Here is a 287,098-nt window from a genome sequence, read left to right as displayed (position 1 = left end):
GTGACGGGACAAGAGGAACGACAAGGGGATGAGAGGGGAGGAGATAGAAGGAGACGAGTGGAGAAAAGAGGGGAGGACAAAAAGGGAGGAGATGAAGAGGACAGAAAAGGAGAGAGGAAGAGAAAAGGGGATACGAGGACATAAAAGAGGAAGGGATGAGAGGAGAGATGAGGAGAAGGGAGGAAGTGAGAGGACAAAGGAGAGGAAAGAAGAAGGGTTGAGGGGGAGGAAAGATGCAGAGAAGATGAGAAAAAATGGGATTGGAAAACAGGGTGACATAACGGGCTTGTCAGGGAAGGAGAAAAGATGAAGACAACAGAGGAAAGAGAAAATGAGATGAAAGAAAAAGAGGTAGGAGGGAGAGAAAGAAGAAAGGAGAGGAAAAAAGAGAAGTGGAAAAGAGGATGGGAGGGAAAAACGAAGTGGACAAAGGAGGAAATGACAGGACGCGAGGAGAAGAGAGGAGAGCAGAGCACAGGACAGAGGAGGGGAGAAAAGGAAAGGAAAAGAGAAGACAGAAGTTAAGATGTGAGAAAATGAGGAGAAGTAGGGACAAAAGAAAAGAAGGGAGGAAAGGAGATAGATGGTGAATAGAGGAAAGAATGAGACAAGTGGAGACAAACAGAAAGTAATAAAAAAGAGAGAAGACAATGACGGAAATGAGAGGAATGGAGTGAGTGGAAGGAAAAGGAGGAAAGAAGATGAAGGAACAGAACAAGGAGTGGAAACCTCCTGAAGAAGATGCGATAGGAAAAGGGGAAAATCGAGGAGAAGGGACATAATGATAAGATAAAAGGAGAGAATGAGAGGAGACCAATGGGATATGAGAGGGGAGGAGATGAGAGGAAACTTAAGTAGAGGAGAGGAAGTGTGAAAGAAATGAAGAAAGAAAAGGGGGTGAGAGGAGAGGAGAAAAGAGAGGAGGAGAGAAGATAGAGGATGAAGATGGGAGATAAGGGGAGAGAAGAGGAAAGGAAAGGAGAGGGAGAACAGAGGGGGGAAGAGGAGATAAAAGGGGAGGAAACAAGATAAGAAAAAGAAAAAGATAACATGCAAATAAAGCCTATTGAATTGAATTGACACAAGAGGAGATTAGAGAAGGAGAAAGGAGGTAAAAGAGGAGGACAGAAAAGGAAAGAAGAAAGGATGAGGAGAAAAAAAGAAGAGAGGTCAAAAGAACTTAAGAGACAAACAGAGAGAAAGAGGATGAGAGAAGATAAAAACAAAGAGAACAGAGACAGAGGAGAGGGTAGAAGGGGAGCGAGGAAGACGAGGGTTGGAGTTTTGACAGAAGCCTTTAAAGTGGACCTGAGCACACTGCTCTCTGCCTCTCACTCTCTGTTCAAACAAACACCATCACTGCCGCTGCCTCCACTTCCTGCTGCGCTGATGCATTATGAGGTGTTCCAGACCTCTCCAATATCCTGCCTTAAAGAGGCAATGGGTGCTGCGCCGCACACGCCGTTCCTATTACTACACACACACACACACACACACACACACACACACACACACACACTCGTACACACACACATGAGTAAGTTTATTAGGGTTGTGTAAAGGAGATAAGGCATTCCAGGCTGAAGAGAAGCGGTGAGGAGGCGAGGGGGAGGAGAGTTCAGGAGACTGGGCTTTATGCTAATAAAGATGTTTGGGAGCAGCAGGCGCTCGCGTCTCGTGATGGATTATGCAGGAATGTTCAGCTATTCGGGTTAAAAAAAGCAAATAGAAGCGGCTCCGTGATGAATAATCAGCATGCAGACATCAAATTTTCCCTCCAAACCACCTCTGCGATGTTTCAGCTGTCCTGAATGTTCTGCCCAGACTTCATGACTTCATCTGAAGTTCAAGGCCTGTGGACTGTGATGACAGGTTTGGTTTATAGGTCAGTAAATCACACACAAAGAACAACACAGAGATGATTAAAGGGGTTTGAAAATAATTAGCATGCAGAAATGTATAGAAAAAATACTTTTTAATGCAAAGTGAATGTTTAGTTTCTGTGGCAGCCATGTTCATGAAGCAACTAAAAACTAGACAGTAGAAAGCTTAAAGCTGCTGATTGATTATTGAGTGATTTTGATATGGATCAGTAAATATATGTAATGTGAAAGATGTCACTCATATTATCCAACCCGCCCCACCCTGCAGCTTTTAGCAGTGTGACACATTTTACACTGTGAGCTTTCCAACTCATTGCACAGCTCAGCCAGGCATATGTATTTAGGTAAGGCGACTCAGAGACATCCGATGCTGCAGCTGTAGCCTACTCCTCCTTAAAGGAATATCATTAATTAAGAGGAAATTACCTACAACTAACTACCAGCTGTGCATTACAGATGAGAGCAAAAAACATTGTAAAAGAAACCATATCACTGTGTCAGTATGTTTTCCACGCACTGAGAAGCAGATGGGAAGAAAGAAGGATAGAGATTGAGATGAAATAACAAGTGATGAAAGGACGGACGTTGGACAGCATCATGAAAGACACTGTGTGCGTGTCGTGGTCCCAAAGCGTGGTGAATTTAACCCAGCAGGGAAACCGAACTCTGGCTTCAGTTTGACTGTGAAGCAACAGAGCCAGATGTTGCAAACGAGACATCAACTTAGAGACAAAAACAAACTACTGTGCGCATCTGAGGGTTTACAGAGCTGAAATGAAGAGATGGAAGGATGTTTTCACCTGGAGGACTCTGTGAGCACATGTTTAAAACCAGTGTAGGACTGTGGCTTATTTATATGTCTGTTTCTCAGTGTGTGTTTGTGCATGTGTGTGACACTACGCTTGTTATCGCATTGATCTATCTGTGTGTTCTGTCTCTCCCCAGCACGACCGACTGTCACCATGGGTGGCGCTGCATGATTGGACGGAGACCAGGAAGTTCTCAGGAAGAAGACCATTAGCATAACAATGCTCACGAGAACATTTTTGAAATGTGAGTGGTGGCGTGAGATCCGCAAAACCTCACTGGAACCAGTTTCCTCCCATCCGCGTGAGTGTTCCCAGTTAGTCTCAGTGATTTGTTATTCATCCTGGGTTCCTGCTGCCTTCAGTGATGACAAGAGAAGCCACAGTGAGGATAAATAATCCCAGACGACAAACCGCACATACACACATAATGACACACTGCGCACGCACGCACACACACGCACACACAGACAATGAAGCCTTACATTTACTGCACACACACAGCTCAGCATGAAGGCAGCAGTTTATTTGTGTGGAAATCTATGCACTTGTAATTAAATTAGGTCAGTCAATATGAACAAGCATTAAGTTTGAGTCCAGCATGAAGTGACTGAGCTGTAACTGCCAATCAAATTGGTAACATGTAAGCTGTTGTAGCATGATCACGGTCCTGAACACCAGTTTATTTGCAAGATTTGATATATATTGATGGTTGGGGTGTTGTCTACCACTGTGTCATTTCTGATCCAACCACTCGAGGATGTCAAAGGCACATAATGTCTTTGAGACTGCAGTAACCACTATTTTATATCAAAGCTGTTCTAATCAAATGGCAAATGGCTGCATTTATATTCCACTTTTCCCCAGAGCACTTTACAATTTACCACAAAGTAGAGCTATGTGACAAGTATAGCTCGTTGCTGTGTATATGAAAGTAGGAGCTGTGAAGAGTTCGCTGTAAATAAACAGGAGATGAGCTGCGGGGCGACGATCCATCACATCACCCCCAGCGCCGCTGACTGCAGGCTACAGAGGGCTCTTCCTTGATCCCGGCCCAGCTGTGTAGGCGAGATGTTTTATAAACTAATAATCCTCTTATCTGGGTCATCTAATGTGCTGCTCTGCTCTCATCACGCTCCACCACACCTGAGATACACACACACCACCTGTGTGTAAATGTGCACGCTCCAGCACCCCTGTTATCTGATGGTGCTGTGCTTTCTCTGATAGTCCTGCCAGCAGCAGGCATGTCACTGACACACAGGTGGTGAGGAATCCTGGTATGTGACCGGCAGAGTGTGTCTGCTTGCCTTACCTTAGCCCACATGGACAAATTTGCAGAAAACTAAAATTAATATTGTTGTTTTTCTGTTTTAATGTTGTTAAGAAAATGGAAAGATCAAGTAAGATAGATCCCTTGACTACATGCAAAAGTCCAATGGTGGAAAGTAAGTATATTTATCTAACAGCTGCACTCATTACATCAATTCAACATGCACAAAATAACATTAACTTAAGAAAATATGATGCAATATTATAGATTAAAGGCCCTGCACACCCACACATGGTCACTGATGTGGCTGATTGCTTTGCACCACTGTCTGTCTGCTGGCTCCTCTGTTACTCTATGTTTGTGGTCACCTGGATCCAGACAGTCAGTCCTGCGCACACCTTCAAACCTCCACTAGCTTGTTTGTATTAGTTTTTTTCCCTTGTTTGGCCTCTATTTTTAGTTGTTTTTCTGAAGCTAATGTCACATTTCGTGACTCTGAATTATTCTTGAGTCACCGATCCTGTTAAGTTACCCTCTTCAAACACTTACAGTGACCCATGTTTACATTTTCTCGACACGTGACCTCCTGTGGTCTTGCACATAATGACTGTGCTGACTTAATGGCAGGACTAACATGACTTTTTATATCTGAGGGGGTCATGGCTCATGGATGGGTGATGAGAGCATGTTTGACACTGGAAACCACTATTTGGTTTAAAAGGTTTAAGGTATTAGGACTTGTTGAAGACTTGCACATACACACATTCACGTGGTCAACATCCATCAAAACCCATCTCAGAGTTTATTCTCATGTTGTATGAATTACAACTGCAATTGCTGCACCACTAGCAGTAACTCTCAGCACTAAAATGAAACCTGTTTGATCCTATAGGTGTGCACCTGATGTGAAATGAGAACACACCAGAATCCACTGTGGTCAGGAAGGAGTGCAGAATGACCTCATGTACAATGTGGTGTATTCTTTTCAGTAGCGTCATTACAACAGGACAAACTTCAGCGCACAAAGATGAATTGAGCATGGAAACAGTGTGCCTGGCAAAATAGTTAATGAATCTGATTTTTGTAAATCAGTTTATTTGATGTGTTTATTGATCTACAGAGCAAGGTATAAATAAGCCAGAGTTTGGTTCATTTTAATGTTATCCTCAGTGCTAACATGTGTTAGCTTGCTAATATTCTTAGAAATTCAAGTTTAAAAATCTTAAACAGCAACTGCAGCTTCCTATTGGTCATGGATTTCAGGGATATTTTGGATGAGTGAGAGACGTCCTCCAGACAGGGAAAGTATGGGGATTTTAGAAATGTTCTGGGAACAACAGGAATTGTAGAGATGAGTCACTCTTGATGGAAAAGTGAATGAATTTCCAGGGAACATTGGAGAAACTGCGTCAAACTGTCAGCGTCTCACCTGAACGTGCTGCTCTTAAACTAATCTGTGAGGAAATGAGTAGTGAAAGGTGAGGTGAAAAGACCCTGCAGCTCTGTGCATTATCCCACTTATCAGATGCTCTATGATTTGTAGTGGAGCAGCACATGAAGAACGGAGCCCTCATGTTGGATATCACTTTACTGTAAACTACATGATAAATGCACAGGAGAGCAGAGGGGAGGGGGGGAGGGCACCGCTTTATTCAGAACAGGTGGCTCTTCGTGCTTAGGCTGAAATGACAAGCAGCTGTGGTGGTGTGCTTGCGCCAACACACATGCGCACACTCACTTTCTCCTGAAATCTCAAATTTGACATGATTGTCTGTCTGCCTTTTATGATGCTCAGTCTCTTTTTGTCCATCCAGAAGGTCCTCAAACCCTGCGGGACAGACAGTCGAATCTGTAATGCAGCCGTTTCATGAGACAGCAAGCGGCCTCACTTCACTGTCACTCAGGAAGTTAAAGGTTATTACAAACAAGCAGTAACTGCATCAGTGTGTGAATGAAATATAGTTAATCCAAAGAAGCCTTATCATTAGGATTTGATCTGAGTACTTCCTTGCTTCTACAAGTCAGAGATAACACAGACAGATTTAACTGAACATAAACATTTTGAAGTCAGTGAGCCTAAAAGTTGGTGTTTTAAATCAAAATCAAACATTAGAATCTGTTTTCAAGTCTGTCTGTATGAGGGATACAGTGATGAGTCTCAGCTCACTGCTTAGTTGTCCGACTGCAACTTTACTGTTTTGGTTCATTCTCATCATTCTCATGGTGTTCAGCTGCCGCAGGCCATGCCACTGAGCACTACCTGCTCAGCATCGAACAGCCGACACAGTCAGTTAGTGACTTGCTGGTGAGCATTCAGCAGCTAAAGAGCCAGATATTTCCATTAAGAGTTGGTAGAGACCAAAAACAGAGCTAAAATCTCACGAATATTGGACTTGCGTTTGCCAGATGGACAGAAACATGAGTCCAAATGAGTGACGATGTTGCTCCGTAACTGCTGGATGTGAAAATGAACAACTGCACCTTAATTCACCATGTCAACTTAAAGGACAATTATGTGTTCACAGCTTGTTTCCACTCCAAAAAGTTATTGCAGGTTTAAAAATACGCTGTTTAGCTAAAAACCTACCATATCTAAATTATCACATCATCACATTCACTATTTAGATTTACAAGAAACTAACGCATATGTTTAACACACAAACACAAGGTTTTTTTTATAAGAAAATGGTCTTGGTTAAAACTTCACAAATCAATATTTCTATGTGAGCAATGTGTCAGCTACATGCAGTTTTATGTAAAAAGAGGCAAGCCACAGAGAATTTTCCTCTGAATGTAGTTTCCCTCAGCTTTATATTGCATCTTAGTGCCTTTTAATGTATTGTTTTGGTTTATAGCCCACACCTTTACTGTTTGGAATAGTTTTGATAAAACCACTGTATACTACCTATCCATCACCAAACGGCAAGGTAGCTACTAGCAAGTGAGCATAGTGGAACATTTAGTGGCAAAAAAGCCCCCTAATTTTCTCAGGAGTTGGTGAATATCATACTTGTTAGGTTGGAAAAAACACTGACAGCGAACATAATTCAGGCAGAAGTCACGTTTCATGCAAAACTTATTTGGCAGACAAGTTCGGAGGGCAGAAACATATTTTGAGGAAGAGGAGGCTGCTGAGTTAAGGATGCTCTGCTGCAAACATATAGCTACTGCAAAAGCAGCATTCACAGAGCACGGACAGAATCTCTCAATGAGCTGGTTTTGGTTTGCCAAAATTTAAAAAAAAGCTCAACTCAGGCCAGAGTACTCAGAGTTTTGTGCTTTTGGGGAGCCTTTTTCCCTCCTCTGCAACAAACTGTGCTCATCAAACCCTATGTAGCACATTGGCTAACCCAAGGGACAAGCTAATGCCTAGTCCACACGTACACAGGTTTTTGACAAAAGACTTTTTCCATGCACATGTGGACTAGGTGTTTTTGTTGGGAGGTTTGTATGTATCTTTTTGATGCACTGTTTTGTGTGCTTTAGTATGGAAAGCTATGCTTGTACAAGCCGTTAAGTGACTGACATCCAGTACTGAGAGCCAAGCAGCCACGGCCCCATGCTGCAGTCACCTATGATTTCTGGAGATCTGAGAGCTCATCTCTTGCAGCTGGAGCATGACACTAGGGGCTAAGGGCACAGATCCATGCCAAGTCGCTTTCTCTTTTCTCAACTCTCTGAACCTGTATGAGTATGCATGTGTTTATACATTTCAGATCGAATGAGTGGCATGCCTGTCTCGCACGAAGGACCTCTGAGTGCCAGTTTCACGCTAAAGCCCATTCCAACGTCAATTCACTTTGTCAGTCAATTTGCTTAATGGACCTCCTCACCTTTCATGTTGAGCTGTTTATCTGGCTCTTGCCCAGCCAGCTCTGTTCTTCCGTGGCCCAGAGAAACAGAGTCAGCAGAAAACTCCACATGTAAACTGCTTAGAAAAGCTCTGGGAACACTGATAAGCTTCCATCTTTCCATCTTTATATCACAGTTGTGTTCATAGTTATGTTATCCACCAGGTACTGAAAATCAGCAGCTGCTCATGTCAATAAACCATTTCTCACATCAGTTTATACCCATACTGTGCTATTCCTCCATAGTCCCAGCAAGTAAATATGTACACAGACAAGCAGAGGCAAATAAACCATCAGCTCCGTGAATGCATGTCCAAAGACTTGATATCCGGCTGGTGTCCTAAACATCCACACAGGTCTCTGGTCCAGTCTGAAGCCGGGCCAAGAGTAACTCTCTGTGGCTGCTCTGAAGCCAGGCCGTGACTAACATGAACCACCGCCACCATCACTGAGCTGCCAGCCAGGAAATAAATACAGCTGGAGAAGACTGCGGACCAACACGCCTTCCAGTCATGTTTGGTCCCAGGTGAGCCTCCGCAGAACGGGGAGCGAGTAGATGGACACACAAGCTTATGACAGCACATCAAACACATTATGTCACTCAGAGACTGCGTGTTAACACGACTGTGAAAATAATTGTGTTGTGAGAGGACACATGAAAGCAAAATAAGCACATGATTTGTCTGTTTAACAGCAGACACATGTAATCAGTCAAATCACATTTTCTGACTGGACGTGAGCATTCGTCTCTCCAGTGGGAGATTCAGTGGAATTAAGTCTGCTTCCAAGACACTTTGTCGCATTCTGATTTTATTGCTACACCAACACCAACATTTCAATTTATTTTCAAATCAATCTGATCTGTTTTTTTTCAGTGCAGATGTTAAAAACCCAGCAGACAGAAACACACGTACTGTTTGTCACAAAATGTAATGATCTGCTATAATGCCTGACACAGTTCAGTTAAGCTCAGGTTTGTTATTTCCAAATGGCAGCAGCTATATTGGCATTTCTTTGATTTTTAATTCCTGTACCAAATGCCCTCGAACATCATGGGAACTTAGCAGGACAGGGGCGGGTTATACTCTAGTCGCACAAAGAGTCAGATTTAGTTGAAAATTAGTCAAAATCACTTTTTCGCAGCAGCACCTATTTTGGGGAATTGTGGTGATTTTTAGTGTCGATGTGGTCGGCCTCTAACACTTGCATCACGCTGTCAGTATGTATCTGTTAACGTTTACACCCAAATACAACTGACATAATGACACTAAATTATTATTGCTCATTTTTCCCTTCTGTTTACAGAAGAGCAGCTAAAGCGCTGTTAATTACAAGTTTGCATTTCACTGCAGGATTACTGTATATTTATATATTTTACTAAAAAATGTGTAAAAGTTAAATATAGACGTAAACGTTCTGCAGGACATTTACAATATACAAACCATGGCAGCGTCTGCAGCCAAGTTGGGTACGAGCCCCTCTGATCCACGGCCCATTGGAGCTGCCTGGTGGAGCCGTGCTGCCCGGGCCTGTGTAACGACAGCGTTGGTGTGACCCATGTCCCGTTCTCTGTGGGCAGAGCAGAGGCATTCCAGCAGCTGTCACGCTCCCATCCTTAAGTAAACCCTGCTGGCGTAATCGTCCCAGGGAAGCAGCCAGAGGAGTTGCTAAAACACTGGAATCACGCACTCACTTAACAGTGCCCGCATTGAACGGGGCTCAGCAAGCGAGGCGGCTCAGAGCAGATCTGCAACACCTGCAACACCTGCCCCATTTAATGCTGCGTTCACATCATGTGGGGGAGACGGCAGATATGAGATTCCTGCTTGAAGAAGCTGTTCACATCAGATTTCAGCCAAGAAATATCTTTGAACTCTGTAGGTAGCTATTGTAAGTTGGGCATGGCAATATGCCATCTCTCCTATTTTACAAATGAAAAATTAACAAAGAAAAAACCACCAAATCCCACCAGAACTCTCTGTGCTATTCATCCATTACAATATGGAGAACAAGCATTGAGACTTTCGATGCGAGAACACTTCCAAGTTTTGACTCAGCTGCTAACATGCTTTCAACAGTTTTCATACTATTTATATGGTAGAAAGTAGTTTCAGTGAAAGCTGTAAAAGCAAGATCGGTGGGTTATCCTGACTAATCAGGACATTATTTCAGAGATGCCATTTAATGCCATTTAATGCCATTTTCATGTCTTTGAGCATCTTGAATGAAATTCCATTCAGCTCATTTGTATTTTGGCGGAGGCAGAAATCTCATTGACAAATCTCTCAATAGTTTGTCACCAAAAACAAAACCAAATCTGCATTGAAAGACAGCAATAGGGGTGAGTGAGGCAGTATGTTTCTTTAACTTGAGCTTGGAAAAGCATTCTGCATCACGGGGAAGCTGATAAGTAGCTTCAAAAAGATTTTTGGCCAGCCTTTCTGGGGTTGAAGATCCTGAGATGTGACTGACAGCTCTGGAAAAGCTATTATAAGTGGACCTTTGAGTTAAGACTTTGCTACACTATGTTTTTTTCTTAATTTGGTTGAACTGTTCCTTTAAGATTTAAACGCAGACTAAATGAAGGCACACTCAAATTCAGTTTGGATGCATTACAGAGCAGTTACTACATGACATTCAAACCCCAATGATGGACATATGGAGGCTTTCACAGGGAGCAGTGAACGCATACACTTCACCTGGCGTGTAGACATCAGTGAATGTCAACATAAGGGCATTAAGGACCACTGATGCATTTTCCCATTTTATTTACCAAAGCAAGTCTGCTGTGTTCTCCACATTCCATACATTCTTGTCTAACTCACACTTTCTCCTCTCCTCTCTCTCCAACACACACACACACACACGCACGCACGCACAGAGGAGGGCCTGTAAGCGTCTTCCTCAATTAGGAATGTTTAGCTTTAACAGTGCACCGGCGTCGGCTAAGCCACGGCTCCCTCGAGACCAAGCTGCCAATCTCACTGAGTCAACACATGCATACATACAGTACCCTGACTGCCCCACAAAATGAGTCAGACACACACACACACACATAATTGTACACACAATTTGCTGACATGTGTAATAGGTCTACCATGCAGTTTGCTACTTGAACACAGGCAGCGCCCCCTCTGGAGGTCTCTGTGCATAAATACACAATTCTGATACACAGCTGAGGTCATCAGCCTCACCTGTCGGAGCTGTGGTTATATGCTGAATTAGTGGGACCATGTGTGTATGTACAGGTGGTATACACTACACTCATTCATAGAAAGACACCTGGTTGTCTTGGAGTGCATGTCTCTTTGTGTGTGGGTGTGTTTTGACAGCTGGGTCTAACCAGGCTGCGCAGTGTCCTCAGAAGTCCCAAAGAAACCTTAACCCTTTGACCTGGCACCTCAATCGCCACCACATGCCACCAAGCTCACACTGCAGCTCAGTTCAGCCGCAGCTACATTTACTCAATGCCAGAGCCATGTTCAGGCACATAAATGAACAACAATAGCTGGATTTGAGGAGTGTGCCTTCACTGAGCATTCATGCTAAAATGTTACTATGGGAGCACTGCAGAAACAACCTGAGGTGGTCAAGTGAAGTCAAGTAAATTTTATCTATACAGCCTAATATAGTAAGTTTGCCTCAAGGAGATTCACAATCTGTACAGCATACAACATCCAATATCCTTAGAGACCTTGTTCAGATAAGGAAAAACTCACAGCGAAAAAATGTTTGTTATCGTTTTAATGGTAAATTTAATGGTAAATGGCAAATTGACAGACATCTCAAGTCTTGAGTCTCTATTAACCAGGAAGTCTCAAGTTTGCATTCAGTGACATAAGCTAACAGAATGGCAGGTAGCTCACAGGTGAATAGTGAGAGTCAGAACTTGGCTTCTCTGTGGCTGCCATGCTAACCAGAGGCATGAGGCATTTTTACAGATTACTCTGAGCATTGCGTGCAACAGAATTTTAAGATCTGTAATTTTATGCTTTTTACCAAAATTCTCATTGGGTGTCATTGCTGACTTCTCACATTTACACCCATTCCTTAAAAAAGAGAGTTCGAACAGGGCTTCTACTTTAGGAACCCTGGACACACAAAATAGCTAAATCCACTTTGCAACTCTGTACGATCTAAATTAACCAGAACATTTTTTGATTTGTATGAGTCGACCAGAAGGTCAAATGTTGGAAAAATAAAGATAAAAATACAGAAGGCATAATCCCATTCAGCCAGTATGCCTCCCTAACGTGATGAACTGTTTCACTCTCATAAAGTTCCACCATCCTCTGTCACACAGTTGACAGTGTTACATGACTCATATTGATGTCAAGTTGTTTCTATCTGCCTAACTTGCAACAATGTACCTCTTTGCCAACAGTGTATTTTTTCAGACTTCACATTGCATAAGGCTTCCCCTTTTTTCCAAAGAACAGAGCGACTGTTGGTCATGATTCAACATCGTTCTGTAACATTTTGACCACAGGGCTGCAGTGTGCCTGGACCCTGTTGGGAAACACTCTGCTCTGGAGAATGTTCACTGAATTCAGTGTGTGTTCACAGTCCTGCCGTCTGTGTGTGTGTGTATGTGTGTGTACTTGTGTGAAAGGGACCATGCGGTTTTAACCTATGTACAATAGTTTTTTACAATGGAGAGCACAGCCAGAATTGTCTGTATGTGTGTATGGACATCTTTGTCGTACTGCATGCATGTCTGCATGTGCATGTATGTGCGTGTGTGCATGCGCCAGATCCTAAGAATGCACGTATTGTTTATCACATTCCTGCTGTGTGTAGGGAAACAGGCAGGGAACCCTAGACCTAGCAGGGCTGCAGACGTGTTGCTCTCCGCTGCCCGTCCACAGGCTGTCCCAGACAGAAAATTGGGAGGGTAGGGGTCCAAATTACACTTGGTGAGAGAAGAGAACGCTGCGTTTGTTTTCCGCACGGCGTGTTCAGCGCGTGTACACTGACACACTGTGTGTTGCGGAGTGTAATGGTTGTGTGGCTCATGTTTTTCTCTGGCTTGGCCCTCAGTGGGCGAGAGCAGCCACAGCGTGACAGGCTCTTTAAGAAGCATTATCGATTCTATCTAAACTAAACGGGTGTCAGTGTTCAGCAGAACATAAACGCAAGTCACGCTGGCACTGTGTGTATGTGTGTGTGTGTGTGTGTGTGTGTGTGTACAAGAGAAATGCTGAATAGGGGTTAAACATAACACAAATCTATGTAGTAGTAAGAGAGTTTAATCTAACTCACTAATACAAATTAGGATGTGGCACAAAGAGGTCCACTTGAAACCCCTGTCTTCACGCATTGCAAGTTGACCTAAAGTCTCCACCCTCATGCCCCCAGATCATCTGGTTAGCTTGAGCACCACTATGTTGTAATAATTCGGGAAAGTAAACCCTGAACCTAAATATAAGCCTAACCCTGCATCAGACATCCATGTTGTCCAAGATGCTCTCAGACTGAGACAGCTTGCAAGGTGTTGTGTGATCAGCCTCTTTTCAAAAGTCTTAGCGAGGAGGTTTGGGTGCCGTTTATGAGAGGAGCTTGTGGTAAAGCTAAATACGTTGCTAACATTTCACCTGATATCAGACTGTAGGATAAACACGTTCTCCTTTGCTGGTAGCAGCAGCTCCCATCACCAGTGATGGCTGTGTGACTCCTGGTTGGTTCTGGTTCTTGAAGACCACACTATTCTAATGAGCCGCTCTATTACCTTGTCTCAGTAAGTTGGTGATTTTTGTCATCGTGGTTTTTATCCCTGCAGATTGTGGCATAGGAATTACCTGTATCTCCACCTACTCACACCCCTCAGTGTCTCAGTTGTCCTTTTCACTACCCACTAAAGCACCCTGGATGCTTTCACGGCTGATCTGTTTGGCTCGGTCCAATCAAACCCTGGTGAGTGTCAGTCTGCTTTCAAGTGGACTCTGGTTTGTTTGTAGTATGAAAGCAAACAAACCAAGTGCAGGACTTTGTCTTAGTTTCTATATTATTTTAGCATCATTTTAAAAACTGAGCTACTAATAAATCCATCAGTATAACTGTGCTGGAATGAAAGGTTTTTGATGTTCAGTGTTACAGAGTCAAAGTTACAAGTCTTACTTTACTACCAGCTACTCCAAAAAAAAAAAAAAAAAAAAGATAAAATGATGTGAAATGATTTTAAAATTAAATGAAATGGTTAATGTCAATGACACCTGTGGTTACTGGGGAAGTAAGGTTATTCCTATGGGGGTGAAAATGGGTAAAATATTAATTCCTGGTGTCCATGTTGACAGTCACCACGCTTCATCTTGGTTAGATGATGTGCACGATCAAAAGGGGGTGTGTGTCCGCGCTTGGCAAAAGCAAACATGCTGGTGTGCTCGGCCGATCGCTGGCGTTTAGAGGCTCTACTAAGTGGCACCTGGTCCCTGCCAAAACAAACAAAACTGCGAATGTGTGTGTGCGTGTGTGTGTGTGTCTGCGATGCACGTGTGTCTGCGCGCGCACACGTGGGCGAGCGTGTTGCTGCTAAGTGCCACTGTGTGTCGGCCAAAACAAACAGGCTTAATGAGAAGCAGCTCCTGGGACAGAGAGCGAGAAAGTGAGCGAGAGAGAGAGAGACGGAGGAGCCCCGGCCAGGCCAAACACACTGACCCCGCTGTCTCTCTCACATGGGCTTAAAGGACACACTGTTCCCCTCTGTCCTGTGGCACGAACCATCACCTTCTTCAACCTCACCCCTCTCACTCCTCCGCACTCCTTCCTGTCCCCGACTCTCACCCCTCTATTCACCGCCAAGGTGCGAGGGTGAAGGGGGCGATGGGGGAAGAAGGGGCCTGTACGAGCTGAGTGACGGCAATTAGAAGTACATTTGTGAGCGTGTGTGGGAAACACAGGGCGGTTATGCCGAACAAGTTCGTCCGTGGATGCGTTGGCTCGAAACCAGAAGGAATGCAGAAAGAATAATGAGTGTGCAGGAGACTTACACAGGTTTCATTTGAAACTAATGTCCCCACACAGACACACCATCCCACTGCCTTTTGAACACACATATTTATAAGGTGATAAACAGAGTTGTTGTGGGGGCTGATTGGGTTGACGATCACTATGCATGTCACAGAGGCTGACTGTTTCTGCTGACTGACTGCTTTTACTTGTAATGCTTTGAGTGCATTTTGCTGATGAATTCGATTTGATGATTTTCTTGCTCGTATGTGTCTTTCTGTCTCTCTTTTTCTGTCTTCTGTCTATGGTTCATTCTCTCCTTCGTCTGTCTGTGAGTATGTGTGAGTACCATAACGCCAAACCTGCCCACTCATCACCTGACAGTCACCTGGCTGCACAGCTGCTCTGCATTACCTCCTTATTGCTGTCAGTTTCTGTCTGCCTGCCTACCTGGTTCACATCTGTCAAAGGGACAGACTATAACAGACTATATGATTCAGTCGGTCTATGGTGCATGATTAAATTCTCATTTTCATTTGCTTTAGTGTATTACTGCTCTCTACTCACCTACTATATACATGTGCCACAAATGACTGTGTATAAGGTGTGTGATGGACACTGGAACGTGAATTGTTCTTGCCAAATCCATTTTAAGAACACAGTGACAGTAAGACAGTATATACTATATATATATAGTATATAGTATGTTATATTCAATACCTTTATACGTGTCAAAGGTGAGACCAATGTATACACAACACCGTGTGTTCATGCACATTACAGCACTTACAACACAAACACATCCCAGAGGGAGTCTGTTTTGGTATATGAGACACTGGAAGAGGAGACAGGAGATTAAGGTCTAAAGTCCCTCAGACTCCAAGAGGATCCTGATTCTGAGAGGGGGGGACGGGCTGCTGTCGGCTGTTGAATACAGATGTTTTTGGATTTGGTAGACATTAGGACTTCCTCTGAATTGTGCAAGGAGTCGCTGTTGTCTCTGGAGAGGATGGAGGAGGATCACTCAGCACTGAGGCACTCTGCGCCTGCTCCTGTTTCACAGGAAGCTCTGAAACACCAGCGACCTCTAAATCATCGTTATCACCTACATCCTCACCACCTCACTCAGAGCTAAAATTGCACACTACAATCATTAGTTCTAACTCACGCAGTTCTATACACAACATTGTCCTTGCCAACAGAGAAAATCTTTAAAGTGGAAACTAGACTTGGTCTTGACTTCTGTGATAATTAGCTGACCTGAGAGTTTAGCGTAAAATCCCAGAGCAAAGAAAGATAAGGCAGGACCAGCCAGGTCTCACAGCCACACAGCTTGAATATTGAATTATTCAGTCTTTACACTGGAAGGATTATGAAATTAAAATGACCTACAGTAAATACAAGTCAGGGCAACTTGGCTTGCAATTGGCTTACAGAGTTTGTGACTCAGACTTCAAGACCTCAATGACTTGAGACTTGATCTGACAGAATTCATATTTGATTAGACTTGAAGTCAAGGACTCCAGACTCAACTATAGATTGAATCTAACAGGCTTAATTTATATTAGATCTCATGGAGTTTACCTGGACTTGACCTTAAACACTTGAGACTAGATTTGAGACTTGCTCTGATAGATTTGTGACTTGACCTCAAGTACTTCAGACTTGATTTGAGACTGACTCATGTAGACTTCAGACTTGGACTTGGGGTCCAGGATTTGAGACTTTACTTGGACTTGACCTCAAGTACTTGAGACATGATGTGAGACCTGCTCTGACAGACTTGTGACACGACTTGGTGTAGTTGACCTCAGAGACTTGTGACTTGACTTAAACTTGCATGAAACACCTCTGCATGTCACTGCTGATTGAATGCTTGTTGGGGTGTTTGCTCTCGCAGCCACATCCTCTTTCTCTAATCTTTGCTCAGTGGCGCAAGTTACATTTCAAATTATAATTTCTTCCAGCTCCTCACCGCACATCTCAGCAGAAAACATTGTGGTGCCCATGATCGAGACACTCGTCTTTCGGGACCACTGTACCAGGCAGCGACATGTAACTGTAGCAGAGAGAAGCAGAGTGGTGTTCAGAAGGCACAAAATCTGAAAACCTCTCCTGGCTTCAAAAATGAAACCTCAAATACAGGCTGACAGGGTTCAGAGTGTGTATGTCCTGATGTTTGCGTCTGCGTGCGTGCGTGTGTGCTGTATCACTCACACTGACCCCTGCTTGTCAGGTCATATCCTGTCAATATCTTTCTTTTTTTTTTTCTGGTTGCCGCTTGCTGTTTGCTTTGGCAGCTGCAGGTCTATTGGGGCTCAGGTGTGAAGAGAGCGAGAGAGTGCGTTCGCATGTTCATGTCTGAGTGTGTGGACACTCGTGAGGGCTTTTGTGTGTGCGCGTACAGTGGGCATATGTTTACGCTTGTGTTTGTGTGTCCAGTTATTTTAGGCACAGTCACCGCGGCCGTTTATTTTTAGCTCTGAAAGACTTTGTGTGCATGCGTGTGTGCGCGTCTGTGGGGATTTGTACGCACCGTGCTTACGTGTGTGCGTGCTGTGTATGTGCGTGTGTGTTTTGGCAGGGGACTGGCGAGCAGGGTTAGGAGGTTGTGGTGAGTTTGTGTGTTCAGGGCCGCTGGTGTGAAAGAGCAGTCAGAGCTGCGTTTCCCCCTGGAGAGAGAGTTTAATTTAGAAGAACAAGGCTCCTAACACACACTTGTGCCGCTGCCGTCTCCTTGGCCCGTCTCTCCACACCTCATCCCTACCCTCCCTAGACCTCTCTGCCACTCTATAAAACTTTAACCATCTGTCCATCTTCTCTTCCTTTGCTTCGTAACCTTTTCATCTCTTTTCTTCCTCTGTCTGCCACGCCTTCCCTCTGCTCCGCATCTGGCTTCAGAAGGCAACCTTTAAAACTGAAAACACTAATAGGTCGCCATTGACAGGCAAAACCCTCTCAGCTATCTTCTTGGCCATCATCATGTTGGTTAATGTTGTGAAGTTCTCTGTAAATTTGTTAATTTCACATCACATTCTGATTGGTTGGTGTATAGACGAGAGTCATAGCTGCATTGTGAGAATCTGGTCCTCGATATCTGACACTGTCAGAGTTGCTGCAGGCTGTTTTTGGTCGCCAAAGCTCCAAATCGGCTGTTGGTCCAAGTGTCGACTGCTCAGAATCATACAGTGTAAAGGGGCCTTTACAATGGGATTAAGATCATTTTAGCATTAAAATGCTTTTAGGAAATATGGCCCAGGTCAGTTGTACACAACACAAAGCACAAAACATGTAATTTACATGCAAATTAAAGAACAATTCTGGTTAATTAAAATGTCATTCTTATTTTTGTAGTTTTGGCCATCATTCCTATCTGTAATAAAAAATATTGTACTCACCAAATTCGTGAATTATTAATCTGACCTTTGTTTCAGCTAAAGCATGTTTTATCTTGATCTTTTACAAACAAAAAACTGCTTTTTGTATTCAGAAATATGTTTCCTAAGACTCATGTGAAAAGTTGATACCACTAGCGTTAAAGGTGCTGGAAATCTATTTCAGCTTCTTAATATGAGTGATGGGGATCCACATGATAATGCAGTTTTCTGCCCACGTTAGTTAAGTTTCTGGTTGTGATTGGAAATTTGGAAAAAGGTGATGTCACACATTTCCATGCACCAACTGGAATTTAGCAACATTTGAATGAAAATGTGATGACAGTCGGTGGGTTGTTTGCTGACGCTGCCGGCTCAGCGTCAGCTCTGATCAGTCCCCACCCACACAGTCCTGATAAGGCTGCGTTTTTGAGCCTCAAACTTTTAATATCTCTACAAAGATAGCAAAGTTGTTGTTTTTTTTTTTTTCTGCCACAACTTTAACTTTGATGTTGTGTAGTCACAGTGGGCCTTCTCAAACCTACCCATGATGCAAAGATGTTAGTTTATAATCAGCCCTACCACCATCAGCACAATATTAAAATCATCTCACTGACTTACCTAAGGTGCCATGCAGTACTTTTTTTTTTCCTGTGATTAGTTACTAAGTTTGGTTCAGTCATTACTGTGGCTTTTTGTGCTTTGCTGTTCCCAGAAATCGCTTGTCAATCAAACAGCGTGGTCAGTACTGTGACGTCTTTCACCTTGGATTTTTCTCTGGGTGGTTTCTGACAGACATGATGACTTCCTAACTACCAAGCTTGTCTGTTTTTTAAATGATCTTGTGCTACATGAGGCAAATCCCATCTTGAGGATTTTTTTTCTCTCACTTCTGAACTCTTGGGGTTTATGACAGCAATTCTAAAAGATTTCAGGACCATGGTTAAGGCCAAATAACTTGTGTGTTATATTAAATGCTGACAGAGAGCAGGAAAGCACACAAAAAAGTTTCAAATTATTGCTTAGATTGTTGACTGCCAAGCTTTCTATACGTGTGTTTTTCCTTTACGCTGCAGTGCATATGGAGCAGCAGGCCTGGCTGTTGTCTGCAGCATTCAGCAGAAGTTGTTCTTGGCAGGATATTATTTCAAGGGAGAGTGCTCTCCTGTAGTTGGAGGATAAATCCAGGTAAACCGTTGGTATGCCCCGTGATAAATCTCTGTGGCACAGCACTGCCAGAGGGCACACATGCACACATTCAGACGCAAGTTCACAACAACACCAGAGACGACCAGTGTTTTCGGGTAGTTTGGTCTGAGAGGACGATTTCCACATTTCATATGTTAGAGTGTTTAATGGCTCTGTCCCTTCATAATGATGTTTTTGTTTCTGAGGTGATAAATGTCTTCTGGACCACCCCTCCTCTGGTCCCAGGCTCAGTCCTGACACAGCTGAGGCACTCATCAGCTAGCTGTTCTAAATCAAAGGTTAAAAAAGGGGAAACACGTAGGAAACATTTTGATGATCTAAATAGTCATTTTTGTCAAACACACAGGTGTAAGGGGATCAGGCTTAGAGACACTAAAACCTTCAACACTGGTCACTGGAGGGTGTCCTATCAAACTTCTGTCCTGAATTCAAACCTACCAATCAGATGCACACATCAGCTCAATGTAGAGTGTCGCTTGGCCAAAATATCTGTGTTAATGCAGGATCATGCACACTCTAACGAGTATAACTGGACTATTAGACAAGAGTGACATCTTGTGGTCAGACCTAGTTGAGAGTCGGTATACCATTCACAATTCAAATCTCCTCCTCCTTCCTCTGGAAAGCAACGGCATTCAAAATGCTGAGCTTTACTGACCAAGTGGCAAAACCCACTCCTCACCGGTGTAAACACCTTGCTTCGCTGTTCTCTTAGAAATTAGAGCTTTAGCACTGTTAAGTGCTAGCGAGGGTTACAGAAGGAAGAGGATGAGGATATTGGTGAGGCTCACTTTAACCTAGTTAAAAGAAGGGGATAGAATATTATTGGCCACCGGTGCCATTGTGACTGTCCCTGGACTATTACCTTGTGTGTAGCCATTAAGGCATCCTCCATCAGTAAGTCAACCTTGGTAACCACAACACTGACCTTCTCATCACATTCTTGAACACACAACATGGCATCCTCATTCCAGGTGAGCAGAGGGGCGGACCAGAGAAGAAGAGGATTCTTTATTGTCACATACAATCACATCAATTAAAGACTGATGACATCTAGGATGACTTGAGTTTCCACCAGACTGTGTTCCATACCTCCCACCATATTCCCAATTTCTAAACCCAGTTGGCGATGGAAGGTGTATCTGACTGCCATCCCCTTATATGCATAACTTTTCTCCGGAAATGGAGGATGCATGTGGTGAAGTAGATGTGATGGCTTTCGGCGGCGAAAATGTAGAAGAAGAAATGTAATACTTCCTGGTGGGCAAGGAGAGCAGTTTAGTGGCTAACTTTTCAGAGAGAAAAAACTTGTTGTTGTTGTTGTTTTTAACTGGACATTGTGGACAAGAGGGGATGGGGTTTTTTAGTGAACGATTAGGTATACTGATATATGGATTACTTGAGTTGAGGAGAAAATATAATAATAATAATAATAATAATAATAATAATAATAATAATAATAATAATAATAATAATAATAATAATAATAATAATAATAATATGAAGGAATTAGTCAGGGCAGAAGTACTGTAGTCCACACTTCACAACACTGGATGGCGGTAATGCGCAGTTAAGTCCTTTAGCAAACCACCACGAAAGACAGAAGTAAAAACGGAACCAATGTCACACAACCGGAACCCGTGTACAAACGCCTCACTGCGAAACACGGAGTTGTTTATTCGTAACACCTTGTGACAGCTGTGAGTAGCTAGCTACAGCCAAGTTTCTGGCTAACTTGACTTTCATGAAATTATTTTATTGTTTTCTGCTTTTCATCTTTAACGGGTAAGTTCACAGTTATCTGGAATCAAAATGTTATTGTTGGTTGTATTGTTACTCTCTAAAAAGTAAACTACAGCTAGCTAGCTAGCGAACATGATCTAATCCGGCAAGTGTGAGTCTCATGACCAAATTGGCTAGCTAGAAATACGTGCTTTGTAACTGTGTACCGTAGCTTACCTGTCCTAGATACTGACGTTACTTTAGGCCAATCCGTTATGTGACAATGTGAATGAAACGCTGCGTTACGTTATCTTAAACGTCCTACAAATAGCATAAAGTCTCCCAGAAAAAAATAAAGAAAATAATAAAACTCTGATATAATCTGGCAGCAGGAGGCCATCGGTACCATAACTTCTAGCTGCCTCTGGCGTGTCTGTCTGCAGTTTGCAAGTTATGTTTAAGCAAACAGAAGGGCTTGGTATCGGGTTTACCTTAAAACAACCTCAGTTGTTTTGGGTTGTTTACAGTAAATGACAGACTGAGTATCTTACCTTAAACCTCCCAGGCTGATTGGAAGACTGTGGACATGGAGCCTGCCTGCCGTAAAGACAAGTCAAAGCTGAACTCTACCCCGACCAGAGGAGACAGAGCCAAGCAGAAATCTGCCCAGCAAGAGCTGAAACAACGGCAGAGAGCAGAGGTGACTAACATCACTATTTTTAAATCTGGCAAGCAAACTGTACACTATCCTATTCCTCAAGAGACTTCATTCTACCCGTGTGCCTAATGTATTATATGTCACACAACTTCTCAAACCTGTGTAATCAACTGTGTCTACTTCCCTTCTTTATTTACAGATTTATGCCTTAAACAAGGTGATGACAGAGTTGGAGCAGCAGCAGTTTGAGGCCTTTTGTAAACAGATGCAGTCACAAGGAGAATGAAGAGTTCCTGCCTATTCTGCCTTCCTCTTTCATTTTGACCAGGACCTGTCACCCCCCGGAAACACCATGTACGCACACTAAGAGCAACACGCAGCCACACACTTATGTTCAATAAGACAATCTTTGCTGTTTTACTGGCTCAGATTTCAGATTCTCCGTAACCTGAATATGCCAGAGATTATGGTAATAGTAAACTGATGTAATTGTTAACTGAAAGTATTCTAGGTAAAAATTGCTCAAATAGAAAGCAGAGTTACATATTTCCTACTGACATATCAGGTCACTGACATTTCCCATACTTTTGTTACACTAATGTAAAAGTTGACATAAGCTTTCACCCTCTTTTTTCAGTACTGTCAAAATTCAAATTTACATATGTTGAGATGTATCAGCTGACCAGGTCAAACAGATCATGAGCTGTATATTAAGTCTCTCAAGAGCTGAGCAAGAAAATGGTCAGCATGTTCTCAGCTGGTCAGACACCTGCCAGTTAAAAGCACACTTTTGGAACCATGGGGATATGTGTAGATGCAAACAAAGCTGCATTAAGTGATGTTTGACTCTGTACAAACCAACTTGACAACTTAGCAATGAGGCTTAAACAATCAAAAACTACCTGCCCTGGTGGAGGTGTTGATGAAGCCTTCTAAAGGCTTGGGGCTTTTTTATAGGTTCAGTTGTTATTTGTTATTTGTTAAATCTGTAATTCTCTTGTTCAGAAGTGCTGCAATAAATGCACATATTATTGTGCAGCGCTTCAAATACAAATTTTGTCGTCCAAAAAGTCGACATATAAAATATTTTTGTTGACACAAGATAAGATGAATGGACATTATTGGTGTAGTTTAGCACGAGTGTCCACTGTGAGCTTTGTCTTGTTTAAATAAGACAACAGTTTTTGGAGATCAATATTAATTGAAATATTGCTTTTATTCCCTTATTATTTGGACCAGGTAGAAATGTTCCCATACTTTACTTACTCCTAGTACTCCCACAACTTGTACCTTTGTAGAGCACGTTGCCATATTTCTCAGTTATTGTCTCTTATCATCCCAATATGTGCATCATTTATATCATTAAGATGGCTGCTTAATCATTAAGCCACAGATTGATTGATTGATTTAAAGGATAACTTTCGTTTTTTACAACCTGGACCTTATTTGTATCATTAAATACGACCATTTACTCACCCAGACAACTTTGGTGGCATTTGGAGTCGTTTTGAAGAAATTAGCCCCAGAGGAGCGGCGCGTATATCCGTATAATGCGAGTACTCGGGACATCCTCTATATAACGCATAATCTGCGGCAAAACTCGTTCATATTCCAATATTTTGTTATGATATGCTGGTGCTATTCCCCTCTGAGCCGGTGGTGGCATGTTATCAACATCCGGCGTCTCCTGACAACTACCTCTGACGTGGATGATGTCATTACCGAACGCCACGCGCTGCGAGCAGCCAGCCACAACACGGCTGACTCTGCGGCGGTCGGCTACGAATACGCAATAACGAACTAAACTACAGCTAAACTAGCCGACCGCCGGCTCAGAGGGGAATAGCACCAGCATATCATAACAAAATATTGGAATATGAACGAGTTTCGCCGCAGATAATGCGTTATATAGAGGCTGCGCATGGATGCCCCGAAACGAATGTTATCCTTTAAGTGGGGATGGTAGAACAAGAAGTTGTTTTGCAGTCATCCATAAACAATACTTTATGTAGCTTCAAAACAGACAGTTCTTTTAATATGCCATGAACACTCTCTGTATTGTATGCAGCGATAACTGGTCTGTACATGAATAATACTGCTTTCACATGTTTGGCAATCTAAGCAACTTCTTTATGTCTCATGACTGTAAAATATTTATATTGTTTTGTGCATATGTCATCTACTTTCACTTGAGTTATCCAATTTTGATTAAATGAAAATAAAGTGTGTCTTTTTTTTAAACATGTGTTTTTATTTGATAGTGTCTGCATGTTGTCCACTTACTTACTAAAGTGAAACAGTCGGTGATGGTTGTGGTTACATTTTATCTTGTGTTGTATTTCCTGAGCCCTGGTCTTCAGATGTTTCTTCACTAGTTCAGGATAACATGCTATTAACAGGCCAATATAAACCTGCTAATGCTGCAAATTCTCATCCAGCTAATTTGGGTCTTTGAACACAGTTTGAGGAGTGATTTGTTAATCCTGGATGCACTTATCTTAAACAACAGTGTGCTCTTATTTTGAAACAAAGGCAAAATGAGTAGAGTGTCGAAACCATTGTCAGCATTCATATTTTTAGCTCAGTGCTGATCAGTTTGCATGACATAGGTGTGTTGGAAAGCCTCCCAGCATGCATTGGGGAAATAGATTGAGTCTGCTTCTGTGTGTTCCTGCATTGATACTGGAGTTTTAATCAACATTGTGCTCCACAGTGTAAGAGACTATAACACGATGTATGTTTCTACTTTCACTTCAATAAAAAAAAGATTAGTAGTTCTTCCACCACAGATTTTAATGTTGTAGTTAACTGAGGTGGAACTAGTGTATCTACTTTAGATGTAGTTTGATTTGGTACAGCAATTTCCAATCGACGAATAGAGTCCCCCTCATAAGGTTACAAAGTAAATCTGAAGGGTCGCGGGATGATTGATGGGGCAGGAAGGAAGAAAAGTGAAGCTGTGTGTCATACTCAAAGCATGCTTTGTTCTTAATAGGGATGCACGGATACACGGTGACATCACACACTGACATCACACTGTGACATCACACGCTGACATCACACACTGACGTCACACGCTGACATCACACGGTGACATCACACACTGACATCACACACTGACATCACACACTGACATCACACTGAAATCACAGTGACATCACACTGTGAAATCACAGTGACATCAAACTGTGACATCACACGGTGACATCATACGCTGACATCACACACTGACATCACACGCTGAAATCACACTGTGACATCACATCACACACTGACATCACACACTGACATCACACGCTGACATCACACTGTGACATCACATCACACACTGACATCACACATTGACATCACACTGTGAAGTCACAGTGACATCAAACTGTGACATCACACACTGACATCACAGACAACACTGTGACATCACAGATCACACTGAGTAACCACGGTAACAGGGTTTAACATGAAATATTTCCAGTTTATCAGAAGTGAAAACTGACAGGAAGTGGTTGTAACTTCTTTACATTTGATCTAACAGCTCAGTTTCTGTTTCTGTAACTCTGCCTCCAAGTAATCAAAGTAAAAAATGAAGTGTTTCTTTTCCAACATGTTAAAATAAACCTTCTGGACGCTGCAGCTTCACATCAGAATTAATAACTGACTCACACACTGACATCACACGGTGACATCACACACTGACATCACATGTGACATCAGACACTGACATCACACGGTGACATCAGACACTGACATCACACGGTGACATCACACGGTGACATCACACACTGACATCACACGGTGACATCAGACACTGACATCACACGGTGACATCACACACTGACATCACACGGTGACATCACACACTGACATCACAAACTGACATCACACACTGACATCACACGGTGACATCACACGGTGACATCACACACTGACATCACACGGTGACATCATACGCTGACATCACACACTGACATCACACTGTGACATCACATCACACACTGACATCACACACTGACATCACACTGTGACAGCACACATTGATGTCACACGCTGACATCACACGGTGACATCACACTGTGACATCACACACTGACATCACACACTGACATCACACAGTGACATCACACTGTGAAATCACTGTGACATCACACTGTGACATCAAACTGTGACATCACACACTGACATCACACGCTGACATCACACTGTGACAGCACACATTGACGTCACACGCTGACATCACACGGTGACATCACACTGTGACATCACACACTGACATCACACACTGACATCACACTGTGAAATCACAGTGACATCACACTGTGACATCACACTGTGACATCTCACACTGATACACGGTGACATCACACACTGACATCACACTGTGACATCACACGCTGACATCACACACTGACATCATACGCTGACATCACATCACACACTGACATCACACGCTGACATCACACTGTGACAGCACACATTGACGTCACACGCTGACATCACACGGTGACATCACACTGTGACATCACACACTGACATCACACACTGACATCACACTGTGAAATCACAGTGACATCACACTGTGAAATCACAGTGACATCACAGTGACATCAAACTGTGACATCACACACTGACATCATACGCTGACATCACACACTGACATCACACGCTGAAATCACACTGTGACATCACATCACACACTGACATCACACGCTGACATCACACTGTGACATCACATCACACACTGACATCACACATTGACATCACACTGTGAAGTCACAGTGACACGCTGACATCACACGCTGACATCACAGATCACACTGAGTAACCACGGTAACAGGGTTTAACATGAAATATTTCCAGTTTATCAGAAGTGAAAACTGACAGGAAGTGGTTGTAACTTCTTTACATTTGATCTAACAGCTCAGTTTCTGTTTCTGTAACTCTGCCTCCAAGTAATCAAAGTAAAAAATGAAGTGTTTCTTTTCCAACATGTTAAAATAAACCACAGTGACACGCTGACATCACACGCTGACATCACACTGTGACATCACATCACACACTGACATCACACGCTGACATCACACTGTGACAGCACACATTGACGTCACACGCTGACATCACACGGTGACATCACACACTGACATCACACTGTGACATCACACACTGACATCACACTGTGACATCACAGTGACATCACACTGTGACATCACACTGTGACATCACACTGTGACATCAAACTGTGACATCACACACTGACATCACAGACAACACTGTGACATCACAGATCACACTGAGTAACCACGGTAACAGGGTTTAACATGAAATATTTCCAGTTTATCAGAAGTGAAAACTGACAGGAAGTGGTTGTAACTTCTTTACATTTGATCTAACAGCTCAGTTTCTGTTTCTGTAACTCTGCCTCCAAGTAATCAAAGTAAAAACTGAAGTGCTTCTTTTCCAACATGTTAAAATAAACCTTCTGGACGCTGCAGCTTCACATCAGAATTAAAAACTGACTCAGATTCACTTTGTTCATTCAGGTTTGGTAAACAAACAGCTGTGAGCTCAACAACACCAACATGCAGAATGTGTATTTTCCCTGAACGTCGCAGCGTTCGAGTGATGGTGGGTCTCTGTAGTTTCTGCTCAGTCCAGTTAACCGATGGTTGAACCAAACACTGAAAATCCACAGTTTTTGATCAGCGTGTGTGTTACTGACTGCCCGATTAAAACCAGTAAAACCCACTCACCGGTTAGCGATGCTGAAAACAGGATAGTCGTGTTGCTGTCCTCTAGAGGCAGCTGGGTTCATTACAGCACCCGATCATTCAGATCTCCAGGGTTCATCCTCTGAGGAGTAAGATCCGCCTCACTGGCTTTGTTAACATGCTGATGTTTAGCAGCTACGTCTAATGTTTACCATGTCCATCTTAGCTTAACTTTTTAAGACTGCATGCTAATATTTAGCTAATTAGCAAAAGGTGCAGCTGAGGCTGATGGGAGTGTCTTTATTTCTGCAGGTATTTGCTCCCTAGCACTTTGGTTTATGAGCACTAAAACACTGACCTGATGGTGGCGCTGATGAAAAGGATCAATTCACTTATTAATATTCATCTTGAGGGGAACATGAACTTCTGAACCACATTTATTAGTCATCAAACATCTGCCGAGATGTTTCAGTTGTTTCCATGGCGGCAGCCCGGCGCTCTGAAACTTCACCATCGACACCTTCTGTCAACCCGTGTCTGTCCCTCGGCTCTTTGACCTTTGACCTTTCCTCCTGAAGCAACAGGAAGTCTTTCTGCTGACATCGGTGACGTCAGACACACAAAAACGACGAGAGAGACCTTGTCGTCTGCTCGGCTCGTTTCTTTCCAAACATGGCCAATGCGCTCCGGGCGATCCCAAGGAAGCCGGCTGACCTGACAAAACTTTGTCAGGTCAACAAGTGAAGGTCTGCTCAAAGATGAAAAGGTGACTCTCGTTAATGTTTCATTACGCTGTCGGCTGTCGGCAGCACAATGTTCGCCTCCACCCTCTGCTGCAGCTTTCCCTCCATCACCTCCATCACCACTCAACACAGAGGCCATCTGGAACACAAGCTTCCTCAGGTCAGGTGCAGGCCCTGGTCTCTGACAGGTGGGTGGGGCCTCAGAGCAGAGACTGCAGTCTGTGGTTGGTTGACAGTTTTCTGACTGACTGACAGATGAGAGACTCCGTCTCAGAGCAGCCTGATAAACTGCATCTGCAGGAAATGACAGCTAGCTTAGCTTAGCTAGGTTAGCTTAGCATGACCTCTGAACGGATGCTTCATGTGAGTGACTGAACCACATGCATGAAGGCAGCTTCCTGAGTTCAGCAGAGGAAAGTCAATGAGATGATTCAGAGCTGCTGCTGTTCACTGTCAGAAACCTGACCTGAGGTCAGTTCTGCTGCAGGACACCGAGCTCGTCTTCAGATTCCAGCCGGATCAAACTGTTCCTGCGCTCAATGAGACCTCTGCCTCACTGAACCAGTGAAGGCACTGCTGTGACTTCAGCTCGTTCAGGCTCTGGTCTGTCGGGATGGCGGATTCATCCAGGAACAGGGTCGACTCAGTCAGAACATATGACAGCACAAAAGCAGGAAGCCAGAGAGCTCGTACAGCTGTGAGCTGCTGCCCCCTGCTGTCAGGAAGATACAGGAAGACCAGCAGACTGCGATCAGGCAAAGGAAGCAGCACATGAACGGCTGGGCTAACTGAGACGAGCTAAAGGTTCGTTAATGTTTGCTGCTTTCATTCTATTCGTTTTGTTGGACATTAAAGTGCTGCCCAGCTCATATTTATTACATATGTGACATCTGTGCTGCTGTTATGTTTAGGTTATATCCAGATAATTATTGATCCAATCAGACACTCCCACAACTGAGCTTTGAAGACCTGAAGCTGCAGGACGCTGTTTCAGCTTCTGCTGCCCCACAATGCATCACTCCACCGGGAAAAAGAAGAGAAAAGATGCTTTGAAAACTAAACTGTCGATGAATTAATGTTTGAGAAAACATTTCAGCCACCGGGGTCGGAGGTCGACAAAGAAGCAGGGACACATGCAGTCAGTTCAGCCTATCACACATTACGTCACACACGACCAGCTCGTCCCTCCGGGCCGTAGAGAAACTATTGGTAAGCCTCTCAAACATGTTCTTAAAGCTATCAAACAAACCTATTTGATATCTCACATCAATTTAAATAAGGTGCATTACTTACTGATATAAAAAATAAAGGCCCCTTGAAATGATGCAAATATATGCATCAGGATTACAAACTGAAAAAGTGTATTCCAGAAGTTTACAAAAAATAAATATACATAGAAAATTAATGCACTGGCACAAGTTAGATTCAAACATTCTTATTTAAATAAACTGAAAAGTGCATTCCTCAATGACAACAAAAATAATGCACAGTGCATATGTACTGACAGAAGTTAGAAGACGGCGCTCTTAAATACTCAATTCTGATTGGTCAATCGCGAAAATTCAGCGGTGTTCCTAACAGTCAGACTAAAGGGGAAATCCTTAATGTACCAAGATCAATAACACATCGCCAGCTGATTTGAGAGGCAAAATATGGAGCATTTTCCGTGCATTATTTTTAATTTGTTTGGAGAGGACCAAACACTTGGCTGGAGAATGATGTCCCCAGCAAAAAAGACGAGAAAAGTAAAGAACAACGCTGGACCAACAGGAGGAGCGATATTAAGACACAAAAGACTTGAGGACGCAGAAATTGACCAGATTGAAGCCGACAGACACGAAAAAAACACCAAGAGAAACACAGCATGGACGATCGGTCTGCTAAAAGACTGCTTAGTGGAGACAAAACTGGAGTCAGATTTTTTAATGTCTGACGCTGAAAGCAGAAATCAGCTGATGCGGGACTTTTATCCGTCAGTCCGAAAAAATTAGCGGTAAACCAAACTCTGTCTCCAGCTACGTCTCTCTCGGGTCTGGGATATCCCATCACTTCTACACTATTTACATGATTTCGCTGAATATCTGTAAAGAAAAAAGTTTTCCTGCCTGCCGGCCTGCGCACAGTGACTGGCGGTTGCTAGGCAACGTACGTGTTTACTTTCAGAGCCGCTGCGCAGTGAGAGCGGTGACAGGCGAGAGTAGACTCATTTTAAATCAATAAAATATGTTTTAATCAGTATTTTGTGTCACACTATTGAATGCTTTAGTAGTAAGCCGTGTCCTAAGCGGGATAACGTATAGTGAGCAGTTTCCTACGGAGAAGCGTCGCGTCGGGCTTCTATGTCATCCTGAAGGAAGATACGTGATCCCTTACTTAGACTTATCTATGTAAACAAACTGAAGAAGGGCAGTCCATAGTAAGTCAAGCACCATCACGTCCATGATTAAATCTTCAATAACCTTAGCCCGTGGGTCATCTTTGGCAAATTTCTTGGACTTTTCGAAAGCCTCGCCGACGCGTAAGTCCCGGTGGCTTCTTTGCAGCTGGCTTGCTAACGTTAGCGTCTTAAGCAGGCCGGGCGTCCTCATTTGATTTCCAAACTCCGTCAAAGCGGTGTTTATGTTTCAGGTGACGGATCAGGTATTAAAGCGTGTGCCATTTCCTCCTAGTGGAACTCGCTTGGAACATTTGTTACGAATAACCAGCGAACTGTCTCCTTCGGAAACTTTGAAGAAGTCTGAACTGTTTTCATTAGCACGCTGTACCGCATGCTGCATTCATGTGTAACGTACATTCCCCCGTTCCCTCGTTTGCCAGTCGTTCTTTCGGGCTATTTAAGTTCATGTTTCTATTTTGTGTGTATAACATGTGAAGAAATACTGCGAATGTTAATTCAAGTCAGCAACTCGCAAAATTATGACCGAGTTAACGAGTTGTTTCCTGGCATGAGGGGGTATTCTTGATTTTTCTCAGTGAGAAAGAGTTTTTCTGATTATGCTAACGTCACTTGAACGCAGCATTCACTGCAGGCCATTCTGGTCTCATAGTGGGAGCGAGGCACTGCCGTGCTGACAAAAACACATATGTTATCGGGGCTGTTCGTCATGATATCGGACTTATCGGAATGACGTCATAATTTCCTGTTATCGGGCCGATAACTATCGATAATTATCGTGCATCCCTAGTTCTTAAGTTATTGAAATTAAACCATCTGACAAGTTTGTTTATTTTAGCTGCCGTATTCAAATTTGAGACTGCATGCCTCGAACAATGAGTTTCCTCTGAGAAAAACTCTCCACAGAAAGCCCTCTGTTTAAACGGGATGAAAATAGTATGCAAGGCCATGACTGTCACAGCCTCTAACGGATGCACCTAGAGTGTAGTCCCTCTCATCCTATGGTGCACTTAACCTTAACCACTTACAATGTTGTCTTAATTTTGTCTTAAATAGCCTCAAGTGTCACTTTGTTGTTGAAAATCCAAATTTTGACATGTTGACTATACTGTATGTCACAAGCCAGAGAGGAGAATGCTCAAGTAAACTACAAGTACCTTGAAATTGTACTTAAGAACAATACTTGAGTAACTGATCTTGCCTGTACTCAACTTCAACCACTGCGTACAGAAACCCATTGTGACCATATGACTGGTTGGTAATAAGTCTTCATATCCTTTGCCTCACACCTTCAACCACCTACTGTCAGTTTCTTGTAGATGAGGACAAACCAAAACCACACACAGCTGAACCCTCCATTTTCAGTAACAATCTGATCATCTTGGGATGACAGATTATCACATTTAGTTGATTAGATCTGAATATATAAGGTCAATGTGACAAAACAGGCATTGATGTAGTTTACAGTTTATTTAGTGATTTTAATTTCAATTTGAATGGTCAACCACTTGACTGCTTACAACACCCCTACCCACAAAACACATTATTTAGTTAAACACCAGGATAAGTCACTGTGCAGAGTGAATGGACCATGATTAATGACCGTGTTGCAAGCAGTAGCTTTAATATCTTGAGGTTAGTAAAGCTGACATGCCACCGTGATAGCTCTTCTTCAAGATTTGCAACTGGGGTCTTCATAGCAGGAGCAGTATTTTTTGTACATGATATACAAATGTGCAAGCTAAGTGCATAAGGCAAAGCTGGTCCTCTTGAAACCTCAGAACATACACACCACTCTGTCAGCCTGAAGCCTTCCTCCTTCGCCTGTCCCTTCTTCTTTCACCCTTTTTCCTCCTGGTCAGACCTCGACAATAACAGAGCTCCCAGTGACCCGGACTCCAAACCAGCCATCCCAGAACTTGGTGTCTTGTCCTCCGTGTTCGAAGGAGATGTGACTCATTCCAGGGCCATAGTTAGAAAATGTATGGCTGACCTGGAGTTCAAACAGAGAGAGAAAACCAGCAAGGGTCCTAAAACAACATGTCATTGTGTGACAGCACCATCTAGTGGTCGTAGTAGTTATGACAGAAGGAGATGGTCGGAACTCAACAATCAGTGTTTAACAATGACCATGACTGTTCCATAACCTTAACCAGTTGAACCAGGCTCATCTTTTGCTGCAACTCACCATCATCCAGAAATGTGCTGTGTTCGACATACATGCAGGCACACATTCCTGGAGGATTACATTTTTGTACAACTACATTTTATTTCTACTGTTTATCTCACGATAGTTGCAACAAAAGATAAAATAATTGCAGCGCGCCAACTTTTCAGATTTGCTGTGACATTAAGATTTCCTGGATCGTATTTCGTTGTCTTAAACAACAAACCCCCATCAGTGCTGCCCCCTGCATTGTTTTAGGGCAGGGCTGTTCTCTGTCTGAATACCTGTCACATACTTATTTCATCCCACACCACAATCTTTCCCAAAATATAACCAAATCTTAACTGTAGCGTTGTCACATCATAAAATTGATTTTTCAACAGCGATTTGTAGCTCTTTTGGAAGGCACAGAGTAATGTTATGCTGCTGATAGGTGCATCAGATTAGGAAAAGCTTTGATGTGTTCTATAGGACATGGACAAACAACATGCTGCTTAATTTGAAGGATTTCTTCATGTGGACCTCTGTGCATCAGGGTGTCCTAGACAATGCGTTTTCAAACACAAGAGGAATTAATGACCAGGGACCACTGTGACCCTATGTCCCTGTACTCCAGGAAGGGCCTATCAGTGTACAGTGCATTACCTGTTTCCACGAGCAGTCGTCACATTCAGGATCGAGAGTCACTGGGTCAGGTTTGAACTCCTGTATGACCTCATGATTCTCATCCAGCAGACACACGGTCATTTGATAGGTGCAACCACAATCCGATCTGCCACTGTACCTGCAGGATGAGTCGCCTGTTAATCAGTGATACTAGTCACTTAAAGAAGCTACGTAAATGCACAACAGTCCACCTCTGTCTTACCAGTCTTCCACCGTGACGGGTGGCTGGGCGTCCAGTTGTTCAGAAGAGAAACCCTCCGCTAACAAGTCGATCACCTGTCTCTTCAGACACAGCCTACGACACAGTTTGTCAGACTGATTAGTGGATTGAATAGATGAGAAATAATGTAACATATTGAGAAACTGTAATGCTCTCTCAAAGAAAAGCTTGGTCTCAAATAATGGCCGGGGTGTGGGAGACAAACAAATAAAGGCAAGCTCTAAATATCCCAAAAACCAAGGTGGATGAACTCTGCATGGCAACTAAGCATAATGTAGGTTTCCATTGCTTTGAGTTATTAAATTAAATCTACAGTATTCATTCTGACTTTAACACTTTGTTGTTTTGGATTACTCATCTAAAGTGTTGTCTTATTTCATGCGGATGTGTGTAAATGCCTCAGTCAAATTGTATTTTGTAGTAACACACAAGTGCCACATGCCACATTTTTCCAGGGTTTCATAGTTCCATTTATATTAAAGGTCCCAATTCTTTGGGATTACAGTTCCCAACTAATTTTTTTTTTTCTAGAATCAATTTCCACTTATATCGATCTTTTAGGGACAGTTGTTGGGTAGATACAGTAAATGCAGTCACATGACTTGACGTAGTAGTCAACACTTACTCAAAGGAGGTTGCAAAGTATTTGGTCACTCCTTCGTTGCAGAAGTCGTAGCCACAGTCTCCCGGCATGTCCTCCACCTTCCACTGACTCCCTCCGTTCTCTGTCAGCTCCCAGAATTCCAGCTGCTCTGGGAGGGGGATTGTACAGTCTCAAGCTGTCAATAGTAGTATTATGGATTTTCTACTAGGTACACTCTCTGGTTTTTAACTTTTTATCAAGTTTGAGCAGCAACAAAAGGGGATCAAGACCAGAACTGATCCAGCCCCATTTTTCTCCAAATGTTTAAGTTGTACATTTTTTACATTGAAACTCACATCAAATCAAATCTTGTGATGAACTGAAGTTCCTTGTAAAAAAATTAAGTATGAACATTATTTATTATTAGCAATGGAAAATTAGATTAATTTGAAATTACAGTTTTGCAGTAGTAGCTGGAAATCACCCCATAGTAGATCCCCTGACCCATTCAAAACTTAAAAGGTTGCAGATCCTCCATGAAGAAAATTCCATCTTACCCTCTCCATTGGGATTCTTCAGCAGGTTTCTGGCCATGGTTGCAATTTATACAGAGAGGACAGGGCCTGTAAACAAGGAGCGGGAAACGGGAAACAGCAACATAGTTCAATAATTGTCTCTGCTGCAGTTTCTCCCAAGCAGTCCAGATCCCGATCACTCCCACCAGACAAGGTATTGAACTGTATTTGCATTCTCTCCAGGAGCATGCAACCATGTCTTCACGTACACATGTACAAGGATCATCTGACAATGATGGCATGAAGGCAAACTGACAACTGAATGATGGGCACAGTGTTGGAAAAAAAAAAAAATAATAAATAAAACCAGCCTGACCCAGTTTGGGACTCTGGGTCGAATCTGGGGCACGGATTCCAAACCCAAACACTAATACCCCGTCTGCCAACTCATAGCACAATACATGAGGCAAAAGCCACCCCTCTTTACATGCTGAATAGGAGGTATCAGAGAGGATCAACCAGTCATCAAACAGGCATCAGGAGGAAATGAAAAGGAAAGCGTCAGCAGGAAAACAACCTGGGATAGCATGTTGCCATAGAAACTGGTTCCAGGGGTTGTTTGGAGGCTGTTTTTAGGGTGTCCCAAGTTAGACACTAAAATGTAACTTAATTGAAATGATCGTACTTAGGGAGTGTATAGGAATAACTACAGTATATAATTTTAACTTTTATATAGCTTTCTACATAGTTTACATACCACATCTGAAACCCCCACATATCCCTTCATTTTTTGGAGTTCACTCACAACACAAACAGTAATAACCATTTTGGAAAGTAGAAATAGCAGTTTTGGCTTTGTTACAGATTTGTCAGTGGAGGTCTATTATCAGATTTATTTATATCAACAGATTTTTGAGCACGAAACACCACTTAGTTGCATATTTTTCCTGCATTCGGCAGCTCACTGAGACTGCAAACCGAAACAGCTGAGTCATCTGCCCCTGCAGACTCAAAGTCATCGGCATAAAAGATGCAGAACATGCACATTAATGTCATGCTCTGTTGCAAATGATACTCTCTGCTCTGCGTAAATACGTAAGACAGCAAATGAAATACTCACAGCCAGGGGAAGGCAAGTGTAGTTTCTGCTTTCTCTGACTTACACTTGAGCTCCTCTGCAGGATAGTGGCCTCGTGACAGCGTAGCTTTTATAGCCAGGGAGCACACACACACACACCCCCACACACACACAGTGAGAGAGAGAGAGAGAGAGGGAAGGGGGCAGGGAGGGAGAGGAGGAGGAGGAGGAGGGACATAAAACACCCTATCTGCAGGTTGGGAGGGAGCATCCAGCAGAACTCAGCAGAACCACACATGCACAAACTCAGCACAAATGTCACTCAGAGCCAGCGCATGAACACCAACAAAAAACATCCAGCGCTCCTCTTTAGCATGGACTACATTCCACGCTTGAGATGTTTTTATTGTGACAGCTAGTGAACCAGCTATACAGCTGACCGTATCCTGTATGATGCACTCCATGGTATCCTGATCACTGCACATGTACACATGAAATAGTCCCTGAATTGTCCGCTCACATAACGTCTCCCCTCCTTTGAGTCACAGACATAGATGCATGCAGAGTAATAATATGTTTCTGTACAGTGTCTCTTCATGGAGTAACTGAGCCACATGGACGAGGACGTCACCACAGCAAACAGCAAGTAGCCTCTGTACTTCCATAGTCCAAACAGCGTAGGTTAGAAGAACATTCAGCAACATATAGAACATATTCAATGATGCTTCATAAGCTAATGTAGTTAAGGACTTTAAACAATGTACAGCCACATTTTTCTTCCATACTTGTCCCTAACCTGAGGTGATGGGGTAGACTGTCCCTGCTGTCATCCAGCTCAACTCATTGCCAAGTTTCTCTGCCACGCTCTGCCCTCGACTAAGAGGTGGGTGTGCTCTGTGTAGCTTGTCTGGGCACCCCCACCTGGCAAAGATGTTTTTTAGCAGTGTGTAGGTGGTCTCGGTCATCACGGGCTAGTGAGCTGTTTCCAGCTAGTAAGAAAAATAGTCAGTGACAATCCAGTGGTTCTGTTTTGCATATTCACAAATGTCTGCTTTGATCTTTTGCCAGGGCCTTGAAGGTAGCAGTGTTGCCGTTGGATACTCCTTCCCCTGTGTTGGTATGGTCTGCATGCATTCAGGGCTTCAAACGCAGAAACCTCACAGGTAAGTTCTGACACCTCACTCTGAATTACTGGTAATAGCTGCCTGGACAGCGTGTCGGCTACTGTCAGTGTTTTCCCTGGCACGTACTCTGTACCTCATCAGATGCATGAGCAGGCATTGGCACCTCCATGTGGAGGTCTGCTGTTGATCAGAGGGACCAGCGGCTTGTCTTCTGTGTGAAGTGTTGAGTTGTCTTGACCATGGAGAATCTCTCATAGGCCCAATCTGCTGCTAGGCATTATTTCTTTATGTGTGCAAATCTTTTTTCAGAATCGGTCAGTGTTCTTGACAAGGATGCAACTGTTTTCGGTCCATCAGCATGTCGCTGCAGCGGTACGCTGACCAGCCTGTAGCTGCTTATATCTGCGCTCACTGTTCTTTACATCATAGAATGGAAGAATGGGTGGGGTGGAGTCAAACTGCTTTACCTAGTTAAATGAATCAGCTCATGCTGTATCCCAAGTCCACACAGCCTCAGACTTCAGCAATTCATTGAAGGGTCATACCACTTCTGACTGCTTGGGCAGGTATCTCCTCAGGTAATGGACCATACCCAGGAATCTCGACAGGTCTGGTATGACACATACTGGCTGTAGTTCTGTAATGGCCTTTATTTTTGGAGGGTCAGGGGGGATGCCCATGCTCCTCCCATGCAGTACCCCAGGTAGTTCAGCTATTTTTTGGCACAAACTGCACTTTCTGTCATTAAGCTTCAAGCCCATGCTCTCCAGGATCTGCAGAATCCTTGGTCTCTCCTCGAGCTCTTCGCAGTGTTAGGTCCACTGTCAAATGAAGTTTTTCTGGCAATTCCTTGTAATCCTTTGTGCTTCCTTGTAATCCAGCCCTAAAAAACTAGCAGTTTTGTGGATAAGTTCTTCTTTCTGTACAAAGTCATTATTTAACTCTCTGCCAGTCTTTCTATGAGTCCTTCATTATGATGATACTATCTACAGACAGCTTCAAAGCTGTCTCAGGTTCATTTGCAGAGATCCTTATGACACTCACCATTGCATTCTGTATAACAAAGTTGTTTTGCCCTCTCTGTCACAGAGGCGTGAGAAACACTTTTATCTTTTCATACATGAATCCCTTACTGGACATTTGCCACCCTGTCTAATATCTACATTGAACTGGACCACAGGACCCTGTTAAATTCTCTCTGTCAACTCTCTTATGCTTCAGTTCTCAAAAGTTTATTCTGAATTTGTAAGACCTTTAGCTTTTTGAGCACATGGAATTAGCTACAACACATTTTCAATACCGACACTTGCAATTCCCCTGGACAACTCAAAACAATGATCTCAAACCACTTCACTCAGTGTGCAATGTTTTCACTGAATTTTTTGTTTTTAGACTGCATATTCTCTGTATCTCAATATCATTTCAAATGAGGGAAACCTCCGTGATTTTCAAGATGAAGGTTTGAAATGAATAAGATATGACTCTCTAAATGTCTCATCTTGACATCTGGGTCATATTCATCACTTTCCTGGCGCTGTTGTTGGCAGTCAGCAGCACAAACTACTGATACTCCTGAAGGCATTTAAAGGCATCAGAAGACATGCTCTGGATTATTGTAGTAACATCTCTCACCTGCAGAGGGGGGTAACGGACCGCTAACACATTAGACTGAGACGCCTAATTCAGTGTTTAGATGACTAAATATGGAGAACTGATAAGATACTTAAAATGCAAAGACATTATCTGTCAACTCAAATCATAAGAAAGAAAGAAAGAATGAAAGCTGTATCTACATGTTGTTAGTGCTTTTTCATTGGTCAGTAAGCCTTTAATTTCCAACAGGATAACATCGGACAGTATCTAATTTCAGTAGCAATGGTTTCTGCTTTATTTTGTTTACCTGCAACTCACATCAATATTTTTTTTGGTGGGTATACAAAATTAGTCTTTATTCCGGGCCATAACACCAATGGGTCATAACACAATGAATACATTACATACATTACAACATACACAAAATACCTCCCAATATGGGAGAGGAATAATTCAAGTTAAACATTGCAGTTTCATCAGGATTGTCCTGCAGACAGTACAGTACAACATTCAACAACAATAGGAAAAACATTGTGCCATAAATAAAAAGTGGTGTATTAATCATACAAAAGCAGGAATGTCAAGACAATATCAAACACTAGGATCACAAACATGGCTTAAAATACACCTTTTCAGAATGAAGAAATACTGTAACTTTAGTGCCTTTTGTTGGAGGTGCATTTCTTCCCCTGTATCGATATGAGCAGTGAAGTTCAAATATTTTCCTGGTCAACATACTGAGAATGAAAAGTATTTTCCAACAAAACATTTTTCCAGAGGGATGAGCTTCTCAGGAGCAAATCCTTGTTGCTGCTCTTTCTACAGAAGCTTCATGCTCTGATTGTACAAATTCATGTCCAAAACAGCAGTGCACATTCGACTGCATGACCCCTGTAGTCTTTCCTGCTTTGGCATGTTAGTGCAGCACCAGATATAGTGTATTCCAGTGATGCAGCACCCATAAGTGTCCCTTCATAAATGGGCTGCCTGCTTATCAATAGCAAGTTTCCTTATTTGTTTGGGAATGTGACAATAATTCCAGTTCTTTGGAACAGCTGCAGCTGAGGCTCCTTCAGGGATCTAAGCTTCGGAGGACGCCTGCGGTTTGAGCTGGGCCTTCTCCATGGTCGTCCCATATGGATCTGACCTTTTAAAGAAGCCCATCTGGAGGGAAACATAGAGAGAGAGGAAGGTCACATACAGATCAATCCGACACGACGTTTAGACTGTAGAAATTCATGTTCCCCATCTCTTTCATGGTTTTACTCTCATTGAGATTTCTTGTTTGCAGAAGCCTGAACCCGAGACTTTACTCTGCCAGCTCCCTAGCACAAAGCCTGGGTAATATCAGCGTAAGCACCATGTGTAAGCAGAGTCAATGTCTCATGGTGAGCAGGAGGGTAATGTTCATTATGTTGATGACGTAGCACAGAGTGTAGCTGCATCGTGCTCTTTTCTGCTTGCCTGTTTATTGCTTTCCACTCTTTCTGTAATATTGCAGATACGGCCCAATACTATACATGTTGTACTGTTCTACTGGACCTGATTCTCTGGACATTGTCCTGAGATGTACATTTATTGTCTCTTGTCTAATTATATTCATATTTCAGTGGTTTTGAGTCTCTTAGTAGCCCCATTGTGCCTCTTTCTAGTCACTTTGCTCCCGCCCTTTGTTTTTCAGTCTCTTTGTGGTCACTCTGTTTCCTTGTAGTCGTCTTACATTTATTTGTATGGGTTTTGACCGTTTTTGTATTATTTTTGTGCCTTTTTGTGGTCATTCCCTCAAGAAATGTTAAATGTCCCCTCAAACAGAGAGTCTGTGCCAAGCAGGACCACTCAGTAATCCATCCAAGCCTAACTGTTTTACTGAATATGTGCATAGATATGAAGTGGACAGAATGGTTAATGAGACCACACGGCTGGCAAACAGTGTGTCATATATAGCACCTGAGGTGTCCTGATATTCAAGAAAGACATGCCAGCCAATCAGAAACCAGCCAGTTATTTTCTGTGGTAATTGTATTGACAGGGCTATTTGTCAGTTGTTACCTTGTATAGTAGATAAATGAGCAGGGCGAGTAATAGCAATCCAGCGAGAACAGCCAGGATGATGATCCACACCGGAACAAAAAACAGGCTGTCCGGCTTGTTCCACATCACAGTCGTCACCACCTGAACAACAGGAAACCACAGCATTCAGATGAGCCTTTGTAGATTTCAGCTTTCACTCACACCGACGTGTAAATAAGCTGAAGTTTAAGACATTGTAAAGATCCAGTGAAAAATCTGAGTTACCTTTTTGGACCCCGATGGTTTGAATTTGGGAAGAATAGAATAAGGCATCTTGTGCACCTTGTACTGAACAGAGCACTCCAAAACGTACTGCTTATAGGCCCTCTGTGGACAAGCAAAAGACAAACACTTTAATCCAAACAATCCATCCAAATTACAGATATTCACTGCTTCCCCCAAATTTTTGAAACACATAACATACCATTTAGACTTTGTGACATTAAAACACAGAACTGAAACCCTGGAATGCCACAACTGCTGCAACTGTTAATGCTACAACTACTAATGTACAAATTCAGACTGATACCTACCCCAACACAACAGAGTAGAATTTATTAGTTATACAAAAGATGTGTAATTGATCATCTTGTCTAAGGCCACATATTATTTACTACATACTACATCTTCCCTATTTTGAGTGTGCAGTGTGTTCATGCAGATAAAATTGATGATGTCTGTGTGCTTGATGATTTAAGCGTCATTTGATTTGGCACTGTTGCTTCACAATGCAGTGTACAAAGGAAGGTGAGGAGCTGCCCACAGCTAGAACAAAAATGAAGAAATTAGTTGATGGTGGTGAGAAGGCTCCAGGAGGATATCGGTAAACAAATAATGAAGTCTTTGGGAAACTATTTTGCTTGGCACTTCTTAGGTGTAATACAGACTGCTGCTGTATTATTTGCTGGTAGTATAAACTGAAAGTACATTAATTTCTTGTTTTTTAAGAATACAAGAAATGAATAATAAGATATATATTATGCAAAAATATACTATGAAAATGACAATATAGTGTAGTATACACTGCATAGAATTAGCAGTATTATGGAGTTTTGACACGGAGCTGTAATTGCTGTTTGGTGACCTGCATGACAGAGGCAGCCAGCAGATGGCAGTATAAGAACACAGATTGCCTGAGTTTATGTTGGTTTTTTCCATCTGCCCTGTGTTTTCCTCTAGATTACAGTCTCCTGTACCAATAGATAAGAGCAACAGTGCAGATCAGTGTGCCCCGTAATCTCACCTCAATGAAGGTTTCAGCCCAAGTTCTGGAGCGAACGGTCAGGATGATGCTGGCTCCTCTCCCCAGCAGCCCAGCGTTACACTGCAGCTGCCAGCACTCCACCGTGGAGCATGTCTGAGGAGGGACAGAGCCACAGTCAAACACATGGCACACAGCTAATTCAGAACCATTTCTTTTCATTAGTGACTGGTCTGGCAGATATTAGCTACGAAGTCTCACACCAAAATGATTTGGTGTTGCTTTTTCTGCAGGACTAAAACATCAGAATTCTTCACATACATGTTAAAGAATAGCTGTCAGTTCAGTGCCTGCATATGTATCTAAAAGAACTATACAGTCCTGTCCATTGAAAAGATAAATCCATCCATACAACCATTCATTATTAAAATGATTCTTAAATATAGAGAAACCAGTGTGGTATCCATTTAAAAACAGTATATAGTAACAGGGTAGACAGTGGATATGTATATGTATGTGCAATAGACCAGCAGAAATACTGGACATATTGTTTGTGTGCTGCAGATGTGTTGGTATTGGTATGTATGTCGGCCAATAAGTGACAAGAAATATCAATACAAAAAGACAAACTTGGTCTGAGGTCATTTAAACAGCATCACCATGACGTAGTCTGTCCACCACAGCTGTGGTGTAGAGGAGTCTTGGTGGGGGGGGTTTACTGTGGCTTCAAACTAACTGTGAGTAGTTTACTTTTAATATTTTTCATTGCACTAGTTTAAAACACTTGGCTGAATACTTGGATCTGAAAAACTGTTGTCAGTGTCATTGTTGTATGATGCTTTTTATGATGGTGGTGTTTTCGCTTCATATTTGTAGTAATGAGCTTTGAAGCTCACAGGTTATGCTACCACAGCAGGGAGGTCATTTGTTCCCAGAGTTTGTCCTGAAGACAGGGCTTCTCCCTAGACCTGGTGCAGTTTTACAGGGGTACTTAAGTTGCTTTGAGTCGGGGAACAGAAGTGTCCTGTGTGCAATGAACACCACAGATTGCTGTACATCAAACTTTGGAATACTGATCTGCAAGATGTGCAGACTGCAGGTACATATACAGTGACCCCCCCTGTCATCTTAAATTACAGCCCAACCAATTATAAACCTAACAGGATGGGCTGTAATAGATATAGTCCCCCATTAGGAAAGTCATTGCCACAGTCTTTACAGTCCAAAAGCAGTAAACACAAAGCAACATATATTCTATGACAGATATCAGCAGGCTTCTTTTAAAGCAACATGAACATCTCATTGTTTGTCACTCTGTATTTGCAGAGGCTGCAACCCAGCAGTGTTTTAACTTTCACCCAGTAAAAGCTTTTACAATTGGTGCTCGAAAAATAGAGGAACGTGATCGCATTTGCAATTTGTAAATGTTGATGAGCTGTGGCTGTCTTTGGTGCAGCAGTAAGCACTAGTTCATAATGTGTATTGCACTACACCCTGCAGAATCACTGGTTTCAGTTTGAGCAGCATAGATTCACATGACCTCCTGCTAACCGTGTTGTTTCTTCAGCCATGGTGGATGTCTCTAGCATTACTCTTTTCAGTCCATCCATTCTACTAGAATGCAGAGCAGGTCTGTGTGCATCAGTTGAAAGATGTGGAGCCAGGCTAGGATACCACTCTATTAACACTGAAACACTGGAAATGTTTCAAATAAATAAACCCAGATAACACATTTTGAATGTTTATTTTGCATAACAGGCTCTGGCCTCAAACATTGGAGTCTGTCAAGAGTCAATCCCTTTAGTTTGGTACCAATTCAAAACTATTTCCTACCCTTCAACATTCAACTTTCAAACAGTGGAGCATGGAGGTTTGGAACCATCTTAAACATGTGGTTAGATTCTCCAGTTTGGAGATGGTTCATACGAATGCCATTAGAGATTAGCTGGCAAACATTACAGAAAGTGATGCAAGCCACACAAAAGCAGCCCAGTAAATCACAAACCTAATTAACTTCATCTCACAAACAATTTCAGCAAGCAGCAGGAGATGTTGTCCAGAGCTCATTACCGAAGAGCTATTTCCTCTGTTGAAAGAAATAATCTTATTATAATTTAACTCTTTGTCATGTTCAGAGGCCAGAGCTACCTCTTCCTCCAATCTGATCGGACTATTTTTGGTTTAAGTGGACTACATGAGTGTCCAAAGCCCACTCACAGGCAGAGGCACAGTGCACTTCAGTAAAGAGCCACACACTAATGAAAACACGCTCCCATAAGAAACCCAGTGGGACTGATCGTCCAACACAAGAGCCATTGACTTTATTTAAGAGCCTCTGTTGTGGTGTGCTGTGGAGTGAACAGCGCTACAGACTCGGTCGCCATGATTCCCTCCACATGCTGAGTCAAGCAGGAAAAAGAGGGAGAAAAACAAACATCTCCTGGGGGTCTTTATGGGACACATGAAGGTGACTGTTCTATCCTGATGAGGAACAAATGTTCTCATGCAGTTAAAAAAGAAACAGTGAACTAGCTCGGGCTAACAGTTTGATCTCACTCCCAGTCTTTGTGCTAAGCTAGGCTAAGCACAACAATTTCTGGACACAAATATGAAAGTGATGTCAGCCGTGGACATACAACAAGAGCACATTCACTGAATGTTGCACTGAAAGTTTGCAACCAATGAACGTTATGACGCTCACTCACACACTGTTTTTACAATTCAGACACATCTACGACTATCTGACTGAGTTTGATGAACAAATCAGTTCTCACATTTTTATGTACATTGTGCTCGCCTGGTCTGAAAAAACTAATCTGAACATCAGTCATATCGACAACCGATTTGAAACGACAAACCAAACCAGTTCTGTGCTGCTGACTGTGTAGCTGCTGTTTGTTACGGTAGAAATCGTTCTCAAATTGTTGATAACCGCTATTGGATGTAAGTTATCCTGGCCATTCAAACTGATACAAAAAACATGTACATCAAACAGCATTTAGCATGATGTCACTACACAGCAACCCTGACTATGGCTGACTTCCAGCATCCCTGGCCAACAGCCACAAAGTTTCTCCACCCAATTCAAACTCAGAGCATTTTGTAAAGAGCAGTGGTGGAGTATTAAATACTAATACCACACTGTGGAAATGCTCCACTGCAAGTAAAAGTCCTGCATTCAAAAGCTTCTGAGTACTTCACACGTTGGTGGGTAGTTTAATCCGCAGCAATGCATCATATTCTGTAAGATTATCATATGTCTGTAGTGTGGCTGCCCTGTGAGAACACAATATCTTGAAAAAGTGATATTTTCAGAAACGTTGCAGACAAATGGTTTTCACTGGACAGGAAGGGTATGAAAAATTGTAATCTGAGGAGTAACTAGTAACTAAAGCTGGAGTAAAAAGTACAATAACCCTGACTTGCGTAAATGTAGGTAGTTTCATTCCACCACTAACGAGTAGACAGACTTGTACTAGACTACAGTGTAGGAGATCTGCAGCTCGTGGGAAAGAAAAGAAAGGAAAAGAGAAATGAATGTGAAGTAATTCATTGGAATCTGTGTGAACTGAACTTTGAGATCACTCTTGTGAAGTGTGAACTTGCACAACACTGGATATTACTCTAGGTTGCACTGAAGTTTAGGCATGTACAACTGTAGTTCAGGGGGTGGTTAGGTTTACAGAATTAAAGGGGATTTTCACCAATTTTACATATTGATGTCCGTTTCCAGGTGGAGGGGAGTAATGCTGCATATGTGACATGTTGTATGAAGCCTTTTGTGCATACAGATGGAGTTGTGTGAAGTCTGATAAGAAGAATGCTTAGAATAAAAAGATGTTGGTATGCATCCTGTACACAAGGACAGTATTACAGCTGCTTGGCAGAAAACATATTCTCTTTCACTTAGTACAACTGGATTTCCTGTTCTTTCCGTGTTGTCTCACCAGGTTTCCTTGTTCAGCCAGAAGGTCTCTGTACAGGTCCCTCCTCTGGATGTGATGCTCAGTGTTGGATTTCAGTGACGTGGGACCCGCTGCTGCTGGAGGCTGGAGCTGCATGCATGAAGACATGACAGAGTCATTAACAAACACAATCAAATGAGGCCAATAATAGACCAAGGGTAATGGCCTCTCCATGCCAACCAAGCTGTTTGTTTGTGTGTGTGTGTGTTTGTCCTCACCTTCAGTTTCAGTGCATTGAAGGTGTGTTTGGAGGTGCAGCTGAGTGGCCCCTCAGTGACCACCTCCACAGGGTAGAGCAGCTCGTGGCCGTGAGCCCTGAGAGGACATCTCACCTCTATCGTCGACTGGCTGACCGCGCTGGGACCTTTATTCACCAACTGGACAGAGAGATAGTTTGAACTTAGATGCTGTTTCTGCAAACACCGGATCGGGACGCACAAAGGGCCTGATGAGGTGAAATAAATCTTCATAAAAGACAGCAGGTTATATAAAGGTTAATCAGTTTTCTTGCAATGTAATAGATTTGTGTTTGCCTACGTTCGGAAAATGGAAATTATTGGGGTGGGAGAGGTGGGACCGGATCCCATATTCAGTTTTTAAAAAAGGAAGACCATTATTTTTGTTTACTTCTCCTCTCGACTTAGAAAAAAACAACAGCTTCCTTCCCCCATATCTCAAAAACTTATTTATATTAACAAATTCTGTAAAATATGTTAATTGTAAATGTCCTGATGATAAAAACGATTAAATAACTTTTCATAATAATCAGTGAGTTTTAATAATACCTTAAATAATTTCAAATTATTGAAATATACATTTATTGGTTGAATTATATATTTTACAGTATTTATGAATATAACATATACAGTCCCCTAATAACCACGAGACCAACATTTTAGTGTAACCACCCTTTAATTTAACACATAATTGAAAACAAACACATATTGGAGAGCAGCAAAAAATTCTCCAGCATGTCGGGAGGGTTTGTGATAAGTCTCGGCGTACCTCGTAGACCTGCTGCAGCTCGGGGCCTACGTCCTGCTCTTCCCTCAGGCTCTGACTGGCACGCCAGTTAGGAGGAGGAAAGATGACTTTGTCTGGCCGAGAAACACTGCATCAGAGAAACACAGAGTCTGACGGTTATCTTGGCAGGAACCGCCATGACGAGAATGATCATACGCTGGGAATGTAATGATGCAGATGAAGACTCGGCCATGAAGCCTCACCCCTGCAGGATGACATCAGCCATCGCAGCCACCTCCAGCTCATGCAGCACCACCTCACTCTCGGAGTTATTCGCATTTTTACTACAACGGAAAGACAGAGACAACATTTTACTCATCACCTGATGAAGCAGAGTAAAACTTTTTTGTTAAGCTTGCAAACACAGAACTTACTATTACTAAATGTTTTAAAAAATTAACGGGATTTTAAGATAATAACTAGACAATTCCAGCACTGCCGAAATTTTGACAGTGGCACGAGGGGGCTGCTCGTGTTATCTATACCACTGTTTCTCAAGCCTGGTCCTGGAGTACCACCGCCCTGCATGTTTTAGATGTATCCCTGCTCCAGCACACCTGATTCAAATGAATGGCTGTTGGAGCACACCTTACATGGAGCAGCAGAGCAGGGCAGCTGGTGCAAGATCCCTCTTTACTTAAATTTGGTGGGGGCTAACCCTTTAAAATTGAACTTTGACAAGACAAGAAAGGTTTGTCTACAAAAAGATCCAAAAATCATGTGTCTCCTATTCACCGTTTGGATTTTACGGCAATTTTAGAAAAAAATTTCAGGCGATTTCTCACTGGCTCCTTCACTCTAACTGATGATGTCATCCACTCTAGGGGGAGAAATTCTGAGCATTCTTTGAGAAACTTTATGGACTTCAGATGGTCATAGCTCGAAAACCATAAGAGATGTCAAAAATTCATTTCGAGCCGACAAAATTATCTACGTTTTAAAGTTGGAATGAAGTCTCTAGGAGAAAGTATGGCGAAGCAGCGGACAATTGAAAAAGGCTGAAATTTGATTTCTTATGGGAAATTCTTCGCAGTTTTTTGCATATACCTTTGCGAATTATTGACGAAAGAGCTATAAAAGTCATAGCACACCATTCCCTATCGAGCCGAAAGATGAAAAATGGGAAGAAAAAAGGCGAGTGGCTCTTGCGTTGCCTCGTGCCACTAATAATAAGAGGAAGAAGAAGAAGAAAACAGCTGCTTTGGAACTAAATTGAACACATATATAACATTGTGGGAAGATTGATGCATTTTCTGACATTTAAGGACTTGCAGACGCCACACTTGAACCCTACAGGACAGAGCTCTCTGAAAAAAGGCCTACCTTCGTATCTGGAGCTCAAACTCTACGGTTCTGTGAGTGTCCTTCAGTCTGGGCACAGTGAAGCGAAGGCCGGCCCACAACTGGAAATGACCCACAGAAAATGTACATAATTCACGCAAGGAACATGAGAATGAATGATGAATCACATAAAATTGGATCTAGATCTAGATCTAAAAATGGCTTTTGCCGCTCTCAAACAAGTCCATTGGTGGTAACGATAAGCTGACAAGAAGTTTTTGCTTGTCAAGGTCCACACAGAAACATTTCCTCACAACACATAGTCATAAACGGAGCCTGTAGTTTGTGTACGAATTGCAGCATGCAGGAACAATTTGACTTGACTAAATTGCACTGGGACAAAAAAGTCCAAAGGCAGCATGTGGGTGTTGCTGGCTCTTACACTGGCACCGGACTTCATGGGGTTTCCCAGATCACACACCAGATAGTGGTTTTCTGCCTCATAGCTGCACGTTAGCTGAGTCAAGCTCTGGAGAGGACACAAAAACATCAAATGATGAAAACTCTTTACCTCTGGTGATACCACTGCTGGATAACTAAACACATACACTAAAATATTTTGCCTGTCTTTCCACTAATAAGACAACCCAATATGTTTTGTTGGACAGACAGCTTTTATGACGAGGTTTATGATGTGTTTTCTGCTACAACATGATTCCATTTTTTATTTTTTTTTTGCATTTCTTTTATATTGTGTTGGTGGGAATGTACACAATGTGGGTTTTCCACATCAGTAGATTAAGTGCTACTTTGTTGGAAAATCAAACAAAAATGAAAAAATAAGCAAACATGCTGTACATTGTCAGGAAAGCCAGACATCTGCTATCTGTACTTGTATTGGAGATTAACAATAATCCAGCAAAAAAGAAATAATAATATTTCTGGTTACAGTGACAGCTGTCTGCTCACCACATTGCGCGCTATCCCGCTGTAATCGGCCTCTGGGGGGAGCACCACATAGAGCTCAGCCTCGTACGCCCCTCCCTCGCCCTCGTTCCTGGCGTTGAAGGTGAGGGTCAAGGAGTTTTCATCACCCAGGTAAACCTCTGTTCGGTCACTGAGCGGAGAACCACAACATCATCACTACACTTCTCCTGAAGATTTTACAGTCAGTCACAACTGATCCATCCTTTAAAGGTTGTTGGCAGCCATACAAGTCCAGCAGACACAGAGCAACATTCGCATTAGCATTCGAGTCATGTTTCTGCCCACCTGACAGCCTGGTTTTGCTGCACTGTGATGGCCAGCTAGTTGCTAACTTTGTCTGTCTTTTATTAGCAGGTAGTGCTCAGTGGAGGTTTCTGTGCTCTTTCACTGAAAACAGCTGCCTGCTGTGGCTGGAAACAAACACTGATGAGAGCAGCGAGACTGAACCAAAAGAGTAAAATCGAGGACCGTAAAAACAAAACCATGAGCTGGAAGATGAGAAAATACTATGAGGAAAACTGCAGAGTCAGATGGTAATCATCTTATTAGTAATAGGTAATATCACTGAAAGTCGCCCCATTCTTTTTACACATTTGATCCATTGCCGACATAAAATTATTGATTAGTGCAGCTTTAAAGCTACTGAAAAATGTGAGGAAGACATTCAAATGCTGTCTTGAAACTACAGTGTGGATGGTTTATAAAAAAAAAACAGCAAGTAGGAAAGTGAGTTTTAAAAGTAGAAATATCAGAAAATAAATAGTTAATGCTTGAAGAACATTATCAACACGCCTAATGTATATAATATCTAGTTTGTGCAATTAAACATGGCTCTTTAACTTACTTCACATCCCTTGTTTGAGCATTACTTGAGCAAAGAACTTTTTCAAAGGCAAAAGATAGTACCCAACGAGGAGTCATAATTTAGCTTGCACAACTTAAAGCCCTTATGTGTACATTTTGTGTGACTCTAACATCCTACAAATAATACTGATGGCTAGGTTTTGTTTATAAAAATGAGGGAATCTGTAGGTGCAGCGCTGGTGGTTTGGTCTGTGTTTCTTAGAGTCCCTTTTCCATATTTGTTTGAGCTGCTGCTTGAATGTTTATGCTGTTTGTGTTACTCCCTGTGTTGTCCACTAGGAGTCTCCAAAGTCAGGATGTTAGTATGCTAATACGCCAAACTAAGAGGGTGAACGTGATGGATATACCTTTTAAACTTCATGTGTTAGCATTGCGAGCACGTTAGCATGCTGATGTTAGGATTTAGCTGGCAGCCACACCATGCCCCCGCGCAGCCCCACACAGCCACTGGCATGACTGTATTTTTTTTTTTTTTTTAAGTGGTGTTTCCCATGAGTATCTATTACCCGGCCATTATTTTTGCCGGTCTTGAAAAACCTATTTATCTACTGCAGCTAAAACGACTGAAAACCGCAGCTTCCATTTTCAGACTCTATTTGCTGGCACACCTCACTTCATGCTACCTCTGCTGCTGCGTTCATTTGAAACTTGACCAAAACAGCCAAGAAGCATTTGTAAAACATAATGAAAAGCAGGGACGTGAAGTCTTTCCAGACAATACATCTCTGTTTTAGAAAGTCCCCAAAGGCCATTTTCTCCTGCATATCTGTCTGTGACCGACCTGGGAAATGACCCAAATCTGATCACTGTGATTTGTCTCAGGAAACCGACCCCCACCTTATTCCGCGTGTTCACAGTGACACCCCTGTGTGCAAGCACGCTTTCAGGGGTGTAGTGATAAATCCTCTCGACACCCTCCGACTCCAGCCCTCCCCCAACGGCTACATTTGTGGCAGTAAATTCATGTTTCTATTGAGCAGAAAGAGCAGAAAGGAGTCTGGTTGAGGGTCCGAGTCGGGGTTCTTCTTTCATTGCCAGTTTCCTCCTCCCCTCCCCCCAGTCTTCAGAGGCTCTGGACGCAGTGACCCCTCGCTAGGTAAGACAGCCGCCAGATGAATTTAATTAGGCTCAGGCAAGTTTAGCGAATGCAGAGGAAGCAACACTGATACCCTAACACCAACGTCGAGCAGATGCTGAGACAGAAGTCTGCAGCGTATTGTTGAGACGTTAACTACACTGAGCTTCATGTGTTGGGAAAATGCAACAGTGGATCATGAAGCTCATAAAAATCATGATTGAAGCCAGAGGATACAAGTCAAACACCAGTGCAGACCTTTGGTTGTGCATGTTAAACACCCCACTGTTTGCAAATTCTTGGCTAGTAAGAGAAAGAGCTGTGTCTTATGGTATGTCAGTGTAGGGAAATTCTCTGAAAGTGCTGAATCATTGGAGTTCGGTCCCGTGGCAACTCCAAATGCAGATCTTTGAGTTTTCGTGGGAGACTTTTCGCACTGATTGTATTTCTGCAGCTAAGAGAAATCACATGGCCACATAATGCAAAACACTCGCCTGGGAGGAGCGAGTCCGAGCATGTGTTCGCTTTGTGAATGGACTGAGACGTTGCAAAATCTTTGGCTGACGTCCACACACAGACGAGGATGCATGATTAATTAACAATAATAAGTGAGTGTACCGAGAGCCAGTAATCTTTCCTTCATAACTGTACTCCACTGTAGGCGTGTTAAGAGCTGTTAGCAGATTCTTATCATTTCTGTCTTAAACGATCTGTTTCGCAGAATCATGTTTATTGCTTTGAATATTATTCCCATGCTTCCTCTCTTTGGTTATCTGTGACCACTCACAGTCTCTCCCTGCAGATAAAGTAAAGAGCAGCTGACCATAGCAACAATGTTTATGTGTCATTGATTGGTCGGCAGACTAGAAAAGCATTACATAAATACAGTCCACTTACCATTTACCATTGATTATCACTAGCTGGCTCACTGGAGAGGCTAACCTTGGCTTTGAATGTAATCTCTAGAAGACAGGATTAACTCAGTTTTAAGACATTATGTGTATCCTTGAGGCCTAAAAATTGTTTTAGTGCATGAACTTGAACATAAAGGATTTAAAAAGCTTTTTTTAATTATTATTTATTGTGCAAACCATAATGATCAATGGAATGCATGAAAACCATCAACAGAAATGATTACTGCGATTCTCATCTGCTAATGTGCATGTATGTGCTTCCTGACGCATGTGCATGTGATACAATCAACACAGGGACCCAACATTGCTCCACAGAACTTCACAATTTACTTGTGAGACCTTTAAAATCCTGGATAACTGGGGGGACCTGGTAGTCTAGTAGTTCCTGCTCATACCATATGACCGCTAAGTGCACAACCTGATACTGATCGGGGACATTGGTCATGGCATGTCATACCCTTCTCTTTCTTCAAGTTACCTGTCGCTCTAACTGTAACTGTCAAATAAACACACACAAAAAAAGAACAAGAAAAAACATAAAAACATCTATCAAAAATTTGGTTCAGAGCTTTTACTTACCAGTAAGACAATCAGCACCCAGCTCTGCAGTTCACCTCAGCTCTGTGGAGCTTTTTACTGTTTTTCATCTCATTGTTTTACTGCCTGCACCTTTATTGTTTCGGCTTAGTCTCAATGCTCTCATCCACCCTGTTTTCAGTTGCAGCAGGCAGCTGGTTTCAACCACTGTACACACCAAGCAACATATGGACGAGGTTTGCAAGTGATAGTGCACGGGAACATGCTGGAGAATGCTGCAGCTAAAGTTATTTCCCTCAGGGGCTGGTGGAGACCAAAACAGAGCAGGAAGAGAATGAAAACTGAACCTACATCCGATGGATTGCTAGAGACACAACTCCAAATGAATGCTAATGCCGCTCTGTGTCTGCTGAAGGTGTGGGCAACTGTTTGCTGACAGGCTTATGTTATGTTCACAGCTTGTTCTGCTTCCCTCAAGTGGCCAGAAAACTAAACTAAAAATGCTTTAGACAGTGAGCCTGTGCTGTGGCATTTGTGTGTGTGTGTGTGTGGTTCCTGTAAGAGGTCTTGTTTACTTTCTCTGTTCAGCAAGGACTGCTTATGCTAACACTGCAGTTCTTCTGCGTTCATTCCACACTAACCAGAAACATAAAATGCATCACTTCCAGGGCCCACCAGGCCCACTTGTTTCGCATTGGCAAATGCAAGAGCTTTCCTTGGTATAGGTTAAATCTCTATTGTGTGTTACCCGTCACAGACACAGAGACTGTGGCAGTCTCAGTTTGGCTTGTTGAATCAGGTAAAGTAATAGAAAAGTGATTTGCTCTCACCCATAAACAGCCAGGGACAGGTCAGGGACACAGATGTTGTCCTCTCCGCAATCGAGTTGAATCTGGGCCTGAGAAAGAAAAAAGGATAGAGATAAATGGAGGAAGAGGGGTGGTTATGATGGGTGAAAGAGAAAGGGGTATCCAGGGAGCAGAGCCCAAAGGTATGGAGAGAGGAGAGCACTCGAGGAAGTGGATGTTTACAGAAGCCAGCACGCTGGACTCATGATTTAATGAGAGGATAAGAGAGGATATAGACTGTACACATCCTCCATATATGCACAAAGTTGTAACAGTATTTGCAACAACCAGAAACCCAGAAGCCGTGTGAAAGCAGCCTCCTTTCCTGTTTGCAGGATAAAAGGAATATGTGCTTTACATGTGGGAAAGAAGAAAAGAAGGAACAGAGAAAACATGGTGATGGTCTAGGAGAATGAAAGGATGATGAATTCCATCTAAATAAGTATGACATTTTTGTGGAAAAGCTCGATCAAAAGGGGTGAAAACCTCACATTTGAAAGAGAATAGAGCTTAATCTACTCATTAGTCTTACGTGACAGATGACTTGGTAAAAGCCACAGTAAAGATGAATGGGATTTGATTTGACGGTATTGTCTTTTCCAGTGGGTCTCTTGAGCTTTTTGCGTTATTCTCTTTCCTCCTTTTCTGTCTCCACCATTTCTTCCATGCAGCTCCGTAATGTCACTGTTGCCATACTCCCATCTCTCCAACATATGGGAAATATTAGATTTCAAAAGAACGCTATGGAGGGCTACAGAGAGCAAAGGCTCGGCCTGGCAATGGTTAACAGTGTCTCAGTGGAGATTCCTCATTCAAGTCCCTGGTTTTACATTCACTCCAGACTCTAGGCTATCTGTCATTAAACACCAAACAGACAGGAGCACACACACTCTGTAATAGACTTACTAAGCTCAAGTGATGAGCCCCAACTTATCTTTCCTCTCTTCCAACCACTTTTCATCTCTTTTTCACTTTCATCTCTTCATCTTCCCATATGTTTGATCCGTGTGACCCGTGTTTCCCTCCAGCACTTAAAGGAGCAGAGCACACTGTTGGCCTGTTGGTCAACTTCAAGACGTGGACTGATGAAACATCAGAACCATACCTGGTAGAGCAATATGGCACCGCATGCTGGGACAATGCTCAGTGACTGTGGGGCGCTACCAACTCAAGAGTCTCAATTAAGAATCATTGTAATCAGTAAAATTTACAACAACAACCGCTTGCGTATGATTCTGTTAAATGGTAATGGCAGTACTACATTTTTAAAGAGAAGTGTCAGGAAATGAATAAAGTTTGTATGTGTCTACTGAGCAGTGCTTAGTCTGTCATTATTCACCTACTACCTTCTCCCGCAGTGCAAGAAGATCAGTCTTGCTGCTTATTTTGTCCAAGTGGCTTCTTGTGTCACTGCAATGAAAAAGTCCCCTGCAGGCCAGCATTTTCTCCTCAGATCACCAGATCATCAAAGCAATTTTCATTCAAGTGAAGGGGTGCCATCTTCGGGTCCAGTATCCAGCTCTTACAACACAGCCATGCCTCCCACGCACTGAACATAGCCCCATGGGTGCCTATTCACTTAGAAATATAACAAGGTCCGTCCAAAGTCACTACATTTGTCACTAGGTGCCAAGTTGGCAATACTGCATGCATCGCTTCTTATTGGTTAAATAAAGATGGCAGGGAATTACGCAGTGTTCTGCATCACATGTTATGGGTGCAACTGCATTTGCATTGATGTATATTTTCTTTGCAACCCTTCTGTGAACGTTGCACACAAGGAATTGAGATTCCTCAAGACCAAAATCTGGTCTTGTGTCCATGGAAAAGTATCTGTGTGGCTTCTCCAAACCTCATTAATGCTTCCATGCTTCCACTTAAACTGCCATTATTATAGTAATATACTGTATAGCAGCAGTTCAGTTATGTTTTAGGCAAAAAATTATAGCTTACAGATCACCTGTGTGGTGAAATAACGTGAGTGCAAAGATAGATGTTAACTATCCAAGCAGTTCAACATCCCAAATCAGAGCAATAGCTCTGACTGCAAAGCAGCATTGATAAGGTGGAGAATCAAGTGCAGAAAAAATTCATCCTACACTACAACTAAATGTCTAACAACCAACTGAAACAACATGTGATGCATATTCCTTCACTGTCACTGCAAACAGTAATGACCTCAGGTAAACACTATAAGAATGGTCAGAAATTTCCACAGCACAACTCAGAGGTATGAAAACTGATGAGAGAATATGCTGAACACAAGGGTCAACTGCTTCTATATTGTTGGACAATTGCTGTGGGCCGTGTGAGCAAACTGCAGGAGGAGGAAGGATTCTGCACGGTCTGGGACACACCTAAAGTCAGTGACACTGCCACATCGACCACGATTCCAACGAAACAGACACCAAGTCAGTAAAAGCTTTGATTTACTTGTAGTTATAGAAACAACCGGATCAAAGGCCAACAACAAAGCAGATTAAACAGCTTTATTAATCCCTTTTGGGGAAACTCATTTGCCATCAAATCAACTCATAAATACAACAAACAATTCATGCATTTCATTCACAGTACACAGCAAATTAATAAAGAACACCTTAAAAAGCTGTAACAGCTGAAAGAATCTAGACCACATCTGTGAGGGTTTGTCTGACTGCGTGGCCTAATGGATAAGGCGTCTGACTTCGGATCAGAAGATTGAGGGTTCAAGTCCCTTCGTGGTCAAGAGTTTTCACATCAGGTGAACAGAGAGGCAACTTGAGCAGAGAAAAGGCTGCTGAGAACCTGTGCGGACCAACCTGAAACTCAGCCTGGAGAAGGTCCCTGTCCTGTGAAAGACCTCTTATCTGATCCTAAAACATCACACACCCCCGGACCTCCCACCTCATGAAGACCATGGAGAGGCTCCTCCTCAGCCACCTGAGGGGAAAGTGGATGGACATTTTGCTGCCTGGACCATCAACTACCTCACTGACCGTCCACAGTAGGTGCGACTGCACAGCTGTGAGTCAGAGGTGGTAGTCTGCAGCATAGGTGCACCCCAGGGCGGCGTCCTTTTTTTTTACCTCAAATACATTAAACTGAATTTCAGAATATCAGTCATTTCATAATCAACTACTTACAGGTCTTTTTTGTTCAAGCTAAACTACATTTGTGGCAAGAAATCCCAGGAAACCTTCAAACTTAGTGGATGCACAATTTGAATCCTTTGTAGAAAGATGGACTCTCCCAGTACAGTAAAAACTAAAAACTAAGATATAAAGGCAATTACAGAATGTAAATCCATTATATGATTATTAGTGAAAAATAGCGTGACTAATGAGGTTTGACGTCAAGAAAATGTTTAAGCAGTATAATTTTAGCTATAGGTGTGGTCAGAACTGTGGCCTGTTGCACCGTGACCACACCCAGCAGTGATGGAGCATTGCACTACAGTGGATTAGTCACTCAAATGCCTACGAGTGGAGAGACACAGCAGCAAGGCAGTCCACAACTACAGTGTCACTCAACATAGTGTACGCTAAACTGTCAGCATGGAGCCCAGTATCACTCTTCACAATGTAAACTGAAGTGTTAGCATGAAGAGTCTAGTGGAAACACGTTTGTTTGTTCTCAGTGATCTTCTCATCCGTCTGGCCAACTGATCGATGGATGAAAAGCTAATTGATTCCTTTCACATAAGGAGAACAACAACACGTGAAACTCATAGTGCTGCCTTCAAGGCTTCTTCACTGAAAACAGTTGGTGTGTTCTGATAAAAACAGCCAGTTAAAAGTACACGATGTACACACTCACACATCCACATCACGCACTCCCTTCACCTTATATCACTCACATAAACATGTGCACGTTTTCAGGCTGTGGCTCTGCCCTGGTGGAGGAGACCACTGGCAACATACATAAACAAACCACAACCAGATGTGTGAGAGCTGAGCGCCGCCCCACCCAAACAGAGCTGTCAGCCATCCCTCTGTGTTTTTGCAGAGCCATGACTCGCCAGTCCTCCATAAACCTTCCAACTCTTCGTATAGGAAACTAAAAACACTACCGGTGGAGACTAGGGTGCATTAATCAGCTCTGGCTCTGGTTTTTGCTAGTCAGTGTAAAATGTAAAGTGTGGGAGATGTGCTGTGGTATGAAGAGTGAAGTGAAACACTGTTTAACAGCCATTTCTACATAATGTTAGGTAAAGTTTTGTGAAAATGTTTATCACACCATCTGTTATGCTCTCTTCACTGGTATCTGTTTAATTCATAAAATGTAAGGCCTGTGGCCATATAAGTGGTGTGGGCTCCATGTTTAGTGTGGTAATGTTATATATAGACACAGTTTACTACTCTACACAGAGATACACTTCATAGCTTTGGAGGTTGAACTTCCAAGAAGAGGGCAGTGCGTCATGGATTTCCAGGCTGGATATTTAGAGAAAATCCTTTTAAATAAGCAGCTATACCATAGTTAAGGTTAGTGGCATAATATTTCACTGCTGCTTTTCAGGTTCACAGCAGGCAAAGTAAGACCTGTTAGTTCAAGTGATGGACATATTTTCCAGTGTAAACACAGCATGCTGATAAGCTGCCTGTAAATAAAACAAATTCTGGTTCTGGTCAAATACATATTGCAAATACTGAAGCACGCTAACTACTCAAATCACACAACAGAGTACTTCTGATAATTACACCACAGGCTCAATGAATGGTGGCCACCATGTGCAAAATCAATACAAAAGTAGTGAAACTGGCATCCATGCTATTGAAAAATTGTGGCTATGGTTTTGTGAGTGATTTTGGGGCATGAGTTAATATACATACCTTCTGCTGTATATGCTGTTCTGTCTGATAATTCAGGACTGGTCTGAGGCCATGCTGGTCCACTGGGGCATGAGGATCTAGGCTGAAGTTGAGGCTGATGTAAATGGGAGAGAGTTTATCCCGAAACTCGTCTTCAGCCTGCAACAGAGAGAGACAGATGCAACTATGTGAGGAACTAATGGAACAAATCCACAGGACTGGTAAACCTTTGCCTGGCATATTTATGTGCTGTAACAAGCTGACACTTCAGATACAGAGAAAAAGATGATTAAAAATCTGTCCTCAGGGTAGACACTTCTAGCCTTTTCGTGCAGATTACTGTGAAACCCTGTTCCAAGTAAATGTACAAGAAAAAAGTTGCAAAATCAAAAGCAGATGTTGCAGCAACCTACGTGCAGCCTGAATGATTTAGTCTGTTTTAAGTTTCTCTAAGACATGACATGAATTCTGTTGGACCAGCCACAATGATGTGGCCCCTTTAAAGAAAGAGCAAAAGGAAGAAATGGTGTACAAACACATACATGTTGACTGACAGGTGAGTGAATGGGTGGCAGTTTCTGCTCAGACCATATCTTATCCTGTCAAAGAGCAAAGTGCTCTGATCATTATGTCCTTACAGGGAACATCTACACATATGACTGAAGTGTTTTTGGCAGGCCTTCACTTTGATCAGGTCACCACTGAGTGATGAGAAGATTGGTACTGTAGTAGTTTCACCTCATTCACCTCAAATAGCACTTCAAACAGCAACTTCAAACCCTGTCCATTAGGAAATGACGTTAACCTATGTCCTACCAACAAGCTAATTACATTCACCTGGTGTCACAGGTGCAAAAGAGTCGCTGATTAGATGGCTCAAATGCAAACCAGCAGGGCTCCGGCTCCCGAGGGCCAGGATTAAGAGCCGGAAAATTAGCTAAAATATAAAAGGCAAAGGCCTGAGAGGACTGGCCTGAGAAGTATTCAGCGCACAGTCCACGTCTGTTTTTATCATCACGTGACAACATACAATGACTGTTAAAAATTAAATTAAATTAAAGAAAAAATCTGTTCATTTATTATAAGACTGCTCGTGTGCACTTTCTACAGAGACAGGAGTGGTCATCTGGAAACAGCTGTATGATGGAGTCCAAGCACTTACACACAAGCCCGTAAACAGTCTCTAAGATACCAAGTAGGGTTTTCTTGCCCCTGTAGTTCCTTATGTCTTGCTACGTTTCTTGGTGCTTTACCTAAACCAAGTGCGAGTGTGCATGTGCATGCAAATAACCACGCACAAGTACAAAAAAAAAAAAAACAACAACAATAAATGAGGACTCACTCATCAAAAAACTGCTCCATAGCAATACTAGTGTTCAAAACCACCACAGGGTACCAGAAACCCAGTTATCAAAAGCAGTTACGTGGACGTCTAACAAAGGTTAATATGAAATGTTATTGCTTGAGCTGTACGTAGCATGCTAACACACTTAGCATGCTGGCAGTAGCATTTAGCTCAAAGCACTCAAAGTATAGCCTCACAGAGCTACTAAAGTATTGTTTAACATTTATTCTTGTCAATTTACCTCATAGAAATATTGCACAGGAATAGTTATTTGTTATTTGCAGCATTTGTTATTTGTACATCCAATCTACTTGACATTATGGTGGAAAAACAACTAGCGTGACTGACCCGCAGATATAGTTTGGTATCATGGCACGAGCGCTCTCCATTGGCGAGGCTGAGGGTCCTCAGCAAGCTGGGCTGCTGGCTGTCCAGGAACAGAGTCCTCCTGATGGACTCCTTCTGGTTCTGCTTCACACTGTCCAACTGAATCTCCACCACAAAGCCTTGGAAATATACACATATACAGAGACACACAAAACAGGAATATGCATAGTCTGTTCATCCAGTTTATGCCTGTGTTAAACACAAGAATGCATGTTAATGCATGCGTAGGCACACAAACACGTATTTGCACAGACATATTGCATGCATGCCGCCTTAAACGCCAATACACTCACATGCAGTGGTAAATATTATTATGGAAAAGTGCCTTTACGTGCCATTTTTCTTTATTTTGTGAGTCACAGAGGGGTATTGCTGTGACTCACATGACAAACACTATGCAGAGAACACAGACGATACACGCCCGCACAAATAAAATAAACACACACACACTTTTCTAAACTGCTGGAGCCCACCAAGTTACCCTGTGTTTAAATGATTGTTCTTTTATCTTGATCTTAACTGCCAAATTGACCACAGTGAGGTCCAGCATACTTGTGGCTACACAAAGAAAGCAAGGTAATAGAGACCATCTGTGTGTGTGAGCATTTGTCTGTGTGTGTGTGTGTGTGTGTGTGCATGCGTGCCTCACCTAGATGAGCGGGGAGGTGCTTCCCATTAGCCAGCAGGCAGAAACTGATGCTGACACTGGAGGTTGAAGATAGACAAAATTACAAGGGGAAAAAAAATTAACACTGAGCTTATCGAGCTGTGCTTGCACTGATTTTGGGCACTTTTGTATGTCCTTTTTATTTAAAGAGATAATAGATATAAGGGTTAGGGTTAGGGTTAGGGTTAATTTTAATAAACTTAAGCCCCATGTTTGATACTATTTATGGTTGGCCCATTCTGTCATGTCCCGCCGTGTCTGATGTGTCTGTTCACAGTGTCTAGTCTTGTCGGGCACTTCCTGTTTTATTGTGAAACCCTAACTCTCCTCTCGTTTCAGACCCTGACTTCCTGATGTGCTTCCTGTCTGATTGTCTGCCCCGCCCTGATTGTCTCCACCTGTTTATTGTTACCTCATGTATATATAGTCCGCGTCTCCCTTTGTCTTGTGCCAGATTGTCTTGTACGTCATGTGCTCCCTGTATCTCGTCTCGCTATCAGTCCTGCTAAAAGTATCATAGTTCTCTATTGTTGTTTTGATTACCTTAGCGTCCTTAGTTCTCCTTTTTGAAATCCTTAGCATTTTTTGTTCCTGCCTCTGACACAACCTCTGAGCCCTGAGTTTGCCTGTATTGCCTTTTTGTTTTTTTGTAAATAAATCAGCCTTCGTGCTCGCCTTTTGTTGGAACTGTGTTTGGTCTCCTGCTTTTGAGTCCTGACTCCTTCGAGCCCCTGGGCCTTTTCACATTCATTGTTTTTACATTCAGTAAATATCTCTCTAAAGAGTAGTTTTTATTGGTAGTGGCTGTAGTGGTAATGGTGGTCCTCCATTCCCATGCTGGATTCAGATTGTAGCATGTAATCCTGCATTACTCTTTGTAATTTTAGCTCATTGATATGAGCCTCGCTGGTTACTGTGCACTCTCTGCAGCTTTCTTCATACTCACATACACATAATGAACAAATTCAAATGTGGACGGCTGTGGCTGCGTTCCACACATGTGCACAACAAAACAAGATGGGGTGCCTACGACAAGAGGAAGAGCCACTATTTCAAATCTGGCTGAATTAAAAGAAAAAGACAATGAATGTGTGTGACTGCTTGACAATAATAGGAATCATGAATGGGGAATACATGTATACAGTACACAAAACAAGTGTCCTCTTTACTTTTCTAGTCCATTCAGTGCTCATATTGCATACAGCCAGTGTGAGGACCTCTCAGACATGACGAAATTTGACTGCAGGACCCACACTGACCCTTGCAGCCACAGGGATGCAGCAAGCATGAATTAGCCTTTTACACCATATCAAAGCTGTTACTGCTAATGCAAACATAACATCTGTAATAACTGTGGCTGCTTTACATTAACAGTGTTAATACATGGGGTGACTTTTAATGTGAAAGAGCCACAGGAAACACATTGTGTTTAGTCCGTCATTCATCAGAAGTGAGTCTACAAAACAAGACAACTGTCACTTTCCACACAGTGAGCTGAAGGATGCCTTTACTGTGCCCTGCACATCAACCAACTGTAAAGAACCAAATGCCTGAAAAAACAGTTCACAGATACATGTAAATCTGTTTGTGCTCATATAAATGCTCACAGGAAGGGAGGGTAACCTTGTGCTGTCTAAGTGGAGTATTGTTGATGCCAAACAATATCTCATTCATTTCCAGAAAGTTACAACCCTTTTCCAACCTTTTCAGTGTTCATAACTGCACTCATCTTTCCATACAAGTACTCCACCTTTCTCCCACTTCCTCTTCTCTGCTCCCTTCATCTTATTTTTGTTTCCATGGCAGCAAAAACACCAATAAACACAAAAACAAGACTTACTTATATCAACCTACACAGCAGATACTAAACGCCCACCAGTTTGGCAAATGCCTCACACAGCAGTCTAAAAATGTTCCGCATTTAATATGATGGTTAAAGTGAACTTGTGGAAAGAGCTTCACTGACAGAGAAAGTGGGATGAATTTCCACTTTCTTTTCACTGGATCTAAGAATACGGAGCGTGTAGTTCACAGCAGCTTGGACAGGAAACTGGCAAACATGAAGTCATTTGACATTCTCGTGAGGTAAAGCTTGGAAAGCTGAAATTGAACTAAGATGTGTGTTGCATAACATTTGCAAGACTTTCCATGTTCTGTTCTTGTCACAGAGCTCTTTAACTACTCTTAAACTCTTAAGCTTTTTGTTAATTCTTTAAAAAGATAGTTCTGTAAAAATGCAAAAACTCTATTTTGGATTAAACCTTGTGTAATCTTCCCACAAAGATATACATGGAGCTGAAATGTTTTAAGGAAAAAGTTGTTGTCCATACCAAGACACAGCAATGGTTTCATTCCCTGTGAAAACCTCACAAGTCTTCTCCTCCTGGTTGAACATGGTAGGCTGCACTGTAAGAGATGCACTGGCACTCACGATTGGCCGAGCCCTGGTTGAAGACAAAGATCATGAAATGATGAAAAGAATTTAAAAGGACTGTCTTTATGTTTGTTATTCCATTCTTAAGTGCTTTAACATACCTGTACAGCACTGCTTTATCAACCCCAAAAGCACCAACAATCAGATCTGCAGGAAAGCAAAGTGAGTTAAGTAAAGATATCGAAGAGGAGGATAAAGTGTTAACAGACGCCTTGTGGGGGACTACTTTCTGCAGTACCTGGGTAACCGTTTTGATCCAGGTCTCTGTTGCCCCGCAGAGCAAAGCCAAAACTGGCTGGAAAAGAGCTGGAAGCCCATTGGCCAGAGAGAGTCTGAGTGGGCGTGTCCATCAGTCCTCCAGCATGACCGATGTAAATGAGAACCAATCCGTGGTGGTCGTCTCCTCCATAGGGACTTCCAATGGCCATGTCTGATTATAAACAGCAAAACACTTTGAATTTTAATGTCTTCTAAAATCTGTAAACACAGCCACTTTATGTACTGCATGTACGTCTACATTCAATGTATGCAGCTGGAGCTTCCACGCAGAAACAGTTATAAACAACAACTGTTATGGACAAAGCATAGCACTAAGTGGTTTCCTGGAATGCTTACGAAGTTATTGATGGCTCCCGACTTATTGTTTTGTGCTGATTTCCTGTGTTTATTTTGATTTACTTCCTTAGGCTTTGGCTGAATCATGATTGAATAAAACTCAGACTCAGCCAGTAAATCAGTTGGTGCTGCCAAAAATCTTTCACACTTGGAATAGTATCTGAGCTAGTTTAAATCAGCGCTGAGACATTAAAATTGATGAGTAGACTGACTGAAAATTCAATAATCATTATGATCACTGATTAGTTAATTTAGCAAATTTTCAAAAAGCAAAACATTTTTTAGTTCTAGCTTCTCAAATGTGAGGGTTTGCGTTCCCGTGCTTTATAGCTTTGCAAATGGAAGAAGCAATCAGAATTTTTTCTCTTCATTGCCGCCCTAAGTAGCCATAAGTAAGTTTGTGCTTACCAGTTAGTCTGCAATTTGATCAATCTTTTAACCATTTTGTCTATAAAATGTCAGAAAACAGTGAAAATTCTCACAGTTATTTCCCATGGTTCAAAGCAATGTCTTCAGATGTCTTTTGATGTCCAACCAACAGTATAAAGGCCAAAGATATTCAGTTTAATGTCATGTATGACAAAGAAAAGCAGCAAATCTTTCCATTTGCGAAGCTGGTAGCAGCAAATGTTGATTTAAAAAATAAAACAGTAAAACAATTATCTGATTATCAAAATAGGTGCTGATTATTTTTTTTGTCAGTCAAGTAATTAATCCACTAATTGTTGCAGCTGTACTATTAACACATTTATTAGTAATAAAGTCATTGTTAGCTGAACCCCTAATTTAAACAGTCATGGCTCACTAAAGCTCACTAAAGGTTAGCCTCACCTTTCCAGTCGTATATGAAACTTCGGGACACATTAGACTTTCGCATGAAGAATCCAGTTATTGCTCGTTATCCAACACTGAACTCAGGCTGTATGTAGCACACCTACCATTGAATCCATCCTGGTTGAGATCGCCCAGTGGAGCCAGCGAGGTGCCGAACCGGCTGAAGGCCTGCTGACCGAGGAGGTGGGACTGGCTTGGCTCCAGCAGAAGAGGGCCTCTCTGGAGGTACACATAGACCTTACCCAGCTCTTCCAGTCGCCCATTGGCCCCTCTACGCATGAACATCGGAGCTCCCACCACCAGGTCGTCCAAACTAGCAGTGTCAAGCAATGACAGAAGATGGAGGGGGAAGAAGAATTATTGATATGGACACAAAACAAAGAGGGGTATAACAGTGATTTAACGTTCGCTTTCCCCCTTTCATTATTTTCCCTTAAACAGCTTTAAGGTTGGAAAAAATCATCTTATTCCACAGTGTCTGGCTGTATCATAGTATAATAGTTTGTTCCAGCTCTTCATTGAAGCTATATGATAGGTTTAGATTAGATTAGACTGTATTGATCTCACAACGGAGAAATTCTCTCATACAGAAGCTCTAATAGCTATACACTGGATTGTACAGTCTGACAGCAGAGGAATGAATGAATCACCTGCCGTAGCGCTAAAATAGAAATGATTCACTGAGTGAAATATTCAAACCCAACACTCATCAAAAGGAAATCTCAATTTCTTGTGCATCATTTTATAAAAGTTTCCTCTTTATTCAGCGATGGCTGGTGAAAACTGAAGGATCTCCACTACTATTGACTGTAAAATGAAGAATCAATGTGTCCCTCTGACTCACTGATGCTAAATTAATAGCGATATCCAAGGACAAACAGTAATTTAAGGGCTACACAGAAATAGAAAGGGTCTAAGGGTGTGCATCTGTCAGTTTAAGGAAGTGAAATTTACCAATAGAGAACTTGACACTCTGAGGAACTTTACACAGAATGAGAGCACAGGGTATTTTCAGAATTTGACATATTAGAGAGTGACAGGGTGACGGAGCAAGCGTGGGAAACTTCCAGAAAGTCATAATGTCTCTTTCAGTCTCAGCTTTAGCTTACGTTCCTCTCCCCTTTCTCTCACTGCACCCATTTTGCCTCACTCAGCCGGTGAGACAGATGATGGCAAAACATTGCCATCATCTGTCTCACCATCACTCCAGGAACTCACCCGTCGTTGTTGATGTCGGTGGCTGCCACTGCATAGCCGAAGTAGGACCCCATCTGGAAGGCATTACAAACAAGAGCCAGTTAGCCTGTAATCATATCACGGTGCATAGATCCCTTTCTTTTCTCTCCCCATGTCCTTTTTCTCTTTTGTACCTTCCACCACCACCACCTCCAGAGGCTTTCCTCTCCAATCTCTACAATACAGCAGTCCCCTGGGGTCTCATCTTTCCCTTTTCATGGAGCTCAGTGTTAGAGCTTCTGTAAGCTCCAGGAGAGGTAGGGGGTCTGGGGATTGGGGACTCAAACTACTCTCAAACTCACTCTGAGAAATTCTCATGGGGCTTGCCTTTTTCCGGTTTAATTTCATACCATGTATGATAAATTAGGGTCAAGTTACATCCTTGGGTGACTCTCACATCAAAGTGATTTGTAGTGTAGCTACACAGCAGTGAGTCTGGAGACCCTTGTGAAAAACAAGACTGAATATTGGGGTTATTTTCCTGCATCGCACATGCAAAACAGCTCATATCAACATCAATCAAACTGGCTCAGGACAAAAGTTCAAATTCGCCACGATGGGAGCGCTGCTTCGCCAGATATATCCACACGCTCAGAAATATGATCAACACTTCCCGTAGAGCTGAACCACCAGGAATGTCCACCTGAGGAGAGGTGATCAGCAGGCTCAGAGAAGCTGACCACAGATCAATTTGATTCTCATATTTCGCATGTTTCTTAAATATTAATAAAAGTAGTAGCATGAGTGGTTAAACCTGCAATAAGGTATTTTTTTCTGGCCATCTGGGGGCAGCTGAAAAAAGTGAACCAAACATTATCACCTTTTAATTTGATATGCTGAACATTTTAGGGAACAGTTGCTCATTCACACAGCCAGCAGTTACAGAGCAACTCACTTGGAGCTATGTTTCTGACCACCCATGGCAAATGCAAGTTCGTTCTCTTTTAGCTCTGTTTTTGGTCTCCACCAGCTCCTGAGGGAAACATCTGGCTCTTAAGCTGCTCTTAAGCTGGCTCTTAGTTTACCAGCTACTTACTGAATGGGTCTGTGTGCTGTTTACAGCTGAGCAGGTAGTGTACAGTGGCTTTTTGGAACTTTTTCTCTGAAAACAGTAGCCTGCTGTGTCTAAGAAGACACTATAAGAATGAGAATGAACCAAAATAGTAAAGAAAAGAAAATGACTCTACCTCTCACTTGATTTATTACCTCTGTAAAGAGTTTCCTAATGAGTTTATGGTCTCAATCATTAGTTTCAAGTCTTCTTCAATACAAAGCGTTCCCCGTATCAGCCTTCCACAGTGAAGATATGTCAATGTTGCGTTAGCTTATTCTGCTGGCCAAAAAATGTAATTGACCTAATTGTGCTCGCTCACTATGCTAACAGAAACCACTAACACTATGAAAGCAGTAATGCCTACTAATAACATTTTAGATAAATATACAAGAAATTAATGAACTATAACATGCTAAAATTAACAGTTTTTTTTCTTTTTACTGAAAAACAATGTATAGTTAAAATAATCTAATGGAAATGGAAGTGAAATACCTGAAAAATCCAGATACTCCACATTAAAATGCTTGAAATGAAATAGAAGAGCAGAGCAGTCCAGCTGATTGATTTGCTACTTTGTCGACAATGCCCTGATGCAACCAGAGATATCTGACGGACGGCTACCTTGGCATAAACAATCATTTCTATCACCTCAAACTGCCTAATTCTAGTACTAAATGTGCACAAAATCAGTTGTTAAGCCATTGAAACATGGCTGGGTGGAGAAAGATATAAGCTTAACAAGTGACAAAAGTTGAGATTTCAATGAACAGGGCCTCTTGCTCAAGACCCTCTGGTGTGTTTTCGCAGCTGACTTTTGACTGCACAGCCCCAGCGGCCACAGAGGGACCAGCATTCACCCGCAGAGAGTCAATTAGCCTGGAGTTTACCTCAGAACACTCTCACCATGACTTAACAGTTTACTCATCGCCCTCCACCCTGAGACTGACACCTCTGAGCGGTCACTGGTGACCTCCCACACTGAAAACACACACACAGACACTGCTGTCCCATGAGTGCACACTCACATGCTCCGACATCTCGCAATCTGCACACTGTGACGCCTTGTTAAATTACATGAGAAAGTAACAAGTTCCCCCATGATGTAGCTGGCACGTCCCAACTTAAAGGATAGGTTCACATTTTTGTGGATTTTGTCCTGCGTCACTTCCATTGAAATCACTATGGAGAGGGATCTATTTGTGTCCAGTATGAGCAGGAAGAACAATTACAGCATTTACCAACAACCCTTGCAAAGTACATTTGGGTATGTCAGTACTTTTATAGTAGACTTCAGAAAATGCAAACATATCCTTTAACCCTTGAATGCATGAGTATTTTTTCAAACATTCCTACATTCCTCTGGTCTTTAGTGACCTGGCATTTACTTATATACATAATCCAAAGTCTGCTTTTATTTCATCAAGGCAATTCCCCAGTGACACTTTCAGTCCACATTTTATTTCGTAATGTCACTTTTGAAAAGTGACATGAAATGTATCATCAGAAAATGTGAATGCAAATGTGTCATCAGAAAAAAAGTCTCTGAGGTATCATGAAAATGACAAATGAGAAAGCATTACTTAATTTGAATAATAATGACAGTTAATGTTTTGCTTTACAGATTATTTATCTGTGGGATTTATTTAGAGCGATACGACTTTAAGCTCAGCTAGTGTCTGACCACCGCAGATTTCAAAAGCACAGGCCGAATCAATACAGTGACAACACGAACACTATCCTGGTCTGCTGCTTCTGGGTTTGATTTACAGCTTGTAGAGACCATGAGCTGTGCATACTGTAAGCTCGACCTCTGACCCTGGTATAGGCCTCCTCTCCATGGGGCAAATTCCTTCATCCTCAACCCCCCTTTACACATGCCATTTTAAATGTGTACCCACATATGAAAATAAGGGGCCAGGCTAGAAAATCTCCAGCCAGATGTGCACATACCTGTTCCCCTGTCACGTTGAGCACAGACTTCAGATCCCTTCCATTTAATATGGACACCTACATTGAGACAGACAAAAGTCACTATTGATTATAAATTCAGGCTCATAATTCCAAAATGCATATTGATTAATACTCATTTGTACTGCAGGTCTGAGTATATTGCAAGCATATACTTTTATGTTTTCTAGACTATTTGTGCTTTCAAATGGTGTAAAATAAAATTGTTGGGACTCCTTACTACACCATACAGCATGAGTCCTTTTGGAACTCCTGTGATGAAATCTGCAGCAAGGAAAGCAAAGGGCAAAAGGTTAGGAGGGCTCATTTCAAAACAAGACTGATAATTAAAAACTGAAATGCTGGATAAAGCCTGTGACCGATGAACAGAAACAGTGTTTACACAGAGATGAGATTTGTTTTTTTTTTTATTCTTTGAGTCTCTAAACGTTCTTGCTTCCTGAAAGACTTAATAATCCCTTTCCGTCACAATACAATCGTGTGTGTGGAGACTGAGCAGTTATATATTAGACAGAGCTTGGGGTGGGGGATGAGCACAGCCTGTGCTCAGCCATGTATTTTGGCTCTCTGTACTGTAAATATGACCCTCACCTTCCTCATCATCCCCACTGAACTCGCCACCAGCCACAGAGTAACCTGCAGGAAAAATGGAGACTGAATATGAGGTTGAAAGTGGATACAATGAAACGTTTTGTGATATATCATTCATCACTGAAATGATCTCTTTGAGTTTCCATTGGGTTAAAATAATAATTATTAAAAGTAAAACCAACATGCAGCACTTGTGGCTACTAGTAAAAAAACAAGACAACATCGCTAACCGGCACTGACAATATTAAAACAGTACTCCGCCAGTAGCATTGCGTTTCTATAGCAATCACAATGGACAGATTAAAATCCAATCATCTTTTTATTCAGTGCCTTCGTCTTGCTTGTCATAACCTGCTGCTGAGATTACCCACAATGCAACTCCGGTGTGTTTCGCTATTAATGACTAATATAGCTTCTAGTCGCTAGCCTCCACTTGGGGACTACTACTCTTCTGAAGTACTGTAGCAAATGTGAAAAAAAGCCGAGACAAGTTTGAAAATGAAAAAATCTAAAGGTGTGGAGTTAGAAAGAAGTGAGCTCAGCAGATCTGTGTAGCCTTCTCCTCATCTCTGTTCGAGGCTAGAGGCCCTGTCCCACCCCCGTCAAGGTGGTTGAGGCACATTTGTAAACTTCAGCAAACCCACAATACTTCCCTACAGTGTGGCCCCTGAACTTCTGCCAGAGGTCCCCAGTTGCTAAAAAGTTCATTAAGCCCAACAGTATGAATGTTTGGAAGAAGTTAATGATGCACTATTTATTTTGATATTTAAAGCGAGGCTAAAAATGCAAAAAGGTTGTTCTGAGGACAACACCACAGGAAGGCTCATCAAGTTGTAATAAGTATAAATAAATCTATATATATATATATATATATATATATATATATATCCCCTTGGGGGCATGACCGTGCTCAGTATATCAACTGGCAATGTACCTATTAGTCTACGACACACAGTATCTTGAGTAATGTCATGAGTCATGTGTGCACTGATATTTTGGTCTGATAGTGGAACAAGAGGAAAGGTCAAGAGACTGATTCCAGCTCATTTGTCAGTTTTTTCAGTACAAAGGCGACAATTTGATATGAGGGTGGTGCTAGTGGTAAGTGGTTAGAGTGCTTTGGTGAGTCATCAAGGTCCTGGTCAAAATATGGACCTTATGGTGTTACTAGAAAAAAGGCCAGGGGGTTGCCAACTCCTCATACACGTTGTTATCCTCTGGGAACAATGAATATCCATATCAAATTTCATGTCACTCTGCTGTTGAAATATGTTGCTCTGGAACAAGTAGTTGAGACAGACAGTCAGAAAACCAACCGCCATGGATCATGAGGTCCTGCTGCTTGCAGGCGTAAAAATGTACAGCAGCAGTTATGGTAGCTGTTGCAGTCTGTCAATAGAGGCAAGAGTAGTAGTACAAGTAGTATTGGTCATATTAGTGGCAGTACATGAACATTAATAATACATCTAATTTTAATAATCCTATTTGACACAAGTGTACTTCCTCACCAAGGTAACTGTCATCATAGCTTCCCTGCACCTGTCGAGTCTGAATCTGCCCGGCGACTGACAGCAGAAAGTACGAGGGGTAGTAGGCCTTCACAATCTCCTCTGTGGTGGCTGAGATCAGCTGACCTATAGGAAGGACGGGTAACAAGGGGTTAAAGGTCAGAGGTCAAAATAAGACATGTGACTCTTGGAGTTGTTCCACTCTCATTCGTTCGACAACAAACTACAATGACAGAGATGATGGATTGATTCTCCAACTCATTCAGAGGAAAAAGCTGCTGGAAGATAGCTCCTAAAAATCCATGCTGTTCCACATTCTTGTGAGCTCACCTTGCCAGTAAAAGCTGCCTGGTCCTCCAAGCACAACCTTTCCATCCTGTAACACAAACAACAGTAGCCAGAGCTGAGGAGTCTGTGTGTCACCAGTTTCATCACGAGTTTCAAACAGACTCTGTAAATCTGGTGTGCACAGCAAAATCTCCACTAAGAAACAGTTACCATGTGATTATGTAAAAACCAGGAAAAACTCCAACAAATATTTCTCTTACCTTGGTGAAGTCTGCACTAAATCCCCCCTGACAATAGCCCTGTCCAGCAGGTCCATGTCTTTCTGCAATGAACAGCACAAAACAAGGGAAACACTAATAAATGTTCCTGTTTCATGAAAACTACAAAAACAAAACGTTCTGTTCTGTTGAGCAGACAGCGATCTCCAGTGTAATTTTTGTCACATGTCAATTGTTCATTGACCCCAAACTGAATTCCAGACCAGCACATTGAAAACAAAGAAGAGCACAATAAAGTCTCAGGGCGGGTGAATGATCACTCGCTCACTTAGCTGTCCCTAACAGTTTGGTGTTGATAATGTGTTTCTGCTGATGAGTCTAAAAAGCTGACCTAAAACTGTAAAAATGCCAGAAAACATAAAGTACGCCTTCTGTATATCTGCACACTCTGGATGGAAAAGAGTGTCCGTATTCCAGATATATTCCCATATAAGAAATATGTTGATGGGCCATTTTGAGTCTTAGTGCTGTCAAAAAATATTGACACTGTAACATGACCGGAGTTCATATTAATGCATTCTGCAAGTCCTACTATTACTCCTTGCTTTATTTTGATTTGGGGGTTAATCATACTCTATAGCTGTATTCGAAACCGACTACAACAGTAGCAGTGCGTACTGACTGGCCAAAGTGCACCATGACGTTGAACTGTTTCAGCAAAAGTATCTTGTATCAGACCAGTCTACCTCGCTCACTGTGTCCCACAATGCAAAGCGCTGGAGCAGTCACAACAACCAGCCAGGCTAATAACAGGACGTTTTTTTACAAATATTGTATGATTTCATGACTAAATTCACCTCTGACAATTTTTGAGGTGGGAAACCAGTGTTTTCAGGGTTGAGACGCTCCGTAAGCGGCTGCTGGGTTAGCTAGCTAGCTAGCCAGGCGGCCAGTTATGCTCACAGAGCCCATTTACCCCACAGTCACACAGACCACTGCAGCCGACACAGCAGAGGAAAGAAAAAGCCCACAAGATATTTTAAATTCTTTTATGAAAACACACCTAGTTTGATTGAAGCAAGGCTATCAAGGTAACAGAAATACTCGGAGGACTAGGTCCAACTCACGTGACATTTGCAGTGAAGTAACGTAACAAAACGTCGGCCTATCAGGTTACTTCCATCTGTCACGTAAATGTTCATCTTTCAGGAAATCGTGAAAATCCACATTTGTATTTTTTCTCTTTTTTAGAGCATAAGGTGATGCAGCACAGTGGTGCTGGTTTGCCATTAGCTGTGTTATTGTTTACTTGCGCTCTCCAAAACCAGAAACCAGCTAAGCCTAGCCTAGCATACCGCAAAATAAATAAATTGAACAGTTTCATGCGGCATACATGAAAAACAGCATGTAGTAGGCAGTTCTGAATACAGTCTTTTTGGAGTTTTGGAGTGATTTGGGGCGTTTGGGGGATGTAAACAGGAAGCATTATATTACCCAGGCGTCATTTAGCTGTGGGCTAACTTCAGTCCTGGTTTGTCAGCCTATAGTTGTTTACAGTCTGGCTAAAAGAAGAGTTGATATCTTACACTGACCAGGTGGGCAGACACATAATAAATGCTCATGTTGCTCCATGTCTGTTGGATTAAGCTAAGTTTGCTAACACGTTGGTCTTACCTCCACTGGAGGCTGGCTTTCATTGAATTAACTTACCTGTTCGGCAGGGGGCGTACTCCACAAACGTTTTGAGGCTGTCTACAGAGAGGTAGCAGGTTCCTGTGACATCGGCCAGGGGTGTGTCATGCTCGGCCCTCCAGTAATACCTGGGGGCACAAGCCTGGAAAGCACAGAGAGAAAGGTCAGTGACGTAAGAACCTGACCACATTCTCTAGCCGAGAAGACTTAAACTGACCATTTGCTAAACACCTCCCTCAGACATGGATTGTGCAATCGTTGCTCGACAACTAACTTCTAAACATGCTGAAGCTGTCAAACCAGGAAGTTCTAGATGAAACAATGTATGCTTTGAAGTACTTATGTTGATGGCCTGGGGATAGCATAGCATTAGCTAACTAGACCCTGTGGGATAACAGGTTGTTAGAAAGTGACCTGCTCAAGTATGACAAATCCACCTCCCGGCATCCACTCTCAAATGTTTACTGTGCATTAGCCAACTCATAAACAGCAGCTGTGTGCAGCTGAGATTTGCAGAAACATGTCTGTAATATGCCACACTCATGGTGTTTATTTTGTAAAAAAAAATGAGGCATATCGTTTGAAAGTTACTACAATAAATGCAAACCTGCAAACTGTTAACTGAGGCGAGATTATGACACCAGTACCAACTAGTCTACCCTACAATACTGTTCCTGTATGTCCATGTCTTCTACTGGTCAGCATGACTGGTCACCACACAAACTCTTCAACATTTTCTGGGCAGCAATATTTTTAGTACCAAAATATATAGTAAGAGAGTTGTCCGATAGTCGTTGAGTTTAATTTCGTTTTGCATTTTCAAAGCACAGAGGGAGCCATTCATAGAAGTTTTCTGCGACCCGGTCTTTACAGCACATAAAGCAAACCCACATGAAGTCCCTAAACTGGTGCAACAATAACACTCAAAGCACACTGACACACATCTGTCAACAGTAGTATACAAATGTAAACATGTAATCACAAAGCATAAAGGAGGTACGTTATCCAAACAGAACGACCAACCCTGACCCATTCTTACCAGGATGCTGTTACCATGGGAACGCACAGTAGCTCCGAACCACTGATGGGACTTGAACTCGACCTGAGTGTTCACATCATTTATATAAAAATATCGATCACCTACAAGAACACGGAGGAGAAAAACAGATTTAAGAGCATGTTTACACAGAGCTGCTCTTCTGTGAGTCAATAACTTATAGCTGCTATACTTTCCACAGAAACTACACCCTGCAAAAACTTCAGTGATGTCAGGAGTTGCTATTTTAACTGAGTCAAAGATACCCCTGTCATCGGTGTTTGATTTTTGTGCTGTCAGGGCTTCATTTGAAAGGCTTCCCCACATGTTCTTGGCTTTTTACATGGATATTTTATGGCCTTGTTCCCGGGGTCTGCAGTCTTAATCCATCCTCCATGCTATGGCAGACATCAAACAGCTCAAAGGGACTTGGACCTTGTTGTTACTGTAACCCAAACGGCTGTACTTCATCTTCAGGAACTGTTTTAAGAAGAGGCCCTGGCAATACGAAGGCAGGGAACAGTGATGAGGGAGGGGGTGAAGCAGTGCTAGAGGTGTGCGGGTGTGTGTGTGTGTGTGTGTGTGCTTGCATGCTAAAGGTTTTACTTTTGCTACTTCAGCAGCATTGCACCTCCATGATTCTTGCTTTCAACAACACGCTGCTATAATAATTAATTAATTAATTATAAGACAGTAATAACTCTACATGGATTGCCATTCCTGGTCTACAAAATGTCACTTTTGAGCCAGATAGGTGAGCCAGCTTACATTTATGTCCTATGGAGCTCTGTGAAAACAAGTTCCTGACTTGGAAAACCAGTTCTCATCCTTATCCAGGTACTAAATAAAAGTCTGTGATGTTGGGATTGGCTGTCAGCTCCTAATTTCTTCTACATGCAGGATTTTTTTTCACGCCTACACTAAAAAAAGTAATCTTTTTGCCATTCATCGTCCTTAAAAAGTGATTTAACTAAACCTGATGCCTTCAGCGTGCCTGAGAGAGGAAGCTTGCTTTTTGTCCCAGTTTAAACACAAAAATAAATGAAATAATACTTGAATGTGGCTGTAAGCGTGCAAGCTTTATATTTATGTGATGTATGTGCCTGCTGTCCGCAGAGTGGTGACATTAAACTCTCCTGGCTACAACTCAGTGCGCCTGTTAGGTTAATGGAGTCTGGGCTGTGTCCTCAAACACACCATGAATCCTGGGGCCTGAAATGGGAAATGCAAGACTATTGAGTGTAAAAGTATGAGCATGTGTGTGTAGATACGTGAGCGTGTGTGAACATAAGTGTGGTTTTGCATGTTTTTCTACTATGGGTCATGTTTCAGAGGCTGTCTGCAGAGACAGTTTATAAACAGTTTGTAGGTGTGTATTTATGTATAGCAGAGTTTGCGTAGCCGCAGCTCTCAGTCTGTGTAAACCGCCATTTGATATCAGCATGTGAGGGGGTACGATAAGTTAGACCCTGTGATCCTCAAACGGTGGTCCTTATCGCTTCCTGCAATTCTGATGGAGGTGATTATTTTTCTGGCAAGGCTGGGGGCAGCCCAGGTCCTCAGGGGTCCTTGTCCCCATAATGACTCTGCCCTAATTAAAGACCGCTCACAACACTGGGCCCGAGTCCAGCAGGAAATCAAAGCTCTGTGAAAACACTGCAAACACAGCCCGTGTCCCATAAAGGAGACCTTAGCATCTTCAGCCACCATTAAAAACACGGGAGAGAAGTCAAAGCTGGTTTGAATCAAAAACAGACAACTACCTTTTGTCTTTTTTCTTTGTTGGACAGTATGAGTGAAGAGGCAGACAAGGGAATGACATGCTACAAACATCGAGCTATGAGATGTGACCATGTGGCAAGCATTTAACTATTTGGTTCTGAAGGCGCACCAGGGAGCTGCACTTCTGACCTCAGAGCCAAAGCAGTGGTGCTTAACTCAGGATGCTGCCTACAGCGTCTCTCAGGTACTTTTATGGCTGTGAGAGACAGCTAAGAGTTTACTACACAGTCCTCTCTCCACTGTTTAACAGTGCCGTTAGGGAAAGTGACATTTTTATATCCTGGAACAATGTGAGTTACCAACTACTGCTGTGATTATGATGTAGGGAAAATTCCCCCCCTTGGATTTTGAATATTGAGCTTATTTTAAGATCATATTTTTACCTCTGTGGGCACAAAGAGAACCAACCATCAATTTCAATTTCACAACACACCCTACCTTGCTTGTCAAAATCGATCATGCTGCAGTTAGCTTGGCTCCAGGGGCACAAGTACACAGCTCCTCCTTCAGTGACGTCCGGTTGGCTGGTGTTGGCTTTCGGGGCGCCGATCAAAATGCGGATACTAGACAGCAGAAAGGAAAACAAAACGTTACTTTGTGGTAAAGAACTGAATCCAGGAAAAGTCTGACATTACACCAAGGAACTATTGCTTTCATCTAAAATCATATGGATTGAACTTGTCTTATAAACATGTCATACAAACAGCGGAGGAAATAAGTAGGAATCTGCACAAAAGGTAAACGTGCAGGCTGCAGATTGTGGACTGGTTACTGGAGAGGTGCCAGACCACCTCCTAGGCACTGCTGAGGTGCCCTTGAGCAAGGCACCAGACCCCTAACTGATGGAGAACGATTATGTCACTTTCACTAGTGCATGTCTATAGGTCCTGTGTGTGTGCTGGTGTGTGTATTTCAGGCCTATGTGTGTCATGAACGCACTAACAACAGGGTTCAACAATTGACAGACAGCACTAAGCACTACCATGGCTGACTCCTCCCTGGTCGTCCTGTGTTCCTGTTTATGGGGGCTTATAAACTACCACTCAGCTGTTTCATATGGATGTTTAAAGTACATTTAAAGATCAGTTTGCAGCTATTACCTCAGTGGCAACACAACAAGTTGTAAACACAGGACAGATATATTGTCACCTCATAAAGTAGATGCAGTGTTAGCAAATAGTAACCTATTTATACATCCTGCTGAGACAGAGCATTATTAGCAGTCACTTGAAATCATGGCCACCAAGCCAGCACAAGTTCAATATTCCCTCTTCTTTAAACTTTATTTTTGGTGTCTTGGGCCATCTTCTGCATGAAATGTCTGGCTCTTTAGCTGCTGTTCACCTTCTGCTTGCTAACTTTGTGCGAAAACAACTGCTCATTACTGCAGGAGACAATACTGACAAGAGCTGAGAGAGTGGACCAAAACAGTGAAACCAAAACAATGAGCTGAAAGATGCTAAAGAGGAGAGCCGAGGGGGGCTGCAGAGCAGTGATATTTCTCTGCAGGTTTGTCACTCTGAACCCTTTCACATTATAAGAACTTATGTCATTCATTGTTTATATAACATATTGACTAAAGTTGCTATCTTGAAACAACTATAACAGTTGACTGAGTGACTACATCCTCACGGGCCCTTACAAAACTTGAGTGGTAGTGACATGAGTGCAATTATTGTAGCTCTTTATAGCATAATGAATGCCAATCTTTCATTTGAACTGCTTGTTTAGTGGTGGTTTTCTAGTTTACACTGTGATCCAAACAAAGATGTGATTATTTTTATTGTTCTTCTAGCTTAAGTGAAAATTAGGTCTGCAAAACTACAAAACCTCTCAGGTTTTTCAAAAATACCAATGTCATCACTGCTATTGCCATTCTACTTATTGTAACTATCTGCAAGTGAGCTAGGAAGGTGGTTTTAAGCATTTGATCTCCAAAAGGTTTCAAAAGTAAATGTGTAAGGAAATGAAGACTGGGAGACTAAACAAGAAGCATCCGGAGATATTTCTGCATATTTTCACTGGATGACAGTCTGGAAATGAATAAATGGCAAGAGCGTTCAAAAGAGACACAGCAAAACATATGCTAAGCATTATCGCTGCATTTGTTTGCATGGATGTATGTGAGACGATCATACACACGCTCCCACGTGCAAACACACACGTGCAAGTGTGTGTAGTGTATGTGAGTGTGTATTAGAAGTCAAGTACACTTTCAAGGTTTTCAGACGGCCCTGCTAAAGAGGCCTGGCCCAGAGCGAATGGCACAGCTTAAGACATTGGTGACTGATGACATTAGCAGAGATCAGACAGACTCTGTACTCCCCCCCATCCCCCAAATTGTCTGGAGAGCAGCAAGAGGAATATTTACATGGCTGGATGAGCTTTCCTTATAAACCACTCACTCCACAGCCACTCAGCTGATGAGGGTGCAGGCTTTCAATGGCCTTCTTTTTCAAAGGTACAGGACTTATTACCCTTCTGCCACCCCTTATTAAAAACATTCATAATGAAAACACCTAACAACAGCCTCCATGACAATACAGTGCGTATCAGTGGGATGATGGATGTTCCCTTGAGACCTGAAATAAGAATTCCTTTCCTTTAACTCACGTTCAACAGGAACATCTGCAAACAGGGAAATGGCTCAGAGGCATGGCGAGGTCAAGGATGCAACATGTAATTTTTACTAAAGGATTTATGAGCTCCAGTGAGTGCATTTACATAGCCACATTATTCTGAAACAAGTCATATCCTAATGATAGGTCTTACTCAATTTAACTGCTCATATGCATGATAATCTACTCAAGGCATTTCTTCAACACTATTTTTCATTACACTTTAACCCTTTCTGGCCTCTAAATTATTTAAATAAAACTATCTAAGAAGGAGCAATGGCTTCGGTTTAACTGCTCATGAAGCATAGTCGTATTAAATATGTGACAAGGGGTCACATGTTGACGTTGCTTCATTTTTAGGGGCACAAGCCAAAAAGGCTGGGAACCACTGAGGAATAATAATTTGATCTTCCATGACATTCAGTAATGAACACAATATATGTCACTGGAAACCAACAGAGTCTCTCTATCCCTACAAGCTCTGTTCAGGTTTCTCAAGATTTTATCCGGGTTGTTATAATAAACAGGATATGATTCTTATATGAGCCAGATCCCCAACCCGAATATCTGCTGTGTTTGCATGTGTCAGCATGTAAATACACTCATTAAACTTATACATAATATGTGGGTGGCCCAGCACTCACTGTGTTTTCTTTGCTGTTGTCTCAATTATGTTTAGTTTATTAGTTTAAACAGAAACTTTTACCTGATGGTGGTGCTACAGTCAGAGGATCAAACTTTTTTTTAATTTATCTGGGGACAATAAATGCATTCACTAACTGTCACTTAATTTTCACTTTTTAAGTGTGGAAATATTGCAATAAAAAACAAAAATGTTCAGTCAGGAGATCCCCAACGTCAGCAGGATTCAGCCAGAGGGGAATCTGAATGTCTGTACCAAATTTCCCAGCAATCCATCCAATAATTGTCTGAACATTTCAGCAGTGGACCAACTGACTGACATCGCCATCCCCAGAGTCATGATGCTAGCGTGGCTAAAAAGTCCATTTGTGCACACTAAAAACATTTTTGAGTTTATTGTTGATGTACACTATTGTCCTACAATTCAACGCATAAATTAAAGGCTCCTCAAAGCTGCAAAGAATTTAAATAAAAAGCATTTAGTGGTCAACCAGCCAGAGGAAGATCGTGAACATCAAAGAAATAAGTAATAATGTGTACTTTTCTCTTTGGCAGTGACATTTGAAAGATGTAGTTTGACTGGTGTCAGCACATGCATTGTATCACACAGTATACAGTTAGCATGCATTATGGATAGAAATTAAATATTACAGTTGAATATTTAAGGTGGGTTGTCAAACCTCCATTTCAATTTTGAAAAATACATAACATAATCTATTTTTTGCACAAAAAAATCCCTCAGTCCCTTATTCCCAGCCCAGTTAATGTGCTGAAACATTGGGAACTTCAATTATTTCTTGCCTTGGGATCAACATTGGTCCAAGTGAACAGCGCTGCCTACACATTGATTCCTGCCTCCTAAACTGCTGATTTAAACTCGACATGTGCTGACACACTGAAGACAGAGATGGCATGGTGAGCAGCAGGAGCCACTCTTAACAAGGCTGCCTACAGCCAAACAGCCCAGTAATTGTCAGAATGCATGACAACCGGCAGATACAATCCCATCGGCAGAGAGAAAACATATCCCCCATTCAGGAAAGCATCCTTTTCCCACCACAAAACAAGAACTGTTCAATTCACATGCAGATGTTCAACAGCAGTGCTGAACTAAATACACGAATTTGGTCAAAAACAAAATGTGGTACAGTTCAGTTCAGGCAAAAAGGGGGCTTAGTCTGTACAAACTGGTCTAAATCAACATCTCAGTAATTACTCGACAACATGCCCTCTAACTGCCAGGAGCTTAGTTAAGCAAACGGACAGATTCTTAGCCAATTTCCTCCCGGGAAAATATCTACAGTCATTAAACCAACATTGCTTTTACTCGGCGAGCCCTCGAGGATGTTAGTGAGGGAAAGCTGAGGCACAGAGAGCTGATAAGGTGTGACTGGGATTTATGTGGCCAAGATCTGAGCAGTTTAACGTTTTACAGGAGCAGCTGTGTGCCAAATAGTATCCGCTAAGCTCCAGAAGGTCATCACACAGACAGATAAAGACATGAAACAGATATGAACTACATTTCTGTTATTATCTACAAAGAGTTTTCAGGATGTAACACATCCTAGAGGTCGTCAGCTCTTGAACAACAGCAGCTGTGAACAGCTGGCTGAGAGGGTGTTTTGGCTGGACAAGCCGAAATGTATTTGACTTTGACTACAGACTTTAAATACACTGAAGGTTATCAATCAGATAACTTGGCTATGGTTAAATAGCTGGTTAAATAGAGGCTTACTGTATCTAGTCAGTAAGACATTAATGTCTGCCATGGATTTCAGCAACAGCAAACATATTTTATGAGCTTATCTCTTTCCTGGAGTGAAGTTAAAAATTTGAGTTAAAATGTAAATATAGTATAGAACTAGAATTTCTAAATTGCGTACACATTAATTCTTGGTGTGTCTACAAGTCATTTATGCTAATAGAGTCGTGTAGTTCATGTTGATTTACTGGCTGTTGCTAATTAAGCCTATAAGCAGGATAACAGTTCACTATAACGTGATACTGATGTAACTGCTGAACAATGGTTCCTGTGGCAACAAGTAATGAGTATGGGGTGATGGTAAACAGTAAAACATAGTGTAACAGCAGGACAAATAAAGGACAGTAGTAAAAATCAGCCTCAGTAAGTCTCAGTAATGTTGCTTGCACAGCAATATCTAAGATCTAAAGTTTGGTAACATTAGCCACCAAGAGCTCCTTACCAAGACCTGTTTATGGAACGAGAAAGGGTTAGAAGTTACATAATCTTACTTTAAAAAGGAGACCTATAAGTTATGAGATTACTGTACATTATTGTACCAATACACCATCATCCTTCTCATGTGTTAACATTACATTTAAGTGAACATAAATACCCTGCCATCTTTGAAGGACCCAAAAGGTTGTTTGACAAACAGTAAACAGAATATTTGTTCATCGGATGTTTAGAAGAGTCTCTCCGGCTCCTGGAAATGCCTTCAGGATAGCGGTCGACCTACGTGTTGCTAAAATGACCTTCTGGCTGGCCACCAGGTCAAGGATCATCACGGTAACACATGAGAGGCACAAACCGTCTGTGTGCAGCTACTGAACGGAGCACCGCGAAGCCATCAGCCTCAGAGGGTATACCTCACACCTCATTCATATCCTGAGATTCATGTGGATTATGACCGTGTGTGTGTTCCACGCTACTGCCCACAGACTGACACTGAGTGACCGGTCGCCATGTCTCTTGTTGAAAAAGAAGATGCGTGTTCTGACTCAGTCTCAGCAGAAAAACACCAAAACCACCAGCTGGAAACCCCTACTGTCCCTTTAGCATGTTCAGAGGAAGACTAGCATACGTCTGACTTTGCTGTAGGTTAACCCCCTCTCTCTGAATCACACACACAGACTTGTCTGTTCCCAATCATACTTAGGCTGGAATCCAGTGTGTGTGTGTGTATGTGTGAGAGAGAGAGAGAGAGAGAGAGAGAGAGAGACAGAGAGAGAGAGAGTGAGAGATGGTACAGTATTAGTGACATTGAAGTTTACACCCAACATTTCCATCACTGTATCACTTTGTTATATATTTAAAGATGTTTTCTTGATATCTTTGTAATGACAGTCTATAAGTCTACTAGACGTATAAACACAACGTAGAATGAACGTAGATTATGATCAGTTTATCTAGACTACCATATTGAGATCACTTTAAACTGAATGCTGACAACATAAAAGCACTGCAGGGATGTTATAGGAATATCCTCAGCTACTGTACACTGTAGACACTGAACAACCTAAAAAGTATGATCCATGTCTGTAAAAGCACAGACACAACTAGAATACTGTAGGAATATTACAAAGATGCCATAAAAGAGGACTAATGTCCTTTCCACTGTATAGTGTAGTCATGAAGACCCGGTCAGACTGTGGGAAATGATGATTTGATAAGGGACAAGATTTTAATAAGGTAATAAGCCAGCACCACTCAAGAGCTTAGTTCCTCTTTAATTCATAAACCCCCCATAGTGAAATTACAGTGTATGCTATAATAAAGAGGTGATTTTGAACTGCTGTAAACCCCCCCCCCACTGGCCCAACAGTGAGGGAGACCATCAGGCTTTGTGGTGATGCAGGCGGACTGTACCTGGATGAGTTATTGAAGAACTCCACTGAGTAGCCGAAGTAACTTCCCGGTGGCCCGGAGAAAACGACGCGTTTCTCCGCGTCCAGGTTAAAAGCGGCGCAAAGCTGGACCCAAAGCAGCGCTACAGGTACGAGCCACACCGCGCACAGACAACATTTTCCCCATGACGGCGGAGGTGAAAGTCCCGGAGCGGTGCCCATCTCTGCTTTTGCGCGTCTCTTCTTTCATTGAATGGCTGAAGCGCAACACGCATCATCCGTGCTGTTCCTGGCGGAGGGCAGTTCGGGTCGCGATCATAAATCGGCGTCCTGAATCCTCCCTTTAGCTCCAACAGGTCCGGTGTACCGATCTGGAGTGAGCGCAGAAATGTAAAGAAAAGGCAGGACGGAGTCAGACAGAGGGGGGAGAGAGAGGGAGTGAGAGAGAGGAGAGGAGGGTGGGAGGAAGGGGGAATCATTGCAACCTCATTGGGGTGGAGCTTTAAATATTAACAGGCTGTCTGGTCCCCAAAGCAAGAAACACTGCAGTTCTGTGAAAGAGGCAAGACAAAGAAAAACAATGTTAAAAACTGAAATCGTTAATTAGACTAATGTGGAGACAGAGTCAATACAAACTCACCAGGGATCCAAACACATGGAGATCAGCTTATTAGATACAACATGATAAATCATACAGAGAAATGTATTATTCTGTGTTATTCTGTGAATGACCTGAATGACATAATAAGACGTTTCCGCAGGTTTCATTCAGACTTTTTAACATGTCATAAAGGGAAATGCACAGGTGTAACTAACTTCATTAACAATGCTTGTTAGTTCCAGGACTCCGAGTCTCTCTGGGACTCTGCACAGAACTGAGCCATTGGTCATGTTAGCATGGGCTAACAGTATGGGGACAAGTCAAAGTTAAAACGTTTGATTTCATCAGCAAAGTTTGACTCAAACTACAATAACTATTTATTTATTTATTCATTCATTTGTTTATTGGTCAGTTGGTGGAAGTGGAAACAAGTTGTAAACACAACATTGACTTATCATCAGATTTTAAGTTGACGAGGCAAGCTTGTTAGCAAACGGTTGCTAATTCACACAACATTATGATTGATTGGGAGTTTTGTTTCTGTCTGCCTCTGTTAGGCATCTTTTAGCTCCGTTTTTGGTCTCCTCCAACTCCTGAGGGATCTGAGCTGCTAAATGCTGCTGTGTGTTAACCAGCTAGCTGCTAAAGTTTTTTTTTGCCAAAAGCGGTGCTATAAGAGCAGTGAGAGTGATCTAAAACAGTAAAGTTGCAGTCGAACAACTAAACAATGAGCTGAATGTCAATAAAAAGCTTAGCAAAGCTGAGAGGAGCGGCAGATTCAGGTGATCATTCTCTGCAGGTTTACCACTTTCAGCCATTGTTATTATCAGTCGTTACTACATTGATTGGTGACTTAAAAATATTGACTACAGCGTCTTTAAAGTTAGCTTACTACAAAGTTGCTATATTTAAAAAACCACAAAAGCTGGCTGATCAATGAGCGGCACCTCTCACATTGCCACATCGTTTTCACACTGTCATTTGATACATTATTATTAAAAAATATTGATTATAGCTGCTTTAAAGTAACAATCTATGTCAGTTCATACAAATAATCAACAGGATGATCATGAATCTAAAAGCATGACTTGACAAAATCAAAAAAGACTTCCATCTCGACCTTGATTGACCTGGAACTACTTGGTGTCCTCCCCAAGCCAAAAGACTAAAAAACTATGTTGCTGTGTGTGAAGCAACTTTTCAGCTTCTCATTTTTCTGATAATGGATATATTTTGAATGAGTCTGACAGCAGTCGTGTTGCATGAGCAGGAGGAGAAGGTGCAGACCAGGAGTCTCACATTTGCATCTAATCAGGTCAACATGCAACACAGTCAACTCTGAAATTACAGATTATTGCAATTGTGTTACAAAAATAGCATACCAAGGCACACATTTAAATGTTGTGTAGTTTAAAAGCAGTTAACCCAAATTTAGGAAACCACGTATTACTACTGTGACTGTTATTAAAAATCATCTCTAGCACATCATTTAGGACTGAGACTTGACTTGGGGCTTCACTCAGGAATCCATAGCCGAGACTTATCTGTGACTTGGTCCCAGTCTGAGTAATCCACATTAATGACATGTAGTTGTAAGTGTTTCACATTTCAGTCTGTTTGATGCAAACTGAATAAGAAGGAGTTAGTTACTCCCGGCAGGATCAATGCAGGGATGAATGCAATGATTCAGAGAAAAGTTTAAAACATAAGTAATCCTCTCAGGGTGCTTACTCTTGGTTTTGTTACTCTGCATGTCAAGGCAGAATTCACTGTGACTAAACCTGGAAAACACACAGACATCCATCTTCAGCTCTGTCTCTCATCACTTTGTTGGAACTGAACTTGCTATCATGGCAGACTGACAGGCAGGCAAGCATACAGTACGTGATTATTTGGAGGTCTCCTCATGGTAATGTGTGTGTGGCTGTGTGTGTGTGTGTGTGTGTAGCCTATAGGAAAAGAGGGCCCCACATTTGAGGAACTGTGAGTCAAGAAATGCTCGCTGCCAAAGGCAATAGAGCTTGGACAAAGAGAGTTTTCTGTCTGTAAAAAGACATGTTCACATGGCACAGAGGCAGCACACTTTGACTTGTAGCAACTGATAACATGACAGTTAGTTCCCCTCATAAATTAACAAATGTGTCAAATGTGCTGGATGCTGCATGTTACTTTATCCAGCAGTTTATTTCATGTACAGGTTTAATTAGCCACTTTTATAACTATAAAAATATGGAATTTGAATGCACTTCCTCACATTCCACAGTTATTATTAACATCACAGATGTCATTATACAATTATTTGCTTGCTGTAAAATCAGGTTGTAAAAAAGGTTATAAATGATTAAAAGAGTTAGAGTTAGTGCCACAGTTGTGAGACAAAACCTTACAAGTTGTAAGTTGTACTATAATATAATGTACAGTATAAATTGCTCCGGATTTATTTGTGATAAAGGAGAGATCAACCAACCTATGACCTTTATTGACCTCTATTGGCATGAAGTATGAACTGCAATATGCCATGCCACAACATGAAACCACTGCGTGTAGTTCTTAGCGCAGCCCCAGTTTTGAAAGATGCTCAACAGCTGCATTCACAGACATTTAATATAAACCTGTACGATAGCTAATCAGAGCAAATACATAAACTCTGAAGTTTAGATCTGTGTGTGTCTGCCTGGTCAAGTTGAGCATGGTCAATGAGCAGTCCAACACTAATAGACAGTAAATAAAATGTGCTGTTCCTCTAAAGCAAGGTGTTTATGTTATCCTTTTAAAGTACCTTGTACAGTTAGCATTATTTCAAACAGTGCCAAGGCATGCCATTGACTGATGGTGTTTTTCTTTTTGCCTAGGCAGCCACATTTTTGTCCATTTAGAAACTCCACCTACAGAGACATAAATAATGGTTTCGATTTGTTTTTGTCATAGTTGTGTAATTTGCTGCATGGCAAAACATGAAAAAGAGCAGCCTACTTTAAAACAGCTTGTTGCAATGTTGGTGCATTCAAGTGCTTGTGGGAAACTCTAACATCTGTGACTTGGGTCCTGAGCAGGAACTAAACTCAAACCCACTTTGCATGGGAGATGAGAAAATATGGGAATTATTCTAAAAGAAAAAACACTGGAAAACTCTGGAAAACATTGTTACTTAAAGGACCAGTGTGTAGGATTTAGTGGCATCTGGTGGTGAGGTTGCAGATTGCATCCTCACCTCACCCTCCCCTACGGTGCTCGCTAAAAACATGAAAGGTGCTTTCTAGAGCCAGTGTTTGGTTTTTCATTCATACTGCTGGATGTGTAAATATGCTGCTAACATGTTCCTCATTACAACTTTCGATGGCACTGAACTTTTGAACCATTCCTTCTTCCTTTTGTGTCAACATCCCGAAATATGTCAAATTACAGTAGCAATACATCCAAGCACTGTTTCCTTATAACATCAAATCCCTGGCTGTGTATTTTAACTTACTGATCAGATGCAAATACTTTCCTGGTCCAAATCAAGCATCATGTCTTTGTTTTGGAGGTTTTCAAATATGAAATGTAGACTCGCCTTAGAGGAAGCTTTGTCTGTGCAGTGCTGGCTGTCTGATGCCTGGACTCCCTGCCTCAGTGTGGACAGTGTGTTGTTTTGCCTTATTTTCAGAGCTGGAAAAGGGGAAAAAGTGAACATGTGTGACATTTACTAATTTGGCTCAAGACTTTGGAAAAAGAGCATGTTCCGAGCTACAAGGAGCACGCTGAAGCTGCAAAAGCTCAAAGACCTGCTGTGCTAGTTACATGTGCAGGCTAATTGGAAAAGCCTGAGAAAAGAAGCAACTGGAACACCTATTTCACTGTTTCGGCAATTATTTTGCCATGTGCATGCTTGTAAAGTTTAAAAGGTTTCATTTTCCACTGGTCAATTTGCCAGTCATGTGGGGGATTTTATTTATGTCTTTTCAGAGCCAAATCTACCTCCCAACCCCCCCACACACTCTCTCTCTCTCTCTCTCTCTCACACACACACACACACACACACACACACACACACACACAGAGACACACACACAGAGGACTGTCTGCATTATGTCAGAGTAAAGGTGATAAGAGACATAACACACACCTACCAGTGTCTGCATGTTGTCTAAGGCACTGAAAGATGGAGGAAAGAGGACTCTTCCCTGTACACACACACATGCACAAGGCCACCTACACACACAGGAAGCCACATGATTACCACAATTAAAACAATAGCAAGGCTGTTAATGTGTAGCTTCAGAGGTTCAGACACCAAGCACTATGACTTTATGCAACTATATTTGCAAAGGCAGGTAAGGGATCAGTCAAAGGATTCATTCTAATACTACAGAGTATGCTAAAGTCATACCTTTCATGCATCTCTGTTTTCAGTTGATCTACTTCATGTCAATCTACAGTAAATCTCGTTTATGAAAGCTTTGTTCTTCTAAACATTGGTGTGTGTAAATATGGTAAGGGAGGTCTTGAGTTAGCCATCATGCACGAGGAATTAAGTGCAAAAGACTTTAAAAGTTTTCTTGTAAACAAACTAGTTACATTTATATTCAGTGTTACTCACCAAAACATGTGTATCTTTGAGGTCTAACAAACCTGCTGAGTGTGTTTTCCCCCTATAAAACATTTGCAAAGCATTTTTTTTAAGTATTTGAAATCAACCATTGTTTACACCCCTGCGTGCAGCTTGTAGTGTTTTTCTCCTCGTCGTTTTTTGCATGTTGTAACATATCTTGTCATATTACTGCCATCTGTAGATCAGTGGTATATCTTGAAACCACTGTCAGGAACTTGTTTCATCACTCGCACATGTGCATCTGCACATGCATGAGATAAACAAAGCAGGGACCCTGCCATAGAAAGATAGCTCCATGCTGCTACTAGAGGTCAAAAAGTCTACAGGTAACCCTTAATGCTGTGATAATCAATAATTTTATATTAACAATGGATCAAATGACTTTCGTGTGAAAGATGTCACTCATATGGATAACCTTAAGGGAAATCATCACCCAACTCTGCAGCCAGACAGACAAAGTTAGCAGCTAGCCAAGTTATTTAACTCAGGAGTTGGTGGAGACCAAAAACAGAGTACAAGAGAAGTGAATATTGGACTTACGACCATCAGGTGAACACAATTCCAAATTAATCCTAATTTTGTTCTGTTTAAAGTAGCAACTGTTAGCTGCCATACAGTATCATTGTTGTATTTACATCTTGTTGTGCTGCCCCCAAGTGGCAAAAAACAGTGAATGCAGGTCTGAAGATCCTTTAGCAATGCTTCTTTTAAGAACATTTTCAACAGGGACAGAACAGCTTTGTGTGCGCCAACAGTATTGAAGTGTTGTTGAGTCACAACCACCCCCTGGGATGCTTTTGTGTTGTTAAGCATGACCTCTGACCCTTCCCTGACCTCGAATGTTTCTCAGTGCTTTGGAAGAGGAAAAATGATATCACAACAGGAAGAAATAAAGATGAAAGATTTACCCTCTTCTCGTCCACAGAGAGTGACTCACTCATGTTTTTTCAGGATTCATACCTGTGTCTCTGCAATATTTACACTATCCCAGTGCAAGTGTATGATCTATGTAGACTGTCAAAGTCTGAGCGAACTTTTCATTTTGTTGAAAATATTCATACATACACAGTAGTGTCAAGTTGAACTGTAGAACCCACAAATGTATGCACATGTATGAATGTGACCCAGCAGTGGTTGGAACTCCATAGCTCTCCCGGAGACCCTGTACAAGTTTATCTATCATCTCCCTTGTCAACACAACACTACTTGTTAATGGAACCCAAGCTAATACGGCAGTTCGCCCCATGTAACCTACACGCCTATTCCCCAGAGGAGCCATGAGGAAAACTCACACCGCAAACAAGCAGATCAGCACGGGGCCGGTGGAGAAGAAACAGGTCTTTGACATGTTCTCACCCAGATAAAGGCACCTCATTGAGAAAAAGACAAGCAACAATGCATTATATTCATATTGGAGCAGAGCCCAGAGTCTTCCACTGTGAATATCACCTTTCAATATTAACCTCTCAGTGATGGAGCAACTCTATAAATAACAGAGTCTCAGTTACTGTTGCACTTCTATCAGAGAGGGTTTGCATGTGGTTCTCTTGTGTCCTAATCTCTCAGTGTGTATTCCCACAGGTTGCCTGAAAAATACTCCACTGAGAAGTGTCTACAGTAATCTGCATTCGTGTTCGGTTTCTCCTTCGGTCCCTCAATCACAGGCACATTTTCACTGCAACAGAAAAAATGAAACCAAGATTAGACTGTTTTTGTTCAGGAAGCTGAGGATGGAGTACGCTCAGGGAGGAAATGCAACATAAATACTTCATTATTCTGTTTTTGTTGAGAAGTACCAAGGAAATTTCAAAGCCTGAGCAGCTGTTATGTGGCTCGTCAGTCCAAATCTTTGTTGCAAATTTCCCTGCTGTGGCATTCACAAAGGATTATTTTATCAGCTGGGAGCCATGCCGACATCCACCTGAAAAGGCTTCCTGTAATTTAAAAGTGCTATATTTCAGGTAAATATCTTAGTGCTGGGTTCAGGAAAATGTTCCAGAGAAGGAACAGCTGTAAGTTACAGACCATGTAAGTTGTACGCTTCTAAATATCCAGATGTCATTTCATTAGAAAATCACAAAACAAACTTTGCTACTTTAACTGGTCCCATGTTCTTCTTCCAGGAATTATGATCTAATCCGAGTCAGGCCCGTATCCCTGTGTCACTGCGGTGACTTCATTTAGCAGGAATGGAGCAGAATGCAGTGTACTCCAACAACAGAGACAGTCATGCAGCAGTACGGTCTCATCTGGAACAGAGGAGGCTCCAGCCTTTAATCCTGCCTCCAACACATCAACTACAAAGTAACGTTCACCAAAATGTTCTGTTCTGTATGCATGAGTTAATACAAAATGCTTCATTTTTGTGTTGAAAAATTGAGGTTCAAAATAACAGGTGATAGCAACACCCCTTATAAACATTGGTTTATAGACTAAATACTTGCTCAGGTGATGACATTTCTATCAGCTTTAGCTGTACTTCAGAGGCAATTAGCAAAGGTTTGCATGCCAACTCACAAAACTATGATGATGATGAAGACGGTAAACATTATACCATCTTAACATCAGCATGTTAGCATGCTGGCATCAGCATATGGAACAAAGCACCACTGTGCCTATGCAGCACCGCTGCTAGCAGGGCTGTAGACTCTTAGTCCTGACAAAAAGTGATTCCTCACACAGCAGTGAACTGCAATATGTCAATTAGTCCATGAAGCTTGGCCTTAAAATGAACATCACCTGCAGTGACAATTACATATGCAGAAATCATCAAATTTTTCTTTGGGTTTAGGAAAGCTCTTCCACCTTAGCTTTCCAAGTGAACCATTGGTGTTCTAACACCCTGCATCCTGTTTGAATTGAGCCCAGTGGTGTGAAGCACCACAGGAAGGGTAGCCCGCTCTTCTTCAGTCTTGTTTTCAGACTAAATGTGTGATACTTCCCTGTGTCAGTCCTTTGGGTACATGGGAAACTGAAGTTGGTGGAGTGGGGGCATGTTAACTGTTCCAGCTGTATGGCTTGATTGTAACCACACCAGACCCAAGCCGAAACCCAACCGGCAAATCACAGCAAGCTGTCTGAAAACCCAAGAAACGGCCATGATGCAGGGCTGTCGTGTAGCTGCAGTTACCTGTGTCCTGTCCTTTAACTCCCCCTTTTGGTGGTAGCTCATTACCAACAGGTTATGTCTGCGTATAGTCTGGTAATATGCAGAAAGTCCCAAACCCTTCAGTTTCTCCTTTCCACACAGCAGGACTGCCAAACTAGAGGACATGAGGTGCAGCTCAGTAGGTTCTTATACGAGACAGACCTTTCTTTCATAAACGCCTCACATTCAATCAGTCAGTGTGTCTCACTTTCCAGGTCTCAACAATATTTTCACATTCCATTCTGGTGAATCATAGTAGTCCTCTCTCAGGCTCAGGCTGCTTATCGGCAGTCTTGCAGCAATAATTTCCTTTATTTACAGAATGCAAATCAAATGTACTGTATGTTCTCCGTTTCTTTCTGGCTGGAAATTCCCAGATCAACTGATTAATGGCACGATATGGAACCTGCTGTTCATACCAGAACCACATCCTCCTCTCTTTTATTTACATCTTTATTAGGAAATTTTACACAAGCTCACATCATCAGTATAAAAAAAAATTTGGTTTCACAGTGTTTCACATAAAGACAAATAAAGAAGATACAAATAGAGCAAAATACTGTAACATTTCAAAATTCAAACATCTTCACAAAAAGATCTAAAATGTTCTTGCTTGTTCCACAAGTTGCAACATCGGAGCATGTGAGTGCCCACGTGTCTGCCTGTTTGTCACGTCATCTGTTTGTACAGCTTCTGCACCCAAAACACATGGGTTCACTCCCTCTGTGTGTGTGTGTGTGTGTGTGTGTGTGTGTGTGTGTGAGAGAGAGAGAGAGAGAGAGTCATCAACTGCTTGATGGAAGGAGAAAGTATCACTGATTAAGGAGTGACTATTGCCTCACTCTGACTGAACAGGCTGGATGAACTTTTCCAAGAAGATCCCAGAGTGATTTTCTAGGTCCCTGTGCCGGTTCCAGCTCTCCTCCCTGATCCCCTTCAGCAGGCCTTCCTGCTGCGAGACACACACATGTAACACATGTAAGAAAACAAACCCACCCTCTGATCAGATACTTTGTGTGTGAGTGTTAGAATTGACTTTTAATGTGCTGTCCTGCTTTCTACGCCACTGAGGAAAAACATTTGGGCCTTGTCTTGTGTTACCATTAGGAGTCCTGCTGAATCACTGAGACTCACAATGCTATTACATAAAACGTGTTCAAATGAAATGATAAATCTTATTTGATTTCATTCTAAATTTAAATAAAAAAATCAAATTAAATTCTAAATTAGATTAAAAATGTATTTATATTAAAATTTCATTAAAAAACAGTTTTCTGATGAATGAATTAATCTAATTCAATTAAAAAATAAACAATATAAAAATATATTAAATTCCAACATATATCAGATATATATCATTCAACATATGAATCAAACTTCAATATGGACTTGTTTTTTTTTACTTAATTTTCCATTGATGGGATGATTCTACACTTATTCCACAAGTAATTCATCAATGGCCATAAAATTAGTTTTATTCATTTACTTCAGTTGCTGATTATTTACTGCACACACTTAATGAACTATCAAAAAAAAATGTGGAACTGAGGAGCACATTTTTGGTTTGATGAATATTTCTTACAGACAGTTAAGATGTTCCAAGTTCACCAGCACTGCCAATAGCATTTTTCCACTGTCAGAAGCAATCACTCATCTCTGGAGTTAGTGGACAGTTTCTATTTGTTGCTCAGCTGATTAGATCTGTATTCACATTCAACCACCATCAAACTATGCTTTTAAAAATTTATTATCTTTTCATTTTTCCAAAACACTGATGAGGATAATGACCTGCAGTATTTGACTGACTGAGGACAGATCTTGGCGACTTTGGGTCCTCTGTGCTGACTCTTACTTCTCTCAGATCTACTTTAAGCACTGAAGTGCTTTGTACATTACGCTTTAAAAGATTTTAAATTTAGCCTTACAATGTTTTGATAATATGGCCCCTGGTGTTTAGTAGAGATATCTTAATTTTGACATTGGAAACATTTGCTGCTATCAGATTCATTTAATCTGCAGAGGAAATATCTCAGTGACATCCGTTTGGTCAGTTACCCAAAGGAAAAATAATAATTCATCACTCCAAAAAAAACATCAAAAAACAAAAACAAAACACAGATGTGATTAAAAATACATCACCACGAGGATGCACACATGGCTCAAACTGAAAACAACAAATCCCACAATGTTACTCGTCTGAACAACATATTCAGGTTCAGAAACAGGTCCAGACCTTACAGGAAATGTGTAACCTTCTAGGCTTTACAAAAACAAACTAACCTCTTGAGTGTCAGCGAGCACCAGGATGACGTCTCCCTCATCAAACTGAAGCAGGCCGTCTTCAGATGTTGCGTGGCTCTCCAACGCCACCCCCTGGTGCACAGCACAGGTCACATTAATGCAAGGTTATTACTGAGCATCACAGTTTACTCTGATAACTTAACTCTACCAGGACAATTCACCGCTTCCTATTGGAGACATCTTAGATTTCCTCCAACCCAATACAAAGGAGGTAAACATATTTAGTTGTGGTGCTCACAGATTTGAAAAACTACATTTAAGTTTTCAGCAGTTTTTAAAATGTTGTGTGCAACCACAACGCGACTTTCATTCACCTCTTTTGGGAGTCAGATATTTTAGGGGCTTGACAGACTAAATTACAGCTTTCTGCACAGCTTGATGCCACTGGAGCTAAATGAGACAACGTTACTCTCTTTTTCTGTAATTTGGGTGAACCAATCCTTTAAATTAACTTTTTCTTTCACTTTATACTTTTAAAGCAAAAAGGAGATTTTAATGAATGTTAATAATGCTTTCATTAGTAGTCAGACCCATATATTAGCCTTACCAATGATCATCTGACAATAGAAACTGTACAGATAATATTAGATGATGTGTTTGAGTGTAGATGAGATGTTATCCATTGATTTAATTTGATTACAACAAGCCAATTTCTTATTTGACGAGTGTCAACTAATCATTGTAGACATGAGCTACTGAATACTTTCCATCTGCAGACGCAAAGGCTACAAAATACAGCTAAGACTTCTAAAACACTGGTTGTGTATGAGACAAGCCGCATGCATTCATAGGAACTTGCATGTGGGTTTATTTGATATGTTAGTCCAAATAGCCATATGTAAACAATTACTATTCAGTCTGTTAAAGTGAGGCTATGCAACTTTTAAAGAAAGATTTCATATTGTCACAATTTTTTATCTGACAATCGTAAATTGACTCATTGGCAATGAAACGTACTCTTGCTCAATACAGCGTGTTCGGGGGTTTTCCAGCCACAGTCTCACTTGCTTTGGTATGAGCAGTAACTTTTGAATTAAGATAAATATTTGTATGTTGCTGACTGAATCAGTTCACTGAGTTTATGACTCCCCTCTACTTGTGCTGCCGCTCCACTAGGCTTTAGCATTTACCGTTTATCCTGTAATCGTCACTTGTGGTCACTGTTACATAACTTTGCAATGAAGGAATACTTCAGCATTTTGGGAAATATCCTTTCTCTGCTCACTAAGAGAGTGAGAAGAGAAAGTCAGTATCAGCCGGATGTTGGCTAACAGAACTGGAGCTGGAACATGGTCAGCCTCTCTTAGCATAAAAACTGGAAGCTATATCCTATAAAGAAATATTGGTTGTTGTTTTGGATTAAAGAAATTAGATATGATATGTTCATTAGTGAGCTTTAAAAGGTTCTGACAGGCCTATTTTTGAGCCAGGCTAGCTGTTTCCCACCTGCGTCCAGTCTCTATGCTAAGCTAACGTACTGAGTCCAGCTCCGTACTTAACGTGGAACTCATTGCACACATCAAAGTGTGTTTACAGCCTTGAGGAAAAGTTGTCTAAAGTCCTTTGTGGGTCCAGATGCAGCGAAATTGCCTTAAGTGATGTCACTTGAGTCAGCATTGGTTGGAGATGAAGAGTACAAGTTTGAAAATGTAAAAAAAAATCTGGGCGAAGAGTTGAGGGATTTTACTAAACCTCTGCAGCCCCCCCTCATTTTTGATTAAGGCTAGCACCTTGTGTTTACATCAGCCGCTACTAGTGTAACACACCCGAATCTCCAACAAAACTCTTTGGGGTTGAGTTGCATTGTGGGTAATCTGAGCACCAGGTTTTGACAAGGAAGAAGAATGCATTGAATAAAAAAGATGATATATTTGGTACTCCTGGATCGATTTTGATGTTTTTTTGTTTCAATGTTGTTCCAGTGTCCAATGAGAGCCTAAAAGTGTTATAGGAGTGCAGCGCTGAATTGGTGGAATACTGTTAAGATCATGTGACTGATAGCTTCTCATCGCCCCCTCAGAAAGAAAGCCAATAATTCTATTCACTAAAACTTCTTCCTTAAATCATAGTTGAGTGTACCTTGTAAAGGAAGCCTGGTGGATTGTAGGGACTGGAGTCATCTTGTGAGTCAGCTGTCTCCTGGTTGACTGACGCTTCCTCTGCCTCCTCCTGCTCCTCAGCCCTTAAGAGTGGGTGTCTATCTTTGGAGCGGAAGGAGACGCGAGGGGCGGGAACCGGTGCAGGTTTGGGCTTGGCCTCCTCTGATGGTGGATCACTCACATTGCCCTGCTCTGGGCTCTGTGGGGCATCACTATCTGCAGAATCAGACGGATTAGACACTTCCTGACTGGGAGCCTCTGACTTTGGTACTCCCACCCCGGAGTCGTCCGACTGGTTTGTAGCAAGTTCTGCCTCCGCCTCTGCCACAGCCTCCGCCGTCGCCGTCGCCTCCTCTGGACTTTGACTGCCTGCGCTCCTGTCGCCACTCTCGTTGTCACATACTGACTGCCTCTTGGGTGTGTTGGTGCCGCTGGAGCTGAGATCGGAGTCTGACGAGTTGACCTCTTTGGATGAGGCGCCACTCTCTTCCGGGAGGGTGGTGTCTTCAGAAATGCTTTGAGTGGGTTGGGTAGGGGAAGAAGGGAGGATGTCCTTTCCGTTTTCAGTGGAGGAATGGATGGAGACATGGTCAGCTGGGAAAGCTGTATTGCAAGGGATGGGGTTGGAGATAACTATGGACTTTCTCTTCTTGGACTTGCTTGACGTGCTAGTTGAAGAAAAAGTCATTCTTTAAATTTTTGGCCTTGCATACAGTGTCACAATATTCATATCACATAATTTGTCCATAACTGGCAGACAGACGGCATTAGGTATGTGCGTTATTTCCTTTCTAGACAAGACATTCTTGTTGGCAAACAGTGTCGCTACTGATGAGCACCTTACCTGTTCAGACCTTTGATGATGAAAGCTTTTCCTGAGTGTTGAGTCTCCAGCTTCTTCATCACATTGTACAGTTCATGGTTCAGCTTCAAGACAAAGTCAAAGATAAGCACACAAACACAAATACTAGACCCTATATGCTGTATTATCTAACGATGAAGTTGTAGGATTTTACTATATTTTTTTACACACAAATAAAATGACCTGTGTCAAATCTTACCACGCTCATTTCCTTATAGAAGACATCTCTCAGGTTTGATATGTTCTGGAAGACCGTCACATAGCAACCTATTCGGCTACAGAGACAAACACAGCTTTCAGTTAGCCTTCTTAAATAAATTACAAGTCAAGTTCACTTCTGCTTGGACTGATTCCCTCTGTAAATGTTTTCCAGAACCTTCAGTCAAGAATAATATTAAAGGTCCTGTTAATGTGTTTTAGACCCTTTGTTCACATTAATCAGCCACAGGTTGAGTTCATTTGTCCAGACAGACTTGGGTCTTTCTATACCACTGACACTGGTCAATATAAGACGTCTTGTGGTGCATGCAAGCAGAAGGTCTAGGGGTTAGGCTGCAGACCATGAACCACAGTGTCCAGCTGGATACCTCTGTTGCTCATCATTCCCACCTCTCTCTCCCTTCATCTACTGTCATCTGTTATCTCGTAAACACATTAAAGTCCCCAAAAAAGATAAAAAGACAAGTGGGATGAAATCCTACTTTTCTGCATAAATTAACTGTGTGAACAGTTACAGAACGTGTATGTGTGTGGTTTCAGATTTATTCCCATTCAATATCTGAGCCCTCACCCGTAAGGGTTTGAAAAGCTGAAACTTGGACACATTTCTGAAAATCTCTGTGTACATTTTTTATAATACAACAACTTAAATTGCTGTTTTCGGACCTCTGCATATACTTCTCACATATTGTTTGTTCCAAATAGCCCAAATATGTCTTGCTAGTCTTGAATACCCAACAAGACACTTGTACGTAGCTTCTAACCTGTCATACACAGATATTGTACATTTACTTTGCTAATCATGAGCCGAAACTCCACTATGAGATTCCACTGTTATTTAAGAGCATTAATTTGCTGCTGTAAACAGTTGACCATACCTCTGATAGAGAACAGGCAGCTCCTCCCTCAGCTCCTTATTTATTTCTTCGAAGACATTCTGGGCTTTGTTGAACTCTTCCTCTGCCTGATAATGAGGATTTGAAAGATTTTTTTTAAACAATTACAGTCCAAACCACTCTTCTCATTTCCGTGCTATGTGACACTAACGTTACCTTTGCTATTTTGGCTTCATCCTTTTTCTTGGCACTTTGTAGAGCTTCCAGGTGGTGTCGTGCTGAATCGTAGTCCACCAGCTTGCGGCCGCGTTTAGCTACTCGTTCCTGAAAAACAGACCAAGTAAACATGGTGTGCATCAGTCAGAGGATGGATGATCTCTTCATGAGTCATCAGAATCAGACTGACTGGTATCTAAGAGGACCGGGCGCCATTTTAGTATTTGTATAGTATTCTTGTATGTGCATGCAGTTTAATAGGAACTGATCCAAGTTAAAAAGCATCACGTTACCTTGACCTCAGGGAACTGGCTTGTATAGTTCTCCATGGTGCGGACAATCTGGTCACTTAGTTTCTCCTCGTAGTCGTTCCACAGCAAGTCCTCACTCTAAGAGACACAGCTGATACCATATCAACACAACTGTAACAAGTCTCTCTAAACGCCAAAGTCTGTCTGTGTAACTTGTAACTGACTGAATTGCAGTCAGTTACAAGTTACACCATTGATCGGTCGAGTGTTGGACTTTCCTAACTGGCTGTTGTGTATAAATTAAGCTGAGACCAGACTATTGGCTCCCGAATCTGCTTTTTCTTCAGCTCAGAGGGCTGTGGGTCCCCGTAGGGACCTATGCTCAAAGACTCTGGAGTTATAGTACATACAACTAACGTTCTATCACTTGTGGGATACGTGCAAAGTACCATGTAGTCCATGACCCACTGGATACACAGACAGAGAGACAGGCAGACAGAGAGACAGACAGACACACTTCACAAGAAATCAATAACCAGTTCATACTTCTCCAATGGATCACAGCGCAATAGTGCATCACTGCACCACATACATGGCACAGTACCTGATACTCATCATGAGGATGAAACTGGAAAACAACATGAAACCTGCTGCTGTGAGAAACGATCGGCTATAAACTGCAGCAGTCCAGCAGAGAGCAGAGTCAGAGAGAAAGTTCTCTTTCAAATCAAACATCTTGAGTTAGGGGTGGAGTTATGGTTGTTTGCATTTATAACCAGCTTAACCACATCATGTGATACGCAACTTCAGAACAAATACTACTGGGGCCACTACAGAAAATTGCACATTTAATACCCAGGAATTCACGTTACAGACACTACCGCTGACTGTCCTTGTAGTAGTTTATACATGTTCAAGGTTTCGACTTGTTTAGCCTGCAAACTGTCGATCGCAGAGCACTCTTGCCGGATGAATGTTGGTTTGGTGGTTTGTTCAACATGTTAACATTAAGGTGCAGGGTGTGTTGATGTTTGTAAGTTAGATAGGAGGGAGAATGTAACAGGACAGCTAATGTTGTGTTGTGTAGCCGGCTGCTGTCTGGCTCAGGGTGACCATCTGTCTCTGACAGAATGCTGAGGTTACCGTTTTATGCAGGATTTGATTGGCTGTATGGAAATAAGCTGTCCATTTACATCTACATTGTTTGCAGCCTCTTGTGATGGGCATTTTTTTGTATTTAAAGGTGCACTTATCTATATTTTTACATAAGCAATGTTAAAATGACAATGTGCAATTGGAAAGGGGTGGCCCGTAGTGACAAACCCACAGAAAATAACTATTAAATGCTCTGGGTCCCCTCAGCTCTACAAAACATTTTAGTGTTTTTAAGCAAATGTTTTGGTTTTATGGCCTGCAAAATACTGTTGTGGTTCAGTCTTCACACTCTGATCAACCTTGTTTCCAGCAGCAGCAGGCAGCAGACAAATAAAGTAAAAGCTTTGATAAACCCACTGTACGCTACCAGCCCAGCACCAAACAGCAGACAGACAATGTCAGTTGGCGAACATACATGTGGAGCATTTAGCAGCCGAAGATACAAAAAAGATCCTCGGGAGTATCCTCACAGAGATAAAAACAGAGTAAATGTTGCGCTCAGAAACATGATCCCAAATGAATGCTAATGTTTCAGGTGAATCTGTAAATATGTGTCTGATTGCTAACATGTTAGTCATCAAACTCTATATGGCCATTATATATCAAACATGTGTGATGTTCAGAGAAAAACCAGATTGGTGCTGCTTTAACTTGTACTTGTGTATTTGCCTGTAAGCAAAGTGTGGACCACTCTAGACTGTATGCTTTCATGGTATCTGAGATCAAGCTTCTTAAACCTGCTTGATGAAACCGAATTTAAATAAGGCCGACCTGCTGAACTCAAACTGATCTTATCAAAGGATCTCAGATTACTGTTCGAGCAGACGTTCACAAAAACCCATGATGAACATACCCCTGTAATGACAGCAAGGTCCTCCACTCCATCCCAGTCTGATTCGTAGATCTCGCGCAACGTCTGGGACAGCCGCTTGGACGTCTCATGCACGGCTGTGGAAAGAAACAGGAAATTGTGGACGAACAAAAAAAAAATCCTAAAATATACCATGACTCCATGCGGATCAACTTATCATCTAACATCAGCAGCACTGTGCATTGTGGTGGTATTGTTTTTAGGGTTTGCGGCACTGTTGCTACACCCACACCGAGAAGGTCAGAACAACACTGGTTTCCTGACTGGAGCTCAAGACGCAGGAGCAATAGCTGACAACACTGAAAACGCAACAGCTTCTTGCACATGCATCACATATTCAACGCTGAGTCGGCTTTTTTCACTGCAGGATTTTTATTTGTTCTCGTACAACATAGCAACGCAGACAGAATTGCAAAAGGATCCGAGAATAGAGGAAATTCACTTCCCTATTATTCAGCTCTCCTGAGCAAAGAGCGACGTTCTGTTAACAATGCATTGTGGGTCTGTGTATGTTTTCAGAACCTACCTTTCACTGCTGCATGGTAGGCTTTGACATCTTTAAACAACCTGTTTCCATCGATCTGAGTGCAGAGGCAAAATACAAAGGAGAAAATACAAAGAAGTTAAATCCAGTGGCAACCAGTAACAGTATCTCAATGCCCGATCTGAGCCATTTATGCTTCGTCATTTCCTTAACAACCACAAGTGATGAAAACAGTGTGCGTCTCTTTGCAGTGTAACTCTTCCTGCTCCAAGTCTGAAGCTGCATATAATACGCAATATCTGATCACAATGTCGAGTTCAAGTTAAATAACAATCCCAGCATTTGATGTGGTGATAGTAGTGGTGAAGTGAAAGCAGCGTGTCTTGTCAGCCCATCGACTTCCTTCCTGTTGCTCCCTGTCAGTTTCCTCCATTACTGGGGTTGTTGCATTTAACACTGAATGAGCTTCGAGCAAAAGGTTTACACATGTAGTATTTGTCTAACAGCAGCACTTGTGGCCACAGGCGAGTTACAGGATGATGATGAATGCTAAAACATAGTGTAACAGTAGCACAAGAAGACAAGAGGCATAAAGTCAGCATGCTGATTCAGTCATATCCATTATAAAATGAATTTTATCTGAAGTTTGCTCACATTAGCTCACAAGCTAATGGTCATACCAGACCAAGTGTGGCTGCAGCAACAAAACCCCTGAGTGTATAACACTGGATAAGGGTGCATTGTATTGCTTTTAAATTTCAACATGTAAAAGGAAGATTGTTTTATTTCCTCTTTCAAATGTTACATAATATCGCTCCAAATTCTTTCAAAAACAGGCCCAGGCTAGGAGTTCATGAGGCTTTGGGTAACCCTGAAAATGGATGTTGCTTTCTTGAATACGAGCACACACTATCTCATTTCTTTTAGTATCAAGGGGAGTGTTTGTGTTTTGGTATCTAGAGGAGACAGAACAAGCAGTATTTGTGCAGAATGGATGAGAAAATAAGAATGAGCGACATCTTGTTTCAAGTATTTCCTGTTTTCAAGGCCAAGCTGATTGTCTGAACTTGTGGGCAGGCATCTCGAAAGCAAAAACAAAACACTATTCCTTTTCCTCGAATTCACGCTTCTCCATTTAACCGGAGATTTCGGTTAAGGGGGATAAACTTAGCTGCTGGATTAAAGGCAAAAACTTTATAGGACCCTTCAGTCAGGCAGTAAATAGCAAGGACTACCATACAAAGAGACATTTTAATGTTAAAAAGGTCACATGCTGGTGTACCTGTTGTTTGTTGAGGCTCTGGAAACATAGTTCAAACTGTTCATCCTTGGTCTCCATGGTTTTGCCCAGTTTTTGAAGAACCTGAGAGAGGACAATAGAGTAAGACAGACAAAGTTTGTACCATTAATGATAACTCAAGCTTAACTAGTTAACGTATAACTCCACCCATTTTTCTCATCAAAGTCTGCTTCTAGGTGTTGGGAAGTACTACTGCAAATGTGGGAACATTTGTATGAAGCCTTATATGTATTCAGAGGGAGCTGTGTGAAGTCTGACAGACATCCTCAGGTGATGTCACTTGAGTCAGGGCCGGCTGGGTCTGAAGACTACGTTTGAAAATGCTCAAAAATCTGGAGGTGTGGAGTTAGCAGACCTCTGCAACCCGCTCCTCATCGCTACTTGAAGTGGATCGAGACTACATTAGCTGCTACGAGTATAACGCACCTGAATTGTCAGCAGTCGAGTTGCATTGTGGGTAATATGGGTGCCAGGTTTTTGAAAAGGAAGTAGAATGCATGAAATAAAAAAGTTGATATCTCTGCTTCTGCTGCATCCATGTTTTAAGCAGTCCATCGTCAGTTGGAGAGCGTTATAGAAGTGCAAAATTAATTTAGTGCTGTACTTTAATTGACCAGGCTAATTTATGGGCTCATATCGGCTTTTTGCAGACATATTGGTATTGATTTTTCAAACAGTCATACTCAGTATGTAGAAAAAAAAAGTGATTTGTATCAAGACTGTTTTCATTGGCATCCCTGCACTGCAATGCCTTGTCACATAGGTCAACATGCAGTATGTGTGCTGCAGACACAGATGAATCTGCAATAAGCTGTCAGGATACATTAGTGCCACATTCTCCTATGCCTCCTCTTAACTAGACACACATGACCAACTATTACAGCGTCCTTCACAGTCCACTGCTTGCAGCTGTTTGAAAGCCTTAATCCCACATCGAATGACCTTCAACTTTGAATCTGCAACAAAGGCTTTCATTATCATGTCCATCCTGCCATTTTCCACGCTAAAAAAATCCCAGAATCCCCAAAATAGGCTTTGTCTTGCAGCAGACTATATGCAAACTTCTGCAGCCGCTGCTTCGAAGTGGAGCAGCGAAATCAACCACGAACTAAGCGAGAAAGCCTCAGCGAGTAAGAGGAAGTGCACAGTCAGGAAGTGGCAGCTTTTGTGTCCACGCACAGCTGTAGAGCACTGAACAACACCGCGATGCTCAGCCTGGGAAAGTCCACGTTTCTGTTTTATTAATGCCCCACACTCACAGCCCAAATAATTGAAAAGCAGGCACACACAGCAGACAGAGCCTGAGCGTGTGGTTTGTAGTCTGCGTAGAAAGCACTTCCTTTTCTCTCACAGTCAGTATCACAGATTCTTTTATGATGAGGTCCTGCAAAAAGGCTTGACCTGGTTTTATCCTCTGACCTGGGAGCGCATCAATCTGACTTACAATTTGGTACACAGCTAGATAACGAAACTGGAGACTGGGAAAGCACCAGTACTGTAGCTGCAGAGCCTCATACTTCATAAGAAATACAGCTATTCTTAAATTATCTAATTTCTCACTTTCTACTCAGGTCATAGCAGCAACATTCATCCTCTGAAGGAGCTACTTGTGCCTGTTTGGGAGGTTTGTTGTAAGGTTTATACTAAGCTACACCCCCTTCACATGTGCCTCATAGTCTGCGTCTTACAAAAAAACCTTATTGGAGTAATTGTGAAGAAAATCTATGTCATATTACAGCCGGGCTCCTGTTGAGACTATATGAAGCTTAAACAAATCTGTCTCGTGGCTTACCAAACTGATGACACTGCTTCTGAGGTTTAACAGACCCGATGTAACTTTACAGAGTTGAATCCCCTGGCTCACCTTCTCCTGGGCTCGGTTCAAAGACTTCTGGACCCGTTTGGCGAGGAATCCGGCTCCAGCCTGCAGGTTCGGGCCCATCTTATTCTCTGCCATCGTCAAACGTCTTCTCGGTTTCTCCACACCAAACGCAGTCCGCCTCCTGTCTGCTTCTTCCTCAGAAAGTGCCTCACCGCGGCTCAGCTGCGACTCCAACTCAAGGCGATGGAGGTGGAGCAAACAGCAGAAGTGTCAAGACACTGCCAGGGACGGGTACACACACACACCCCCACACACACACAAACAGGCGGTGGTTAACACAGCCGAGAATGAGGTCCTTCACACCACCACCACCACCACCATCATCATCATCATCAGCGGGAGTGTGCTCTTGTTCAAACTTGTTACAGGAATGACTGAGTGTGTCAGCGTGTCGTCACCCGTGTAACAATCATCGTTCACACTGTTGCCAAACGGCCCCGCTCCCACCTGCTCTCCCCTAAAGGTGGAAGTCACCCAGCGACACTCACCTGGAAATTATGTGTGCAAATTGCGTCTCTCTGATGATGCCTACCTGATTCAGCGATGTGACGTAGTCAGGGGAGCCGCGCGTTCGCGGTAGTGGCTGACATGCTGCCTTCAAAAACTCCGTTTTTTTGACTTCCTAAATCAGACATAAATGATTGTACATTGTCATGTGTGACAACTGAAGGTTCACGTCTCTTGTCAGTTTATTGCAAAATATCTGCATAACATTTATGACATAGACGCCGTCTCTTCATGGTCTATCTGATACTAATTTACCGTTTCTGATCAGTGTATTTCATAACTAATAATCTACTGATTTCATGTCTTGTTAGTGAACTGAACATTGTTTGCTGAGACTATTGACACATTTGCCTCTCATAATAGTAATATGAGTAACATATGTCCCAACCCAATGTGCCCCAGGCCAATTAACAATGGACATTTTCAGTAATGTACCATAGAAATTGTTGAATGAACGTGTCTTCAACCTGTAGCGCCCCTACCTCCTGATAGCCTACAATTCATTTAATATATCGACTTTGAAAGGGGAATGGAAATACCACTCATGTTTTTGAGTGTGTGTGTGTGTGTGTGTGTGTGTGTGTGTGTGTGTGTGTGTATTACTCATGTTGTGGGGACATATATCTGTTTAGACATTCGCATTGTCCTTTTGGGGACAAAATAAGGCTTAGGGTCGGGGTAGGTGGGCGGGGGGGTGGCCATGTCCTTCCTTATGGGGGCAAAATGCAAGTCCCCATAGTGTAAATCATGTAATTTTTGGGTGAAGACTGGGGTTAAGGTTTACATTGTTGTTGTTGTTGTTGTTGTTGTTGTTTTTTGGTTTATCTGTTTATTTTGTTATTTTGAGGACGCTCCACCCATTTTACACATGCAGATCAGCTTACTTGTAAGGGGAAGTGCTTCTCAGTCTGTAAAATAGTTGGCTCATGTCTTGTCTTCCTATGAAGGGACTACTTTTTAAACTATATCTAAAGTTTAAAAAGTAGAAACTTGATGTCATCAGGGTTATCTCAATTTGGGCCTGAGACCTCAAACAGCCTGTGACTGGCCGTGTGACGAAAGATGCTATCAGGTTACTTTATGGGAAGTGCAGGATCTAGGCTTTTGGCTCTTGACCGATATTAGGGACAATAAATCTGATTAATTCTGCCTCTGCTGCTTTAATTTTTATCCTTCTTTTTATTAACCTGTCTCTTGTGAGTCCTCCATATTATGAAAATGTTGTGCTACATTGCAGGAGAGCCCTTTGTCTTTTTCTTTTTTTTTTCTTACTCTAAAATTTTGAGTGGCATCATTAACACAAAACAGAAATATCATGCCACAGTACACTGACATTGATCTAAGTGGAAAGTATTTGTTTAAGAACTGTCGTATAGTGTATAGTATAATCTGTAGCTATTTAATAAAATAAACTGAAGTAATAAGTGGTTTCACTAATCAGGAAATTACAGTGTTTCAAGATTAGGCCCGTTGTCTGTTAAATAAGAAAACACTGAAATGGATCATGGGAACAGCAATTAAGAAGATATAAATACTAAAGGAGGAAAAGACACTTTGTAATATTGCCTATAATAAGTTCTATGGGACTGCAGGGCAACTGTGACTTGCCTTGATCAGTTATCACCGGCAGATGGCGCTACATAACAGACTATTAGCTCACGAACCAACACTCAGACAAGTAGAGGCACGTAGCGATAGAAAACTTACATCAGTGGACTCACATTATTAGTTAGCAACATTATATTGTGCTGCTGTCAATATTTAACTATAATACATTCATGATCTTCTTCACTTGACTTCTTTCTTAATTTAGGATTAGCTGTCTGCCAGAGGCGCCTGTAGGCCCCTGTAAGACCCCATATATCTGTTATCATCGTCGTGACTACTATGAGGTCTATATTTGTATGTAAATACGAGTCTATTTAAATACTTTGGTTTTATAAAGAATATTCCTGGGGAATAATAGTCGTGTGCTTTTACGGCATGTAAGTGGGAAACCCTGTGACGCTTTTGTAGGTATGTACGTTTTGGAGCACGTGTTTGGCCGTGCGGGCGGAGTTCTTCTTGTTCTCAATGATGAGCGACGGAAAATGCGGTGCACAAGGTGACTCTGACCGAGTGCACCCAAAGTAGCGAGACAAGAGGAGGTAAACGACGTTTGGCGCGGTCGGGAGAGTAGCTGCTGGCAGCAGGAGGAGAGGAACCGAGGTTCAGCTGCTTTCTGGTATTTTCTCTCGGAGAAAGTACCGAGACACAGTCGTACATTTACTAGGAGAGAACTGGTTGGTTTCATTTGGGTTTTTCCTCATTCTCTAGTCAGCCTATCGAAGCTTGCCCTGCCCAGGCAGACGGAAATACCTTCAAAATGCCTCCCGTCGAAAATGACAACGGGAAGACTGAACTCAAATCTCGGATACAGCAGCTCATTGACTCCAATCAAGTGATTGTTTTCAGTAAAAGCTACTGTCCGTATTGTGTTAAGGTAAGGTATTCATTTTGTTGAAGGGGGACACTTGACTAATGCCGGCCGAAAACTTCCATCTTCTTCCGCGAAGTACACCGGCTTGGTCTAATTGCTGGCCTGCCCTTGCTGCGTTCAGTCAGGCTGCGGCTTCGGTTCGGCGGAGGCTGAATACTGGACAAGTTATGTTAGTAAAATCACACTAAATATCTATGTCGAGCCGTTCAACAGCATTGACCTCAGGTTGACACTCGACGGAAATAATAGCAGCTTAGATCAGAAACGCGTTAGCCGCTTAATGTAGTCGCACGTCTTAAACAAGTTAGTTACATCCATACGTAAATAACCAGACCGCAAGTAACGTTATAAGACGTACTGTGAGTACGCCTGATGCTTACAAAGCGGCACTTGTTTCTGTAAAGTTCCCACTGTTATAATTTGGTTTCTTGTAGCTGAAGTACGTCTACTCTACCGCAACATGTTGCACACAGAGGAGGTTAGCCAACAACATGATTACAAGATTTTACTGAAACAGATGTTTCCTAATCAATTTACATGATTACATGTCGAGTATTTCACTACAGTTTTAGGGAATTTTTCATAGTTGAAAGGTTTTTCAGCTAAAATTGGTGTCTTGTGTATTTGGAGAATATGTAGCTTGTAACTGAGGAAATTGACCTGTTTGTCCTCATCTCTGTCTTTTGCAGGTGAAAGACTTGTTCAAAGAGCTGAAAGTCGAGTGTAATGTGGTGGAGCTGGACCTCATCGGTAAGATGTTCAATTTGCAAAGAGATATCATCTTTGGTATAATGTTCGTGATTTTATGGTGCTGAAATTGGCAGCATCTGTACTTACATTTAAAAAAAAAATTGTACAGTGGTAGCATTTTACCCCACCTATTTACTATTTATAAGCGGTACATAATCATTGAATAAATGTTTATGTAAATGATGTGTTTGTTAATTTATTTGTTAGCAACTATAACCCATGAATGAAGGCTGCTATATAAACCTAAAATGAACGGTGTGAAAGTAAAACTCAGCTGTAATAATATGAAATATGTCTTCATAGAAGAAGTTGAGAAATACAGTACATTAACAAATACAAATGTCCTTATGTCTGCGTACAACTACATTATAGTGTGGTACAAACTACACACAATTTTCTGCTTATACATTTGAGATTGTTTTCCTGCATTGCACAGGATGGATGTTGTTTTAGCCCAGACTGTGCAGTGGACTTCCTTTGCAGCAACACAAAACCTGCTGAGTCACTCACCTACGATATCTTGGCCTCCTGCCATATCTCTGCAAACTCCAACCTCTCTGCTCCGGGGTTATTTCTGTCACAGTCTCAGCTGTATGTTGACGGTAGTATATAGGGATGTTGAGGATTAATCATCGTAAAAAGATCAAACTTGACAGAATATAACATTAAAGGTTAAGTTAGTCACATTCACATTGTGTAAGACAGACTCAAAGATGGAAAAGTGTATTTCCACTGCTAGTGCAGTGTATGATTTTGACCAACATGTTAGCATCAACGTGTCACTGCTGGTGGCCAAAACTGATACAATGTTACACTTCCCATCACTACATCAGATAGTAGTCTATATTCTACCATGGCTGTGGAAAATTGATTGGCTGATTGTCTGTCATATGATTGTCTAAGATCATATGACAGGATGCCTCAAGCAAAGGTCAACTTAACCCAGGTCTGACTGGCTAAACTGGCTATATGCAAACTTTTAAAAAGTAGGTCCATGGTGTTCATGATACGTGCACAGAAAGAGAGTTGGAGGTTTGCTGATACAGAAAATGATGGATGGCATGTAAACATTTCATCTTATACCATGCTTCCCCTTATATTTGCATATACTATTTTCAGTTTCTCAGTACGGTGTTACGCTGGGCAAAGATTCAAAACAAGTACATAATGCAGAGGTAGTACGACTATTTCCTGTATTGAAGGAATAGTTGGTATTCAACAACCTTGTGAACTTGCACTAACACAGCATTAACCCTTCTGTCCAGAGGATGGAACCAACTACCAGGAGATGCTGCTTGAGATGACTGGACAGAAAACTGTTCCTAATGTCTTCATCAACAAGACGCACATTGGGGGCTGTGACAAAACACTGCAGGTGAGGAACAAATATGTGTAAAGTAACTGTTTTGTAGGGATTTGTTCTTCTCTGTTGAAAGTCTTGGGTTATACATCCTTGTAGATGTTGCCTATCTCCTCGTTACACGATTGCCGTGAAATGTTACTCAACTAAGTGGCTTGGTCAGATGCTAGAAACTGTGTACAAAAGAAAAACAGAATACTCACAGACCCTCGTCACAGCAGATGTAGCGTAGAAGGAAGGGGTTTATCCAAAAACATCCAAGTGTGCCCAGAGGTCATTCATCCGATCTGCAATGCAAGTTCCTCGTGAGCAAATACTGGAAACATGAGAAAATGGCGACGGTGATATTGCCTTCTGAGTTGTCTTAATGCAGGAAGATGGTGAGCTTGGTGAAGGGAACTCTTATTTCATCTTTGTATACATAGTGTCATGCATAGACTGTGTTAAAATGCAATTTCACCTGTTCACAGATTTAGTGTGTTGATTGGGACAGTACAGTGACTTTTCCATTTGAGTTTAACCATTGCAAGCTATTAGCTCTTTTCTGTTACGGGAACTTCACAGTCTGTAACCTGGAGCTTCCATATCCTGAATCTGTAGAACCCTTAAGGTCTTGGTTTTAAGTTCTACTTTGTTTTCCACTGTGTTTTACAAACCAGAACATTTCAGATAGACATTGATCTTCTTGAGATCTTTTTTTCTTAAAAAAAAATATAACAGTGTAGCGGCAGGTCATCTTGCCCCACTCCTAAGTGGAGGAAATATCTCACTCCTGGGAGTGAGATATTTACAGAAGAACCAACACTACTTGAAAGTTACTGGAAAGTTTTGCCTGTGTATTGAAACAAACTTCCTTTGTTTGACCTGTGTTAATAATTGTGCTCTTTGCTGTGTTGCAAACCAGTTGTTTCATTCCTTCCACTGAGAGTGGCTGGAACTTGGATTTAGTACGACATCCTTAGAAGTGCTGAAATGTAGGTTCAGAGTGGGCCGGATACAGTGCAAACAAAAGCTGAACCTGTGACTGTGGCTACACCCGACACACTCACTACACGATCAATGTACATAAGTGTTATATTGATGCAACATTGTGTTAATGTTTCTGTCAGGCTCATAAAGACGGCAGCCTGCAGCAGCTATTAAGCGGAGAAAATGAAGCTTATGACTATGACCTGATCGTCATCGGAGGGGGATCTGGAGGTCTTGCCTGCTCAAAGGTGAAGGAATTAAATGTAACACATTCACAGTGTTACCTGTTGAAGTTTTATAGCAGTGGATGTTGCTGTGTTGTGCAATTTTGTGGTTTGCACAAAATAAGAATGAAACTAAAGCTTATGTTGTAATACTGTAATCAGTAACCACAGTTATGTTCCAGACATTAACCGTTTCCACTTACATACAGACTCAGACACTTATTGGTAAACTACAGGTTTGTGTAACGTTGTGGTAACGTTGGCTCTGCTGACAACAGGAAGCTTCTGTGTTGGGAAAGAAGGTCATGGTACTGGACTATGTTGTGCCCACGCCAAAGGGAACCTCATGGGGTATGAATCTTCCACTTTCAGACACATGTGATGCAGTATTTATTTAGATCTAATTCAGTTTCTGCTGTGGCGATCAGGTCTCGGTGGAACATGTGTGAACGTGGGCTGCATTCCCAAGAAGCTGATGCACCAGACGGCCTTGCTGGGCACAGCCATGCAGGACGCACGCAAGTTCGGCTGGGAGTTTGAAGAGACAGGTGAGGCCTCCGGGCACAGACCCAGAAGGTCACGAAGGGGGGACATCGCACCAGCTTGCTGTGGTAAATCAGAGGCAAGCCATGTCACCAGTCACTTGTTGTCTTTCCACTGATTCCACTGATGGCCATCTGTCTGTACGCAGTGAAACACAACTGGGACACGATGAAGACGGCGGTGAACAACTACATTGGCTCACTGAACTGGGGCTACAGGGTGGCACTGAGAGACAAGAATGTCAACTATGTCAATGCCTATGCAGAGTTCATTGAACCACACAAAATCAAGGTGAATAAATGTTTGTGATATAAAGGGACTTTCACTGTACTTGTACAGATCACTAATCTTGATAAGCTTTCTGCTCTGAAATGGTGTCTAACATGTCGTGGCAACTGATCTTTTTGTTTTCTTTGTCGTGTCGTTTCTTACTTATCATTAGATCGCTCGCCACAACCAAAGCAAACTCAAGATATTTCAAAACATCCTGCACATGACTGATGAATATACTCTGCTTTATGAGTCAGTCAAAATTGCATGTCATTGCTGTGTGTTCCTTGTAGCGCCTGCTTCATCAAGTTTGTATTTTCTTACAGGCAACAAACAAACGTGGGAAGGAGACATTTTACACAGCAGCTAAGTTTATCTTAGCTACAGGCGAGAGGCCTCGCTACCTTGGCATTCCTGGAGACAAGGAGTACTGCATCACCAGGTGAGAGCACAGTGGCAGCTACATGGTGGCTCTAACACCACCAGCCCAACCTAATGACATGCTGTGGTAGTGGAGGCCCCATCCAGAACTCTTTTTTTTTTTTTTTTTTTTTTTTTTTTTAAGACCAGAAAGTGGGTTCAGCAGATGTCTGAAGTGGTGTGTCATGCCATAGTGTTTGATCTCTGAAAACACAAACACACCCTTTAATGATGGGGACTCTTGTATCCTCCCCAGGTGGCTGTGCCTCAAGACATCCACTAATCTCCCAGCTGTCTAAATGTTGTGTAAGATTATCCTCAGGTGTCTTTGGTGATTATGCTGCTGTTCTGGCAACCCGCACATGGTTTCATACTGCTTACTTAATTCCACAAAGCCTCAAGCCGAAGGTTGTTGTGTGACATAAGGCACAAGCCCAGCCCGGGCACTTATGGATGGACAATATTTTGTATTGTGCACTATATCTCATACAGGATATACTGTGTGTAGACGTATTTGTCCTTTTCAGGATAGGCCATTTAGTCTGGAAAAGGGGGAATGTCACAATGGAAGTGTGCGGCTCGTGTTATTTTTCTCTGCGTGCCATAATCGCCAAGAAGCAAATAGACATTTGAGAGGCCATTAACTAAAGAGCACTGAGCTTCATGTTTCACCCCTACTCTGTTTGATCTCCTGTGTATCTGTCTGGGTTTGTCCACCAGTGACGACCTCTTCTCGCTGTCTTACTGTCCGGGAAGGACCCTGGTGATCGGGGCGTCATACGTGGCTCTGGAGTGCGGGGGTTTCCTAGCCGGCCTGGGTCTCGATGTCACCATCATGGTCCGGTCCATCCTGCTCAGAGGCTTCGATCAGGACATGGCCAACCGTGCCGGAGAACACATGGAGGAGCACGGTGTAAAGTTCCTCCGAAAATATGTCCCTGTAAAGGTGAGTGTTGACTAGAGTGCTGCGTGGTAAGTGAAAGTGCTGCCTCAACTAAAGCACTGTCAGTGTAAAGCATCCTTGTTTCAATATGGCTTGCTGCAGTGGAAATGGGTGTGGCCCTTCAAAATGACAGCATATGCTAATAGGTCACATTTTTTAATTGGACAATTTAAAGAAAGATTTAGATTTTTTTTTTTAAACAATTTCGTGTTACTTAATATCCAAGGGTGAAGCAGCTTTTCCTAAAATACAACACCACCCTGCCATCCACAGCCTCTGTTCAGTGCCTGTTCGGTGAGGAAAGCAACACGGTCACCTCACAGAGAAACTCTTGACGACCATTTCGAAAGCATTCAGCATCATGTGCACTTGGTCACTGAGCGATTACTCCCAGCGACTCTCTGCCTCTCTCACCGCCTTTTAATTGATGCAGAACTAAACCATGTTGTGCTAAGGCAATAGGTTGTCAGCAGACTTTGATAGGTGTGTAGCTCTATGGTGGCAGATTTTTTGTCACACCTAAGAAAGACAGCAGAAAGACATGACACAAGCACAAAGATTTTCTTTTCTCTGACGTCCCTGTGTCTGTGTGTGTCAGGTAGAGGAGCTGGAAGCAGGCACTCCTGGCAGGCTGAAGGTGACAGCCAAGTCCACAGAAACTGATGAGATCATCGAGGGAGAGTACAACACCGTATGTACCGATCCGTTTGTTCTTCTGTAGTTCTCCCATCTGTTCCTGGTGTTACTGAGGAATACCATCAACATGACCTGTGATGCTGCGGAATCCTAACGTGTTTAATATTAAATAAACGAAAAAAGACATGAAACAAATAATCACATAAATAAATTGTGGGAAATAGATAAATTGGCCAACAATTTTTGAAATAACTGAAATTATTAAAACTCAGCTCTTTATTCAGAAATGTTGCTTCATATTTCTTGTTTTATACTGGGAATCTAGGGTTTCATTACATACATTGTTTTTTCAAATTGTTTTTATTTCATGATGGGTAATATTATTGCTCTGGCAGACCAATCATTGCTGGTTGTCATAAAAGGCACCGTGACTGTTTACGCTGTCTCTTCTTTTTGATGCTGAATAATTACCAAGCTCACCACCCTTACTAGCTTTATTAAGCTCTTGCTCTCGCTAACAGTAGCTAATCAGCTAAATCTGGTAGCATTTTATTGAGCTTTCATGCTTCAGAGGCAGGTGACATAAGATTGACCGAAAGGTGAGAAGGCACTGACTACACTACTGTCACTACTATACTGAGTGACATTATGAAATAGACAGCAGCATGACATAAAAGTGTTACTGGGGATAAATAAAAACAGACTTTTGAAGAAAGAGCATTTTGAAATAGAAGCTTGTAATGTAAAACACTAATGAAGTTTTATAAAGCTATATTATGGTGAGAATAATTGATGAAATAACATTTAATAATAATGAGTTGATTTTTAATAATTCAGAAATAGTTTATCTATAGATTTTGCACAATTTATTCATATGACTATTTAATATTGAACACCTTGTCCTGTCATAATTTTGTTGGTTCATGGCTTATTGGCCATACCTGCACAGGTGTAGATGTGATTTTACAGACTGATATAATTTGATCTTTGAAAATTTCAGATGAAAAATCAAAGTTAACCACCGGGTTTTGGTGCCTCAAAAAGCAAGTGAGCTGCCGTGTTGTTCAGCTCCCACATAGGGTAGATACAAAACAGTGTTAAAGGAAAATGATCTGTGAAAATCAATTTAGAAGTTGATATGTTGCAGTAGATTTTTCTTTTCTCTTCTTTCCACTCCTTGTTTTTTATCTCCAGCCTATATTTAGCCATTCGTGTGCAATTAAAATACCAGCAACTTCCCTGCAGGAAATGATCTGCGACCTTCATTTAAACTTAACCACCCTCTTCCTTGTTCTTCAGGTGTTGATAGCAGTGGGCCGAGATGCATGCACAGACAAGATTGGCCTGGATAAGGCAGGGGTCAAAGTCAACCCCAAGTAAGTTTATAGTTTATTATCTCATTGATTCCTCCCCCTCCTTGCATAAGTTCGTCTCACTAGATGAGGCGGCCTGTGCCTTTAAGACTCGTGGTACAGTCATGGTGATTCAGCAGTTCTTGCCATCCCATGGCTCTCTGCAGGGGTGGTGTGTGAGTGTGTTGGGGGATTTGATAGGGGGAGAGGAGCGGTGTCTTGTTAGTCCCTGCACAGTGTATCAGAAGCATAAAGTTGATTATGTAAATGTAAGAGCCTGTCAGACTGGTGTCATCATGTTGTGTTATCTGCTCTTCTTTGAGTAGACTCAGTTGCGTTAATGTCATCCGTCAGTACGTTTCTTGTTGTCCCTTTTGTCCGCCCAGTTATAATTTCAGAGCTGAAGTTAAAATACTAGAGTTGTAGTTAAAATAATCTTGTAAAGTTGTATTTTTTTCAGTTTATTATTTAATCCAATAATGTGCAGCCTTTTTTTCTGAGGGTGTTGTCTCTCCCCTATTTTGTGAATGACTGAATGGCTCAGCCTATGAGCCCAACAGGGATTAAGACAGCATGAGGCCAGCTTAAAAGAGCACTGGGTGAGTCATATGCCCCAGTCTTATGACCTAAGTAGTATTCAGATGAAGTCGACACACAGTCAGAGGGCCACTGGGTTCAGGGGCCGACAGCAGGTTTGATTGTTCTGCTGCTGTACAGTGTAGAAAATAACATGGCTTACAGTTTTTCCATTCTGGCCGACATGACTTTCTTCCTTGTCCGCTGCATTGATAAAGGGGTTGTTTTGGTCCTTTGGCCAAATACCTAGTTTACCTATCGATACCCAAGATATTTAGAATAATTTGGAATAAATAGTGAGTACAGATTATTAATCAAAATCCAAATGGTTTCCATTTAGTAGGTGAAAAATATGTACCATATTTTCCGCACTATAAGGCGCACTGGATTTTAACGCGCACCTTCAATGAATGGCCTATTTTAAAACTTTTTTCATATAGGGCACACCGCATTATAAGGCGCATAGACAGAAACTACTGTACTGTGGTGTCTGGGGTTGTGTTATGCATCCACAAGATCAGGGGTTGGCAACCCGCGGCTCTTTCATCCCTCTGATGCGGCTCCTAAAAATAATTAATGAGCATTTAATTAAAATGTATTTTATTTTAGTTCGTTCGTTTTGAAACAAACACCGCGCGCGCTCACAGATGACAGCTTACGATCCTGCGTAAAGATGCAGCTGATGGCGCACAGCGCTGATGTGCAGACGCTGTGCGCTGAGGTTCAGGAGCAGAAATCACATTAACCGCATTTGATTAATATTTTAATTGCCTATTATTTAGCATATATTCATATTTTTTCATTGATCGGTGAAACAGTCATTTTATTATTCAGGCTGACAGCTGACTATTGATCCATATAAAAGGTGCATCGGATTATAAGGCACACTGTCTGTTTTTGAGAAAATTAAAGGCTTTTAGGTGCACCTTATAGTGCGGAAAATACGGTAATTTTACTCTACCAACAAGGCAGTAAAAATTTAAATTAAGTCTGGTTTGTTCGTCCTCACTGACCCGTCTGTGCCATCCTCCAGGAATGGAAAAATTCCTGTGAATGATGAAGAGCAGACCAATGTGCCCCACATCTACGCCATTGGAGACATTCTGGAAGGCAAGTGGGAGCTGACACCTGTAGCCATCCAGGCTGGCAAGCTGCTGGCTCGACGCCTCTTTGGGGGCGCTAAACTAAAGGTACATCGACAAAAAAGATACTTAACACTTTAGACCTGCAAATGATCTGATTTCCTGTTGGCATGTTGGATTTTAACGTAATAGCAACAAGGAGGAAACTTGAAGCAAACTTAGAGCTGTTTACTGGAAGGTTTAGGTAAAGCACCTAGAAATTCCCAGTCCCACTTGTCACACAGGTAGTCTCCATTAAACTGATTTTATCATGTTCAAAAACAACTACATTGCCGCACAGGTGATGATGTAGGTGTGCCAAAGTAAAAGAGGTGAATATTTGACCATTTTTGTGCCTTTTATTTGTACTTAATTTAGGTTGTAGAATTAGTTTTCAGTTTGAAACAAGTCTTTTTCTGGTGTGGAGACAACATGCAGCTTCATATACCGAACAATTAATCGTCTGTGTTTGTGCAGTGTGACTACATCAACGTTCCCACCACTGTCTTCACCCCACTGGAGTACGGCGCCTGTGGTCTGTCAGAAGAGAGAGCCACTGAGCTCTACGGGCAGGACAACATCGAGGTAACACACACAACACACAGAGTGACACAGTCATCTCAATAATTTATTGACCATCTGGTTGAGGTGACTGTGAACACTGCGGCAGGCTGGAATAAGAGTTCTACATTGTCATTCATCTAGACATGTAATACTGTGATATACTAGTAGCCTAGAAATTTCTACTCAATTTGAAACCTCTATGCAGTCATACAAGCTGAGGTGTGCTCAATGAGTATTTGGATCCTTAAGTAAAAGTAAAAATACCACACTGTTAAAGTACTCTGTGGCAAGTAAAAATTTTGTATTGAAAGTAGTACTTAGTAAGTAAAAGTATGTAAATGCAAACGGGAAAATGTACTTGTACTCAATGTAGAAAAATGTCCCCTTTGTTTATTATTATTTTATATGATTGTTACTATTATTATTACTCATGCATTAACGTAAAAGCAGGATTTTACTGTTATAGTTGGTTTCGGTGGAACAAATTTTTAGCTATTTTGTATAGTACTGCAACTAATCATGCTGGATGGATTTGAGTTTGCCTTTCAACAGTTAAAAAATCTGTCCGATCAGTTTTTGTCTGCGGTTTCCTTCTAGTTGCTGCCTGCAGCTTGAATGTGCCTGTTATTATTTAGTAACCTTCACTTCTACTTGTTTGTGCTTGCGAGTTTGTCAATGTGCCAACAAGAAAATATGTGTGGTATTAGTACACAATTCTACTGTAATATGAGCTCCTCAATCTGTTCAGACAAACAAAACAAAAAATTCCTCTTTGTTTTTAATGTTTAAGGTTCAGGACATGTTTGAATTGTAATGTTATTCATTGCTTATGTAATGTAGCTAGTTGCACACTATAATAGAGCATCACTGTGTTTGTGGTCTCTATGTTCAGGTGTACCACAGTCTGTTGTGGCCTCTGGAGTTCACTGTGCCCGGCAGAGACAACAACAAATGCTACGCCAAGATCATCTGCAATAAATTGGACAGCGTAAGATTATTTCTACTTTCACAGTGTTGGATCAGCTCTGAACCTGAAGCAGCCAGCAACTCGTACCCTCGCTGTGTCACATGAATGATCGTGTTTTGTTGTTACTGCCACGCTCTAGGATCGAGTCATCGGGTTCCACTATCTGGGTCCAAATGCTGGGGAGGTGACGCAGGGCTTTGGTGCAGCAATGAAATGTGGTGCCACCAAGGAGCAGCTGGACAGCACCATCGGCATCCACCCAACCTGTGCTGAGGTAAGAAGTCAGCTCTGTCATTACATGCCAGGTTTCATTTAGACTTTATTGTCTTGTCTTTGTCCATCCCTGTAGTGGTCTGCAGCCTGGATTGATTCGGTCTGTTCACTTTTGTCAAATTCTAGTTTATAGTCAAGTGAGAGTCAGATTGACTTCTGAGTCAACTATGTCAAACTATGACTGACTATCTGGAGAAATGTGTCATTTTCTAGAACATTTTACTGTGAAAAATTCAGTAATTATGTCTAATAATAGACATGGCAGTAGCATAAAATCTCAGTGCTTGTTGATGTGGCAGTACTCAGTACTTCTGCTGACTCATCAGAGTCAGGCTCAGGATAGTTTCTTTGTGCAGACCAAAACGACTGAGGATGTCCTCACTACTCTATATTTCCAGCAGGTTACTGCACTCTGTAAAACTCTTTACTCTTCTCATTACTCTCTCCACAACACTGTAAGAAAATCACAAATTACTCGTCAAGTTTTCCTCTTTTCTTTTTGTCTGATCAGCATGTGTCACTGCGTTCGCATGCACATTAGTATCCTGGTTACTATGATTTTGGCGTATCCTGGATATGTGTTGCACATGTAGGCATCTCATCCTCTTTGAGCAGGAAATTGGCAAATTCTGCACAGCAAAATACTTTTTTAGCAGTAAAACCATGCAACAAACATGTTGAACTCAAACAGAAAACTGTTTGTATGAAGATTTGCACTTTCCATATAGAACACATGGTCCAAAACAGTGAAAAACATCTAAATCAGTCTGCACTTGGAACAGCTTTGCCACGGTCATGAACCTTTGCTTTGGGGAAATATTTCCTGCCTTGTAACTTGTCTACTTTTTCAGTCTAATTCTGTGTGAACGATGTCTCTGTGCCTGACACAGATTTGATCAGAATACATGAAACATGGCAGCCACAGGCAATGGCTTAAAGTCTTAGCAAGTCTGTTTTAAGAGGCCTGAGTTTCTTTTTATCATGTCGTGGAGGAGCGTTTTAATCATGTTTTGCTGACCTTAAGACAAATTAATATTTTCATTGATATCTTTTCTGTCTACCATCATACAAGCTGTGCATTAATTAGCTTAATTAAAGACCTCAACATTATGCACTCATTATGTTAATGTAGTTGTAGTGATAATTGCAGCACATTAAGATGCTCAATTATCTGTTGTTCGTGTTTACTTGAATTTCCATTTTGTAACAGAGCATGGCCACATATCTTGTCCTCAGATTAATGCAAGACACTTACAGGACAATACAATCATGTTATGGCCATGTCTTAGTTTGAGATTCTTTTATTGAACTATAGTTCTAAACACCAAAATGCAATGTACACCCAAAAACTCGTTTTGACCAGTGAGTTGTGTGTTTTTGAATTGGTAAAGTCCAGGTACAGATAGCCTGTAAAAGCTGCATGATAAAGATGAGGTGCCTGACGAGTGTTCTTCCCTGAATCCTTTAGATCTTTACCACTTTGGAGGTGACCAAGAACTCCGGTGGAAGCATCACCCAGGCCGGCTGCTGAGGTTAAACCCTGCTCGTTTAGCGGGCTGCTCTCGTATCAGACTGTCCTATCATCCCCTCTCTTCTTAGTTCCCAGCCAACCTTTAAGCTCAGCGTCACCTCCAGCCGCTCAGTTTTCAGGGCAGTTGTTTCTCAGGACAAAGCTAACACCATGGCCGGCGTCTGAATCGGTGAAAGCACTCATTCAGGCTGGCTGGGAGCTAAGAGGTGACTGACAGAAGCCAGAGACGAGGATGTGTGAGTCTCTAGGTCTGGCTGGGGTAGTTTGATATGAGCGCAGCCTGCTGAACAGCGGGGTTACTCTGCTGATTTTTTTTTTTTCTGGGCTTCACCAGTGTGTCCTTCTCAGAGGAGCACCAACACACACACACGCTGCCATTGGGTACGTGAGTGTTTTGGAGCTGTTTGTGACGTCCTGGCCCGTAACCTGAAATACTGAGGTGGGCAAGGACCGATGTCCCTCTGCAGAAGTGCCCGGTAGTGGTCCTAATTCTTCGTCCAACCCCCAAGTTCAAACACTTCTCATTCATCCTCAGTGTACAGATAACGTACAGACTAAAATTGACAGATTTAAATTGGCACACGGTCAGGATTTGAATAGATGCATGGCTCTGAACTCTGATCCAGCTTGTGACGGAAACTTATTATTTAACCAAGTGTTTGTGTGTGTGTGTAAATTAAATGTCATCATGTCTCCTTAGTTGAGCCTTCTTCATCCGCACATTCCTCCTACCAGGTCTTTACACCAAACTGAGGTGTATACATGTTGCTGTCAATATTTGTCTTTGCTGTGTGGAGGCACCAGGGCTTTCTGCCTTAAAGAGAACTCTCTACCAAAGCGTTTATCTAAACAAGTCTGCAGAGATATCAAGAGCTGCCAAATGTACATCTTTCAAACCCTGATGTGCTGCAACACTGTAGGATAGAACTGAATGGAAAATACAACCTGAATTGTACTGGATGTTCTTTCAAAAACATCCCAAGGTATTATTCAGTTAATTTAATGTTTGTTTGTTGGATCTTGCTGTTTGCCTCTGCGTTATGTGTATGTAAAATATATCTTTCTTCTTGCTGCTGTCAGTGAGTGGCATTGGTCATCTGTATAAACGACTTGTTTTGTTGGTGTCAAACCACTGTAGATTACTTCTCTCGAGATTTAATAAAGGATGAATTCACCATTAGTTTTGTCAGACTCTTTCACTTTCAGATCGACCTTCAGCCATAAACTCAGACTTTCAGAGAAGCCTGTTCATCACTTTCCTGAATAAAAACTTGAATGATAGGGTTACCATCTAATATTTTCTAATTATAGCCAAGTATTAGTCATACATATTCAATTTAGCTATAAAGGTCATCTAGTGTGTTTTATAATAGAACATGTGATGCTTTATGTGTTTTATTGGACCAACTGGATGGCTACAGTTTTTCCGATTTACAATCACAATTAAGTTTTCCATTCATCCTTTTGACAGTTGCAACACAAATTTCTGAATTATGGATGATAGTTTTGATTTTCTACGTGAGACAGTTCATTTCAGATTCTGGTAATTAACCAACAGTTAATGTAAATGTGCTGTTTGTATTAACAGTTGTAATACTCAAGTTTTTTTTAATGTATTTTTACATTACAAATATGTAGACTTTACATGCACTCCAACCCTCTGCATTGTCCTGTATGTAGCCCAATATTAAATTGTTCAATGCTAAATAAAGAAAAGTTTATGAAATAAATGCATTGTGCAAAATATTTCAATGAGCCGATATACTGTGAAATTATTTAAATTCAATTACTGTTACGAAGCTTCAAAACGCCCTCTTTCCCAGTGACTTGTTTTCTCTCTTAATGTTACTCTCGATGACAGTGGTGTTCTCACCAGTCACCGCCCCCTCACCTGTTGGCCAATCACATGCTCCTGCCTCTGATGGCAGGCTCAGCATGTGCTACCAAAACTGATTAGCTCCTGTTAGCTAAAGCAACAACAATGTCAGAATTATTCTGAATTAACTATCCACATGCTGCTGCTGCTGACCTCGCATTTTATATAGTGTATAAAGGCTGCTACCATGCTATAAAAGGCTACCTAGCCAGCAAACTAGGTTTTGGATGTATGCTGGATTAGCACTGTTCATCACAGTGAAGAGCTGGTGTTTTTGGCAGTAGTTTGCTGGGGGATTGAGGTACTTTGGCAGCATTGTCGTGATGATTGAAGATGTTTTTTATAGAGAGAGACACACGATTGTGAAGAACAAAAAGACAGTCTGTGTGGTTGCTCTTGCTGGCAGTGAGCCTGTTTGACAGCTTGTGACAACACTAATGTATCTAAAGGAGATTATAGAATAAGAGTGAAGGTGTCGTCAGGAGGAATGCCATAATTAGATATGAATGAACCGCCACCATGACAAATCTACTGAGTTTTTTTTATAATTTCTTAAATTATTTCCCAATGCATTGGTTCATTGAATATTGGACATTGTTTATTCCGTAACGTCTAATTTATTCCATGTTAAACACTTGAGGCTACACGCTCCTCATGTCTCATGCTGCAGTAACATAGAGATGAGGTGGTTGGATATTTTGAGTGCTGCTCGTTCGCAGGTACAGTGGACCCGTTGCAGTGGGCAGCCTATTCATGTCGCCTACATCAGAGTGCCGCGGAGAAATAATAGCATCATTTCCTGTGGGTGCCTTTGTTTCTGTGGGACTATTCAGCCTCCACAAGTGGCGGGTTTGATCAATAGCCTCTGGGCTGGTGTGAAGCCTTTGTCGGCCTCGGCAGCTCACATCTGAAAACACTGTCACCTGCACAGGCTGCCATGACAACTCAGGCTTTGATGGGGTTTTTTTTTTTGGCTGAAACCCATTTGATATCAGTGATATGAGCTAATTGATTCACTGGTGTTTGTTATTCCACTAGCACACAAGACAGAGGCCTGTTTAAACATTTGTGAGGCTGCGCTGAGGGGTTCAAAGCTGAAAGGCGCCTGAGCTCCTGCTGCTTATGTAATGCTTGTTCAACTCACTTATGTGCAGTTTCATGACATCCTACAACCAAAGGAATTGGGAAGGAGTGGAGTGTTAGACAAGCGGTAACTCAGTTTGCCAGCTGATCATGACAGCGCTGCTCTTTTTAAAACAGATACCCGCACCGTCAACCTGCCTCACTCTGCACTGAGGAGTGGGTCATCCACTTCATTTATTGCATTTCTCTGCTACTTAAACAGCTACTTGTGGGTCCATGTGACTTATGTGAATATACAGTGAACAGTTCCCTTGCAATTGGCCTCCATTAATAAATCAAAGTCAATTGTGCAGAACAGATCTTTTTTTGTAATCCGGTATAATCAAAAAGCACAAATGGTGTGGGATCTCACTGTCTCCTGATGGCCTTAATAGTGCATGAATATTGGCTATGTGGGCGTCTTTTATGTTGTTTTTATTCTCAGGTATCAGTGTACAGTGAAAGTAACAAACACGAATATATAAAAAGAGATATTTTCAAAGGAGGAGGAGCTGCGTAAAATTTTGGGCGTTATGCTAAGTGAGAGGGAGGACAAATTATTCTTGTTATTTGTTGTTTCACATCTCTTTGTAGTCATTTTACGGCTCTTTACATGACACATCTGTTTTGTGTCTCTGTAGTTGTTTCATGTCTCTTGTTGTTTTGTGTCTTTGTGGTCTTTTTTGTGTCTCTTTGTTATTTGCCATGTCCTTATAGGACTTTTTTTTTTTATTAAACATTTATTTTACCAGGAAAATTGGCCCATTGAGATTAAAAATCTCTTTTCCAAGGGCGTCCTGGCCAAGTGGCAGCACAAGTTACAAAGTTAAAAATTTCAATTTGATTATAAAAACAATTCAATTAAAACAAGTACAAATCAGGGAGTCAGTCTCAAGTGTTCTCATTTTGGAATTAAAATCGCTCAATGGAATCAGTTCTGTTAGTTTCATGTCCTTTTGCAGCTTATTCCATGAGGTAGGAGCAGAGAAAACAAAGGCCTTTTTTCCCTGCTCTGTGCAATAAGGCGGAACAGAGAGCAGCAGTTGGTCATTGGAGCGCAGATCATAAGAGTTAACGCTCCTTAGCATGATGAGGCTGCAGATGTAGGGTGGCAGTAGTCCAAGTATTGCTTTGTATATGAAGGTGTAGCGGTGAATCAACCTCCTGGTAGCGAGTGAGGGCATTGTACTCTGCAGTATAGTTCAGAGTGATGGGTTAGAGCCCTACAGTTAGTAATGAACGAACTGTAGGGCTGTATGTATTGTCTTTTCACAGCCAGCCCAACACAGAAACATACAGATATGAGCAATGTCTTCATTTATACGTACTTCCAGCGTCCCAGCTCACAGCAGTGTCACCACGGCAGCTTGTGCAGGGCTGCTCTGGCAGACGGGACCAAACTCCTCCTGAAGCTCTTCTCCATTTTGAAGTTGACCAGATGTTATGATGATGTTGTGATTCTGCCTTATTTGCGAGTACTAGCATGTGATGGCTCTGTTGTTATGTGGAGGCAGTGTGTGTGTGTGTGTGTGTGTTGCAGGTAACTTTGTTTTTGTTGGAGATGGTTCACATTGCAAAGAAGCAGCAGGAATAGGACAGCAGGATGGGTTGGATATCTCGCAACAATCAAGCCGCCACTGCTGCAAAAAAGACATGTTTTTACACAACCACCCTCCAATGAGGAAGCGGCATTTGCAACAGCCAATGCTGGAGCTAAAGCACACAGCGGACATTTCAGCCTTTTCCACTGTCATATAACTTAAAGCTCTTTGCTTCCCTGCTCATGGCAGATCTCATCTGCCTTTAGAAAACTAAGAGCTTTGTAATGCTGTTTTAGACTGACACCAATATAACCCTCATTTGAAAGACCAGGCAGTCTCCTTTGACTCCTCCTGCAGAGAGCAGCTCTGTGGACGATGTAGTTCAGGATGAAGTGTCCTGGAAAAGCTGTCTTTTGCCAGAAGGAAACTCGAGCCTTTTGCTCACTCTCCTACGCTGTGTAATCAGTCAGAAGTCAAAACCCATCCCTGTCTCACAATGACTTGCTCGTTTCACAACACACTCCTTATCATCAGTGGCCAGCAGGGGCTATTGTTGAAACCCATGCTTGCATAATCAAATTACACATCTATTACAACAGTGGACATACAATGCATTTATCTTCTGCGTGCTGGAAATGATTAACCAACATGAAATTAAATAGTCGGCTTGTGAGTTCCTGGAAGAATCAGAAAAGTCTACAGAGCAGGAGGCTCTCTGCTTTTTATCACAGCACAAGACAATACACGACAAAACAAAAAGTAAGTATTTAAACAATCACAATCTGCCAGATTAATCAAACTACTGTAGGACTGAATTTAGGCTCACTGGCAGATGAAAGTGATCTCCAGCGGCTTCTCTTCACATGCTCTGGCCGTCGTTGTTATTGCAGCCTCTGATGTTGCTTACAGTCATTGGCCTTTAGAGGGCAGCGCAGTCTCACAAATGTCTGCATCATGTTGTGGCCTTGTGAGCAGGAAACCATTCTCTGGGCTGAACAGCATGTTTCTATGTACTACATATATTACACTACTATATACTACTATGCTACTATATATATTACAAAATGTAAATCCATTAGGTCCTCAGAATGTGAGACATCTGACCATAGACCCACCGAACAGCTGGAAATGCTTTCTGCTGTAATGAACTTTTTTTGCATTAAAATGACTTTAAATGAGTAAAGTACACGTTACTCTATTCATTCACACACATTGTTTCTGAACATCATCAATACATCATCGCTTATTTTAGAATCTCGTTTTTCCTTTGCATTACTGCAGTCTGCTCATGTTGTACATGATGTTCCCCATAAAGCATCGTGTATCTCCTCCTCCTCCTCCTCCTCCTCCTCTGCTGCAGAGAATGTGTTTGTCATGAATCTTCAGGGTTGGTTTTACAGAAGGAGAGGAAGACCTGCGGCATTTTCTGCAGGAGCTGAACCTTGGACTGATCAGATACTCACAGAGGGAGCAAACCTCTACCCTTCCTGCATTATGTCACTGTATTATCAATTCACATACTGTATGTACCAGCACACTGCTGGACAGACGAGGCACAAGTGTTCATGTTATTTACTGTAACTTACTTTTCCTTTATGTACAGTATGTGTTTGTTGAGCTAAATGCTAACGCCAGCATGCCGACACACTCACAGTGACAAATCTAATAGGCTGATGTCTATTACATTCATCACCCTAGTTAGGCATGCTAACATCTACTAACTAGCACAAACATTAAGTACAGTTTAACATGATGGGAATGTCATTAGTTTTGCAGATGTTTCGTTATAAACCCATGCAATGCTGCAATCACGTCATATCAATCAGACTGTAATTACGAGAAACTGAGTGGGAAAAAAAATGTTGCAATTACAAGTTGAAGATGTTGTGAATTTTTGCACGCTGCGACATCTCCAATTTGGCATAAAGAGGTGGAGTGTCAACACAACGGGTGTCAAAATGGCTGCAAAACTACCACCATCAGCAGTTCAAGGTAAATAAAACCTTTGTATCTCAGTCTGGACTAAGGTGGTGGACCAGCTGACTGACACTGCCATCCATAGAGCCATGTTGCTAGTGTTGTCAAACAAATACAACACAGACAAAAGGAAGCAGCAACACCATGAAGTATTTCCTGTAGAAATGGATTGGGTATGTGTATGTTCCCACGGTAACAGATCATACTTTAGTAAAATGTCACAGCGATGGTAAGCAGTAAGCCAAAGCGTCAAAGCGTCAGTTTTCTGCGTGTCTTTACTTATAGTCTTAAAGGAAAGTTGTGTCTTACCTTTGTTTTCCGAACACAAGCAACATTTCATGACTTGGTCAAATGGAGGAATATTCCACCTTAAACAGTTAAATCAGCTGGAAGCTCCACATAGTTGTTTGATCCAAGTTAAGGTTGAGTGTCATGAAATTTCATACCCTCATTAATCTGGCAGGACAGTGTCGCCTGAGCTCCATCAGTCTTCTACTGACAAGCAGTTGGGAGTGTAGTGTGTTTCTCATTAACGGTAGCTTTGGAGGTTATTATTAGATAATGGCAGCTGAGCACAGACATGTAAAAGTATCTTTTTGCAGCTATTTTCCTTCTCTTTGCAGCTGATTTGCTTTTCTATGTCATCGTTTTGTTCCTCTCTGTGATCATTTTGTGTCCCTTTTTGGTTGTTTTGCATCTCCTGCATCTCTTTGTCATTATTTTGCATCTCTTCGTTGTTATTTTACATCTCTTTGTGTTCATTTTTCATTTCTTTGTAGTAGTGTATTGTTTTGCTTCTTGTTGTTTTGCATCTCTTTGCAGTTCTTTTATGTGTCTGTGGTTATTTTGCCTCTGTTGGTAGTCATTTTGTGTCTCTATTTGGTCAAGTTGTCTTAAAGGTCGTTTGTTACTGTGTGCTGTCATTTTTCATCTCTTTGTAGTCATTTTGCATCTGTTTGTGGTTTTTTTTGCATCTTTTTGCGGTTTGTGGTCACTTTACATCTTTTTGTATCTCTTTGTGGTCACTTTGCATCTTGTAGTTGTTATGCTTGTTTGTGTTTGTGAGTTTCTTGCTCCTTTTTGTCGTTGTTTTGTATCTTTTTGCAGTTGTTTTGCACGTCTGTGGTTGTTTCCTGGATCATAGTTGTTATTTTGTGTCCCTCAGGTAGCTTTGCATCTCTTTTTGGTTGTTTTTCATGTCTTTGTGGTTGTTTTACATCTTTGTGTTGTCATTTTTCTTTTTTTTCTTTTTTTTTTAGCAATTTTTCATCTTTTAGTGGTTCTTTTGCATTTTCTGTAATAGTTTTCCATGTCTGTGGTTGTTTTGCCTCTCTTGGTGGTCACTTTGTGGCTAATTGTTGTTGTTTTGGCTCTCTTTTGCTGTTTTGCGTCTCTTTTTGGTTGTTTTGCTTTTTTGTAGTCATTCTGCCTAGCATCGTAGCCATTTTGCATCTCTTTCAGTGAAATTTGACCTCTTGGGCCCCTGGGTCTATGCCCTGCCAGCCCGTTCAGTAATCATTCATGTTAAGAGGGAGAGAAAGTCTCTCATTTAAGGCTTTCCTCATTGCCCAGATTCAAACCAAATGCCTCTGCAACCTTTGGCCATATATTGATTCTGCTCGACACCTCTTGTCTGATTGGTCAGCTGCTGAGGGGATGTTTACTGACGCCTGACCAGCCATAACCCACATTCATCATTCCTTTCTCAGACAGTAAACACTGACAGGCTTCACACTGTCTTACCATCAGGTCTGGGGTTTGATCAGTCGCGTGGCTCCTAACCCATCCTGACTTCTCCCAGGGATTTGATCCATGATGTCTGGAGAGATGGACATGTGGAATGTGGTAAAGATCAGAGGTCAAAAGCAGCTCTGCAGGAAGTCCCCCCAGTTCTAATAAGCAAAGCTTGAGTTCCTGCCCTGCAATAGATGGAGCAACAAGATGCTGTCTGGTTCACCCCCTCTCGGCCTGAGGGTTCAGAATGGGAGCAATCGTATCACACGTCAGATTAAAGTCACTCTTTGAAGGCCTTGCCACAGTCATGCGCTCTCTCCTGTGGAGGTTAAACTCACAAAGATGCCTCCTTCAGACAGATGGCTGTAGTTTTATTTTTTTTTAATCTTAGGAAAAAAATTGCTCTTTCAACTACGGTGCGAAAGCCAAACTTCCCAAGCATATCAAAAGATTAGGGTTTGGATGGCATTTGTTCCATTTGACTTCTCCTGTGAAATGATCCTCTTTCTTTACGCTGGCAAGAGTGAAAGACCAGAGTTTCCTGTGCAGTCCTGGACTGACAGTTCACGTCACTGCGGCTGATCATGGGTCATAGTGACCCGGCCTTTGTCTTACCTTTTGTTTTTGAGGCCCTATCATAGTTTTATTGGAGAATCCAGCCAATAATTAAACTCAGGAGGACGAAAAATAAATCATTAGATATCCCCCCAAAAAAATAACAAAGCAATTAATCTGAGACATTGATTTAACAGTGTCTGGTGAGGTGATGTTGGGAAGATGAGAGGAGAAATCAACAGCAGATGACTCATTACAGAACAATCCATCAGTTGGTCACATCTTGGACTAACATGTGGATGTTTGCGACACTAAAGCTGCATGAAGACAACCAGAGTCAAACAGAACGGAACGGAAATGTGCTCAAGTTAGCTTCAAAATAAAAGCAGGACATTGCTTAAGTTCACTGCCACACTGTCAATGTGCACAGCTGTCCATTGCATCCAGGCCACAGTTGAGATTTTAGAAAAGCTGATGTCATGGGCCTACATTCCCCCAGAGCAACTTACCACAAAAGTTTATTTTTTTCACATTATAGTCATTCATTTAACTCTTTAGTCATATTTTCTATTTTCTATCTCTGTCTTTGTTTCATTTTACATTAAAAAGTTGATTCAAAGATTAGTGATGATTTAGAAACCCCTACAGACGAGCTTTGTGTTCTATCTCTAAAATAAAATACCCATGTACAGAGGACATGAGTGATGCCCCTGCTGGTCTCTATGTTGAGATGGACCCACTTGAGATGGAGATCCCAGTGATACCACCCCAACAGTGATTAGAGTTTAGCTTTATTTATTTCAGTCCATGAACACTGTGATCACACAAACAATTTAAGACGAAGGAGTGAAAAAATGACATCCAGCTTGCAGTAAAATACAATAATAACATAAAGCTATTTGACAAAGGTGACGGCTGTCTGCAGCTTACTGGGCCACAACACACAACCTCAAAAATGTGTTTATCAAATTATTTTCAAACTATTTTTAAACTTATAAAGTTCACTACACGTCTTCAGTTCATCTTTTCAACCGTTAAAATAAAATTAATTCACTGCTTCAACTTTAATACAGTTACATTTGAGATTACTCTGCCCCTTTTTTGTTACACATGTAGGTTTATATTCCTCTGGAATCATGATTGTTTTTTCTCTCATTTGAAACAACTTTTGGATAGTTTTTCTCATGTGTTTTCTGCTTACTAATCTGTACTGTTTTAAAGACAGTAGACAGTAAACAGTGGGTTCACTGGTTCCTCACAACTAGTTCTGTTCACATTTGTTAGGACTCTTACGAATCCCACCCCTACATCTCACTGATTATATATCTCCTGCCCTCTCAAAGCAAGCAAATGAAGCTGATTAACATTAAGACATTTACTGAGGACAATATATACATACTGAAAATATAAAAACACACAGGGCCTTTCTATAAGGAAATGATGCAGAACCTCGTTAAAGGTTCATCTGTATTAATAGTGTCATTTTGTGGTCCATCCTCACAAACGGACCTCCTGAGAGTCTGGAGCACTGTAGCATCTTCTACATATCATATCACCAATCATGCTATAACTGCCATTGCTGCACTTTTTTTAACGTTGAGTCCATATGAGCAGGTTTGGATCAGGATCGGAGTTTTAATTTGAAAGGTCGAAGCGGAAACGGCGCAGTAAGAAGCTGCAGGCTCGAGCTGGACTCGCTGCGGATGGAGAGCGGGGTTAACGAGTCCCCATTACACAAATAGAGCGGCGGCCTCTGCTCGCCGATGCTCGGCCGGTCTGCTGCAGTTTGAGGGAACCACGATGTGACGCTGACCTGCCGGACAGAGCAGCCTGGACCGCAGCCTGGCTCGTTTATTTCGCTCCTTCCCTTCATCGCCGCTGCGTCTTCCTCACTGGACGTCCAAGGATGTGCAGGGAGATAAGGAGCAGCGGGGGTCAGCGAGCCGGATCGATGCTCATATCGGTGATCAAGTAGACGCCGCCGCCAGGACAAATAGAGCTTGTTTTTCGGAGGGACCCTGGCAGGATTGTGCTCGGCTTGTTGGTCATCTCCAAAGACTCAGGATGAGGAAACCCAAAGTCACTCGGATGGTCTTTGCCTTGTGTCTGGGATGTTTCATTATGGTCATCCTCTACTTCAACTGCGGGCTGAAGCCAGGTGAGCAACCCAATCAGCAAAACCCATTTTTCTTTTATTCATGATCCGCATCACTCACCTCAGGGCAAATATCATCAGCCTCAGTTACAAATATTAAATAATAATCATAAGAATCCCTCAGTAGTAGTGAAGAAAAGCAGAGCAAGTCTCCACCCGAATAAAATCAAGAATGTCAGATGTCACAGTTCACTCCTCTGCCAAGAAGTTGAAGTCTTTAAGTTTTTCCCATCTATAAGAAACAAAATACATATAACAAAATGAGAATTTACTGCTGATCTTTCTCAGTGTCAGGATGTACAAACATATTCAAACAAGGTTTCTGGACATACCCCAGCACAGCTAAAAGTGTAAATTATGAATTTATTTAAAAATGAGTAGGTTATAAAAATGTCCCATAAGCAATATTGTATTTTTTCTTCAACAGAGAATATATATTTGCACATAGATTTCATTCATTCACAACATATTATATCATTAGAAATATGGTTGTATATGGTGTCAAAACACATTTGATGTCTATGTTGTCTAACTTCTGGTTTGATCTCAGTAGTGGCCCCATTGTATTTCTGTGAGGTTTGCCCGTGTTGTGTCCCCCTCCCTTCATAGTCGAATACTCTAAGGCATGGCGATAATCTGACGCATCACTAAGTGACTGGAGAAAGTGGTGTAAGCAGCACTGTGTGTCTTTGTGGCCTGTTACGCTGTGTCCTCCCTCCCTTCCCATCACGTTCTCCCTGCTGCACTCCCGCCCTGCGCCTGGATCTCCCTCAGAACCGCAGCTCTCGGCCGAGGAACGGTTTCATTGCAGCGCTGATTAGTGATTTGTTTCCTCTGCTACGTGGAGGAAGGCTGGGAGAAGCTGCAGCTGGCTGCGAGCGGGGTCGGCCCTCGCCGAGATCGGTTTCCACCTCTTCCAGGTCCCTCTCTGCCACACACAATGGCCTCATTCAGACGTGCCCAGCTATATCGTGGACCAAATAAGCTTATATGGCCCATACTGTGAGGAGCCAGGGTTTTTAAGAGAGAGGTCAGTCAGTTCTGGGTGTGTGTGATGTCTGGCGTGGGGTGAAGACTGTTAATAGGAATCCATGAATGGCCGGCCTATTGAAGAGGCCAGAGGGATTCCACACTGTCATACACCTGAAAAGTATTTGCTTGAAATGTGCTCTTACACCACTTTATTGAAGTTTTGTGGCTGTTTGAAACGTTCAAGGTTAAAGAAAACACCTTGAGCTCCTCGGAGGGTTGTGCACTGTGCACCGTCTGTGATGTTTGATGCATTCCAGGAGTTCTCGTTGTGCTGATGTTTGGTTTTCAGGAGCTGGCTTGATGTGCCTTTCCCCCTCAACTGTCCTCCTCTGTTTTAACCGGTCCTTTCATGCATCACTTTCTCTTTGATTTGGATGGAGAAATTAACGAGTAACGAGTATGTCCACCACAAGGGCCAAATCACCCCTGGCTGACAACAGAAGGTCTTCCTGGAGAAGCTCTGATTTTGCCTGAAGTAACCACGGCACAACACATGAGGAGGTTATTGTTAATGCAAAGATCAACCTCTGTCAGTTTCTGTTTAAAACATTAAGACACTGTTTGTTTGGTCTTCTGCTGACTTTGCTTCACATCCCGATAAAACCGGCCGCTCTCTGTTCATGTGCTTAATTGCATTTTGCAGATGATGAGGGTTAATGTTTGAAGGTGTGGACAACCAGACACAGGACATATCGGGAAGCCATCATAGTCATCACATGCCTTGTTTTGCATCTGTGAGGTTGCATGTGGTATTTTGGTGCAAAGTAATCTGTGTGTACATGGAATGCACCTCGTACGTTAGGCATCAAAGCTGCCTGTCAGCTTCAAATCAATGTCAATTGGTTTCAGATATGCAGCCAGTCTGTCCTATTTGCATTTCAAACACCTTCACCTTCCCTCTCTTGCTCCATCTGGGGAAAAGGTCGTCGCGTTTGTTCAAAGACGATATAAAGCTGCAAGAGAGCCGCCACATAACAAAGGAGTGCGCTGCCAAGTCACAGTCGTGCAGTTTAACATTGGCTGGTTTTTAAATTTGCCTCTGCATGCAGAGCTGCTTCACAGCGCTCAGCTAAGTTTAGGATAATTACACAGTTGCAGAGCGGGTTTACTGTACATGTCGTGTATGCTGCACTCTTATAGACACAGAGGATGGAAATAGTAGTCTTCCCGAACATGAGATACCTCCCACACTGAAAAATGGACCATTTTAACCAGTCTTGACATCTGTTTTTTTTTTTTTTTTTACCCCACATCTCAGATTTCCTCAAAAAGGGAAAACTCTGCCTGCTGGGCTGACATTATGTCACTCCTGTCCAACACAGATCAACATGTTTTCTACATTATCTTCACTCAAGACAGTGTACCTTGACATTTACACTGATCCGCCTTGTTATGAGAAACCTGTGTTTTAAAATCTCAGATTGTCTCAGCTCTCATGGTCAATCTTTTGAGAATCGCAGGAATTTTTGACTTCGTTCCTGAAGAAATGAAGCGTTGAAATGGGCATTTCTTCAAGAGTGTGGAGTCTCTGCTACAAGGGTTCTCCATAAAGTTTGCACAGAAACAAGGACTGAGGTGGAAGCGTGTGGTGCAGCATGGTGTGGAATGCAGTGTGTTGAGTTTTATAGTCAGGATCTTGTTCTGTACACCCCCCTGCAAATAAAACTCAGGAACACTGATCTATATGTTTCCAGTAGCATTTGCAGATGTGAGTTGATGGTTATCAGGTAGCTGTTTCTAGCTATTTAATTACAAGGAGAACCTGAGACTATGGTTTGAGCCTTGGGGCTACTGTTGTTACTGGAGTGTACCCCCACCTCATACCTCCCTTGTCTGGGCTTGACTTGAGGCCATGACTGTCATAAAGACAAACTGTTCAGCGCTCCAGCTTCATTGGAACACCTGCAGAACACTAAACAAATTTGCTCCGGGGCTGCTTTGGACATAATTTGAACACGGCATCAGTGGTTGTCCCTAAAGTCTTGCGAAGACTTATTGATGTGACACTATCCAATTAAAAGCCGAACAAAACATCCGCAAAGGAACAGTGCATGACCTAATGTTCATGTGATATCCTGCCGTTGCCAGTGGAAATCATTCCGGTCCCTGCTGCTGTCTGATCCCTGGCCGTCCGGGCCTATCTGATGGCAGGTCAGCCTGGCCCTGCTTTTCCAGCCCGTTCTCCTCCAGCCAGCTGCATGTTCATGACACCGAGCTGCAGGAGCCGATGATTCAGCAAGTGCTCTGGAGCATGTTTTCATATTCCATTAAGACCATCTGCTTTCAGAGCCGGAGTCCTCAAGTGATTTGATATGCACATTTGTTCTCTCGCTGTTGTCGCTCAATGAGACCTCCACTCTGCATAATTCTATTGTGTTACTGAAGTCTACAGGCTGCTGTGTGGCACCAGAATAGCAGTTAACAGCAGTCAGTCAGTCCACCGCTTTGGTCCACGATGAAATACACAATTATGAAAGTATTGGATGGATTGCCATGGAATGTGGTACAAACAGTCATGGCCCCCAGGGGATGAATCCTACTGACTGTGGTGAGCCTCTGACCTTTCATCTTGCCCCATAATCAGGTCAAATACTCAATTATCCAGCCAAACGTCTCTATGTCTGTTTGATGCGTTGCATTGTAGTCAATGCTGCAGTTTACGGTTAAAATGGCTAAAGCTAAATGGTCTAACGTGTGACTTTGTTTCACTGGAAAAGATTCAAAGATCGTTATGCGCCACAAACGACATGCATGCATGTGAAGGGGGAAAACACATCAAAAGTAATGAAGCATCTGGTGACATATGGAATAGATGTGAAAGCAGAGGGATGCATCGTGTGGTAGACCATTGATGACGATCATTGGATCATAGCAGCCATTCCTCAGGTTAGTAATGTAATGGTGATTTTGCAAATCTTGCATTTATCAAGTAGGAACAAATGATTTTGGGCAATGGAGCAAACATGTTGGCTATCTGCGATTGCCTGAGTCACTTGCCGGTTGTGGGTTTTTCTTGCAATTTTTATCATTTATGTTTGCTAATTTAATGTCCTCCACACAGTTTTGTATATATGAAAATATTTAAGAATACTTTAAAGTGTTCATAGTTAATATATTGCTCAAATTTCAAGTTCAAATTTGCTTTTGCAACCAAATAAAGCCCATCTTTAACTGTTCATATAGTCGTTTTTCGATTAATTATTTTTTTAATAAGTATCAGTTCAGGCACCGTTTATTCACTGGTACTCTTTTAAACATGCTGTTTTAGCACTGCTATGGGTAAAAACCCAACTAGAGCACAGTGCACATTAGACCCTTGTGGCCCTACGGACCCTTGGATCAGAAAGACTCATGTCACACATCTGTATACATTCTTCTCAGGCTAAATAAACAGACACTACACCACCCACATGCCTCTGTTTCTGCACTAACACCCTTTACACACACATTTGTGGCCTAAAGGTTGAGGCTTTCCCTTGGACAGCGTGTCTCTCAGCAAAAGCTGCTCTTTGGCAGGAGAGGCCTAGAAGAGGGGGGGAGGGGGCCCCAGTTTTCCCAGTGGGACCTAAACACAGAGCTCCGTTTATGGCCTGGGCAGGAGGAACACACATCGGCCTTTCTATATTTTGCATTTCCTAAGCTCTCGCTGGGTTCTATATGAGCCAGGAGGAATGCTGCAGCGTTGGGTCTAGACAGGGTTAAACCAACAGGACTGCTCCTTCCTTTGAATGGGCCTTAGGTGGGGTTGGTGAATCTCCTCAGTGGTGGAATTTGAGCTAACAGCTGAGACAGTGTTAGCTGGAATAAAGTATGGACTGAGCACATAGCTTGAGAAGTTGTGCATGTGTTAGTATTTTTCACGTTTGGAGACCCTTTTTAAATAAGTATGAGCCTATCTTTCTTCTTCTTTACAGTGCAAGCGGTATCCCATTCTCTGCTTCACCTGATATCCAGCTGCTCAGCTTAAACAATTCAATCACTTCATTCCCTGATGTCTTTATCTGGCTCTTTGTCAAACACCTCATGACAAAATGTGGATTGTAAATTTCCTCGCCCGCTGAGTAACGCCACATTCGCAGGGGAGAGATGACGCACAATGCGCTCTTTCAGCCCAGTCAGTGCCGTCTCAGCTCGATGCTTCCTCTTCTGACTGCTGTTTCATTTAAGAGGGATAAAAAAGGATGGCTTTGGGAGTGGTCATGCTGGAAATGTGTTCCTAAGTCGCTGGTACTTTCCATATGGAAGTGGTAACAGGTTTAGGAAACAGCATTTTAGCAGAATGTACAGCTCACCTTAGTAGCTCAACACAGAGGACAAAACCTTCCTTCAGCCAATAAAACTGGCTCTTTCTGTGTAGTATATGTACAGTTGAGCAGCATGCTGTCATGTTTTCTTATCATCAGAAGAAATGAGACATTTTACCATGGTTTACCATGGCATTTACTAAATATTTATCTATTAATTTCACCAAACTTCTCACCTCAAGCACACTGTGAATGATTAACATGAAGACCTGATCACACCATCTGCGATTACTGGACTTGTTTTGTCTTGTTTGTGAAAAAAAAGTGAACTTTGACCCACACATGTTTGGCATTGACCAATAGCAAGCTGCCCTGGCAGTGCTGACCTTTGAGGGGACAGAGAGCCGAAGGGCCCGACATGTGCTGCACCATTCATTTTTATCTAACCTCCTGTTGAATTATAAACTGCTATCAGTAGATCGATTAAGGTAAACCTGCTACCAAGCTCGCTCGCTCTGACAGCCTCAGTTTTCCCTCTTCAATAGCTTTCTATTGAATGAAATGGTGTGCAGATGTCAGCAAAATCAAAGTGGAGAGTGAACAAAACAGCAGAGAGAAAACAGACAGAAGCCCTGGAACTTAACTGTGTTTAATTGCGACTGACTATTGATAGCCTGGCTGGCTAGCATGTTAGCAGCTAGCTTGCCAGCTATCCATCAGGGCTGTACATTGACGTTTTTTGCACACAGCACTGATGCTACAGAGGTTGAAGGTTTTGTAGCACAGACCACAGATTATGGCACCATATAAAACATATCTCTAAAAAAAACCACTACGAGTTGTTCAGTCAAACAGGCGTGTGGCTGGAGGACATTAATGCTGCATATGGGCACCACCCAAACTTAAGAAGTGCACATTACACGTCTTTCTATACAAGACATCCATACATTAGGCTTCAGATGAGCAGTGCAAATCTCTGTACATCTATCAACATACTCAATATTATTTTGTATTAAACTCACACTGATCGTACAGTATAAACATGGTGGTGTAAAAACTGGAATCCATAAGATTTTGTGTTTAACAGAATGCAGCAGATTCGCGTCACTGTTCACAACAGGGGGGTGAGAGTAGAGTTCACCGAATAAAAGGTACATAGTACATGCATTATGAGGTGCAGCTTCCCTATACCAATATAGTGGCTGTTCCCTAGGAATTGTGGGAATTAGTGTTGAATGTATGGACTCTACACAGCCAGGGACATGGTTTTAAGTGCACAGTTCACTACAGTTACCAGGCAGAATAGTGATGGTCCATTGATTCACTTTACACCTCACCTCTGGCAATGTCACGTCCCTAATATACCTCACAGTTTTATCCTCATTTCTTATGTTCTAGACGCTCATTGGTGTCACTTTAATTAAGTACACTATGGCCTCATTTACACTTAAACACTTCATGCTCTTGGGTTGGTTGAGTTCTCAAAAGGCCTTGTGTAAATGCACCCAAGAAACATCTGAAGGGGATTGAAATTGAATTCTAGCCAAATGTTGAAAAGGTGTCAATGCATCTGTTTTTCCACAACACGTGTAATCTTTAGTCTGCCCAAGACCCAACCAAGGAGTTTGTGGAAGTAGCCTCCACAGGGTTGGTCCCCTGTGATAAGGGCGGATAAAGTTACTCTGAAATGAGTTGTCGTTGAGAAAAGCAGCTCCAGTGATTCCAGAAGTCCCAACTGCACAGTGTATACAGTACAATAGATGATATAGATGTAGAGATGTTTTCTCAAATTTTGGTGAGTTACTTGGTCATCACATGGTAAAGCAGTTGCAAGCAGAAATGGTTTTAAAAACCATCCCTCTGCTGATTTCAGGAAACGCTGAATTTAAAGGACTGAGAGAGGACAGCTGAAAAACTTTGCATTCACAAGCTGTGGTGTCAGAAACTAAACCTGCAATAAAAGCAATGAGCACAGATTCTAAAAAGGATTCGAAAATCTGACTTTTTTGTTTCGTGCATAAAGCTGATTGCAGTTCAGCAGCCAACATTTCAGACTGAATTGTTGGAGTTTCCCTGAACACCAAGTTGTTCACTGTGATCAATAGAAAGCAGCTGGCAGTAAGTAAGTAAGTTTGAGCTGCCCACTGTATGTGATCTGTAGCTGGTGGCTGATGTAGACAAGATACAGGTCCGGTCCTGTAACACTGATCACCTGTCTGTTAGATTATTTGTTGTAGTTTTGTCATAACCACACATTCAGCACTGTGCATGTCTCACTGGCTGTCTACACCACAAGTGTGTCAGTGGCTTTACAGCTCATAAGCTGCTTGGCATGACTGGCCCTATCACACCACAGTGTGGAAAGAGGCACACACACATACACATACACACATGGTCAGTCAGCTGAGCCTCACTGTAGTCTCAAAACTGTGTCAGTGCATCATTCCCTTGGCATAATTGGGCTCTTGTATGAATGCTGCTAATTAGCATCAAATCCTGTGTTCTTGTAAATTCAGTTGCATACAGATGACAAATGTTGTTGCTGTTTCAGCAGCTCTGGAGCTTAATGACTGCTCGCAGAGAAGATATGGATTATTTAATAATGCTCTATGAGGGCAATAAAATATACTGACACTAATGGGACTTTTACATGAGTTGGAATGATGACAGTGCAGAATGGCAGTCAGAGGATCTGTGAAGTGCTCACGTCTTGCTCCTTGACTTGGCAGAGAGTTAGATCGCCGATTCCCAGCTCGCAGCTTTGGGCCTGTGTTTACAGATGTTTACTCCAGTGAAAACTAGCTTTTCCTCTCAGTGAGGAAACAGGTGTCATTTTATTGTAAGCACTGGCAAGGCACACCGCAGGAACTTGTATGTTTTTACTCTCTATGAATTTTGCTTCAAACAGGTGTTTTGATTACAGAACCACGTGCTGAGGTGGGTATCATGCCAGCCATTTCTGCTGTTGAAGAGTCAGTGATGAAGCTTGCAGGCCTGAGAAGTGAAGCCAATGTGGAAGTGCCTTAAACTTGCATTCTTTCTAATGGCCAGTAGGGGGCGACTGCATTTGCTGCAAAAAGAAGCCTGGTTGTATGTAAGCGTATGGGAAAATGACTCTAAGTCTCACTTCATTTATTACATCAGTAAACATTTTCCTATTGAGTTTCTGGTCTCAATCACTACTGTCAGGCCTTCCTCAAAACAGCATCACATTGTAAATTATAGTCCCATTTAGAGTAAAACAGATGATAAAGGAGAGCATGCTTTAGGGCGTGGCTGCCTCACGAGTGACAAGTCGCCACCACGGCGTGTCCACTTCTTTTATATAATCTGTGATCACATGTTGATCTATGAACCCAACTCTGTATTGAACAAAGTTAGACTGCGATCACTTATTCACTTTCTTAGCGAGAGTCAGATGAAAAGATCAATACCATTCTCATGTCTCTCATACGTTCAGTGTGAAGCGACAGTGCAGCCAGCAGCGGGCCACAGAGCTTCGTGTGAAGACTGGAAACCAAAATGAAAACAGTTTTTGTGCGAATCAAACAAACGTTTAATGGGTGATAAAACATGTTGACTCGTGAGCTTTGGGGCTGCTGGAAGGAATTTTGTTACCTCTGGACAGAGCCGGACTACCTGTTCACCTTGTCGCCAGTCTTTTAGCTCAGCTAAGCTAAGCTAGCCGCCCGCTGCTTTAGCTTCATGTTTAACAGACAGATATGACAGTGACATAGATCTTCTCACCTAACTCATGAGAAAGAAAGAGAATAAGCACATTTCCCAAAATATTAAACTTTGAAGCTAAATTAACCAGCATCAGCATAACTGGATTTATTTAGTTTTTTAAATTGAAGGACCATAACTATGTTAAATGCAGTTATTGCCATGTGATGTCGACGACCAGCATGCAGTTATCACATACAGTATGCAGAACTGAAAACCAGCCGCATCCAGAGCACTACAACATGTGGCACAGATCTGCTGGAGGCCTCTCTCTGAACCACACGGCTCCCTGCCTGTCTGCTGATTTTACATCACATAGATCACATGTGGCTGGCATGCTGGCAGCGTGATGCCTCAAAGGATGGGGAATTGTTATTGGAGACGTTCATAGTGTCTTGGCAGTGTTTGAAAGACTGTTTGAACAAATCGGTGTATGAGTGAGTCCTGCTACCTGTGCTCATCTCTGGGTAGAGTGACAGCTCCACATGTGGCTGGACAGTGAGGAAACATCAGAGAAGCAATAGGAGTAATAACTCCTTCTGTCTCACAAAGGTCCCACATACATGATTTAAAGGAGTAACATATAAAGGAAGCGTTTGACCTCTTGGGAAATATGCTCATGTGCTTTCTTGCAGAGAAGGTTTCATAATAAGATTTCTACCACTCTTATATCTGTCTACTTAATATGAATCTAGAGCCAGGAGACCGTTAGCAGAGCTTAGCAGAAATATTCCAGGATGTCACGTCTCCCAGCCAAGAAATAGTCTGTCACATAATTCTCACAAAAATTGTCATTTTTTATTGTTGTTTTTGCGCAGATGAAACAAAGTCTAATGTGGAAATGACTCTGCTTCAGACGATGTGCTGGCAGGGTGAATATGTTACAGAGCCAGGATCACTGTTTTCCCCTCTTTCTAGTCTTTATGCTAAGCTAAGCTAACCATCCCCTGGTTGTAGCTCCATACACAGATTTGAGAGTGATATCGATGCGTTAAATGTCAGCCAGAAATGATTTATGGTTTACGAGAGCTGACGGGAGGAGCAACCATAGCGACGGAGCCTGTGAAGTCATAAGCACGTCTACAGTGTTTGTGTAATACTCTCACGGCCAGACGGGGGAGACAAAAATTCTGCAGGTCTAATTTTAGCAGGTTCAGGTTGAAGTTTCCACTGCATTCAGTCACAAAGCTGCAGTGCCACATTGCTTCTTAGAGGCCTCGTAGACATGTTTGCCCATTTAAAATCCAAGGTTCTGGTGGTGAAACTGTGTACTGAGGCTCTAACTCTGTGTAGCTGTGTAATCTGATGCTGGGGTGAAAGATCATCCCTGCAAACAAGAGCTCAAGCTTGAACCTAACAATGCATCTTAGCGTACCCAGACCTTTTCTGTGTATGTGGGCTTCTCTTTCTGCAATAACAAACCAAGACACAGCTACTGTTTTACATCTACAACATGGTCTTTTCTAGTCTTTAAAGTGGTACACCACACAATATCTGTCTTTGTGGCCTACAGAATTGATAAGTGGATGCAAAAAACGTTTTCTCCTTTTCAAAGAACAGAGGCTGTGGTCAGTTTGGATGCTCGTCACTTGGATTCCAATCATGACCTACATTTACCGTGGAAAAACGCAGCATAACCAGCTTCTCTGCTGTCCATCTGTGTGCTCATTATGTTCCAGTCATGTGCTGAAACATGGCAAAATGAACAACTTATGGCCCTGTTGTGTTTAGTATTAATAGGTGTATGCTTTTTACAGTCGTCTTACAAACCTACAGGCGTGTTAGATATGCAAAAGATGTAAGAACAATTCTTTATTTTTATTCTTTTTGTTCTTTTTTTCGAAAACTGTATTTAGAATATTTTCTTTGGTGGTTAATAGAGCTGGTTTGTACTTAAGGATATGCCACAAATAATTATTGTTGTTGAATATGCACTAGTGTGATCGCTGCTGTGACTGAGCGCACATGTGCTGTGGAGGCTCTTTCAGTCAGATTTCATGACACATGTGTTGTGTTTCCTCAGCCTCGGAGCCCGTCAGTGACAGAAGCAGTGGGCAGAAGTCGAGGAGGAGTCCTCTACAGACGCTTTATGATGGCGACCAGGTCAGTCCTCTCCTACCACGACCCCCAAACTTTACTGCAAACAGACCGTCGTGCCACTCTTTATTAAAGCCTAGCCTCAACTCTTCTTGCAAACATTAAGTATTTATTCAGGCTCACTCATGCATTTATTGGCAAAATACTTTATGTACATATTTTAGAATGCAAACTCAATTTGAGCTGTGATTGATCAATTCAGACAAGCACTCTTGGCAAAGGAAATGATGGATGGGCAATTTATGATCCCGATTCCTTGTGTATTCCTGGCACTGATCTCTGGTATCTAAGGACAGTACATGGAGAGGCCCAAACCATAACTGGCAGACAGCACTAACCACAGCATGGCCATATGTTTAATAGTAAGTAAGGGTCTGATGAAGATTTTTAATGATTTTCCTCCATTCTGTGATCTTGGACAGACCCCACAAGAGTTAGCCAAAGAGCGCAAACATCAGAGGGATAGTCTTAAAGCTTGTGGACACCCCAACTGGAGCCACAACTCTTATCTCCTATCTACAATGCTGTCCTTTCATCCCTTCCCCAAGGATTTAACAACTGTAATGAAAATGCTAACAGAGACACACAAAGTTAGCTCTACGGGAAGTGAGAATTTCATTGTGAGTGCCCAAATACACCAACAGCACGGATCAATAGCACTGAAGGTGTTGCATGCTGCACAAGAGCACAGAACCGCCCCGATTCTGGATATTATAATCATGTCAGCATGTTGTATAACGTACATTAACAGATGCTCAAGCGCAAAAACTGCAGTGTATACAGGCAAAACTTCAATCATAACAAGCTGTGTCAGGTGTCGGCCTTCCAGGTGAGCTCACTGCGCTGCACAACATCTGTTAGGAACTAAAACATACTTTTTTCTTATTTTTGTCATATGCAATAAACTGACACAATGACTTCATGGTGAAAGACAAACAGATTCTTGAAATCCTGTGTTTCAGATCATATTTCAAATCTAAAAGACCATATCAGCTTTATCAGATGTGGCCATGTTTTGAAACATTAAAGAGGCCAAATGATCTCAGATTTCAGTGTACAGGCGGGATACAAATGCTGCCAACTGCCTTGAAACCAAATGTAGCCCTTCTTTGTAGCACTGTTTTCAAAGTAACTTTAAAGGTAATTAAATTTATACCCTTTTCATGAGGTTTACATTATTTTGTCTATCCTCTACATTGCACGGTCAATTACGTCCTTTTTTCCCATCTTACTTGGTGGATACTGTGTCTGCCTTATACGACTTGTTGTTTGATTGTTTAAAAGTCCATAACGTTCCACCTACAGTGTAATCAACTCACAAGACGAAAAGCTGGAACAGTGTTACAAACTAAAGAAAGTCTGAGAGGCTGACGGCTGCAGCAGCTGCTAAGGCTGTGTTTCAGGTTCACAGTGGGTATATGAGTGCAGGTAGAGGCTGAGGTGGGCAGGGAAGGCACGGTGTGTAGCAGCCTCCAGCTTGTCTCATGCACCTTTCACTCCTGGCAGCATGACCATCGTGCGCAATAAAATTATTGTAAACTAATTTAAATTTAATGTGGTGAAATATGCACGTAATATATTCCAATGCACTACGTCCAGTCGTGTGAAGTTATTTTTTTATAGCCCCAGTTGACATTTAAATGCAGTTTTTAGGCTAAACTGCTCTCGTGGGCCAAATAAATAGTTGAATACTATAATTATTACTTGTATTATTGCTGCTTGCTGTTATTCTGGTGATTGTTGTTGTGAGAAAGCCCACCATCGTCCTGTTTAACGAGTGCTGACATCATGTCTGTGAACAGTTTGCGCTCTGACTGTTCTTTAGGTAGAATTTAGTGCAGACCAATAAAAGCTGTTCACAGTGAGGTCTGTGCGTTATCTTTAGTAGCCGTTTTTTTTTCTGGAAAAACACATTGCTGTTGTGTTTTCAGATGAAATTTTCCGATATTCCATCACTCATTATCTGTCATTCCATTACCCTTAATTTTATTGAGATGAGGTTCAAGCAGAGGTTTCAGAGCCATATATGCCAAAGTCTCACCTGAAAAAGCAGAAACATTGACTCTTATCTACCATAAAATACATTATATCATGGTTTTATCATGTTGCACCAGACTTCTTTAAGGTTCCTTCATGGTCGTTTAAACATGTAATAAGTGTCGAGTGTGGTAAGCTGACATTAATGCGGCTGTATTGAGGCTCCAGGTGCTGGACAGCATTTACAGTGACGGTCCTCTCTAAAGAGAGGAGGCAGAGGAGGAGGGAGAGAAAAAGCTGCTCAGGATGAACTGGAAAAAGTGTCCATTAAAGCAGCAGACGATATCAGCGGAATCGTGATTAAAATGTCCAGAAACCAGTAGACTCCCTTGCTTTCTGAGACTTTATGAAGGAAAGTATCTCCTGCTCTGAGTAAAGTTGATACTCAACACACATAACCTCCTATTTTTGTGAGGCTCAATGACACTTTTCTCCTCAGGTACAGCTGCCTTGAGTTTGTTTTAACCTTGCAAAAAAAAAAAAAAAGAAAGGGTCAGCCATCTTTGTTGAATTACATCAGTGACATTTATTGAGGAGGATTCATGGGTCTGTGCCGGCACAGTCAGACTGCTGACAAGCAAGAGCTCATTAACTTTAGATGAGAGCAAGAGAAAAAATATGTTTACGAAGCCAGCAGACTTTTTTTTCCATGTTTAGATTATATACAGCATGAGGCAGTTTCATAAAAAACATTTGAACAATTGGTCTACTGTTGGCGCATAAGGAGTGAATTAACAAGTGAACTCAGCATTTTACATTACAGCAGCATGAAATGTAGGTTTGTTTCGGCTGTGTGAGGGATGCTAGTGCTATTGCAGCTAGTCTTTTTTCGCTTTTTATCCAAGCTCGTAACACGGCTCTGGGATGGTGATCCGTCAGTCAGTCCATCACTGTGATCCGGTCTGGAATCTCAGCAGCTATGAGATGGATTACTGTGACGTTTTGAACAGACATTCAAGGTCCCCAGAGGATGAATCCCGCTGACTTTTCTGCAAGCCTCACCATGAAGTAACTTTTTTAGTGAAATGAGGCTTCTGTGCCTCATGTCTGCGTGCTGATGACGGACAGCTGTTCTCCATGGAACTAGACATTATTCTTACCTGTGAGGAAATGCAGTGAATGAGAGGCTTATTCATGTATCAGTCCAGTTCACCCAGCTTCTACCAGCAGATGTGCTCAAACTGCACTGAACGCTCGAGGGAAAAGCGGTGAGGAGTGTGTGATGTCTCTGTTTCTGTTGTCATGAGTCACTCCAGCCCGAATTTATGATCCCATTTCACTTAGTTCGTCTGCACCTGCATTTCTCACTTTAACAACAACAATAGCATCGATGCATCAGTGGGTGGTGGAACAAAATTGCATACTGAATACGCAGATAACCCAACATGCCTTTGTGGTTAAGTTTATTAAGATGTTTCTTTCGAAATAAAATAATTAAAGAGCATTTTATCTCATATAAACACCACTGGGTGGGGCTCTGAACAGCCACCTCATCTCTCTATGAATCCATACATATTTTCCCATATGCATCCATATGTCAGAGCTGTTCTTGGAGACACAGCGCAGTAAAAGCAGCCTCCGTAACAGCTGCTTCCCGTTAAATCTCCCTGTGAGGAGAAGGAATGTGTACATGCCAGAAAATAAAGCGGCTCCAGCAGACATCATTTACTTTTAATTGCTTGTGATATTTTCTTTGTTCCTTTCCACTTAAATGCTTCCCCAGCGGGAGGAAGCTGCTAAGCTGTCAGGATGGAAACAGTGAAGTGAGGAGGATTAATGCAAAACAGTTTGTTGTTTTGACATATGTAAATCCAGCATGTGAATGCTTTTGTCTTCCTTTGCTCAATGCGTTTTTCTGATACAGCAGGAAATTCAGTGAAAGGAAAAGCAAGGGAAAGGAGGATAATGGCCTGCAGACTGGCATCCCAGCCAGATAACAAAGTACATCCAGCTCTATAGACCACTGAACACATACTTTTATAAAAACTCTCTATACTATTCTGTTCATTTTTATTTTTCATTTATGGCTGCTTTGGGGCAGCGGAACGAGCTGCAAATACCACACTTAGCTCACCGTATAGGTCACGCTAGCAGACTGCCTGTTTACACTTCAGGTCGACAGGAAGCTACATTAGCATCCATTTGGAGTCGTGTTTCTGTCCACCTGAAGAAATTACAGTAAGTCCAATGTTCACTCTCCTTGGATGTAATCTCCAACTCCTGAGGAAAATATCTGCCTCTTTGGCTGCTGCCTGCTCCACTATGTTCACTGGATAGTCGCTGACTGTGTCTGTGTGCTGTTTGGTGCTGAGCAGGTAGTGTGCAGTGGGTTTCTTGCACTGACCTGCTGCACTTGAAGAGGATGTTCATGAGAACAGTGAAAAAGAACCAAAACAGAAAAGTTTTGGGATGTAAAACCAAAAAAATGAGCTGAAAGACTCTAAAATGTGCTCCATAGAGCTGAGGGGAATTGCAGAGTTGGGTGAAAATTCCCTGTGGTTCTGTCACTACAAACCCCCCTTTTCACGTTGCACAGTCATTGATTTTTGTTAATAGAAAAATCTTGATTAGTGCTGCTGAAAATATTTCTGTAACAAAATTGAAAATTGCCTCATATGTGAAGTCAATCCAGTGAAGCTGCCACTCTGTGCCCCAAAACACAGATCATTTGAGTGTTCTTGAATTTCAAGTCATAGGATGAAACTGCCCAAGTTTTTTTTTTTGTCTGTCCTTACACTGCTTTCAAACAGGTCTTGCATAGAAAATAATGCCTTTGGTTTGGAGAAAAGTGGGATGGATGGATTTGGTTACCTACTGAATCTTGGCTTACATATAAGTGCAGCTTTTTTGCAACATTTTACATACATATATGTTTCCAGTGTACTTAAGAGGATTATTTGGTGCTCTGTGGATATTTGTCATTGTCTTTTTATTTTATTTTTATTTATTTATTTATTTGAAAGGGACAATACACATTAATGAACATCAGTATGTGTGTAAATGTGTCGGAGTTAGCAAGCCTGCTAATTTACATCCGTAGTCCCTTGGCAGGTAATAGACAGACGGAAGAAGGAATATAAAAAAACAGTACACAAGGAGTTCACATTAAAATACCCATTCATACATAAACATAAAGTGCAGTGTGGATTCTATAAAGTGCCGGGTGTAAAGTGCCAGTTGTTAAAGTGCAAATGCATGGATAGTTAAATAGATGCACATGTGGTGGCCCACACCTTAGCAGCAGATGAAAAGTCCCATTCACAAATTAATTCTTAGCAGCAGATGAGAAGTCACATTCACAAATTAAGAACACAAAGATAATACATCACAGTGCAGTGCATGCATACATATGTATATGTAAGCATACACTGCACAACAACAATAACAACAAACAAAGACAGTGCAAAGTATTGTGGACAGTCACAGAGCACGGTACATACATACATGTATCGCGCTCTGCGAGAGGTCCGCCTGGCCATGATTACATAGTTGGTTTGTTTTGAGCCAGTTTTTGAGGTGGGCCTTAAAGGTGCTGTAGGTAGGGCATTCTCTTATTGTACATGGTATGTTGTTCCAGATGTTACTGCCCTTAACCGACATAACAGATTGTCCAAAAGTCGTGTGTCTGTAAGGTAGTTTGCAATCTCCCCTGTAATTGGCTCTGGTGGTTCTGCCACTGCTGAGGTGCAAATCCATTGAGTGTTTTGTAGATAATGCAGGCATACTTAAAAACTTTTAAGTTTTCAAAACTCAAGAGGTTGTACTTCTCAAAGATATGGCAGTGGTGGTGAGAGATTGGTTTTCTGTCAAAGATTTTTAGGGCCCTTTTAAATAATGATTCTATTGTTTTAATTGTAGTTATTCCAGTAAAAGACCAGTTTGTAAAACAATATTCAATGTGGGAAAAAAATCATAGCATGCATAAACATTCTGGCCGCGTTGCCTGTCAGCGATGGCCTAATCTGCTTGAAGTTAAGTAGATTGAATTTGATTGTTTTTTAAATCTTTTTAACATGATTTTTAAACGACAGAGTAGAATCAAGAATAACACCAAGGTACTTGAATTCTTTTACTAACTCAAGTTATTGCACATCCTGGTGCCTATTTATATATCCTCAGAAAATGCAACTGAATGGTACACATGGCTGACATGAAGGGATTAAAGTCTGAGGTGGAAACACAGTGCTGTACACAGAAAGTACACAAACCTCTGCTGAGAGAGGGGTCAGTGTTGGCTCGACGGTCTTTGGCCCGTCCGGTGCATGGATGATGTTCAGTGTCTGCCAGTAAACACAGAGAGCCACACATAGTGTCAGGCACCGAGTCAAACCGAGAGACTCGAGGCTCGACCGCTGCGTCGGTGAGCCGGACTGAGTAAATGAACGAAGTAAATAAGGCATTTGTGCCACGCGGAGGCCAAGCTGAACTGGCTGACCTGTAATTTTATTAAGGCAGTATGCGGATGGCAAGGAACTGACCATGATTAAGACCTCCAGCGGAGACGTGTCTACTTCCTCACACACACAGAAGTTAATAGATCTTGGCACAGGATATCTGCTCCACTTGGTTAAATTTTATGTTATGCATTCTGTTTTCTTTTTCTCAGTATTGCCTCCTAGGGCTGACTCAAAAGTCTGTTTACAGGTCTTAGGCAGTACTACTGTATGTGAAAGGAGTTGTGATCACTTTAGTCACTGTTGGTTAAGTCTCAAGACTTCAAGTTTGAAAATGGAAAATAAATCCAGGGACGTGGAGTAAGAAGTGACACGTAGCCCACTCCTCACCTCTGCTAGATCTGTATTCCACAGGAAGACAGTGTGCACCCTAGGGGTTTCACAGAATAGTCAACTAAATAGTCAAGACTAATCGTGGTGCTGACATAAAGCAGTAGCAATGCATCTAGGGCAGATATGCAGCTGGGGCGCTGTGGGTAGTTTATGTTGACAAGGCAAAGAGAAACATGACTGCAAGTCCCAATGCTCGATTTTACTACTGCAGATCTGCACTTTGGCTGACTTTCATGTCTCTTTCATGCCGCACTCCCAAATCTCAGCAATTAACATGGAGAGTACAAAAAAACCTTATGAATAGTGACCAAAATTTGACTGGTCTTTGCAAAGTAGACTAGTGATAAATAAATAGCTCCTCTTGTTAATTCTTCTTTTCCTTTTCACTGCAGGTTGAGTCACCAGTCCAGGCGATCCATCAGGGCCGACGGGAGGTGTTAGAAGAAGCCTGCCGCTCCTACACCCGCAAACGTAGAGTCCTCATCCCTGAGGACCTGAAGCATGTCATCGTGGACGACCAGCACGGCTTGCTGTACTGCTACGTGCCAAAAGTGGCCTGCACCAACTGGAAGAGGGTGCTCATGGTTCTCACAGGGGTCGCCGGGTCCCTGCGAGACCCACTGGCCATCCCCGCCAACGAGGCCCATGTCCCAGGAAACCTCCGCACTCTGTCAGAATACTCCACCTCCCAAATCAACCAGCGCCTGCGCTCCTACCTGAAGTTCGTCTTTGTACGTGAGCCCTTCGAGCGGCTGGTGTCTGCATACCGCAACAAATTCACACGGAGCTACAACACAGCTTTTCATAAACGATACGGCACAAAGATAGTGCGGCGGCACAGACTGGACCCACAGCCGGAAGCTCTGGAGAGAGGAAACGACGTCTCCTTCGAGGAGTTTGTGTATTACCTCGTGGACCCGGCCACCCAGCGAGAAGAGCCCTTCAACGAGCACTGGGAGCGAGTGCACTCGCTGTGCCACCCCTGCCTCATCCACTATGATGTGGTGGGTAAGTACGAGACGCTGGAGCAGGACTCCCGCTATGTGCTGCAGCTGGCTGGGGTGGAGGACCAGGTCAGCTTCCCTTCCTCGTCCAAGAGCACCAGGACTACAGGAGACATGGCAGCCCAGTTCTTCCACAACATCAGCCCCTTCTACCAGAAGAAGCTGTACAACCTCTATCGAATGGACTTCCTGCTCTTCAACTACTCTATACCAGCCTACCTCAATTTTAGATGAGGCTGGGGCGTCACTCATCCATGGACTCAACTTGAACTTGTGGAGCCTGGACTCTTGTAAAAGTTTGTTTTTGGGATGTGTGTCTCATTGCAGGCCTTACAGGCACTGCAAATACTGTTGAATGTGTACCCTGATCAGAGCTCCACATTAAATGAACTATTTTTAACAGAACATCAGGCCGAAAAACACAAAGAATATAAGTGGGAGAGGACATTTCGTCACAAAGTTTTTGCCTAAAGAAGGTAGCTGATATTTTACCGTAAACAGCGATCAGGTGGATGTCAGTCACTGCCTTTGAATGTGTGAAATGAAATTCAACCTTTGGGTTAATTTGGTTGTTGTCTGCTGTTTCAAAAGTGTAATTTTCACGACAAACGTAATCTCTACAAGGTGCAGTAGATTAATTAAAGTATTAAAATCTTATTTAGACAGTGAATGTCCCCAAACATATGTGCCTTTGAACATGGGCCTTTTTTTTTAAAACCTGCAGGCAATGACAACTTTTGTAACTGTGACTGTTTATTTTTTGTGCTGTAGGAAGAGGTTTTGTGTGACTATTGTCTTAATTTATTGTGTTATTTTGGACTCTACAAGGTCAGACAAACCAAAATAGGTATAGTTTCTCTCACAATTTTCAAATAAATGCATTTCAACAAAAATGTGTTGATTGATTTGACTGTCGGAGTTATTAATGTTTATTAAAGTGTTGATGGCAATAATTCTGATACTGGACACATCGCTATGCAGCAGAGTACAGCAATCATGACTTAAGTGTCAGTCTTTAATTTCAATGACAAATCATGGTTGCAAAGATGTCATCTAGAAGTTCTTACAAACGTGAGAGCACTACAAAGTCCAGTCAAGCTTGATGTCACTGTGAAAATAGGAGTATTACCTTCTTTGGATGCTATTTTCAGATCAGTACAGACAAGCATCTTTTTAAAAGTGCATATCAAACAATTGAAAAGGCCCCATACAGAGAGATCCATACTAAATAATTTGTTCACAAAAATAGCACAAAGAAATATCTGTGTCTTGTCAATACCTGGAACACATACCAACACAGAGACAGTTAAGTACAACAGGCTATATTCAGTGGCACTGTGCTACACAAAAAAGGAAAATGTCCAGTAGAGATTTGGCAACACTGAACTCAGAGGTCAAACCTAAGAACACATCAGAGAACTGAAGGCTTGTCATGGTTTAAAGGCACAAATCTACACAAAATAAACACGATAAAATCTAACATTCATCCAGACAGTGCAGCATCTGATTTATGTTAATATACATTTACACTCAGTTATATATTATTATTGCCTTGTTACAGTCATTTGCCATCTAACATTTAAGAGCTGACAATAGGTATACAGATGTGTCAACAGTTAACAATACAGTGGTTCTACAGTGTTCCCACTTGTATCCATTTTAGGTGGATGTTGTTTCTACAGAGCCAAGCTGGGTGGTGTTGGTATTGTTATAAGTGCTGCTCCAGGGAACAGTGTGCAACTACTGACCACAGTGAGCTGGCAAAATATGGAGACAGAAGGGCAAAGTATGTCCTCCTCTTATCCTTTCTGTTTTGAGCCAGCTTGTTTCAGGTTGCTCATGTTTTTGCAGCCTCTTGTCTATGGTGATATGTTTGTGCCTCAATCTTGAGCACGAGGGGATATTTTGGAGCACAGAAAGCAAAACAATATTTTTGAAGCACATCTGCTGTTATATTGTGGAGAAATTATTATCACACTACCAATAATTTATGCAAACAAGGATCTATTCTGTGCTCAATGAATGTGTGTGTGTTTGCTATGACTGTATTTATCTAGGCACACAATTATAACATCTGTCCCTCAGTTTTACTTATTTCCTTGATGATTTTCTGCTCGGCCAGATAAACAAAAAAACTAGTATAGGCGTCAAGATAGTTAGGTGGAGACTAACATACTGTCTCAAACAGAATTTCATAACCAGCTACTGTATGCATCCAAAACTACATAAACCACTTCTGTGCCGCTGTGGTGTCCCTGCCCGCCAGTTTCACAGTGCTTCCCTACTTGTTAGCCGATAACCCTACTAGTTATTATTATTATGCAATGCTATTGATAATAGCAAACAAACAAATGCATTTATAGAGCACACAATAGATTTTCTCAAATGAAATTATCCTTTGCATAATAATTTGTCCACAGAATAAAATTTTCATGCTTGCAAAAAACGTTTTTGTGTGCCATTGCATGCACAGTATCGAGGCACAAACATGGCGCCACACTTGGCTCCTGTGTTCTTTTATCCTCACTTTCCCTCTTAAATTCTATGAACTTTGCAGTGCGTTTCAGCCACTTGCATATAGAGAACAGTACATTCAATGTGCACAGGACTGCATGTCTGTGTCAAACTCCAGTCGCAGCAGAACTGAACATCAGAGTCAGTCTGAAGCTCAGAGCCAAGAAGCCAGTCCCCAGCAGGTCACCCAGAGCTGTGAGGTAGGGGATGGAGAAGTTGTCTGGATCCAGACCCCTTCGCCACAGCCAGTTCACCATCAGGCTGGCCACGTAGAGCAAAATCACCACCTGGATAATGACAATAGTTAGACACGTTTCAAGACAAAGTATCTCAGGTGTGTGTAAAACAGACCCTTGTAAGAGCACAGAAAGCTTTTATCGGTTCATCTGACCTGAAGCAGAGCTGCAGACAGGTAGCAGATGATGAAGGTGGGTGTCATGGCAGTATGGCCTCCCTGCAGGAGGTGGATGGTGTACAAGAAGAGGAGGTGACCCGGCACTACAAGGATTACCAGGACTCTGGCTGAGTTGGAGTTCACATCTGGAGAAACATGAATGAGCAGTATCAAGCTATGTGTACGAGTGTGTCCACTCTCAGTTAACTTCTAAAAGATAAGATAAACTTTACTAATCCCCATCCGGGGAAATCAGGATGCTACAGACAGCAGCAATAATAGCAAAAGCAAAGGCAATAGAAATAAAAACAAACAAAGACACAAACTACAAATGAGAAGTTGACTATATATGTGTAGATTTTAAATGTATTGCCAATGGAAAGTATTGCAAAAATATTGATTATGGAATATTACAGGTTGTTCTGTGTGCTGGTTTCTGTGTAGTTACTATGTGCAGCATTTCTAATCAGGAATGACTGTATTAGGGAATACAGTCCTACTCACAGGATCTTCAACTAGGGAGTTGAAGATCCTGTGAGCAATAAGATTATGGTAGAGATTATTGGTGGCCTCTATCTTACACTAATGTCATTAGTAAATTAACAACATTTCTCATAAACTTGGTTTCTTTCAACAATAATTATCTTAAAAGAATAGTTTGACAGCTTGGGAAATAAACTCATTTGTTCCCTGCAGAGAGTCTGTAAGGTCTAGCCAGCAGCTGATTGGCTTAACATAGCATAAAGACTGGAAAACTAAACTTAATGTGGTTTGTATTTCCGGTGCACTTATTTTTAAGGTCCACTTCCTGTATCGTAATCAGGACGCCTATATCTAGCCTGCTGAGACGCTCCTCGACGCCAGAGTATACACCGTCATATCGTGGTACCAGTCGGCTCCAAAACTTGCTTGTGGTAAACCTAACTTCTCTGTGTTGTACATTTTCATGTGGAGTAATTTTGGGTCTCCTCTCTTTTGTTTTTCAGTGCCTCCCGTGCCCGCACAGCCCAGCACTCTCTGGACCTCTGTTTTGAGTTTTGTTTGTGGACCTCCTGCCTCGTGTGCTTATATCGACTGTTTTCTGAGTGAATAAATCACTGTTAACTTTCTCCGTTTCCGCTCCTGGGTCTCTCTGCACCCTACACATCACACTTAAGAGGATAATTGTTCTCATTTTTACTCCTTTCTTTACTCCTTCTGCTATTTGCTATTGTTAGAGGCTTTGACATTTTATCCAGAGGAACCACATCCTCCTATTTTATGCAGTTTCGCAGTACAGAGGATTCTCTACAATTCAAACCTTTAGGTCCATCACGTCCAACACACTGCAGAGGTCAAACATAGGTGCTAGTTTTCTCTCCTGTCGAACTATCTTCCAGACACAGTCCAGGGCGCACACACCCTCTTCATGTAGAGTAGGCTTAAAACTTTCCTTTTTAATAAAGCTTATAATTAGGGCTGGCTCAGGCTTGCTTTGGACCATCCCCTAGTTATGCTACTATAGGCTTAGACTGCCGGGGGACTTCCCATGGTGTTCTGAGCCCCTCTCTCCTCCTCTCCCTCTCATGTCCCATTAACACGTGTTGCTAACTTGGTTTCTTCCTGAGAGTATTTGTGGTTTTGTTCCTGTGAGTCTGGCTGGTGGCTATACTTGGATCTTGCATCATGGTTGCGCCTACTGCCATGGGCCTGCTTGACACCCACTGCCACTGTTATTACTACTGGTCATCTTTCTATTAAGAATTCTATATATATATTAATGTCATTACACACATATTGAACCATATATTAATTCATACATATATACTATATACATATCGTCACATTTCTTTCTTTAGCTGCATGTCTTCACTGTGTTATTCACAGCTAGATTTTCTGTCTGTCAATTAGTGCTGGGCAGGCAGTGTATAGCTGGTTTGATGGAGATAATTTGCTAAAGTTTGCTGCTGGAAACATGATTAACCAGGAAATTTATCACAAAACCAAGCTCATTACCTAAAACAGACTGAAATGCTCAGTAGAGCTACAGGCAGTGCTGCCAACAGGTGTCGCTCCACTTCACATGTAATTATTTGATTCATTGATGAATAAAATATTGATAAATGATACTGTCACATGTTGGACTTGTAATTTTCTCTTGATCAATAGCTTTGAATCATGTATTATTTTCCTTTATCTGACCTGAGGAGCAGAAGGTAGCACAGGGTCGAGAACAGATCCCATTCATTTTAAATGGAAGCACTCCGGGAACACTCCAGCAGTGGAGGTAGGTGGACATCCTGCTGGCCTGGATGGCCACCAGATTTCCCCCTACACCTGCACAGACATGGAAGAGTATAATGCCGATCAATTCCATGACAAACATTTAGTACAACCAGGAACAAGACAATAATGACTACAACTAGATTTCAAAGTTGGGCTAAAAGTGGCAGAGTGCTTCGTTCTCTAAAAACAAAAAACAAAAACAAAAACATAAAGTTCCAGAACCTTTAAAATGTTTTTCATACCTAAATAAAATCATGTTTTTTCACTTTCACAGTATGTCAGCCATACGAGAGGTCGAGCAGTTGCTATAGAATATAAGAGTAAAGGCTCTTGGAAAAATGATTCACTGTCCAAACAGTAATTATGCTTGAAATCTATTCAGCAGTCATTCCTAACTCACAGGATCCCACAGGACCTTTTTTTCTCTGAAGGATTGGAAAAGGCAGTGTGGATGCTGTGCCATATTCATTGTAACGCTGCTCTCCCCTCAGGCTGATTTCCTTCGGAGTGAAACAAAACCTCCTGGCTTGCAGAGCTTTGAAGCACATGGATCATTTAAACAAAACAGGAGTGTTTCTGGCACTGGTGGAATGTAACAAAGTACATTTCTGCATAAAGAACTGTACATACTGTCCGTAAGTACAAATTTGAGGTACTTGTAGTCTACTTTTGATACCTTAAGTTCATTTTGCTGATATTACTTTTGAGTCAGATTTTGAATTCAGGACTTTTCCCTGTGAGGGAGTATTGTTAGACTATATTTCTACTTTTAATTCAGTTAAAGATCTGAAAGCGTCCTCCACCACTGGTTTCTGATGGATGAAGAGCACTGCATTGGAATGCAAATGCACTTCCTGTACCAGGATTCCAGTACATGCCAGGCTCTTTGGTAGCACTGAGGCTGGCAGAGATGCTGCACAAACAGGAGCCAGTGAATGCATAGTTGGCATTCTGATCAGGCTTGTGGTTTATGTAAAGACCATTGTTATTCCTCTCTACTTAGTATGCTGCTTTGTGGGCAACAAACCTCAGTCAGTGATGGTCTGGCCCTATATGCCTTGATGAGGTTCCTTTGACTGGGAGGAGACTTATACAGCAGCGCTTTAAATACGAACATGATTGATTAACAGCTCGAATTTGAGCCCTTTTGAATAATAATGGGATTAGCTGCGGGGTGTCTGCATGCTCCAACATTTTCCACATGACGTCAGTTGGAATGAGGCTTTTTTTTAATATAATGAAGCTAATTATGAAGCTTAAATGCCATTCATCAAAGATTATAACTGTTGAAACACCATGACCCCAAACCTCAGCTCTGCTCACTCCCTCAGGAAAACATGTCAGTGTTAATTTCTCTGCTTGTGCCTGAGCATGTGGAGGAACTGCCAGAAATTGCTTCACCTTCAATTAAGGGGATTATATTCACATTAATATCTTTTTTAGGCAAAAGTAATCAATGTTATTGTCCCCGTTTCAGTACTTAAGCGCATAGAGTCCTAAAAGTCAGTGGCAGAGGAAGCACTTAGATGTACAAAAGTAGTAATATCACAGCAAAATTATTCTGCTTGAAGTTAAAGTTCTGCTTTCAAAATATTATGGAAGTAACACTTTAGAAGTATTACAGTAAAAATTGTACTTTTTCTACTGTGGCAAGAACATATACTCATGCAGAGTGGACCCTGTCAGTGTTGTATTAATATAACTATTCTTACTACTGATGCATAAAAGAACAGGCAGCTTTTCATGTTGATGCTAGTCAAGATGGAGCTAATGCTAACTACTTATACATGCCATCCTATAATTTATATGCTTAAAGGCCCTGCACACCCACAGTTACTGTAAACCTTTGGCTTCATTTTTCAGCCCCAGAGGTTGCTTCTGACATCTGACTTGTCCTCTAGTGCCACCAGCAGGTCAGTGTTTTCATTTATCTTGTGAAATATCTCAACATTGTTGAATAGACACACATTTGTTATTGTATAACACACATGTTAGCATGCCAAGGTTAGCACTGAGCTCAAAGTAACACTGTGCTAAGTTCAGCATCACAGACATTATAGTGTGTTATAAAGCATTTATTAAGTGTTAATATGCTGCTTTGTATGTGCTGCTTGTAAATGTTAAATGGGGGTTAAAGTTTTACAATGAAGTCTGATAGATGAGGTTATTTTTGCATGGAGTTCATCTTCCACTCACCATTGATGACTGGAGTGAACACTGCCATACCTTCATAGTTTGGATTGCTCACTGTCTTATCCAGAATCAGACCACCAATACTGGGAAGAAGACAACACAAATATGTGAGTCTGAGCGGGAGACCTGTGTAAAAAATCTATTAGTCTCTTGACTTTATTGAGTTATTTAAATGGAACAGACATATATTTTTAATATTTCAGAACAGTAGTGATCAGAGAAGGAAAAGTTCTGAAGTTGTATATTGTCACAGCCTGGCTCACCTGCTGATGGACATGGCCAAAATGACAGGTTGCCAGCCTGACTTTAGGACCTCTCTGATTGGCGGAGAGCGCCTGGCAACGATAACCCACACTGGAATAATGAGCAGGAAGAAGACACACACCGCAGGAGGCAGGTACCACATGTCTGGAGAGCAACATAGGACAGGAAACATCTGTCAGAATCTTTACTCTTCACATAAAATAGACATCGGTCTTTGGATAGTTTCGCTATGTTTTGTTTTGAGAAGGGGAGAAACAGTAAATGAGAAATCAGAGATTCTGACCATGACAGAAATTATAAAAGAGAGCAGGAAATTGTAGACAACAGGAAATTATATACAGCAATCTGCTTCTCTTTCCATACAGAGCAGGATATTTAGTGCTGCTGTCTGGAATCAAATGTGGACTATGCTGCCCTCTTCTGGCTGAAATACTCTTTGGTCAACACAACATTGTATGAATTTTGACCATCTTTTGCTCTGAATCTGCTCACAAGACCCTTTTGGATCACGGAAATTCATTTGAATTAGGTTTAATCTCTTTCTCGACACTAGGTGCAGACAAACAGTGTACTTAAAGTGACTGATGGAGCTTTCTTGAAGCAATGTGTGACCTCTGACCTCTGTAACAGAAAAAGAGGCTGCTGACCCCGGCAAGCAGAGACAGAGTGATGAGGTCTCCGAGGCTGGCGGCGATGGGCGTGGCCACATTATCTGGGTTGATGCCCACTTTCCTGGATCCAATAATCACTGCCACCATCACCAGACCTGAAAAAGCACAAGATGAAGACTTGACATGGAAGGTAAACAACACAGTGAGCTCATGAACTCCACTGTCCTTTGTGCCTTTGTCTGACCTAGAGACAGTGCAGCAACGAAAGCAGTGGTGACGCTGCTGGCACACAGGAGAGCAGCCTGGGTAACATCCACTCTACCCCTGGTCAGATTTCCGAGACCCACTGCAGCAACCGCTGCCAGGAAGCCCACAACTGTGGCCTGGACCTGGGAATGAAGGGCGAGAACAGAGACATGATGCTCATTTATTATCTGTAGTATGTATCTCATTATCTGTCTATCCACTCATCTGTCTCCTCCTCTGTCTCCGTCTGAGTCAGAGAGAACGCAAGCAGACAAAACATTTACAGGACGACATTGAAAGAGAGGTGTGTGTGGAGAATATGTGAAAAATAGAAAAGCAGACAAAGTGCAGTGCAAAGCACAACCATGTGGAATCCCAAAAAGGTCAATGTTAAATAAATAAATAACAGTTTGAACGATATCACTTGGACGCATCACCAGTTTGTTAAGACCTTGTTAAGATGACTAAATACTAAATAGAAGAAGATGTGTCTGTGTTTATTAGCAGCTAGTTGGCTGATAGAGAATTTCTTTGACATTTTTGTTGCACAAGGTAACAGGAGCTAAGTGGCTAATTCTGGTAGCAGTTGTTGAGCTTGCTATCTTAAGAGGCAGAGGACGTGTGATTGGCTGAAAGGTGAGAGGGTGGTGACAAGACCACTGTCATGAAAAGTGATAGAATGAAATAAAAATGGGTATAACTCTAAAACTGCTATTCTGAAAATGAATGATGAAATAACGTTTCATGGTAGTGAGCTAACTTTTAATAATATCTTATAATAATCATTCTAACAAGAAGTTATAAAAACTTGTATTTTTGAAAAATTATTTCACGCATTGTTTTATTTCTATCCGTCTTCAAATGATTATTTTATTATTTACCTATTTAATATTGAACTCTTTGGGGCTCCAGACAGCCAAAGCCTGTTGCTATGTAGAATTGGTCAGATTTGATCATTAGGACTGAGATCGCAGAGGTCATTATCCGGCAAGGGCAACATTATACCTGCACACTGATATACTGTATAATCTGCCATATAAAGCAAAGAAACAGGTTTCTTCTTCTCAGGCAAAATGATACGAATGAAAAATACATGTTATCACAGAACCTCACCTGGAGAGCAGTGACACGCTGTACCTGATCTGTATCCTCTAATCTAACCTTCATCTTACCTCCACAATCTTTTGTTTTCTATTTCAAAATGAAAACTATTCACAAGGCCGCGTCTCCGTGCCTTTCTTTTTTACCACTGCTGTGGTTTTGGGAGTAGATAAGTGTCATGACCTGTGCTCTGCACGCTGGTTTTTTGTTAAGTTTCCCATTGTGTGTTGTCTTTGCCTGGTTTTTGTCACATTCTGTTTTATTTTGAAGGTTTAGGTTATGTGTCTTTGGGTTTCTTTACTTCCTGTGTTTTCCCGCCCTTGTGATTGTCTGATGTGTTTCACCTCTGTGTCATTAGTGTTCCTGCCCTGTGTATATAAGTCTGTGTCTTCCCCCCAGTCTTTGTCGGGTTGTTGTCTGTGGTTCCTTGTTGTCCACGTTCCCTTGCCCTTGCCCTTGCCATAGCCACAGCCATAGCCACAGCCATAGCCATAGCCATAGCCCAGTAAGTGAATGTTATTTGTTGAGTTTTCTTTGTTCTTGTCCGTGTCTCTGTTCATGTCTGTGTTAACCCTCAGTTTGTCTGCGTTCATGTCCTTGCCGTGTCCCCTGTGAGTTTTCCTTTTATGGTAATTTCTATCGCCTAGTTTTGATATTTTGGTTTCCTATAGTTATAGCCGATTTTCAGTTCTTTGTTAGATTGTTCTTTGGTTTAGTTTTATCTATTTTATCTCTCTTGATTTTTGTTTCTGTTGTTTTGTTAAGTTCAAGGTCATTCATAGCCGTTTGGTTCTTCCTCCTTCGGGAGCGTTTTCTGTTCCTTATTTTAGTCATTGATCATTTGTTCATAGTCTTGTCTTTGTCAAAAGTCCTGCCACGTTTTGTGTTAGTGAGTTTCTAAGCGCCCCCTTGCGTGTCTGCATTTGGGTTCTACCCTTTAGTTCCCCTAAGTCCCCACTTTCCTGACAATAAGACTGAGGTGACCTCAGATCTCTTTCTCTGAACGTGATTTGTTTCAGTTTTAGCAGTGATTCTGCCACTTCAGATATGCTTTTTAACCTAAACTCACCAGCATTTTGCCTGTTAATGGGTACATTCACATGTGTGTGCACATATTAATCATATACTACTGTGCCATTTCACAACTGAGCTGCAAGGCCAGCCAATAATTTACATATTGCATAATTTAGTTATAGCTATCATGCAGTTTATTTTCTTCTTCACCTTTAAATTTAGCGCTGACTCATAATATTTTACGTATCAAACTTAGAAACTGATTTACAAAAAAAACAATGAACATACCACAAACACCCACAGGATGAATTCATTGGTGAAACACCTTAAAGGTAAACACAGAATATACTGTATGTATCCTGCTGTGTGTACAACCTACTACAAAGAATTTTGTGGCAGGCAATGAAAGAATCAGTCTAATATTTGATTTATGATCCAATATCTTAGCATAACTACCACTTGGAAAGCATTTCTAGCCGTCGTCTTGTGTGTTTAATTGGCTGAAATGAAATAGTGAAGTGTTTTGAATGGGAGGACGAACTTATTGTGCCAGCAAAGCTTCTTGAGTTAAATTGGACTTGTCTTGAAGCCAGCGCAGATGGACCAAAGTGATGGAGTGTGTTATTAATAGGACGGAGAGTGTGCGGTGGAGCAGTGTGTCACCTGAATGAGGGCCAGATTACAGAGCACCATCCTCCACTGCTGCTGCGCCTCATCCATCTGCCCTGTGTTGGCCTGTGGATGGAAACGGATTCACGTCATCACACTTCACAGTCACGTGGTGTTGGGAGGATGTGGAAGTGGTACGGTGGAAATTTAATTCCCACCGATTGTCAACATTATGTCAGAATTACCACAGTCAATGTGACAGTCAATGCTTTGATAATCAGTTTTTATCTATGGATGCTGAAGTTAGGGCACTTGCTGCCAAAGTGTATCGTTCTGTGTGGTTTGTGTGGAACTGGCTGATGTTAGTGGGCTGAGAGACGAGTAGCAAACTTAAAAGTACAGAGGAAGTGCTAACACCTGCAACCTACACACTGAGTCAGCTTGTCTTCGAAGCTGGTGCCAATTGTGTGGGCAGTGCCACACGTCCTACGTTAAGAGTTGTGTGTGTGTGTGTGTGTGTGTGTGTTCTGTATGTGGGTGAGTGTGTTTCCACTCACTGCTGTTGACAGTCTGGATGCCAGCGTCATCTCCAGATTCCCCTTCAACCCCACCAGGGCCGGCACCAAGATAAACACCTCTGAGATCTCCTTAAACACCTCCCAGTGCTGAAACACACCACACACACTTTTAATGCACCTCTGCACCACTCTTCAAATACATCGCAGTGAAACTACACCGCAAGGAACAGTTTGTCAGCCCAATGTTTGGTCTTGTGTTGTATTGCATTTTTACATTTGCAATAAACATTTTTTGGCCACTTGGGGGCAGCAGAAATTACACATAGTGTTGGTGTATCAAAGAATTGTCTTTCTGGGCACCTGTTGATTGTAAGTCCAGTATTCACTCTGTTTTAGCTGTATTTTTGGTCTCCACCAAAGGGAAATATCTGGCCCTTTAGCTGCTAGACGCTCCACTATGTTCACCAGCTACTTACTAACTGTGCCTGTCTGCTGTTTGGTGCTGAGCGGGTAGTGTACAGTTGATTTTTAGAGCATTTTCTAGGTAAACAGCTGTCTGCTGCAGCCATTAAACAACCTGTGAGCAGTAAAAGTGAACCAAAAAACAATGAAGCTGCAGTCGGGCCACAAACAACCCTGCAAACATTTTATCCTAGTGACGTAAGCCTCTTTCAGGCCCTGTTTAGTGACTGTTGGACTTGAAATGGCAATGTAGTCTATATATATATATATATATACCACATAGACTACATTGCCTATTTTTCATTAAAAAGTGAAGGTGAACAGGTGTGCGAAGGATTTCTTGAATATTGTGTGGTTGTGCTTCGCTCTGATGTCAGCTTAAACATGTGAAATACTCGCAACACTATTCACAAAACATGTCAGGCCATACAAACTGAATCATTTTTAAAAGTTGAAGACTGCACTTGAACATTGTATGGCTGAAGATGAGACATCGACATTGTGTCGTGACATCAGTTCAACTGTCATATTGCCAAAATATTTTAAACCTGTGACAACGTCAAGGTTTAGACTATACTTGAACTTTTTCCCAGCGTTGAAATGTTTGCTGGTTATGAGCTGAAACTCATTATAAGGCTCTGCAAATCCTAGAGGAGCTGCAGGTTCAGACAGTACTTCTCTGTAGAAGTCAAACTTAAAGAACCAGAAAATGGAGGTCAGTGTTTCTTATTTTCAGTGCACCACAACATGTTTCCACTTTTTTCAAGGCCTTGAGAACCACTTTTCTCAATCAGCGTCTAACTCTGAGTGATGTGGTCATACATTTTCACATGAGGTTTTTTTCTTTTTGAAGTGATGTCAGCTACTTTCCTTCATCTCTACAAATGTAGCTACATTTAAATCAAAATGTCATGTCAGATGTTGTTTGCTTGAGTTCGAAGCGCTCAGTCACATCTGCCAATCACATCTCACACTCACACAGTCCTGATGAAGCTGATTAGCTGATGACGTTTTGTTGGTGAAATTCATGATAAATAACACTAAAAATGTGTTTGTTTTTTCAAAACTTTGATTGTTGCTTATTCAGTCATGAATATTTAATGCTACTGAGAGAAACAGGGGCTTTAAGACATTAATTATTCATGCTATTATATACACAAAGGTGCTATTATGAATTTTAACGTGCTCCAAATAATGAATCGTGTTTCTTACCACCTCTCACATGCAACAGGGAATTTAGACAAACTGAATTGTTTGACCACTGTGATGTGTCAGCTCCTTATGTTTCAACTAGCAGCTGGCTGGCCTGCTGCATAATTTAGGTTGTCAGTCATGTCATGCTGCTGGTGAGGTATACAAGAGGTTAAACAGGGAGAGAATCAGCTATGTTAGAATCAAATATACCTGTCTAGCATTTAGTGTCTAACAAACTGATATCAGGGTAATCATGTAATCTCACATGCACAGACACACTTTGGAGCACTTCTTTTTCCCATACTTGCACTATATCCATGACTATCCCAGCTGCCACCATGCCCAGGCCGGACACCAGGTACGGCAGCAGGACCTGTGATGCGATGATCCAGGAGCTCTCTGGCAGGAAGCCGTGGGCCGAGCGGGTCAGTTTGCATGAGAAGCCCCTCAGCTTCTTCCCCTGGAAACGCAGCTCTAGAGCCAGATGGGTCACCACCATGGTCAATCGCTGTTAACCCATCCCTGCCTTGGAAGTGCGGGTAAGGAGGAGTAGCTCTCAGCTTCCAAACTTTTTGTTCAGCCAGTCAGGCTGATTTGAGAAGGATGTAGTGATCCATGTCGACTGAGGGAAAAATAAGCAGGCAGACAAGAAGATTTGGTGTCTTCGCCTCCAGGCTCTTTGGAAAGTCACAGGAAATGCTTTCTTTCTGTCTTTCTTTTTGCTGAGAACAGTTTTCCTTGACGTAGCTTTGCAAAAGAACTGCAACAAAGAGGGATTCGACGAGCTTGTTTTGCCCTTCACCTGTCAGTCCGGCACTGGTGGGGCAGCAACACAAAGGACTTTTGCAAATGGTGGACCAGACAGAGGAAGCTGCTTTCATCCACTTGAATGGAGCGCACACACATGCACACACACACACACACACACACACACACACACACGAGTCCACTTGACTGCAGGTCTGTGAGGCCTCTTATGACACTCTGCTACTGACAGACTTCCACACACACATACACACGCACTCACGACAGCCGCACACACACACTTCCTCTCCTCATGCCTCACTCTTCAGCAGCCGGGCAGCCGAGGCAGAGCGTTGGAATCCCGGTCTCTCGCGGGGCTTGAAGAAGGTCCAGGTCCTGTGAGACAAGGACATCCAGAAGGCCAGCAATTTCTTCTCGGCCCTCCTGTGCTGTCGCTCCTTCTCCTCCTTCTCCCTCCACGCCTCCTTCTCTTTCTCCTCGCTGTGCTGATGCCCTGTGTGAGCTCGACCACTCTGGAGCCCCTTCCTCATGTTGATCAGGGGAACACCGGGATGTCCGTCCAGGCTGCGAGCTGTGTGAAGGGACGGTGATGGACGGTGTGACGTCGGAGGCTTGTCTGAAGAGGCACGGCGACCGTCGTGTCTCTGCCAGGGCTTCCCTCTGCTTCCAGACGGATAGATGAGTCGTGACAGCACTCTGTGGTGAAGGGAGGGACAAGACGGAGGACAGTGTGTGTGTGTGTGTGTGTGTGCGAGGGGGGATGATGCTGCAGACGTCTGTGTATAAACAAGGTGACCTGACTGTATCAGGACACTTCTCTCTTCAGTTTTCCTCTTCTCCTGCTTTCTTCTAGACCAGTCCGGAGGAGACTGCAGTTGTGCTCTGCTCCCCCTGTCCCTGCTGTTCGATGACTGTAAGTGGGTGACGCACTCCGAGCAGCAGCAGCAGGTGCTGTACCTGTCACCAACACGTGGTGCTGCTGCTGCCTGGGAAGGACACACTTTACCCTCTTTGATTGGAGAAAACGCACAGGCTTCCACTAGCTGTCATCCCCCGGACTTTTCCAGCCTGTCAGACTTCCTTACGTCACTCAAGTCTGTTTCGGTCCTTCTGTCTTTGTTACGTAATTTGCTATTCCATATTACATAAATATGGTCTGGCACAGATGAAAATCAACACTCCATCCTACACCTGCACTGCTGTTTAGGTGTAAAAGGAAGACAGAAGGAAAACAAGTTCTGACACTTGGTTTTGGGCCTCTCCTCACTCCTTTGTTCGCACAATACAGTGTAACACATGGGAGGAACGTATGCCTGGACTGAATACTTGGCAAGACCATGTCCTCACACACGCGCACACACACACATACACACACACACCCACAAGGACAGTGACTCAGCTGAAAAGTGTCCTTGAGACATGGCTTGGAATAGGTGCTCTAATGTCTGCAGCTCCCCCTTCTGACTTCTGGTTGTAACTTGAATTGTGAAGCAACAGCTGCTCAGTATTCTTAACTGAAGGTTTATGGTGTTTGTACACACACAGAGGAGTCAAATCACCCAGTGGGACAAGATGAATCGTCTTTCATCTTCTTGAAGATCAGCTTTTGTTGAAAAAGTAACAAGTTAAAAATCAGCAGCTAGAAAGACCGGCCTCAAGGTTTCCAGGTAGAATCTGAACTCCACCACAGACATCACTAGTAACCTTTACAGCCTTTCGTAATTCCTGAACCTGTCATTACTTTACATATATTCTTGCATTGGCGTCTGTCCAAATCTGGGAGCAGTGGCTTCAGCTTCTGTCGACACGTCTCAGTGTCGGTGACGATTCACTGAAGCTCTCTATGGAGGTGAATGAGACATAACAAAAAAGGAGGAGTGATCGCCTTTTGATTCCAGTTCCTTACCATCTCACTTTCCATTAGAAATAATGGAGCCCGGGGTTATAACTATAATATATATTGGGGGGACAAATGGCACCCAGTATTCACATGTGAACCAAATATCTGTCCCAGTAAACCGACAAAAACAATAATGATTCTGATAAAAATATGAATGAAAAAATAAATGGCCAATTGCAAATATTCAAATATATTAAACATTGGAAAACTAGAATGTAAGTGTTGTCTTTTGTGTGTGTTAACAAAGGTTATATCATTGTATATTATGGTAGTTTTTCTAAAGCTAATGAAAATGGTCATTTTATGAATGGTTATCATGTTGCAACATTTTTTCTGTGCAATTCTGTGTAAAAACTCTGCCAAAAAAAATCAAGAAAGCCACACAGAGAATGAAATGTTTGAATAATCAACAGTAACAGATATATCTTTATCTAAATAATACTATTAGCATTTTAACATTAGCAACATATGAAAAAAATAAATAGCATTCGACTTGTGCTGTTAATAATGGCCTTGTTGTAGATGGTTATTTTGTGTTTGTCAATAACTGTATAATTGCTTTTTGTCCTGAGCAGGAAGAAGTTAAGAAATACTGAAAAATATGTTTTTTAATTTCTATTTTTCATGTACACATTCAGAGGGCAATAGAAGTTTAGGCACACATAATTCACTTAACTCAAACACTGACAATAACACAAAAGAGGTTGTTTTCAGGTTTGTTCCAGAGGATGTGCAGGATGTCTGTTTCACATGCTTTATAAGGCTAACATACACTATATTGCCAAAAGTATTGGCTCACCTGCCTTGACTCGCATATGAACTTGAGTGACATCCCATTCTTAATCCATACGTCAGCCACCCTTTGCAGCCATAACAGCCTCAACTCTTCTGGGAAGGCTTTCCGCAAGGTTTAGGAGTGTGTTTCTGGGAATGTCTGACCATTCGTCCAGAAGTGCATTTGTGAGGTCACACACTGATGTGGGATTAGAAGGCCTGGCTCTCAGTCTCCATTCTAATTCATTCCAAAGGTGTTCTATCAGGTTGAGGTCAAGACTCTGTGCAGGCCAGCCAAGTTCATCCACACCAAACTCTCTCGTCCATGTCTTTATGGGCCTTGTTCGTGCAATGGTGCACAGTCATGTTGGAACAGGAAGGGGCCATCCCTAAACTCTCCCTAAAGTGTTCCCACAAAATTGGGAGCATGGAATTGTCCAAAATCTGCTTTGCCTCTGAGTTCCAGAGGCCAAGCCCAGCTCCTGAAAAACAACCCCACACCATAATCCCCCCCCTCCACCAAACTTTACACTTGGCACAATGCAGTCAGACAAGTACTGTTCCTCTGGCAACCGCCAAACCCAGCCTCGTCCATCAGATCACCAGATGGTGAAGTATGATTCGTCACTCCAGAGAACAGACTGAGTCCGACGCTTTGCATTGCACTTGGTGACGTATGGCCTGGATGCAGCTGCCACATGAAGTTTGGAGGTCTGTAGCGATTGGCTCTGCAGAAAGTTGGCGACCTCTGCGCACTATGCGCCTCTGCTCCACGTAGCATACCACTATACACAGCAACCACGAGTTGCTGTCATTTCCACTTTGTTATAATACCCCTGACAGTTGACTGTGGAATATTCAGGAGCTGGTAACAATGCTGGAAATTTACAACACAAACTCGGGACTGGGCTTGTTGCAAAGGTGGCATCCTGTCACAGTCCCACGCTGGAATTCACTGAGCTCCTGAGAGCGACCCAGTCTTTCACAAATGTTTGTAGAAACAGCCTGCATGCCTTGGTGCTTGATTTATACACCTGTGACCATGGAAGTTATTGGGACACCTGATTTCAACTATTTGGATGGGTGAGTGAATACTTTTGGCAATATAGTGTATGTTAGTTTGTCCAGCATGTGATGTCAACCAGCTTGTATTAGAAAGTACAACAAAGAACATGTTGCTAGATTTTAAACCTGGCATGATACATTACGTAAATGTGACGTCTTGCAACCCAATAACACAAACTAAAAAGTAAGCTTGCAGACGTGAGGTCAGGGAGGACGTGAGCTTAACTGGATAAATTAGTAAAGAGTTAAATGTTCTATTATGAAAATATAAATGATGATTTTTTTTTTTTGTTAGTTGCGTTCTTCTTCTAAATTAACTAGTAAATTCATGTGTAGCTGTACCTTATTGCCAAGGCCTGTTAATTTTTCCCATGGGTCAAAGTCACTTTGTAGCCCTATTAGGTCACTGTGACCAAACCCTCCCCATGGGTGGACACATGTGGTTACTTTGTCAGCAGTTTTACTTCCAGGTGGCGTAATTATCTGATCATATTCCTGTTATTACAAGCCTTTTCTAGTCAGACTCTTATGCATCAGATACACTGAGATTAATGTAATGAAATAACTAAATCCAACATTTCCATGTTTTTGACTTTGACACTGAGCCGTGTTATTCAACCATCACTGACCTGCACCTGGTCCAGCAGCATGCCGGCTGTCACCATGCCCAGCCCGGCCAGCAGGTACGACGGCAGCACCTGGAGGCCGATCACCCTGGATGACTCTCTGGAGGGAGTGTGGAGCTTCTCCTCCATCCTGTCAGGACGGCTACTGCTGCTGAGACTCACGTCTGGTCTGCACAGCTGCCAACTTTCTGTGCTCATTCAAAGCCAAGTGCTGCCAGCTGGAAGAGCCTGATATTGTTTGTCTTTTCAGCCTGTCAGCCTGCCCTGCCCCGCTACCCCCTCTACCCCCATGGTCACTCACATACTTAACATCACATACAGATGCTGTTATCTTTTCGATTACTGATAACAGTTCAATTCATTAGTATGAATTTAAATATTTCATTTTTTTACAGAATGAGCTACTTTTCACCACTGATCCAACATTTTTATCAGTATTAAGACCTCAAGACGTCTCAACTCGCCACAAAACACAAATTCTGCTCTGAAAAATATGACCAGGATGATAGAGGACCTGTAACACCAGCTAAACACTATTTAATCATTTAGACAGATTTAAAATGAATTACTGAATGCTCCTGTTTCACAGTTTTAACCCTTACATTCATTAATTTATACATCAATAACAATTCACACACACAGTTTGCTACACACTGAATTTATTTAAAACACAGAATTGCAGCAGGAACTGGTCCACCCTTCTCCCTCTCTTCATCCCTGTGGCACACAGCTCTGTGTCACGTCCATCCTCTTTGTCTTTGTCGCTGAGTTTCCTCTGCTCTCTGCCATCTCTTCCTCTGGGCTCCATCTCTGGGCTCCCTTCACTCTTTCTCATGCTTCTGACTGATTTAAATAAACATGTAGGTTAAACTTTTATCACTGTAGAGACACATGCTTAATGCGCTCCAATCAAACACAGATTAATTGAGAGTGACAGGCATACACATACTCCATTCCACTTCTATGTTATAACATCCCCCCCCTTTTTTTTTTTTTAACCAGAACATTGCTGTGACCAAACCATGGCTAACATAAAAAGAGAGAAATGGCCTTCAAGAGCAGCACCTCAGTGATTCAAGTCAAGACCCAAATGGGCAGTTTCAAATCACTTCTCATGATTAACTGAAGTAATTCAATACAAGTGGAGCAAAGAGCGTAACTACAGTTAGCTCTGAGCTAATGTTATAATAACAGGACTCATGCTAATGTTAAAACATGAACAAACCGACTGTGTCAAGAGAAGACAGGAGGTAAGAGAAGTTGTATAATGTCATTTTCATTTGCCACTTCTTCACCACAACCCAATAAATCCAACACTTTTCTCTCCTTTTAGCCCTCTTCACTCTCTGGTTGGTGCTGGGAAGGTATGAGGCTACACAGCAGGTTATCGAAGCCCAAATCAAATAATATGAGATACCTATGGGATATTAAGTCAAAATCTTTCAATTAGTGCTTTATATCTCAGTACATATCAATATGTGAGCGCTTCCCTGCAACACAAAGTCTTCAAAGTCAATTTACAGGAATCTGTAAATTAAAAGTTTGAGGTCTGACAGCAGCTTTCATGTCAGTAACAGGCACTGCCCACTACTACCTGCTATAAATATTCACCCTACACCTCCCATCCCCGCTGACGGTCTCATGTTATATGTCAAGGGCTGAGCTCCGGTGGGGGTTAACTCAGCGGGTCTGGTTTTCGTTGCAGCGACGGACTTCTGGCTTCATGTGTTATTTATGAAGTCTTCTTAAGATCTAGATCACCTGCTGATGGTGGCTTGTGACAGATTCTTTTTGTTTTTTGCTTTAGATGTTGTGTTTGGTTTCCTGCAGAGTGCTCCTGGCACTGCTGGCAATGGCAGGCTCTTGTCTGTCATCTGGTGGCAGTTGGGTCAGTAGCAGCTTTACTTGCAGACAGGGAACAAGGTCAGTGCAAGAGGGCAGCTCAACAACAGAGCACACAAGGTTTGGTCACTCTTGAACATGTTCAGCATGCAGCAACGTTGCACTGTTTTGGATTTGAAGTGTTTGACTGATGGTCTTGTCAAATAATTGCAGTTTTGCTTAGAAAGTGAGTGTGCAGGATATTTGCATGTACAGTTTGATTAGATTATGCACTGGTTGGTCTGTTTCTCAAGGTGTGTTTAATGTGACGAGCATGGCCGGGGCTTGTGAGAAAAGGCAGCAGAGAGGTTCTGGCGAGCGGAGTGGGACCCAGCCTCAGTTCATCAGTGGCTCCAGTAATGGATCCACCACTAAAAGCACCACCATCCGCCTTCGGGACATTTATGATCCCAAGCCTCAGCCTCCCAAAGCCCCAGTCCGGATCCGCCCCCCAGGTCCCAGAGCTCCCCCAGTGAAGGAACTCAGCTTAAAGCACAGCTTGTCGAGTGATCCTCCAACCAAGGCGATCATGAGGAGACGCGCTCAGTCTCTTCCTTCATCAGCAGAGAGGAAGAAGGAACTTAGGAGCCTGCAGGTTCGCTTCGTGGACTCACTGGGCCTCGAGTTAGAGGAAGTTAAAGTCTTCAAGGTTCAAGAGCACCCCCTGATACCCCACCATGTCATGTTCAGACTGCTGATGAGCTCTGAACTGGCATATGGGAAGTCATTGGAGCTGTCCCTGCCTTACTTTAAACCATGTTTCCCTGAGAATATGGGAGCTCAGCCAGACTTCCTGAAGCGTCTCTGCACTCAGAGTGTGTGTCTGGAGCAGGTCCTGTGTTCAGAGCAGGGGATAACAGGCACCATACAAGTGCTTAATTTAGCCTATGAGAAAGAGGTCACAGTGCACTACTCTTTCACCAACTGGAGAACACTCACACAAACAACAGCATCCTGGGTATCAAGCGGGTACCGTGCCGAGTGTGAAGCTCCAGAGACAGATGTCTTCAGATTTCGTTTGCCTGTCCCACCCTTCATTTTGGAGCCAGGAGCCATTTTAGAGTTTGCCATCTGCTACCATGTAAAAGGATCTACTTACTGGGACAACAACAATGGACACAATTACAAACTGTCGTGCCACAGCTACAAGGTGACTGTGCCGAGGGAGTGTGAGGACAGCATGCTGCATTTTACCTGAGTGTCCACACGGGGGAGCTGGAACACCTGCACAACAGGAACTGTTACTTAGTTTTCTTTTTACTTAACAAGTGATGGAATGTAACTAAATACATTTACTCACTGCTTTGTCTGACAGCTATAGTTACAGACAGCTATAATTTGACACGCAAAATATATGAGCAGTTTATAAAATTTGTACTGTTGAGTAATAAAGAACCCAAAAATGTATAAGGTAGTTAGAATGAACTTCACTAAACCACTCCAATGTTAAAATGTTTTAATGCACATTTGCTGTAAGGACATTTAGCTGATAATACTTCTACACTTCTTCTTAAATTACATTTTGAATGCAGGAGATTTTCTTGTAATAAAATATTACAGTGCAGTAATGTTATCTTTACTTACGTAAAGGATTTGAATTTTTCTTAATCCTTGGATTAGAATATGCTCTAACCAGGAAAAACTAAAATGAACAGGAATACATCAGTGAAAAAAAAACTGCTTCCTTTTTGATTTGTACCAAATATGTCAAAGAGAAGAAGGATTTACAGAGAGTCATAAAGGGATGTAATGAAACCTGAGACATTGTACTAAAATTCGTTTTTTTTTCTTGTATTTCATACAATGGTTCTTCATAAAAACTAGTCTGCATTACAAAACAGCTTCTAATTGATGATTATGGTTTGTTATAATACATTGGTATGGGTACAGTGAAAACATCTGCATAGCTCAACATCTGCTCAGAGTCACCTCACCCTTAAAGAGAGATGTCATGAGTTTAGTAAGGGGTCAAGCTCCAGTAACACAGGATCCTACATTTCCCATAATGCACTCAGAAGTTGCCAGAGTTGAGGCTTCTCCTCTGTTAGGGTAAACTGATCTTCCTGTGTAAAATGGGCGGAGTGCCCCTTTAAAATACTCCAGACTGCTTCAAGTCCTGGAGGGATTCCTGCATTCCTGCTGGGCTTTTATTTAGATTAAGTCCCTGCCACCTCTGTACAGACCTACCAAAGAATTTGTTCATTTTGCACTTTAGCAAGTCTGGTGACCCCATTTAATGATTGACAGTCTGAGTTAGACAGACAGTATTGTGGTATCTTAACACAGAATATGCACAAGGTTACAAATCCATATTCTTTGCTGATTTCACCCAAATGGAGAGGACTTAATGATCTGCTGGCGACCCGAGCAGCTTGTTTGTTGTTACTGCGTACTTCTGCTATGATCAACAGGGCTTGACCTCATTCTTCTGGAGCTTGTTTTGTTTTTAGAGGAGGATTACAGGGAGCAGTGGGACCCTCTCTGCTGCACTGTGACCAGCTCCCTTAGATCCCCGACCGCACTGACCTTTCACTAAAAAGTTTCCACTGATATAAGAGGCCAGATTCCAGAGAACTTTCTGGCAGGCTGCAGCGATTGGCTCATAGGAGGGCATTCTTCCATCTGCTTTAGTCACTGAAGCTGTTAGCGTGCTTTAAACATGATAGCCGCTATCTGGAAACCCACAACATTACTGAGCCTTAATCCATAATGCAGTGAGTAAAGGCACACGCCGTGATGAACAAAAATAAAAACACATGAAAAATATTCTGCAATAACTCTTAAACAGGTCCTTAAATACAACTAAACTTCAGTTATCCTCCCTGCAGTTATTATTAATGATTTGTGTAAGTCAGGCCTATGCAGTATTTTCCATTATGATCTCTCGATAAACAACAACAAAAATGTTGTCCTTAAGAGCGCATGTGACTGACTATAATTATAATTTATGATTTAGGAACACTTGCCATAAAATGTGCATGCACATTGGTAACTGAAGTGCAACTCCAACCAGTCACTCCAGGAATGCTGACAGATCTGTCATTTGAAGCAGTCAGGTGTGGCACTGATGGGACACTAGATGGCACCATTGCTGAAGATCCTCCATGTTTCATTCAACATGCAGTAGATGTGTAGGTGTATTTGATTTTTATCACTAAAGGTGGTGGAAGTTTTCAGATTCTATAAGTAAAAGTAGCCCTGCAACAATGTATAAATACTCTAATACAAGCAATGCATTCAATAGAATGTCCTGTCACACGTTATTAGATTTGATGCATAAACACGTAAAAATAATGTTAACATTGTTGGTGTTTGATCTGTAACAATGCATCACATTTTAGAAGATGGTGATATGTTTATTATGCAAAATCTTAATCTGCAAAGTATCATAACTAGAAACTATAGCTGTCAAATAAATGCAGCGGACTAAAAAGTAGCAGTTACCTTTGAAACAGGAAAGAAAAAGTGAGAAGAAACCTAACATGGAAACACTCAAGTGAAGTACAAGCAAATGTAGTTTGTAACCATCCACCACTTTGTCTCTAAACCTCCCACTATTTGAGATCCATGCAACATAAATGTGGTTTATTTTTCCTAATTTTTCCTCTTATTTTAAAGCTTATGAATGCATTACTGAGCATTCTGCAAAACTCCATCCGCCTTTAGAAACATTTATAATCAATCGGTTTGGAAAAGCAACATGTGACATTCTGCAGTCACACTCCCCAGACAAATGAGTGTTGTATTCAGGGCTGTCAGAGGGCTCTTCATAACCTGGCAACCCTTTGCTGTGGTCTCTTGCACTTGTGGTCTCTTGTCCCTAATGTGAGGTGCAGTGGATAAAAGCATGTGCATCACAATAAACTGCAAAAATGGTCTTCAGTATGTCCTCTGCACTTGTTTCCCCTCAGCCTTTTACAGTTGACTAGCTCAAACATCCCCTCTGTTCTCCAGGGCGGCCTGGGTTTCATCGCTCTTGCATGGTGCTCGTTTGTGTGGATGTTCTTCAGCAGTCTTGGCTGTCACGCCGGTCTGTTGTTGGGACACACGTCCATGCTGCCTCGTAGCGCTGTGTCTTTATTTGGGGCCGTCATCTTGTGCTTTTTGCCGGTAGTTATATAAGAAGCCACCATATTAGGAGCCAACATGATGCTCAACTGTGACGTTTGCTCCGGGGACCGGCTGGGAGTGAAATGCAAAAATTGATGCAACATTAAGAGTCCCTGCAATTATCATTATCATCAGTTACATCATTAACACATCATTATGGCCTGTGTGTTTTGCAATAAAAGAACTGTGTCGCTTGTAATATTTGTTCATTGTTAGCCTCAAGCGTGTGACTGATGTCCTCATATGAATACTTATTTGTAGAAGCATACATGTGGTTGAAAATAACAGCTCTGTGTGCTCAGAGAGTAACAGTGACGTTGTGTATTGCTCTTATGCAATGATGCTAAATTACTGGCAAAGTGTTTTTCAGGAATATATGGAAAAAAGGGCATGGTCCAAAACATGATGGGATTTATAATCCAAAGCCTATTTTTGAACCAGAAGGTCATCACGCTTACAGTTGGCTAAAAACTGCTGAACATATGTTCAGCGTGTTGGCCTTCATCGATCGGAGGGATACCCTGAAGGCAGGACATCCCCCTCACACCTATGAGAGCATCCCTTGTTCCTCCCACGCACCGCCTCAGGTTACTGGCCGGCGCTGGACCGGACTGACCGCCGTTGGGTCCCGCAGCTCTCAGCCAATAGCGGCTCGTGTCATTACTACGGACAGCGAGCGGTCCCGCAGTCTGGTACAATTTAAACTGGAGCTGCCATCTGCTCCTCCACAAGCGCCAGGACGGACGTTGTGACTCACATCACATGCACGCTGATGTCAGGAAAGAAGCTAAAAACCGCGCTGCCGATCTCACCATGCCGGACAGGGACGTCACCGAACCAGGGTTGCTTCTGTTTTTTCAAATTTCATATTAGGCAAGAGGTTTCTACCTTCTGAAAGAGGCTTTGCAGTGACCTCACGTGCACCTAGTGTACTTATCATTTTAAGTACTTATCAGTTTGTGTAGGAATAACAAGCTCAGGGATAAATTTGACGCCACACCACAGTAAGTCAGACTGTTTCTCTCATTCTTGTTTCTCTGCCAGTGTGACGCAGCAGCACAAATACTTATCAGATCAACAACTGGCTCCAAATTGGACAAATGCAGTCAGGTGAGCTTGTTTTCACGAGAGGATTACTAATCTTCTTAATACCCTAAAATGATGCCTGTTCTCATTTGTCAGAGAACAACACTGGGCGTGATGAGAAGAAACAGGTCACTGCCTGCATTTGTAAACTGACTGCTGCCTGATCTGATGAAGGTGAACTTCACTTCATTATCTGCTTACTAAAGCACAAACACGTGAGAGAAATCTCAGATTACGGCCCATTTATGATGTGTAGTCAGGAGTGCCATCAGCCTAATTCTCTCTACAATATCACACATCTCTGCTCTGCCATGATGCTGGAATAGGATTTGAAGAACACACCAACATCCCACCGTACACAAGACAAGCAAACAGTTAGTTACAAATTGAAAACCTGTATTGTGCAGACAATAAATAGTGCTTACAAAGGGATTTTTGTCTTATACACAGACAAGGTTTCTGTTTACACTGCTGATATGAAACATCATCAACTGAATCGGTGAGACTCAGACACAGCTCGGGGATGTGACTACTGATACTGGAGTGGGACTGGTCGACTCGGTCACATGCACGTTCCCCCTCTGTGGCATCAAAAAGTACGTCGTTCAAAACAGTCTGTTTACAAAAAAAGAGTCTCTGCTTGTCTATGGCGTGTACATGACCTTGATTCTTCCTGCTCCTCCGACAAGGTGAAGTGAGGGTTAAGGTCATGTTCCTCTGAGCAGAAGTGGAGCTTGCTGCATGCGTCCCCATCTACCGGCAGCTCCATTTCTAGAGACATAGCCTCCAAGGTTCGCTGGACACAAATACCAGGACACCCACTGACTGTGGGCCAGGGCGCTGGAAGACTCCGTGCAAGGTCTTCACTGACAGAACCAGATCATCAGCAACTCTTCACAGAAGAAACCTTGCTAAGGCCGGTGGAACCTGCAAGGGGGAAAAGAGGGGGCAGTGTGAGCGTGGGCTAAAATATTCACATGCTAGGGTTTCATCAATCAAGTTCTATTATTAGCCCAATGGACAGTGCTCTTAAAAGCAGCCAATGGCCTCGCCTCAAAAATGGGGTCTTGCGTAAGCACCACCCCGGCTAATTCAGGTTTTTTTTAGCTTAAGACAGTCTCGATATAAGGCAAACGTAAGCTAAATATATGCGGACATTTATTATAGTGGAGAGGTGGTGAAAAAGGGTGCACCTTTCTCATCTCAAGGGGCCTGCTTGCAGCTAAATTTAAGGCCGACTGCAGGGTGTGCACTCATTGATGTGAGACTGTTGGATAATGCACCTTTGAGTCTTTGCACAATGTCACACTGACCCTCCTAGACATCATCCACTAACAATAAAGCAGACAGAAAAAGCAAAAAGGAGATAATGATTCACGCTCAAACCCACCTTGTCAGATGCTTGCTCGAAGAATGAACTTCCATCTCATTACTTTTGAACTCGTTCAGCTCCTTCCGTATCGCTGCCTGCGGAACAAAGGCAACAGCAAGCGTAAGCCCAGGTGTGTCCCCTCATACATCGATGCAGTCGCTCAGGTGGCGGAGCTCAAACGAGGATGTTTTGAAAATGGAGGAACATCTGTCGTTCAGGCGCAGTTTATGTAATCTTAAATGGGTTTAATGTCAAAGAAAAGGCGGCGCTGATGTTCAAGCACTGCCGGCATTAACCCATGTTCACCCACACAAAGACAGACAGGGTTCCTGCAGGGTTCACCAAGTTACACTGAACATATTTTAAGACCTTTTTAATACCACGTGATGCAACCTAATGTTTCATCATTAGAGCTTAGAGTATGATGAAATTATATGACATGGTTTCAGTCCTTCTCAGCAATGATTTAATCATAGAAATGAATACAACCTGGACTTGGACATGTGGCAGAAGATGGATGGACGGATTAACCAATGAAGAAAGATTACTTTATGAAGTTCATTCACAGGCTGACTAAAATCTTCACTTGCCCATTATGAGACAAGGCACTTCCTGGCTAGTATGTAGGTGAGATGGTGCTGACTGGAAAATGAGGAAACAGCCTCCTGCAGCACTCTCAGTTTCATAAGTGTGGAATGTCTCCTAACAGGAAACTGAATTGAAGACTTTTGAAAACCTGCAGAAACCCTGGAGAGATGCTGACACGGGTCACTTTCAACCAAACACGCCAGAACGCACCCAGGCCACAGAATCAAACTCTTGCACTATTTTAATATATAAAAGGCCAGTGTTGCTGATCTCAGGTGGTTTTTTAGCTACCTTGTCTGCAGCTGACAGCCTGGTCCAGGGCTTGTCAGCCCGTCTGTCGTAGTCCTGAGCTTTGGCCACTTCCACATAGTCACTGAAGCGAATGAGGATCTTTCTGTCCCGCAGCTCGTCCACCGTCGGCCGCTGGTTCAGCTGGAAGATAAAGATAGCTGTGAGCCCATCGGCTTATCGAGCCCGGTGATAGAAAGCAAATATTAAAAACAACAGCAGGTTGGGTATTAAGGTTCTGTGTTGGCTCGTTGACAGTCCCTGCGAGGGCTGGTGCGTGGCTCAGATGATATTAAAGGGAGGGAATCTAAGGAAAGTGCTCAGATCAGCCGCCTACCTTTCTGTTGAGCCGCTGTTTGATTTCCCTCCTCTCCTCCTGCTCTGTCTGGTCATTTCTTTCTGTTGACAAAAAAAAGACAATTACTGTAACCAAAAAGCAAAAGTCAAAATCATTTAATTACACCAACTATAGTTCCATGGAGATCAAATGGGAATCACTTTAATCAGGACTATCTGTGCTTTTTGGAGATGCTCAGTCACTGTAGCCAAGCAAACACACTGTCAGTGTTTATATCATGGGGCTGGACAGGTGATGAAGTCTGTGATTAACAGAGCTAATACATCTGACCCTCTTCACAATCAATACTCCTACATGAGTTGGTGTGTAACTGTGCTGAGGACAGGACTCTCAGACTGACTTTAACTCCGGATCAGTGCTGAATGTGAGTTAGAGAGTGAGACGTGGGCAGATTAGAGCGCTAACAGGATTTATCTTTATTAGATATGGCAGAGAGATCACTTCATTTATTTTTAATCTCTCTCCTTTTTTCACGACTATTTTTTCGAGCTATCCGGCAGCTTAAGAACGAGGCTGGCACCTGTCACAGTCTGAGTGTATTTCACTCTGTGGGTGAACGCAGCACAGCAGGAACACATGACTCGATCACTTGTGTTTGCTTTAAGCTTGTGTTTCGGAGACTGGGGGGGATGAATGTGTTGTGTCCTGTGTGTGTGTCCTGGTTGCAAAGGGGCGTGTTCAGCGAGAACACATGTTCCTGTGCAGAGAGAGACAGGGTCAGTGACGAATCAGACAGCTGCTCAGAGCTCACAGGTGGCCCGTCTCCACTGGAAGACACAGTCCACTACAAAAGTGGGACTTCATTCCTCTCATGGCTGTTTCATAAATGTCCTGTACTGTGAGGACAGCTCGGCCCATTTCACAGACTGAAGTGCTACGATCTGACGCCTTCTCCCTGCAGCCACAAAGCTATTCTTCTGAATAAAACACTGTCGCCAGTGCAACAGGGAGTTTAAGTCATTAAGGCTTCAAATAGGAGTTCAGATCCACTCCTGTGAACATTCTTCTGCAAATATGTAAAAAAAAATAATGCATTCATAATATCAGAAAATACTCCGCAGCCAAAAGTAACGTCTCCAGTTGACTCCAAAGATATTCATTTCACAATTATGTAAAACAAAAAAAGTTCATCCTCATGTTTAAGAAGTTGGAAGCTTCTCAGGAGAATTTCTGGAGCTTTGGCTCGATGACTAAAACTATCAACTGATTATTAAAACAGATGATCTTTTCCCGTCATCCACTAATTGATAACATAAATAATAAATAATAATAATAACATAAATCTCGGCACATTGTAAATTTCATTGTATACAGTGTTAATACTCATAATTTTTTGTATCTATTGTTAATTTAATATTTTTACACTATTAAACTTGTTGTTCAATCTTTGTTTTTTTTAATGTATTTACTTTTTTTTCCTATGCAAGAACACTGGGTGCAATGTTTAAACCGGAGTCAAACTCCTTGTATGTGCACACATAATTGGCCAATCAAGCCGATTCCGATTGTAATTATTTCGGCTGTAGAAATATTCCAAAACGACACAACAATCCTGAGTTCAAACAATGTTATAAAACAGTGTGAGCGTCTTATTTTGAAATATCACAGTCGTCTTAAATCACTTTTTTAAACGGAGACCTGAACTATAAAGCCAAAATAAACTGTTTGTTACTATCATTATTTTTGGCTTCGTGCAGCCCAGCGATGGTTGGACTACTCACGCTTCAAGATGTTCCGGCTCTCCAGCTCCTCCACGGCCGGCCTCTGGCTCAGTCTCCTGCGGAAAAACACCAGAATTACGTTCTGGACCATCCTTCCTCCTCCGCCGCTGGGGTTTCTTTCCTCAGTCCCCTTGTCTCAAAGTCTTTGCAGTCTTTTTTCACCACTACTAGCACTTTGGATGCTTGGGCCGGTGCGCAGAGCGCCAAGATCCGCACATCCAAAACGCAAACACCGCGTCCCACCTCGAGTCCAAACAGCGGCTTATTTTGGTATTATAACATGTTAGGCTCCACATCGGGAAAAAAGAATTCAGGCTGCGCGCTGAATGTCACGCGTTAGAGCCAGATCAGAAGGAAACAGGGAGGCTTTCCCTTCAAAAGAGCGGCTCGGGGGTTTTCCTGCTCCAGCAGCGGCGAGAGGGGAAGTTTAGAGAGAGGAGCGTCGGCTGGAGGATGCTGGGCGCTCTCAGCTGAGCTCTGAGTGGACGGAGTGGTGCAGCACAGCTTTTTACCACATGCACAACACTGATGTGAAGGGGTGGGACCGAGGAGGAGATTCCCCATGCGCGCGCACAAAAGCGCGCCCGCACAGACACACTAACTTGCTGCAGCACTGTGGGCTGCATAGTAGCCTACTGTTACCAGAAAGTATGAGCAGGCTTGTAGTCAAGGCACACGCACGGTGTAGTATGTGATGTGGTAATACGCCGAAGGTGGTTCATGTGAAAAAAGCAAACACAATATGTGTTATTGATCAGCAGATGTGAAGAGTCACATGATAATGACGGGTAGCCTAAATATTTAAAGGCTGCTCTGTTCAGAGTAAGACTGCAACTGATTGTTTTTATTATCTGTCTGTCAGTTATGTTCAGAATAAATGTCAGAAAAAAGTTTTAAAAATGGCCATCACAGTTTTCCAAAACACAAGTTAACATCTATAAAAAACTTAGAGCGTCTAACAGTCCCAAATGACATTTCATTTACAAAGATATGATCCATAGAAAAGATAAATCCTCCCATTTGAGAACCTCAAACCAGCAAGTGTTGACAAATGGCTCCACTGGTCAATCGATTATGACGACTGATCGATTAATCAATTCATCATTTGAGCACTGACAAGGACTGGAGCGTGTCCACGCCGGTGTAAATGCAGTCACATGGGCAGAGAGGAAATGAAAGCAGACAAGAGGCCCAGCTGCTGATACATTAGTATTTATGCCTTAACTGAACGCAGCCTACGTGTTGAACAGGACAGGGAGGTTTAATCAGCCCCACATTTAGCCTGTGCTAGCTCTCAGCATTCCACACCACCTGAATTTTAGGATTCTTCACATGGCTTTCCAAGATAACGCTCCACCCCACCCCCGACACACCCACAGCCCCTAATTTAGCCACACACCTGTCAAGACAGAAACCTCTTCTATTGGCTCATAGGAAATATATCTTGAGCTTCGTGCCCCATGTATTTTATAAAAAGTCAAAATCCCTTTCCTGTTCCCCGGATTATACGTGTGATGTAGACAAACTGATAGTGCTGAAGTAGGATGGCAAATGGATGTTAGAGGTCCAGGCAAATAATGCTAAACAGAGTAAGACACTTGACGATATTAAGCTTTACTACAAGAAACAATGTGACATAAAAATGTGTAATTTGTGTGAATTTGCCAGGCAAACTGCAGAAGCTGCTCTCTGCAGGTGACAGGCTACTGGTAAAGCTAATTAGCTTAGCAGATCTCAGTAGCTGCCATTGTAGCTTTTGAGCCTAAACAGCAAAATAGGGACATTTAATTCAGCTCTGGGCAGTAAATAATTTGAATAAAGGTTATTTCCTTTAACAAAGTCGTTAAAATAGAGAAAAATCAGTCAAAAGTACACAAATAGTGCAGTTTTTAAGAGCATTCTGTCAACATTATCCAAAGTGCAGAGGGTGCAAGAGTGCAGTATCAGCAGTTTTTAGGTGTGGTTTCTATTACAATGATTATTGGGGTGAAATAATTCAAAATGCCATGAAAAGAAGCCATTACAACTTTTCCATCTGTTATGTAGTTTGTCAGGCAGCCTGAAAGCTTTAAACTAAGCCTGAAAGCCTTAAACAGCTACTGCTGTTTGTCTTCGGAGGGCAGAATTAATCATAAGATGCCCCGATGTTACCACGTTCACTACGGTGATGCAAAGTGTTGCTGATCACAGTGCGAGTGCGTAGAACAACCTTTCCCTGAATAGGTTAAATAAAGATAATTAGTCACGACTCACTTGGGAAAATAATGCTAGCTTATAATGAAAAAAAGACTTTTATTATCAAGCAGAAAGGGGTCAGACCACAATGTATTCACACTCTAACTGTTGGGAGCTGAAACTATGATTCACACCAGCAGCAGGGACAATGCACGGCAGACTGGGCGAGCAGAAAATTAGATCAGATGTTGTTCTGACCAGCACAGGAGCTTAAAGTGCTGACCGAGAGAGGGACATTACATTTACTGGGAACAAAGTGTCTTTTTCGGAGCAGGACAACCCCCCATTCTCCAAATGACTAAGGCGGACACAAAGTTTTTTAGTCTTGGTTCACAGCAGGGAAAGATGTCACCAACTTAAGGTTGTCAAAATGATCCCTGAAGTACTTTCTGTACCCTGGAATTGCTTTTTACGAGTCTAGTTAAAATAAATGTGAGGGGAATTTTTCTATGTAGGCATCTACGCTATAAAATGACTTTACAAAGGACTGATGGTTAAGTACAATCTTTAAAACCTCAAGAACAACCCAAACTCACTTCTTTTGACTGTGTTCTATTTATTATTGTAATTGTCTTTATTTAGGTCTATCATCTTTATTTGCCTCAGCCTTACTGTCAATAATGGACAAGAATGTTGATAATGATGATGTGGAATCAGCTTTTAAAGTATTCTATAAGGTAACAAATGCACTCAACACATTTGTCAGACATCACGGATGCACACAGTGTGTTTTGGTGAGAAACACTGAAAAACAGAAACATTATTTGCAAGAAAACTGCAGGGCAGCTTCAACATGCATGCTTCAGCTTGCGGCCTTCTTTTTCACTGTCTGTGTTGGAGACCTGCTACATTTCTTGGCATATTCCCAAACTCATCTGTTGAATGGCAGACTAGCTTGAAACCTGTCTATTGTGTTTTGTCCACCGCAGCCAGCCTCTCTCCTTAATGACAGCCTGCAGGGCCAGCGTAACATTCACATACAGTATGTGAGTGGAAGTCAGAGTGTGTGACTGTTGAAAATTATCTGGACACTGCGTCGCAAGGGACTCTGAGTTCTGACATCCCGACTGACAAAATACAAAGAGGCCACGATTATTATGGAGCATTCAGGTAAGAGCTCAGTGTCTCAGGTCAGGTGAACTAATGTGTTGTCAGGCTTGTGTGTCTGTGATACATCTTCTTTCATTTCCAGGTAGTATTTTGAGAAGACACAGGTCAGACTCTGTATCAGCAGATGCTTAATATTAAATTTAGTCAAGAAAACTTGATTGGACATCCCTACTGCTGGTAGTTCACAGTAGCTTTAATTGCAGGTCTGTTACAGGAGGTGAACGCAGCTCTCCTGCATGAAAGTCAGGTGTTGGCACCCAGAACGTTGGCACTGAACATACACATGATGATGCCCTTATGAGTTTTAAGCATTTTGTAATATGTCGTGGTGAAACATTTTGCTGACAGCCATAATGACCCAATTTGTATTCAACTTCGAATCAGCTGAGCTCAGACTATGACAAAGACAAAATCGAGAAAAACCTTTTTAGAAGCTGAAACATTTCGTTCACAGCCGTGAACATAATGACAGGGCGGATGGCACCTCGAGCGCAGATCTAAAATAAGCCTCCTGTCCTGTGACAGCTTCAGCTGTAACTGGGACCCACGGAGGACTTACAAAACAGGACCACAGACTTGGCAGTATTGAAAGCTGAGGGGAGTCAATGTTCTAAATGGAGCAGAGCCATAGCAGGGTGTGTGGTCTGCAGCGGAAAACATTTCAGGTCAATAGCGTTTGCCTCACTTCACAGAGTGAATCAAATCTGCTGCAGCCACACTCTTTAACCCAACAAGGCTGCATCAGATGTCTTTTACATTTGAAAATGTAAGTGCTGTGGATTTACCGCAAAAACAAAATCCAAATACCATAAAAGGCAGAGTGAGTCAGCCTGTTTCTATTTTGCCAAACAATCCTATTGGGCCTTTAGTCACAGCCTCCTGCAGCGATTTGCGCTTCACAAGTACTCACCCACTCTTCTTGGTCAGAGGTAAAAGTTCCTCGTTTGTTGGAGAACTCACCAGCGTGTCAAAGCAATGAGCTGCCTGTAAGAGCAGGGGCTGATGGGAATGTCAGCCCATGAAAAGTGGAGGAGAATGGGATGAGTCAGGCGCCACGGGCCGGGCGGCGGCCCGCTACTGCCCACTGAGGTGTGTCCTAATTCCTGGCTCCTTCCCCTCAGTGACAGAGCCCGAGGACAGGGGAGCCGCAGTCGGACGTGGAGTCTAAGTGAGACCAGGGCGGCCGGGGGGTGAGGGGTGCAGGGAGGCAGTTGGGGGGGGTAGTTGCCAGGAATAATTAAAGGAACCCTCTTTAATCGCAGCCTACCAGAAGCTTGATGTTTATGTAACTTAGTTGTGGTTTGTTGTGTTTAAGTGTTGACCTGGATGTCTCCCACTGTTACTAGGTCACATGAATTTGAAAGAGGACAATGCTGCTTGGATATACAATATATTCATACATGGATTGGAAATATGGATATATAGTGGTGGACAAAAAGTCCTTTTAAAAGTCCCTCTGTTCAAAGGATCGCTATGCTATTGATGCTAGATGAATGGGACACATTCAAAGACTCAGACATTAAAACCAAGAATCAATTCTTCATCCAGCCAGTTGTTTGTCTCCGAGGCTTTGCCCTTTACCACAGGTCCACAGATCAAGTGGGGGGATCATGTCTGGCTCTTAAACAACCCGCTGGGAGCACAGTGTGGAGGAGGCAACTTCAAATAACACAGTCCTGCTTCAAATACTATAGGCTACTTTACCTAAGCCATAAACCTTCACACTTCAGGTGGCTTTGTAAGCTAAAGCACACATCTACCATTACAGCCATGCTAGTGTGATGGTAGATGGTAGGGATGGACAAAATGAAATTTTGACCTGCTGATGGCATGAGAGGATCAACAAAAGCGAGAAAGGCCCAAATACCAAATTTCATGGCAATCCATCCAACAGTAGTGGAGATATTTCACTCAAAACCACAAATGGCATGATGGCAAGAGGAAAAGTCAGAAGATCATCAAAATAGTCAGCATTCATCATCTGGGGATCATGAATCAAAGTTTGTGCCACTCTACCTTGTAGATGCTGACAAAATAAACGTCAAATAGTTCACTGAAACTCCAGTGCTGGTGGAAGTAGAGGGAGGAGTCAGTGGGATTCATCCTCTGGGGATCATGAATGTTTGAGCAAAATTAAACTGTAATTTATACAGACATCACGATCCCCATCAGTCAGGCCACAAGCATGGCTTAAAATCTGAAATTGAGAGGAGTGTCGGATAATTTCAAAGCACGCTAAGTGTCCTGAAACCACTGAACAAACATTGATTCCTGAAAACAATGGACATCCATTAGCCATCATGGCAGATGTAACCTATTTAAAAATCCATTTGATTCTGTTTGCATAATGAACACTCTTACAGTCCACTGGGAAGCCAGAATCAATGCAGGAGATGGATAATGTCCAGGAGGGGAGAACAAATGTACACCCTACTGTATCTGTTTATTTATGGCCTGAGAGATGCGGCAGTGGCAGAAAAGCGAGCAAAATTAGCCACACATGTCACAGGTCATGTCTCTGATCACTGGTGATCCAACCCTTATTTTACATGAGGTTAGAAAGGAGAGAAAAAGTGAGTGGGTGCAGAGGCTTTGAGACTCCTGACATTTCAATTAGAGGGTGCTCACAGCTAGATCCCTCGAAAAAAGCCATTGTATAACGTTAATTACTGCATGTGGGACAGGGATGGTCTACAGTGGTGACAACATGTAATTTGACAATTTCACTTCATGCCATATATGTGCAGGCTGTGTCATCCGGTGCTTACGTCTCTCCAACTGCTTCACAATATCTGCCAACTCCAGTCCTGTAATTGGATTGATGCCCGGCTGTGATGCTGCTCTCTATAAAGGCGCAAATAGAAACCGGAGAGGCACATCCTGAGAGAGACGTTCCTCGTGTGAAACCGCAGAGACAAAAACTGCACACTGTCTTCGTTATTTTAACCCTCAGCTGGCTACAGACGCGTTCTCACCTACAGCACTAACATTCAGCAACACTGAACACTGCTCTTGAACATTAAATTCAATTTGTAACCAAGAACAGCTCCCCACTGTGGCAATCATTAACGCTGCTGCAAAATATTCATCGCATAAAAAATGATAAAACATCTAAACGATAGTAGCAGTCCGGACACATGGACCACAGACTGTATAAAACATGAACGTAGTCTCCACCAAACACGCGGCTAATCCAAAAATGGGCAAAGAGGTGGAGTGCAGGTGGAGCTGAGGCAGGCCGAATGAAGCCTGGTTGCTGAAACATAGCGGCTAGCTGTTACTAAAAGCGGCCTTGTCCATAATTATGGGTAACTTATCATATCATTAGCATTCGTATCATTTAAACGAGTGATATTCTTCATGCCATCATTTTTTAATCGTTAGTATTAAATACCAAATCACACCCTTTTAACAACATCACTTCATTTTGTTATGTCATGAAACCCCTCTCTAGGCTTTGACTGGATCTCTTATATTCTCTCATTATGAGAATATATGGAAGTTCTTGTCATAACAACATACCAGGTGATTTTGTTGTCATGAGAAATGTTTGCTATTTTACTTAAATACCTTGATTTTTCTGTTAGAATATGTTGTTTTTTTTGTCAATTATGTGCAGAATATTAACAAGAAAAACATGTCATCACTTGAAAAATACCTTGCTACAATGAGAAATAATCTTTTTTTTTTCCTGTTATGACATGAAACCAAGCATGTTTTTTTTTTTGGGGGGGGGGGGGGGCAACGTTCTCCATAGCTTTACAACTTCCATGTCTCTCTGAACTAACTGAGGGGACAGAGGACACTCAATGACTCTCTCTGCACTCCTAAGCAGAAAATATGCTCCAGTTAACAAAACCCTTACCTTCTGCAGGTCAAACACACACAAACATGCAAACAGCATTATATAAAAGGAAAAAAAGCTAGTATAGCACTCGTTGCCTGCAGGGGGGGAAAATGGCAGCAGCTGTAACCTTTCTTTAGATGATGGTGCTCTGTTTCTCACCTGTAGGTGGCGCAGTTTGGACTGCTGGTCTGAAACTGCTGGCACGGCTGGACTTTCTACATCAATTATACCGCGTATCCTCTTTGGTTAATTAAACTTTATGGCCCATGCAGGCCAAGTCTTTGTTGTAGCAGACATGACTGTGCTCTTCACTGCTGTGAAAGCTGAGCACTCAGACATTTCTGGGTTTTCTCAAAGCGATCACTTGCCTAGCTGAGTTTTCTTGCCTGCAGGAGGGAAAAAAAACAAGGAGGGAAGCCTGAGCGGAGCATGCATTAATATTTCATCTGGGGTGAAAGGGATTACGAAACTGAAAATATTCTCCGCAAGACGAGCAGCCAGCTGCCATCTGACTGCCTCGGTTGCCTGGAAACTGCTCCCGTGTTGAACCGCGTTCACAGAAATATCATTTTAAAGGAAAGTGACTGAAAAGGGGATTAAAGCTCATGCCTCAACAACATGTAGGGAAACACTTCTTTTGAAGTCAGTGAAGTGATCGATACAGCTTCAGCCTCTTCAGTTTTTATATGTCTTTCTTGCCTTTGTGGATCGCTCGTTGCCTGAAAGAGGAAAATTATCTTCCACTACTTCTGAATAAAGTATTGTCATTCCTAAATGGGAATCTCTCTGTCTTTGGGTCAGCTGCTGAGTGGTCAGTGCAATCTTGAGTTATTTATAGCCGTCCTGGACAGCAGCTGTGGTTAGTTGCTTTGTCCTCCTTCACACCATGAGTTGTGGTGTCAGCAGAAATTGGTCTATGGGCCACAAATATCCACTTATTGGTTCCACCATGGCTCAGCAGACTGTGACAAATACTGAGTAGGCCCCCGCCATCGTCACGGTCACTGCAGTCGCTATCCGCCATGTAATCCCCGGACATATAGAGATGTTTCACTGAGGCAGACCTGGTAGCAGAGTTAATCTCGTTAGTGGAGCTACACTTTAATGAGCATGGCCACACGGGTTGCTTGCTGTTTGAGTTGCAAAGAACTGGAATACAAATTTAAATAGAAAATAAATGCAGTGATAGGACAAGTCTATTTCATTAATTCATAAACATAATTTTCATAATCTTGTTACGTCAGTCAGCTCCTGTAAATCGCTTACTTTGACAGCTTCATGCTATATGTCTACACTGAACTTGGAAGGCCAGACAAGCTAATCCAGTTAAACCGCTTTCACAAATGGGACCACCAGCTCGGCTGGGTTCAGTTAATTCTGTTGAATTGTGTTTTTTGTCCTTCAACCTTTGGATTCCCGTATCAGTGTCCACAAGTGGTCGTCATGACTGACAGCTTTAAGTTGAGAGCTACAGTGAACTCTCTAATACACCCTCATCAGGCATGAAATAGGCAAAATCATTGGATGATGGAGAACTCCCCCTATTTTACACACCAAAGTCGGCTTCCAGGTCTCAGGTCAGGTTGGATAAAGTCTTCTGTGCCTCCAGAGGGAGAGATAAATGTCCTCAAGTGATGTGGAGTTAGAAAGAAGCGGGTTTACTAGTAGCCCGCTCCTCATCTCTACTCAGCAACATCTGTGGCAACGTTAGCTGCTACTAGCATAAAACCCTCGGAAACCCTGAACGAGCGATTCAGTTGCATCGTGGGTAATGTAGGCTCAAGGTTATGACAAAAAGCAGAATGAACAGAATAAAAAAGATGATATCTCTGGCTCTTCTGCACCGATTTGATTGTATTTTAAAAACGCGGTCCATTGTCAGTCCGATAGTCATCAGAGTGCAGAGTACTCTTTTAAAGATGGCTTTTTGTAATGCAGACATCATGTTGGCTACGGCTTTATTCAGACCTGACAGGACATTAACAGGATGCACAATGCCTGCATGCTATCTGGCACCTGGTGCACAAGAGGGAGCAGAAAAAAGAGAGCGGCCAGTCTCAGTTCTTTCACAGACTTCACCAGGGAGGGACTGTAAAACTTATTAAGCCGCTCGTCAGTATAACCATTTGATTAGAAATTCTGCTGTCTAAAGGCCTGCTCAGTCCAGCATTTAAAGTGGCAACATTTTGTAGTGAGTTCAGTTCATTCCAGTGGAACTGCTGTTGGGTTTGCTCACAGGGGCAAAGTAAATCTGTGTGATTTCTATATAGTGAGCTGTATGACAGTGAGGGGACGTTGTTTGGCTCCACTCTTTAACACACCCAGTGAGACTACTTCTGCCTCCAGAGCATCACTGCCACCAAACTATGTCCGTATAATGAATCTGCACAGACACGCTAAGTAAATATCTTCAAAATATCTGCTTATCCTTCTTTTGTGCTACTGCTGCCAGCTCCAGCTCCTCTCCTGCATGGTCTCCCCACAGGGCCATCACATGACAGGCCGAAGGTAACAAGCAAAGGACTGCAAAAGCTGCCCCTCTAAAAATACAAGCCACACGTTTCTGCTGGGAATTCAGGGCGTCAATGCTTCAGGGATTTTAACCAAGTCACCAGACACATGATCACTACCCTCTCACAACTTCCCAGAGGATCAGGTGGGCTGCTGGAAATCTCAGCAGTGTTATAAAGGAAGGTCTTCACAGGGTTGTTTTTATGTAACAATGTCCTCAGCTGAGGGCATGAGCTGAGGATGCCTGCATTAAAGCATGGAACAGAGGACAAAGATGGAGACGCAGATCATTGCAGCAAACCGCATCCAGCTCTCCAGAAGAGCCCTGCAGGGAAGTGGGAATGGTTCAAACAGAGGGGAACGTGGGAGGAAAATGCAATCTCTCTATCAGCAGGAACCGGGGAGGAGAGCGGGCGGGCTGGGCTGTGACGTAGATAGGCCATTGATTATGGCTGCTGCTGCAGTATTTCACCAGTGAGAGCTAAATTTAGAAAGAGAGGGTTCCCTTCTGCCATCCTGGGCCGGCCCACTGCTCTCCATTCTGCTGCAGAGTGCCACGCTTCAGTACTGTAAATCAATGCAACATCAACATGCCATGTGCTCTTCAATACACATCAGTGGACGTGTTACATCACAGCACGACTGAAAATGAAAGTATTTTAAAGTCTGTCTTATTCTGCAAAATCCAATAAGGGTTTAGCTAACCTCACTCCACCCAGCACTTTGACATCTAGACTGTGGAGGTCAGACTGAAGCGGTTAAGGTTTCTTCTTCCCAAAGCCCGTGCAATACTTAATTTCAGACTAGTGTTTAGAGACTGAATACCTTCCACAATAACGCAGACAGCATTCATCAGTCGGAGGGGGCGGCTAACGACAGTGACAAACCCAGGCATCTCTCCTCTCGCTGTCAGCTCCACAGAGACAGAAACACGTGCATCAGTGGTCAGATTCGTCTACAGGAGCGCCACAAAAACTGTATCCTCATTCAAATCTATATCCTGATAATGCGCCAGTACTCCGCTTTATTAATTCAGTGTACAAACGGCCCCATGTCTAATCTGAATCTGATGGGTGCTATAATCTTATTGCAATTTTTCGTATAGTGGCTGTTCAAAGTAACATGACAAAGTACAGATCTGGCTGCACACGGTAACTCAGGTGAATGCCTCAGCATCACGTTGCCTGGCATGTTTGCTGTGGCTCTGCACAGTCAAAGTGAAAATGACTGATTGTTCTCTGTTTGTGATGGAGGTTTTTCTGTTCCTGACGCTGTACAAACAGCTGCGCCGCTCAAGGCCATTCACAGCACTCAAACACTGCCACGGGCGCTTCAGGCGGGACACAGCGTGCTACACACCTCCACAAACACCGCTCTGTTCCATTCAGCACGAATCATTCAGTGGGACAGATTCACTATGATTCATTCGGCGTGCACACGGAGCAGGACGGGTGTTTGGAGAGGGTCCCTTCGGCTTTTGTTGTTGCAGTGGGAGCTGCCAGGAGGGGCCGGTCATGTCCTCTGGCAGACCATGTGGTCAGCAGGACAGAGACGCTGGCAGACGAGCACATGGTGCCGTCATCCCGAACAATGGCTGTGTCTCAGCTGTCTCTGAGTCGGTTCATGTTGACCGGCCAGTCCTGCCGTCAGTCACAGTCCGAGCTGAGCACTGCGGGTCCTGAGAGAGCGGAGCCATGCTGCAGACACGGCGTCTGGGCGACAAAAGTCTGCCAAAGCTTTTACTCTTAGCTTGTTGCACACGATCGTCCACTGTCTCAAAAGTCAAGTCCACAAACAGGGAATCAGGAATCAGCCTGTATCTACGTGCTTTTCTGCCGTGCAGCCTTCCTTTATAACCTCTGATACAAGCAGAATCTGTTTTACATGAAAAAGATGCAACTGCAGCTTGGAAGCAGCATGTCGTTGGCTCCATCTTCACTGCTAATTGCTGCGCTTTTGTTACAATTCACTTTACAGAGATCCCTGGAGATGATCAATGATCAGTGTCCACTGGTGTGATGTCTCCTATGTGGACCTGGAAGTTTAAGTTTCTGTAGGTGGGTCTCTTGTCAGTTCACCCATGGTGGCTCTCACTGCTAATGCTATCTGTTTCTTAGGCTTTTGCTCTTAAGAACATAAGTATCATCACTTTCTGTGTGTCCTGGGACAGTTCCTGAGAAGAGGCTACCAGACACCCGAAACTGAATAGTTTGAAGTGGACACTGGACGAGCTTTCCCAGTCACAGAGGACAGTGAGCAGCTCACTGTGCTTCTTTCATCCCTTTCTAGACCGTGAGAAATACAGCAGAATTATGCTGCGCTGTCGTAAACTTGTGACGGTTGTTATATTCCTCTATCATTGAATGTACATGAAGCGAGAGAGCAGGAGGAGTGAGACGTTTTCACATGGCACAGTGGTGAAAGCACATCAGCGACATCAATGATAGTGAAACTCTGTATTTACTGCTTCAGATTCAGGGTGTGATGTGCCTGCTGTGAAAAAGGCATATCTGGCCAATCACCAATCATCAGCTATTGTTTAAAGGGATTGTTTAAAGGTTGAGGCTAGTTTATTATTATTGTCAACAAATCCCGTGAAAAGACCAAAACCCGCAATGTGCTCGCCTGTCTATCAACGCTTAAAAACAGGTTGAGTAATTTTCTACACCAGATGGGCACTGCATTTTCCGGCACATTGGTTGTGGACTATTTTCAGCAGTGGATTAATACATTTGGCACTCTAGCAAGTATTGTCGGCAGCAGTATGGTGCATGAGGGATTGAAAGTACACGACAGAGTGTGTTCATGCGAATCAGTGCAACAGCGTGGCTCACTGACAGCTCTGTGGCACAGAGGAGTCAGATACAGTCTCAGGCTTTGATAAACACACAAATGTTGTTCGGAGGGTCAGTTTATTGCTGCCTTTGGTCTTTTCATGGGATTTGCAGACATTAAGAAGAATATTTGCTATTCATTTGTAACTGACCTCTCATTACTGAAGAGCAGTGCAGGCACAGACGTTCCAAACACTCGCCGATTGAATCACTGCACTCACGTAACACGCTGAGTGAACTGTGCGACCATCAGGGCGCTCGGCTCACAACAGGCCTGCTGCTCTGACCTCTGTCCTTAACCAGCACTGTGTACATGTTGTTCATAACCCAGCATCCCACTGTCACACTTCCCCCTTATGACACATATTGATCCTGTTTTTATTATGCAACAGTACTCAGGAGGTCAGTTTACATAAGCAGTTTGGAGTGCTTGGGTGGTGGAGTTTGGTCTCACCATCTATTGCCCCCTGCAGACAAAAAGTCAAAGTGCTTCCAGCATCCTCTCTGGCATGCACAGTACTTATGTTCATGCTGCATAATGCCTTTCGCTGTTCCGCAATTACCTGCTGGAATTTGTCCACGTGCACATGGAGAAGCTCACATGTTGGCGAGTTTGGAACAGCTTTGGTTTATGATAACGCCACACACATCGGACGCACGCACAGTGACTCCGCCTACCCAGGTTGAGACGCAGCTGTGAAGGCGCAGGGAAAAGGCACATGGGGAAGCGTGATGCCAGGCTCAAAGAAGCTCATGAGCAGTATTACTTAGCCTGTCTGAGTGTCTCCCTGCCTTAGTCATCTCTCACAGTTAAGTTACAAAGCAGGGAGCAAAAGGCTTAGCTGGAAATTAATTAGGCTTCATCAAAATCTCGCTGGCCTGTTTCCTGTGAGTGTGGTCGGGCAGGAAGGGAAGCCAGCTCTGTGTCTCTCTCATCTCTCTAATGAGCTGCTCTGACCTGTGATGGCACTGGGTATGTGCAGAGACCACACCCAGGACACAAGGGGGTCCAACCTCCCTGGAGCTCACTGGCTCAGTCTATTTCCATATTTTTCTTTAATCAATGACTTCAAAGACTTTTTGTGGTATAACTGAAGGATCGTATATATATACCCAATCATATCATGTATTACATATATTACTGCCCTAATCCTAACAAGTTTTGCATGTATGCAGCGGTGGAAAGTAATTAGATTAAATGTATTAGTAACTTTACTGTAGTACAGTCCAATTCCATTTTCTGCTATTTTATACTTCATGCTTTTTACTCTGCTCCATTTATCTGACAGCCTCCCTTCTTACTTGCCAGATTAAGACTTTATGCAATCCCAATCGTTTTGTCTTTTGACCTCTTAAAACATGTCTTGTTGGAGCCTGTTGTCATATTTCACATGTTATGGCTTACTAGAGAGATCTGCATGGTGTCATGTAAATACTTCTGTCAGAGTAGAAACAGTAGTTGAAACAAGCTCCACTAAATAAAATGCAACACATCAGTTTTAACAATCTAATAAAATGTCTATACTGTACGGTACATACGTCAGTCACAGGGTCAGTTTAATAAGATTTTATTTTGATATTTTAAACAACTTCAGATAACACTTCTCTACTTTTACTGCAGTAAGATTTTGAATGTCAGCCTTGCGGTTTATGATATTGCGGTATTGCTACTTTTACTTTTAATACTTTCTGTACTTTCCACTACAGGCAATCTTGATTTAAGATTTGATTGAGAGTAAAATAAATATATGTGAGCATGAGCGAGCCAATAAAGGACACCATCACTGATGTTACGTGACTTTCTGGAGCTGCTCCAGGGACGATGAACGACAGACTGACTTAAGCTTGTTTGACTTCTTACGATGAAATGACTTTGATTGCACAGTTGACACTTCAGCACCCACTTTGGCACACTGCGAGGAGAAAACACACAGGTATCCACTTCCCTTCCCATGATGCCCTCTAAAGATGACGTGCAGGAAGCCTGTTCTGGGCCTGAGCAGAGAAAATGGGCCTGGGATCAGTTAAAGGGGATGAAACCATGGAAGCTTAAGTAAATGAACATTAACTGTTCTTAAAAGTGGATGGGGGAGATTCAGCAACGTCTATAAAGCAGCAGCAGTAATAGAAATAAATTATGCATATTTTCTATAAACCATATTAAGGCTGATGATTCTTCATTTGTGTCTTATTAAAAAGATTAAAACACACTTCAGCCTTTCTTTTTTAACTACAGTGCAGCACTGTTAATGCACAGAAAGTAAACACAGTTCATGCAGGAAGAAAGTACACAAAGTGCATACAGTGACCCCAAAGAGAGGTTATTACCGCCATTTTCCCATCTCGTTCTGAACATTTGGTGGATTCCTCTTTGACTCGAGGGCTGACAACATCCTGAAGCAAGCAAGCTGAATGAACTGCTCTGTTTATTTCACATTTGAGGTTGTCTTCCCCTATAAACAAATTTTGACTAAATCACCCGAACGGCATGTGAGCTGCAAAGGAAAAGTTTCTTCTGAGCCGGGTTCATAACTTCATGCCTCACACTGTATCACATGCTGCAGCCTGGCATGACAGTGAAATCTGACAAGCCACTGAAAGTACTATTCCTGAGTCGCTTTGCAAAGGTACGACAGCTTGGTTTATATACTGTGGCAGCCTGCTTGTTGTTTTCACTTTACAGCCAACTTGCAGTAACTGAGTTATTGGCCACTTTGGGGCGATGCAACGAGCCATAAACACAACATTGATATCAACAGCTAGCTGCTAAGTTTGTCTGTGTGCCATCTAAAGCCATACAGGTTGTGTTCAGGGCTTTCCAAGCCTTGTCACTGAAAACAGCAGCCTGCTGTGGCAGGAGCGCACATCGCTGGTTGTAAAACTAAAACAATGAGCTAAAATGCTCCGCAGAGCTGAGGGGAACTGCAGTATCAGGTGATAATTCTTGTCCTCATCGCTATGAATAACATTTCCCATTACGCAGTGATTTGATCCACATGAATTACAGCAGCTTTAAAGGAGTGCCACCTGCATTAAGTTCAGGTAAGCTGAATATAGCGATCGCTGCTATGAGAAGTGGTGGTTATAGCAAACCAGTAGCCATCAAACAGCAGGATATCACATCAGGAAATGTCACGACATGCTGTAATAAACATTCTTTGTCATTTGAAAAGAGCAATATTGTCGTGTTAATCTGAGAAATTACATTAGCTCAGCGAACGCATCTTTCACCTTATTTCTGCCGTCAAATTAGTTGCTCAATTACATAAAAACATAGATAAATACATACCACAAATACACAAAAATATATCTTAACATGCTCATGTCACATTAATGATACACTGTGAGTGTTAATATGAAATTTGCTGATGCAGTTAATATATGATCACTGTGTAAACTGGCATATAAACAGATGTTACCAGGTGCAAATGTGATGCCTTCTGTCTTCTTTTCTAGCAGGCTGCATTTATTCTAAAGGCCTATCAGCTATTTGGAGATGAGAGTCACTGAAGGTAATGATGCGTTTGAAAATGCTTATCAGAAGTTTGCAGTGTGTTCGTCACTCACTGAGAAGACTTGCTTCTGTTTCAGCCGAAACTGGCAGCTGAGAGCGGGTCAGGCTCCAGTTAAAGCGCTCAGCAGAGAGTGAAGTGTGGCTGTTTCACTAACCGGCTATTATCACATCTGCCTGTTTTCACAAAGGTATGAGAAACAACTCAATGCGTTAATAGACGACAGGCTTCAACTCTTCAAGAGCCGTTCGCTGTCGAGAGAGCTGCAGCCTCACCTGACACACACCAGAAATCAGCCACGATGCGTTAGTATAAAGTTATTATACATCCAAACAAGACTCTCAGAGAGGAGTGAGCCCTCCTCTTCCCACTCCAGCTCTGCACAAGCCTACCAGCACACTGTGCCACTGTATTATTCACTAAAAAAGGAACCTGATTTGACTCTTAATCCTATTAAAGTCACCACCAGAACAGCCTATGGCCTTTTACATAACAAGACAAATACGATTATGTTCTGAGTTGCATTCCTCCTCTGCCTCTCAGAAAATCCTGTTCCACACTCCGAAACTCAGACTGCTTGACCCAGAAAAGCTACATCCAAGCAGTGGAACAACAGTTTAGGAAACCCTCTGTTGCGACTGTTTTCGCCAAACTGGTTCATTATAGCATTTTCTGCAATATCTCACTCATCACTCGAGGCTGTTGTTAACATGTGATTTCATTTCAGACAGCGAGCATCAAAATCTGAGTTAGAGATAAGAGATAACGCAACATGTCATGCATGGAGGGTTTACAGATGGCATGATGCACAGAGAGGGACAGAAGCTGATCCACTGGCATGAGTGAACATGGTCAATTCTTCTAACAGGGCCACAATAAAATATGAGCATGCAATGCATTGGCAGGCGTGAAGACCTACAGATGCTTTGTTCCCATTTTCTTATCCTCTAAGCATGTGCATCCTCGTGCGCATACACAAGACAAACAAAACAGGAACCCACTCATGGAAAGACAGCTCCACAGAGCAACTGGAGGTCAAAAACTCCACAGGTAACCTTTAATTGCAGGGCTGTTGACATGGGTTGCACTGGATTTAGCTAGGTGTAGCTAAAACGCTAACAACACAGTGTGCAGAGGTAACTGTGCCCTGGTTATGTGGTGGTGAACTGCTTTACCCAAGACTCATGGGAGGCTTTAGGCCAACAGAAACCTGTATGATGTAAATTAAAGCATACATGAGTTTTAAAGGGGAGAAATGAAAATCAAAACTGTAAAAGAATGGTTTAAAGCTGCTCTGATCAATATTTTTATACTAACAGGACGGCACAACTGGTGCCTGTTTGCTCCTAGACGCATCTCTGTGTCTCAACCGGACGCAGAGGAGATGAACAGAGACATTATGGAGTCGGTTTTACAGGTGAAACATGAGACTGAGGTAGGCTGATGTAGTAGTTAAGTGTGGGCCGGCTGCTCGACAGGTGTGCTGAACTGTGCTGGAACAGGGCGAAGGCCGTGATAGGTGAAGATATTTCTCAAAACTGTAGGTGAGGTGTGCTGAAGAGCAAACTCTGGATAAAATGGACAGAGTTTAGGTGGGTTTACCCTCCACTGCAACAAAATATATTTTCAGAATACGTCCTTGCAGCTTTGCAGTGAGCTTTGTGATATGTTTAAGAACTGAGCATGTGTCAGGGGATGGTGAAAAGGAAACACACAAGCAGCCCGAAGTGTAGAAAGCAGTGATGCTGAGTGATGAGACAGACAGAGATAAGTTGCAGAGGGTGTAGGGGAGGGGGTGCAGGCTGATGTGGGTCCACACAGAGCGACTCACTTGGCCAGCTTCATCTCGATCTGCTGTCGGATTTCCTGCCGCTCCTGGTCGCTGCGGACGGGGAAGATGTTGCGGTCCTCCAGCTCCTGCTTGCTGGGCCGGTTGCGAAGCTTCACAGCCAGCAGCTCCTTCCTCATCCTGCGCGGGAGCGTCCCTGTTGTTGTTGAGCAGCAATTAAGGTCGGTAACGACACATTAACAACTGCGTTAGAGATTATCTAGTTCGCCGGTCGCAAAGGTACAAGCTTCTGCACATAAAAGTTTCTCGCTGGACTGGACTCCCAGGGTGCATTTTGGCTGGAAACATCCAATCACCAAGCTTAAAATTATGTTAGATGCTAACGGCTAACAGCAGATGGAAGCAGCTCAAATCATTTTTTTCTGGATTCTGGTTCAATGTTGAATGAATTCAGTTTGGGATTCACGACCACTTTGATTGCACTCATCTGGTAAATCTGCTCTTTTTTCTGTTTCCTCTGTTTTTCTGTTCATCTCTGCCACCATCTCACCACATCATATTCGTATCAGGCCACCCTCGGGCTGGGGGCGTGCACGTCTGTCATTTCCATCATCACGGCCTACTCTTTTAGTAGTGTTTTTTCCCCAGAATCACACAAACGTCAACTGCAGACGGGTGTGCACCACTGACCCACATGAATGGCCAAGAATTAGGCCACCAGAGCAGATGTTGACGGGCCGCTGAAACTTAACACTAGTAAGTCTACTATTCGTCGTGGCTGTAAATCTCCCTGTCATGCTCTGACTGTAAACAAATATCAGCAGAGATTAAGCTGCTTCATTATCCACTGACAGCGTGCCCAGATTTTGTTGGCTTTGTACATTAAGAGGCAGATAATAGTAGAGCAAATATTGCACCACATGTCTCCAGTAAGCAGACCTACCAGAGATCACAGACTCGTTCCAGCTGTCCTGGTCGCTCAAGTATTCGTCCAGACGCCAGTTCTCTTTGTTCTCATCAGACTCCTTCTTGGTCTCCGACTCGCCGGCAGGCTCCTTCTCCGTGCTGGACGAGCGGGACAGACGGCCGTCCAGCCGGCGCTTCAGAGATGAGCGCGACTCCTTCGCCTGGAAACTGGGATCACACATCACGAGACAAGCCCGTCAATCACAACTTTATTAAACCACGGCCGCTGAGATTTCTCAAGTCTGATTGGCTGCAGGAAGTGGATTAAGTAATCGGACAGTGCACCTGGACACCTGTGATGTAGCTGTTTGTCTGCAGTTAACCTGCAGGTGAAGACAGCAACAGTGAGGCTCAGCTAAAGAGCTTGGTGCTTGAGTTATTTGTGTAACCACCAACAACTGGTAAATAGGAGAGAGATCTTCTTGGTGAAAAACACAGAATTTCTCATTTTGGTTTTACATCTTTGATGTAAACAAATATCGGTTACGTCATTATCCTATTACTAAATGACTTGACAGAAAGGCGATTGAGCCTATGGCCCACTGATGAAAGTCTTTTATATATGAACATGTCTTTTTCTTCTTACGTGGAAATCTGGACTGACACTTCTTCTTCTCTGGCCCTCAAAAGCAACACAACTTCTACATGAACAGTCCTATTGCAGTGGCTGTTTTAGTAAACTTCACACAACCCATACAAATCACACACAGGCATCAAATCCAGCTCACACTGCACATATAAGTGAATCTGTAATATTACAAAACATCACTGGTATGTCAGGTGTTCTCTGTGATCTCATTTACAGCACTAGCCTTGATGTTAGTTTGAAGGTGCACCTTTAACGTTACAGTGCAAATGACAGGCGGGAACAAATGAGAATTACTTCTATCCTATTATGAATGTTTCATGATTTAAAACAAATCATTCAAACTTGAATATTTAGAAAACTACGAAAACATTTTTCATTTTCTCGGACAATGAAAAAAGGCAGAAAGGACCAGATGTAAATAATTAATCAATTAGTTAATTAGTTGCAGTAAAAATGGGAAATATTCTCAGGTTCCAGCCTCTCAAATGGCAATTTACTGCTTTTCTGTGCTTTATTTAGTTTTAAACTGAATTTTTCTGAATTTTGGACTGTAAGTTGGACAAAGCAAGGAACCTGTGATGATACCTACAACACAGAAACTATACAAAAAAGGCAACTTAGTATTTCATGTACGTGTATTAGAAATGCTGCTCATCTTGCGTCTGACCTGTCCTGTCTATGTTTGGTGGCCAGGGCACGGTGCAGCTCCTCAATGATGCAGCTTGGGGGCAGCTGTGGGTGCAGTGCCCCAAGGTGCGGGGACCCAGTAGGTGTGGAGATCCTGCCTCTCAACAGGGAGCCATGAGGGTCTTTGGGGAGAGTGAAGTTCCTGGGTAAGGTGGCTGGGGACTTCTTAACCGGCACTGGAGGAGCAGCTGGGGAGGAGAACCATCAAAAGTGAGACACAGCTGCAAGGTGGTGGGGCTTTACATCAGGGCTCTCCTGGTTAACTCACCATCTAGGCTGCCCAGTCTGGTGAGCAGCTTGACGGGCAGGTTGGGTGGAGTAGAGGTGCTGGCTCGTCTCGGAGGCTGGGCAGCTGTCACTTCCTGTTTCCCTTCAACGGCCTCCACCTTCCCCATCAACTGCTCGTCACTGGGGTTGCTTAGTGAGGTACTTTCATCTTCTCCATCTTCACTTTGGCTGGGATCTCCCACTGTCTTTGAATCTTCAGTCACATCTTGTACTGAAACGAAACATCAGTCATGGTTTGGTTTGAGTAAGAAGTCTCTGTCTCCACCTAGTGGACAATCAGTGACATGGCATCTCGACCTGAGGCTGCACCATCACAGTTGCACCAGCAAAAGATTTTCATGGAAAAGTCTGACCAGTTTAATCAACCACAATTACTGATTTTTTCAGTAGTAATCAATCGTTATATCAGTTTAAGCCATAAACAGGAATTACTATAAAATTAAACAGAATAAGCACATAAAGAGTATTTTATCTTCATTTACAACAAATAAAACTGGCTGTTAGAAAAATTTTCATTTATTAAATATTAGAATGTTTCTTTGTTCAGTGTTCAGGTTTTTAGTTTACCTATTTTCATTGTTTTCCTTTATTTAATTTCCTCCTTTGACTGTGTTTGTCGTGTGTGCATACAATTTTTTAATGCACATGCATAAACAGAAGAAATAAAATGACAAAAATGACAAAAGTTGCATTAGATGATCATGAACAGGAAGTTTGGACCAAAAAAAGAAATCTGTGAATCCGTGTGAACCCCTTCATTAGCTCTGCCTCTACTAGACATAGAGAGGCTCTGTCTGAAATTATTTCTTCATTCACTATTCACCACTCACTACATGGTGAATGCAAGGCTGATATTCACTCTATATTAGCTCAGTTTTTGGTCTCTACCAACTCCTAAGCTGGCTGTTTAGCTGCTAAATGTTCCATTTTGTTCATGAGCTAGTCACTAACTTTGTCTGCCATCCATTTAATGCTGAGCAGGTAGTGTATAGTGGGTTTTCAGAGCTTCTTCTCTGACGACAGCTGCTCGTTGCAGCTGGAAACCAGGTTGATGAGAGCTGAGTGAACCAAAACAGTAAAGCTGTGGGCCAATGAAACCAAAACATTCAGCTGAAAGATGCTAAAGTGCTCCATAGAGCTGAGAGGAGCTGCAGAGTCACATGATCATTCTTTCTGAACACATTACACACAGTAGTTTGATCCACTGCTTATATGTACTGTAAATATTGATGACAGTGGTCTTAAGTTTAACAGGTACCTCTTCTTTTCTTTATACATCACAATGCAGCTCCAACCCTTAAAAACTGAACATCTCTTTCAGACCACAGTATCGACTCTACCTGTTGAGGCTTCTAAATCGCTGCCCAGGTCCTCACTGGTGCTGGCCAGAGGCGCCACGGGCTCCTCGTCTCTGTCCTCGCCATCAGAGTGAGTCGGGGTGTCTGGATCTTCACTGTTACCCCCACAGGCAACATCCGACTCTGCATACAGAGCACACAGGAAAAAAAAGAGGAGTGAGTCTGCACAGCAGTTAGGAATCGTATGGCTGAACAAGTGAACTGAGATCAGCCTGGAGTCGTATCTGTGAGTGTGTATGCATATGTTTGTGTCTGTGTGTGTGTTCATCTCTCGTTCTGCACCTGTCTCCATCTCCCCAGGGTTCCTCTTGATGAGGTCATCTCTCTTCTGCCGTACAGCTGCCTTCTTCTCCACCGCTAAACAACACAAACACATACATGAAACTGGTCCTCTGTTTAAAATGAAAACATGAAGCAGTCTGGGTCTATTTGCAAATACAGCCTCCATGTTTCCACTCCCGAACCAGCCGGCGGAAGAGCGAGGTTTTACATCACACTCACTTGTCGAGGGCTTCAGCTTCTCGTTTTTCTTTTTCCTCCACTTCCAGGGCTTGAAGATGCGCCCCAGGCTGGCCAGCTTGCTGTTGCGGCGGACGGGGGGCGTACGGACCCCTGAGACCAAGTAACCCGAATGCAGCACCCTCTGCTGGTCCATCACATCTACAACACAAAACAAACAGAGATGTCTTAAAATAGGCTGCAGGCAACAACATCCACCCTGAACACAGGCGTTAGCGCCATCAATCAGCGCTACTTCTTACACAATCGGCTGAATACTACTAACACCCCAACATCATGTGAGAGTAGCAAATGTGGGTCACTTGCTGTAAATGCCTTATTGATTCCAGTCTCATTTCTGAGGAGCAGCGAGCGGGGGGGAGAAGACAGAGAATTGCATTGTTTGTGTGTGACTCACATGGTTTCAGGGCAGCCAGACCTTCCTGGCCCCAAACACACAGACAATAGAGGGCTTTTAAAAGACCTCTTCAAAGACACACAGAGAATAAATACAATCAGCTTCAGCACAACTGCCTTTTTAAAGGTCGGTGCAGACATCTACAGCCTGCAATCACCGCTGGTTTTTAAGCTGCGTACTTGGTGTATTTAGAGAAGTATGCAGGAATCCACACCACTATTTAACGTCATACAGTAGAGACAGAAATGTATCCTGAGTATCCTGCTGCGTCTCCATTGTTTTTGCTGTCTTTTGTTGTCCTGTGTTTGTCATTATTCGTGATTACTGACATGAACTCATTCCAGTGGCTATTCCAGCTATTTTTAGGGGGAGGGTATCTTGTAGTTAACATTTTAGCATTTTCATAAAACACTTGACATTATTTTTTTAAGTAGTGTTTTCAAACCATTTACACAAATACATTTTTTCTATTCCCTACACATGTCCTGTGTGTGTTGGAATATTGTTGTATGTTTCATATAACATAAATTTTCAACTTTAAATATGCAATAAGTGGCCACTTGGGGGCAGCAGAAACAACTTGTGAACACAACATTGACATATCATCACCTTTTTAGTTAACGTGGTGAATTTGTCGACAAACAGTTGCTTACTTACACATCCAGCAATATGATTATAATGCATTTAGAGTGGTGTCTCTGGCCACCTGGTGAATGAAAGTTCAATAGTCACTTCTCTTTTAGCTCTATTTTTGGTCTCTACCAACTCCTGAGGGAAATACCTAGCTCTTTAGGTCCTCTTCCACAGAGTCCTCCATGTTGCATTGGTGTTCTGCTACTGTCACCCAGAAGAGACAAATCAAACACTGGATGGTGAGGCAAGAGGTATTCAGTTGGCTGCAGTCTGCAACCTCACCACTAGATGCCACTAAATCCTACACACTGGTCCTTTAGTACTGATTGACACACTGATCACTCAACTAATCATGTGCAGCAGCTTTTCTCAAATACTGTCAGTCAATGGCTGTTTCTCTTACTCTCTGACGTCTCAAATCACTCTTAAGTCTGCAGGTTAAGCTGTAGAGGAGGCGTCACAATGATAGACAGACAGGCAGAAGAACCACAGGGGCTGAGAGAGAGAGAGAGAGAGAGAGAGAGAGAGAGAGAGATGGGGGTTCATTGGAGAAAGGACAGAAATAGGTACTCCCACACAGTCTGGCTCCAACAACAAGCTGACACCTCAGGGAGCCTACAGCTGAGCCGTGGGCTGTGCAGGGATCGCTCCATGAACGCTTTCATTTTCTGTCAGCAGTGTCTAAATCCACAACATCTGCTCATTTATATCCCTCAAGAAACTAACTGAATACACTTACTTCCTGCCCCAGTCACACAATAAGAATACAGCAGGAAGTGGAGCGTGATTCATGGTGAGATACTCCACAGGTGAGGATGGATTTGGCAGGGATTTGATGGTGATGGTGTCAGCATGTGGAAGGTGGCCAACTTAATAGCAACCCGAGCAAAAGCGCAACATGTTCACAAAATGACATGAAAAACAAGGTCTAAATCTCAGCGACATCAAACAAATGTTTTCCAGTTATACAAAGTGAAGCAGGCAGCAGCCAGAGATGCCATCTAAACTTTGAAGGAGGTGCTATATTTACACAGACTTTACACAAAGCACAGCTACAAGCCAATATGTCAAGATGTTCACAGGGAGGGTTTTCATTACAGCTGCAAATGAGGATCATTTTCATTCGCAATTAATCTGCTGATTTATTTATTTATAAGCTTGACTAATCAATTAATCGTTAAGTCAATGAACTGTTACGAAACAGTGAAAAACGGCCATCAGAATTCCAAACTGTTGTCTTCAAAGTTATTCAATTTCTTAGCCCCGAAGACAAAGAGAAGCGGCAAATTCTCAGCGCAGAGAAGCTAAAACCAGAGAATTTGGGGCATTTTTGCTTAAAAAGCTCTACTTTTCATAGAAGCCAGCAATCTAGAGACCCAGGTCCAGCTGTTTCATCTGCCTGCAGCTTATTCTCACCATTCATTTTCACTGCATATACAAATGCTGACCCTTGACTGATGCTCATGAATTAACATTATAAACATACAGATTACGCTTACAACACCAAGCCAATCATAACGGAGTCCACCGGCACATGCACAGCAGGGTATTGGCGCCTTGGCTTTCACTGACACCCAAAGCTTGTTGACCGCCAACAATGAGAAGCAGGTCAGTCGCCCAAGTCATGTGTGCCTGCCGAGGATGCGGCGAGGAATTCAGGTCAAGCCCGTAGTAGCTGCAGCAGCACACCCAGGGTCAGGCTGCCGTTGCCATGGTTACCACGCTGGATGCTGCAGAAAAGGCCCTCGGAGGCAGAGAACCACCACGGCATGAGGAATAGGGAGTTGCTGGGTGGATGGGAAGGCTGTTGCCACACAGAGAGACAGAGAGCTGCAGCCAATCGCGGCCAACCGTGCAACGATGCATAATGTAAGTCGGGGAGTCGCTGTAATTTTAATTTGCAGGTTATGCTGAAATATTTATCCACATGTTCGGGTGTGAGCGAGCATTAACATGTTTTGGTCTGCGGGTAAAAGAGAGAGGAAAAAATGCACAGCGCACCGTGGCCCAAAACTGCAAATACTAAGCCAACTGAGGATGACAAACACACAGCGCCTGGAAATGTCACAACATACAGCTCTCTGTCATCACTTCATCGCTCCTGTGTGCTTTGGGAATAAAATAAAACAAGTTTATATCACCAGGAGAAAGTCATGTTTTAAGGAAATGATAGGATATCCATGATTTAAGTCCCCAAGGGAACACTATAGGTTTATATCACCACTAAGAAGAAATATTCTACACAACTAACTCTCTGCTGAGCACCACAAGCCACTGTGGGAATATAACAGGAGTATTATAGTGCTATCATAGGTGGAAATGGCACCGCTAAGGAGGCCCACTCCCTGGTCATAAAGTCAAACACTACAAGTCCCAGCAGACACATAACGTCAGCAATATAATGTTGAGGGTAAATACTTGGGACGCTTCGCTGCAAACGGACCCGAACATGAGTGCAGCACTGAGGCCAAAGCGAACAACACTCACGTATCAGACAGAGCGCGGTCCGGTCCTCCTGCGGCTCCCCCCGGTCACATCATCCAGCGCCCTCACGCTGCCCGGAGACTGAGGCTTCCACCGCCGCAGAGACACACACACACACGGACGCAAACACTCCGCGCAACAACCACCGACTTTAAAAAAATTTAAAAAGTTCAGTCAAATGTGAGGTTGGCGGCGGCGCGAGCGGAAACAGAGCGCGGGCGTCCGGGCTCCATCCGCGGCTAGCTGCTCGTGTTGATGTTCCATGCGGACCCCGCCCCTCTCTACGGGAGGAGGAGGGCACAGAAACTGGCACACACTCATCCTCCGCTGCAAAACAAAGTGTTACAGCACACACACGCACACGCACAGTTATCGCTGTAATAGTTAGTATAAATATTTCTATGTTTTGTCTCTCAGTATAATGCAACATAATTTAGGGCTGCTTCTAATCAATGTTTTCCTTCTGCACATAAGTTTCTCAGTTATTTTATTTATGACTTGGTCTATAAAATGTTAGCAAATGATGAAAATTGTCTATCACAATCATTAAAGGCCAAGTAGACATCTTTAAATTGCTTCTTTTATCCCAAAAGTGAAATCTAAATTACATGAGACAAAGAAGAGCAGCAAATATTCACGAGAGAGGTTGGTGGAACCAAACAATGTCGGGCATTTGTTCTTGAAAAATGACCAGCATAAATAAATAAATTAAATGGTTTCTGTTTTTGATTTTGTTTTTTTGTTGTTTTTTTTTTTTGCTGATTGTTGGATGGATTAATGAACTAATCCTTTCAAGCACAAGCGGCAGCCTCCAAAAATGATTGGCTGATTGAGTAAACTCTTCTCTACAACAGTTTCACAGACAGTTGTATTAGACTTCATTAGTTTTAGCTTGGGGTATGTGAGTATACCTGGAAATTAACAGCAACTGCATAGATAAGAAACATCATTTTAATACAGATAAAAGTTATCTTGAGCTAAAATTTTGTCATTTTGATACAGCCCACTCTCGATAGTCTTTAGGATATATGGATGTATTCTTTATGGGACAGTCTACTGGGTACCAGATAAGAAATAAAGAATGTCAGATATGTAGAAGGAAGACAAATTAGAAAAATAATTCCATATCATAGGACATGTTAAACATGTTTTCATGGCAATATATCCAAATGTGTTGAGGCATTTCACTGAAAGCCGAAGATGTCAGCTTCACGTGCTGTGAGAGATAAAGTCAGAGGGTCACCAAAGTCAATCGGCAATCCATCCAATAGTTGTTGAGATTTGTCAGTCTGGACCAAAGTGGACAGACGGTCTGATGCTTAAGGTCAGAAAATTATACCACAGAAAATACCACAGGTGATACAAGAAGAAGTATGAGGTCAGTGCAAACTCCCTATTCAGGCATATATACCACAAATATAATGACAATAAAGCAGGAATACTCCTTTCCATTTTTTATTAGGTGCAATATTATCATATTTGTTTTTTAAACCAACAACGCACTTGTTTCAAACAAGATATTTTTTCTTCTACTTGCACACACTCCATCCCCACAGGGGACTAATTATTAATTATTCAGACAACATCGCTTGGTGTGTAAACAAAGCCTTCGTGGTTTCAGATCGATTTTCTGGAGGGCCACTCATACATTAACAGCAGGAAGGGCTGAGCTACATCAGAGATGATGAAAGTCAATGGGTGGATTTCTCCTCAGGGACACAATCAGTAAGCAAAGGATATAAATAATGGTACAGGCCGCTGAGTGGACATGAGTCTCAGTCAGTATTTACAAGGCTGACGATGGAGGGTGTGCACACAAACTGTGATTAGTTAATAAAAAAATCACACACGACCTGAAGCTTGCCAACTCCAAGATGAGGAAATGTGGCCGCAGTAATGCATCGTTCACATAATGTAAGCAGGCAGTGCCTCAGTGGGTAGAGCCAAACAGGCAAAGTCTTCCGTATTCACGTCAACTAAAGCGACCGCTTTCTTTGCAAACACTTCTTAAAGCAGCAAAAACACAGCTGTGATTCATAACATTAGTGATGGCAGCATCCCACCTAGGCTGTGCCAGGACCTGGTCCTGTGCACGCTGGCTCACTGGCATGGATCAGTGGGACACTAACCTAAAAGACTCTGGGTCTCAGTCAGTAATGTCATCAGTTACTCATCTGCCTTTCCTACCACTGACTTGTTCACCTCATATCATTTAGACCATAATTACAAGCAGCCGAGCGAGAAAAACTGTTCAGCCTCTAGTATGTCTGAATCAAAGATGCACAGACTTTCAGACAGCTACAATACCTCCCACACACTGGCAAAAAAAATTAACAAAACCTAGAGGTGTGGACAAACCGCTGGCAACACGGCTGCACAGCGACCACGGCTGGCAGCGAGCTAAAATCCCATTTTAACACCAACAGAATCAGTTCAGATAATGTAAAAAACGTACACACTTGTTTTATCTGGTTTCACCTGTTAATGAACCACTACAATGTGGAACATAACAAAAGTAGTTAATTGACACAAATGAAACCATGTGACTGCAATGCTAGCTGTGGGTATGAACATGTTCAATAATACATCAACGCTCCTGAATAGGAAAAACAGGAGGCTTTCCTGTTCTTCCCATTCTGCCCTTCCATGCATTGAATTGCATCTATTGTATGAATTTTTGAGGGCACTATGTGCTGAAAATGTTCTCAGTTGATTGAGTGATTTCAGCCACTGGATAATTTGAAATGAGCAAAACAAAGACAGAGTTCAGCAACTTTGGAAATCAGACTATTCATTTGATTAACTCAGGCAGCTGACGCTTTATTCGTTTGAGCGTGCAGTCACAAGGGAGACGACGGAAAATGCTCTACATCAGCAGCACAGCAGCTCAAACCTGCAGTTACAGAGTGTCCATTTGTGAAAATATTTGCTCCAAAGCACTTTACAATTGATTGCAAAACTCAATCACAAAGCAGCCACATTCTGGACTGTGCGGCTTAGATCAGCCGCAAAGTAACTGAATCACAGGACAGCTACTGATAGCCTGACACAAAGGTCTGACTTTACAAACGAAGGCGCATTAATATTAAACATACAATACCTGTGCAGTTCTGCAATGGTGGTTTAAATTACAGCGCTATGCATTAAATATAAGAACGATGAGATACTGCAAACGTCCATGCAGCTTATGTAAAATCAGGAATCCTTAAAGAACGCACTCCTTGTAGTTACAACATCCTGAGAGGCTGAGCATCTGGACTTTCAAACATCAGCTGGCGCACGAATCATTATTTTTATGCTTAACAATCAAAGTCTGATATTTAGAGAATCTTATTTTAATATGTGAGTAAGGCGGAAACTTTCGGTTTCACCCAAAAAATATCACCACCTTCGCTTTCCGTTCTCTTGTAACACACACACACGAATGTTCCGTATCTGTGCCTGATTGCAAGGTCTTTCCTTCGTTTCATCATGTTGTGGCCAGGTTACTGTCCATTTATGCATTTATTCATGCATTCACTTACTTTACTATTGCTTTGATTTTTTATTTTTTATTTTTACCAGCTGTGATGGTAGTGAAGTTGAACCTTTAGCAGCTGGATAATGGTGGCAGACAGACACATCTACAGACATCAGTCAAAATAAATGTTAATAATGTCAAAGTCAGGGGTTCTCAAAGTGTGGCCCATGGGCCAATGGCAGCCCTCAGGAACATTTTGTGCAGCCCCCGGATGTGATATAAAATGCATGCATTATATTTTTATCAGTCCATTTCAATACTTCCCCTTCCAATAGTCTAGAATTAATACGCTACTCGGTTACTGCGTCAAACTGCAGCCCCCTTATCAAGTGTCTGTCAGGTTAGGAATGACAGCTTGATTCTGGTTGCATGGCAACTAATGGCACCTTGCGAGTGTTGCAGCAATTATGTTCTATCATCAATGCCAATGTGTCTGCTCTGTGATGAACTGTAGGGCGGCACTCTATTCTGTAGCTGTTCATCCATCATGGTGGCTGCCACTGTTCATGCTACCATCCGTTCTTCTTCTGTTTAAGAACCCATGTGCAGCAGATATCACATCATCACAATATGTACAGCATGAATATGCTGAATGTCTGCTGCGATCCATCAGTAAACATTCATCGGGACACGATAGCGAAATGGGTAACTGGCGACATTCAAAAGAGCATTAAAGCTGGGATCACAGTCTCTAGCTCAGGGATGGGCTGCAAAGCTGGTGTTTACTAAGCTTGGTCCTAGCTGCTTAGTCAATCTTTGTTAAGACTAGTCTTTAGAATAGACTTTAAGGTGAGTCTTAACTACGCCCTGTCTTAGCAATGCAAATGTGGCTATTGCCCAGCAGCTTGCATTGCCAGGATACATTGTGAACAATCTCCTGCTGTCTTGCTAATTTGTAGCTAATCATTTCTAATAGTTCTGTCTATGTCTATCTTTGTATGAAAAACAATTCTCCTGGTGTGTTCTGTGACTGCATAAATGATATACCTTGTTAACAGCTGATTAGCATCACATCTGAGTGCAACGCACAGCCTACATCATGACTTTACGCCAGCTCCTGACCACACGTAAGATTTAAGACCGGTGTTAGCGAGAAGAACGCTTCAGCCTGGATGGTGCAACCAGCATAACTATGAGCAACTGGGGGTAACTATTAGCAACCAGGCCAGACTTAGAACACCAAGTTACGACTGATTTAGCATGAGCCCCGTTCCTTCAGCCAGCCCGAGGATGTCGTGTAAGGTTCAGAGCAGCTGAACATGCAGTAAGTGGGAGAGTGACTGTGTGTTCCTGACGTGTTTGACATTTAACTCCTAAACAGATGTAATATTGTGCCAGCGCCACCAGTTTAAAAACATAAATCTTATGTTCATAAAGGCCAGCTGCTGCTCCCCTCCAGAACTGTTGCCTTTAAATCTGCTGAATCATTCATCAGGTACAGCCACGGCCTGTGCAGCCTGCGAGCCTCTGCAGCGTCACGGGGACAGAGACTGTAGCAGCCCCCGTTGAGTGTGTGAGCTGCAAACCAAACAGTCTCTGGGATTCCTGTGAAGGGGATCGTTCGAGGCTGGGAGGAGGCCAGGTTCCTCAGGTTGGACTTGTCGCTCCGTGGACGATTTTTTGATTGATCGTTTTATCTTTTTGCTCATGTCAGAAAATTGTGAAAAAAAATCACCATTTCCCAGAATCAAAGGTGAGATTTCTTGTGTTGTATGACCAAAACCCAAAGATATTAATTTTACAACCATATAAACAGCAGCCAATCTTCACATTTGAAAGGCACAAACCAGCAATCTATTAAAAGATTCATTGCTTATCAGAATGGATAGTAATCAAGTACACAACAAAATCTGCTGGCTCCCTTTAAACAGCTGTACTTGCATGCATTTCATGAGGTTAGCTTGAGTCACATCAGAACAACAGTTCGGTGCTGATTAGTCAAATTCATTTTTACTTTTTAGGGCTTCAAATCCAGCAACCAGTTCCAGCAGACAGATTTTTGCAGCTGCTGCCCCCACCCCTCCTCCCCTTCCTTCTTTTACACTGCTGATGGATTCAAGGCTGTCAAAGTAATCAGTGTCTCCGTTCCTACTCTGGGCTTAAGCGTTTCCTTTAATTACATCTGCCACAGAGAGCAAAGTATCTCTTTTTACGATAAAGCTTTTTGAAAAAACAAATGATCGGGGTGGTCTGTAGCTTTTATTCTCGCCTTCCCAGGGCTTCCAAGTGGTCATATCACAGCTTTGTTTCCATTCGTCGGCCCTTCCTATCCCCTTGTTGTGGGATGAGGATGTCAAAGGGATCAGCTGGATGCTCTGGTGTGTTCTCATGTGCAACATATTGCTTTTACTCAGCTCTGAAAGGAATTAGGTCAGCACATGAAACATTCATAAAAGATACATTATGTGTAAATGGCTGACAGCTTAAGTCACGTAGCCCCCTCACCCCCCCACAACATGCCTAGCCCAGTCGCTGGGTAGATCTCTGCCTCTGCTGCACACATAGTAAACTGTCTTTCTTTCTTAAAATAAAGCATATTGTGGTATGTGCACATCCACAGGAGCACACACTCTAACTACAAACATCTGACTACAATTCCAGCATATTAAATCCCATAAGGACACAAAAGGGTACATATGCACCCATTCAAAACCATAAAGGCAGCGCTGCCCAAGTACAAATCATGGACATAGAGAGCGAAAGCTCTGTTGGTAGAGAAAACAGTAAGTTGGCTGTGGATAACATGCAGAGCAGGCCACAAGCCATCCATCTCTTTGGCCATGGCTTCAACACCTCTCTCCTTTTAATTTGGCCTGTATTATTGGCAATTTGGACACACCGGAGCCGCATTTTTTAAGTCCTACTCTAAGCGTGACATCCTTGTTGTTTAGAGATCCCATGTACAGTTGTTGGGGGAGGGGATGTGTGTACTGTATGTGTGTGTTTGTGTGTGGCGGGGGAGGGGTTAGTACAGTTCACTGTTTTCTGTTTGTGCTGCCGTTCAATCAAGTCTGTGCAGGCAGACAAAGACCATCTATATTCATTTTTTTTTTCTCTGTTCTCTGAAAGGGAAAACCCGCCTTGGAACAGAGTGGCACATTATTACATGTGATTGCTTTGATGTTAATTACCTCCTGTGATATGAGACAATTCACTCCTGATTCATGCAGATGGTCAAATCACTCCAAGACTTAACGAAAGGTGTGACAGCAGCTCATTTTCAGGACACTTTGGCATCAGCCAAGTAATCGAAATCTCATGATTTCAATTTCAAACTCCAAATCTTAACCAGTCCTTTATTTATGTGCTTCTTTTTCAAAGGCCCAGAAAGCTTGATATTGTAATCTTAAGTATTTCTCTATAACAAAGATTTGTGGGTAAATGTAGCTTGCCTCTGCTGCCCCCAAGTGATCAAAAGTCAATTAATACAAGCTTAAAGTCGACATCAGCATCAGGGTTACGCAATTTATTGAAAATTAGTAACAGCTTATAGTTACTGGCTACTTTTCTCAAAAGTAATTGAATTACATTACCAATGATCTGCATATGAAAGCAATTAGTTACTCTTTAAAGTACCGTTTGCATTACTTTTAAAAGTCTTATTAATAAACACATAGCTATATTATCTTAGTGTTGCTGTGGTAGAGTGTAGAACAGCTGTCACATTTTATCAGTGAAGCAGGAGGAGTTATTTACACTCCTGACCACCAGAGGGCACTGACTCCTGCCCTTCATAACCAAAACATGAAAATGAAAATAATAATGACAAAAAATAAAAATACATTTAGGCTAAATACCATTCCTCCACTGACTTAGCGCGGCACTGTTGCTACACTGGACAGTTTAACATTTTTCCTTCTACGTTACCCACAACTCGAATGCCAACATTTCAATCAATGATTCTGGTGTTAGGCTAGTAGCAGCTAATGTAGCCACAAGTTGCTAGCCTCGAGGAGAGATGAGCAGCTAGCTAAACAGGTCTGATATCCTCACTTCTTCTTCATTGCTCTCATTTTCAAACTTGTAGCCTTCATCCCAAACTGACGCCGACTCAAGTAACATCACAGGAGGCAATTTAGTAGACTTCACACAGCTGTGAAACCACACTTTTTTCACACATGACTAACAGACTTTGAGGAGCAAAACCAGTGCTGTTTGTTTGAGGTTTCTTGAATAACCTTTCAGTCGATGGGGTTCTGTTGAGGTAATTTGGACTCAGGGCCTCTGTATTCCTAAAATTCTTGCTACAGCCCTGAATCTACAGTATGAAAGTCACCTACATAGTGACGTTTTTGTCCTTTCATGATATTGGTGGAGGGTGATGTCATGTTTTGTTCTGCCTCTGCGCTGCTCCGCGGGGCCTTGTAGTCAGTGGGACCCAGGGACGGCTCCGCATAGTGCATAATGGCATGAGAGATGAGTTGGCACAAAAAAAAAGAGGTGCTTTTGAATTAGCCGCTGTGCCACTGTGTCTTGGCCGGCTAATAAAAAAGAATCAATGCTGCACCAAAGACTCAAGGGTAAAACTCAGCGATGGAACAACCTTATTACCGTCTCAGCAAAGTCGCATTTTCATTTATAGTCCTAGATTAGCATCACATCACTTCTGCAATGCTCCACATTAATCATCGCCGTGCTGCACATGCTAAATCCTTCATCGCTGCTTTCAGATGTTCCACTTTTGAAAAAAACATGAGATCCAAAAAAACACTGAGGAGCTGCACCAGCTCTAAAAATACACACATAGGGGCATGACTTTAAGCAAACTTTGGTTTTCTATGTGGACTTTTCTGTTTTAACCTCCTCTGACTGCATATCAAATATTCCCTCTCGTGCTTCCTGCACAGTGTTCATCCCTCTCTCAGAGCCTGAGAGTTGACTTGGCATAAAGCGAATGTTCATTTAAAGCACATCTCACTTAAGTCTAATTCAAACTCATCTTAAACCTTGCAGTGTAGAGCTGGGTAATCATGAGTAAGTGTCTGTCCATTCCCACTCTATATGCAGCACGACCTTGGACAAACCATTTGTCCCTATTCCCTGTGACTGCAGTGCCGGACTCCTTGTGACAGTGACAGCTTACCTCATTTATGCAACATTTATCCATCTGCCACATAGAGCCCTCTTGTGGCACTTTCACCCACTGATTCACATTCAACTGCTCTTGACCCCACTTAGCAGCATTTTCGGGCCTCTCCTACTACGCAGGCATTAAAAACGCCTTTCAACAATTCCTCTTTCTCGCCTCGGCTTGGTATTTTCAAGAGGGTCCAACTGCGGCCCTCACATCTAACATTTATGTTAGTCCTATAAAACCACGTGAAACAGATTCTAATATATCCTCAGCAATAAAACACACAGGTAAAACACAACATGTCTTCTGTTTCAATGTCAGGTGCTGATTTTAGTGAAACACCAAATGTATCCCTAAACTCAAACTGCCCTCAGAACATAGAAATAATTACAAAATGAAAAACACATGAGGACAAAGTTATATCTTAAGCATTTACATTTTGTGTGGCTTTCTTATAGAATGGGTTTAAATTCATTTCACTATCAACAGCGTGGCTCTGAGGAGAGCAATGTTCATGATCAAATACCTGTAAAACTGATGACAGCAGATTGTGTTTTGCTCCCCGCCCATGGCATGTATTTGCTATGTGCCATGGCTGACATTTCCGCAGAGACTCTATACAATGGCAACAAAGTGACATTTTTCTATTGCCATCTATGCACACCTTTCATCCCATCCCATCCCATCTCTAACTGCAGTTGCCGTGAAATGCAAAGCTGAACATGCATGTAGGAGTGAGCTGCCAGGTGCCAGGTTAGCAATTCTCTCTGCTCAATCACAGCTCTGAATATGGAATGAGACAAACTGGCGTATGTATAGGCTTCCTGATTAATAAAACATGAGGCACCCTGATTCAAATAGAAGGAATACTAATATCCTCATCAGGGCCCCCTCTGCTCCCTCTGACTGAGGAGGGGGGCATGTCAGATTAGTGCAACAGCACCAGCTCAGAGAGAAGAGACTCCTTCAGGCTCAGGACAACACCAGGGACCGACAAGACACCTCCATCATTTCTATTAATGTGCATCAAAAAAGATAGCCACAGATTGATGCTGTGTTCAAGAACCTCAACTGAGGCCACAACACCTCAAAACCATCAGGATGTCAGTCAGCTTCACAACTTTAAGCACCTTTGATAAATAGGCTCTTGTTAAGGCAGTAAAAAGAAATCTATTTTGTGTGTGATTCATTTTGAATATTTCATTTAATCTGAAGGAAAATTCAGGTTTATCACAGAGTCTACAACCAAGTCAGACGGTGCAAAACACATTAGCAGTCAGAGAGTTATACAGGTTGTAAAATAGTCAACAGGAAAGCCAGTTTATTGAAACAACTTGTTTTGGATATACTGTAAAAGTGAAAGTGAGTGCAGATGAAATGCTGCTAATATTCTCCCATTGCACAAGAAAAAATGTGTGCACACAATCGCTGTAAGTGGGAGCTCGCCTGTCTCAAGCTCCTCCTAACCTTTGTTTCTTATTTTGCCTGTTCCACAATATGTACACTGCCCATGCAAACCATATCATACAATATGATAGAGATCAACTGTGGTACAACAGACTGTTCTTGGTCAACAGGATGATCACGATCAGCAAACAACAAGGAATATCTATGACTTGGATCACCTGTTGCAACACGTGGAAGACTGAAACGAGGGCTGCAGGGTGGAGCTCTGCTCAGGGTGTGCAAACAGGCCTCCACTACCAAGTGTTATTCTAGTAAATGTCCACTCACTGGATGATAAGCTGGAAGAACTCAGGGGCAGCGTGACTTTTCAAAATGGCACTAAGAGCTGCAACATTATTGTTCTCACAGAGACTCGACCATTCAGTGCTGGAGTTATCTGCTGTTCCAGAGGGGCTCTGCGTTCTCCACCAGGACCCAACAATAGGATGGAAGAAGAGCAAGGTGGAAGGTGTCTGCTTCATGTCTACGGACTGTTCTCCTAGAGCACCTTATGATCAGATGCCAACCTTATTATCTCCCGAGGAAGTTTACATTAGTTGCTCTCACAGCGGTGTACGCTACACCACACTTCAACGCCAACCAAGCTCTGGGCAAGCTGTATGGAGTTATAAAGGGGGCCGAGAACTCATTGCCGGAGCCTGCTTTTATAGTGGCCAGAGACGTTAACGGCACCAATCTGAGGAACGTCCTGCTGAGATACCACCAACACGTCAGGTGGTACGGTCGTACCGCGCTTGACCAAGTTAACACTCCCCTCCAGTGGACCAGATCACGTTTCAGTTCTACTTCCACCTGCCTATGGGCAGAAGCTCACGTAAGACAGACCAATGACGTGAATCATGCAGCGCTCGCCCGACCAATCAGACTCAGGCCTATTTAACAGCTTTAGCACTACAGACTGGTACGTATTCCAGGACAACAATGACATACACAATGTGCCAGTATTATATTGCACTATTTTATATTGTATTCCTATATTTGAGCTGCAGCACTACCATGTCTAATTCTAATCAGATTTTACGTATACGACTTTTTCATACATGTTTGTAAGGGCAGGAAGCCTGAGATCTAAAAAGCTCATTGCCAACTTCACTGTAATTGTTGGCAATTGGCAATAAGGAACTTGCACTTAAGTGCATTAAGTCAAAGCTGAACCAGGAAGTTTGGGTGATAATTTCATCATTCACCTTTGTTTTCTCCTCCAAACAAGCTTAGCATGCAGTACTTGCCCTATAACTATAATTAGCCTTTAAGCCTGTATTAATTTATTATATTTGGCCACTCGGGGGAAATGCAACAAGCTATAAACACAACACTGACATAAAGTTGTTATGTCTTACTTGCAAGCAAACAGTTATTATTACTTATTTACAGCAGATACAGACCAGCATTTGCATTCACTTGGATTCTGTCTGCATAAAAAAAATGTAAGTCTAGCAATCACTCGCCTTTAATCCCTACTTTGGTCTCCACCGACTACTGAGAAAAGCGACTGGCTCTTCAGCTGCTAAATGCTCCACTGTGTTGAGTTTTTTCACTTGCTGTGGTTGGAAACAATGCTAATGAGACCAAAACAATAAGCTAAAAGTCACTGAAACACCCCGCAGAGCTGAGGGGGGGGCTCATCACTTTCACACTAAAAGTTGTGACCTTATGTACGGTGCTAAAATGATGGATTGGCACATCTTAAATTTAATTCAAACACATTCATTGGGTATATCTTGTATGGTTGTTGTATTACACGTTGTAGTTAAAAAATCACACTTTGCCAAGTGTCACACTGCACCTGAGCCATCTTTCTCCTGATGAAACTAAAAAATATCCGGTTTGTCGGCAACTGCATGGGCCAAAATTTGAATGCAGCGTGAGTTCCACCTTTGGGCTACAACATTTTGGCTGCGCTTCCTGTTCTGCATCATCTCTAACCGAGCCTGTGATGTAACGTGGATGTGCTGGACAAGGTGGCTGCTTACCTCCAGCACCAAATGAAACCGTCTACAGAAGTCCATATAAAGAGATGCTAATCCACAGCACAGTGGTTTGTTCTCACTCTGCCGTCTCTAGCTGGTAGAGCGAAGCATTCAGACCAGGCTGTCTTGTGTTAAGTTCTGTGAAACATGTATTCAGGTTAAATCAGAGTCCTCTGTGCTCTGTGTGCTTTATATGGCATCAAAATGAGCAGCACGAGAATCTGGTTTGAAAGCAGTGAGTGCTCAGTTCTCCGCACATATGGCAGTTCTACTGGGTTGGTTCTTGCCGCAGAGAAATTACTTCTGCTTGTTCCAACATCATTATCAAAGCATCACAATGGAAGAAGAGGTCATCTGTATATTGAGTCTATTGTGCAGCTGATTCACTGTGACACTGTCCAGCTGGGTGCCATGATAATGCCACCATCAGAAATCTGTCACTCCCTCTTTAATGGAGATGGTTCTTCAAGTGGCAGGATCAAAGCCGCAGTGGGGGTGCCAGAGCTACGAAAGGGTTAGCGCCAAGCGGAGGGGGCGGAGGGGTGGGGGAGGGCAGGCGGGTTTTCGCTGCTGCATTGCCCGAGCCCTGTCTGCCTGATGCTGCACAGCGAGCGTCAGCTTTGGATGAAATCTGCTGCGGCGCTTTCGCAGGATCTGGGAGAATCTGACGCCAAGTGTGAAACGGCAAAGAGCGGTACATCACAGGACAATCCTGCCGGCGCTGTCTCGGAGTTGCACTTACACCAACGCTGTTACGTAACCATGACAACCACGACGACGTGACAAGCACTGGATTCCAAACAGAGGGCATGAACGCAACGATATGAGCCGTTGGCAAGACAACTTGAAGATCCTCTCTCTGTGGTACTGCTGTGGCTCTCATATCTAAAGATAACAGGACCTGTGAAATGGCCTGATGTTCAAACAGACTGGAACATCACACACAAGTGGAGATGAAAGCGTAGTGCAGTGTGTGTGCTATAATATGAAGGCAAGGATCTTGTCTCATATATTGTACTGCAGCCCCCACGCACATCAGACTATGATCCAGTAACTGAGCCCCTTGTTTGTGCAGATACAACAGCTGTAGAGTATCAACTTCTCTGTTCAACTCATCGCTGCCACTCTCTCATGAAACCAGTTGAGCCTACAGTACGCAGGTGACGACGGCCAGCGGACAGCGTCGTCCCGGGCCTGCAAGTTAAAACGAGTGATTTGTCATGTTTTCACATCAATCCACTATTCAACACTTTTCAAAACGCCACATCTCACGACTGCTGCTCGGTAGCTGTTGAGCGCCTGCCCAGCGAGTCCCAGTGGAAACGTGAATCCCACCCCACAGATAAACACGATTCACAGCCTAAGTGGCATTTCACTTTGAATGGCTGGCTGCTGTACATCACCGAGCATGCTGGGGGAAAAAAAAAAAAAACGACCAGTAAGTGGAGCAGACAAACACCATGTCGGCTCACAGTCGGAGAGCCAAGTGCTGCCTTCTGCCATTTGGATCACCATGGAAACAGCCTAATACACAACCAGCACTCTCATCAGGTTCGACTCAGCATAGCCTGCTGCAGTCCATGTGTAATGGCAAGTTGTGCATTCTGTCTTCCCATGCTGCAAAAAAAACAACCTGTTTCACAAACACGAAAAATGGATCATAAACAAAGAGAGGGCATCCAGGTTTGACGTGATGAGTTTCACTGCACTAACAGCATCACCTGCAAGTGATCACCAACAATAATGTTTGTTTAGGGATGTCAATCACCGCCACCCACTCATTGCCCACATTTCTGGGCAATGAGTGGGCGGCAATCTACCAGTAAGCATATGGATATGCAAATGACCAAAATCAGATAATCAGTGCATGCTATTATTAACACAAAATGAATATACAGCTGAAATAGACCAAACTATGACACCAGTTGGTCTCATATGTTGCATGACACAAATTTCCCAGATTCATGATGTCACTGTGAATGGCATTATTAAACAATTTGACATATAAGGCCTACAGCAGCGCACAGCAGTGACTACATGTAGGGGATAGTAAATGACGCACGTTTACAACACAACCTACGCTTGTTGCATACAAATTCAGTGGGATCACCGCGGATGTGATCGGCTGCAGGCGAGCCCCGACACCGTGATGTGTTCGCTGTCGAGCACCCGCCAAAAGCGCAAACCGATGAGCGGATGACAGATGTCCAGCATGGGTTTTAGGCCCCCCTCTCCTCTTACCTGCTCTGTGCGCTTCGCCCAGGCGGACCTCGGTGATGCTGCTCGGGTCACTCTGAGATCTCCCCCGCTGCAGCACGCAATCCTCATCCAGCCCGTCCGACGATGCCATGGTGAACAGAAAAGCGCAAGACTGAAAGGCGTAACCACCGTCAGCCAAGGTCACCGGCGGAGCAGATTTAATGTGGTTGGGCTGCTGCAGCTGCAGCTCCTGGTCCCCGATAAGGAGCACTGCTGGGGAAATCCATTACGCGCGCAGCATCATGCCTCCTTCAGGTGGTGCTCGTAAATCTTTATTTTTCACATCCGATTTCGACTTGACGGTTTCTTTTGGTTCAAAAACTGTAAGGATTGTCCCGCTTTGCAAAAATGCATAAAGCCTGTGTAGGACAAACTAATACTTTTGAATAATTAATTAAAAGTGCTCTGTCTGCAGAAAGCGGGACCCAACATCTTCGGCGCATAGACAAACATTTTTCGGCTACAGGAATCTGCTTTTCACTGGGCTGTAAAGCTCATGCTTGTGGGCGTAATCAAGACTTGCAATGTCGCTCTCTGATGGCTCACATATGAGGCCAACTTTTGAGTGCGAGATATCCCAAAGCGCGTGAAGGCAGCGCAGGATTCATGAGCGCTTGGGATTGGCAGAAAATGAGGACTTTCTTAATGACGTTTTCCCACCGGACTAGAGCGTCTATATTTATTGAACACAGCATGTGGTGGACCTACAATCAGCAAAACCACAGCGTGGAAAGTTATCCCTAATCATCTGCGCACAGTAAAGGTGTGACTGGTCAGCTTCTTAGTGAGTTATTGAATGTGTCCCTGATGTGAAACTTGACTTTGCCATCGCCTGCTGACTGTGAGTCCATCAGCTTGTCCTTGTGATGACCTGTACAGCCTTCTGTAGTTTGGTCATTCCATGAAAACTGTTCTCTCAGAAAATGGGGGGAAAAAAACATTACATCTGGGGTGTCTTCCCCCTCCATAACTAATAAAAATGGATGGGTGGATGTCATCGCAAAGTCAGACCATTCTAAACACACATCTAACGTGTTTATAAAATATTATGGGTTTAAGTTAGCCTACTTTTGTGGCCTCCAGTTCAGGATGTGTCCTCTCCACAGCCTCCTCCATGGGGATGCTTGATGCACTCATCTCCCCCATTAGAGGTAACCCAAATTTAATTAGCATCTAGTGTGTGAATATATTATTATTTCTTAGTTAGACCAACATCTCATTTCATAAAAAATAAAATTGTGGTAGTCTGACTACAGAAGGCTGAGCTGTAGAGATCTTAGCAGCTCCAGGATCATTGCTGCCTCGCTGTTCCATCTAGTTTCGCTCTCTAATAAAACAGCATGTGGAAGGCCGAGCCTGCTAACAGACTTCTTCAAAGTATGCTGCACGCAACCAGATTTTTGCACTTAACTGTTTGGTCTGTCACCTCCCTCATGAAGTCTGGCGGGTTGATCACATGCACCGCACACAGTATCCACAAATAGTGCAGCTTTGATATTGAGACCCTGATCACTTACAAACAGCTTCTGTTGTGCCTTCAGCTGATAGACCTGCCCACAGCTGTCACTTCTGAAACTCCCTTGCTGATTTGTTCGTGGCCATTTTCTCGATTGTGGCATCAAACTCTAAAGTAGAAATCGCTGGACTCAACAGATCCCAGTCTTCTGTGATGGACATGGCAGCACTGTATATGATGTGATGTGTCTGTCACAGATGGTCTGCTTCAGAGGGGTAACAGAGCGCACGGCCACTGCATCATAACAGGCACCAACACTGGCCATATTGTCATTGGTAGCCTCTTCTTGTTGACCAAAAAGAAAAAAAGTTTCGGCACCAGTGGTGTAAACAAAAACTACAGATACCTCTTATGGAAAAAAAACTTGTAAAGATGAAGCCAAGCATTGACCAAAAGCGCAATTGCATATTGATGAAAAACCTACCGTTCTTCACCGAAAGTGGCACCATAGTGAAATGTGTATGAGTGTTTTAGCACTTGCACAAGCATGCATGTGTGCAGGCGAGTGATGCAACACACAGTCCTGTCAACAACTTCATGCTATAGAGTTGTGGGTGGAGTGCCATCGCGCAGCCCTCATGACTGGGTTAGGGCAAAGGAGAGGTTATGGTTAGACCTTGCAGAGCGAGCTGGTGGGGGATAGAGGCATGACTGGGCTTAGGTTAAGGTAAGGGGAAAAAACACTGATGGGGAAATAGACAGATTCAGATTCATTTTCTGCATAATGTTCTGTGGTTGACAATTGGACGATGAATGAAACTCTCCTGTTAAATTAGTACTAAAGATGAGCAGAAGAGTCAGTTTCCTTAAGTGTGAGTCTATCAGCAGTTAAATTATTGTAACAATTGCTTGGTAAATGTTCTATAAAGAAGGAAATGCATTCTTTATATTTATAGGACACACTTAAGGACACACACAGTGTCTTGGTTATAAACAGTGGATGTAAACATAACTTTGCTCACAAAAGCAAATTCTCAGGGAAGCTTTAAGGAGGGAGCATGATGGGTATTAAACCTGCATTTAAAAGCATGCAATACGCCTGTGAGTCCACGTGGGGGCAGGCTTTGTCAGTGTGATGCTTAATGACGCTTCAGTAAGAGTGGTATGTAAACCATGATGGGTGTATGGATGAATAATATATTTAGTTTAATTTTGATAAAAGGCTTATAACAATTTTCTGTAGCAAAGAAAGAATTTCGGATGGTCAGCTGCATCGGTTTAACAGAATATATGCAGTCATATTTATCCACACTTTGTTTAATTATTGCAGATATTAATAATTACAATTCATATGTCTATTAATGCATATTGAGATTAGTGTTTTATTGTTTATTCTTTTACAGTTAAAGCATGAAAAAGTGTTGCTAAGCAGCTAAAACAGAGTCAGCATTGAGCAGAGTCTCCATAATGTAGTGACACGAATGATATCAAAGGGTGATTATGTCTAACTTAAATCAGGCAACGTGTTTTAACCAGCTCACTCTGTGAACATGTCACTTCTCCCCAGAAGATGAAGGCGAACGGAAAATGAAACATGGCTATACTGTAACGTCCTTACAGCTCACAGTGCTGAGATATTACGGAGGTATATTGATGACAAACAGGAGAGCAAAAAGCAAATTCATGCTCTACTCAGTCTGCAAGTCAACCTTTGAGAGTGCACAGGCACAGATTTGTAAGGGCAGAATTAGATTTGTGCTGGAGGGAGGACAGACTCATGAGCCTAATAGATGATTTGAGCATGCAACAGTGAATGTGTAACTACATTTGAGGCAGCAATAGGGATTCTCACGGTAATGATCAAAGCTGCTTGTGCTCACCTCTGGCAGTCTGAATCCCCTGAGGGCATAGACATAAGTTTCTCCTCCTCTTATTCTGCTTTTAAGAATAATTTATTAAATTTATTAGAACCATTATTCAGAAAACATTTATGAATGAGGTTCATTGTCACTGAACAAAATGCTCCCCTCAGAAATCCAAACCTCCTGACATGGGGTGGTCGAGTTTACTGTGATCTGATCAGACTCCACGAGGGATTAAAAAAATAATAGTCCAAGCAAAAAAATAAAGACAATAATAATAATAGTGAGATAATCATGGGCTGTGGCTTCATTTGGAATGACATGAATCTTCAGAATAGGTGTGGCACAAATTCGACATACTGGTCTGGACAAACTAGGCGACTGTAAGCAGATCAGTTGGATTTCCAGAATTTTGCCCATCTTAAATAAACGGTAAGGCGTCTAGGGGTAAAATATGTCAATCTCATGTTGTCTTAAATAGTCACGTTCGCCAGTCACTACGTACACAAGGCAATCTATTCAAAAGCAGACTTTTTCCTTTGAACACATGTACCTGATGCTCGGTGTGTCCTGCTGTAGCTTTGTTGTCAAAAATGGCTGTGGTGCAACCTTTTGGGACCTCGAGTGCTCAGAAGCTGCCAAAACAACTGGAGAAAATGAAGACTCAGACAGGAGTGAATCCAGAATGAGTAGTGCCATCAATGTACTTCCATAAGAAATCATCTCTAAAGGGTGACATGCCCTCCTCTGCAAAACTGAGGTAAGAGTTGGTGGCAGGGTGAGCCGGTCCTCTGGTAGCTGTATGTACAGTCGGACTCATGTTATGTGTGTATTTCAACCCTCCGGTGATGTATTTCTATTCAGTGTGTAGTTATGATTACCAGCAAAAACAGAATTCTTTCATCAGGTGTTGTCTGATTACAGCTTTCAGGTTGGTGTTGGTTTCCAAGAGATTGCACAGAAGAACAGAATAATTAAGGAACTGTAACTTGGAGGGTGGAAAACATGTAGTCAGAGTAGATGAGCCACAACAGGGTAGGCTGCACCATCAGCAGCAAATCAGCCATTTTTGGAGGATACCAACTGTCATCTGAACACCGTCACAACCATAGCTAGTCTCAACCCGTCCATCTCGGTGTCACTCTACTATGCTTCACTTTCAGCATGGTAGGTAAACGCTACACAGAACACAGACATACCTAAAGGCAGACAGAGTAAATGTGTGATACAGCTTTAACATTTTCTCACTATTAGGGAGATATATTAGGTAAACAGCACACAGTAAAAACAACAACAAATATATCACTCCTTTGCCTCTGCTGAGACCTTTTCTTTATGTTGGTATTTCTCTTTGAACTTTCTACATTTCTGAGTCAGGAAAGGTTGAAACACAAACTGAGCCAACAAAGTGAGGTGAGAGAGAACCAGGACTGGGTCTGGTGAAAAATGTGTCACTACTTTACTTAGAGTGAGACGATGCATTCCTGCATTGAAACAGATTTAATACAGAACATTAAGTACAGCAATAAACTGAAATTTCTAATCATTTTTATCAAGAAATTGAACAGATTGAAACAGCTGTTTAGCTCAGACGGGTTCTCAATTTTTGAAAATGTCTCACATCAAACAAAATCTCCACCTAAAACGCTAGTTTTGGTATTTGGTGTCTAATTTTTGTTTTCTGTCTAAAATCAAAGGCCGAAATACTCTTCACTGCGGTTTATACCAAGCACGTGCATTTTTAAAGCACAGATAACATCATTCTGACCACTTGGGGGCAGCAGAACAAGCTGTAAACACAACAGGGACATCCAATCTAATCACCTTGACATTTTATCAGGTAAACGTGTTAGGAAACAGCTGCCCAGTCACACATCCAGCAGTCGACACTGACTTTGTGTCCTTACTGACTTTGTCTGCCTGCTGTCTAGTGCAGGGCAGGTAGTGTACAGTGGGTTCATCAGAGCTTTCTCTCTGGAAACTTGTTGATGAGATGGCGAGAGTGGACCTAAATTGTAAAGCTGCAGGCTGTAATGCCAAAACAATGAGCCAAAAGATGCTAAAAGGGGGGACTCCTCTGCTTTCTGTTTCTGTTCATCTATTTTTGATCTGTTGTTACTATAAAAACATCATTTAGTGAAGCTTAAGATGAGATTAATAGGATTTTTAAGAGTAATTGTGCTCATATGTCAGACATTTGTTTGGAGTTCATGGTGTCTTTGTCTCTGGAGCACTGAACCAACAAATTTCCCCACATTTGATGATGTTGATCTGAATGTAAATCTGCAAGCATGAAAACGATCACAAGTCACTTAACAACAAGTCACAAACAGAAGCAAGAAAGGTACGAATTCGCTAAGTGGCGTCAAGATGAAAATCCATTTGGCTTCTGCCTGAAGCTGATGCAGGTTGGACTACAACACCCAGGGTTGTGGTCCAATCCTGGTGGGTGTTTGATCAGCTGTATAGCACAGAATTTTAATTTTGCCATGTTCCAAGTGGTTTATAAGGCACAACAAGAATCGTTGCTGTTGGTTGGCTGTGAGTCTGCTCTTACACCCACCAGTGTGATGTAAGGGATGTTGGAGGTGTGTTTTACCTTCATATACTGTAGTTTGGTGCAAGGAAATGGAAACAATCACAGTCCTTGCAGCCTCTCAAAGTATAAAAACTGAAACTAAGTGTCAAGGTCACAATTGAATACTATTCCATCAGAGGTAAATCTTATAGAATTTTGTTAAATAAAAGCACAGTATTGTTTGCAGGAAACAGGATTTTAAAGTACTAGCTGTCCTTTCACAGTTTTTTACGACTGCATAGTACAATGCGCCTTCCACCAGCTGAACCGTCTCTGCGACATTCACCTCAAATGCTTTTGAGTGGGAGAAAATTGCATCTTCTGTGAACCCTAACCTACAAAACGTATTTTAATGCTGTAGTTGGTCTGAATAATCTGAACCCGGTGGTCCTGGTACACCATGCAGGTATGAAATTTGTGCCCCTCCGTCATGACATTGCCAAAAATGATTTGGGACCACAGCAAGAGGATCGAGTTTAAGCACTGTCATCAATGACCACCTGTAGGGACTGGAGAACCAGACCACAGAGGTGAAAAGAGCCAGTTCCGGAATGAGGCAGGGAAGCAGGGGCATCACAAATCCAGCAGGGTAATGGCTTGGACCACCAACTAGCGGGATATCAGAATGATTGTGACCAGGATGCCATGTCCAAATCATGAGCAGCTGTTAAAATAGGGAAAGAAAAAAAAAACAGGAGAAGGGGGTCAAAACTTAGAGGGTCTTCTTCTTCTCCAGAAGAAAAACTTGGACAAATATGATATGCGGTCCTGGTGCAACACGGTCTGGTATGGACATACTGGGCCACCAAGAGGGAATTGGGGACAGAGAGCCTAGCTCCACTATCCAGGAGCAGGGTCTGGGAAGGGAAGTCCAGATATCCAGGTCCCCAAGGACTGCTCCCCTTCCATGGTTGAAGACTTCTTTATTATGTTTAATAGAAGACAGATCTCACAAATCAAAATGTGCATTTTCAATCATTATGTTCAGTACGAATACAGTCTGCAGAATTATTGTGAGGCATTGGCAAACAGCTAAAGCTCCAGATATAAAAGTCTGGCTAAACCTAATTGATCCTTCGATCATATGCTAGGTTGATTAAAAGGCTGTTTGGAAGATGGGACTTCCTCCTGGGGCCTTTTTTGGACCTACTAAAGTACAACGATGTGCCTATTTAACCTTCACGCATAGCCAAACATTTCCAGTGACTGCAGCAGGTTATTGTTTCATGGTAGACTGTGTTTCTCACTTCTGCATGTGCTTCTTATTTTTATTTATTTGACTTTGTTTCCTACATCTTTAAAAAAACAATCAATTATCTTATTCTTGTTATAATTTAAAAAATAAAGTAAAAAGTAAAATAACAGGCCGATCTCCACACAGGGTAATTAATGGGTTCAACAGGAGAAACTAAAGGGAGAGTGACCTGGAGTTATTACAATAAAGTAACACTCTGTACCTGCCCAGATATGAGACAAAATACACGAGCAGGTTCATTACAGTGCAGTTAGCCAGGACACTTCGTACAACACAGAGGACTCAGGACAGGGAATGGCACATGATCATTATTCATAATGAACAGATTGTGTAGCATTTAAACAAGATGCTATATGTAGCAGCTACTTTGTAACAAACAACAGACGCTGACTATGAGTTACTTTACCTAACATGACTGAAAGAATGTTGACTTTGCCGCCACTGCAAGCTGTTCAATGGCTATAAAACCTAGTTGCATAGACAATGATTTAATGTGTTGTTCCTCTAAACACTCATTGGTTTCTATTAGACTTTAGTATGTCTATAAACAAGAGTCAACAAGCAGCATTACAGCAACATCTGGTAAACAACCTGCTGCTGTTGGAACATCACATATTCTACATCATAATCGCCTCAGGTGCCCCTTCTGGTATGCAACATGTGGCACATCAGCACAGTTAATTGGAGTACAGCCAGGACACACCTGTGGGAGTCCAAGGCCTTCAGTGTGAATATACCTGTATGATCAGTACACCTGCATACTATAACAATGTAGATTTAGAGGGAGAAACTACACAATAGGCTGTAGATATGTGACAATGTAATGTGAAGAATACCTGCGTGAGTAATTTAAGTGCTTAAAGATAAAAGTGTTATAAACTTTGAGAAAACTGAAGTAGTCAAAAAAAAAAAAAAAAAGACACAAGCCACTTCTGTTATGGTTTCATGTTTTTGTCCCAACAATAGATGGCGGTAATGAGTGTCAACATCGGAGAGATGACCGCTTTCGAAGCACACAGATCAAGCTGCCAAACAATCATGGCGGAGAACGAAGCGGACAGCAGCTGTGAAGCCAGCGGGTCAATGACTGATGGTGATTATTCGGCGGGTCCTGTGTCACTGAAATCACCTGAAGATGAAAGCTCGGACAACCCTGCGTCTCACTATGACCAGGACCTCAAAAGCGTCCTGGTCACCAGCGTTTTAAACCTAGAAAAGCTCGACGTGGACCTGTACAGGTAACGTTAGCTGCCGGAACTGTTTAACTTTACCTTCGTATGTGGCGACAGGTCAGAAATTCATGCCGCGTTCACGTCCTTCCGGAGGTGTGGGAATCTCTCCCACCCATCCCTCTGCGATAGGAACGCAGCATAACTGTCAGGATAACTGCTTCAGGATAACTGCTCTGCGTTTCTTCATAACAGAGGCTAAATGTTTTCTGAAATTCACAGATTAAATAAAAATGATGTAGCAAACTGTTATTATTACACTGTATCACATTTACAAGGGGGCAAATAATACGTTTCTCCTATGCAGTGTACCAAGTGATCAACTGTTCAAAACCAATGGTAGAAATTAATTCAAGTACAATTTTGAGGTACTTGAGATAAGATAGATATACTTTTTTTAAAAATACCTGCTCGGGAAATTCACATGCAGCTCAAGAGTCAAAAGTAGAGGAAGACACTGTACACTTTCCTCTTATTCAGATATGACCTTGATGGATACTGGCCACATAATTGTAATACACACATGGTGTGTAGGACTTAACTGAAAATATTAATATATTATCCCCCATAAATTTGATAAGTGCAAAATTTGATAATCCTGCATTGAGTTGAATATAATAGAATTTTCAATTTCAATTTCATTTTTAATATTTAAATTTTATGGTATTTTGTACTTCTATTTAATTGTATTTCAGAGGGAAAATTGTGCTTAGTGATTCAACTGTGTTATTTATGTAACTGCTATAGTTTTTTTTGGATTTTCCATGTAAAACCTAGAAATCAGCTTTCAAAATATGCTGCATTCTTATAGATTAAAGGCCCAGAACACCAGCACAGACATTTTGGATTGAGCTCCACTTGAATTTGGGCAAAGCTACGCTGGGATTTGTGTGAGTGATACCAAAAGGTGTAAAAAACTAAAAGAAACTGGGAGATGCCGATCCAGCCCAGCACTTGTAGCTTGACATTTTACACTGTGGTGTAGCCATGTTTACCTACAGTAAGTAGTGCTTACGAGTATGCTCATTGTTTCATTTCAAAACTAAAAAAAAAATTCTCCAATTATTTCTACATGCACTGGATGTTTATGGAGCTTATATTTTTCAATTTTTGTACTCTCATATTTCCACACAAGGATAAGACCATATTAGAAAAGTCTGTTACTATAATGTTTTATTATACACGGCCTCAATTAATAAGCGAACACCTCTGTGGTGAAGAAAACTGAACATTATTCACTTCACAATGGTAGAGTCTGGTATATGGCTACTGCATTTGATGACTATGAATTTGGGTGTAGGGTACCCAATAAACTCGGTCATTGTTCACCCTTTCTGTCAAAGCTACATAAGCATCATTTATTGAGACTGCGTTGAATATATTTCACTCGTTTGTCCATTTTTCCCTAGAGGGACGCACCACTGGGTGCCCCGCACCCAGCGTTTGTTTGGGGGTCAAATAGTCGGTCAGGCCCTTGTAGCTGCAGCCAAATCTGTCAACGATAATCTCTACGCCCATTCTCTCCACTGCTACTTTGTACGAGCAGGTAAGATGTAGCATCATTTTAAATGTCGGACATGGTTCAACTGAAATATTATAAAATTATTAGCCTGTCATAATCTGTGATCATAAGCATTGATCAGATAAACTGGCCGCAGTACATCCCGGTGAATGTTTCCCCACAGCTGTCTTTTGGGTGTTTTTCAGGGGATCCGAAGGTTCCAGTGTTGTACCATGTGGAACGCACAAGAGATGGTCGCAGTTTCGCAGTGCGCTCTGTCAAGGCCATCCAGCATGGACAGCCTATATTTATCTGCCAAGTGTCCTTCCACATGATGCAGGAGAGTCCCCTGAAGCACCAGTACACCATGCCGGTGGTCCCTCAGCCTGAAGACCTCCTCACCGTAGAGGAGCTTATTCATCTTTATCTCAGGTAAAGCTGCTACCATTAGTCAACTGATCAGTCAGTTGACAGAAAATTCAAGTATTTTACATGGAGCTGCGTTTGACAGTGTTTTTAAACCCCACCTGGCAATATTAAATGTTATTATAATAGGTATAAAACATTGAACGACAGGGACATAAATGACGACCTAATCAGCTTTCTGTACAGATTACTGTAGACCTCACAACAACCAGGTTGAACTGTGAACACAACACATACAACATGAACCGTGGCTGCTTATTTTCTAATGCCTGGTTCATTTTATTGAAAATAACAGGTGGAGGCTAAAAACCATGCGGTCTGGAGCGGTTCCACCAACAGCAAACATGTTGAGTCATGCTGTAAATCCTGTTTGCCACAAATGATCATGAAGTAGTTTGCATTTTCTCCTATCGTTTTGTAGTAAACCAGACCTGGAAGAGAGTGCAAAACAAGGCCTCAACAAACTGTTGGCTAATGAGGTCCCCATTGAGATAAAGCCCGTCAACCCACCACACTTTTCCAGACCTGCTGCAGCTGAGCCGAAGAAGCTGTTCTGGGTGCGAGCGCGAGGATATATTGGTACAGTGCATTAAAGGCACAAATATCAAAAATATTATGCAATATGAAAATAAAGAATAAAATAACTGAAAATGTTAATGTAAGCAAAATATAATGTACAATACAATCTCACAGTATGTGTTTAAGCATTTTCTCTGTGTGCTTCTGCAGGTGAAGGCAACATGAAGCTGCATTGCTGCGTCGCTGCTTATGTATCAGACTTTTCATTCCTGGGCACAGCGCTGCTGCCTTATCCCAACTACAGGGCCAAGTTCATGGCCTCCCTAGACCACGCCATGTGGTTCCACAGCACTTTCCGCAGTGATGAGTGGATGTTGTATGAGTGTGAGAGCCCGTGGGCAGGTCAGTATGTTGTTCACTTCCTGTCTGCTGTACTTTATTTGTTCTGTCTGCCACACTACCACAGATAGCCTGTCAAAGAGATCTTGAGCTGGTCAACTAGAGACTGAAGAAGGTTCTGGAGACCTGAATGTTTTACGCAAGAGTATTAAAGCATGATTATGGAGAGTGGAGATAAAGAGTACAGGAGAATCACTCTGTGTATTGCCATCCCAATATGAAGGTTGCCTCCTCACCCTTCCTCACCTTTAACCTTTTACCGAACCTATGAGGTTGGCTTTGTGTCCAAATAAGATCATTCTTTCCCTGTCCCATATGTGTGAGGACTCCATTGAGTATACCCTTTCAGCCTAAAGAGTGAGTGTGGATGCATTAAACCACTGGTTCTAACTTTGATGCATATTTTTGAGCCTTGACCTGTATTTGCTTAATAATGACCAATCTCTGTATGTTTCTGAATGTTTAGAACATAACGTGTGCTTTGTGTTGTGTCCTATAGGGGGCAGCAGGGGACTGGTTCAAGGCCGACTATGGAGAAGAGATGGGGTGCTGGCTGCCTCCTGTTCCCAGGAGGGTGTCCTGAGAGTGTCACCTGTCACAGAGCCCAGCAAACTATAAGAACATTCCTCAGATTTTTTTTCTTTTAATTATTTCTAATTATCATAAAATAAATTGTATTTATTTATTTTTACAAGTGCCATTGTTAATATGATCAGAAATTCTAGAGTGTCTCAATAATTATTTTAACAGATTTTATTTCCAGTCAGTAAAGAATGAAATTATTCTAATGGACTAATGCTTGTCATGTGTTAGAGGAGAGGTTTAGAAGTTGATCATTGCAAAGACTTGCAAGAAACTGATTCGACTAGTTTGCACATTCAGTCATGCTCATATGTGAAATTCAACAAAGTCAAAAGATTTTGTTAACATTTGGAAAGGCACCATGTCAACATTGGCATTATTAGTTGGCTAATAATGGGAAAAACTGCCTTCCATGGAACAATGAGGACACAGAGAATTTAAAAATGTCAGAGTTCCACTAAGTATAAACTTAGATGGCATATCACTTGAATGTCTGTCTCGCACATGCGCCTGTCAGCAGCTGTCCCATGAGAAGGAAGGATGTGCTTGTTAAGAAGAAAAAACGTAGGTGACTGAAACATAGAACAGGACAGGAAGAGCCTCATCCTTGAGTGGAGAGTAAAACAAAAAGGGAAATTATTGTAGGGTAGGGCAGTGAAGAAAAACGGCAACCTGATCCACCAATGGAAGATGAAACCAGTACAGTCACTGAAGAGCAGGACAGTCTGTTCCTCTAAGGGAAAAACTCGTGACATGACAGGACAAAAACTTATCGATTGGTGCACAAGGCCCTACACATAATGTTAGAACTTTTGCACTGAATTTGGTGGCCTGTAGGTTCTTCTTGCACACTAATGATTAAAGTGTAACAATGCCCTAAAGTATTCTCTGTGTTCATGCATTTTATAAACAGTATGTGAGGAGTTTGTTTATTAGATTACATGTAATAATAATAATATTCACAGACATCTTAACCCAAATGATTGAGATTACTTGTATTTTGACCTGGAAATACACTAAAAAGAAAAAAAAATCCATATTTGGTCATCACCCCACTCGTGATCTTGAAGTTCCTCAATCAAGGGAAGGACTCAAGGGTTCACGTGAAGATGGGATGTACTTGTCTTCTCCACTTTAGTGCCCTTCTCTGGGACAGAACAGCTTGGGAAATAGAAGAAAAACAGGCGACTGCATTAATAATGAAATAGCTTCATTAGCAACAAAACACTTCATCATCGATCATCATTTTTTTAATGCAAGCTTTTATTTTAAAGCCATTTATAATTGTAAAAAATTAAACTGACAAGTCCCCTAACCCCCATATCACATCAGCAGCTACTCCTGCTGGTTGGCCTGAGTGGAACGTAGGAACGTAGGAACACAGACCAACACGAAGGACTCAACTTGCAGAGAAAGGTTTGATTCAGCGGCGGTTGCACTATCGATGAGTAGGAATTTTTAACACTAAACATGCCTAGCAGATAAAATTTATATGTTTTCTGCTATTAGAAACGTTCGCATTTCAGTATATGGGTGCTTTCAGATGCGTAAATATGCACACATTACTGTTAGGATTTCTACAGTGTAATTGTTGTCACGTTCACCGAACAAAGAAAGTAAACCAGTCTGTTGGTTATCACGTTTGCCTCACACTGAAAAGGTTACTGGTATTAAGTCCTCAGCTATTACAGTCATGATACAATCAGTCTACCTCACAGTGTAAAGACTTCTATTAGTATATAGTAGTGTAGATCGCTGGAAGTTTTTTTACGTGATATAACCGCACTTGACCATTACTTTGGTCTGTCTAGTTAAATAATCAGTGGCAGAAGAAAACGTCATCCTCCCCGTCGGGGAATCGAACCCCGGTCTTCCGCGTGACAGGCGGAGATACTGTCCACTATACTAACGAGGAGTGATATACGACAAATTTGTTCGTGTTTGGTAATAATATTTCTCTCATGTTTTCATACGCGAAGGGAAGACGTTTCTTCGACTGTTTGTCAAGCCCAAACAGAAGGACGTAAAACTGCATACTAATACGAATGAACAATTTACATGTTCTGTGATCGTTCTTGTTATCTGTTTGCCTTTTTAAATCCCTGATCCTGTGGAAATGACATCCGCATCATTTATTTCTAATGTCATACTGGATTCAATTAATTTTAGGAAAGGTCTGCCTCCTCTTAATTTCAGAAATTAGAAGCTCTGTCTGAAAAAGTATAAAAAAGGCCATGTCACTGCACTCAGAGGCCTGGGTTTGGTTTTCACCTACCTCCTCTTGGATGCAAATGGAAAGTTCCTGTTGATCAGGGTGCAAAACAACAATATAATTACATCATATCTACATGGGACTTCACATGGAAGTTTTATTTTATGATCAGTCTATCATCTAACTGAATAGATATGACCATACATCATAATTCTCTTTAGCCTGTCAGACTGATAGCTCTGCACCTAAGAAATTAATAAATGTGATTCAGAATATCTAAATCTACCACTTGACCCTGTCACCAACATATGACTTTAGTGAAAAGTGAAAGTCCATTCTTTTACCATGGCAATTTGAAGTCTGATACCTTGTGCATCATAATAAATACTAGCAACATAATGTAGTAGTAGTCGTAGCATAGTATAATATGCATAGTAATTCTGACAGCATGCCACAGTAAAGTATTTCGGTTAATCAACACTGTGAAATGTGGTTTAAAGCTTTGTTAATTTCGCTCATTAAACATCAAAGTGCTCCGCAAAGCTTGCCTTGTGACTACACCATCCCTTTTCTCTGTGCGCGCTGTACACCGTCCGGATGCAGCACGGTGCCCTCGCGGTTGAGTTCCGCCCTTTATCGTTCCGTCAACATAACGTAATTAACTAACTAACGTCATCACAAAAATCGCTTTTCGGCATTTTTGACTCCAGTCAGAATCATAGAAGCGGTCTTTGTGTGAATTCATGTCTTTACTCATCCCTAACGTTACTGATTTTGCCACACAGCTCCACGAGCTACTTGGTTGTTATGTGGTTAGCGCCCTTGGTTACCGCTTTCCACCCATCATGCATCACTGCTGGGACAGCTTGTGAGGTAACTTGGGTAACGTCAAACTGTTTAAATAAGATAACATAGCGGTACAGGTGGAAATGAGTGTTACAGGTGAACAGCTGCCGTAGCTGTCTATTTAATCAAATGTATAGAAAAGAGAAACATTAATAGTAAGCATCCACCTCCATGGTAAGGTAACGATGCCTAGCTGTTAGCTACATGGCTAGCTTACGTCGATGAAGGCGTAAGCCGTTACTTCAGTGACCAAGAATTATATCGTTTGCAAGTTAATACTGTCCAATTGCTCATTCGAATGTTAATTATTGCTACCGAATCATCGTGCCTACTCGATCCCTAATTAGCTAGAATAGCAAGATTATACGGAATACATAGCAAATGAAATGGGATCTAACTTGATGTCACAACCTGTTTGTAGGTGTATGGATGCAAACAAGGGCCAACTTTGGTGAGTGAATCTAATCAAAGAATGGAGAAGGAACAGCACACCGCTGTAGTCTTCAACTTTTCGAAAAGAGAGCTGTTTACTACGAACAATGGATACAAATCCATGCAGAAAAGACTAAGAGCTCAATGGAAAATACAAAGGTATGATGTTTGGGTGTAAGTTAAACCCGTCTCTGCTGTCTGCAGCACCTGCTTTGACTTGAACGACATAATTTTCCATAGTTTTGCAGTAATTTTGAGGAACCTCTCAGTTGCTAAGTAATTGCTATGTCACCTAGTATGAAGGATGAGCTGTCTTTGGAGAAACTGAAGGGTGTCAAGTTGTGGATAACTGCAGGCCCAAGGGAGAAGTTCACGGCATCAGAGGTGATGTATCAGAAGAGGAAAAAACGGCATTTTACAGTTATCTTACCAGCCACAGCAATATTAGCTTTTACTGTGCTGCTCTTAAACTCTGCACTCAGGTTTTCACACTGTTGTCCCACCTTCTTTCAGCTGGAGGTGCTGAAGCACTACCTGGACGGAGGAGGAAATGTCCTGGTCATGCTCGGTGAAGGAGGAGAAATGAAATATGACACCAATATTAACTTTCTCTTGGAGGAGTTTGGAATAATGGTCAACAATGGTGCGTATTGGGATTTGTTGACACGACAGCTGCCATCATATGCGCACGTATATGTGTTTGTTACAGTTGTATTGAATTCTGTGGTGCTGGATTATTTTCTGTCCATCACTGCTGCAGATGCTGTTGTGAGGAATGTGTATTACAAATACTTCCATCCCAAGGAGGCACTTGTGTCCAATGGTGTATTGAACAGGTTTGTTGTTATAGCATGTGTTCTTTTTACCATACACCCATTTTATAGTGTATGGTTATTTCAGTGGGTCCGTGAATGTTTCCTATACATATGTATTTAGATTTAGTTGAATTAATGTACTTTCTATTGAATTCTAGTGAATTAATGTACTTTCTAGTGAATTTCTCCATTGTGAGAGCTATAAAGTCTTATCTAATCTAATCTACTTCACTTAAATATATTCAATTTTAAGATGATGTACATCAAAGTCACAATGTTCTGCCTTTGTATTATTTAGAGAGATTAGTCGGGCTGCTGGTAAAGTAGTCACAGGAATCATTGAAGATGAAAATGTTGGAAACAATGCACAGTAAGAGATTTACTTTCATATTCCCGTCTTTTATATGAAGTACTGCAGTTAGTGTTTTTAGGGGCTTTGAATGCAAACTGTTGTGTCTTTATTTGTGTAGGGCTCTCACATTTGTGTACCCGTATGGTGCCACACTGAGTGTGATGAAGCCTGCTGTGGCTGTTCTTTCGACTGGCTCAGTCTGCTTCCCCCTCAACAGGCCTGTCCTGGCCTTCCATCAAGGAAAGGTCAGAGGCACAATGTTGTTTTCATACTCATCCCCAGACCATATAATACTTATGACATGATGTTGAAAGATGTTTTTTCTCTCATGAAGGATGCTGGCAAACTGGTAGTGTTGGGTTCCTGCCACATGTTCAGTGACCAATACATAGACAAAGAGGAGAACAGTAAAATCATGGTGAGTAAAGTAACATTTAAATATGTTTTATCCACTAACACATCAGAAGTTAGAAGAGTATTCTGCTCTCTTGTGGAATTTGTCAAGTGTAAATGTTGTACTTTTACATTCCAGGATGTTGTGCTCCAGTGGCTCATGACTGATAATATTCAGCTCAATCAGATTGATGCAGAAGACCCAGAGGTGAGAAAGTACACTTGACAGGAGAACTAATAAATCATCACTAATATTGTCTTTTAAATAAGACAGCACCCATCTTGTCCTTTTGCCCCCTAGATTGCAGATTACACCATGTTGCCAGACACCGGGTGCTTGTCTGAACAACTCAGAGTGTGCTTACAAGAGGGTGATGAAAACCCCAGGGACTTCACCTCTCTCTTTGATATGTCTTTGTTCAATTTGTCAACCGACACCTTACCCCAAGTTATCAGGTAAGAATGCAAAATACACCTGAGCGTGTTGCTGCCCTCTAGTTTTATGTTGCTTATACATTTTTTAAATGTTTTCTACAGTGCTTACAAGCAGCTTAATGTCAAAAATGAGCCACTTCAGCTGATCACACCACAGTTTGAGACCCCTCTGCCTCAGCTTCAGCCTGCTGTAAGTTTCAGTCACGTAGTTAACATCCATTTCTCCAGTCATACGCAAATGAAATGTAAACGAAGCAAATATTTTGCTCTGAAGCCCATAAAGTTCAAACACAGGAAGTGGGTATTGTCTTTTAGGTCTTTCCACCAGCCTTAAGCGATTTGCCTCCACCCATGCTGGACCTGTTCGATCTAGATGAAACCTTCTCTTCTGAGAAAGTGCGACTAGCACAGCTCACCAATAAATGTAAGTTCAGTGCTTTACCTAGCAAAATGATAAACTGGTAAGGTTTAGACTGGTAATAGAAAGTCCTGCTCCATATGTCTGTAGTCCTGTAACTGGTTCCGTTCACAGGTACAGACGATGACCTAGAATTCTATGTGCGGAAATGTGGTGAAATTCTGGGGGTGACACCAAAGTTGGATAAAGATCAGAGAGATGCCAAGCACATCTTGGAACATGTTTTCTTCCAGGTTGTAGAGTTCAAGAAACTTAATCAGGTGAGACTCTTAAAACTCCTACTTGTAAAGGTTATCATGCATTAAGACCTCCTCTAAATTTGAATCCCTCCTCCTCCTGCAGGAACATGATGTCGACACAGAGGCACGATTCACTCCGTTATGATTTGATTCATGAAACATGATTTTCAACACAGTGTACCGAGCAGATGAGTATATTTTTTAGTAAAAGAGGTAAATGGACTGGTCATGTAGTTGGGGACAACATGGTACCATGTGGATTAGGAGCTGTATACAAGTTATTTATATCTGTTGTATTCCATTTTGGAAAGAAATAGTAATACACTATAATACACTTAAATAAAATGATACTTTTATTATTGAAATCTTTGTTAAAGACATTGAGCTCTCTGCATTCATCCTCACATGTGGGTCCTGTGAAACAAAATGAAGAGCTAGAACATGATGTGCAGATCTTGCCAGAGCATACAATGAATGTTATTGTTAACTAAACTGAACATCATAGTTTCACATGTACATCCAGAGTTTCTAAATACATGTCAGTTTATCCATGATGCATGGCGGGTGCAAAGGCTGGAAACTCCATGCTTCTTCCCTCCAAACCTCGAAATTTCTCCATGTTAAGGGTTGTATAGAGGAACATTTTTGGCCACGTCAGGGAGAAACTTCAGCAACTGAATGCTGTGTAGTCGAGGGTTTTGGACTTGATGTTTGCTCCAGAGCGCTGGACTCCATGTTGGGTTTGGGGCTGTTGCTCTCTGGTTTAATCAAAGACACATCCCATGACATTTGAAAAGCGGGGAGATCACAGTACAGCTGGTCAAAACAAGCAGCATTTTTTTGCTTTTGAAGGAGCATGAAGGGAGTGGAGGACTTTCCCTGTAAAGGCACAGCAAGGTGACAATTGCTCGCCTCTTGAATGTTTAAGCTGCTCATCGAAAAGGCCTGAGAGGGAGAAATGGCGTCTGATGACAGGCAGAGAGAAGCCAGGATGGACTGCTTGGCGTCAGATCCATCAGCCACTGTGTCATTTGACGCTCTTGTGGTGGACAGTTGTTCCAGTGACAGGGCAGACAGCAAACTCTGTTCCTCAAAAAACTTTCTGTCAAGCTCCGATGGAGACGAAAACTCAAAGCTTTTCATATCTGGGAGGTAAAATGTTTGATACCACTTGGAATTAGATCATTTGATAAGACTTAAATGAATAAATCCATCTTGAGAATAAAAACTGTTTTCTTACCTTTAATAACAAATGCGTTCTCCATTGTTTCCTTTGGGTCTGTGAGTGTTGGCTGAACTCCAGGTGGGTTTTAAACTGCTGAAGCTGCTTGTTAATTGACCCAGCTGGAGGGTGAGCAGGTCATCAGAGGAGAGGAGGAGTGGAAGCATTCAGCCTGGTATAGGAGCAGACACATTTTGTTTGTGATTACTTTTTGTTTTTCATATATTTTTGTAACATTTTAAATAAAATGCTATTTGGATTATGTTTATTGTGCTTAATAAATGTTTTTGTCCTAATAAACTTAAAGATTTGACTTGTTTTATTTCCAGAGCACTCAAATAAATAAAACTAAGACTCCAGATAATTATTTATATAACATTATCAATAATTTGCACCCAATTAATTGTTTAATTTGTTTATAAATGTAATAAAATAGTCAAAGTCCAGGAGGAGACTTTCAAAGTTACTTTATTATGAACGACCAGTGGTCCAAAAACAATAAAACAACAAAGACAAAAGTAGTATATCTTAGCATTTCAGAAATTGGAACCAAAGCATGTCAGATAACTTTGACTGATAATTGACTTAAGTGACGGCCAGCAAATTTTCTGTCTTTTGATGAATTGACAAATTGTTTCAGCTCTGAGTGAAAGTATTTCAAGCTTTAGAGTTTTATTCACAGACTGAGATTAATTAGAATTATTATTAGAATTATTCTTTGAATCTTTTTCAATTTTGATATCTTTTTTTTTTACCTACGTAATTTTTAATTAAATAAACATAAGCGCGTTTATATCTGTCTGTGGAGATTCTCATTCATCGAGGTCATGGTACTTTTAAGGTTTTTCCAAAGGGCAACGGGACTGGATGACAATATATGCATGACAGTGAACAGGACTGAGCTTGTCACTGTGTCGTAGAAGTATATGTAACCCAATTTCTTACTATAGCGAAGACGACAACATAACCCTGTCGAGCAGCCTTTGGTAATTAAAGATTTTTGTCAGGACATTAGCCGAACCACTTTTTATTCAAGATTTTATTTTGAAGCTCCCACCGGAAGTTTTCTTTACTGCTGCTTGAGCCTACGCGCACATCGAATGCGCATTACGTCACTATCCGGTTTCTACGATAGAGAAGGGCGCGAGATAGGAATCCAGGAGCGCGGACAAACTGGGCGCTCCGCTCCAGCAGGGTTCAAGCAGCAACATTACCATTCAACACAACAGCTGCGAGCCTCCATTACCACCGCCGTACCATAGAGACAATAAACCCGCGGAATACAACGGTATAATCCCGAATACACATTGCACATGACGTGCAACGGCAGCAGGACAAATCACCGTCTGACCGTAAACAACAAAAACAGAGGGAAATGTCTTGGTGGCCGCGCGGGTAAGATGTCGATCTTTGTTGCCTGAATTAACAGCAGCATGAGCAGTACTTATTTTATCACAGACGGGTTTAACGTTGACATTTAATGCTACAGTGTTGATGGCGTTCAGTTGGCTAAGGTGAAAGGTTTGCTTTTTGACCTTATCCTGCACCCTTTGACTACTTCACGGACCGTCGTCTGTGCCGCCCTTTTCCGGGGAATCACGAGAAACAGGGTGCAATAGTTGGTTTAACGGCAGACACTCTTTCTGTTAAGTATATTTGTCCCACTGACCTTCATAACTTTGCCAAACAGTAGTTTATGGCGGGGATCGCAGCTAAGAAATAAACCTGCTCGTCAAGTTTTCCTCGCCGCACCACAAGGGCGGGTCAGAGGCCAGTTTCTGCTTTCCCTATCAGCTTTACCGGGCTCATCACAGCTGTGTGTTTCTCAGTGAGGATGGAGAGGAGGCCATGAATCAAGACACAGACTCTGATGTGGCTGAACAGAGGGATGGTGGGAAAGTGAAGGTGAAATGGACACAAGAAGAGGTGATTGCCGTGACTTGTCCCAGTGATTTGCATGTTGATGACTCCTGACCCCGTCAATGCAAGTAATGGCTCCATATGACAGCCGACCTGAACATGCATGTTTGTTTCCGTTCACAGGATGACAAGCTCAAGGCGCTCGTTCAAAAACTGGGAACGAATGATTGGAAATATATTGCCAGCTACATACCAGTGAGTTTGAGTTTGGTTGATTATAGTAACCTGTATGGCTTCCTTGGCTACTTTATGTCAGCATAATCCCGTCCCATTTGTTTTTCCCAGAGTCACACTGAGCACCAGTGCCAGCACCGTTGGCATAAGGTCTTGGATCCAGAATTGATTAAAGGTCCTTGGACCAAAGAGGAGGATGAGAAGGTAGGTGTAGCAGTGCAGGTTTAAGATCTGACTCACTGAGAGCAGCATGTACAGTGCAATTAATCTGAATGAGTTGCGACTCAGATGCATACCCCTCACTCCTCAGGTCATAGAGCTTGTGAATCTCTACGGCAACAAACAGTGGGCAATGGTAGCCAAGCATCTGAAGGGCAGACTGGGGAAGCAGTGTAGAGAGCGCTGGCACAACCACCTCAATCCCAGTGTGAAGAAGTCATCATGGACCGCCGAGGAGGACCTCATCATCTACAAGGCTCACTGCCTGCTCGGAAACCGCTGGGCCGAGATCGCCAAGCTGCTCCCTGGAAGGTAAAAGCTCCCCATCGGCACTATGGTCAGCTCAGGGGATGAATTTGGAATTGCTGACGTGGTTTTGTGTGTGGAAATAAAGCCTCGCCTTCTCCAAAGGACTCACGTTCTAATATATATTCACAGGACAGATAATGCAGTGAAGAATCACTGGAATTCCACCATCAAACGCAAGTTAGAGATGGGCTTCTATGCCGGTGAGGTCTTTAGGCCAAATGAACTCGAGGAGCTGTTGGCCCATGTTAATAAAGATGCGCAGGTGGGCCGTCTCTCCACAATATTCTCCTCCAGCATTGGATGCATAGTTGAACCGTCTTAATAGTATTGAGAAATCTGTTTTCTGATTCTGTAGATGCCCAGTTGCTCTCAAGATGGTGCAGAGAAGGAGTCAGAGCAGAAAGCACATCCTCCAGTAAGCAACCTATCACACCAATTGGTTCTCTCAACAGACTGGTTTGAAGGAAGTCTACAGAAATAATGTCAACATTGTCAGCAGTGATCATGATTTTAATGTCAGTTTTGTTAAACTGTAGATATTCATATCTATATACTTTGTCCAGCAGTTGCAGGAGCCGCCAGTCTCAGCCTCTGTTAAAGTCGGCCCACCCGAAGCAGGACCGTCAAAGGCTGTGTCGTCTCCAAAGGACAGTTTGAGCCCCAAGACCGAAGCAGACAGCACAGGAGAAATGAGCTGTTCTAGCTGGACGGTGGACAGCTCCGGCTTTCTCTCCCCGACTGGCCCAGCACTGAAGGAAGTGCTGGACATGGTGGACGGGGTGAGTGTCCCTAATAACCAACAAATGCAAGCATGCAATTTAAATACGTATACTGTGGCTGATGCTACCCATGTGTTCAATCAATGACAGATACAAAAACTGACTACTTACTAATTTGTTCTGTTATATATATTGGCATTATTGTAAGATGCAGCGGCATGAAAAGGTTTGAGCCCCCCTGGTGAAAATTAAGGCCTGAAGACCTTAATTAGCTTGTTGGGGCTGCTGTCCCAACACTCTACAGCCATGGGCTCCTCTAAACAGCTGCCCAGCTCTCTAAAAATGAAAATAATCAATGCCCACAAAGCGTAGTGAAGGCTGTAAGGTAGCTGTTTTTCAGGTAGCTCACCACCAACTGGACAGGTGTTGTCTGTGGGTTGCTTAACGTTATGGTAGATCACCCTCAGTGTTCTAATCTGTCAAAATGGCGGATGGCCTTCGGGTTTTTGCGTCAGTGATGGACAGTATTCAGTTAACACGATCCCTGCCCGGAGTGGTGGTGCACTGTTCTTCTGTGTGGCAACACCTGCACAATCATGACCCTCGTGAGAGAGTCATCAGAGGAAAACTGCGTCCTAACCTCGAAATTCAGCATCAGAAGTACATAAAGAAAGCTCAAGATTGAAGATTGCCTTTATTGTCATTGAGCATGGACATGTCAACGAAATTTGCATTGCAACCCCCGTGTTAGAAAAAAGATAATAAGAAAGATAATAAAATAAAATAAAGATAATAGAATAAAATAAACTAACATGCAGTAAAAATATGCGTAAATGCAATAAAAATCTACCAGAAATAAAAATATGCTAAGACATAGAAATATCTGTGGACAGACCTAAAAAGAGCAGTGCATGCAAGACGGCCCAAGAATCTTACAGAGCTAGAAGCCTTTTGGCCGGAAGAATAGACGAAAACCCCCAAACAAGAACTGACGACAAAAAGCCTCTACGAGCTGTGACACCTGTATTGGTGCACTGACCATGCAGGGGGCCCATACTTTAGTTTTTTGTTATTTGAAACTGTAAAAGAGCTTCCCCACACTTATCAAACCACAGAGAGGGTGTTACAACCCGTGGCTGATGTAATATTTCAGAATAGTGACTAGATGTCCAACTAACAAGTAAAATGTCTCTGCTCTCAGGACCTCGATGGTTGGTGCAACCTAGCAGCCTTTGACCTGCCTGAGGACAGTCCAAGCCCAGAGCGACACCAGTTTCGTCTGGAGGGCAGCGCCTTGCAGGAGTTGAGCAAAGGCAGCAAGGGGGAGCTCATCCCTATCTCTCCTAGAGGGGTCACGCCGCCCTCCATACTGACCCACCGTAGCCGGAGACGCATCGCCTTGTCTCCTGACGCCAATAACTCCATGACTCCCAAGAGCACTCCTGTCAAAATCTTGCCCTTTTCTCCATCTCAAGTAAGTCATTTAACCCTGTAGCACTGACTTGGGTGTCGCTCATGATGTCACATGAGATGGCTAACGACTAACTAACGTGTTTTTTCAGTTCCTCAACATGTGGACCAAGCAGGACACTCATGACCTGGAGAACCCGTCCCTCACGTCCACACCAGTGTGCAGCCAGAAGGCTATTGTTACTACACCGCTACAGCGTGACAAGACGCCCCTGACTCAGAAGGAGAACTCAGTGTGAGTGGTCTCTAACTAGGGGCCGGTTTTGGTGGCTGGTTACATTTTGGATCATCTCATCTCATTTTAAGTTCACATCATATGAACATGTGAACAGCTTCATACTTCTGAATCAGGATGTGTTGCTTGTGATGTACAGGAAGCTACAGCTGTATGTTAAGCTTGTAAGTACAGGCTGTGAACATTAGTTACTTGGAAATGTGGAAAGGTAAAGCTAATAAGAGGGATTGAAAAGGATTCTGGTTTGATCGTGGATTTGTCATTTGATTTGAGTCTCAGTCTTTATTTGGTTTTCATGTAGGTTTGTTACACCCAACCACAAATCCGAGCTCTGTACGACCCCACGAACGCCGACGCCGTTCAAAAACGCCATGGAGAAGTACGGTCCTCTGCAGCCTCTGGTGAGCAGCTGTGACTGTCAGTGAACAGCAATGAGTTCAGTATATGTTTTCATTACACCGCATTAACGTTGTTTTTCTGTGTCACCTTAGCCACAGACGCCGAACCTCGAAGACGACATAAATGAGGTCATCCTAAGAGACGCCGGGATTGACTTGGTTGTTGTACGCTCGACTCCACCTGAGCAAAGACGCAAAACAGCGGTAACTATGAGTCAGCTCTAATACCTAACACCTCTTTTAAACCTTTTGCCCCTGTTAAAGGTGGGGTAAGCCACAGGGCCCGCCAACAGGCTCTGTTAACAAGAAACAAGCAAAGTGCTCTGACAGCATTATCCCAGCCAATCAGCAACAGGTGGCGTTCGTGCTGTTGTGCAGATCAAGGGGCGATGGAAGAGAGATGCGGGAGGGAGTGGGACAGTAAATCTGACAGGCTGATGTGTAATTGCATTGTGAAGTGGGAGAGATGGAAATCTCTTCCTCCAGAATGACTGAGCCCACCTTTAAAGGTACAATGTAACATTTATTCATATTACATCGAGTATGGTAGTGCATGCTCATTTATCTTTACATATTTTGAGAAGCATAGTAAAGCTTTGGAACAACAATTTCTTTAGGAGGACCACTTAAAAATCCTTGCTTAGCAATTTGTGTTGAATTACAGAAGCTAATATAACAGCAGCTGGCCCAGATATAACATCAGGGTTCAGCTTTCTGTAAGATTAAGAAAGGTGATGACCTGTCCTCAAACATTTGTATGATAGTTGGCTTGTTCCACCTCGAGTGTGTGTCTCTTACTAATGCTGAGTAACTCATGCTGTAGATTGTCTGTAGAAGGTGACTCGGAAAGTTGAGTGCTTGCTGTTGTCCAGCTTCATACAGCTTCACGCCTCGGAGCTGTACATTACATTGCACAGGAGCAACTGAGTGTGAAATACTGAGTTCACGCGTTTAACCCAACCAGATATTTCAAGCTCTCTGCTGCCAGAGCCATTGAAGAATGCTTTGAGCTCATATGTTTTAGCTTCCACGCTAGGACACTGATGAAACATTACATACACAGCTCATTGCTGGCCTTGCACGTATATTTAGCGTTTTCATTTTTGACAGAAAATGTATCTTGTTATTGCTGAAGCTGTTTATACAGATCTCTGTTTTTTTATCTTTATTCCCAGCATCGGCCTCCCATGAAGAAAGTGCGGAAATCGTTGGCCCTAGACGTCATAGACTGCCCGGTGACATCCACATCCAAACGCAAAGCCCTAAAAACTGAGGCCAAATACAACATCAAGGTGAACAATGTGGAAATGTGTAACTCGCCTCTCTCTAGATTGGATGCAGCCTAATTTTTTTTTTTTTTCTACTTCTTTGGCCACAGGAAGAACCCATGATAGTATCTCTCAGCTCCTCCTCATTTTGCACTAAGCAGCATGAAAATATTTTGGATCAGGGTTTCCTTTTGGGACCTAGTGACAGCGCCATATTTCCCAGCACGGTGCCTCCGATTCTGGTAAGCTCCACCTTTGACGTAGAATATCCTCATCAATGGCAAAAGTATTTCAACATGACTGATCTACTTTAACCCTGTGATGTTTTTTCTCTCTTTAGATGTCAAAAGAATGGGAGACGGTTGTTTGTGGACAAACTAAAGACCAGCTCATAATGACGGAGAAAGCAAGACGCTACCTTCGCTCGCTAAAATCCCACGCTCCCAACCGGGCTCTGATTCTGTCCTGAGACACAAACATGTTACACAAACAAAGCTTCATGTTGCTGTTTTTCCCCCTACTTTTTGCTGTTTTTTTTGGTGGTGAAAGAAACATGCCATATGTAGGTTTAGTGAAGTTTTTGAACAAGTTATTGGCAATCAAGCTCTGTCACTAAGAGAGAGTGATGCTTTTAGATGTAGTCTCAGTCCAGTGGCGTTGTGTGAGGCTTGAAAAAGAAGGTAATCACATGTCACGGTATTGTCATGTTTGAAAAGAACAGTGAAGGTAAAACTGAAAAATCACGGCTATGTACATTTGCTGTCATTGAAAAGACATGCTTTTACATTGCATAATGTGTCTGTAATGTAACAGTTTTTTAAAGTGTGAAGAGTGCAGACACCCTGGTTGCACCTCCATATCTAAAGTCCTGTTGTATAACTTGAATATGGAGTACATTCAGCCTGGCTGATCAGTAGTGCATTTAGAGATGTGGGATCCATGTTGAAAATGTTATGTGAACATTGTCTCCTAAGATCTGTTTAGCATGTGTATAGATTTCTATGTCTCAGTACACATTAAAAGTGAAGGCCTCACATGGGTTAAGTTAGACATCTGCTGGAAATGTAATAGTAACTGCAGCACGCATCAATAATCCAACAAGGTGGCTTACTAATTATTGACATCAAACAAAGTGATGAATATACTTGGGAAAGTTTAATGCTGTATCCAAGTAGCTGAAAAGAAATGGAGGCATGGAAGCCTGACCACAGAAGTGCCCAATCTTTTCCACTTGTATTGTTAAGATGTTACACGGTGCCAGGATCCCAAGTTTCCTTAACTGACCGGCTTCATGTGCAAAGTGTCACTGCCCGCTGTGCTGGCGTTATGAAAAATCGTTAATAAGTAGGGATCTAACATATTTAAAGAGCGTTTTCACCTTGCAAAAAATAAAACCACATAAATAGCAATTTATGTATTTTTTTCGAACTAATTTTAATGTTTTTTTCTTCTGCTACAAACATCTGGCAGGCCAAATCAGACCTTCTGAACTATTTCCCATGGGCCTAACTCCTGCCAGTATTGATTTCAAGGGTATTATGTTATTTGGCACTGTTTGTAAATATTTAGTGTTGTATGTTTTTACTTGATCTTACAACATTTTGTTAACAACTTGAATAAAATGCAAATATGTCCAATGCACATTTTCCTCCTAATTATGAGCACCAAGCATCTTCATACACTACTGCATATCAAATGTAACCATCTAACATTTGAGTAGTTGTGTTATAACAGGTTCAGCATTTACAATGAAAGTCATGTGGTTTGAATTCAACAGACACATTCTTCAATGATAATTTCTTAAACTGTACATATAATTTATGTATCACAAATGTGGGCCCAAAATGTTGCAAATATTGCAAATGTACAACGTGGTTTGCAATATAAACAATTACGCCAGCTTATTAAATGATTCAAGCTATTGCCTACTTATTATCAGCATTATTATGGCAATAAATTGGAAATACAATGCCAATGAAATCATCATTTTTGTTTTTAAATGGCAAATAGCCTGAATTAGTGTGTACGTGTACTTTAAAAAGAAATCGCTTTTATTTTGAAATGTCAAATGTACAACCGGATATTAAACTTGTGATGACAGCTCGCTCTGTGAGACACCGGAAGCAATCGTCGGTTTTGGTGACGCTGCATTAGACTGCAAGACATGGACCGGTTTAGTAAGTGAATTATTCATTAAATGTGGAATATAAAGATAGATATGTAAGTTATTCGTGCGATTTACGTATTATATGATATTACGTAAATGCCAGTATTAGAATTAGTGGGAAATATCCCACACGGTACAGGCAGTGTGTTGCTTCCTACTGACGATAGCTAGCTTGCCTCGTAAGTTAGCTAAACCCGCAATGAACGAGCGAGCGTTATCTCAATGAATGAATTTATATCGTAGAAAAAGATGGTGCAGTATAACATGTATTATTGTTTCCTCTTCTCGGTGGTAGCACATATATACAGCTTTCGAACAGCCGGAAGGCTAAACTGTGTCACTGTGATCGCAGGGCTGTTCGGGTTGTTCCTCCTCAGCCTGGCTCTTGCTGGAGCTCAGGCGCTCACACCGGCGCACTACCTCTCCCTGTCTGATGTGGCCCGACTGCAGAACCTCCTGAGCCAGCAGCTCACCGACCTGGAGTCCGCGTACTACTCTGCTGTTGGTCTGACCAAGCTTGGAGCAAGTGTTCCCGATCACAAGGTAGGAGAGTCTCTCCATTATGCGGCTAGTAGCTCTGATACAGAAGCATGGTCGCTTGAGATATGCAATTAGGCACGATTCAGTTATCTCAATAATACATATTACATTAAAAAGTTGATCCTCAATGTTCTTTGTCTTAAATATGTTTTTTGTTTGCAGGGAGTATGCCAGTTCGTCAAATCCCAGCTTGACCCCACTAGTGTTGACTCTCTGTTCTTTGCTGCTGAGACCAGTCAGGCCATTTCAGGATGTGAGGTATGAAAATATTGTTCTTGCTTTGGCCCTTATATCTGCCCCACTGCCATTCATTATGTTTAAAAGTGTTTTTGGAGTAGATAAGTACATATAAAATAATTAGTTTGGCCTGGTCGTTGACATGGCAAAGTGGAAAGTGCAGTACAATAATGCAAACCCCTAAGTGCCAAACTATTTATATGAAATTTTTGTTCACATAGATCCCAGTGTCCAATGAAACCCGTGACATCCTCCTGGCAGCAGTTAGTGAAGACTCGACCATGACTCAGATTCATCGGGCCGTTAGCGCAATCAGCTCTCTCGGGCTTCCTCTGGCTTCCCAGGAAGTTGTAGGTGCCTTGACGGGTCGTATCAACAAGGAGGACAATGTCATGGCGTAAGTGTTAGTTGTGCTGGTTAGGCAGTGCAGTAGCATTCTATGTGAAGGGTCCTGCAACGGTCATGAGCGAATGATCTGAGCGATTTAATTCACAAAAAATTATATGTTCTCTTTGGACAGTATCACTTTAGCTCTGCAAACAGCAGCCCGTCTGTCCCAGCAGGCAGAACTTGGAGGAATACTGGAGGAAATTGAGGTGAGCTTTTAAACTTCCACCAGGTGGTGCTGGATCACTGTACTTTCACTTAGAGCAGGCATGACCAAACCATTCCAACAAGGGCCGTGTGGCTGCAGGTTTTCATTCCAACCAAGGAGGAGCACACCAGGCTGGACTCATTTAATCAGCTGATCTCAGTCTTCAGCTGATGATTAGGTGACCTCTTGACTGGTTGCAACAAAAACCTGCAGTATACGGCCCTTTATGGAATAGTTTGAACATGCCTGACTTAGAGCAAGATAATTATGTAAAGAGGTGTGTTTTTTTTTTTTTTTTTTTAAAGCATAATCAAGTTTTGACAGTTTTTTCTTTTTTCTACTCAGGACCTGACGGCTCGTTTGGATGATCTTGGTGGCATCTACCTCCAGTTTGAAGAGGGACTTGAGGCGACTGCCCTGTTTGTGACCGCTGCTTATTCCCTGTCAGATCATGTGGATATTGAGCCCCCTCTGAAGGAGGTATGATATCTGTCTGTCAGATGTTGTTTCAGATTTTGACTTTTCTCTGCATGTATTTTTTTTATTTGAAACTGACAGAAGATGTGTTCTCCACATAGGACCAGGTCATCCAGCTGGTGAACTCTATCTTCAGCAAGAAATCCTGGGACTCTCTGGCTGAGGCCTTTAGTGTGGCAAGTGCCGCTGCTGCACTCTCCAACAACCGCTTCCATGTGCCAGTCGTTGTCAGTGCTCAGGGGCCAGCCACAGTGTCCCACAGCCAGCCAACCCTGCAGGTACAGATGATGCATCTCAGCCTAACTCCAGTCCTCTGCATGGTTTCTAATCAGCTCATAATGACACTGTTTCTCTGTCTGATTCACAGCTCCTTGTTACTGATGTCATGTCTCAACCTCTGGCCTCAGCCAAGGTGCTGGTAGAATCTGCATACGCTGTGGGCTCCAAGAGCGTCATACTCAGCCAAGCACCTTTCACACTTAATGAGTATGTATTATTGGAGAGACAAGTGTTTGCTTTACACTTTTAACCCTGCATCCCCACTACTTGAAAATGATCCCAAAAGCTGGGAGAAATGAACACATGTGCGTCTGGTGGCGTGACAAGGGAGGAGGGGCCAAGTTGTTTGGTAACAGTAACCAAACTTTGTTACACTGGGGTAAAGGTATACCTTTAACCCAGCGCATTCATGAGATGTTTTGTAGGCAGTGTTTTTTCATCTGTACTTCCTGGTTTTAATAGAATATACACAATTATTCTCTTTTTTTCTGATTTTCAGTGGTGTCTTTGAACTGAACTTCATGTCCAACCAGCCAGCCAGCGGATATTACCAGTTCACAGTTGCAGTGACCGGAGATAGTCGGCTGGTTGCCAATCATGTTGAGGTGAGGTGGCAGTCGCTATCAGAGACAAAACATTAAGTAAAGTGAAATATATTAGCCAGTGGTCCACTGGTTACACAGTGCTTTTAGTGTATGTAGTCATACTTACATTTTAATTGCCTCAGTGGAGAAAGCGATGTAAATATAAATGTGCCATTCATCACAGAGGTTGTGGCTGCAGTCCGTTCTAGGTTGGCGATCAGCCTGAACATGATTGTAGTCACTCTTTGTTGAGGGATTTCTGTGCTGCTGTCATGTACGTACATGATGTGACTTTGTGTTGTCACTCTGTCCACCTGTAGCTTAAAGTGAAGGTGTCCACTGAGGTGGCTGTCACTAACATGGACCTCTCTGTGGTGGATAAGGACCAGAGTATTGGCACTAAGACCAGCAGGTTAGGAGACAAGTTTTTTATGTGAAACCCTTCTCTCTGACCCCTAGTAGCATGGAAATAGAATATTAAACGCTTTTCTTTATTAAATGACCCAGGGTGGACTATCCCTCCAAGGCAAAGAGTTCCTTCACAGCAGACAGCCACCAAAACTTTGCCATGTCCTTCCAGCTGGTTGACGTCAACACAGGAGTGGAGCTTACCCCTCACCAGGTATCATAGACATGAAAACAAGTCTGCAGCAAACTGCCAGCAAAATTTGTTGCTGACTTGTTGCTGACCATACAGTCGTTATATTTTACATCTGGTTGGCTGGAAAAATCATGAAAACAGCAAACCGCTGTGACCGGTTAGGAAATATTGAGCTCTATTTAAGATTAAGACCCATTTATGTTCTCTGTCCCAGACTTTCGTCCGGCTGCACAACCAGAAGACTGGCCAAGAGGTTGTGTTTGTGGCTGAACCCGACAGCAAGAATATCTACAAGTTTGAGTTGGACACAGCAGAGCGGAAATCAGAGTTCGACTCCATGTCTGGTACCTATTCCCTCTACCTCATTGTTGGGGACGCTACCTTGGAAAATCCCATCTTGTGGAATGTGGTGAGTGTGTGTTCAGACTTGGTCGTGGTAATGAGGATTATTTATATATGTAACAAGCGCTCAGCCAGTGAGAAGCTGATTTTTGCCTCTAAAACTGAGTTGTAATCTTTTAAAAGGCCGATGTTGTCCTGAAGTTTGTGGATGAAGAGGCTCCAGCTACCATTCAGCCCAAGACTCTTTATGTACCCAAACCAGAGATCCAGGTAATGCTCATGTGCTCCTTATTTATATCAGAATTACTGCAAGCTGATGGGAAATCAAGCAGCATGCAGGAGCTCCCAGTCCAGCAGTTTAATATCTCCTCTTGTCTCTGCAGCACTTATTCAGGGAACCAGAGAAGAAGCCTCCTACGGTGGTTTCCAATACCTTCACTGCACTCATCCTGTCTCCCTTCCTGCTTCTGCTCATACTGGTAATATTGCGAATTTTGTGCACAATGATTTCCTGTTTTACTTAACTGTAGGGCAACTTATTTATGGACATTATTTTAGAAATGAATCGTACTTAGAGGCACACCTAAAAACTAACCTACTTCCATTATTAATCAAAAGCTGTTTTAATCGAGCTTTAAGCTTTTGTTATTATTGTTGTATGCACAGCGGTGCCAGAAAAGCTCTTCAGTAGGAAGCCTTCATACACAGTGAAAGAGGCTCCAGTACTGCATGAATATGTTTGTTTTCATTTGAAATCACAAAAGCTATGGTGTATTCATTTCCCTGGCATTTGCAGTGCTGAGTAATAGTTATTGTTGCAGTGGATCAGTGCATTGTGTGCTAGGTGGTAAACAATTTTTCAGCCCTTTTGTTTGCAGCTCTTGTAGGGGATGAAAATCACATTGTCTTTTATTCCCCCTCTCGTCTCTAGTGGTTTAAGCTCGGCGCCAACATCTCCAACTTCAGCTTCTCTCCCAGCACCATTCTGTTCCATGTAGGACACGCAGGTTAGTCCCAATCTTTGAAATGAAGTGTTTATCACAGATATGATTAATCGCAGTAATGACCGGGTTTGACACTGTGCATTATCATGATTAAGTTAAGCAATACATTATTCATTAATTTCCACAAATAAAATCTCGTTATGAATTGTCTCCCTCAACTACAGCATCTCTCAAACATTAAGTCAGTTTTGTGTATGTCACAGCTGAGTTTCCATTCAGATTTAGCAAAAAGTTTAACAGAATTTCCATTAAAAACTGCAAAAGAAAACGTCATTAATGTGCGTCTCCATTCACCATACATATTCAAATCGTCATACTACAGAAATGATTAAAAAGGGATTAAAGTTCAGGACATATAAATGAGAGTTTTAACATCTGAGAAATAATTGAAAACAGAAACAATATAAATTTGACAAGACAGAGAGAGAGAGGAAAAAAAAATAATTATTGAATATATGAGGCTGCAAGGACCAAACCTCAAAGAACTTCCTGACTGGTCTAATATGGAATCATCACAAACTCGTCCCATTAAGACGTTCCCAGTTTACATGAACGTAAAGGCGAATCTCAGTGTGTTCACCAAAATGTTTGACATGGTGTCAGAGTGTCTTTAACATGGGTATTTATCAGAATATAAGAAGTAGGATGTAACAAAGAACTTGCTGTCGTGGCAAATGGAACAAACAGCAGTGGTTTGAAATGTTAGAAACCATGACGTCTCTTTTTCATGTTTACCTCGCGTCACTTGACATATTTCATATCTTTGCTTTTGAAGATGTTTCCATAGATCTCTCTTAAGCTTACTTGGCACCAGTGCCACATTTGAGTTATTTCTTTTTTTTTAACCTCTAAATGAGACATCAGCTAGCTTCCTCTCTTATTGAAAAGCTATGAGCCAATTAGCTCTCACCACACAGTCTTATTTTGTTTGGGCTGACTTTGGCCTATATCTGAAGTGTGTGTACAGTATACCCTTGTTTTTCGCGGTGGTTACGTTCCAAAAAGAACCTGTGATAGGCAAAATCCGTGAAGTAGAAACCTTTATTTTTTTTTTTTTACAATTATTTTACAATATAATATTACAACATCCTGACTCCGCTCTGCAGTGTTTTCTTCTTTTGAAGCCCGCGGTGCAGGTGTGTTTGTTCGGGAGAAGAACATAGTGATAGGCAAAACTCGAAATTGCAAGAGAATTTGCACGTACGTAATGTAAATTTGGCAAGATGTTTTTCGTACGTGTACATATTAAACTGCAACGTTATTGACGCACAGGTAGAGAAGAAGCGGAGTGACTTTTTAACCAATCAGAATGCAGAACACAATGCACGATGCAAATCCATGAAGTAGCGAAACCGTGAAAAGTAAACCGCGTTATAGCGAGGGATCACTGTATATGTTTGATGTACACTAATGGATAAACAAACTAAACTCACAAAATGCCAAGAAAGGAAATATTCTTAACCCTATTTTCCTTATTTAACAGCAAAATACACACATAGGCCTTCTAGATTCAAGCGTCTCTCTTGACAAGCTTAATTACCTTGTTAACTCATTGTAGAACACACTTCATTCAAACTCCACAGAAATGAAATACAACTTACCCAAACCGTCTGCTAGTCTTTCTACTGTTCCAACAATCACAAAGTGTGGTTTGGCTGAAATAAAGTGAGTTCGATGAAAGCGTTCTGGCTGCCCACACTGTTTTCCCTGCTGGACTCTGCTGGAAATTAGCAAAATAAAATGACATAAAATCACCCCTAAAAAACAACTGGCAATGGACTAATGGTATATTCAGAATTGTGTCATTTCCCAGCAGCCGTTGTGTTCATGCTCAAGCCTGCTCGGTTGTTTCATTTCAGCCATGCTTGGCCTGATGTACGTCTACTGGACCCACCTGAACATGTTCCAGACTCTGAAGTACCTGGCGATTATCGGCGGTGTAACTTTCCTTGCCGGGAACCGCATGCTGGCCCAGAAAGCAGTGAAGAGGTACGTCTTCCGATGGTGCCTGGCACAAATGGTTCCTAGCAATGTCACAATTCCAGAAAAAGGGTCAATGCTTTTGACAACTTTAGTTCCTACAAAGTCTTGAACCCAGAGAGAGAGCCTAGCCCCTTTCAGACGATGAGGACTCAAGTGCTTCGAGGCCTCTTGGTAGTTCTCAGCCTTAAACCTGAGTCAGAGTGCCTATTCCATATCAGCAGCTCCTCAGTTTGTCCCCAGAGACTGATTTCAATACCAGGCTCTCTGCCAGGAGAGCTCGTGCGTACTTGGAGCAGGAAAGAAACGCGCCAGAAAGATGTGCAAGAGTGATGATCTGAGAGGGCAATTTCTTCACCATCAATATGTAGAGCCCTCAGAGGGCGAGTGAGCAATTTGTAGCCTGTGTCACTGACTCACAACGTCACTCTGTAATTGTTCACTTTTACTTCTTGCTCTTACGACAGCCCATTTAACCCTTTCAAGCAAGTAGAATATTGCAATTAATGATTTCCCAAATGTCATTTTTCCGGTGAGGACTTTTCCCCCCCTTCTTTCCTGCTAATCTCTGTCTCCTTTCAGCTGGTGCCATTGTCTTTTTAACCCTTCTATCCGCACCTCGCTGTCTCTTTATTCCTTTTTCAGGATTGCCGCAGAGCAAAGTAGTAGGTTGGCAAAGTATAGGAGCCTACGATAAAGCCCCCATTTGTAACAAATGAGTTGGTCGTGCTTCCAGGCTGAAGTAAGGGCATCCTCATAGACTGCATCCACAGTGCATTTCCATAATGGCTGGCAGCGTGCATGGCTGTGCGGTGCTCACTCATTCTCACACCGCCTCCCCCTGGTTTGCCTCTCACTCATCTCGCCATGATCATCACAGCCATAGCCATGCCAGCACTTTGGTAACCCCTCCATTGTGGTCTAACACCCATGGTCCCGGTTGTGCCATAACGTTTGAGTGTCACGCTTTGTGTTCATGAGTCAAGGTATGCATTGTCCAGATCTTAGACGTTTGTCATGACACTTTCCTCGTGTGCGGTTTGTTCTGGATGGCACATTAAAACGCATGGTCGACCCTTAACATGACATGTCGAAGATCACGTGTTACACAAAGCCATTGATCTGCTGTTTGTTGTCACTGATGTTTGCCTTTTTCTCTCTCCTCCACAGAACTGAGAAAAAATAAGGGCAAGAAAATTAAAAGAAGACACTGACAAAGCTCATTATTTGTTTCCAAGAAGTCATTCGACGATGCATCAAATCAGACTTTAAACATGGCGTGGCAGTTCAAGAATCCAATCGACGGTTTAAACTTGCAGTGTGTCTGTTGCCAAATGGAAGAAATCGAGATATCACAGCGCCTCCGGGGACAAACGCTCACTGACAGATACTCCTACTGTGGGCTGTAAAGCTACTGATCATTGCACTTCATCTTCCTGTGAGATTTTTCTTATTGTCCAACATGCCAGTGTTTTCTAAGTGAGCTGGGATTTTTATTTGTGGTTTCTTGATGGATTTTTCGTTGACTTGTGGTTCTCTTTTTTTTGTACATTCCTCTCTGTTGTCACTCAGTGCCCATTTCACCTCGTAACAGAAGCCGTTAGTCAGCATGTTTCAGCTGATCAAAACCATTGGCAGGAGCACTGATACTTTGATCATCACTAACTCTGCCGGTGTGTTTGCCTGTTTGGTGCATCAGATGTGTAAGGGAGGCGGTAGTCTCCCATTTGATACAGCGTTAGTGTCCCCAGGAAAGATTGTTAATAATGAAACATGGGCAATTTGAGGATATGATGTTTTTGTAATGAAGGAGAGGAAATAAAGAATCTGAGGTGAATCTAAGTTTCTTGTGTTTTTTTTAGTAGAGGGTTTTTTAACTAAATGAATTACATCAAAGGTGTTTCTTTTGATGGGATTGAAACTGTGAAGTTTGAGATACCGGCGAAGTCGTATTCAGTAGTATTCAAACTCTTTTTACTTAAGTAAAATACTAATAACAGTAGAAATTCCCTCTTTGTATTTCCCTTAAAGTGTTTCCTGACCGGGGGGCTGTGGAGGGTTATTATGTCACACTGAAAACACCACAACTTTGAAACAGCCACTTTATTTGGTGAAGTGAGACTGTTTGAATCTCATGTTAACGTCATCTACACTTACGATGCCTTTTTGTGCAGAATGAACGTTGTTTTGTCCCTGTTTCGTAGTCACATCAACAAATGATCTGTCTATGGCCTGCATGGAGCGGCATGGAGCAGCCACTAACCCTATACATGTAATATGTGAGTATTATGTAGTATTAGTACTATGACTCATCTGTTCCATACTATTTAAAAAAAAACAAAAAAAAACAAACAAACACTGAGAGACTTCAGCTCACTCACAACTTTGCAGCTCTGCTATGCACCAGAACCAAGACGAGAGAGCACATTAGTCCAGTTCAAGCTGCTCTGCGCTGGCCTCCTGTAACATTTAGAACTGATTTTAAGGTCCTCCTCTTGTACACAAATCACTTAATGAACAAGGACCAAGTCTACATCGCTAACTCCCTCGTTTATTATTAGCCTTCATGATCACTGCGATCATCTGCTGCTGGTTTATTGGAGGTTTCAGGCAACAGCTGAGAGAAAATCAGGGATGCAGCGTTTGTCCATTACAACCCAAAGATCTGGAACAAATCACCTGTAGATATCAGGAGAGCAGCTCACTGAATATTTTTAAAAGAAAGCTAAAAACTGATATCTTCACTTTCGCCTTTAACTAGCTGTGACTTCCTGATACAGTAGGTAATGCAGCTATTTTTACCGTTGTGGCCACTGTGGCAGTTACAGAATAATATTAATGAGTGAAGCATAGTAGCATAGGTAGAGAAGAGTCAGAAAATAAGCAAACTGACTCTGTCTGTTATATAGCAATATTGAGATCTAAAGTTTCCCATTAGAAGGGCAAGCAGGGCTTATTTCTTCTTGAACTGTCTTTCTTTAACTCCAGCAGGGAAGCGGATTATTGTTCCAGGACCTCCAGGACCTGGACCTAAAGGGAATCCAGTCTTTTTTATGTTTTTTTTTTTTTTTAAATGTTATCAGTGATACCTGTGCTTCTCCTGCTGTGACAAGCCAAAATGTCTGCCATGAAAAAGGCCCTGAGGGTTTCCTGTGGCAAAACCTGAAGCACAGAACTAACAGGAGGGTGAGAGAAATATTAAGCACGTTCACTAAGCGCTCCCACAGTCCACAGTCAACATGAGTGGAAACACCTGTGCAGGAGATACAAAGCTTCTGAAAACACTGTGTTCCTCTGTTTTCTATCCAGGCTGGACCAGTTTGGATTATTTAACCTGAGACAATCCTGTACTGCTCTGAAGGGGGCGGGGCTCAGATGGAAAAAGTGATGTCACATACTTGTCTGCTCCAATCAGGATTTGACAGCATGTGAATCAGAATCTGATCTGTCTGACTGTTGGTGGGTTACTGAATGAACCCAACAGCTCTGATGAGGCAGATCAGATGAGTGTTTGAGCATTTAACTCTTACTAAATTGTACTCTGATTTCTGCTCATTTTTTCAAAAACATATAATGTTCACAATCAGTACTTAAGATTTGGAGCAAAGTTTTCAGAGGCTTTAAAAAATCATCAAAAACATTGTAAAAGTAAGTATATTGTCTACAAAATGTACCAATATATCTAAAGTAAAAATACTCATGTCATATCTTGTGATGTTAATTTTATATTGCTGGATAATATTACTTATGCATTCATGTCTAAGAAGCATTTTAATGAAGCTGGTTGAGGTGGGGCTGACTTTAAATAAAAAACGTTACATACTATTGGGTAATTTTATATATGTCATTATATATATATATAGTTTTACAATGTTTTTGGAGCATTCCACAATTTTTCAGTGTTTTGTTGCTCCTGTCCCAACTTTTTTGAAACATGTTGCTGCTTCAAATTGAAAATCAGCAGATATTTACTAAAATCAATGAAGGTGCTGAGGTGAAACATTAAATACATTGTGTTTGTACTGTTTTCAGTTGAGTCTCTGTCAAAAAGGATTAGCAAATCATCACATTCTGTTTTATTTACGTTTTACACAGCATCCCAGTTGTTTGATAGTTGTAACAACTAGCTGCCAAATACACATAGTGGTGTAAAAACTTGAATATTTCCCTCTGAATGGTGGTGAAGAATTAGAATAAGGTGGCATAAAATGAAAATACTCTAGTCACTCATTGTACTTTCCCCCACTGCTTAGTTCAGCATGGCCACAGTGCTTTTCAGAGTCTTGACTGAAGATTTCATTCATTCCATACTGACATGTCAGTAAACACCATCAGCGCCATTCTTTCCACAGTCATGAGCTGGGCTGCAGGTTTTCTTCACAGCTTTAATGGAAATACAAAAATGACAGGATCATTTTCACGTGGAAAGAACAGGCTGGAGGAAGTATAAGAAAACAAGCAGTGATGTTAAGAACAGTGCAGCGGCGAGGAGCTTCAGCCCGTCCACCTCAACATCAACTCAGCGGCCTGTAGAGAGGAAAGCCTCGGGTCAGTGGGAGACTAACGTCATTACACTTGAAAAGTCACATTAGTGTTTGTGAATGTTTTTGTTGGAGCTCTGAGCTCCCTGGCTGTAAGGCGTTGATTGACCTGGGCCTCAGGATGTTCCCGTGCACTCCTCTGTATCTCTGGTTGCTCTGGATGGACGTAAGGTCTTCTTTGTAGGTCCCTTCATAGATACCTGACTGACGTTTCACGTAGCTCTCACTCTCTTCTCTGTGGAAAGAAAACATCAACAGTTCACCCTTTGCTGCGTGTTCCTGCTGGTAACCTGAAAACACACAGCACACACAGCCTCGCTGCTTTGCCGGGTTTGCAGACTGAAGTGACATCACGCCTCTTGTGCCACCTACCCCAGCCGTTTGCCCATGATGGTCTGAAGGAACTTCCTGGCGGAGATTTGGCCCAGGACTTTCCTGTAACTGTTTGTAAAGATGGCATCAGCGTGGCGTCCTGAGCTAAAATCAGAAAGTGGAACATTTACGTCTGTTCAGATTTTACACAGCAGTACTCTTGAGTGGCAAAGACAAAGACAGGCAAATTGTAGTGCAATGACGCAACAACAGAAAGACCGGTAAAAGACTTATCTGTCATCTGTCTGGACATGTTGCAGTCCATTTACAAATGTCCATCTTAGAGGCTCAGTTCACCTGAATTACAAAAAAGCACATTTCTTCACTTGAGACTAATGATCCAGTTGTGCTGATAGTTTTGGTTTTACTTGCTCAGGTGCTGAGATATCCTTACTGTGTAACAAATGACAAAAGCAGTTCTATTCCCCTCTCCTTTACTGGGGTGACGACTGTTTTTTGTAGTAAACTGACCCTTTAAGCCATATTTGAGATCAGCCACTCAGTCCCTATGAACTAACTGACCGTAACTCTGCCAGCTCCTTGGGAGGACTCGTGTCTTCCTCCAGCTGCTCGGCCGGATTCTTCATAGAAGATGTCATCAGGATGGATGTGTCCCTCTGGCCAAACCTGAGAAATATCCCCGTTAACTAAATGAATGCAGAATGTCATATTCAAATATCTCCACACACATTATACCATTCTGATATGTAAATGTATTCAAATGTCTGCCCCGAACAGAAGCTGATTTAATTATTACACCGAGTTCTGATGGTGAAGACAGATTTTAGACAAAAAAAGAAAATAGGGTCCCCGATCTTTCTGCCAAAGCTCTTGTAAAATGATGTATTCTGATGCTTTGGCAGAGGACACTGTGATGAAGGTACTGAGTATAAATGTAACATTGTGACTAATGCAGACATCTTGACCCTTTTTAGCATAACAAGTGCAGAGGGCACAGCTATGACATGCAAAGCAACTAGTGAAAGGCTTAAAATATAGAGGGAGGGATATGGCCATTCTTCTCACCCTGACACATGAATCAAGTCATTGTCTCAAATCAGTGCGACGTTGCATTTCTCGTTACACATGTTCGTTTTCTGCTTGGAAACGTTGAAGTAACTTTATGTTTTCAAGCTTTCTGACCATTTTAGCTGTTCTATGAAGCTGAGCAATATTTCATGAGAGGGAGAATCTATGCAGTGAATTTTGTGTCCGGTTTTATTTTTCAATTCAAAAAATCTTTTATTCAGCCCAGTAATCTTCAACCACTTTTCAGTATTTCTGCTGCCATCGACATGCATCTACAAACCTGAAACGCTGATCTGACCAGTCAGAAGGAATTTAAATATCTTGAAAATGCTCCACTATGTAAATGAAGACAATGTAAAGAATTTTAGTAAATCTGGCAGGACTTACCTAATGGATGGGTAGAGGGGGGAGCCTGATAAAGACATGACCAGGCAACAAAACAGCAGCAGTGCAGATCTCTCCATCCTCACAGCTAGTCCTGGAGAAGAATGGACGGCTAGAATAAATGACAGGAGTAGAAATTACATTAGAAAAAAATGCTGAAACCACAGTTCCCCTCAACCAGCCTCATCGCTCTGCAGAAGGCACTGAAGTTGCAGCAGGCAGAGATGTATGCTATGATGGAAAACATCAACATTTCATTTCAAATATTAAAAAGGATCAAAGCACGGACGTGTAAAGGTTTATATACACATTTACATAATATACATTTGCACATGTGGTGGAAGAGTTACCTAGATATTTTGTGTAGTTCTGAGTGCCCTTGCAGTTCCTCTCTATTTGGAGCCCTCTGCTCTCCTCATCTCTCACTGCCAGGAAAGGACTGGACAAAAGAAACACTGTCTGTCATCCCTGCATCCATGGTCAGTTTATACTGAACCTGTAGCTCCCAGTCACTCCCACATCACACATGATCTCTCTCTCTCTCTCTCTCTCTCTCTCTCTCTCTCTCTCTCAGCTGAGCTATCTGCATGCTCTCTTTTTCTTTTTGTCACTCTCCGGCTTTCTCAAATTCAAGTTTGCTTCATTGGAAAGACCATAAATAACCACAGGAGTGCCAAAGTGTGTTGCACAAGGTTTACAATACAAGCATAATAATTCAGAATGTGGGCTAGTAACAAATTACTAGCCCACATAGAATTCTATAATGAAAGAAAAAAAAATTGGAAACGAATAGTTCAAAACAAATAACAAAATAATGTATTTGGATGAGATATAGTTTCTAGTATAGAAAATTACCAGCTCTATCGTATGCAGCCATTATTCAAATTGTTCTGCAAGAACAAAATGTCTACAACTATTGACTGCCAAGGAAATACAAACACGTGTGTTCAATGAAATCTGTTGGGGGAAAGCAAACAAACAACAAAAACGAGACAGAAATACCCCCATATATAAAAACGTAAAGCTGTTAAGTTTCATTAACTATTAGGGCTACGGACTTCATTGTTCCAAAGGTTGAGCCTGAGTTTTGGACCATAACGTGACGAAGAAATGTGAACTGTATCCCTCACAAACACGTGTTCAGCTTGTTAAGATTGTTTAAAGATTTAAATCGTTTGTTAAAAGGCCACTTCGATGCCATCGGCGAAGTCCGGAACCTTGTTCTACGTTAAGAATGTTGTTAGACGGACCATGAAGTTCGACGGAACGGGAAGCCATTTTTTTTGGCAAACGCACAGTCGGGATGCAAGAGAGTTATCTGATGTGTACTTCCACGTTTGTTGAGTCGGACACAGTTAAGTACTTAACTATCCTTTTGTCTGTCATGGCCTTCAGAATTGAACCGAACCGTGTAATAATAAAAACTGAGTAAGACGCTGAATTTGCTCGTGACACTGCGTCATGTCTGTAATCTTGAAATGCTGAGGGAAACCGCTGCATCTGTTTTACGCATGTTCACCTGAATTCAGGCTAATTTCAAACACTAATATTCTTTATGGTAGTTTTAGTAGTTATACAGTAGCTGATATAAGGTAGAATGTCTGCCACCGTTCACTATTACCCCGCAATATTCATATTTTTGGCAGATGAAGTCTTTTTCGGGCTTCTATACCGTCGCTTTGGAATGGAGAGATAGTGCTCTTGTTATTAAGACATATTTGCCTCCTCATAACATGAGTGGCGGAATGACATTAAACCAACACAGCTATCACTGAAACACACATGTAAATAGTAAGAAAAAACAGGGACAAAATGTTGGTTACTACGTATGCCAAAAGTAGGTAATACGGTATATGGTTGCTCAGTTAGAGGTAAACCCGACAGGTTTGCTCTTGTAGCTAACTAGCGTTAGCTAATTAACCATGGAATACCTCAGGACTTTAAAACGCTTGTTTATCATTGCCCAACATTGGACACCCATAAGGTGTATCCAGCCCAGGCACTGTTCTAATTTAGCTAAAACCAGTGTGACTTCTAGAGACAGAAGGACAACTGTAGACAAGTTCAGGTCCCAGATTTCCTCTGGTCCAAGTTTTCAGGATTTCATCAAAGGAGTTTCTGCTGGTAAGACTTATCCTGCAGATGAAGAGTACTGCGACACAGAGAGTTATCTTTCTGAAGACTTGGACATGGGGAATTCACGGAAAGGTTAGTCTGTGTCTCTGAAAACCATCAAGTTAATGCTGATTGTTTGGGACAAAGGCTGAACTGGTGTCTTGTTTTAATATTCCAGTGTATTTTGAAACATATGGATGTCAAATGAATGTGAACGACACAGAGATAGCCTGGTCCATACTACAGAGGAAGGGTTATCAACGCACGGTTGCCTTAAATGAGGTACAGAAGAGCTCTTTCTTTACACACTTTCAACATAATCTGTGTCAACAATTCACTAAAAGAACCATTGTGCTGACAGGCAGACGTCGTCCTACTGGTAACCTGCTCTATCAGGTAAGACCATGTTTCAAACTTTTAGGAATAACATGACAAACTGCTGTCTGACTGGATGACAGTCTCACAAGTGTTTAACCCAACCAAAAAACTGGGATTACAAGGTTTTCATGAGAGCACACAAACTACATCAGATGCACCAACCAATGGAGAAACCTCAACTCTTCTCTTAACAGAGAAAAAGCTGAACAAACCATTTGGAATAGACTACAACAGCTGACAGCTATGAAGAAGAGACGGCTGAAGACCCACACACCAATGAAAATTGGGATTTTAGGTAAGTTAGTTCATTAATGTGCACAAATTTGACTGTCTCAACAGAGGTTGCAAAGATATATTAATAGCTGTGTTTGTCCAGGCTGCATGGCAGAGAGGCTAAAGACGGAGCTTTTGGAGCGGGAGAAGCTGGTGGATGTTCTTGCTGGTCCAGACGCCTATCGGGACCTCCCCCGCCTCTTGGCTTTAGCTGACGGAGGTCAACAGGCAAGCAACGTGCTGCTGTCGTTAGAGGAGACCTATGCTGACATCATGCCTGTCCACCATGCTCCTCAGGGATACAGTGCTTTTGTGTAAGTGTAGAAGTTATTAGAAGGTTATTCACCCTTCACACCACCTCCTGTTTTCTACAGCAACACTTTGTCTTTATATTTTAACCTCTGATGACTTTGTGTTCATCTTTTGTGCTGGCAGATCCATCATGCGAGGCTGTGACAACATGTGCAGCTACTGCATTGTTCCCTTCACCAGAGGCAGAGAGAGGAGTCGACCTGTCTCCTCCATACTCGAGGAAGTCCGTATGCTGTCTGAGCAGGCAAGTTAACAGCCAACACGAGTCAGTCAGTTAAACTGCTACACCTGTTTCTAACAAGTGGACATGCTCTGATAGCAATACTAGAATAGGAAGGAAATATTTGTTTATTCTGAAGTTGATGCAGCAACAGGTTTCAAACAAGTTAGGGCAGGAGCAGCTAAAGACTGGGAAAGTTGTGGAACGCTCCAAAAACACCTGTTTGGATCATTCCACAGGTAAACAGGTTGATTGGTAACAGGTGATAGTATCATGATTGGGTATGAAAGGGGCATCCTGGAAAGGCTCAGTCGTTCACAAGCAATGATGGAGTGAGGTTCACCACTTTGTAAACACATGATTGTATAAAGGATGTTACAGGAACACTTTGTTAAACTGTTGTTGGTGAACACAGTTCATTTGCCAATGACTGCATTCTGTTTTTACTCATGTATGACACAGCATCCAGCTTTTTTGGACTCAGGGTTGAACACCTGTGCTGTACAGTGAAGTGAATAGCTGAGTCACTCTGTAGTTTAAGTTCCACACCGACAATGAATGTCTGTATTAGTGAATAGATAATTGCAGCTCTCTCTAACAGGTGTGTGTCTGGTGGATGTTTTGTTCAGGGTGTGAAGGAGGTGACTTTGCTGGGTCAAAATGTGAACAGCTACAGAGACACGTCAGAAGCACAGTTCTGTGGCTCAGACCTGACGCAGCTCAGCCGGGGCTTCAAGACCATCTACAAAACAAAACAGGGAGGTCTGCGCTTCTCCGACCTGCTGGACCGAGTGTCACGCATCGATCCTGACATGAGGATCAGATTCACCTCCCCTCATCCCAAGGACTTTCCTGACGAGGTACCTGATACACTTTACTCATGTTCGGTTCTGCTTAGAGAGCAGCTGCTGAATATGCATTCTCAAAAGCTCTATTTGCAACCCAGTGTTGATTTCCCAATTCTCTGTATAAACTTGGCTGAGTGAGGCCTGCTGACCTGGTCTGTGGGCTGCTGTTTGCAGGTTTTGCACCTAATTGCGGAGCGAAAGAACATTTGTCAGCAGATCCACCTTCCAGCCCAGAGTGGGAGCAGCAAGGTCCTCAAAGCAATGCGCCGCGGGTAAGAGGTCACGGTGCTGTTTTCCAAATTTTGATTTCTAAATCATCAAAGCAATATTTGAGAGAAAATATATTTTCTTGTAAAATTTACAGATACACGAGAGAGGCCTACCTTGATCTTGTGAAGAACATCAAGAAAGTTATCCCAGGTAGGCTACAAAAAGTATTCCTTTAATTTACACGGATGGAAAGTGTTGGAGCTATTTATCTATTTATTTATTTATTTATTGGTATTTAGGGTTGTTTAGTTTAGTATTTAGTTTTGTTAGTATTTAGATTTGATTATTCTTAATCAATTTATTTGATTTCATTATGATTAGTTTTCTGTTAGTATTCTGTTTATTTGTTTAGTATAGGTGTTTTCTTGTTTGTCATTTGTGGTTTTGTTTCATTTGGGCACGTTAGGGGGGCACCCGATGATATAAGTAGGGCTACGATAAGGGACCAGGGTGGGCAAATGGTTTTTTACTGGAGCGGGAGAAGCACTGTGGAATGTCTTTGTTCTTTGCTTGCTCGCTGTTTGGTTAAATAAACCATGTTTTTTGTTGAAATTGAACATTTGTTTGGACATTACATTTTTCCCATCCGCGTACACCACAAACCCATGGTGCAGCAGTGGCCCTTTGATTTTTTATAATTTGAAGTTTGGTTTGAAATTTTTTGTTGCTTGGACAAACGGCTACTACAGAAAGAGAACTAGAATATCCTACTCAAAAAATACTGTTAATGAAAAAAGTACTGTTGTCAAACAATAAGATTCTTAACTGTGTGGGGGAAAAAATCCCCTGTGATAAAATAAATTAAAGAGCATTTGCCTTGGTAGCGTCATCTTGCTAAGGTAGTGTGTGTGGTCTTTGTTTAACATGAATGACGTGTGTGTGTGTGTGTGTGTCAGAGGTGAGTCTCAGCAGCGACTTCATCTCCGGCTTCTGTGGTGAAACAGAGGACGACCACCAGCAGACTCTGTCTCTGATCAGAGAGGTGGGCTACAATGTGGGATTCCTGTTTGCCTACAGTATGAGACAGGTGAGCTCTAGTGTGTTTGTGGTGTCTGCCAGACCAACTGAATCCAAGCCGCTTAGTTGTAAATGTCTTTTGTTCCCGGCTCCGTGGTTTTCTCACTCAGAAAACCCACGCCTTCCATCGGCTACAAGACGACGTGCCAGCAGAGGTGAAGCAGCGGAGGCTGGAGGAGTGTATCAGTGTGTTCAGAGAGGAAGCTGCAAGGGTCAACGCTGCTCTCATCGGCAGCACACAGCTCGTCCTGGTGGAGGGAGTGAGTACTGCACACATGACTGACAAAACCCTCAAAGGACACATGGTTTAGAAAATGCATGTATGGATATTAATAACTACAATTATCTGAAACTTTATTAGTTTTTCTCTCAAAGCAGATCCAACTGCAAAGGTAGCGCTGCCTCTCTGCACACCCACTTATGTTATAGATATGATATGGCACTGGCTAATTTCTGAGAAAAGTGTGGATAATAAGGCGCAATAATCATAGTTTCATTGTTTTTAGTGTTGCTCTAAAGATGGCTTGGCACCGTGTCAGTGTGGATGGATTGCTGATTCTGTTGATTCTGTCCCCTGACTGTTCCTCTAGTGCCAACACAAGGTTCACATTTGTAGTTTTAAGTGAAATGTCTCAACAACAACCGGATGACTTGCAGTGAAATTTGGCACATTCATGTCCCACTCAGGATAAAGTATAATAAATGTGGTCACCCCTTAACCTTCATCTAGCACCGTCATCAGGTCAAATTTTGAATTTGCCCAATTTGCTTTATGACTTAATTATTGGCAAACTAATGACACTCCCATCAGCCTCAGCTGCACTTTCTGTTTTGTGCAATTTAGTATATGGTAGCATGCTAATATGCTAAACTAAGATGTTGAACATGGCAAACATTACACCTGCTTGGCCTCATCATGTTAGCATGGTAGCATTAGTATTTAACTGCAGCCTTACAGAGCCACAAGCACGGCTGTACTTTCTGACTGATGCTTTACCCTCATTCCAGTGTGTGAGGGAGAGGACTGACTGACTCCTATAGAAATGCAGCAATTAAATGAGTAATGTGTAACACTGCTTACCATGGATAAAAGTAGCAGTCCTGTACCATTGTACTGGGTTGCTGTAACCTGTTACCAGGCAACAGCGCTCATCTCTGGTTTCCCTTTTTATGCAGGAAAGTAAAAGATCTGCCAAGGACATGTGTGGGAGAACTGACGGCAATATCAAAGTGATTTTCCCCAAAGAAGGTGTTTCTGTTCAGCCTGCAGAGTCCAACGCTGCACCGGTCAATGCTGGAGACTACGTCCTGGTGAAGGTAGGGTTTGGTTCCTACAGATAGTTCGTCTTCAAAGAGTCAACACCTTGATACATTTTTGTTGAAGACGCAGCCTGAGTGGTAGATATTAGTTTAGTTTTACAGATAAACTGGTATTACTAATTTCTCCTTTTTTTCCCTCTGTGCTATTCTCACTGGTTTAAATGGGTGAGGCAACAATCAGGATATAGGTGTTCAGATGTAGGCACGCCTTTAATAACATTATGTAAAGCACATGTGACACACCAAACGTCACAAAAAAGGTAACAAGATCCAAGCATGAAAAAAGCATTTCCTGCCAGTCAGTGGTACAGTAGGAGGACATAATTTCAAGTCAAGTGCTTAAAGGTATTATCTGACACTGTCGGACATTTCATCAGTCCCTCATCCATTCCCCGATATTTTGCGTATTTGATACAGGTATTGTCGGCGAACTCCCAGAGCCTGAGAGGCCGGGCCCTCGCTCACAGCTCCCTCGGAGGCACGGTGCAGCACCGTGAGACTCTGCCCAGGCGCCAGCTTGACCGACGTGTGGCCTCAGACTCGGCCATGACTGAAACATGCCCTTGACTGGCCCAGGTGACACCACTGGAAACACACCCTTCTGTTTTTGGGGGAATACTAGCACACTTCCATCTTCTGTTGAATGACTTTGAAGGCACATGAAGGTGGCTTTACATGAATTTTGATCATCTTGCAGTCACACTGGACTGCTGTGAAAACTGCAATGTGTTATTTATACTGTCAGTGGTAATAAACTGCCTAAGATCCTGAACCCTGTGAGGATGATGTGAATTATAGCGTCTTATACAAACTACTGTGACTGATTTGTTTTGTCTGAAGCAGCGGTGCTTGATTGATATCTTGGCATTTTTTATAGGACTCTGCAAACTGCAGTAAAAATGTCACGGATCAGCGAATTTGCAGAATCGCTCCGTGAGCTGCAAAGTCAGAAAGTTTGAGAAAGAATTTGCCCAAAGTCAGCAGCAGAAAGTGCTGTGATCTGCTTTAAGGAGCATGTTATTACAAAAAGATGATTGTGGTGACAAACAGCAAACCCTGTCCTGACTGTCCTGTTATGATACGACTGCAGTGACCCTGTTGGAAAATTTCACTTCCCCCATCTATATTTTATATAAAGAAAGCCTGAGTTCAGATTGTAAAGAGAAGAAAAGTGAGATAAAAAACAGAACAATCATATAGATATGACGAGGATACAAACATATTTCTCCGGCTTACAGAGTACATGATTCATTTTTTTCTTTAAATTTTCTGTCGGGTAGTTGCACTCTGGCTGTGATTATATCTTCATGTGCAGCGCAGAAATGAATCCTGGGAGTTTCCAGAAGTGGCGTTCAATTGGTGAACTCAACATCTGTCCCAATCAGAATATAGTCCTAGAAAAAAAAACAGCACAGCAGCAGCAGTTAGGACTTCTGTTCATTCTGCCCTCATTAAAATCCACGTAGCACAATAAATGTCGCTTGCTCGGAAACATGCAGTTTTATTGAATATGTCCAGTCTCTGACCTTCAGGACCTGAAGCTGGGTGTTCACAAGCTTCGTCTTTCCAAGCGCAGGTAGCGGGTATCCCTTGGCAAGTTGAACTATGAAACAAAATTCAAAAATGTAGATAAACTAAGAATCCAACGAGGCAGACATTAGAATGATACTATCTGCAGAAAATTTTAATAAATAATACATTTGGATTACTGTACACAGAATGCAGCTCAAAGTGCTTTACAGATAATCATAAAATAGATAAATAGAAACAAGGAATACAGCAAATTCAACACACAAGATAAAAATAAACATCAAGAGGAATAAATGAGGAAGTAAAGCTGGTGCAATCTGTTGACGATGAAAATGAAAGAACAAAAACAAAAATATGGACACCAGCAATGTGCATGGAGGTTTTCTAAATGTACATATATGATGTTAATGATACAAAGTTATTTAAAAAGGCCAGCCAAGTTTGCCTTTCTAATCCTGCAGTGACCTCCTGGGTGCATGAAAAACAAGTTGCGAACACAAAATGGACACATCGTCAACTTTTAACTTGATTTGGTAAACTTATTTGCAGACAGTTGCTTATTTACGCATCCAGCATTTAGAGATTATTCACTTGGGGTTGTGTTTCTAGCCAGCTGGAGAATTTTATTTCTGATTTTTATATATTTTTTTGTTATTTATTTTATTCTCTTTTAGCTGTGTAACGCCTAGGTGCTATCTGTGTCTGTCTGCTCATTGCTCATTGGTGTTGAGCAGGTCGTGTACTGTCAGTTTTTAGAGCTCTGTGCTGAAAACAGCTGCCGGCTGCGATGAGAGTGAACCAAAACAATAAAGTTGCAGCCGGACAGCGAGACAATGGGCTGTTAGTCACATAAAGCTGGAGGAGAGCTGCAGATTCAGATCATAATTCTCTGCAGGTTCGTCACTACAAGTGCCCTCTTTCACATTGTGACATTGTTTTCACGTTGTCATTGTCACTGACGTCTTGTTTCTGGTTTATACACATGCTCACTCCTCTGATTCAGAGTTCTGAGTCATCTGAAGCCTGCCGATAGAGCATTTAATGACGTGTTATCTAGTTCTTATAGAGCACAAAGTGAAAATGCCAGAACTCACCATTCAGTGTAGGTATCACTACCAGTTTGAGGACCACTTGGAGGATGCTGTCCAGGGATCTGACCTGCAGGGTGGGGTTAGGGTTAGCCTGTTAGCTTGGCACTGATGGTGCACATTGTGACTCATGTTAGAATGCAGCTCTCACCTGAAACTCTCCCACATAGCTTGTCCCCAGGGTCAGACTCATTCTGTGCAAATTAGGCAAAATTAGACTGTGATGTTCATTTTTGCGAGGACCTTTTGGCCCCTTTTTTCTCTTCTGAGAGCAAATAGTGATTTTTCAGTGACTCACTTGTTTAGGGAGACAGCTCCAGCCACCCTCACTTCGCTGACGAACACTCGGGCGCTGACACTGGTCTCCTGTTAAAGACAAGATGGTGAGGAAGTTCTAGAGTTGGTCTAAACCACACAAGTGGCCCGTCGTCGTGTCAGCTGCATAACCTACCAAGTTTAGGACGAAGAGAGGGGTCAGTGTGGTGTTGGGTTGGATAGCGTAGGCCGTCACCGTGCCGGTGGCCTGGATTGTCACGTTGTTTGGTTCAAAAGAGATGACGGGAGTCTTCGCCGTCTTCACCATCAGCTTCATCATCAGACCTGGGAAGCGCTTGGCAATCTGAAAATACACAGTGATACAGCTGAAAGGCTTCCAGCGAAGGTAATGATTCTTCTAAAGGCAGCGGACTGTCTGGTCACCTGCGGGATGAAGGCGCCGAACGTTCTGGTGTTGAGTCGGATGGGAGAGCCTTGTGGAATCTGTGGTGACAGAGCCAGGAAGGTGTTAGATCAGTGCGATGGCAGGAAAAGTAGACTGATTCTGGAGGTTGAAGCTCACCATGTCGTCGGTGACGTACAGGCTGAGGGCTCCGGCTTTGTGGTAGACGAAGGCTGCAGAGTTGGTAGTGAAGGCGGACAGGCCCATGTACAACATGTTGTTGTTCTGGGGTGGCAGGGAAAAGGCTGTGGGGGAGAACGGAGACTCCTGATGCTTCCCAATGTTGTAAAATTCACCCTAAGTGACAAAGAAACAGCAGAAACAGAAAAGTTGTGTCACAACTGTCTATTTTTCTAAGCAGACTGAGGCTTCAGATATATCAAACGTACAGTATAACAGTATAAAATTCTTTACCTTCAAGCCAAAGTCTATGTAAGAATCAGAAACTGTGGGCGATGACACCATAGAATATTCAATCTCTGCATACTGGTCCACCTGGGCTACAACTGCAGGAAGGTAGAAAGTCTGTCAGACACTCAGCATCAATGAAGCATCCAAATATTTGACAGAAAGACAATATTTTACCGTTGAGAGTTTTCAATTTAGGGTTCAAATCAGATATGGCCTCAACCACCAGAGGGCAGATCTGCAACAGAGAACAGAGAAGCTCTATTCCCAGACTGAAGAGGAAAAAACTCTATACTTCTACTGCACTACATCTGAGGGGGGAAAATCGTACTTTTTACACTTTTTAGTTTGTAGTAAATTCACAAAATAACACTTGACATAAAAATGCACTCAATAAGCTTTTAAAATACAGTACATTGCCTTGTGGCCTGTGTGCTGCTGGGGCTCCTTGACACGTTTCAGATGAGCTGTGAGCAGCTCTTATGAAATAACTGTTCAAGCCCCAGAAAGGTAAAATTGTCCAGTATTTCACAAAAAAGAAAGTTTATTGAAAAGCCTAAAAAATGAAAACCTTGGCGTGTGTGTTTGTGTGTTTGTTTTCCTTCTTTCCTCTCCTCTTAATCATCCCACGAGACAATTTATCTTATGACCTCTTGGATCACAGCCTAAACCCTAAACTTGGGAACCACTGGACTGAACCACCAAACGGCATCAAACTAGTTAAAACTAGCTCCACCTCAACCAGCTAGAACAGTAAAATACATCAATACATTGATATTAACAACTGAATAACTTAATAACACTCTCAAAACCAGCACTTTAAGCACATTTACTTGATAATACTTCTGCGCTTTTGCGTGAGTATGAATTCGAGTGAAGTAGTTCACTTGTGAATAAGTATTTTCACATTGTCTTCTTGGTATTTTACTTTGATAAAGGATGTGAATACTTCTTCCGTGGCTTCCTTGTGGCAGAAGAAGATACTTTGTGAATACAACCCCAGGGTGTGATGTGGGTTTGCTCTCACCTGTTTCTGCATTGAATTTCGTAAAGCCCTTCCAATGGATTTCCGGAAGAGATTGTACAGCCAGCTGAAACAGAAATCAACCGCCGTGGTCATAAGGGGATAATGCAGCACGTCGAGCATGACGAGTACACCAGGAAACTTCCATCAAACGTAGTGCCCGGGCTTACCTGGCTCCACCGTGGAATTTGACGTTCACGCTGCCGACAGCGGCATCACACTTGGCGATACTGACCTCAGGGTGGCCCGTCTCATCATTCTTGATGGCGATACTTGTAGCGACGGTGAGTCCGTTCACATTCAAATCAAAAGAGCCGCTGTCCTTTCTGTTAAGAGAGAGGGGTCACTGCTGCAGCAGAAATGTCACAAAATGGATTTAAGCGTGCTGTATAAGGAAGGAAGCTCCTCTCACTCACATTACTCGGAGGTACTTGACCCTCCAGTTTCCACGCAGACTGATGAAGGCATTACCAATGGACAGTCTGACACCCGTCCCAGGAACCAGACCCACTGCAGACTGTGGTAATCCCACATTCACTACTTGCAAACTGGCAGAAACAATGTGCTTGTTTGTAAAGACACCTGGGAAAAATACCTTGCTTATTGCAGTCTCAGAATTTACAGGAGTGTTGGATGAACGGGTGCCTTACTTTGACAGGCTGTACCTGACCTTGCCAATGGGAGACACCCTCTCTTTGCCTGACATATCTGGGATTTTGATGCTTTTGAGCCTCTGCTGGATTGAAGCCATCCCCAGTTGTCTGCCTAGCAAAAGGCAAAAAGCGATTCGGTGATGAAACTCCGGAGAGATCGTTATTATTCAACTAAAAGAGGAACCTGGTGCTGTAATGCTTACCATATTCAAGGCCCTTTTCTGTTAGTTTGACCTTTACCCCAGGATTGGTGCTCAAGGCCAGCGGAATCAAAGCCACCAGAGCCACCCACCAACGCAGGGACATCTCGACTGTTGAGAGATAAAAAGATCAACAGCTTTTTTCTGATTCTGACCTTAAACCGTTACTGCTCCTGTGTGCTTGCCGTGCTTGCTGTTAAGCAAGGAACGGTTGGGAAACACAAGTGTTTTTCCTTTTTATCACACATGACTAGCTCCTTGTTCTTCACGGATATATCGCATTCGTGGTTGAGAGGCATACATGAACGTATATTAGCAGAGCTTCCCCTTGAAGCACAGCACCTTCTTTCTTTTAATTATTGTCCTCTTTTACTACCCTGAACACATCATCATTTATTATTGATCAGAATTTGTTGTAACAATCTGAAAAGTAGCCACAGCTTTCAAAGCAAATGCAGTTCAGTAAAGAATACGTTTCCTCTGTGATGAAGTGCAGTTGAAGTACAGAGATACTCAAGTGAAGTACAAGTACCTGGAATGTGTACTTAAGTATTTGGTTACATTCCACCACTGAGTACAAGCCTGCAGGACATGACTGACAGGAAACTGACCCTCCAAACTGTTCCCAAGACCAAGACCATCCAGGATGCTTCCATCTTGGCTGCATGTTTAGATTTTTTTTAACTCATTTTTCCAAACAGTACGAAGACTGGAGGAGCCACAGTGTATTCAGATTTGTGGAAGCTTTGGAAGAATTAATCAGATTCTGTACTTCACTAAAAATGCCGATACATTCATGTAAAAATACTCCAATACTATTAACAAAATGTACTTGACATATCAGAGATAAAATGACCTTTGTTGCAGAAAAAGGGCCCTGGGACTCATTTATTCATATACACCTTAAATGTGACAAGGGGCCCCAAGCTATGAAGCCATAAAACCACTGGTTTAACCTTTAACAGTGAATTGCTATTTTATAAGCTCATCATGTTTTTAAAAATAAGATCTCAAGTAAATTGCAAACCTCAAAATTGTCTTGAAGTACAGTATTTGAATGAATGTACTTTCCACCGTGGCTGTGGCTTGTGGCTTGTTGCTTCAGTGGAGGCTCGTGAAAGAGCTGACTGTCAGTGCAGCAGAAGAAACCACATGACCGCATGATTCAATCAGGCTGAGATTAAAGGCCCATGCCTTGTCCGTTTTCAATATGGATGTTTGAATCAGAGTAGAAATCTTTTACAGATAGAAAACATTCAAATCATTACAATTCAAGACCCAATTACAATATTTCCGGGTTCAGCAAACAAACACTGTGGCTGTCCTGTGCTATTTTTACCGAAATCAAGACCTCAATCAGCGGAGGAATGAAAAAAGTCTAACCAGTTCTAACCCTAATGCTTTGTTTTCTCCTGGTGTTGTTACTTGAACTTGAATAGCCTGTTGTATGTGTGAAGAGCAGATTTAGACTCCGAGCTTGTCTTAAGAACAGACTGAATTGACAAAATGTGAGGCGTGTGACTAGCAGTGGAAAGCTCTCCTATGAATGGTTTTATGTGGGTCAGTGGAGGGAGAAGGTGCGTTATTTTCTGTATTTGGATGCACAACAGGCACGGCATTTCAGAATCTGTGCATGCCGAGACATCAGCAAATCATTTCTCCCTAAGCAGTTACGTATACTTCATCTAAATGTACATCTCAAAACACTGACAATGCACAAAACATTAGGTACATCCTTCTTGATCTGGGTTGCACCCTCTTACACAGTTTTTCAACACGTAGTACTTGTTTGCTTCTAAATGTATCTAATCTTTCTGCACGCTTTCTGCACGAAGTTGACTAGCACATCTTTCCCACCGAACACATCACGATCGATGAGACACCTCAGTACGGTTTCTCCCTCACTTTTCCAGATACCGCAGTTCAAGGTGGGTTTGCAGATAATGTGGTAGATATTTTGACCACAGTGTTAAAGATTAAGAAAATCTTGAAAATATATGTGTAAATCTGGCTGTATACCGTGAATATACACCCACTCTTACCTGAAGAAGTGGTTTTTCAGGACCAGGCGCTTTCTGCTGTCTCAGTCTGTCTACCAACAAGGCCGAGTGAAAGAGGAAGGGCAGGCACATGCCTTTTAATTCACTCAATCAGGAACTAAAGCTGGCTCAGGGACCGTCCCGGATGAAGCAACAATTCCTTCATCAGTTTCTGCTACTTCACTCCAGTGCGCTCTAATAATCTCTTCAAAACCACAAACTACTATCAGTGTTCTTATCTGAGCCTTGCTTGCATAAAAAAACAAGCTGAAAGCTAAAGTTTTAACAGCTCGACATGGTTTTGCACAGGTTTTGGCTTGTGCTGTGGCTAGTAGGTTTGTTATCAAGTTACATATATGAATTTCCAGTCAATTGTAATCTATGAGGAAGTAAGCACAAAACAGGACATTGTGTTATATTATTTTACAATTCTCTTATTTCAGTGGTTTCCATCATTACACACAATGTGGTAATACAATCTAAAGCCATGCTGTCCTTCCTCTGCTCAGCAGAAACACAGCTGCCTGAGTGGAATGGTTAGGAGCTGCACTGTAATTGTTACGTGCTTGTTAGTAGGTTTCAAGGTATTTCACTTTTTCAGAAACGGAAATTTCAAAAGGTTTACTTTTCAAAACACTGAAATAAGAATATTTCATTGTCAGGATGATTGACCTCTTTTGTCACATCCTTGAATTGAAGGTAAACCAACAATCTGTAGAGAGCTAGTTGCCTAGCATATTGACTATCATGCAATCGTATTGTTAGAAACATAAATACTTTATTGGGATTGTTCTTACTAGTCTTGACTTGGACATATGATGCTGATGAACTTATTGCATCTGCTATGAAATAACAAGTTACTACTTAGGCAGCTGTGTGTCAGTAACTTTTGTGACAAACCCAATGAAGCTTGTGTTTTATGAGCAGGTAAAATTTCTTGCAGAAACTAGATTCTGCTGTGCAAATCAAGAGGATCCTACACCAGCTATATAAATCTGGGCAGGGAAAGTGAGAGAGCAGGGCACGACTATCACTGAGGTGACCCGAACAAGGCCCCTTACCCCCATCTGCTCAGAGGCTGGCAGATCAAACTGAGGTTGTACTGGTTGTACTAGACAGCCGCCAGGTGTGAATGTATGTGTGTGTGTGTGAACAGAGTGGGACTGAGAAAAAGACCACTGTTTTCAGTGGTACTTCCCTAAAATGAAACGGCTTGAAACAGCTTCCATGCTTTCTAAAGCTTGTCCTGATCAACTCATTTGACATGAAAGCAATGAAAAGTCACTAAAGCGGGAGAAGTTTAAATGGCTGTGAAGACAGTCGAGGGGGGCGACGACTGTCGTTAGCTGGCTTTCTGCTAACAATGAGGTATTCTGTTTCTCCGGAGAAGAAAAGCAGACTGTATTTCCGTCAAACTGAGCCATTCTTTTTAGGGTTCGTAAAATGAATTAGCTTAATTACTGTACGAGACATAATGGGTACGTTGAGTGGATGCTGGCTAAATGCCTAGCAACCTTTGCTGTGTCTGCTGTTGCTTCATCCTGGTGTAGGACCAGTGGCGTAATCTTAATGCTGCAATGTGTAAGAACTGGCCACCTGTCAAATTCATACAGCAAACAAATGGGGAAGCTTATCACCAGAGTTAGCCGTGCAGTTAGCAGCAGACTCTGGAGCTTCACAGGAGCTTCGGGCCGCCAAGGGGAGGCGGTTTTCAGGTCTGGGCAGGGGGGCCCTGGTGTGGGAACGACTCCGGAATGGGCACCAGAGTCAGTCGACCTGACCTTTCAAGTGCATCTCTGACAACTGACAGCATATGTGCCATTTTATGCGTATATTCCTATTGTCCCTACGTGCATCATGAAATGGACTGTGATGACAAAAGGCTGATGTTTGCAGCCCAGAGTGTGTGAGCCCAGAGAGCAGGTCAGTTCATTCACACACACTGAGATCTCTCTTAATTGTTGGGGCCATTTGCACACACGGGCCGACATGCGCCGGCACACAAAGAGCGCTCTGTGCTCCACGGGGAGTGTGGATGAAACAGAGGCTGAAGATGTCCTACAGCTCACTACAGAGGAGGTAGAAGCGTAGCCCACGAGGAGTTCACACACAGTTCACATTCAGCGTCATTCTCTGCCCGCAGGCTGTCCACACACACACCTACAGCAGAGAGGTTTTCCCTTCATGTCTGCACCAGTGAGTCTGAACCAGTAAATGAATTTGAACTGTGGGCTCTGAATTTGTACCATCACTGAAATTCAATGTCATTCCAATCTGACCCTTTAAATATTCTGTTTTAAAGGTATATCCATTTTAATGCCATACATTTTAAGATAAGTTAAAGCTTTATTCATCCCCAGTCGGGGAAATTCGAGTGTTACAGGCAGCAGGCAATGGAATAACAACAGAATAGAAAAATACAAAATAAAAGTTAACTATATATATGTACATTTTATTTATAAATTATGCCAAACTTTTCATGGCAAGTGAATCTACATCACTCGTGCACTGTTGCCACGGCCATTATCTACATTTGTTACTAACATGTCAAGCAGTGTTTCCACCGTAATGCCACATGCCACATCAAGCTGATTCTTCCTCCTGAGTCAGTATTTATTTTCATATTCTAGTGCATTCCTGCCCCCTTGAGGCTGAAGGCTGCATGGCATCAAATTATGTCGAGACAGAAATCCAGGACTTCATCCTTGCTTGAACTGCAGCACCTCTGGAACAGTCTCAATGCATTACTTGATGGAGCAGAGGGAGGCCTTTCATATCATACTGTTTCTAATGCAGTGTGCTATCGGGAAAAAAAATTTAAGTGCTTCCGGATTTCCTGGGATCTGTTGAAAAAATATTTTTGTCTTGTGTCCCTCAGGGGCCTCCGAACTGTTCTTAAAACAAGAATCCCTTTCATTTAGATGGCCCGTTTCAGCACTCTTTTCACCTTCAAAATGACCTGTGTGTTTGCCAAAAGTCATTACTCACTTCTCAGTATTGTAAAATAAATATCTCTGCGCCAAACACAGTAGAACAGTAGAGGATTGTGCTAATTAGTTGAAAATTATACCAGAATTTATTTTTTGATCAGAGGGAGGGATGCAGAGAGAACGCTTTCTGTTTGTTGCATCTTGTGGTGGGCGTTCTCATTTAATTTGCAGAGACCCAAAGCATTCAAAATTAAATTAGACGTTATGAGTAAGACCAAAGGAACAGCCAATCACATCTGCTGCATTTGTCTTGACGGACACACACAGGGAAAAATGTTGTTGTGGAATAAACAGACTTTAGCAAAGAGGACATTTTGAAATGAAATCTGCTGGAATGAGAGAGTAAATGACCTTACTGTGAAGAAGCATGATAAAATATTGATTGATTGATTGATAGATTGATTATTTATTTCAGAACATCTCATTCATTTACTTAATTTTGAACACTCTGGGCCTCCATACATTTGACTTTTTCACTTCTCTTCAATCACTCTCTTGCAGCACACAAGCTATTCCAGAAAGACCAGTAAGGTAATAATGACAATAATCATGTTACAGATGTGAAAAAGCAAACTACAAGAGGTTATTCTAATTAAGAATGAAAGGAAATCATCAAAGCTGCAGAGCACACAAAGAATAAGGACGCTGTTCTATGGACCCAGCACGTGTTCGGCTGTTTATACTAATATGTAGTCTTATATAAAGCAGAGGGCTGAACTGAGACTGGATGCAAAACTTAAAAAAACCTTACTAACCTGATTCTTGCTTACCCAGTTAAAATATTGACATTTGGGGGGAAAAAAATGCAGCCTCTGAAAAATGAGTGTCTATTTAGATTCGCAAGTTTCTGCTGCAGTGTGCGGCCAAACCAGCAGCAAATGTCTTTGGCTGTTTATGAAAGGAAATATTGACAACAGCACCTTAGACATATTTTGAACGAGCCGTTTTGCATTTGTAGGACGTGTTGCACCCTTAGAACAAACCGTTCTTGCTGGGTTTTTTCATTTCCGTGAACTCGTTATCTCAAAGGTAAACCAAGGGCAGAGGACCTTGTCGATGCTCTGGCAGTGTAGTAATGGGATGACTCAGATGGCCTAGGCACCCTGTGGTCACACTGTGGGCATATCCATTACTGTTTCCTTCAGGATGGAAGCGCCTCAAGGACATCCTACTCATCTCAAAACAGCAAACAAACCTTCTTTTCTTTTCCAAACACAAGCAGTCTGTGTGTGCTGAGTGTTTACAGTCAGTTCAGGCAACAAATCCACATAAAATCCTAAAAAGCTTCTCACTGAAATGGATGCAAGTGTGTCACATCACCAGCCAGTGTTTGCCTGGATCAACACTGCAACATCGTCTTCACTGCAAGAATGTGACGCACAGCCGTCCACGCCAACCCAGAACATTTCCATGTTTGGCTGCAGGATTCACTCAGCTGCAATTACGCCACTGAAACTGACAGTTGATGGAGTTTCATTTAATTTCACTGCTTAATGAGTCGTGTGAGTTATCCAATAAGTCACGGGTGGAGGTAAACACTGGGAAATGCTTAAATGAGCTGTTTCCAGTTGCTCTCCTTTGGTAACCTCTTAAATTAATGAGTCCAAATGGCAGTGAGAATTAATTTAAACTGCATTCTGAAATCATGCAGTGGGGGATCAGTAAAATGCACGCAGCATGCTCGTGATTACCACAGAGGTCTTTGATGGCTTAACACCAAAAGATGCCAAAGGGACAGTTTTAACATGAATGAACCTGGCTTTCTCTGAACAGAGTGCCTGCTCGCTGCCGTGCAGGAGACAGTTTGCACTGATATTTCATATTTCAATTTTCGTCATGCCCTGGTGTGTGTCAAAGAGGTCCTTTCACTGATTATATAAAAATAAGACCAGTGTATTTTTTTATACAAGGCTAAGAGTCTGCTGCATTGCTGGCAGCTCTGTGAGGCTGTACACTCAAATGCTAATGCTATCATGCTAACATGTGCACAATGATAGTGCGGATGTCCCCTGAACACACAGTGTTCACATTCCCATCAGCCTGTCATTTGTTTTGCAGGTATTTGGTCATGGACCAAAAGTAACGCACAAATTCTAGTTTTGACCTGACGGTGCAAGAGGGAGCGTCGGAGGGGTCGCCATAGTTCTTACAATTCATCCTGAGGGAAACATGAATGCATGTACCAGATTTTCTGGCAGCCTGTCCAACAGTTGTTGAGAAATTTTACTCAAAACCACCAATTTATGGTGCTAGAAGAAGAGTCGGGGTCACCAAAGTCAACACGATTTATCCTCTGGGACAAATATGTTTACAATGTTTTGAGCCAGTGAGTCTAGTGGTTATTGAGGAGTTTCACTGGATGAGTAAAAAACTTTGACTTGCTGGTGGTGCTATGAAAAGTCAGAGGATCGTTGAAGTCTGTGGGCACTGTGAATGCCTGTACCAAAACCTCCTACCAACCATCCAGTAGAGATGGAGATATTTCAGTCTGGGTCATCAGGACATCAGCGTTCTTTTTTAAAGAGCACTAGTGCTGAGTGTAGTGTAATTTCTATAATGCATGTATGTGAGTCATATATTTTTTAAATGCACGTTGTTCTGTCTTGCTCCATGTAGGTCAGTTAATATTTTATCACTTGCAGTACTTGTTATAATGTCACATCACCCTGAAACTAAGACACATTTCCTGCGCGTGGTTTTCTCTTGACAGTGGTTGTAATTTAGAATAAGTAGATGTGATTAGGTCTCAGTTTGATTCATTTAAATCATCATGATGCACTGTATGAAGGGAGGAAAGGACATCTCAGTTGTTGATGAGCTAAATCAAGCCTCACTAATTCCAACCACTCACACAGTAGTGAAGGACGTAGCAGGGACAGCTAACAGCAGAATTAGAAATGTTGCTTTCCAGAACCATAAAAGCTTCGTATCGACAGGCTTCCCTCCCGCTGAGGTTGTAAACTGGTCAGTGCATTAGCCCGCGCAGAAGTGCAGCGAATATCAATCAGGCCGCTCCAGACCAGCAGAGTGATAGCTGACCACAGAGAGACACATAAAGAAAGGGAGGCTGGTGGGGGGGGAACTGTTTGTAATAACCCTGCCCCGTCGAGAATTGACCAACTTCCTGATTTGATAGTTTGCCATGTAAAGCTTTCCAGCCAACACACGGACCCATAAACTGTTACGCACACATCAATTCACATGGATTTTCTGGACAACTGCTATAAATGATATTCTCCTTTTTTATCCTCGATCTGCTCCGAGGCTCCACATTATGTCCCCTCAGTTTATCGCTCATCATTTAACCCAGGGAGTGTTTAGCCGCTGTTTGGGACAGACACTCTTAATAGCAGCTGAACAGTCAGTGTTTGCCAGTGCAACACATTAGGCCAGATGGTGGACGGTTAAAGTAAGACTATGTAGCCTCTGAAAGAAGAAATACACCATTCTTCCTCTGACAAACAAAAAGTTGATTCATAACCAATGACATCCTCCCTGATACAGTCATGCTGTGCTGACAAAGCCTCACTTGGTCACTTATGACTAATAGCTCATAATGGCAAACGATCGCTAATGTTTATGGCTGTTTCACTGACGTGTGAGGGAGTGAGTTTGTAGAAGAAGTACATATTTGTGCTAAAATCTGAAAGAAAATGCATTTTTGTCATGAGTGTACAATCACAATTCATTTTATTGTGTTTTTTTCTGAAGGCACATATTTCTCCTTGTATCAAAAAGAGACAATCCCAGTGAAATTAAGAAAACTGTGTTGCTGTCCATCCATTAATAATACCAATGTAGTGCCAAAGTCTACATACATCTGAAACATCAAACAAGTATTTGATAAGGAAAATTTCTTCTCTTGCTGCATTGACTTTTGGCTACTTGGAGACTGTGGAACAAGCTAAAGCAACATTGACATACTCATACAGCAGATATGAAGAAACTTTAGCAACACCTTACATGATACTGATGCTGACTCTCCAGCTCATTTTTGGACTCCTGAAGGCAAATATCTGGCTCTGTCACGTTGTGCACGTTGCTCTGCAGTTGAAGCTAATGCCTGCAAGCTAAATTCATTATAGTGGGGGTTTGGGGTGAAGTAACAGGCACTGCAAAGACACCACAGTGGTCAAATTCCTGCGAACAATGTAACAGGGAATTTGCTTTGTGTTCAGTCTGAACTCACCTTTACAGACGTCTTTAGATGTCTATATATCTAAGATTTCATATTTCTGTCTGATTGTCAGTTAGTGATCCCTAATTTAAGCACGCTTGCTTAAATACCCTTTGAAGTGTTTGCAGTTCCTGAAATCTCAGAAGTTCCCGTGACAACATTTTAAACTTTCACTTCCCCAGTTTGACAGGCGTTAAGCAAATGATGCGCGATGTTGTCAGATACTGTGCTCACTGAGCCCTGCTGGAGCCTGTGCTGACCTGAGCTGTGTTGGTGCAGCGGAGACGAGGCAGCCTCAGATCAATGGTTCAGTGTGCTGGGCATAAAAGGAGCAATGTGCCCCAGAGAGAAGGGCTGTCTGTGCCCCAGCGCCATGCAGCTGTGGGACCCGGGCACCCATCCATGCCCTCTACTCCATACACTGTTAGTCCTCCCTCTATGGCCAAAACACTGCAAGCTGTAAAATTATTTCCACAGAGGACTCCACGGGAAATCCATCTACTTTTATGTCATTTTAAAATGTGTGTGAGCGGTTTGAAAAGTTACTGTTATGAGGCGTTTTAGATGATTTTTGAGAGGAGCGAGCAGAGTTCAGGGAGCAAATGACCTGCCAGCTCACGAGTCAGTAACTTTCTAACAGGGTGTTTGACTCAGTGTCTTCTGTTTCTACAACGGCTGCTACATGAGCCCAGCGAGGCAGCACATGCAGGGCGGGAAATGTATATTTGTATCCAGGATTTATACAGATGTTTCATTCGTTTATCATGTGTTTGAAAGTTCAATGAGCCCTGAAATCTTCAAAATGTTTTTTTTTTTTTTCAGAATTTGAGGCAGAGCAGGGGCTTCTTGTGACCACAGGGCTTCATGCTCAATAGGACACACAATAAGGCCTCTTAAATTCACGCTAGGACACATATGGGTTTCGATGATAGATATTAGTTTCTCTGCTATACCCTATTTATCTCGTATGTTAGTGCAATGGAGTGAAAACCTTTTACAGCATGAAAGACTCTGGCAAAGATGTAAAGAAAAGCTGCTCCTTGTTAGAGACAAGACAAATATAAACATGGTTATAGCTAGTCTGACATCAAGTCTAACCTCTCTATGTCAATGTAGGCATTTCTGCTGTTAATCCTAGTGAAGGAAAACACAAACTGACTTATTTAGGCCTTTAACGGGAAGAGATTTACTATTACACCTCCATGGTGTTGGGGGACTCATAAGAGAGAGATTAAAAAGAAGAATGGTCAAAATTGAGCCAGCAGACTTTTAATCCCTATTGGTCAAGCTCCAAAAATGCTTGATCCTGCGTTTCCCACGGTGCAGCTCAATAGCATCTTATTGTTAAACCCTCCCTGCGTGGTAAACACCCACATCCTTCAAACTCCAGTTGCACTGTGGGTAATGTGGGTGCCAGGTTTTGACAAGGAAGACGAATGTGTGGAGTAAAAAAGACAATATCTCTGGCTCTGCTGCAACAGTTTTGATATGTTAAACTGTCCATTTTGAGCGCAACAGTGTTACAGGAGTGCAATGCTAAATCAATGGAGGGCTCTCGTAATAAAAGTATGAATATAGACTAACACTAAAATTACCATATTATCAGCAGAAAGTATTATGGATATGCCTTGAAGTGTATTAAACCAGCACAAGCCTGACTGAGATTCAAATGAAAAGGCTTCTAATAAAGTTATATGAGGATGATTATGCCAGTTATTATATAGACCTACAACGTCACCAGTCAGGTCTGAGTATGAGTCAGCCTCAGTGGGCGCCAATACAGAGAGAGAGGAAGTCCTTAGAAGGACACACAGTTCAGTTCAGCTTTTGTGCAGCAGAGATTCAAATGTGTGTGTATGTGAGAGAGAAAGTGAATACATGAATCATCAGACCACTTATATTTATCCATTAGCCACTCAGTCAACAGTATCCTCAAGTGTAGAAAGGAGTAATCTATGCATGTAGACAGTTTCTCAGCATAGAGTACAGGACTCCATAACTCATCCACACACACACATCTTTGTTCAGATAACTTCGAGATAACTAGATAAGCCATTGTCAGGTGTACGTGATAAAATGGTCTCAGATATCATTAATTCACATTTTCATTGTACCAACATGGTTAAATCTACATTTCGACTACATTATACTATATGATTTATGCAATAAATTGTAGCCTATTGGTAATTGATAACCTAATAGTTAGCTGCTTTAAATCTTAGTACTGGCAGCCTATCAGATCTAGGAGTGGTCATGCGTGGCGTTCCACAGGGATGAAAATAAGGACCCTTACTCTTTGCAATATATTTGAATTATATGTAATCTGCATTTGACTTATCTTTAACTCTATGTTTGCAATGTGGCTTTTTCAAAATGTGTCTTTAACGTAGAAAACTTAGTAAAGAATTGATGAAATTTAAACAGACTCTCACTACATCCGAATCGTTTTTATGTGCCTCACGTAGTAAACCTGCTAAAACCAGATTTGTTAACGTTAATCTACAATGGTGTTACAATGAAGGACCACACTTCAACAACCTACTTAGGTTAGTCACTGGATCAAAGCTTATCACTCCACGGTTCAAGAAAATCTGAGGCCCAACCTTTTGGAAGAAAGAACAAAAGGTTTCATAATGTTAGTTGCAAGAATGATGATGCAATCGAGAATCCACTGTGCATGTTTGATTGCCGTGGGCTTACTGAACAACAACAGGCCTTACAGACTGCAAAATAAGATGATATGCTACATTTTTGATTATAATGAAAGAATCAATTTGAGTACAAAATATTTTAAATTTCAGCATTATTAACAGGGTCAGTATCTTATATCTATGTTATATATATACAGTGGTGGCCAAAATTATTAGAACACTTGGCATGTTTAAGAGGTTTCAGTTGTTTTTGTTGAATTGGCCATTAAAATACCCATAAAAATGAATAAAATATCTGCAAAGTCATCATTATGCTCTACAAACCATAGAAAAGAGCCATCATAAGGAGATTTAGGTAATTTTCCTTACAAAAAACAAGCTCGACCTATTTCACTGTCAATGTCACATAATCATGCTCCTTCGCGGAAGAAGCCAAAACACTTGTGAAATCATTGTCAGGTGTGATCGTGGTTAAATTGATGGCGATGCAAGAGCCTGAAGACACAGCTGAGTGATTCTTTTGAATGTACCAGGCTGATCCTGCTCATTAAGTGATTGGTAGCATCAGGGTTTTGTCACTGAGGCCACACCACCAATTGGTATAAATTTGAAGGCTCTAGAAGTAGTCTTGACGCACATGTTGCTCTCTGATCATGGCTAAGGTGAAGAAGGAGCTAACGAGTGAGCAATGGGTTTGAATAAGGGCCCTTTTTGATGCTGGCTGGAGTTACCGCCGCATAGCCAAGGACGTTAGATGCAGTCCAAGCAATGTAAAGTGCACTTCAGACCGCCATGATGCCGCCGATTCACACCAGTGCAGAAAGGGGAGAGGTAGAAAAAAGAAACTTTTGGACAGACAAGTGAAGCATCTCACAATTCTCAGTCTTAAGGACCAAAGAAAGACCCCACGAGAACTGCGTGATGAGATCAACACTACAATGACTAATGGTGCAACAGCATCTTCAAGAACTGTGCGTCAGAAACTGGGAAAAGAAGGACTTGTTGGAATTAGACAAAGGGAAACTGGTATAAAGTGTTGTGGACTGATGAGTCCAACAGTTTGGCAACAAGCGAAGACTGTATGTTGGATGGAGGGAGGGGGAGAGATATAAAAATGAGTGTCTCCTGTCGACAGTTAAACACAGAGTGGGGTCATATTATGGTATGGGTTGCCTCAGGAACAAGTGACTTAGTGAAAATTGATGGCATCATAAGAAAGTACACCACAACATTCTGGTGAGGCACAGAGTACCATCTGGGAGTCGTCTTATTGGGACTGGATTTATTTTCCAAGAGGACAGTGACCCTAAACATTCTTCTCATTATTCCCAGAACTACCTGCGACAGATGGAATCTGCTGGAACATTGAAAATGATGGACTGGCCCCCTCAAAGTCTGCATCTCAACCCCATCGAGCAAATTTGAAGCGAGCTGGAAAATAACCAGGACAGATATATTGTACATTCAAAGGAAAGCCTTTGGCTTGAGTTGCAGAAGGCATGGGATAACATTAGTGTTGAAGTTCTTAGGAAATATATTGACACTATGCCAGAGAGATGTGCTGCTGTAACTGCTGCACAAGGTGGACATACCACGCATTAAAGTGGATAAAAACAGTAGGACTCACTTCAGCTGAAAACTGTTGTGCTCAGAGCAACCATCTGCATGTTTCAAGAACATTATGAAATGAAATCATGTTTTGGAGGCAAAAAAGTCAACATTTTCAGATCTGTCAGGTGTTCTACTGTGTGTGTGTATGTGTATGTAATGTATATATATATATGCCCGAATGGCCTGGGACCAGTCTGTTTACAGGTTTTTGAGCATACTGGAACCCAGCGTAGGTACGTGGCATAGTCAAATTCATCCCAAAGATATGGAACTATGGTGCTAAATCCTTTCAATGTGTGGGAGCTAGAATTTGGAAAGTCAGCTTACCAGATGATGTGAGATCTTCAGAGTCTTTTACAGTTCTGAAAAACTGGTGTAAAAACATTTTATTTGGTGAAATACAAAGAGTATGGGTATATGTATTTCACATTTGAGTGAAAATATAACAGAAGTCACATGAAGCTATGTCCGTTTCTGATGGTGGTGACAGCTGATCATAGCTGGATCAGTGACAGCTGATCATGGTGACAGCTGGATCAGAGACTTTTGATGACTTTGTGTCTACACACATGTGCTCTCTGCTAATAATCCTCCTAGTCAAGGCACACAGTTATCAGAGCCAGAGCAGCAGTGTTTTCTCTGTGTAGCCTGTTACCTGTTTCACGAACACCTGCACATGAATACCAACCTGTACTTGTACTGTGTTCTGCTCAGAGGCACAGGAACCATTTCTACTGGCAGAATGTGTTCACACATTCACCTTTGTTTTTACTGATATTGAATGTGAAATCATTATTCAATAACCAAGAATATGATAGTAGACTGGGAATCATTTATTAGATGAAGTGTTTCAGAGAAATGTAAATTATGTAACCCTTATCTCTTATGTTTCTTACTGACTGACAGACTACTCTTTCTAACTCTGATTGCATCCATAATTAAAATAATTGACATGAAAAGAAAAATCTTTCTCGTAATTGAAGAAACCGGTTTGTGGTCCTGTTGTTGTTCATTAACACAGATTTGTAACCAGATGGCAAATCAGAAAATAAGATACACAACTTGGGAGTGATACACTTGAGTGTAGTCTGTTATCCGTCTTCACTCTGATATGAAACTCCGGTGATGTTGTGATGCATCAGATCAGTCAGCAGCATCAGTAATGAGGGGACGTGTCAGTCGCTCTTCTCTATCCTTATTCATGGCTCCTCAGAGATCTCTCCTCACTCCACGCTCCTCGCTCCTCGGAGTGGAAATAAGAGCTTTGGGACGGGCAGCACGATGGCGGACCAGAACAATTTCAGTTTCAAGTGAGGATGGAGGAAATCTCAAAAGATGTGAGACTTGGCCACAGGGGACCAGGCAGTCTGGGGGAACCAACCCGCTCTCACTCCAAGCTGTCACATGTGCATGCATGCATGAGTGTCACTTTTTAAGGCCCTTTAGTGTCATTTTTCCACATGCAGGGCCACGCAGTCAAGTTAGCAAGAACAAATGTAACATCTGGTGACATTTAAAAC

General features: G+C 42.3%; 16 protein-coding genes and 2 non-coding genes across 22 annotated transcripts; 10 read left to right on the top strand and 8 right to left on the bottom strand.

Moving 5' to 3' along the window:
• Positions 1–20,988: 20,988 nt before the first annotated feature.
• On the top strand, positions 20,989–23,237 carry LOC121622944 (small vasohibin binding protein). Its single transcript, XM_041960028.1, has 3 exons — positions 20,989–21,126; positions 21,629–21,763; positions 21,921–23,237. The coding sequence occupies exons 2-3, from the start codon at positions 21,650–21,652 to the stop codon at positions 22,005–22,007; spliced, it is 201 nt and encodes a 66-aa protein (XP_041815962.1). The 5' UTR covers positions 20,989–21,126; positions 21,629–21,649; the 3' UTR covers positions 22,008–23,237.
• Positions 23,238–32,042: 8,805 nt separating this feature from the next.
• On the bottom strand, positions 32,043–35,951 carry fbxo2 (F-box protein 2). 2 transcript variants are annotated; one of them, XM_041960656.1, is made up of 6 exons: positions 35,833–35,951; positions 34,755–34,820; positions 34,240–34,366; positions 33,597–33,689; positions 33,374–33,512; positions 32,043–32,554 (listed from the first exon to the last, which is right to left on the bottom strand). In XM_041960656.1, the coding sequence occupies exons 2-6, from the start codon at positions 34,789–34,791 to the stop codon at positions 32,420–32,422; spliced, it is 531 nt and encodes a 176-aa protein (XP_041816590.1). In that variant the 5' UTR covers positions 34,792–34,820; positions 35,833–35,951; the 3' UTR covers positions 32,043–32,419. The 2 variants fall into 2 exon arrangements, with proteins under 2 accessions (XP_041816590.1, XP_041816597.1); XM_041960663.1 differs by lacking the exon at positions 35,833–35,951 and having other exon boundaries at positions 34,240–34,393; positions 34,755–34,799.
• Positions 35,952–38,748: 2,797 nt separating this feature from the next.
• LOC121613837 (integrin alpha-5-like) lies at positions 38,749–82,958 on the bottom strand. The gene is made up of 30 exons (XM_041947506.1): positions 82,588–82,958; positions 76,156–76,280; positions 73,939–74,039; positions 72,918–73,041; positions 71,250–71,311; positions 71,032–71,077; positions 70,702–70,827; positions 69,194–69,238; positions 68,823–68,866; positions 68,585–68,641; positions 65,563–65,615; positions 64,449–64,657; positions 63,134–63,325; positions 62,997–63,042; positions 62,792–62,905; positions 60,444–60,499; positions 59,756–59,913; positions 58,084–58,221; positions 53,255–53,322; positions 49,017–49,164; positions 48,490–48,576; positions 48,090–48,169; positions 46,970–47,050; positions 46,749–46,854; positions 45,962–46,120; positions 45,726–45,833; positions 41,821–41,934; positions 40,803–40,904; positions 40,557–40,679; positions 38,749–39,671 (listed from the first exon to the last, which is right to left on the bottom strand). Exons 1-30 carry the CDS (start codon positions 82,785–82,787, stop codon positions 39,588–39,590), a joined length of 3,156 nt encoding a protein of 1,051 aa, XP_041803440.1. The 5' UTR covers positions 82,788–82,958; the 3' UTR covers positions 38,749–39,587.
• trnar-ucg lies at positions 55,924–55,996 on the top strand. The gene has a single exon. It is a non-coding gene; the product is annotated as a tRNA-Arg (tRNA).
• Positions 82,959–91,340: 8,382 nt separating the features above from the next.
• On the bottom strand, positions 91,341–103,674 carry bin2b (bridging integrator 2b). Of its 2 annotated transcripts, none has more exons than XM_041961607.1 (12): positions 103,364–103,674; positions 101,482–101,562; positions 100,242–100,296; positions 99,698–99,792; positions 97,732–97,827; positions 97,439–97,546; positions 97,265–97,350; positions 96,367–96,442; positions 96,150–96,232; positions 95,286–95,973; positions 93,186–93,278; positions 91,341–91,854 (listed from the first exon to the last, which is right to left on the bottom strand). In XM_041961607.1, the coding sequence occupies exons 1-12, from the start codon at positions 103,454–103,456 to the stop codon at positions 91,744–91,746; spliced, it is 1,665 nt and encodes a 554-aa protein (XP_041817541.1). In that variant the 5' UTR covers positions 103,457–103,674; the 3' UTR covers positions 91,341–91,743. The 2 variants fall into 2 exon arrangements, with proteins under 2 accessions (XP_041817541.1, XP_041817535.1); XM_041961601.1 differs by having other exon boundaries at positions 91,341–91,857; positions 103,364–103,672.
• Positions 103,675–105,972: 2,298 nt separating this feature from the next.
• Positions 105,973–120,043, top strand: txnrd3 (thioredoxin reductase 3). 2 transcript variants are annotated; one of them, XM_041950601.1, is made up of 17 exons: positions 105,973–106,096; positions 106,205–106,370; positions 107,057–107,117; positions 108,383–108,492; positions 109,587–109,694; positions 109,949–110,021; positions 110,099–110,218; positions 110,362–110,504; positions 110,810–110,925; positions 111,624–111,849; positions 112,445–112,537; positions 113,782–113,858; positions 115,444–115,600; positions 116,009–116,116; positions 116,988–117,083; positions 117,202–117,336; positions 118,804–120,043. In XM_041950601.1, the coding sequence occupies exons 2-17, from the start codon at positions 106,254–106,256 to the stop codon at positions 118,864–118,866; spliced, it is 1,803 nt and encodes a 600-aa protein (XP_041806535.1). In that variant the 5' UTR covers positions 105,973–106,096; positions 106,205–106,253; the 3' UTR covers positions 118,867–120,043. The 2 variants fall into 2 exon arrangements, with proteins under 2 accessions (XP_041806535.1, XP_041806526.1); XM_041950592.1 differs by having other exon boundaries at positions 105,973–106,112.
• Positions 120,044–129,735: 9,692 nt separating this feature from the next.
• On the top strand, positions 129,736–148,987 carry si:ch211-236h17.3 (carbohydrate sulfotransferase 11). The gene is made up of 3 exons (XM_041961490.1): positions 129,736–129,829; positions 140,852–140,931; positions 148,142–148,987. Exons 1-3 carry the CDS (start codon positions 129,736–129,738, stop codon positions 148,985–148,987), a joined length of 1,020 nt encoding a protein of 339 aa, XP_041817424.1.
• Positions 148,988–151,374: 2,387 nt separating this feature from the next.
• Positions 151,375–162,637, bottom strand: LOC121617794 (solute carrier family 41 member 3-like). The gene is made up of 10 exons (XM_041953031.1): positions 162,443–162,637; positions 160,522–160,629; positions 160,019–160,090; positions 157,239–157,383; positions 157,003–157,149; positions 156,383–156,527; positions 156,123–156,202; positions 153,843–153,977; positions 151,659–151,807; positions 151,375–151,554 (listed from the first exon to the last, which is right to left on the bottom strand). Exons 1-10 carry the CDS (start codon positions 162,635–162,637, stop codon positions 151,375–151,377), a joined length of 1,356 nt encoding a protein of 451 aa, XP_041808965.1.
• Positions 162,638–169,109: 6,472 nt separating this feature from the next.
• ppp1r3db (protein phosphatase 1, regulatory subunit 3Db) lies at positions 169,110–170,466 on the top strand. Its single transcript, XM_041961440.1, has 2 exons — positions 169,110–169,191; positions 169,404–170,466. The coding sequence occupies exon 2, from the start codon at positions 169,424–169,426 to the stop codon at positions 170,345–170,347; it is 924 nt and encodes a 307-aa protein (XP_041817374.1). The 5' UTR covers positions 169,110–169,191; positions 169,404–169,423; the 3' UTR covers positions 170,348–170,466.
• Positions 170,467–174,771: 4,305 nt separating this feature from the next.
• phactr3b (phosphatase and actin regulator 3b) lies at positions 174,772–218,812 on the bottom strand. The gene is made up of 13 exons (XM_041959509.1): positions 218,704–218,812; positions 200,900–201,058; positions 200,681–200,755; positions 200,381–200,521; positions 199,021–199,251; positions 198,733–198,940; positions 197,454–197,644; positions 196,553–196,706; positions 178,673–178,728; positions 176,931–176,992; positions 176,597–176,737; positions 175,736–175,812; positions 174,772–175,272 (listed from the first exon to the last, which is right to left on the bottom strand). Exons 1-13 carry the CDS (start codon positions 218,810–218,812, stop codon positions 175,257–175,259), a joined length of 1,620 nt encoding a protein of 539 aa, XP_041815443.1. The 3' UTR covers positions 174,772–175,256.
• Positions 218,813–226,910: 8,098 nt separating this feature from the next.
• Positions 226,911–231,482, top strand: acot8 (acyl-CoA thioesterase 8). The gene is made up of 6 exons (XM_041958450.1): positions 226,911–227,110; positions 228,511–228,647; positions 228,809–229,034; positions 229,450–229,607; positions 229,758–229,949; positions 230,446–231,482. The coding sequence occupies exons 1-6, from the start codon at positions 226,911–226,913 to the stop codon at positions 230,562–230,564; spliced, it is 1,032 nt and encodes a 343-aa protein (XP_041814384.1). The 3' UTR covers positions 230,565–231,482.
• An 889-nt stretch (positions 231,483–232,371) lies between these two features.
• Positions 232,372–232,443, bottom strand: trnad-guc. Its single transcript has one exon. It is a non-coding gene; the product is annotated as a tRNA-Asp (tRNA).
• Positions 232,444–233,821: 1,378 nt separating this feature from the next.
• ift52 (intraflagellar transport 52 homolog (Chlamydomonas)) lies at positions 233,822–238,178 on the top strand. Its single transcript, XM_041956294.1, has 13 exons — positions 233,822–234,177; positions 234,315–234,402; positions 234,532–234,661; positions 234,779–234,854; positions 235,132–235,203; positions 235,304–235,430; positions 235,520–235,603; positions 235,718–235,786; positions 235,880–236,034; positions 236,116–236,203; positions 236,329–236,437; positions 236,546–236,691; positions 236,774–238,178. Exons 1-13 carry the CDS (start codon positions 234,059–234,061, stop codon positions 236,813–236,815), a joined length of 1,305 nt encoding a protein of 434 aa, XP_041812228.1. The 5' UTR covers positions 233,822–234,058; the 3' UTR covers positions 236,816–238,178.
• Positions 238,179–239,047: 869 nt separating this feature from the next.
• Positions 239,048–246,245, top strand: mybl2b (v-myb avian myeloblastosis viral oncogene homolog-like 2b). 2 transcript variants are annotated; one of them, XM_041955765.1, is made up of 15 exons: positions 239,048–239,287; positions 239,722–239,818; positions 239,936–240,007; positions 240,098–240,190; positions 240,297–240,517; positions 240,644–240,776; positions 240,870–240,929; positions 241,081–241,293; positions 242,435–242,707; positions 242,796–242,938; positions 243,240–243,339; positions 243,430–243,540; positions 244,512–244,628; positions 244,715–244,846; positions 244,945–246,245. In XM_041955765.1, the coding sequence occupies exons 1-15, from the start codon at positions 239,268–239,270 to the stop codon at positions 245,071–245,073; spliced, it is 1,914 nt and encodes a 637-aa protein (XP_041811699.1). In that variant the 5' UTR covers positions 239,048–239,267; the 3' UTR covers positions 245,074–246,245. The 2 variants fall into 2 exon arrangements, with proteins under 2 accessions (XP_041811699.1, XP_041811692.1); XM_041955758.1 differs by having other exon boundaries at positions 241,078–241,293.
• Positions 246,246–246,699: 454 nt separating this feature from the next.
• On the top strand, positions 246,700–255,247 carry rpn2 (ribophorin II). The gene is made up of 17 exons (XM_041952465.1): positions 246,700–246,781; positions 247,124–247,314; positions 247,474–247,569; positions 247,770–247,945; positions 248,069–248,144; positions 248,489–248,623; positions 248,722–248,898; positions 248,988–249,106; positions 249,399–249,504; positions 249,804–249,895; positions 249,991–250,105; positions 250,299–250,493; positions 250,610–250,696; positions 250,810–250,905; positions 251,358–251,433; positions 253,290–253,419; positions 254,581–255,247. The coding sequence occupies exons 1-17, from the start codon at positions 246,769–246,771 to the stop codon at positions 254,594–254,596; spliced, it is 1,896 nt and encodes a 631-aa protein (XP_041808399.1). The 5' UTR covers positions 246,700–246,768; the 3' UTR covers positions 254,597–255,247.
• Positions 255,248–257,831: 2,584 nt separating this feature from the next.
• ghrh (growth hormone releasing hormone) lies at positions 257,832–260,169 on the bottom strand. Its single transcript, XM_041961285.1, has 6 exons — positions 260,087–260,169; positions 259,740–259,848; positions 258,846–258,950; positions 258,324–258,428; positions 258,061–258,186; positions 257,832–257,937 (listed from the first exon to the last, which is right to left on the bottom strand). Exons 2-6 carry the CDS (start codon positions 259,814–259,816, stop codon positions 257,925–257,927), a joined length of 426 nt encoding a protein of 141 aa, XP_041817219.1. The 5' UTR covers positions 259,817–259,848; positions 260,087–260,169; the 3' UTR covers positions 257,832–257,924.
• Positions 260,170–261,065: 896 nt separating this feature from the next.
• Positions 261,066–267,873, top strand: cdk5rap1 (CDK5 regulatory subunit associated protein 1). Its single transcript, XM_041952678.1, has 13 exons — positions 261,066–261,944; positions 262,030–262,133; positions 262,213–262,247; positions 262,424–262,524; positions 262,606–262,816; positions 262,938–263,058; positions 263,664–263,894; positions 264,057–264,154; positions 264,247–264,302; positions 265,049–265,179; positions 265,280–265,429; positions 266,346–266,486; positions 266,907–267,873. The coding sequence occupies exons 1-13, from the start codon at positions 261,659–261,661 to the stop codon at positions 267,054–267,056; spliced, it is 1,815 nt and encodes a 604-aa protein (XP_041808612.1). The 5' UTR covers positions 261,066–261,658; the 3' UTR covers positions 267,057–267,873.
• LOC121617493 (bactericidal permeability-increasing protein-like) lies at positions 266,681–274,252 on the bottom strand. Its single transcript, XM_041952687.1, has 16 exons — positions 274,153–274,252; positions 272,114–272,221; positions 271,908–272,022; positions 271,674–271,805; positions 271,428–271,583; positions 271,261–271,324; positions 270,411–270,471; positions 270,240–270,331; positions 269,946–270,122; positions 269,807–269,866; positions 269,559–269,726; positions 269,406–269,473; positions 269,259–269,301; positions 269,114–269,177; positions 268,016–268,092; positions 266,681–267,883 (listed from the first exon to the last, which is right to left on the bottom strand). Exons 2-16 carry the CDS (start codon positions 272,214–272,216, stop codon positions 267,842–267,844), a joined length of 1,422 nt encoding a protein of 473 aa, XP_041808621.1. The 5' UTR covers positions 272,217–272,221; positions 274,153–274,252; the 3' UTR covers positions 266,681–267,841.
• Positions 274,253–287,098: the final 12,846 nt, after the last annotated feature.

The sequence above is a fragment of the Chelmon rostratus genome, chromosome 2 (genome assembly GCF_017976325.1).
Source record: "Chelmon rostratus isolate fCheRos1 chromosome 2, fCheRos1.pri, whole genome shotgun sequence".
Classification (NCBI taxonomy): Eukaryota; Metazoa; Chordata; class Actinopteri; order Chaetodontiformes; family Chaetodontidae; genus Chelmon; species Chelmon rostratus.
This window is presented reverse-complemented; position numbering and strand designations above follow the sequence as displayed.

Coding starts and splice junctions, on each gene's coding strand:
- LOC121622944 (XM_041960028.1), top strand. CDS start 21,650: ATGGAGCCTGCCTGCCGTAAAGACAAGTCAAAGCTGAACTCTACCCCG. Junction 21,764..21,920: donor AACAACGGCAGAGAGCAGAG/GTGACTAACATC, acceptor CTTTATTTACAG/ATTTATGCCTTAAACAAGGT.
- fbxo2 (XM_041960656.1), bottom strand. CDS start 34,791: ATGGCCAGAAACCTGCTGAAGAATCCCAATGGAGAGG. Junction 33,690..34,239: donor TACTTTGCAACCTCCTTTGA/GTAAGTGTTGAC, acceptor ACTGTGTCGTAG/GCTGTGTCTGAAGAGACAGG. Junction 32,555..33,373: donor ACGACTGCTCGTGGAAACAG/GTAATGCACTGT, acceptor TTTGAACTCCAG/GTCAGCCATACATTTTCTAA.
- LOC121613837 (XM_041947506.1), bottom strand. CDS start 82,787: ATGGGCACCGCTCCGGGACTTTCACCTCCGCCGTCATGGGGAAAATGT. Junction 71,078..71,249: donor TTAGTGCAGACTTCACCAAG/GTAAGAGAAATA, acceptor TTTGTGTTACAG/GATGGAAAGGTTGTGCTTGG. Junction 53,323..58,083: donor AACAGCATATACAGCAGAAG/GTATGTATATTA, acceptor TTTCTTTCTCAG/GCCCAGATTCAACTCGATTG.
- bin2b (XM_041961601.1), bottom strand. CDS start 103,456: ATGGCAGAGAATAAGATGGGCCCGAACCTGCAGGCTGGAGCCGGATTC. Junction 97,828..99,697: donor ACCTTGCTGTCATTACAGGG/GTATGTTCATCA, acceptor TGTGTCTCTTAG/AGTGAGGACTTGCTGTGGAA. Junction 93,279..95,285: donor CACCAGGCTTCCTTTACAAG/GTACACTCAACT, acceptor GCTGTGCACCAG/GGGGTGGCGTTGGAGAGCCA.
- txnrd3 (XM_041950601.1), top strand. CDS start 106,254: ATGCCTCCCGTCGAAAATGACAACGGGAAGACTGAACTCAAATCTCGG. Junction 110,219..110,361: donor CTGGGAGTTTGAAGAGACAG/GTGAGGCCTCCG, acceptor GTCTGTACGCAG/TGAAACACAACTGGGACACG. Junction 111,850..112,444: donor GAAAATATGTCCCTGTAAAG/GTGAGTGTTGAC, acceptor TGTGTGTGTCAG/GTAGAGGAGCTGGAAGCAGG.
- si:ch211-236h17.3 (XM_041961490.1), top strand. CDS start 129,736: ATGAGGAAACCCAAAGTCACTCGGATGGTCTTTGCCTTGTGTCTGGGA. Junction 129,830..140,851: donor CAACTGCGGGCTGAAGCCAG/GTGAGCAACCCA, acceptor GTGTTTCCTCAG/CCTCGGAGCCCGTCAGTGAC. Junction 140,932..148,141: donor CGCTTTATGATGGCGACCAG/GTCAGTCCTCTC, acceptor TTTTCACTGCAG/GTTGAGTCACCAGTCCAGGC.
- LOC121617794 (XM_041953031.1), bottom strand. CDS start 162,637: ATGGTGGTGACCCATCTGGCTCTAGAGCTGCGTTTCCAGGGGAAGAAG. Junction 160,630..162,442: donor TAGTCATGGATATAGTGCAA/GTATGGGAAAAA, acceptor GGTGTGTTTCAG/CACTGGGAGGTGTTTAAGGA. Junction 157,384..160,018: donor GTAATCTGGCCCTCATTCAG/GTGACACACTGC, acceptor CTTCATTCCCAG/GTCCAGGCCACAGTTGTGGG.
- ppp1r3db (XM_041961440.1), top strand. CDS start 169,424: ATGGCCGGGGCTTGTGAGAAAAGGCAGCAGAGAGGTTCTGGCGAGCGG.
- phactr3b (XM_041959509.1), bottom strand. CDS start 218,812: ATGGCATCGTCGGACGGGCTGGATGAGGATTGCGTGCTGCAGCGGGGG. Junction 201,059..218,703: donor GGGCGAAGCGCACAGAGCAG/GTAAGAGGAGAG, acceptor TTTGTGTTGTAG/ATGTGATGGACCAGCAGAGG. Junction 176,993..178,672: donor GAGCCGGAACATCTTGAAGC/GTGAGTAGTCCA, acceptor TTTTGTCAACAG/AAAGAAATGACCAGACAGAG.
- acot8 (XM_041958450.1), top strand. CDS start 226,911: ATGGCGGAGAACGAAGCGGACAGCAGCTGTGAAGCCAGCGGGTCAATG. Junction 229,608..229,757: donor GCGAGCGCGAGGATATATTG/GTACAGTGCATT, acceptor GTGCTTCTGCAG/GTGAAGGCAACATGAAGCTG. Junction 229,950..230,445: donor GTGTGAGAGCCCGTGGGCAG/GTCAGTATGTTG, acceptor TGTGTCCTATAG/GGGGCAGCAGGGGACTGGTT.
- ift52 (XM_041956294.1), top strand. CDS start 234,059: ATGGAGAAGGAACAGCACACCGCTGTAGTCTTCAACTTTTCGAAAAGA. Junction 236,035..236,115: donor ACCTTACCCCAAGTTATCAG/GTAAGAATGCAA, acceptor TGTTTTCTACAG/TGCTTACAAGCAGCTTAATG. Junction 236,692..236,773: donor AGTTCAAGAAACTTAATCAG/GTGAGACTCTTA, acceptor CTCCTCCTGCAG/GAACATGATGTCGACACAGA.
- mybl2b (XM_041955758.1), top strand. CDS start 239,268: ATGTCTTGGTGGCCGCGCGG. Junction 240,777..240,869: donor ATGTTAATAAAGATGCGCAG/GTGGGCCGTCTC, acceptor CTGATTCTGTAG/ATGCCCAGTTGCTCTCAAGA. Junction 242,939..243,239: donor ACTCAGAAGGAGAACTCAGT/GTGAGTGGTCTC, acceptor GTTTTCATGTAG/GTTTGTTACACCCAACCACA.
- rpn2 (XM_041952465.1), top strand. Junction 248,899..248,987: donor ACAGCCAGCCAACCCTGCAG/GTACAGATGATG, acceptor TCTGATTCACAG/CTCCTTGTTACTGATGTCAT. Junction 250,697..250,809: donor TACCCAAACCAGAGATCCAG/GTAATGCTCATG, acceptor TTGTCTCTGCAG/CACTTATTCAGGGAACCAGA.
- ghrh (XM_041961285.1), bottom strand. CDS start 259,816: ATGGAGAGATCTGCACTGCTGCTGTTTTGTTGCCTGGTCATGTCTTTA. Junction 258,951..259,739: donor CCCCTCTACCCATCCATTAG/GTAAGTCCTGCC, acceptor GATATTTCTCAG/GTTTGGCCAGAGGGACACAT. Junction 258,429..258,845: donor AAGGAGCTGGCAGAGTTACG/GTCAGTTAGTTC, acceptor TTCTGATTTTAG/CTCAGGACGCCACGCTGATG.
- cdk5rap1 (XM_041952678.1), top strand. CDS start 261,659: ATGGAATACCTCAGGACTTTAAAACGCTTGTTTATCATTGCCCAACAT. Junction 262,817..262,937: donor CAGGGATACAGTGCTTTTGT/GTAAGTGTAGAA, acceptor TTGTGCTGGCAG/ATCCATCATGCGAGGCTGTG. Junction 264,303..265,048: donor CATCAAGAAAGTTATCCCAG/GTAGGCTACAAA, acceptor TGTGTGTGTCAG/AGGTGAGTCTCAGCAGCGAC.
- LOC121617493 (XM_041952687.1), bottom strand. CDS start 272,216: ATGTCCCTGCGTTGGTGGGTGGCTCTGGTGGCTTTGATTCCGCTGGCC. Junction 271,806..271,907: donor GTCAGGTACAGCCTGTCAAA/GTAAGGCACCCG, acceptor TGTTTCTGCCAG/TTTGCAAGTAGTGAATGTGG. Junction 269,727..269,806: donor TCGGCGCCTTCATCCCGCAG/GTGACCAGACAG, acceptor GTGTATTTTCAG/ATTGCCAAGCGCTTCCCAGG.